Genomic DNA, 271,569 nt, shown 5'->3' with positions numbered 1-271,569 from the left:
GCATCTCAAAAATTTGGAAGAGGTTTTCCAACGCATAGCCAGCGCTGGTTTAAAACTGAGCCCAAAGAAGTGTTCTCTGTTCAAGAAGGAAGTTAGCTATTTAGGGCACAAAGTGACTACGAAGGGCATTTGTACAGCTCAGGAAAAGATAGAGGCAGTAAAAGATTGGCCCAGACCTAAAAATTTACATGAATTGCGGAGTTTCCTTGGACTGTGTACGTATTACCGACGATTCGTTCCAAATTTCGCCAGCGTAGCTAGTAGCCTCCATGAACTCACGAAGAAGAACAGAACCTTTGAATGGAATGAAGAACAAGAATTGGCCTTCCAAACTCTGAAGGAGAGATTATGTACTGCGCCAATGTTAGCATATCCAGTTCCAGGCTCAACGTTCGTTTTGGACACGGATGCTAGTGGCTATGCTGTAGGTGGCGTTCTATCACAAGTGATTGACGGGAATGAGAAATTGGTCGCGTATTATAGCCAGACGATAAGTCAGCCAGAGAAGAATTATTGCGTAACGCGAAGAGAATTACTGGCATTGGTGAAGTGCATAAAACATTTCCATAAATATCTGTATGGACAGCGATTTCGAGTAAGGACAGATCACGCAGCATTAAAATGGCTTCTGCAATTCAAGAATCCAGAAGGACAGTTGGCACGGTAGATTGAGAGACTCCAAAGTTATGACTTCTCTATAGAACACCGAAAAGGTAGTAGTCATGGGAATGCGGACGCGATATCCCGTCGTCCTTGTAATTTAGAATGTCGACATTGTTCAAGAGCTGAGGCCAAAGAAGACATTATAGATGTTCGATTAATGTCAATAACTTCGACAGAAGGCTGGGATCCAAAGGATTTACGAAAATGTCAGCAAGAAGATCCAGATTTGGAACTGGTAATGCATGGAGTGGAGCTGAACAAGCGTCCAACGAGAGAAGAAATAGCTGCGGAGAGTCCAGTTGCAAAGGCATATTGGGCACAGTGGAACAGTTTAAAGTTGGTATCTGGCTGCTTGCATCGAGTATGGGAAAGCGAAGATGGACAAAGTTCCCGAACTCTTATAATCGTTCCGAAAGTAAGAATTCCTGATGTACTGAAGGAGATGCATAACGGTCCAAGTGGAGGGCACATGGGAATCACAAAAACCTTGGAAAAACTTAAGCAAAGATTTTATTGGGTTGGTTATCGGCAATCAGTCACGGAATGGATTGCTAATTGTGCTGAGTGCATTAAAGCAAAAGGGCCGAAATCCAGGAGTCACGGCCAGATGAAGCAGTACAATTCGGGCGCCCCATTTGAACGAATTGCCATGGATGTAGTCGGTCCGTTTCCCAGCAGTAAATAAGGAAACAAATATGTTTTGGTAGTTATGGATTACTTCAGCAAATGGCCAGAAGTATATCCAATTCCTAATCAAGAAGCTGAAACAGTAGCGAATGTATTCATCAATAATTGGGTAACAAGGTATGGTGTTCCAATAGAATTACATTCTGACCAAGGAAGGAATTTCGAATCAGCTCTAATCCAGGAGATGTGCCTAAAATTGGGTATACGGAAAACTCGTACAACAGCCCTACATCCGCAATCCGATGGAATGGTAGAACGTTTCAATCGAACTTTAGAAGAACATCTAAAAAAAGTGGTAGACAAGTATCAAAAGGATTGGGATACCCATATAGCTTTGTTCCTGATGGCTTACCGGTCTGCTGTACATGAAACAACGGGGCAGACTCCAGCAAAGGTAATCTTTGGTCATCATCTTCGGTTGCCGATTGATTTAAAGTTCGGAATAAACGCAAATGGTGGAAAGAATGTTAGGGAAGCCAACAGTGTCCTAGAAGATGAAATGAGGGAAATCCATGCTATGGTGAGACAACGGACACAAATAATGAGTGATAAAATGAAGGCAAAATACGACAAGGCAATGAACTCCGAAGGATTTGTGGAAGGAGATTGGGTGTTGTTATATAACCCACAACGGAAGAAAGGATTGTCTCCTAAATTTCAATGCAGTTGGGAAGGACCATACCAAGTTGTTAAACGAATCAATGATGTGGTGTATCGCATACAGACAATTGGAAGGCCCAGGAATAAAATGAAGGTGGTTCATTTAGAACGGCTCGCAGCTTTTGGTTCTGGAAGTAGGTCTAATCGGGACGATCAGACTTAAGTGGAGAGCAGTGTGACGAACATGGATGCTAGAATAAACTAGAATCGACAATCAAAATCGATAACTTGCCAGATTTATCCAGACATCAATATTCGTAGTTGCTAGAATGTTCGAGTGGCGATATATTGCCAGCAATCGACTATATAAGGGCTGCCGGACTGGCAGCAAGACACAGTTCTAATTAGAGAGTTGCCGAGTAAAGTGCAAGAAATTAGAAGTAAGAAGTTGTAAACTTGTACAACGAGTAATAAAGTGTTAAGTTTGTTAAATTAGAAATAAAGATAAGTGTATATCCATTAAACAGTGACTTTTATTTGACAATCCAGTGATCGAACTCAAGGTAGAGTTTTAGAGTAAACGACAGATTTTGGAAATCCGTTACAATATGTAATTAAACAATGTAGATTTATAGTTTGATTTCAATTTGTATTTATTTTTTTTATCGTATTTATTATGGAAATGACTAATTATTATTAGTATTACTGCAGCTTTTATTTTCGAATTGAAAATTACAAACGATATAAAATTTAAAATCAACACGAACGCTGTAGAATCGAAAATTATGATATATTTTATATCAACAAAAGTACTAATATAAATGAAACTACCAACAGAATAACTACGATTAAAAATAACTGCCTTACTTAATACATAAGCTTATTTATTAGCTAGCTCGTTGAAAACAGGGGAATTTTTACAACTTTTTTTAATATAGACAATCATATATTTCATTTAAACAATTCAGCTTATTAAACATACATATTTCAACTGCATTTTGTGAAATTTTTATTTAAAAATTCCGAAAACTCAGCCGTTGGTGCCCCATCTCCCATGTCGAGTCGAAAAAAAGCTCTTGCCGTGGAGACCATAACTCATTATTGGCTCAACTAAAATCAATAAACTTAGAATAATTCGATAGTACATGGATAAAAATGAACGAAGGAAGAGAGTAAATATTAAATTATGTATTTTATACACTTTTAACAAAACAAACTAATTTCTTTGGTAAAATATGAGCTATATATTCGAAATAATACTTGTAATAAAAAAGAAAAATCATTCGTTTGTTATTTTAAATACATGTGCATTTGAAAAAAATCGCTTTATAACTTTTCGATAAATCATGTCCACCGATTAGTTTTGAAATAAGCGAGTTTAAAGTTTTACACTCAAACTGACATCGGCTGATGTGCGGAACTTCCAAAGGGTCTTAGAATTTTACTCGGATCGATATGTTATTTTAAACATAATATATTATTTAATAGATCCAGGAAAAACAGCCCGTCCTCAAGCATCAAATTTTATTGAATGAACGAATGAATTAAAAGATGACTAGAGAAATCATAACTGAGCAGATAACAACAGTTACACTGAAAACGCGATTTCAAGCTCGAAATATTATTTTGTTCGTGGATAATGCAGAGTCACTTCCAAGTCACCATAATCCACAAAAAAACTTCGAGTTAGGAGACTTCGAGTTATAGAATTTTCATTAAAAATATAATTTTTCCAAAAGCTGTAAAATATAGATTTATACCCAGTTTTATTTATTTACTTCGCATAAAGTTTTATATTCATGTATACACATGTATTCTGTAATTTTATTTGTTGCAGTTTGCTTTTGTTTGGCTTTTCGCGTCTGTATCCCATGCCTTTGTTAGATGATTTATGCAATTCTCTTTTAAAATTCTGCCTCGACAGTAAAATTTGAAATTTTGTATTATACCCTGATCAAAAAGTTGGATTTATGGAAGGAAATTTGTATGACCAGTGACACTTCAAGAGTACAAGTTATGGAGAACTTCGAGTTATATAAGTTCAAGTTAGGGAAGGAAATTTGTATGTAGTTGAAATGTCGAGACTTGCTAACAAAAATCGATACAGCGGATTTGGCTTCATATTCCACTGGGCACTTACTGATGATTTTTTTAAATTGATAAAGTTGTCTTTACTGAAGACAATTCTAAGGAAATACAAGTAGAAAACGAGCTTGCAGAGATGTGTGAATCCGATGACGAAGCTCTTGAAGAAATTGCTAAGCCAATAGCATTGTGCAAAGAATTGGAACTCTATTAAAACATTTTGCCATAGGTGATTTCATAATATTCAATCACTGTAAATGTTAAACCAATCAATGTCTTAGAAATATACTATAACTAAATTTTTGGCATTGTGACGTCATTTCCCGAAAAGGATACATCCGCGTTAAGGGATATTTAGTTAAGGCCTTAAATATATGTATATATTTAGCAGATGTTTTTACAAAACGAAAAATGGCTAAAAAATTTCGAGACATTAATTGAAAAAATTCCTCAATGTCCCCATGACATTTTTTCTTGACTAAAATTTCAACAAGATCAGTTGAGTAGTTCTCCGACTTTAAAAATATAATTTTGAGAAAAACGCGTTTGAAGCTTTGCGTAGACAATATATCTGCTACCCTGGATCACGCTATTGCTTCCAACTACATGTATTTGCAAATCTATTACTCGGATATACTTGTTAATAAGGCAATAAAAACATGTAACTCATTAATAGACATCGAAAAGCGAATTTCACTTTCAAAATGTCAATAAGTTCAGTTTCAGATAATATATAAATTTTCAGTAAAATATAAATTCGTTCAAACCAATGAATATTTTTTCCAGGTATACGTAAAAGAAAACAATAGACAACTCATTATGCCTGAGGTTACCTAAACAATTAATAACTAAATTATTGCGGACCTCTATTAATCCCTTTTTGTTTTTGTAATTTCTACCTGTAATTAATGTGGATTTATGTCGTAATATTTTTGGTATTCAACATGGCGGGTCTATTCATAACAAGAGTTATTTATATTTTACCTTTAAATCGTTTAATACTGTAAATTGACTTTTTTCCACGAAAACTGTTAGTTAAGTTGTTACTATAACAGAATTTATGTATACTCAAGCATTATTAACAATATTATAATTACTAATTATAAATTTATCTCATGTATTCAGATAAATGTTTGTGAGTTTGTAATAATAATCAATATGACTGAAGAAAGTTTTAAATTATCTATTATAAATTTAAAAGTAGATATATCTAAAATAAAGATAATATTTTATTTTTAATATTAATTTACATTATTATTTTCCAATATAGAAAGTCCATATTCTGCATGATTTGCAATTTTATTTTATTTGTTTAAAATTAAATTTGGTTAAATGTTTATAACATCTTTTCTTATTTCTGAAATGTATATAATTATTATTTATAAAAAAACTCTAAATTAAAATTTAACTAAATATAATACTATTTAGTTAAATAACGGCAACAACACTTTTTAAAAATACATATGAAATTAAAAAATCAAATATTATATATTAAATCAAAACCAATTAAAATTAAATAGAAAAAATTTAATAAATAATCACTTAAATAAATCATTCATTTAATAAATAATATTAATTTATATATATAGATGATTTATTATATTTATCTACATTATGGATATTTTCCATTCACATTTACGTCTGGCAACATTATTTTAGTCGGTAGATAATTCCTCAGGTAAATGAGTGGCTTTTGGCTTTCCGCCATCTTTGTTTTGCTTGGTATAAATATTTCGCATTTTGTCTAAGCACTTCATTCGTAAACAAACTATCGCTTGTGATAAACGTGTTACATTCGCTGAGTTTAACTATCAACCAAAAATTTAAAAACTTTTCGACTTTAATATTGTTTAAAATTATTTAAAATAATTTGAAAGAGTGTTTTGACTAAAACAGAAATAAGATATCGCTACAAGTGAATTTAGTTGTATACCAACAAACCATTGATAAAACAGCTGTGTTCCAATAACGCTCCGTTCCCCTGAGAAAATTAGACATTTGGTTGTCATAGCGTTTTCAGCTGCATAAAATTTGTTAAATTACAAATATATTCTTAAATTTGCAATTAATTGAAGTCTTTAATTAAATTACAATGGCAGATGAATGGCCCTCACAAATATTTCGCCAGAGCATGATTGCAAAAATGTAAGTTTTTAAAGATAAAATGTATTTTTATATAAAATGCTAAATCATAATTCATTTTAGAAATCAAGCACTGCAGACCACGGATCCTACAAAAAATGCTGGCGTTATGGAGAATCACATTTTCAAGAAGTCACGCAGCAAGGAAGAGTATATGGGTTTGGTGGCGAAACTATTTATGCACTTCCAAGATTTGGCACAAAGTGAGTATTTGCATTGATTTATTTCCACACATATACACACATGAATGTACACGCACACATCGCGCAGTGTATAGTGATTTTTGCCTAATTTATTCATTTTTAAAATTATTGGCTACGCAGGAAAGCCTACGCAACCGCCGCCGAAACAAAATACGGAAATGAACCAACAGGGTATGATGCCAGATCCCTTAAATGCGCTCCAAACACTAGCTAGTCAAGGCAATCGTAACGCTCAAATGGCTGGTGGTCCCAATCCTAATCAAATGGGTCCCGGTGGCCCTGCTGCTGCCACAAACTTGTTACAAACACTAAGTCAGCAGCGTCCAGGTCAGCAGATGCAACAAATGCAGGGCATACGTGGACAAATGCCCATGGGCGCGGGCCCTAATCAACAGATGATGCAACAAATGAGTGGAAATATGGGTGGTGGTGGAATGCAAATGAATGTTATTGGTGGTGGTATAGGTAATGCCGGTGGTCAGCAGCCGCATATGGTCGGCAATGCACAACAAATGGGTGGCATGCCGGGTCAAATGAATCAGATGGGCGGTGGTGGTCCCGGTGGACCAGGCGGACCTGGTGGTCCAACACAACAAATGCAAATGGGTCCCGGACAGATGCAAGGTGCACCCATGAATGTGAACGCTATGAATGTGCAGCAGATGCAACAAATGGGGCAGCAGCAGATGGCTGTAAGTATTTATATTTAAAAAATAAACAGAATATTTTATTAACTTTCCAAATTCTTTTAGCAAATGGGCATGAACCACCAACAGCTGAATCAAATGATGAATGCACGTATGAATGCCGGTGGCCCGATGGGACCAAACGCTGGACCACAAGGTATGCAAGGCATGCCACCGAATATGCAACAGAACCAAGGCGGCCCAATGCATGGGGGTAATGTAGTGGGTGGACCACAGGGACAACAAGGTGGTGGCATGCCACAAAATGCTGGACAGCAAGGTGGCATGAACCAAATGATTGGTATGGCACCAAATATGCAACAGAAAGCAAACATGCCTATGGGTCAAGGTGGTCAAATGTTTCAAGTGAATCGTGGCGTGCCCGGCCAGCAACAACAGTTCTTGCGGCAAAGTCCCTCGCCAAGCACTGTGCCATCACCGGCTGGCATGGCTGCTGTACAACAACAGTTGCATCAGCAACAACAAACAGCACAAAACCAGCAGCCGCAGCAACAACAACAGTCGCAAATGATTCCAAGTCCAGCTTTGGTGCCGACCTCAAGTCCACAAATGTCGAATCTTATGCAAAATTCACAACGGCAAATGCGTCAATCGCCCAGCGCGCCACTCAACACACCCGGTCAGGTGGCCAGCAATAGCCCCTTCAATCCACAAGAAGATCACTTGTATCGCGAGAAATACAAACAGCTAACCAAGTATATTGAACCGCTGAAACGCATGATGGCAAAAATCGGCACTGACGGCGCAAGTAAGTTTCTCCGCGTAACATAAATGTCAAGAATGCTCAAATTAATTTCATAATTTCTCTTTTAGATACTGAAAAATTCACTAAAATGAGCAAACTGCTGGAGATTTTGAGTAATCCAAACCAGCGTGTGCCTCTAGAAACGCTTTTGAAATGCGAAAAAGCTTTGGAGAAACTTGATATAGTTAATTTTACGGGTCAACAATTTGGCGTAAGTATTTTATACTTAAATCTTTTCACAAATCTTCATCATAAAATATATTATATTAATTTGAAATAATTTTCCTTGCAGAAATCATCAAATCCACTGATGGAAGTCGTAAATACCACACTACAAAGCTCGCTTGCCAATCACACGCTGCACCGCACTTTCCGTCCCTGCTTGGAGCTACTTTTCGGCACAGACATATGGTAAGTTTCTTAAAATGAAATAATTTGTAAATCCTTTTTATTAATATTAAACAATTTCTTCATTAAATAGCGCTCCCGCACCGGCCAAAATACAACGCATGTCCGAGAAGCCTTCGCAGTATGAGTGTGAGATACCGCATGTGCTGCAAGGCGAAATAGCGCGCTTGGATCAGAAGTTTAAGCTGACACTAGACAGCACAGCACAGAATAATCCCAAATCCATCAAAGTGATTTGCTGTCTCGATGACAAGCGTCTACCATGTGTGCCACCAATCACCGTTACTATACCAGGTTCGTATTTTTTATTTTTATTTATAAGAAAACATGTCACTAAAACCAACTTTTCTTTCTATTCTTACAGAGGAGTATCCGATGGCCTCTCCGAACTGCGCTTTGGCTCAACACGAGTATGGCACCACGCCATTCTTGAAAGCGGTGCAAAAGGCACTAATGGCGCGCATTGCCAAATTGCCGAAATTGTACTCGTTGTCACATATACTGGACACCTGGGAGATGGCGGTACGCCAAGCTTGTTCACCAAACAACAAAAACGGCTTGGATTTAGCGGCCGTTTATGGCGCTTGAGCATTTTTGAATCATGATTTTTTCTTAGAAAAAACAGAAGAAATTTATTTTTGAATTGAATCGTTCTTTGTTACGCAATTTTTAACGATTTCTTTCTTTTACTTTTTTGCATGTCAAATTAAGCTATAAATATTTTTTTATATATATATGCAATGGTATATGATGTCAAAATGTGTAAATTTATGCATTAAATACATATATAATACATACTTAATATACCCATAATCAATTTTATTGGTTTTATTGTAGAAAGAAAATACATAACATTATTTCAAGTAAGAAACTCAGAACTCTCCAAAATCGCACATTTCCTACTTCTGTGGAGTTCCGCGACAAATACCTTGTGTATACATCTTTAGGCCTTTCTAGAAAGTCGGTTCCACGACTTTTTCGAATGACTATAGGAAGATTCAGCAAAATCACGCTTTCCCCTTTCATACAAAGAGTTCTAACTAGAAAGTATATCTTATTATAAAGTATATCTTATTATGCGTCGTATTTCCATTCATTCCTAGACTAGTTGAAAATGGAATACATATTTGAATAATATTTTATTTTCGTTCCTCCCACATGAATTTATATTCTGTCAATTCATTCAATCAAGTAGCCTCATGTGTCGATATACTGCTATCATTCGTAAGATAGATCATTAAACTGTCACCAAGGCTTTGGAGATCCGTTTTAACAGGATGCGTTCTTGCTGAGCCAGCTGAGAAAGAGGCTTAAATGTTGAATTTGTAAAAACAGTTGATAGATGGCTTTTAAACTTCCAGGATTGGCTATAGTTTCGCAAGACAATTTAAGCAAGGCACATACCATTGAATTGCCATTTCTTAAATTTTTTTGACTTTATCAGTAGAGAGCGAGATTTTTCGAAATTGAAGCTTATGATGCACCTCAGATCTGCTATGTCTCAAGGAAGAATAATCTCTTTAGGTATCTTAACTATTGAAAAAAAATTTATTTAAATTTATTTTATATAATTATATTATTTATATGCATCCTTTCTATACTTTCTGCGACTTATAGATGTCACTAATTTCCAAATCATTGAAACCGCAAAATCGAAAGTTTTTGTCGAAGTCAATCCCTTGGTGAGTGAGCTGCGAAAATTTAAAAGAAATGGGCCAGTTGCAAGTTTTGTATGTTCACCAGTAACTGCAACAGAAAATATTCAGAATAAGATCCCTACAACAAGTACCACTAATAGAGACCAGTTGAAATTGAATCTTCATACATATATGATGACGCCTGACCAAGCAATGGAAACTAGCGTAAATACTGATGTATTCTGCGCTTTAGAATTGATGCGCGATGAATTTATTGGTTTTGAAATATGTTTGTTATAAGTAAGTAAAGTTCTGAATTCCGAATTCTTTTTTCGTGTTCAAAATATAACGGGAATTTAAATTTTTTTATTAAGTATTCATTTATCTACATTAATGTCTGCCTTTAAAGTAGTCTCCATTATGCAATTATGCCGGCCCTGCTCCCAATCGCCGAATCACTTCTCAATCTCGATTTTTGGGATATCGATTTCATCTTGTAAAGTCCATTTTATTTTTGAAAAATTGGAAAGTGGCAAAAGTCACTTGGAGTCATGTCTGGTGTATATGGAGGCTGATGCATTGTCACAGTATTGTTTTTGGTAAGGAATTCACGAACAAGCAATGAAATGTGAGTTTTTAAAAAATGAAAATTGACAATCTCATTTAGATCATCTGGGAGCATTCCACTTTAATTCTTTTAAAGATCGACAACAATCGGTAATTTTAAGTACCTATGTGTACCTAAAAAGCGGATGGGTCTGGTGGTGAATGAGAACAAGACGAAAGATCTTCTGTCATCAGTCGATGCATTCGCGACTTAAGCAAAGTCCTCTCTCCGAACCAAAACCAAACAAGTCGCTCATTATTCCTGTTTTGATTTGGTGTGTCAACATCCGATGAGCCGACACTAGGAGACGATGAGCTGTATGATATATACGATGACATAGACATAGTTCAGCGAATAAGAAGACAGCGGTTGCGCTGGCTACGTCATGTTGTTCGTATGGACAAAAGCGCTCCAGCTTTGAAAGTATTCGTTGCAATACCCGCTGTTGGAAGCCGAGAAGACCTCCATTCCGTTGCAGAAAGACCTGGCTTCACTTGGTATTATCAATTGGCGCCAAACTGACAAAAGGAAGAACGAATGGCGCGCTATTGTAAACTCGAATACTCGTATAACCGCGGTACCTACATCAACTAAGTTGTAGAAATTCCTCTCAAGTAAAGTAAAACACAGGTTTATTATGATTTGATAGACACTTGGGAAAGAGTGTTTATTTTGTATTTAAGTTGAATCTTTTAATGCATAAGTTTGTCTTCTTCTTGTTCTTCTTTTACTTTTTAATTACTTTCTTCAATATGCTTATGTTTTGTTTTCATATTTTGATTTTTTCTTCTTTTCTTTTTTTTTTAACTCATACATTTTACCAATAGAGACTTAATTACATAATTGCAGTTATTTACATACAAGTAAGAAAGTTTAGTAAATAAGTTTATATACATTTATATTATATATAATAAATTAGCTGTAATCACCTACACATATATATGGTATATATATGCAAGTGTGTACACAGTTTAAGATAACTTAAATATCACAGATTTTTTTTTACTATTTTTACAAATTTGTTGTAAAGAGTTTGTTTTAAAAAATTATTGGCTAGCGGTAAAAATTAACAAACAAATACAAACTTAATAACTTAAATGATAATCAGAGAATGGTAATTACATAATTAATAAGCCGTTAATTATTGCTAAAAACATTTGTTAATGTGGGAAATTGAAAATTTTGACAGGTTGGTTAGTATATTTGAGAGAAGTGGGAGGCGCTTGCGCACATCCACCGTGGTTTGACAGCGTCTACCGGCTGCTTTTGCATAAATACAAGTACATTATCATTTATATATATGAGATTAAATACACCTAAATGTACATATGTATGTATGTGTTAATGGAGCTATGCCTTTAAGTAATGCTTTATGGCTCAAATATGTTAAAAGCTTACAACAAAAATTACATATCAAATAAATATAATACAGATGTGCACATGCTGCTCATGACAAAAGGTTTGGGATATTGGAGACATTTTCTTTTTCAACTTAGAATGAGTTTGGAATGACGGACGCTTGCGCGCTTTGTTCTGCTGCCACTTTACTATAGTAAGCGCTTAACGCTGTTGTTGTTGTTGTTGCGCCTGCAATTGCTGCTGATCGGCGATGAGCGTGGTGAAGGCGGTTGGCAATGCGCCCACCTGCTGCAGCCGCAACAAGTCGCTGGCGTTGCAGATTTGCAGCTGCAGCGCGGCATTGGCTGTTGTTGTTGTTGCAGGCGCAAGCTTCGCGCTACATGCTGGCGCTATTGGACGCAAGTGTGTGGTGTTGTTGTTTTGACTAATTGGTGTTGCTACAGCCGAGACGATTTGCTGTTGACCACATGCTGCTGCGGCGGCGTTGGCGGCTGCCACTGCGGCGGCCATTGTAGCGGCGGCGACATTACGGTTCACACCGTTCGCCTTGTCTTTGCCATGACGCTTGATGTGCTTGGACAGGTGATCGCTGCGCATGAACTTCTTCTGGCAGACGGTGCAGACGAACTTCTTCTCGCCGGTGTGTGTGCGCTTGTGACGCGACAACTCGTCGGAGCGTGAGAAACGCTTATCGCAGTTCGCCCACTTGCAGATGAACGGCCGCTCGCCGGTGTGCACGCGCTGATGCGCCTTCAGGTGGCTGGACTTGAAGTAATTCTTGCCGCAGTTCGGGTACTCGCAGACGTAGATGCGTCGACGCTCGGCGGCTATTTGCGCGGCGGTCATTTTGTGTACGGGCGTTGTGGCCGGTGGTTGCGCGCTGGGGGTTGGCGTGCCGGTGACATTCTGTAGCAGGCCATTGCTGGCGTTTAGCACCAACAATTGCGCGGGAATGACTGTGGTGGCGTTGGGCGCGCTGCTGCCGTTGCCGGACGCCGCTGTGGGTGTTATGTAAATACTTTTCGGTGCGATTACTTGATACTGTGGCGGTGTGGTGGTATACATTTGTTGCTGCTGCTGTTGTTGTTGCGTTGCGCTAACGGTTGTTTGCACCGCCGGCAGTGTGAAGCGGAAATGTGTTTGCGCCAAATCAAGTTTGCTTTCGTTTTGTACTTTTTGCGCCGACTCTTGTAGTTGCTGTTGCTGCTGGTGCGCGGAGGCGGGCGTTGAGAAACTGCTGCAACGCGTGCGATTCATTTTGAACTTCAAGCTGCGCCACACATTAGTTTCGCTGCAATCGTCATCGGATGTGAGCAACGGCGCCTGTGAGACTGTTGTACTGCTGCTGCTGTTGCTGGTGGTGGTTGTGGTGGACGCGGCCGAGACGCTGGAAATGGTGGAGGAGCACGAGTTCTCGTCGATGGCGGAGCAAATGCCGGAACTGTTCACATGCATGATAACGCTCACGCGCTGTGTTTGTTGTTGCTCCTGTGATTGCGGTTGTTTCTGTGTCTCTGGTGGCGGTGTTAATGCGGCAACTGGCTGTGGCAGCTCCAAGCGCTGTTTCTTGCAGGGTGGCGTCTCAGCGTCATCTTCTGTATCTGAGGGATTCGGGGTGATTATGTGTTGCTGCTTTTTCTGCTGACTGAATTGCAGCTTTGCTTTGAGCATCTCCTCATGCAAATGCTGTGCTGAGGGTTTTTCATCCTGCAAGCAAAAGGAAAACGGGAAATTAGTAATCAAGTTAGAATATAGTGTGCATGGCGCCTAAAGGTAGGCAATATTTTGTAAATAAAGTGTGGCGCAAGAGTGAACAGTGTTGGGTCGAAATATAATTCGAACTTTTTGTTATAATTGGGATATAATTTAATACTTTTCATTGTTTTTGAGAATCAGTAATTGATTTTGTTGTTAAAAATAAGTAATACTTCAATAAAATTAACAATTCTGAGCTAAATTCTATTATAATAACCTCTATTCAGTGAATAACAGCTATCTCTTTCTACGTAAGACTCCTCTAACTCATGCTCACTGCCATTACTAACTGGCATAGTAATGCCGTATTCGGACTTTTGGAGTTTTTGAACTTGAAATTTGCGTCCAAACAATTGCAGGACACATTCACACACACACACACAAAAGCGGAGGTCAATTGCTTGGCCGCCATCACAGTTTATGTGTGCGCTTTGTATTGTGAGGTCATCGCCGACATTGCCAACAACACAGTATACTAGAGCGAAAAAAACGTGTAACCTCAATAACAAATTGGCTAACCAACATGTTTGAGAGACACAACACCATACGAAAAGCGCTGTCTACCTTTCGGAACGTACGTAAGCACTTACCAGGCGCACATAAGTGCCGCAAGTGCTGACGAAGACTTGGGCGCTCACTCGAGTAGAGACTTTTGGGGGCAGCGTCATTGACTAAATACAATAGCGAGAGAGCAGATAAAGAGACACAAGTGTAGTAGGCAGTGAGCGCACACTTGCTGCAGAGCGCAAATGCGCTTCTTAGTGAGCGTTTACGCTAAAAATAGCTCGTAGGCATATGAATATCAGCGCCATAGCCGTCATTGAGGTGTGTGGGCAATAAAATATATACATATGTATCTACATAACTACGTTTGTACGAAAATAAAACGCTATGTGCACATGGGTACATAGTACAAAGCGTGGCACGCACTCACGGCATGACAGCGCCAATGGCAACAGCAAGCATACACATGGCGGCGGCGGCGGCCAGCGATACGTCACTACGTCATTGCTGCGTATTGTGTATGCCATATAGCGACTGTGGGAAGGTGAAAAGTTGTTGTTGTGTTGGTGTTTGTGCAAAAAAACGCTAGGCAGGTGCGCATATATTTGTTAGTGTTGTTGTATATTACCAATTAGCGTTATATATATGTGATTTTTAATATTATGCCGCTACTGTTTGCAACTATTAATATTTATTTTAATTTTTATTTAATGTTTTTTATTGCTGTTCAATTGGCTATTTGCTTTAGCTGGCTCACGATAAGCAAGCATTGACTTCACACTAAACTCATAATATAGTATATATTATATGTGGGCTTGTCTCATATAATAGTCCAGATTATGTGTGTCTTGTGATAGGATTTTATATTGCCGCCACTGATTAGATAGGCGGGGCAAGTCAATAAATCTCGTGTTTAAACTTTAAACAAATTAATTTAGTAATTGTTTATAATTTGGTAATATAAAATCTTAATTTACTGATATGCTTAATCGCTTAGAAAAATATGTATGTCTGAAAAAAGCATGAAAACAATAAGCGTAGCAAACAAGTCTGCGACGTCAGCAAGCTCATTTAATAACGCAAAAATATTCACGTACCCATGTCGTGTTCACCCATAAGCATGCATACATACATACAAACATACGAAATCACATAGATACATATTCGCATACGTAGGTAAACGCTCCCCACACGACTTTGGCTTAGCACATTTGCGCTCTCACGGCGCTCACCTCAAACGTTGCGAGCGCGTCGCAACAGTCCAATGTATCATCCACCCAAAGAGTCAGCAGCAGTGATGAATAAGCGCAGGGGCAAGGCATGCAGGCAGTCAACCAGCCAGCTAGCAAAGGGGTCATACGCTCAGCTACGAACGTACTTGAGCGCGTTGTATGTGTGTGTGTGTTTGTGTGTTATTGTAGATTTGGAGGCATGACGACCATGCACTGTTCACGTGAACACCAGCTGACGGCCGAGTGAACACGGCGTGATCACAATACCGGCACTGAGTGCGAGCGCGATGGCGTACATTTGTTTTCACAAAATGTGTGCGCATGAAAGTGATGGGCGAGGCAATAGGCATTAATAGTGTTTTTATTAAGCGCACGGGTGTGTACACAGAGCCAACATACATACAAGCATACATATATACGCTTAAAGGTTGGTATATGTGAATGAATGTAGGCGGCTAAGGTAGACTGGCTGTTGCAAATACAGAAGACGCTTTGTCATACTATTACTTGTTGTTGTTGTTGTTGCTGTTATTTTTTATTGCTTATGCTTAGCGTTGTTGTAAAGAAACGTTTTTATAGCATTACACACCCTTTTCCGCAAATTAAAAAAAAATTAAAAACAAAAATAAAATTTTTTAAAAGAAAAACAAAAAATTAAATTTAAAATAATTTTTTAAATAAAATTTAAAATAATAAAAAGTTTAAATTTAAAATTTTTTTTCTTTCTTCCCTGAAATTGCAAGTGAATTTTCGAGCTGTGCGCTCATTGTTCGTAAAATGCCAAAAACCTCGAAATCAACAAGCTAACAGCATGAAGTCATTGGAAAGCGAAATGTTCATGTGCAATAATAATAAAAAAGGGGGAGTGTGCATACGCTGCGACAGCGTTTGCCTTTTGCTTGCGACGCATTTGCAGTCAATGCAGCGCAGTAGTTGTTGTTGTTGTTGCTGCCGTAAACGATAATAACAAAATTAATGTGTCACTCGTTGAGAGCGTGCAACACAAATCAAGCGCACATTTACTTATGTATATCTGTTTGTAAGTTTGTATGTGTGTTTATAGGCGTATTTATGTATAACTCAAGTTTTTTATTAAAATTATGTGCGCTGCTGCCTTGTAAAAAATTTTGAATTTTTATTAATTATTTTTTTATTTGTTTTTCGCTCTTAACGTGCTAATGTAATAAATTTTGGCGAGTTAAAAATTAATAAATACTTTTTAATTAATTAATTATATTTTTAAATTAATAATTAATTTTTTTATTAAAAAATTATTAAAAAAATAATTTATTTTATAAAATTTATTTTAGAAGATTTTTTAATCATTTCTTTTTGTAACTGGAATTTTTTTTCAATATTTTTTGACAATTTTTTAAATATTTTTTTCTTTTAAATTTATTTTATTTTAAAACTATTATTTTTTAACTTTACATTTTTTTTTTAATATTTTCCGATAATTTCCAAAAATATTAAAATTATTTTCAGCTGCTTGCCTGCTTGTGTGCTTTATTGCCAAAAGTCACATATAATTAATTAGCCACTCCCACATTTTTCACCAATTTCGCTTGCACCTTATTTTCAAACTTTTCATTATTTTTCAGCCAATTTCATATTTTTTAAATCGAATTTTGAATTTTTCTACAAATTTTTCGAAAATATCCGCATACTTACTTCAATCTGTTTCTCGCAGAGTGGCGGCGTTGCTGGCGGTGAAGGCAATAAAGCGATATCCATAGTGTTTGTATGTTTGTACGCCAGTAAAAGCTCTTGTTTTTGTGGTATTTGTAATCCAAATGCAGTAATCCAAATGCTGCTTACTTTACAACTCACTTTTGAGATTTTCTCAACTGTTTTTTTATTTATTTTTTGAAAATATATTTCTTCTGCACTTTTCACAATTTAATTTTGCTTGCGAAATTTTTCACACTTTGCACTTGCACTTTTAGGCAATATTTGTTTGTTTTTATTTTTGCTTTTGCTAAATTTTCCAATACAAATTCTTTTTTCTCTTCTGTTTGGAATTTTTTTTAAATGCTGTGTCTTTTGCTCTTGGGTGTTGTTTGAATAACAATCTTTCTTGTTTAATAATAGTATTTTTGCTTTTATTTAAAACTTTGCTACTTTGCTTCTTTGCTAGCTATAAGCGGAGCTGAGCAGAGAATATGGAACCGTTCCGTTCGATATTCAACAAACGAATGAAAACATTTTGATGCCTGGCTGTAGGAAGCCAACTCGGTCTGGTGTGGTGCGCGTCACGGCGTGGCGTTGGCGTCGACGTTGGCAGCGCAACGATACTTTTGCTCGGTGTGGTAGTCGTCGAGTTGCGTCTCGGCCACATGCACAGTGAGTGATTGTGTTGACATTGTTGTTATTGTTGTTAATCCGATTGATATTGCTTGCCTACAGCTGCTGCTGCTGTTGGGGCTGTTGGAGCTGTTGCTGCTATTATGGGTGTTATTGTTACTCTGCTTGTTGTTGCTGTTGTTTGTACGTGGAGTTCACGTTTGCGTTTGTTGGCTTAATGTTTTTGACGTTGGCGTTAGCTGAGGGGTGGTGGAGTGTGGTGTAGACGTTTCGATGACGGAGTCGCTAGCCGCTTTATTTAGCGCTCAAGTTGGCTGTGTTATTGGCGTTGTTGTTGTAGTTATTGTTTTGGTACATTCTCGTACGTGCTGGAGCCGTGCGAAATCCCAGGCGAAGTTGTACTGCAATTCACCACATTCATTGAATGTAATGTGCGGGTGTTTCACGTACAGCGCCACATACATACATACATATACATATGTGTGTGTATGTGGCCGTACGTAGGAGGGAGTGTCCAGCGTGCGCTTTGTAATCGTCATCAACATACAAATTTGCCTGTTATCGCCCATTGTTGCTGGTGCTGTCGCTGCAAGCCAATAGGTACATACCTACATATACATATATAAGATACAACTCTGTGTGTGCGCGATAAATAGTTTGAGTTGTTGCAGCCGTCATTGCTGCCCACATGATAGCGCCCTTCGGTCACCCACATTTTCAGCGCCACACACATACTCCCCTCTGGTACATATTTGCATGCGGCTCTGTGTGTGTACGAATTCATTGTGGCAGGTGAAGGTAACTTGAAGTCGCAACGTAGCCAAGTAAAAATACCTATATGTACATACATATGTATGTAGGAGTGCAAAAAGCGCGCCCATTGTTTGCGTGTGTGTTGCAGATGCGCGTGGCGTTATAAAGTATGCGTAGGCCGATTGAAATATATATGTATGTATATTTAAAATATAATATGAAATTTCCAGAAATAATTAAAATAATAAAAAAATGGAGTTATGCGAAAAACCCAAAAGTGAAAAGAAAATTCATCAATATCTTTGTATTTGTAAGTCTGTATATTTGTATAGTTGTATATACATAAATACATATATATATATGTAAAACAGCTTTTGTACTTTAAAGTTTGTATTTTTGACTCGCTTGTCAACTTCATTTTTGCTTTGTACTCTTTTATATATATTTTTAACGTCTTATGTCACACAAATATGCGCGCAGTAACATACCTACTCACCTAAGTGCGAAATTTCGTCGTTGCCGTGCCCCTATTCCCAAGCCATTGCAAGCGCGTACATATGTACATATATCAGACAGTCGTTTTACTTTAATTCAGCACTACACCTTTCTGCGCTTTACTATCGTTTATTTGAGTTCACGTTTTCCGTAACGCATTGCTTCTCACCTTTGTACTCTGTCGTAGTTACATACATACTTACATACACATATAGCGAAACTTAGTATTAACTGTGACACGAACAAAGAAAATGCGCGTCAATCTAGTATCTAGTCTAACTAATTAACCAACAAATACATATACAACATGTGTTGGCATGTGAATAACCTGTGCAGTTATCGTTTTTGCGCTCAAAATTAAATATGTATAGTACTAGCTTATTTCGCTTAGTCAACATTTATATTTTTAGTAAAAACAATTTTTTTAAGAAAAATTTCTAATATTTGTAATTTTTTCAAACCACTGGCGCTTTTAGACACGTTTAAAAATTGTTAGCATTCCGATGACTCATCACCTTGTTGATTTATTACTGTAAACTAATAACGGTTATATATTTTAACGGCTTGTGAAATTATATCGAGTATTCCAGAACCTGTCATCAAACAAACAGTCGGCGCATTCGCGTCTTGGCTATCACGTCACTGTTGACAGTCATAACTTCGAGGTCGTAGATAATTTCGTATACCTGGGAACCAGCATCAACAACACGAACAATGTCAGCCTCGAAATCCAGCGCAGAATAACTCTTGCCAACAGGTGCTACTTTGGACTGAGTAGGCAATTGAACAGTAAAGTCCTCTCTCGACGAACCAAAATCAAGCTCTACAAGTCACTTATCATTCCCGTCCTGCTTTACGGTGCAGAAGCTTGGACGATGTCAACATCAGATGAGACGACACTAGGAGTTTTCGAGAGGAAAATTTTGCGCAAGATTTATGGTCCTCAGAACATTGGCAACGGCGAATACCGCAGACGATGGAACGATGAGCTGTACGAGTTATACGACGACATTGACATAGTTCAGCGAATAAAAAGACAGCGGCTACGCTGGCTAGGTCATGTTGTCCGAATGGACGAAAACACTCCAGCCCTGAAAGTGTTCGATGCAGTACCCGCCGGAGGAAGCCGAGGAAGGGGAAGGCCTCCACTCCGTTGGAGGGACCAGGTGGAGAGCGACCTGGTTACACTTGGGATCTCCAACTGGCGCCGAACTGCAAAGGAGAGAGACAGGTGGCGCACTATCGTCGATTCGGCTATAACCGGCTAAACGGTTGCAACGCCAATCACATACATACATTCCAGAAATTTACATTTTAAAACAGGTTTTTTCTGTGACTTCGGATTAGTCATACGCTGAGAAAAATTCCCAGAAAACTGTCGAAAATATTGAGCGCTAAAGTGACGTCAGCAAATCACAAAGTGAGCGCTGTTGGAGAGGTGTGTTTACTTTTTTGGTTTATTTTTTCATTTTTTTTTTATTTTCATAATATATTAAAAAAATATTTCGAGAGAGAGAGAGAGATAATAACTACTAGTTAACGAGATCTTAATCGCATCCAAAAGTTTACTTTTCGTATTTCTAAACTTGCTATTTTTCATTTTTATGTTATTTAAAAATACATATAGCATAGTGATTTTTAAAGTTAATTATATAGAAAAAAATATTTTTGTATTATGTTAAAAAATATATATTTGTACAAACAGATTTAACTATTTTATATATATTTTTTTGATTCGAACTTTTTTATTTTTTACAAATTTTTTTAATAACTCTTATAAATTTTTTAAAATATATTTGTTTCTTTAAGTTTTGTATTTATTAATGATTTTTATTTAAAATATTTTTGTATTAAAAAATATATATTTGTACAAACAAATTTAATTTAAGATATATTTTTTTGATTTAAACCTTTTATTAATTCATATTTTTTAATAGCTCTTTTAAATATTTTTTCTTTAAATTTTTTATTTATTAATAATTTTTAAAAATATTTTTTTTTTAAATAAAAGCGATGTTTATAAATTATTAAAAAAATATTTTCTTATTTAAATTTTTTTATTTGTTGGTATTTTGTTTTAATATCTCTACTTATAAATTATTTTATATATATATTTTTTCAATTTAAATTTTTTTGTTTAAAAATAATGAATTTATTTATTTGTAAGTGCTTTTAAATTTTTATAATCCACGTTTTTCACGTCAAAACGTGCGCTGGGTTAGAGCACGTTCTATCATAGGCCTTCTAGTACTTTCAATCATGTAGTTTTATCTTATACATATATAAAGCACTTTTTTATACTAAAAAATATTTATTTAATATTTTATTTGTTGTAAATTGACAAATATTCCACGTCATTGAAATGTTTTTTTTTAAATTTTTTTTAAATTGGCACTGGGATGAAACTAAATACAATTTATGTATGAATGTGATATACTAGTACATGTATATATGTACAAATGTATATGGATCGCACGATTAAATTGGCACTGGGATGAAACTAAATACAATTTATGTATGAATGTGATATACTAGTACATGTATATATGTACAAATGTATATGGATCGCACATTCATACAAGTTCGCTTTCGATTGGTTTGCTGGCAATTGCGAAATGCTCGCATACTCTTTACTGTCAGCTCACTAGCGTGAACCCAAAGTAGACCGGACCTGAGGAGTGTCAGAATAGCTTGCGTGATCATTCAACGCGACGATGAGGTAAGTTGAGGGAAGGTCACACACAAAAGTGTATAATACATATTTATCAAAGACACATGTGTGTTTGTGTGTGCGCAAAGGTGGGTATGTGAAAATTATTTTTTTTCTGTTCATTTCATAACGCTTGAGATCATCGTGCCATGAGCGCGAAAAACTATGTACTTGTATGTACAAAGTACAATAAACATTGTAGTTTTTAATGGAAAAAATCACGTAGTGAAGACATTCATTTAATTATGATTGTCGTTTATTAGTAAAAAGTCATAAAATGCTAGTTGTAAGTGAAGTCATTACATGAGCGTGTTTACAGCAATGCTTACATATGCACATATGAAGGTGTATGGATTAATGTTCATTTCCATTTGTTGGTGTAAAAAATATTTATTTGTTGATTTTAGGAAATTTTTGCACAGGTTTTTTCGTATTCAAATCAGGCTTTATAAACCAGTGTAAATATTATTAATTTTATGCGTCTAGCCAAGCCAAAAAAGTCTGACTTAAAGCTAAAGCCAAAGCTAACTCATCTACATGCCATTCGCGCGCATTCCATTCTCCAGTCTTCACAATTCGCAAACTTTTGTTGCTAACGCGCGACTAGCACAACCAGCCAGCTTGCAGCTTCCATTAATCATGTATCATGTATTGAAAGCACACTCCAATAGCGTGGTCAGCGTCATCATACGCCAAACCATCACCAACACCACTACCAGCGCAACAACATCTGTGCCGCTGTGCTTGCTTATTGTGTTCACGCGTAAACCGGTTCTTTGCCACAGTCGCAGCATCAGCTTATACCATCGTGCCAAATCACAATAACAACAACAGTAGCAGCAACATCAAGTCATGGCAGTAACGCTAGCAAGCGTAGTAGTAATAACAGCATCAGCTGTTTTTCCCCAAAGCCAATATGAACCTGCCTGCTTGCGCACACACCGATACAACCAAAGTGACAGCCAGACTTATAGACATGTGAGGTGGTGGCTCTTGTACATATCTATTTGCGACATACAAACGCCGCACATGGACTTCGACAATGAAATCACGCTGCCAGTGCGTGATAGCCGAAGTACATATTTTTGTATGTATGTATGTCGGCATGTTGTTGGACGCAGCCGCACTCGTTGATACCTCGTCGTCGTGCAACTCGCAGATACAACACTTTGCAATGGTATAAAGCGCGCCAAATGTGCGGTGTTTCGTGCCACCCAGTAGGAAATTGAACTAGTGATGCTAATAGAGTTAGGTGAATTTCAGAATTTGAAAAAATAAAATAAATTTTTTCTTCTAAGAGATAGACCTTTTGGAGGTTCCGCTCATCAGTTTGAATGTAAAACCTTATACACGTTCACACGATTTTTTCCTTCATTTAGTTATTCATCCATATACTATCCAAATATTTTTGGCTTATTAATTTTCGATGGACCAATAATACCTCTTTTTGGACACATCATGGGAGATGAGGTACCAATGGGGGATTTTCAGAAAAAAAAATTACAAATTAATGTTTAAATATATAGCTTTAATATGCTGAATTGTTTGAATGAAATAAATATATTAAAAAAAAACAGTAAAAAATGCGAATCTATTGCAGATTATCTTCAATTTTACATCCTGAGAGCTTTTTGCAATTTTGAGAGATTTTCGTATTTAAATGTTTCTTTTTTAGGATCCTAAATATTTTATTAAAATTTTCAAATAAACAAGAATGAATATTTAAAAGAATATGATAATCAACTATAGGAAGAATTACGTTTACGTTCGTCTCTATGCCTACCTCCCTTCAATTTACTTTGTAGTCACCACTGTCTAATATTATATCGAAATTTGTTAGTTCTAGAGATATTTCAAAGTATGGAGAATTTTGTACACTCTTAAAAATCCTCTAGACATACATATTAATTCATTAAAAATATTTTTTATTTCCATATACCTTAATTTTAGTACAATTGTCATCAATCGAAATATGCAAGTTTTAAAAATTGTTTCTTTTAATAAAAAACGATAAAATAAAATGATCATATTTTTTTAGTTAAATATAATATATTTATATTAGTTTAACTGTCAGTCGTTAGTAGTCGATTATTATTTGTAATGTTTATGGTTCAACTGAGAAACTATATTTTTAATTAGGTTCACAAGCTATCATAAAGATATAAAATTCTTAATTGTACCACTGTAGAATAATTGTTTACTCCACTTATATAATAATATAAAAAAAATCTGTTTTAAAATTTTATAATAATGTTTATAAACAAGTTGGACACGAGTCTATTTCTTGCAGACTTTCATCTTCATTATACCAACATTCCTTCAAGTGTTTGCTATTCAGCTTAAATGTTGCTCATGACTTCCACTCCAATTGTTCGCAAATTTTTCCTACCGGGCATCTGTGTCACTCCTCATTTCTTATACTAGTTTCTATATAAGTATGTCTGAGCTAGTATTTCATCAGCTAATTTAAATGAAGTCAACTCGAGGTTTGAGCTAATGTCCTATTTGAAGCCAAGAGCGTAGCGGTAACTGTTGCTGCAGCGCGGTGTGAGCCGCGCTTTCTAATAGACGGAGGTGTGTGACATTGTTTGAATTGATATGACTACATGCTAACATGATATGTGTTTTCCGCTGAATAATAAACGAAGAAGGTGTGTACACGCTGCTAAACAGCCGCATATGAGTGATCAGTTAGAGTTTGTGCAAAAAACACAAAAAAACTAAAAAACGTGAAATTGGGTTTGGTTGATAAATTTTTGGCATGCGACGAATCATGTGGTTCGCAGAAATTATTGAAAATAAACTAATGAGAAGTTGAGGATTATTTTATGTGAAGAAAAGGAGTAAGAAAACTGAATTTTTAAGAAATATGCTAAAAGGAAAATTTTTAAATTTTAATTCTAATATTTTAATATTTTAATATTATTAATATTCTATATTTTTTTATTTTTTTCGGTTTGCAAAATATTTTTATTGTCTTGGAAACATAAAATTCCTAACTGCCCCACTCTTAGTAAACAAATAGCGGTTTAAATGCCTCCATTATAAATGAGATTCTTCTTCTATGCCTTTATGTATACACAATAACAACATTTCTAGCAACTACGTACACGAGTATCTAATATTTTCTGTATAATATAAATAAGTGCCTTTCTCAACTGTTGATTTCTCCTATGACGAAACGAGAGCGCGCTGGCGCAAAGGCCAACCTCTCGTCAAGAGCGACATAAGCGGCTTCAAGTGCATATATTTACTAGTATATGTATCTCCTACGGTGCATGGCTACTTTTTATACACAAGTAGCTACTCATTGTTGGCATTGCCAATGGAAAAATTTTATAACGGTTATTTGTTTTATGCTACAAAATTCTTTGCAAAATTAAGCGGGGATTTTTGTGTCTAAACATTTTTCAGATTAATATGAATAATTTTTGGATTCATGAGAAAGCAAAAATTTGTGTGACTCAACACATTTTGGTGCACTCACATATGAATTCACATACATATGTATATACATTTGTATTTAATTTGAATTTAGTATTAGTATTAGTTCGGTTATTAACTGGTTAAACAAAAGAGTTGTTGTTTATTATAATGATAAAACTATCAAGTGTGTCTACTATTTTACAGTCGTAAAATGATTTATACACGAAGCCACCTTTGCAATTCGCATCACTGTTATACTACATATAATATTTATGGCTGAGATCGCAGACGTCACTCAACACAAGTTGGCGAAATATTTTTCCATGAATAGGCAAAAATATTCCGCTCTTTATTGATTTATTATATTATTAAGTTACAGAGAATAATTTTTATCTAAACAATTATTATTTTTTTAAACGAATGCCGGTATCGTTCAAGTACAAGTGGGTAGTACTGCGAAATACATTTTTTATTTATAAAGCAATTTGCTTATATAAAATATATTTTAAAAAATATTTTAAAGCGTTTTGTTGATAAAGTTATGCAAATAAATATTTTAAGATTAATTTTGAGCACTTCTAAAGAAAAAACATAATTTTAAATATTTTAAAATATTAATAAAATTTCTTTTTATATAAAAATACTATAACAATGAATGATTTTTGTAAAAATCGCATGAATTTGTTAAGAAAAAAATTAAAAAAAAATATATTTTCTGCTAGAAATAACAGTAATGTGATTATTTTTATGAAAATATTAATTATTATTTTTTATTAAATTAGTTAAATTAAGAGTTAAAAAATATAAATATTATAGATTATTATAAATATAAATAAAATTATATTAAAAATATGTTTTATGTATATTTTAATATATTTATAGACTTTACAATATTTAAAAAATATCAAAAATTTCTATTTTAAATTCAAGTGAAATATTTTGTGCTAAAAATAAATTTTAACATACGAAAACATATAAAGAAAACGCGAAAAATATACATACATACATATGTAAATATACAAAATATATGCATATAAGTACCGTATGCATATCAATGAGTATACTCAACAGCTAGACCTACTCGTTTTAGCAAGCATGTAGACAAAACTGACTATGCAAACTACTGACACTTCCGGTTTTTTTCTGCATGCTTGCGGGGCTTTTTTGAAATTTTGAGCTAAACACGTTGAGAAAACTCGCTAATTGAGTTTGAACGCGTTGCAGTTACTAGAAAATACAAAAATATCAAAATACAAAAATTCGCAAAGTCTGCCTGTAACTTTCACACACAACGTGCCCATTTTGCGCGCAGAAAAATTCCCCCTGGGCAATTAATGAAGACTACACATATTGGTGATAGGCAAATCGCGCACGTCATTTGCACGCCTTTAAAGTATAATTCCTTTGTTGTGCACATAAGTACATATATACATATGCAATTATATATAATACTAGAAATGTCGGTACTTGAGTTTAACAATAAGAGCGTACTTGAGTTTGTATGTGTAGTTGTATTTGTTGTATAAGAAAACGTTTGTAATTACTTTTGGAATTTCATTAGAAGTGTTAACGTCAATGCGCAATTTTTGTACTGGCAATAATGTGACAAAGTAATACAATCACAACAGCAACAACAACCACACAAACAAGGCGACATAATTCAAACAATACTGTACAATATTTTGTATCTATGTATTTATGTACGTATCTGTGTATGTTTGTGGCTTCGTAGTGCGGTTGAGCGCCAAAAACTGTGCAATGTGCACATAAAAAGGGGCTCGCTTGCGCTCACAACCAATCAACGTAAAGGTATTTCCGTCTGAACTATATGCCAGACAACTGTCAAACAACAACTACACTACAATGCAATGAGCATGCGAGAGCGTAAAACCAGCTATGGCCTTAGGAGAGCGAGAGCAGAGCAGAGACACTATTAAATAAAGCAGAGTCAAACATTCCTACTCGTGTATGTATGCATGTAGCACACTAGCAATCGTGCCAAACAAAAAAGCAAATACAACAATAACAAACGTATAGCCGCGATAACGATAGCAACAACAACCAGCAAAACAACACTCAAAATGGGTACGAGTGAACTAACACGCCTCACGGAATGCGAAATTCCAACGTAAACCACCAATAGCTCGTGTGCGCTGCCGTTGCTGTTGTTGTTGTTGCAAATGCTGATTGCTGTTCACGCATTGACCCCGTGATAGTCGTCTAGTGTTCACGTGAACAGCTCAACAGCCAACGTAGTCTACGTCGGCGTCGTCGTCGCTGCTAAAGCAACAACAACAATGATGACGAAGTGATTATTAACAGGCGTTTGGCATGACTGGTTACCCGGTTGAGCGGTTGGTTGGACGGGAGAGCGGTGTTGCGGTGGACGGCTGACGAACGTACGACCTAGCATGCTTTGGTAAAATGCTGTGGCTGGGTTGGGCAGTGGATGAGCTCGCTGTCTAACTGCTGTTGTAGCAACTATTGCTGTGCTGGTGAACTGGAGAAGGGGCGCACCAACTTGCTGGCTACATGAGAATGTATAGATATTGTACTATTGTACTACATGTGAATCTGTTTTTGTTTAATGTTTATAGCTAAGCACGCTTTCGCACATTTTCCTATGAATATGTCTGTTGGGTGGGTATATTTCTAGGTATGAATAAAATGGTACAAGCACACTGCTGTAAATATTGTACACGTTCAAAAGTATTACAGTTTGTTTAGTTTTTACGTTTAATTATTACCTTTTATCATGTACTACGTACATTAAACTGTTGCTGCAGTTTCTAGTTTTGTATACAAATACTAATATTTATTTTAACGCTTACCTTCAGTAAGATGACAGTGTTTAAATACAGAAAAAACTAATGCCATTTTAGATTTTGTCGTTAACTGAACTTAAAGAAGTCGAATTTATTGGCTAGTCTCTCACTTTCCAGAGAACACAAGAATTTTTTACTACTTAACCTCATTTTCAGCGGCATATGAAAGCATCTTTATTTGAATATATTATTAGCGACGCTGAGTATAAACATTAACGGGGAGGACTTGAAGTATCATCAATCTTTGCAACCTCTCTTCAAATGTTTCAGTTAGTTTAGCTTATGATCATATGGAATAAATCTCAACAAAGTAAGGGCTTGGATATACCATTTTCATGTCAATATTTTACGTCAATTTGAATCTAAAGACTTTTCAAGATTTCGCTAAAATAAAATTCCAATGATTATAGTGATCACAAATGAGTTATGTTGAATTTAGCTAAAGCCGATATTATTATTTTTTACAGACCAGTCATTTGAAAGGCATAAAATAACGTTCAATAAAGTATTTTATTCTAGCATGATATTTTGAAGATAAAAATGAAGTTCGTTGCTTAAGTCTTTTGTTTGAAGATTATGAAATTGTGTTATTCGAGAGATTCACTATTTTATTTTATTGATAAGAAAATAATGTTTTCAAATATTTTTAAGCAGGGATTGTACATTTTCCAATTTTATTTTTCAGTTGTATTCAGGAGAATCCATATATGAAATGGCTTTAATGAATTAAATCCATATAAGCTTGTAAATGTCTGAATAGTATTTCTTAAATAAAATAGTCTAAGAAGATATTAAGATTTTGTATCAGAGTTCTATAGGCCAATTGTTTCGGCTGCAACGGCATGCAATGGGTTTGGGCTGCCGTTCCACAGCTCCCTTATACCGAGATGCTGATGAGTGCTCTCAGAGAGCAGGAGTGCAAGTCGAGTAGAAAATTTCTTGGCTTTCTGTTGCGATTGCAGCTTTTCGACGTCGAACCTTCCTTGAGTTTATTGGCGGGCGTTCTTTGTTGCTAATGGTCAATATTTGGTCCCAATTAAGGGTCCGGACATTCCTGGTGCATGTCCTCAAATCGTGATCCTTAAAACGTTTGCAGGGGTCGTCAACAAAAGTGGGGTTTCTCATCCGAAGCCAAACAGAGCCTTTCATTGGGGAGGCTTTTTTATGTGGTGGGTCCCAAATCGTATACACAAACGCAGAAGCGGGCTTCGCCATCTCACTTAAGCTCGCCTCCAAACAGATTTCTGTTTGTTACCCAGGGGATACTTGGTCTAAAATTGAGTCATATGCAAACAAATTATCCAAATATTTTTTTTATTTTTATACCAAAATTAGTATCTTGATTTTTTTTTATTTCTGCAAAGTACGCCACTGTAATAGAGCTTTTCTCATTTAAAATAGTTGACCAGCTGAATATAAACTACTGATGCACTTTAGACACATTCGTGGCTTTGTAATAACTCTGCTTACAAATGCAAGGTGTGGCCCCGCACGAATTGGTATGAAATGTGTGTACACGTAAATTAGCTGTAAATACGTAAGGCGATTTCAATTTACGTATGCAAGTTTAAAAAGCAACACGAATAACGGTGTTTTCAGATGTGCCTGCATGTGTGTGTGTATGCCAGTAAGCATTTGTGCATCTGCTGCACATGTGAGCCATTATTACACCTGCGAATTGACATCAGCACTCTCCAGTGGCTGCGCACATGTTTTCATTCCGCTGATGGTGTTTTATAAAACTGCGCTCTGCATACTCACAGCCTGCAAATGACACATTTTAGCCGCAAACTTCTGGCGCTGAGCAAAATGATGACGCACTTTTCCCCGATTCATTGCACAGCTTTGGCGCTCCCGTCGCGTTCGTGTGGGTGACAGGATATTATTGGAAGCAAATAGATTTCTATTTACAGCCACAGGCGTGCAAGTGATTATTCTACACTCAAGTAGATCAGAACTGTATATTAGTACACCTGAACAAACATTCATGTATGTAAATTCAATGGAAAATTACAACAGCAAAAACAACACTTATCATTCACAATATAAAGGATTGCTTGCGCTAGCTGAGCAGCCTCATTACTTCAGCCCGTTTACCTTGACATCTATTCTGCTGGCATATGCTGCTGTAGCCGTTTGCCTTGAGGCCATCTGGCCTCACCAGCGAACTTCTACCCGAAAAGCTGCAACACTCCAACCACGCTCAGTAGGTGAACGAGCATTTCAGGGCCATGTGCGCCATGCCGGTAGCGGCAAAAATGTTGTTATCCTGTTTTTCTCTCCTTTTTTGCTTGCCGCTGATTCTTTTCTTTTGTGTTTGTATTTCGTATCTCGGCAACTTAATAATAACCGTGAAAATCAGCACAAAACGGAGTCATATAAATAACAACAAAATTACTGCAGTAGCAGTAGGCCGCACGTTAGCATGTGTGTGTGTTTATGCTTGTTCGCAAGCATGTGGGTTGATTGGTTGCTTGTTGGTTGGCTGTTTGTTGGGTTGGCCAAACATGTGCTCTGCAAGTGGGCATTATTTTTAGTCGCTGTTGGGCGTAAGTGAGTTGCTGACATTGTCGATGACGTCATACCGTGCTGATGCTGGAATCATTGCCATTGCTGCTGCTGCTGTCATTGACTGACACCGCTTATAAATATGCATATGTTGTTGCATTTATTTATAGTAAGCCATAAGCCATCAAATACAGTCATTTACGTTTTAAATACATTACAATGGCTAGCACAAGTTCAAGAGCGTGACGAGTTCGCATTTAGATATTAAAAATGTTCAAGTTTTATGTGTGTTTTTTATTGCATATTAAATTAAGTTGTTCAATTAAGGTATTAGACAGATAATTGGCGTGCAACAGGGCTTAAAATATAAAATTTTGTATTATAAAGAGTGACAAATGTGTTATGTCTTAATTAGCAAGTCTCGGAAATCATCTTATTGTGATATTTTTGGCCGATAAGATGAGAAATAGAAAATATCACGATCAGGAGACTTCTTATTAACCAAACATACTTTTATGCAGATTAGATCAGGGGTTGATTTCCGACTAGCAGATCACACTCGATATATTTTATTCATATCTTTTATTACGCCCGAATTTCTGAAGAACTCCTTTTATTTACGATCGCCATTATCACATCACATGCTTGCTAACTCGACTAAGATCGATATCATATGGTGTCCCTGAATTACTAAACGAAACATGCCTGAGGCTCAGTTGTTCAAGAACAGACGACGAGCAGATAATGAAACTTACTTCCCTTTTTCGGTGATAACCAGACGAGCTACTTCAATGCATTCCTTATGACTTTGAATAGCAATCATCTTTAACAAGTACTATGTGGATGCAATTGAGAATAGAGGTTTGGCTGCTAACAGATTGAATACTGACTTCACTAAAAGATAATCTCAAAGGCAGTAACAACTGCACGAAAATCCTTACAGTGGTTCGCCAACGTGAAGGTTAGGTTAGATTGTAAGACTGTTCTCCATAGAGAAGGTCAGGATCCCCCCTAGATTAGGTATTAGGAGTCGACAAAGCGCCCTACATCAATTCTGCAGAGATTTTTCACTTCTATATCCGCTATTTTGCGTACTTGTTCGAAATAGTTAGATCCGAGATCTTCGTCCTCCACCATGCAGCTTCTTCAGCTAGTATTTGGTAAAATATATATACAAATTACATTTATTAAAAGACTTAAACATAAATTCACATTGACATCCCTGATACACTTGGGGATATAATATCTTCATTAATTAACACAAAGCACTGCATTTATATCACATGATACTAAAAAGCTAGCAGTCAGATGATATATTTATATAAATGAGAATGCCAATATATGCATATATGTATATGATATAACTTTTATTGTATCTGTATATATATTCTTCAGATCACATGCTTACTGCTACCGACATTTTTAAGATCTAAAAGATAATAAAAACTACTTAAATTGTGTCTAATGAAGAAAGTAATCGTTTTCAAAACATCAAAATTTAATTTTAGCACTTGAGTAGATTAGGACTGACAGTATGTAAGAAGCACAAGAAACATTGGAATGTCTATTTGCAAAGATTTTAGAATGTGGATTTGTCATTTCTTGAGTTTAGTTTCACAAATATATTTCTTGTTATAAGTCTTGCTTTTTTATGGACTCTCTTATATGAGAAGTGTGTTTGGTTAAGGACGGATTTCAAATACCTTAAGTTACTGTTACTATCGTAAAGGTCTAATGTATAGACTTGATTAGTTATTGGGTGGATTCAACATTAGTTGAATAAAAACAAGATTCTCAAGAGGAATTGCTACGAATACTCTCCATATTCAACATAGTAATTCATATTACGTTTGCTAAATCTACTACGTGGTTCTAGCATATTCTTAATAATACTCAACTCTGTACCCTTACCACATATTTTCTCGATTCAATAGAGATTGCAAGCACAAATAAATTTTATTAATAACTTGAAAACATTGTAAATTCTCTCTTTAGTAAATGATAATAGGTCAAACTGGTTTGAGTCAGTCATGATATGAAACGTCACCATTATTCCCACTAAAGTTAAAAAAATATGCATTTATGAGCACTGGCAAACAGATAATACAAAATGGGTGTGGTTTCTAAATAGTTAATTAGCGAACGAAGTATTTATGGCAACGGAAATAAGTGAGCGTTGCTAAAGAAGTACGCAATATATATACTTAACAACTTATGCTAAGAAATTGATTTCAAAATATTTAATTATCAGTAATTTTATATATTTTCTAAGAAATTCTAATTCATAATTATAATTAATATTTATAAATAGTAAAACTGATAGCTGTACATCTATAGGCGTATTTTCGAAATATTTTAAGAATTCAAAAAATATTAAAAAAAAAATATTTTTTTAATTTTTATTATATAAAATTATCACAACTATTTTTTCTTCTTTTTCTTCCAAGTGTGCGTGCAATAAATGTTTTTCGACTCCTTTTCAAATATTTATGCTATTCAAGCAGCGAATAATAGATCTGACGTCAATTACAGCTGAGTGTTTAAGTAAGTGAAAAGAAAAATTCAACGCCAGCACACAAGAAGGCGAGTTCACAGCAAAGACACACAAACGCAAATCTTGATATAATAACACTAACGAAATGGCAAGTGAACTGCATGAAATGAACGCGGCGAAAATACCCTCTTTGGTAAAAATTGGAAACCTAGACATGAAAAATGGACTAAGCTAATGCTAGGAGATGTACATCTGAGACTCAGGTGTTCAAGAGGAGGCTACAAGTAGATAATAAAACTTTCTTCTCCAACTAGGGAGTGAAACATATGTAGGTATCATGTACATTCTACATATGGTCTAGTGAATCCGTTCAGTCGAAGGATTCTACTTATAAATGCCATGAAATTGACAATGAGGTCATTATTAGGTAATATTCCTCTCTAATAAGCCCTAATAATAATTTGCGGTCAACATATCTCGTCATGCATGTTGAAACCAAATTATTATTATATTTGAATTAATATTATGTTTAAGATTTTCGCTATAAATCAGTTTGTTTGATTGCGAACACTGTCTTATTAAATATGGTAATTTTCGTTTCTCTGTATCTTCTTAGATCGGTAATTTAATTCAGTTGGTTCCCGAGATAGTATTATATTAAGATTTTATTGTATGAGGAGTAAGACTAAGATTAGACCTAAACTAATGAAGTTTTTTAAAATATCTTTAATTAAAAAAAAAAAAAAACTATTTAAGAACATTACAAATATCAGAACAAACATATTTTCATAAATTTATGCTAAATTTAAATTTCCTGATGGAAGAATTATTAACCTCCTTCCCTGTGTACTACAATTACGGGCTTGCGGGGCGTTTGTTAAAAAAATAGCGCAAATTCAATAAAAAATATTTAGTTTTGTGCGCCTTCATTAGTGGGTGTTGCCCGTTTGTGAATGGAAAAATGTTTGAAGAAGCCGAGCAACCACAAACCCATATGTATTTATAACTGTTTGTGTGCTTATTTCTGTAGTTTCGAATTTATTTTTGCTTCAGCGAGCGTTAAATAGATAGCCACTCGCTGGCTGAGTGAACCACCCACAGCATTAAAAATATTTCAAAGTGAAAAATTTATATTTTTTAAATAATATTCACAACGCTCCAAAGCAGCGAAGTTGATTTCTTTTTTGCACAGAAGTCACGAGATTTCGCACATGTACCAACGTAGGCATGAACGTCACAAAAATTAACGCACACACTATATAGAAACATACAAACATTTATGTGGAAAATTCGAAAATAATTAGTGCTCTTTTGTATCATATGCTCGTGTATCCATGTGGTGTTGTTGCAGCCCAGAGACCATCCAGTCACTCACTTATCGAGTGATTTGAGGATGGTTAGTTCTGCGTTGTTCGAGGGCTGTGCACTCGCCGGTGTCATGATACTCCCTAGGGCCTTTGGTGGCATGTCTCACCGTTTGACGTCACACCTCGACGACTTGGGCAGCAATATTGGCGACGACGACAAAGGCAAAGCAAATAGCTAAGGCGGCCGGGTGTGTTTTTGTTGCTGTGCTGTAACATTTTCGTAACTGTTGCTGACGTTAAACTGCGAGTGTGCGGTGGCAATAACAACAACAGCAATGCGCTTGGAAGCACAGTCACGTTGAGTGTGGGAAAGTATTTACGAATGCAACGACGAAGTGTGGAATATGTAGCTTACCTTAAATATGTATGAATGTTATATATTTTGTGTACATAAGTACAAGTATATAGTGCAATTTTTGCAAAGTTGGCACATTTTAATTTAAAAATATTTAAAAATATTTAAAAAGTAAACTTATTTTCATAATGCACTTATATTAAAGAAAAATGCGTGTACACTTAGTTTTTAAGCAACATTTTATAATTATAATAAATAAAATATTCAAGAGAAAATTATTTTTTTTTACATTTGCCAGTCCGCATCAAATTTTATCAAAAGTAAAAATAAATAAATTTTTTTAAATAGTTTTTCGAAAGATGTGCTCCGGGAAAATCTAAAAATATTGCTAACAAATTTTTCGGTTAGCGAATATTTTCATTTCACGTATATGTATCTGATGAAAATCGGTACAATTTGAAAAGCTCAAAACTCGCCAAGAGTGTAGGGTGCAATGGTTTCTAGAACATTCAATATATGTAAGTACATTTAGGTTGGGAAAATGCATTTAAAGACAATTTTCTCTATGGGTACTAAACAAATAGAAATAATAATAACACTGTGATAGTCAAAAAAAAAGACAAGACCAAATTCGACGGTTTCCCCCTATTTCGGGTCCTACGAATCGAACTGCATCATTACTTTTTTGAATTACAATCATGGTTTCATACAAAAAATTTTGTTGAAGTTTTTCATCAAAGTGGCCCATTGTAAGAGAAAGACACATTTTTCTTCGGTCTCTAACTTTCTAATGTTGACTTTTTTGGTAAACTTTCTTTGGCAAAGCTTCTCAGAATAAGTCCGTCTTTAAGTCCTTAGATGACTGTAAACCCCAAAATCAATGTTTTTTGTGTCCTTATAGCCAATATGTCGAAAAAACTGAAATTTAATCCATTTCTTTTAATGTTTTTTCCCTCACGTTTCGTCAATATTTTAATTTACCCTTTGATACTTATACATTAAGTGACATCTTGTAATAGTAAGCAATGGTTTATAACGGTGATAACGAAGTTCCAGGCAATTTTTTCATTTGGCCTTAGAAGTTCTCCGAATTTTGCGTTCTTCATAATGTTTTTTTTTCTCGTGGTTTTTGGTCGTTTTTGGGGTTTACAATCATCTAAGGACTTAAAGACGGACTTATTCTGAGAAGCTTTGCCAAAGAAAGTTTACCAAAAAAGTCAACATTAGAAAGTTAGAGACCGAAGAAAAATGTGCCTTTCTCTTACAATGGGTCACTTTGATGAAAAACTTCAACAAACATTTTTGTATGAAACCATGATTGTAACTCAAAAAAGTAATGATGCAGTTCGATTCGTAGGACCCGAAATAGGGGGAAACCGTCGAATTTGGTCTTGTCTTTTTTTTTTTTTTTGAAAAAAGCTATCACAGTGTAATTTATAATATAAAATGAAATACTATAATTTCACCTTCAAAACCTTTTTACTACAATTAAAGAAGTCAGTTGTGAATTCGAATATAGCATAAAACATGTTTCTTTCCTTTTAGAAATCTGTTCTTTGTGAGAGACACATTAACCATCCCTCGTTACTGAAATTTCCATAAACTATTTGTAGCCATGAACTATTTTACGGTTAGAACGTATTAGACTAAAGCAAAATAATTAATTTGAATTTTTAAGGACCACTCTAATGCATACATGTAAATGTATAAATACTCTACATTAGAATTCCATGTAGTGAGTTTACTCCACAATAAGTGGGTCTATTGAACTGGAACTGGCCTGGTCTTTTATTCGGCAAAGACTGTCCCCGACATTAGTTCTGATTATTTATAAGACAATATTTTCAGTCACGATAAAAAATGTAACAGAACCAATAAAGTCAATGTAACAGGAACGGATGCCGATTTTAATTCGTCCAGGGACTGTTGATTCATAATTTACCGATCCAAACAGGGTTAGATCACCATTGTCCGTTTAAATTCGGTACGATCGTTCAGTTTGTATGGCAGCTATATGCTATAGTGACCGATCTGAAAAATTTTTTCGGAGATTAAATTATTTCTATGAGCAATAACTCACACCGAATTTCGTGAAGATATGTAGTAAAATGCGGAAGTTTTCCATACAAGCCCTTGATTCCGATTGTTCAGTTTGTATGTCAGCTATATGATATAGTGGTCCGATATCGGCAAATGAGCAGCTTCTTGAAGAGAAAATAAAATCTGCAAATTTCAAAACGATATCTTAAAAACTGAAGGACTAGTTCGTATATATACAGACAGACGGACGGACGGACGGACAGACAGACAGACAGTCTGGCTAAATCGACTCAGTTCAACATACTGATCATTTATATATATACTTTATAGGGCCTACGACGCTTCCTTCTGGGTGTTACAAATTTCGTGACAAACTTAATATACCCTGTTCAGGGTATAAATATAGGACCTTTGTTACTACAATATCACATATTATTTGATCGATGCTCAAACAAAGCCGGGAGAGTTTTTGTGGGGAGCTCACGCATTTCTGAGTTTTTGATATAATATTAAATCGTTAGTGATTGTTCAATATAAATACCTACTATATAAGAATTTCCAGAAAGAATATTTTCGATATTCGATCAAACTATTTTTGTCCGTTAGATTGAGTCATAAGTAAAAAGTCCAAGTCTTTTTTTCGATGTTTTCAAAAATTGAACCAGTTTTTTTTAAATGTAAAGATTTTATTTTCTTCGAGCATTCATTCGTGCATCTATCACATAAGTTTAATCGAAAATTGTTATACACCACTGAAATAACAGGGAAAGGTAGTTAATATCTATAGTATTGATATTTTTGATTTACAAAAAGCATATTTTCGGACTTCGGCAAATATTTCTATATTGGAGGCTAACTTCGAAAAACGGAGAATGTAATTGTTTACTTATGACACAATCTCCCGGAATAGTTTGGTCCAATACCCAACAAAAAGTTGTATAGTGTTATTAAAGCTTCACAGACAGAAATATATATATATATTTTATTACTTGACTTCTTATTTTATAATAAACACTCTTAGAAGAAAAAAAGATTAAAAGCAACCAAGAATGTATATGTATTTATGTATGTATGTATGATGGCAATTGGGTGTGTGTTGCAGTGGGCACATAACTGCCGCGCTTTGTGGCTAAATTTAGTAACAGAAAATTATAAAGTGCAAAGTGCATTCGAGCGCCTGGTGGATAGGTGGGTGCTAATGCAAGCAAAATCAGCAATGGCAAAATATATATTACTTTATATAGATGTGCATACATATACATATATATATCTTGTATTTGAGTGTGGGGATTGTGTTGGAATAATCTCTTCGACGGCTGTCTGGGCGTATGAGCAACCGCTCGATTGGCCACAAAATGGCAGCGAATTCTGCAATGATCCCAAAACGATAAATTTCAATATGTATACATATGTACATAAATATTTGTATGAAGTGAGTGTATGGGCGTTTGTGAGAATTTATTTTTAGAGCTAATCAATTTAGCACGAACGCTGCAGCTGCATGCTGCTGCCACTTAATACAGATAATATTGAAGAGACCTTTAGACCCCATGGCGGTAGAGGATTTATTGTGTTTATATAAATTGTATAAAAATATATTTTTAGGAATTTTTAATGCTATTGTAGTTTATTGATATACATATATTTTTTCAGCAAATAATTGTTTCACAATCAATTTTTGCATATCTAAGCAATTTAAATAATAAAATTTAATGTTATTTGTATTTCACAAAAGTTCTAGTAATCTGAATTTATGTGACTTTATATATAAAAAATATAACCAAATAAAATAAAATATATATTTAAACTTGAAAATCTGAAATTATCTACAATATCGCTCTCAAATAACTATTATCTATATAAAACTCATAACTGGTTCAATTCGGATATAAAAATTATCTCAAAAAACTTCCAGACAGCGGCAAAAAAAGTAGTGCAAAAGTGAATATTCGCCAACTCATTCACCGCTATTTAACAGTGTTTATTTAGTTTATCAATTTCACGTAGATAAATAAACAGTTTAAATAAATTTCGCTGATAAACACAATTTAGCAATACAGTTGTACAGATGTAGCTGTGTAGATATGTCTGTGCAGATATCTATAATAATTGAAATTGCAAACGTAATTGCTCCACAAATACACCCTAATAATTGACGTTGTGGGTATTTAGGTTTGTTTTACTAATTCTCTACCAGATTGTGTTATCGAAAGACGTCAGTTTTTCTTATCTCAAGTACTTGTTTAAATATAAATTTAGAGCTTTTCGCTTTGTGACGCTGCCAAGTGTGCATTTTGCGATTAAAATTTACACAGGTAAAGTATTTTAAAGGTTCTAAAAAAGTTAATATGGTGCATTATGATGCAGCAATTGTTGTGAAATTGCGGGTTTTAATGAAATTATTGATCTGGTAAGTTCACATTCCTACTGAATTTAAGGGAAGGATTTTGTTTTAACATAAGCAATTTTCAGGAGGATGGGATGGATAAAAACGAAGTACCAATGAAAAATTGATCTAAGCCTCGGATGAGAAACCACTTCTTATGACGACTCGGCTATAACCGAATAAACGGTGTATACGCCAACTACTAACAATATTCAGGGTCATGAGTACCTTCGTAAGATAAAGAAATCCAATCCTGCTTACCGTCGTATCGCTCCACAATTTTGGTTGCCAGACGACGGTCCGACTTTAATTTCTTAGACGGGGTGTTTCGGTTTCTCTTCGTCTCTTTTCTGGTGGAAACTCAAATGAATCTAGGAAGGGTTACTCTGCTAATGCTGGCGATTTCTCCAGTCATATCAGACCTTTCGTGGTCACTTGCCGGCAGACTTCCCCAGACACCCCCGTCTATCCTTACGTGGATATCCCGGAGACAGAGGCCACGCTGGTACTGTTGCCTTTCTTGGTAGGTGTTAAGATCCCGCCCGAGACCGGAACGAATCCAGTTTCGACTTTCTTTCACCTTCCACTGTCCTTTTGTCGTTTTTGCTTTCGTTTAGTACTCCTATGCCTGCCATGGTTTAAACGGGACGGAGGCGGTTGCGACATTAATACGCCAGCCATTTCTGATATGTGTCACAACATCATACTCAGGTGAAAGAACACCGCATTCAGCACCCACCAGACCAGGGTTCAACCAATTCAAACTAGGTTTTAAATCAATGGGTTGGTGAAACCGTAAAGGCCGCAGGTCATTTGGCGTTACACGGAGTGTACCACCCGTAGGCGATCTGCACTACACCCCCATCTGACACACCCTTTTTATTCAATTTGCAAAAGTATCATTTCATAATTAGTGTCCAGCTTAATTATTTTTGTCCGAATCGGGCTTTAATAACTTTTGTTGCTCGCTGGAAGGTACCAAGTGACAATGAAGAGATTAATGAGAAGGTGTATTTTCATGTCCATTCATTTATATATTTTTCCACATTAAAATATAGGTACATACGAGTACAAGTATACCGTTCAGAAGAAGACTAAAAGCTTTTAAATGCAAGTGAAAGACATTTTAAAAACATTTTCGGTTTACTGTCACAATGCCGTTTTCCATTGACCTCTTCAGTTCAATAAACTGTTCGGCACAAACATGCTCTCCTTTTTACAGTTGAACGTACTGTAAAGGTCAATACGCCAGCGCGCAAAACACCTTCCTCACACACACATACGTGCGCACAAACACAACCAAACAAAGAGAAATACATATATATTTAATGTATATTGCTGTTGTTGTTGTTGTTGAGTGCGTGTAGGATCATAAACGCCTTGTTTGGCCATACAAAATTGCTGATTTCTGTCCCTTTTATTCTACAACACCTTGTTCTTGTTGTTGTTGCTGCCGCTGTATGCAGTACGCATGTAAATTAAGCGCTGAGCGGCATTGAACCCCAGAGTATAGTATGTTGCAGCACAGCACACGGCCAACTCGCATGAAACTTCAAAAGCCATGCAAAGTGAATGTGAGCACAGCAAGCTAAAGCACTGCGCTTCTGCTTCTTCTTCCTACATCCGCTGGGAAGTGTTATGTATGGGCGCGTGCGTGGCCATGACCTGAATTCGTAAATGATCTTGAAATGAGTTCGGCTGACAGACGAAAAGCATAAATATAAATGAACTTCATGTGGATACATAACTCAAGTAAATAAAACGTTTATAAATAAATGAAAAAAATTAATAATGAAGAAGACCCCCTGCGACCCAGTCGCGACGGCGTCGGATTCCATATGCGCTGTACGTTAATGAGCCGCAGCTTAAGTATACACCAGCATAGTTAGTATGTCTGCGGAACAACCACAATAACAATATGAAGTGCAAAAAGTGAATGTGAAGAACGAGTACCCGCTGAAGCGACGCAACTCACTCGCTTAGCAAGTGCGGAAGTGGTTTCCTTGTGCCGGGCCATTCACCGCGCTCAAGCAGTGAGCAGCGCGAAAAAGGCAGACGAACGACAGTTTATTTTATTGAAAACAAACTGTTTTATGAAGTTTTGCACGAATCAGCACTTGCTTTGCGCTGCGTAGGGTGTGGGCTGTTGGGCGGGTAACAAACGCGCTGCCAGCGCTCATGTCATGTTCCTAGCATGTCAGTCGCCTGTCAAGTGCAAAAAATATTGCAAACTCAATAAGGAAAACAACAAAGCATATCAATATTTTTAATTTTGTTGAGAAGTTTTTGGCTGTGAGGAAATAAAAAGAATTAAAAATTCTGGTGGAGGATATAACGAGGTATGGGCTACTCCGCACAGTGGGTTGTGCAGTGAAAACACTGAACACCTTTAAAATTGAAAAATAATTGTAATATTTTCGGTCATAATTTCAAATATTTATGGATCGCTAGGAATTGATGAAAAGTAAACTTTTAAGGAGGCTTGCTCAATAAAATCCTTCGATCGGAATAGAGAAATATTTGATGAGTTTTTTGCTAGTCAGATTCTTTCTTATTTCTTTCCTTAAAACGTTTCAATAATTTTAGTCGAATATAGTTCCAGGATCGCCGTAATCCTTCAAAACTGGAATGATACAAATAAATGCGCTGAGTTTGTGGAATTACTTTATATTTCACTAGGTCTATTCGCTTTCTTAACCAACAACAATTCAAAGAACTCTTCTCTATGTTGAACAATACTATAACAATATTGGATTGGATCGATAAATCATGGTTAGATCGTCGAAAACTCAGCCCTTGACCGGAAAAAATCCGTGTCAATTCCGGAGGCGTAGTGGCCGGCTGTTGTGGGCCAGTTATGAATTGGCAAACCAAACTGAGTATAAATCAAGAAACAGCCACCAGAAAGACCAACTCCGAAAGAGGTATTGGTTCATTAAAAACCACTCGTTTAAAAAAGCATCCGTTACCTATAATTCTAAGATTTATTGAATATATTGGCGACATAAACATTTAAACTATGATTTCGCGAGGATCGGTGATTTCCACATTGATTTTAAATGAAAGGAATGAGTTATATGAATTGTTGTAATTTTATTAACCTTCGGAGAAATCGCCTTCAGAAATGCTATACTTGTATATTGTATATTTTTATTTCGAAATTCGGGATTGGAGAGGATTCTGTATTTAGTTTTCTCAAGGTTTAGATTGTAAACGAAAATTTATGATCAACAGTGATGTAATTTGCCCAATATATTGACATTCGCTGTCTCCAGATTCAACCTTTAATATCTTCATCACAGTTTTCACTACTCTTTACTCGGGCGTGTCACACTGTGCTTCTCAATTACCGCTCTACTGCCATGCAAACTGAGTATATTTATTGAAACGCGCAATTTTCAGCTATTATCTTTGCTGTTTGACTGTGTTCTTCCTCTCTTGACACGCGCATTTACTGAAATTCGAGTCGCGATTGTTTATCGAAATTCGCATAAACAAGCGGCCGCCACACACACCATTGATAAGGTCAACTAGTCTAGAATACTGTCAAGGTAAATGACCAAGAAGTAACATAATACCCGACCGGACGAGTCATTGTGTCTGCGCCAGACTGTGTCGGCGGAGTGAGGACGCCGCATGATAAACCGTTTTGTCGCCTATGCATACCGACACATCCACAAGTGTACTCTTCTATTAAATATATGAATTCATATAGATGGCGGTCAATAATTAGCGCGAAACCTTTGTGAGTCGCTTGCGTTGCCAGCCGCACGTTCCAGCTGTGCACGAGAAGATTGTGTGATCGGCAGGCGGTTGTGACGTAGAGTGAGATAAGCGTCCAAAAAGTGGGTTGTTTCGAGTCACATGAACCCAACGACGCTCTAGCAATTGCACGTGATGTTATGAGCCATATGAATAATTTCTGGTGATTACAAAATGACCACCAATTACAGAGAACAAATATTTATGAAAGTACAAAATAATTACATTCAATGTAAAAAGATTACCTTCATATGTAGAAGCATTACTTTAATAAGTAAAAGGATTACTATAAAAGCATTACTTTTTCAAAAGGATTACAGGATCATATGTAAACCATTACTTGCATATGTAACGGGATTAAAAGTGATTACTTCCACATATTAACGCATTACATTTTTTGCACATATGAAAAAAGCATGTAAAATTACGTAATTACATTTGAGAATTTACCGTTTTCCTCGCGCCAGGATTCAAACGCGGAACCCTTGGCACTAGCAGCAACAAACTTTCCGCTGTGCCAAAGGCCTCGATATTCTCGGACGCCTATTGTTCAAATATCTGTGAATTGTTTGCTGTCTCTCTGTGCGTTTTTGAGATATCATATTGAAAATCTTTTTGGCCGACGCACACTTGATTTGATGTTGAAAAAGGCTATTTATAAACGACTAACAATGTGAAACCTCTAACTTTTACGCCAACAGCAATGCCAAGCATAACAAAACTCAGCGAGACAGCGGCCAAATTGCTGCCGCATAACTTTGGCAAATTCATCTGCCTATAACTGCTAGGCCTTTTGTGCTTGAAATATCTAAAAAATGCTTACCGACTAAGCGGTATACCTCAATGTGTTGGTATTTATTTATATATTTAGTCGACAGCAATTCTATTGTGTGCTAAGTATTTGTTGCGATTTCATATTTTGGCACAGGAACAGTCAGTATGTTTCAAAGGAAATATAAATATGTTGCTAATACAAGGAAAGTGGTTTCGTTGAATATGTGGCAACCATATACCAAGATATACAGATAGAGGGAAGAAAAAGGCTGGTATTAATAGTTGAGTCGTATATCCATAAGATAACGAACGTTGTAGTCTAAACGTCAGTGTCTAAGAAATGTTAGTAAGGTCGTGAGTTTGAAAGGAGTCTTTCATATGGAAAAACGTTATACTACTGACGGACGCAAAAAACACTATCAAACTACAAACAGTACGAGTATCCCTTAACTAAAAATGATTCTTCGCCCGATTTTCGGAAGTTACTTAAATCATTTGTCGAATCGAAGATCAATATGCTCAATAGATATACACAGGTGGTAAGATTCTTAAGTCTCAAAGGATATGGTTTGATCTCCGGAATTGTTGTACAGTGGAACTTCTCTAACTCGAATCACCAAAACTTCGAGTTTGAGAGAGTTCGAGTTATAGAATTTTCATTAAAAGATAAACATTTTCAAAAAGCTGTAAAATATACTTCACAAAAATTTTTATGGACATACGATAAAAGATGTTTTCTGTAATTTTGTTTGTTGTATTTTGCTATTGATTGGCTTTTGACGTCGGTATCCCATGCCTTGTGTTAGATGATTTATGCAATCCATATGTGTAATATTATATTTTTTGTTCGCTTCCGTACCAAATAGACGGACTCATTTAAAATTCTGCCTCGACAGTAAAATTTTAAATTTCGTATTATGCCCTGGTCGAAAAGTTAAATTTATGGAGGGAAATATGTATGAAAGTTGCGTTCTATTGTCCCTTCGAGAGTTCGAGTTATGGAGAACTTCAAGTTATAGAAATTCCACTCACCTAGGGTCTAAGTCAAGAGAGTAGTCTACATTTCAGAGACGGATTAAGCAAATGACTTGTTTAAATATAATACACACATATAGTCAATAAATAAAGAAAAATGTGAAGAATTTTCAACCCTGTATTAAGACAGCTGGAAACAAAGTAAACCCATTGTAAGTTGGTTTAAGAGATTATGAATCGGACAGGCGTGTATATACATATTGTCCCTCGAAAAATTCGACCCCACAAAATTATTCTCTCATATGATATCTGTAAAATAGATAAATAGTAAATGATTTTGTGTCAATTAATAGTCGAAATGATGAGGACTACACTTTGTTTTTGTATTTCACTATTAGAGCCAATACAAGGAAAGTGGTTTCGTTGAATATGTGGCAACCATATACCAAGATATACAGATAGAGGGAAGAAAAAGGCTGGTATTAATAGTTGAGTCGTATATCCATAAGATAACGAACGTTGTAGTCTAAACGTCAGTGTCTAAGAAATGTTAGTAAGGTCGTGAGTTTGAAAGGAGTCTTTCATATGGAAAAACGTTATACTACTGACGGACGCAAAAAACACTATCAAACTACAAACAGTACGAGTATCCCTTAACTAAAAATGATTCTTCGCCCGATTTTCGGAAGTTACTTAAATCATTTGTCGAATCGAAGATCAATATGCTCAATAGATATACACAGGTGGTAAGATTCTTAAGTCTCAAAGGATATGGTTTGATCTCCGGAATTGTTGTACAGTGGAACTTCTCTAACTCGAATCACCAAAACTTCGAGTTTGAGAGAGTTCGAGTTATAGAATTTTCATTAAAAGATAAACATTTTCAAAAAGCTGTAAAATATACTTCACAAAAATTTTTATGGACATACGATAAAAGATGTTTTCTGTAATTTTGTTTGTTGTATTTTGCTATTGATTGGCTTTTGACGTCGGTATCCCATGCCTTGTGTTAGATGATTTATGCAATCCATATGTGTAATATTATATTTTTTGTTCGCTTCCGTACCAAATAGACGGACTCATTTAAAATTCTGCCTCGACAGTAAAATTTTAAATTTCGTATTATGCCCTGGTCGAAAAGTTAAATTTATGGAGGGAAATATGTATGAAAGTTGCGTTCTATTGTCCCTTCGAGAGTTCGAGTTATGGAGAACTTCAAGTTATAGAAATTCCACTCACCTAGGGTCTAAGTCAAGAGAGTAGTCTACATTTCAGAGACGGATTAAGCAAATGACTTGTTTAAATATAATACACACATATAGTCAATAAATAAAGAAAAATGTGAAGAATTTTCAACCCTGTATTAAGACAGCTGGAAACAAAGTAAACCCATTGTAAGTTGGTTTAAGAGATTATGAATCGGACAGGCGTGTATATACATATTGTCCCTCGAAAAATTCGACCCCACAAAATTATTCTCTCATATGATATCTGTAAAATAGATAAATAGTAAATGATTTTGTGTCAATTAATAGTCGAAATGATGAGGACTACACTTTGTTTTTGTATTTCACTATTAGAGCCAAGTGAGAAGTCGTGAAGCAAGCTATGCGACTGCTTCATAAAAAAAATTAAAAATATATATTATAAGAAGAGATGACTAAAACATTGCAACGTTATAATGACTATTTCATCATCCATTTCGCCAACACTGTAGAAACATGGCTGATCAACGTATAACAGAGGTAACCGGTCTGATGGAGATCTGCGAATTGCGAAATCGTGAAAAGCGGCGAATCGAACAAACAACTGGTATAAACACAATAGATTGATAAAGTTAAAACCGTTAGATTATATATTCAGGTTGTTAACTTCGTATAAAAATTCTTTGATAAGAGATCAGAGTTCTAGCATAGCAAACAGAAGGCTGACGAATTCGAAACAACCTAATATATTTTTAGCAGCTTTTATTGAGGACAAAATTGTGTAGTCTGCTTGTATATGAAATTTTTCAAATGTTTTATTAATTTGTGTTCTATCGCGCAAGCAAAGTGTGACCAAACGCATTACCCCAAGCGCACAATTTATGAAAATACTACAAAGCCGCTAAAAATATAAATACTCCAATTTAAAACATACTACAACTCTGGCGACGTGGATCTAGTCACGTCACACTCAAACAGCTGGCCAACTGTTGAGCACAGTGTGTCTGCAGTGGAAGACGTGTGGCTCTGCATGCATGCTAACCCAGCAGAAAGGCGAACTGTAGCAAGCGAGAATAATCTAATTTACATACATACATATTTGTATGTATAAGAGCAGTTATATACAGTAGTATGTGTGTACATGCTGAGAGGTGTGTCACTAAATATTCTAGTTTAATATGCGTACTAGAATACGAGTGTCTATATGAGAGTAAGGTTCATAATTTGAATGGTAGAATGTGATTATGTATGTAAATATATATAAAAAGTTCTCATGTGTCAGTATATATGTACATACATATGTCATAGGAGATAAAAAATGCACTAAATCAATTTGTTTATTTATTAACTCGTAACTGTATACAATGTATTTTAATGAACTTTTGACTCAGTGGCATGTAATATATGTTCATATAAATGTATATACATATTTACGCATAAATGAGCGCTTAATTTGTAGGCTTCTCATTGCAGAACTGGTTTGCATGCCGGTAGGTTAATGAGACTGGTTTATTTGCGCATCGTTGCAGCAGGTTAATGACATCGACCCTCCTTCTCAGACAAAATAATGGACTTATTTTGCTACAAAATTTATACTAATACGTACTTGCTTGAGATAATTTAAATATATAAAGTCGCTACTACATATGTTTACAATATAAATATATTAGAATACTGTGAGCACCCAATCTTAATAAACACATTCACACAAATATATTTATCTGTCTACATACACATACATACATTTAATACACCAAACATAAATACACTTAGAAATTCTTAAATTTGTATGAATGTCTGTATGGTCTCAAAAAATATATAAATTATAAATAAACAAACATACATACATATGTATGTTTTAAGTGCCTCGGTCATGTAACCTTGACGTAGTAAGTACTTCAGCATTATAGAGCTCACTAGAACAGAAATAAATGAGTAGCTATGTAAGTATGTATGTATGCTTAATGGACTCAAATTTTCCACGATCGCAAGTTTGTTTACATATAATATTTGTGAGTATGCATTAAGAATTATACATATGTCATTAAAAAATTAAATATTTAAAAAATACGAAGATTTGGAAATAGAGGGAAATGAAAGCAACAACAAAGTTATTTAATTGAAATCAATACAAGAGAGTTTGCTTTTGTATTTACATCTGTTTATGTTACTTTATACCTATTATACCAGTTGCGTGTTCGATTCGCTACTTTTCATTGTTAAGCCATCAGGCTAATATTAGAAACACTTAATCATATATTCCTATAAATGTGTCATCATAATAAATGTTCAAAATGAAGATTTATTCTAAGCATATAAACAAAATACTTATGTACATATCGCTAATTTACATGAAAAGTGTCACAACTCAAAAAACACGATTTTTGTGCCAGAATTAGTTATAATTTTTTTTACGAAATAACGACATATTTTGTGTTCCAACACATATTGTGAAAAGGTGAATTTGATTTTCTTTTCAGAAAGAACGACACATTTTGTATTAGAAAGATATTGGTGAAAAATTAATAAAATTTTTTCATATTGCTTTTTGACTTTTGACACATTTGACTTATGACGGCGAAATTGATTTATATTTTTCACAAATGAAGACATAATTCAGTTTGTCAATAAACTGATTGCATTTTTCTATATTTGCTAAATAAGAGACAATTGAAAACTTTGAATCGCTCTCCTGAAAAATCGATTTATTTGAGTTATGACACTATTCATGTAAATGAGCGATATGTTGTCAAACAAAAATTCTTAAACAAATAATTAAAAATTATGTTTCAAAGTTCAACAACATATAATTTTAGTGATATTTTCAATATTCGCATATATATTATATAATTATTTTTTATTTCTAATTTCTTTATGTTTATGTTTTCATGCTATGCGAAACGCAACTTATGAATCTGTACAATGTTTATTTTATTCTCAAATGAGATTCTCAAATTCTAAAGTCCACAAACGTGAGGAGACACTTGTTTTTCATTTTGACCAACTGTCTGTACGAAGGCCAAAACAAAATTTTCCATAGAATTGTATTTTAAGCTCACACAATAAAAAAAATAATTAAGTACAAATCTTAATTACAGTGAAACTGAGACAGCTATAATTTATTAGAGCTCAAAGATAGAAGTGAATTTATTGCGCAATATTATCTAAGTATTGTACTAAACAAATTACCTCTATATACTTAATTAAAAATAAACAGATCCGGATAAATTCATAGTTTAATGCATTAATACTACTTTATTTATTCCAGAAACACAGTTGGGTTTGCCGGGAAATAATTTTCGATAAACATATTTCGAAGCATTGTTTTTTTCATATATTGAAATAATTCTTAATCAATAATTTTATAGAACAAACTTGTTCATTAGCTATGCTACATAAAATCCAACAATTATGGATGAGGGGCGAATCTAAATACTATGGATAGTGCCACCCTATCAGTATGGTATTCGATAGTTCGTTAGGACCATAAATTATTAGAATACGAAGAGATTTTGTAGATCTTTTGCCGTCATCATAGTTAGATTATTTAATACCTCAGAACGTAAACATTAGTCATCGGTGTAATACTAGTTTACCTTTTTAAAAGCTCAGCCAGTTAATTGATTCAGTAGTCTTATAGCCTTTTCGCACAGGCCGATTAATTGATCAAATTGCATTTGCTCGATTAAAACTCTGATCGTTAATCGAGTAGGCAGCAATATGAAAGGCAAAAAATAGTTTCTTAAAAATTAATTAAATTAGATATGCTGTTTTCACCGATCTGTTAACTCGAATGGATTCCTAGCCATTTTTAGATTAACACAACAAATTCTGGAATAGAAAAAAACAATGTCTTCTTTTTTAACTTCTCGGGTAACAAAAACACGATTTACTGAACTGAGCGTTTATTGATTACAGTGCATTGTAGCTTAGAAGATAATTCCATTATGTGAAATCAAATATACTTTCTTACAAGAAATTCTGAAGATTTCTTAGAGAAAGTATTATTGGCTCATGTCGAAGAGAGTTTTTAGCGCCTTATTTCTCATTTCTTCTTGTGCATTAACTAATATAACTTAAGAAAAAATGCTAAAATAAGCAATTTGATATATAGGATACCTTAGTGTGTACCATATTCTTTGCTATCTGTAATTTGGCTTGAATCTATTTAGCCTCACAAATATTTCCTTCAATTTTGTACTTTCTACGAACTGTATGTGTGCGAATAGGTCGAAAACATTTTTGTTCATTGAAGTATGGGAACTGTAGACAGATTATTTAGAAAGGATAACTTGATTCTCAAGTATTCAATACCCACACACACCTCCATAGTGACAGCTTGGGCTATTGGCCGCTCTTTAATTAACTACTTTACCTTGACAGTTTTGGTTGATGATGCGGATGCTGTCAATGGCGCTGTCATTTGTTTTATTGACTCGATCATCAGTGTTTGTAGTTGTTGGCGTGAGTTTTTTTATGCGAGTTTGAGGTGCTTGGTGATACCACATTCAGTGTCATTATGCGTTCAATAGCCTTTCTGGTGGCATCATGAGCACTACAACAGCTGTATATATCATACATATTATTTACAAATATACACCAGCCTTCGTTATAGAGGAGATCAGTGCGATCGCTGATGAATGAATGAGCGAACGTGGTGGGTGAGTCAGTGCAGCAACAAGTGTTCGAGCAAGTGCAATAGTGAGTCAGTAGGTAAGCTGGCGACTGATTGGTTGCCATATTATACTACACAAACAAACACAACTAAAAACACACGTATGTGGTGAATTTGGGTAATTTTGTGCAAAAAATGCTTTTATCAGTGTCGTTTTATGACCGCAAATTGGTGAACGACCTTGCCGCCACCACCGCCACCGCTACTGCTGCCGCTGCCGGCGAACGAAAGTGAACTTTTTCAGTTTTTTTGAGTAAATGATTTGGGAATTTTTCGTTTTTTGTATTTTTTGCAGTACATTTTGCTGCTGTTTTTTGCTTTGCTGCCGCAATTCATTGGCACATTGCGCCATTTATTCCGTATCGGCCACTTCACATTCGACGGTTTTATTGATATTTCTATTTACGTTGCGGTGCTGCGTCATTTATGTATGTTTGTATTGTATTTTTGGTTGGTTGGTTTTAGCTGAATTTTATTATTTGCTGCGACAATCTGTGTTCTTGGGCGCGCTGCGACAGCTGTGTGCACGCCTTCGGCGAGTGAGCAATCACCTACTTATGCCAAACAGATGTGACATGCACAGCCGTACTTGTGTGTATGTATGGGCAGTTTTAGATAAACATTCGGGCATACGTGAATACGTACTAATTTCACGCTTGTTTCAAATATTTTTAGGGCGTTTGGCGTTTATTTTTAAACTTTTGGTCGCATTTTATTTGGTTAATTCGCGAATATTTGTCTAAAACAATTAATTTATTTTTGTTTACTGATTAAAAGTTCAACCTCAAGCAGCTATATATAAGCGGTTATATTTTATATGCTTGGTATACCCGGTAGAAAATATTATCATTCGAAATGTGGGTTAGATTTCATGCTGAGTAAGAGAAGAATATTGGAATAAAATGGGAAAAGTGTTGTCGAATTATGTGAGTCTTGACGATCTGTTGACAGTATTTGGGTGCCACAAAGGGCATTCGAAGCTGTCCAAGTGAAATTTTCTGCAGTTCTGGAGATCTATCCCTTGACCTAAGCTAACTTAACCTATTTTTGGTCGCTTTCGCATACTCTGACGATTAAAAATTATTGTCGATTAAAGTTATTATTGAATTAATAAATAAATAATAAAACATGTAAGGAAAGGCTAAGTTCGGGTGCAACCGAACATTTCAATACTCATTTCATACTTTCGGGTGAGTCATAGTTCGGGTGATATAGTTTTAATAAGATAACACAAAATTTGAGCCATTTATTCGGTATAAAGTCCATTATAATAACGAAAATCATCATGTATAGTATATGAAGGCTGAGATAATTCCTGAACCGATTTTATTAATTTTTCAAGATTTCCATTATATGCAAGATTATATGGTCACTTAATTTGGCTAAGATATTTCACATATTAACCAATTTATAAGGTATTAAGCCCATCGTATTTTGAAAAACCTTTAATTTGGTATATGGGAACTAAGTGAAGTTATAACCCGATTTTAACCATTTTTGGTACAGATACACACTATTAGAAGAAAAAGATTCCCTCTGAATTAAAATAAAATATCTGAGAGATTTACCGATATTTTTGGTGAAAAATTACCATCAGGCACATGTTCGATACCCGGGGCATTAAAAAGTTATAGTCTGATTTCGACAATTTTTTCACAATTGATGCCACGAATATATACAGTATTTGTGTAAAGTTTTATACCGCGATCGCCATTGGTTCCTAATGCACATATTATAAAGTGAACGAATCCGAAGAATTCAAAATCGAGTTTTATGGGAAGTAGGCGTGCTTGTGAACCAATTTCGCCCATGTTATCAGGGTGTCAAAAAAATATTATATACCGAATTTCATTCAAATCGGTCGAGTAGTTCCTGAGATATGATTTTTGACTCATAAGTGGGTGATGCCACGCCCATTTTCCATTTCCAATTTCAACTCGTCTCGTCATCTTGATAATTTTGAGATATATATATCCCTATATAACTCGTTTAGTTTAAGGGCTTACTAACAACCGTTATGTGAACAAAACTATTATACTTTCTTAGCAACTTTGTTGCGAGAGAATAAAAAGCCTTTTTTCGAAATTCGAAAGCGTATATTTCTATTTTGGAAGCTAAGTTCGAAAAACGGAAAATATACGTTTTTTTATTTATGAATCATTCTCTCGGATGAAATGTCTAGTCCAATACCCAGAAAAAATATTTTTTTTCGAATAGTGTAATTAAACATAAATTACGTATACGCAATGACGCACCAAAGTATGAATTTATTACCCAGAACTTTTGATTTCACTACTTTAAACGTTTCCTATTGGGTTTTTTCGAATTATACACATTAAATTATAGCGCCATCATGAAAATGTAGGCAGAACTTGTCAGCAGTCTCATAAACTTTATAACAATTGGTTGGATGCTTCTTTGAGGAGACTTCTGGAATAAATGTGCGAATATTTTTGATCTATTTATAGATTCTTGTGATTAAGTTTGGTGGTCAAAACATTAGTGAGTTATGGAATACGAGAAAAATAATACCGTTCAACCACAAGTTTTTTGAAGTCGGCAGCATTTCTCAAAATTATTTTTGGTGTTTTTTTAGCCGCTATAATAAAAACAACAAAAATAATAAAAATTATTTTTTTTTTACTCTTAAATGTAGAATGGAATTACACATATACATATGTATGTATGAATATAATATTTGTATATGAACAGATTGCGGGAACCTGTTGAGCATCGAGTGGGGATATAAGAAATGTGAATAACATTGATTGTTATTAATTATCGAAAATATGTACATATGTATGTAGACATATTCCTAAGTATATTAAATTAGCAAAGCAAACACCTGCGCACACCCAAATGGCTTCAAAAAATCACGCTAGACACAAAGTGGTAAACAAAATGCAAAAGCTAACTCGATTTCCGAAAAAATACTACGCAGAGGCTTGTCAAGCTGCGATGAAGGGGCGCATGCGGTTAAGTAAACAACTCGCAAAAACACCGACGAAGCCAAGCATAAACGTACGCCAAATAAACAATAAGAAGTCGCAGTAGGGGTTTGAACTTTGGAGTGATGTCACTACGCCTATCGGCGGAAATCACTCGCTGAGCAAGTGATTCAAGTGTGATTCTTGGCTGGCCAGCGCAGACGAGCAGCGCATGCCGCGACGTGTGATGGCGAGTAGAAAACAATGGATGAATATTCATATCAACGCTTGTAAATATTTACATACACACATATGTACATATGTATGTATATACAAATCATAAATATGTATGCTGTATATAGTGCGCGCTTATCGTCGCACCAATAACAATAATAAAATGTGATAATAAACACTGGACCGTCACTACCAACCGCACACTGTGGGGACCACAAGCGAAGCGTGCCATGATGTCAAGTAAATAAATAAAAAAGGCAAACTTGAACTGTATTTTAATTTAAATATTTTCATCTAAAAATACCATAAATACGGGTTTATCAATTTTGCATACAACAAATGGGCTGAATGAAACAAGTTCTCGCCGGATTATTTGCGTGTAATTTTAATCACACACGCACACACAGGCATAGTAGTTAGCCATAAGCACCTTTGTGACTCAGCTGAGTGCTGGCGTGACTCATTGCCGGCGGTACTTTCTTCGAAGCATAAATAGAAAAACTCACTAAATAAATGCAAGTATTAGTTGAATTCAGTTTGCCAATAAATCACGGGCGCCTAATGCGTCACTGTTTTTCACAACGACGTCACTAAGCTTGCATGTACATATGCTTTCACTCACTCACTCTTGCACTGGTGTTGCATTTCAATAAGCACTTCAAATGTTCTGCTGAGTCATTTAATTTACTTAAAGTTGTGAAATTTAGATTAGTGTTGATAACGCGCTTCAAAAATGCACAATTAGGTCTACTTTGGTACGAGTATACATATGTATGCAATTCCAGGAAATTACTTTATGTCTACAATGTTGGAAAATATCATGAAATTGATGTGGCTATCGCCACCATTCTAATTCAGTAGAAGCAATTAACTGTAATTTGTTAAATTAATTATAAAACCAATTTGATTTTTTGTTAAAGCACAAAGCATCAATAATAATTCTTAAAAGTTCCATAAATACTATATAAGTCCATTCTATAGCGCATACTTCGTTTAAAGCTTTCATAAATGTCTTTATTTTTACAATAGGTGGCAACCCAAATAAAAAATTTCTCATATAAATACCTCTCATTTGATATCCATATTGAATTGCTTTCACAATTTACTAGATTTTACTTTTCAAAGCAATTGGCAACACTTTTTAAAAATTTATTTCTATGTAAATTCATTCTATAGAGCATATTCTGTTCAATAATTTCCCAAATAACGTTATTTTCACAACAGGTGGCAATCTTACTAAAATATTTTTCAAATACTTTAATATTTAGTTAAGCAATTTACTGTATTCGAAATTTTCAAACACTTCTCAAAAATAAAAATTTCTAAAATTTCGTTCCATTTATAAGGCATCTTTTAATTTCATACCCATATTGTAATATTTTATTACTTACTAGAGTTTAACTTTGAAATTTGTAGCAACACTATAACCAATAGATTATTTTAAATTTTGTTAATTTACGAAGACTCTTCAAATAATATCTACTTGGTATGAGTTTTGTAATATTTTTTTATGTAATGAAATTGTTAAAATATATGGCAACCTTTTAAAAAAAAATTTCCAACCAAATTTTCTTAATATTGCTTAATTTCGAAGATTTTACCACTCAATTGCTGGAATTTAAATTAATAGTTGGAAACCCATTTAAGAACAATTTGACCAATTTTCTGAATTTCATACAGTTTCAAAAATGTCCCATTTCATTTCTTATGCATATTTGTAATGTTAAAAAAATATTCGAATTTTCGAAAGAGATTTTTATACTCTCGCGACATGTTGCACAGAGTGGCTGTAATTTTTTTGAGGAAGTGGGCGTGGTCCCGCCTCCTACTAAGTTTTTTGTACATATCTCGAAACTATTAAAGCTATATCAAGGAAACTTTCTACAGTCGTTTCTTTTAGGCACTATCTTATACAGTCCAAAAATGGAGGAAATCGGTTCACAACCACTCCAACTTCCTATATACCAGAACTTTGAAGTCGATCTGAATCGTTTACTTTACAATATATACCGTAAGCACTGGTGAAGATATCGGAACATAACTTTGCAAAAATACTGCATTTAAAGAGTAGCATCGCCCTTCTAAAAATCGTCGAAATCGGTCCATAGGTTTTCAATACCTTATAATTTTTAGATTTAAAGATGTCGTAATGGGAACCATGTAACGAATCTAAAAAGGAAAAGAAATGCCGAATTCCGTCACAGCGAACTGTTACGAGTCACTCGGTGCGGTTCCGCTTTTCTCACCGCCTCTTCTCCTATAAACTACGTGTTGTCGAGACAATAGTATCCTCGTCTGAACCGGCTGTATTATCTATTGTGAAAATTCGTCGGCCTTATCAATTTTACAGATTTAATTTTTTTAAACAGGTAACTACCAGTATTTAAGACTTACTACTTAAATTAGTATTAGGATTACGATACTAGTATTAGAGCTTATGATAATATTTAGTATTACGAGAAAAAAATAAATCAAAATTGATGATTGAAATGATTTAAATGAATCAAGGTATTTCGTGAAATTGATGACTGATTTAAACTGATTTAAAGGAATAAAGGTTTTTCTTGAAATTATTGTACCCCGAAATTCTTATCATCTAACAGAACTAATACTAACCCACACATATTCAGACCTGGGTTTTCAGTTTATGCTTTCTATTTTGAAGGTTGACACTCAAAGTTCTGTTCAAAATAAATCATTATATTTCGAAACCACTCTATAAAGATGGTTTTCTGTTATTTTATAGCGTCTTCATACACATCAAATTAAGATTTTTAATCATAATCTTTAGTTAATAATTTGCATTTTTTGACGAAATCCCAAGCGAGTGGGGTTTATTTTTAGTATTCATTGATATTGAACCGTTATGCACTGATAAGCGGCCAATGTCAATATAATTACGCCATAAATCGCACAATCAGCTATTTATAACTGATTTATGCGCAAATACTATTTCTTTCTTCTCCCACTTTCTCACAGCGATAACATTTAGTTAATTTCGATTTGTGTTCCGCGCTTAAGCGGAAACGTGATAAACCCCCGACCCGGGAAAAATTGTCATTGAGCAAACATTGAAAAGGAATTTTATTTGAATTTATTTTCACTTTGCTATTTATTCAGCGATTTCTTTCATTTGTTTGTTGATTCGTTGCAGTGGTGAAATGACGTTGCGAGGCGGAACAATTGATTGCATTAAAGTACAGTTGTTTGTGCTCGTGGTTGTGTGTGTGAATAGAAACGAGCACATCTGGCTCTAAATGAGTGCAAACAATTAATTTTATATTGAATAACAAGTTGATGAAATGTGGGCGCTTGTGAAATGTTTATAGTAAATATTGATAAGCGCTCCTCACTTGCACCCACACTTATCTCATGTGTGTTTGTTTATATGTGTTTGTGCATGCACAGAGACGGCGCTACACTTGTTGAAAGGTCTTTTATTAGACACAGAGCGATCTTGTTTGTAGCAATTAAACAATGACTTTGGCATTAGACATCTGGTGAAACCTAGTGAAAATGGCACATGGGGATCCCCAAGTATGGAAAACAATGCTCATATTTTTTGATTGTGATAAAAATTACCGTTATTTATGCAAAGTAAATAAAGTGGGTTTTATTGTGCAAGCATAATTAATAAATTTACAATCAATTCATTAATATGTTAAACCGATTTGTCAAACAAATACTACTGACTTGGGTAAATAATTTGTTGAATAATTTCATTACAAGTCGAAGGGGAAATACGCGTAATATTTTCGAAAATTTCTAAAAAACTTTACAATTAATTAATCAATTAATTTTGTTTTATTAGAATAACACACAATTCGTTCCGTATATTCACTTCACTATAAAAACAACAATCATTACACATATAATATATGGAGGCTGCGGTAATTCCTGGACCGATTTCACCTATTTTTCCTGATATACGTACATCTCTAAATAGGTATATGGGGTATATGGCAAACCAGATTTTGCCTATTTTTGGAACAGAGGCACACTTTTATAAGAAACACATCTCCTTTGAATTTCTTTAGAATATCTGAGAGCTATACGGTTTGAATGTTTTCAAAATTATCGGCCTTCCTTACTTGTTTTACTCTCGATCAATTCTTTCTCTAGCCCCCATATATAATAATATCTAGCCCCTAATATACGGGTTTTTAAACTTCCGGTGGACTTTATACCATATATATCGGTTAATTTTTGAGATATATTAGCAAAATTAATTTAACATATAATCATGGATATGATGTAGCTTAGTGGCGACATCCGTCCCCATTTACTATATATTAGGTTGGCAAATACCTCTCTTCCGCTTTTTTGCTCTTTATTCAATGCTTTATAAAAAGTGTTACAGTGATCGGATTTAGTTCAAATATGCGCCGTTTCGTTCGATAATCTGTTTCCATCTAGACGGTAACTTCATAATACCCCGCTCGTAGAAGCCCCCCTCCTTACGAAGAACTCGGACAGCCACTTTTCACAAGACTCGTTTGAGTTCAACTTTACACCAACAAGGGCGTTCGTCATGGACAGGAGAAGGTGGTAATCACTTGGCGCTATGTCCAGGCGATAAAACCTCCCATCCGAGCTCCCGTAGCTTCTGACGAGTCATTAACGAAGAGTGTGGTCTGGCGTTGTCCTGGTTGAACACAACACCCTTCCTGTTGGCCAATTTTGGACGATTCTGGTCGATCGCCTGCTTCAAGCGGTCCAGTTGTTCGCAGTAGATGGTATAATTAGGCGTCTGGCCATATGGGAGCAGCTTATAGTGGATGATTCCCTTCCAATCCCACCAAACACACAGCAAAACCTTCCTGGGCGTCAATCCTGGCTTGGCCACTGTTTGGGACGATTCACCGGCCTTCCACCACGACCGTTTTCTCTTGATATTGTGGTATGTGATCAATCCTGGGCGATTTCACGAGATGCCACATGCCAGTCTAACTCGATGTTTTCCATGAATTCATAAGTATTCGTCATGCATAGCGTCGTTTTGTAGGTTATGTCTAGAACTTTCAAAGATGTATAGTATTGTCAGATACGAGCTCTGTAGCGCTTTATACATAGCTGCGAAATTCAATATAGTAAGTGTGTGTAAGTTGTGTGTAATATTGTAAGTTGTGTGTTCTCATAAAAAAAGAAATAAATAAATGAATGAAATAAAATATAAAATGTACGGTTACACCTGAACTTAGCCCTACCTTACTTGTTTTCATTTCATTTTAATTTGAAGGAAGAATACTTAGATGAAAGGGAAGTACAATTGTGTTCAATTTTAAATTTCTTCAAATGAATTATTTATTTTTGTTTAAATAGCAGTTAGCTGATGCCTTTATCAGCTAATTTGTGTGAAAAAAATCCTACAGCAACTATTTGATGCTCTTCAAAATCAGTTGATAAAGAATTCAAATTCGAAGTATGAGTCATTGAGCTTTTTAGATATTCTCGCTATGCAAGCGAAAATTTGATATTTCTCCGACCGTCAAGTTCAGTCAGTAAGAAGTGTTTTGGCAATTATTTGAACACAAATATATGTATATATCCTGTTTTCTTTGTATGTACTCTATATACAAGATGCAAGAGAAAAAAAGAGTAGCCAATCGAACAACTATGTAGCATCGCCCCCGAGCGCTAGAACCGTAAGAGGATATACCAATTCAATTAGCTATTAGTATAATATCTGCTTTGAATCCAACTGCGTTTTAAAATGTTGTTTTCACATATGTATTTATTTAATTTATTGAGAAGAGAGTAAAGATCAAGCATAACGCGCAACAAAATGGCGAATCGAAAACAGCTCATAAAAACTGATTTAATTGTCGCTTTGAACTACTCACATACATACTATGTGGGCAGATTTGAATTCGACATAAAAATTGTGTTATTTATTCAATAATCAAAAACTTAGTCAGAGCTGCGGCGGCTCCACCTCAAGAGGTTATCAGAATTTTGACTCATTATTTGTTAATTGCACATTTAACGATTGTTCTCAAAATTAACATATGTCTACATGTGTATGTATTAATGCACGTGCTTAATGTGTGCCATCAAGTGAAAACATGAAATTGAAGCGTGAATCAAACACGTTCGGAAACTTTCCAAATATGAGGGCTTGACTTCAAAATGAGAGATTGACTCTTAGAGCCTATATTTATTTATTATATGTACATGTTTTTATATGCTCATTTACATACATACATATGTACATATGTCTGAGCGCAGTTGTGAAATTCAATTCAACGCAAATTCAATATTTTTCCATGTTTAATCTATTATCAGAAGTGTGCTGTGTAAAAAGTGTATACATATGTATTGACATGACTGATGATGATAACAGTACACTGCTAATCCACTTTGTAAATATTCGAACGCCCTTCAACAGCGGACTAAAATAGGAAAGGTCGTCATTCAACAAAGCGCCATTTCTAATCGAACTTTTAGATAACCTTCAATTAAGGCGTGTTCCATTTGGAATCAAAACGATTGTTTGGCATTTGGTAGACTTTCTAGAATGAAAGCAATACTAATAACGCCAGTAGTTAAGGTATTCGTTTAATGTGTTCCCAGGACAAAGTTTTCAAAAGATCGTCTTATGATCGATTTTAGATCATATCTGCGTCCAAATAGCTCGGTTGATATTGTGAATACAATATCATTAATTTTTTTCTAAGCCAATTCAATGAAGTTTATCGGACTTTGTAACTCCTTTTCCGAGTACAAAAAAGTATTATATTTCATTAAAAATGTATTGAAGTCAGTTTAGTTACAGCATTTTTAACTCAATATTATTTTGATTGCTTTTAATGATATATAATTTGTTGAGTACATACCGTAATTTTTTTATAAAAGTAAGGTTTTCAACACATATTATCCTGCCTCCAATGGTCTCAACAAATCATCAAACTAATGAGTATATCTATATCATTATCTAAAAAATGAGTATACTAAATATTTGTTTATGGAATGCCAATAGTATAAACCAACACAAACTGGAGATAATACAATTTCTGACTGAAAAAAGCATAGATGTTATGCTGCTATCAGAAACTCATTTAACAAATAAGAACAATTTCTTTATACCGGGATATAGACTTCATGCTACAAATCATCCAGATGGAAAGGCGCACGGTGGAACAGCAGTATTGGTTAGAAATCGGTTAAGCCACCACGCTTTAGAACCGCATGCTACAGCCCAGTTACAAGCTACAACAATATCTTTGAAAAATCGGGGTGCTGACCTTAATCTAACTGCTATATATTGTCCACCTCGCTTTAAAATTACAGATTGCGAATTTAAAGACTTTTTTGGAACGCTAGGTCCAAGATTTCTAGCAGGTGGAGATTACAATGCAAAACACATGTACTGGGGCTCACGTCTTATTAATCCGAAAGGACGGCAGCTGTACTACACTATTATAAATAAGCACAATAACCTTGACATAATATCTCCTGGTAAGCCGACATACTGGCCCAGTGATAGAAACAAAATACCAGACTTAATAGATTTTGCTGTAGTCAAAAACATAGATAGATCGCTAATAACAGTAGATACATGTACTGACTTATCTTCTGATCATTCTCCTGTACTAATAAAGTTATGCGAACAGCCCATGATAGTTGAGCCGAAAGTTTCTCTAACAACTCATAAAACAAACTGGTTGAAATATAGAAAATATATCAGTAGCCACATTAACATAGATTTAAAAATAAATACAGGAAGAGATATTGATAACAGTATAGAAGAATTTAATGATGTAGTAACTAATGCAGCTGTCTTGGCAACACCAAAAAGAAAAATTAAGGTTTTTAGAAACATGACTAATAATGAAATAGAAAAGCTTGTGAACGAAAAAAGGCGAGCTAGACGCGAATGGCAGATACATCGCTCTCCTTCTACTCAGCTTCAACTGAAATCTGCTGTACGTAAGTTAAAAAAAGCGCTTAAACGCGAGGAAGAATACAGCACTGAAAATTATATAAAGAAACTGTGTCCAAATTCTACCAAGCAAAACTCTCTTTGGAAAGCCCAAAAGTCTTTTAAGCCACCGGTAGATTCCAACATGCCTATAAGACAGTCAAATGGTAATTGGGCACGAAGTGACGAAGATAAGGCAAATTGTTTTGCAAATCACCTAGAAAAGGTATTTCAATCAAATTGCCCAAAGAACAATTTTAAGTTGCCAATCATCCACAATACCACAAACGAATCACTTGGGTCTATTAAGACTTCAACTACTGAAATTGTTAGTATCATAAAAGAGCTTAATCCAAAAAAATCGTCAGGCCACGATAATATTACTCCAAAAATGCTAATTGAGTTACCAAATATTGCTTCAACAGTGCTCTCCTTGCTCTTTAATGCAATTTTTAGTTTCGGATACTATCCTATTTCATGGAAAAAGTCGCAGATAATCATGATAGATAAACCGGGAAAAGACCTGACACAGCCGTCTTCATACAGACCAATCAGTCTTCTACCCTGTCTTTCTAAAATATTTGAAAAAGTGTTACTATCAAAGATGTCTCCTTTCCTTCATGAAAATAGGGTAATACCAACGCACCAATTCGGTTTTCGTGCACAACATGGCACTGTAGAGCAAGTAAATAGAATAACTAACGAAATTAGGAAGGCATTCGAACATAGAGAGTACTGTTCTGCTATATTTCTAGATGTGGCACAGGCGTTTGATAAAGTGTGGCATGAAGGACTTTTGTATAAGATTAAAAAAATTTTACCTTTCCAATTGCATAAAACCTTGGAGTCCTATTTAAAAAATAGAAAATTTGCTGTAAAAGTAGGTGATTTTATATCTAATGAACGTTCAATAAGGGCTGGAGTACCACAGGGCAGTGTTTTAGGCCCAACTCTATACATCATATATACAGCTGATCTTCCAACTGCTAATAATGTTTTGACATCAACTTTTGCGGATGACACAGCTTTAGTGAGTCGTAACAAATGCCCCATTATAGCATCAAGAATATTGGCGAACCACTTAAGTTCTGTCGAAGAATGGCTAGCAAACTGGCGTATAAATGTGAATGAACAAAAGTGCAAGCACGTTACATTTTCTCTAAGACCAAAAATGTGTCCGGCAGTAAAAATGAACAATATTTTGGTGCCCCAAGCGAATGAAGTTACCTATCTTGGTATTCACCTAGATAGAAGGCTTACGTGGAGAAAACATATATCTAGTAAAATAACGTGCATGAAGATAAGAGCTGCAAATTTAAATTGGCTTTTAAATAAAAACTCTAAACTTAGCTTAGACAACAAAGTGCTTTTATACAATGCGGTTATAAAGCCGATTTGGATGTATGGCATTCAACTGTGGGGTACGACCTGTGCAACTAATATTGATATAATACAAAGGTTCCAATCGAAAATGCTTAGATCAATCACGTGCTCACCATGGTACATGCGCAATGAAAATATCCATAAAGATCTTGGTATCCCTATGGTAAAGAAAGAAGTAGAGGACAGCAGATTGAAATATATATCTAAACTCCGAGATCACCCAAACCCATTGGCTAATGCTTTAGTACATTCCTGCGATCAAACACGCCTAAAAAGAAGGGATATGCCTGCGTACTAAAGAGCAACGTTTCACCAATACAGCTCAATCTTTGTTGAGCTTGTCTAGCTTTTAAATAGATTTAAGATTTTATAACTTGTTGTTAGGCTTAAAAACAAGCAGATTCAATAAATAAGGAAATATTGAAAAAAAAAAAAAATCATCAAACAATTTTCGAAACTTCTGCGAAACAAAATTTTATGCTTAGCGATTTATATTTCCACGCAAGATTGTTTATTCCAAACTCCAAAAATATCCGGTACTTTACATTGATTTTTGGTGCAAAAAAGTGTATTTATGTTTATCTGCGAATTTGGAGCAATAAAATTTAAACCACATACACCTCCTTAATTTTTAGTTCGACTGTTACGAGGGTTGTCAAAGACTTTAAAATAAAACATTTTAACAACATTTTATACTCTCGCAATTTATTGCTATATTTTTATTAAGATAACATACAATTTGACCCAACGTATTCGGCATAAAGTCCAATAGAATAACGAAAATCATCATATATGGTATATAGGCTGAGGTAATTAGTGAGCCGATTTTACTCATTTCCACCACCAACATACTTTATATCTAATATTATATGCTCATTTAATTTGGCTAAGATATTTCAGATATTACCCGATTTATAAGCTATTAAACCCATCGTATTTTTGAAAATCCTATAATTAGCTATTTGAGAGCTAGGGGAAGTTATGACCCGATTTTAACCATTTCTGGTACAGAGATACACTATTAGAAGAAAAACATTTCCTGTGAATTAAATTAAGATGTCGGAGAGATTTACCAAAATTTTCGGTGAAAAATTAAGGCACTGAGTTCATATTCGATATCCGGGGCATTGAAAAGTTATAGTCCGATTTCGACAATTTTTTCACAAGAGATGCCACGGATCATATACAGTATTTGTGTAAAGTTTTATTCCGCTATCATCATCGGTTCCTTATGTATATATTATAAAGTGAAGGAATACGATGAAATTCAAAATTTAGTTATATGGGAAGTTGTCGTGGTTGTGAACCGTTTTCATCCATTTTCCACACGTGTCATCAGGGTGTCAAGAAAATATTATATACCGAATTTCATTGAAATCTGTGGAGTAGTTCCTGAGATATGATTTTTGACGCATAAGTGAGCGGTGAATGACTCAATCTCACGCAAACGTCTTTGTATAATACTTCATTGATAGGCGATAAGACATAATTGCGTCTGTCAATAGCAAAAGCGACCATGCCCAGAAATGTAAACAGCTACCCACGAATAAGTAAACACATATGTAATTCTTGTGGAGGCGTATCTGGACCGGAAGCTCAATTGAGTACTATTTTTAAATTTCAATGAAGATCATTCGATTTCTAAAAAAAACAAGAGTGCTAAATCTGAAAATAATGTCAGCGATTGATTACCGCTAAAATTTTATTTCTGCCACATAGAAAGCTTCTTCTTGCGAATATATTTTAATTTGTTATTAATAAATGATGGCTTCCTAGGCGTGCGTGTGTATTTTCATGTCGTACAATAAATCCATAAATATGTATTTATATTTGCAAACAAAATGAAGTAGACGACGCCCTCCATTACGTCAAAGAGATTAGCGCCACCATAAAGCGTTACCTCCAGACATAAATATGTATATATGAGTACCACATATATGTATGTATGTAAGTAGTGCAAGTCAATTATCATAAAAAGCTTTGTTCACTGTACGAACGTACATACATATGTACATATGTACATAAAATGATAATGTAAATATGTATGTAAATATTTTATATAAATAACTACGAAAATAGTAGTGATAAGCGCCTTGATAAACAGTTATGTGCTTTGCAAGTACGTTAAAATGATAAATATAGCAACGAAATAGCTTACAACTAAGTAAATGAGCAAATATCTGTCTGTATATGTAAGTATGTATATGAACTTACGTCGTTTGTATTTATCATAAATAAATATTTTGTGTGAAATTCTTAAGTAAATTGAGTTTTTTAATGGGTCAATACATGTACATATGTACGTATTGTTATACAAGTGATTACACCCAGCAAAAATTTGCTCGTAATTGGTAATGACGTATGAGTTGTGAAATTCACTACAAAACTTATGAAACTGATACTAATCATTAAGCGGAAGAGACTCTAATTACGAAATTGAGAAGAATTTAATTAGCCAGTTCAAAATACAATGTATTGGTATAGGGTAGTGAAGTGGAAAATATTAAGACTAATTTCACAATTTTTGGAATTAGCGTGGCACTACCCTCCAATCGGAATTTTTATAACAAAATTGATATAAAGGAAAGCGAATTGCATTATCTTTCTTTAGCCCTTATACTCAATATATACTTCGTTTCGACTTTAGTCACACATTGATCATGAAACAATATATTTTTATGCTCTTTGCCAAGAGAGTATTATAGTTATGTTCACATAACGGTAGCTTGTAAGTCATAAAATTAAACGAGTTAGATATAGGGGTATATAAATCAAAATGATCAGAATGACGAGACGAATTAAAATCTGGATGTCTGTCTGTCGGGTAACATGAGTGAAAATTGAGAATATCTTGACGAAACTTATAAATATAAAATTTGGAAGGGGCACCTTTGGATGTAATTTTTTTGTGGAATTTGGCGTGGCCCCGGTCCAAATAGGTTTTTTTTATATATCTCGCAAACCAATAAAGCTATACAAACCAAACTTTCTACAGTAGTTTCCCTTACGTAACCGATCATAAACAATACAAAATTGGTGAAATCGGATAATAACCACGCCCACATCCCATACAAAGGTTATGTTGAACATTGCTCATAAACACTAAATTTTAGCAGAAGTAGCAGACGGAATCTGCACTAAAATTGATTAGAAAATAAACGTAACGTCGCCTTATGGGTCAAAAACCATATCTCAGGAACTACTGAATCGATTTCAATGGAATATAATAATATATAATATCTTATTGACACCCCAAAGGAACGGATGAAAATTGAACGAAATCGGTTCACAACCACGCCTACTTCCCATATAACTAAATTTTAAATTCCAGCTGATTCCTTCACTTTATAATATTTACATTAGGAACCAATGAAGATAGCGGAATAAAACTGTACACAAATACTGTATTTGAGGTGTGGCATAACTTGTGGAAAAATTGTCAAAATCGAACCATGACTTTTCAAGGCCCCTGATATCAAACATGAAGAACTCAGTGCATAAAGGTAATTTTCTCCGAAAATATAGGTAAATCTCTAAATAAATTGCGAGAGTATAAAATGTTCGGTTGCACCCGAACTTAGCCTTTCCTTACTTGTTTTTACTAGTTTCATTTGTAATGCATATACGCATATATTTGGTACTCCATATACATTATTCATTGTATATAGCTGCTAATTCTAAATTTATTTACATTATCAGCAATTGTAAATCACTGTTGGAGGTGTGCGATAAATGTATAGGTGCTTGTGCACTGACACATGTAGGTGTGTGCGTGTATGTGAACAGGTATTTACCCGCGAGTGACAAGCCCTTGAATTCTAAACATGTGAAATGACTGGAATCACGTACAACTATTTCCTTGCTATTTCTGATGAATGCCATTCAGCAGCATCGCTACGCCGACAACCCGCCCACTTCTCGAACACGTATGCCAACAACAAACACATATTGAAAGTAACGTAATCAGTACATAAGATTAGAATACGTTTGCATTTTATTTGACTTTTGCTATTGCTTGTAAGAATGAAATTCACAAGTCTTATTTAGAAATTTCGTTCGTTTGATTACTTCATTCCACGGGTGTTATATACCGACGATTGCAAACGTAAGAACCGATATACATACATATATGTATGTAAATATGTATTGAAATGATTTCACTACTGAGCAAAAACGTGCCTTTTTTGTAAACAAACAGTTTATATTACAAAGTCAAAATGGCAAAGCGATTAAATAATACAGAAAATGTGCCAATTTTTAATCATAATAACTCAATTGTATATATAATTACATAATCAAGTTTCAGCAAAACAAATGATGTGATTTCAATTGCAACGTTCAAAGGTTGATTAACCGCCTATGCATTCGAACTATATTTATTAAGAATTTGCGTATCCTGAACACACCAATGAAGCATATTTCCGCTATTACTAAGTATTTATAGTGCTAAATTTTATCCATAATAGCATTCTCTAAATCTGTAGAAATTATTAATACCAAAATGATTCTAAAGTATAATTCTTCAGTCGATATCTTACAAAGGGATAGTAAAGAAATGTATGAAGATAGGAATTCAGGAAAATGAGCAATGGGGTTTCCGGCTTTCACAAAAAATCTAACTAATCAAACTGCAATGGTTAAGTCAATAATATATATATATCTCACAAGAACCACTTTATTTTCGATAATGACACTATAAAACGTATTAAAGATCGTGTTTAAATGCTTTGTATATACACATACATTTGAAATATTCCAGGGAAAGGTATTAGTGTTGAACTAATTTAATATAAGCATGATTTAAGCTTAGAATGCTGTTCGCATAAGATTTTAGCCTCCGAAAGAAAAACGAACGTTTTGGAAAATACGATATAGTATTTTTTTAACTCTAACTTGGCCCACTTGGCTCAAGATTCCTGGAAGTCTCCTTATTCAACTAATACTTCTGTTCGCCGAATGACTTTTTCGTGTTTGGAAACCAAACAAAAGATTGTCGTAAGAGCTACATTCTGAGACCGGGGAAGTCCACTATTAAAACAGACGTTCGCAAGGAGTAAACAAGTCACTGTCTCTTGGGAACCTTTAAACGACGGTCTGCTAAGCCGTTTTCGGGCCTCCTGCTCTTGGCAATTGATATGTGATGGTCGCAATTAAAGGACTATGTCAATGTATTATCAACCAATGACATTTGATCATAATATACCATTTCCTTCCAAAACAAGAATCGAAATACTGATATACATAGTTCAATCTTTATTTTTCTAAAAAATTCAGCTCTCATAAGCAAGTAAGGAAGGGCTAAGTTCGGTTGTGACCAAACATTTTATACTCTCCCAATTTAGTTATTTAATACTGTATAATACACAATTTGACCCACATAATCGTCATATATATGATATAAAGTCCATTGAAAGTTGGAAATCCTAATATTAGGTTAGAAGCACCGAGGTCCTCATGTTCGATATATGGGGCCTTGAAAGCCTTTGATCCGATTTCGGCGATTTTTAGAAAGAGGCTGTCACACTATATATGCAGTATTTATGCAAGGTTCTGTTCCGATAACTTCACTAGTGCTTACTTTACATATTGTAAAGTAAACTATTCAGGTCGACTTCAAAGTTCTGGTATATAGGAAGTAGGTGTGGTTGCGAACTGATTTGGCCTATTTTCACAATATATCATTGGGATGCAAGGCAAATATTACAAACCGAATTTCACTGAAATTGGTCGAGTAGTTTCGGAGATATGGTTTTTACCCATAAGTGGGCGGAGCCCCAACCACTTAAAATTTGGTACACCAATTTGTGTGGAGAAGGTACAGAATTCTTTATAATGAAATTTAAGGTTTCTGGTGTTTTCCCTTACTGAATTAAAGCATTTTTAGTACTTTTCAACATAACCTTTGAAATTCGATATCCTCCATTTTTGGACTTAGATATGATAATTTACAATTACTTATATTTCAGCTATTCCAACCGAGGACAGCTTTACCAAGAGATATTTATTTTTCACAGGATCAAAATGTATGTAATATGTTCTAGATGTATTAACTATCAGAGGACCTAAGATCGATACGTTGATTAACAATTACGTTTCAAATATTCTGGAGGAGATGAAGACGGTAACAGTAAAGAAAAGACCCTCGAGTAGTAGAAAAATTTTCAGAAAATAATGTTCCAAGTTTCAAATCTACATCTCTACATCGAGTAAATATACACGAAATAAATATAAACCCTTAAAATGAAAACCTCTGGAGTAAAGAGAAAAGTAAACTACGAACAAAAAACTCATTAGAACCTGGAACCAAAAATATCGTATGGCAGCTATTTCGCATTGTTATGTGTGTATTATGCCTCCTCTAAATTGACCTTTAAACCGAGAGAGCACTCTTCGGGATTAATTGCACAATTGCTGTTGCACATCGCTAATTGCATGAAATAAATATATTTTTTTGCTGACAATGGCGCTTCTGCGGGAACTAAACGGAGCAGATACACACATATGGAAAATGGACTTTGCACTTAGCTATCGCAAATTGTTGTTGCTGGGCGTGCATTTCTTTCCCAACAGAAGAGATAAATAGTGGGTGTGAAAATGAAGAGCGCTAAGAGCGCAACAAATAAAAGAGAGCCAATGATCGCAGTGGACAACCGTAAACACTTGCATATCTGTATTTATATGTATATATTATGTACATACATATATATTCATATTGCACTTGCCATTGCGCGGGTGGCGAAATCTTTTGCGAGCAGACAGTAATGCATCGAATTCAGTTGCATTGAAATAAATGGGAGCGTTCTCGCTAATTATCATAATGCTGTGCTTTGCAAAAATCGAAAACAATTCATCTGTGTATATGTATATATGTTTGTTTGTTTGTTTGTATGGCATTAACACTTTAGAAGATACGCGTCGGTGCCCCTACATAAGATAAGAGACAAATGTCCAACGCTTTGTTTTAAGATATGGACCAAGCCTTGCTTTGTGTGCCTCTTCAATGGCACAATGTTACGGTTATTCAACCTTATGTCAAGAAACTGGCATATTTCATCAGCAATTTTAATTGCAAATCCAAATGTAAATATAGAAATGGAATATATATTTATACGCACTTGTAATGCGTTTGTACATATGTATGTATGTATATACAGGTAAGTGGGTGCTTAATTTAAAAATTTTCATTGCGCAGGTCTTCAACGGTTTTGCATAAATATCGTAAATTTCGCAAATTATTTAATTTCGTATTTTGGGATCTACACGACGCCGGTTGACGTCTGCGTCTTTTTGCCTTTGTTGTTATCATTGTTGTGCGGTAGTCGGTAGTTTGCTTGTTGTTGTTGTTTTTGCATGCGTATGACGCTTTATTTGAAAGCGTCTCCAATTTGAGTTGTACTATAGGCTTTTGGGGCAGTAACAACAACAATAGCCATAAAGATAACAGCTAAAAAGACAATAAGAGAACAAGTAAGGAATGGTTTAGTTCGGGTGGAACCGAATATTTTATACTCTCGCAATTTATTGATATAGTTGTATTGAGATAACACATAATTTGACCCAGTTCAATAGAATAACGAAAATCATCATAAATAGTATGTGGGGACTGATGGAATTCCTAAACCGATTTCACTCATTCTCCCCACCAAGCTACACTATATCCAAGACTATATGCTCACTTAATTTTGCTACGATATCTCACATATTAGCCGATATATGCGGAATAAAGCCCGCACATAATTTGATATATGGGAGCTAGGGGAAGTTCTGATCCGATTTTAATAATTTTTGGAACAGAGACACACAAGTAGGGGAAAAAATTTCCTCCGAATTAAATTAAAATATCTGAAAGATTTGCCGATATTTTATTTGTGTAGAGTTTTATTACCCTATCTTCATCGGTTCCTTATGTACATATATATTATAAAGTGAACGAATTAGATGGAATTCAGAAATGAGTTATATGCGAAGTTGGCGTGCTTGTGAACCCATTTCGCCCCTTTTTCATCCGTGTTGTCAGGGTGTCAAGAAAATATTATATACCGAATTTCATTGAAATCGGTCGAGTAGTTCCTGAGGTATGGTCACGCCCACTTTCCATTTTGTAAAAAAATCTGAGTGCAACTTCCATCCGTCATTTCTTATGTAAAATTTAGTGTTTCTGACTTTATTCGTTAGTGAGTTAACGCTCTTTTAGTAATATTCAACCTAACCTTTGTATGGGATGTAGGCGTGGTTATTATCCGATTTCAAATATTTCCATGGCGTATGGTGAGATACGTAAGAGAACCAACTGCAGAAAGTTTGGTTTATATAGCTTTATTGGTATACATTGATCATTTTGATATACATCTACTATATAACCTTATATCTAACTCGTTTAGTTTTGGGTGTTACAAACATCCGTTATGTGAACAAAACTATAATACTCTGTTAGCAACTTTGTTGCGAGAGTATAAAAATTACATTATTTATTGTAACAACGAAAATTATAATTGTACGAATAACAACAACAATAATAATAACAGCAATGATATCAATAATTGTGACAACAACAATAATACTTGCAATAATAACAAAAAATCAAAAACAACAATTAATAAAAAACTCTACGAAAGCAGCGAAGTAGAAGTAGAAGCAGACGCTTATTATGATCCTCCTCCCATCCGCAACCGATATATTTGCTAACTTAACTGACAACGAATGAGGTCAACGACTAAAATTATTTCACCTCACGCTCGTATGGGCTGAATGCGTCGCTGCGTCGTTTTATTCATGCGAGTAACGTGCAAAAATTTTTCAAGTGCAACGTTCCTTCGTGAACAAATAAATCTGTCGTGTACTTCATTATATACAGGCAAACATACATATATACATAAATATATACATATATACTCTATATCATACATGCATTCGTTTATTTTCGGCATTACGTTACTTTTCGTCCGTCACAACAGCTGGTTAGTGACCCCATTGTTGACATTCTGCTGACAAAACCGTTACAGGTGCAGGTGCCACTGCCTCTACAATTTTTCGCCTTTCCCACTTCGTTTTGTGATTTCTGCGTGCTTTTTCGCACAAGTTCAGAGTTCTAAGGATTTCGTGTATCGTGTATGTTAAGGCGGGGGTTCGTGCTGGCAAGTGCAACACCCTTTCAGGGATGCCCGCTCACAGCTGAGCGGCGAGGTCACTGTGCTGCCTCGCCAGCCGGCTCGGCTGCGCAGGCGGGTGATTGGCCCCACCATGGCCTGTGCGCTAATTTTTTTTTTTCGTTATACATGCGTGTGTAAGTGTGTGTAGTGTGAGTGTTGTGCGAAATGTTTTGATGGCGGTCAGCTAACTCTGTGCGTTCAATGAAATGCTCAAATGTCAATGTTATAATTTCGGTCGTTCGCATTTTCTGAAGCGCAGTGAAAGTTCAAAGGCTTTTCGTACCCGGTAGTATGGTGCTTCCTAATTTGATCAAAATATTATTAAATTTACTGCATGAATGAATTGTCAATGTCATGTGAATGTGTGAAATATCAGGCTTTTAGCTTATCGGAATTTTTGATCGCTTTCGAAAGTAAGAATGATATGCATGCATACCTGTATGAATAAATGTACATATATTTGGTTGTGAAAGTTTTATCAGTCATATAGAGATAATAATTACGTTCAAATAAAAGACCAATAACCGTATACCGTTTCTATTCGCATGCTAAAACCCACTCCCTCTACTTATTGTATTTCGGATATTCATGTATGAATAAATGATAAACTTAAACAGAATCAATTGTCTAATGTAATAATTGAGCATCGTACATTACTTCTATCTTTATCTGATTGTTCAACAGTTGTTTTAAAGGATCCGGATATGTAATGGAAAGTGTTTAATCGCAAAACTCTTCAATTATGTTGATATACAGACAGATTTACAGTGCCCTTTTACATTCAGTACTCCTGTACATATGTGTATAAACATCTTTAATAAAATGAATATTTGTTTGTGTTTAAATTGGGTATTTAAAAAGGCTGAATGAAAAATTGTGATCAAGTGATTTAATTGTAGAATTCACTGTAATAGATATATTGTAGCATAATCACCGGTCATGGTTTCAAATTCAAAATAAAAGCAAATTTTATTTTCAATAACAATCGTTATTTATTATGGACCATATTATACATACATCTTAACTGGCGTAGAAACCGCTTACGCGGTTATAGCCGAATCCACAACATTATACATACATACATACATATATATTTAAGGCTTTACATAGGTTTCACGCCTACAATATTATATTCAATTTCGTATTAAATTTTCCAACATCTCTAGAATAGCGTCCAATTACAAGTAGATACAATTAACAAAGGATTTGGGCGAAGCATTTATTTCCAATTACAAGTGGTAAAAAATTAAGAAGTTATTTTTGTTTCGTAAAAAACCTCTTCTCAAAAACTTATATTAACTGATCCTTTATCCCAGTTCTAGTTTTAAATCTTAATTGCTTCAGATGATCCTGGTATGAGATATGCTGTTAAACGGAGACACATTTTTGCCGATATCACATGACAGAGTTTTCAATAGGTTTCTTTAAAAAATTCAATAATCCCACATAAAATATATTTAAGATAATTAAATTTAATTTTTATACTCTCGCAACCTGTTGCACAGAGTATCACAGTTTTGTTCACATAACGGTTGTTTGTGTCACCAAGAAATATAAGAGTTAGATATGGGGTTATATATACATAAATGATCAGGATGACGAGTAGATTTGAAATCCGGATGTCTGTCCGTCCGTCTGTCCGTCTGTCCGTGCAAGCGATAACTTGAGTAAAAATTAAGATATCTTAATGAAAGTTGGAACACATGTTCCTTGGCATCCTGAGGAGGTTGCTTTCGAAAATGGGCAAAATCGGTCCACTGCCACGCCCACAAAATGGAGGAAACCGAAAACCTATACAGTGTCATAACTAAGTCATAAATAAAGTTATGAAAATGAAATTTGGAACAAAGGATCCCATTAGGGAGGGGCACATTTGGATGTAATTTTTTTGGAAAAGTGGGCGTGACCCCGCCCTCAAATAAGTTTTTTGTATATAACTCGCAAACCAATAAAGCTATATAAGCCAAACTTTCTGCAGTCGTTTTTTTTAGCCATTTCCTTATACAGTCCAAAAATGAAAGAAATCGGATAATAACCACGCCCACCTCCCATACAAAGGTTAGGTTGAAAATTACTAAAATTGGGTTAACTCCCTAACGAAAAACGTTAGAAACACCAAATTTTACATAAGAAATGGCAGAAGAAAGCTGCACTGAGATTTTTTTACAAAATGGAAAATGGGCGTGGCGTCGCCCACTTATGGGTCAAAAACCATATCTCAAGAACTATTCGACCGATTTCAATGAAATTCGGTATATAACACTTTCTTGACACCCTGATGACACGGGTGGAATATGGGCGAAATCGGTTCACAACTACGTCTACTTCCCATATAACCCAATTTTGAATTCCATCTGATTCGTTCACTTTATAATGTATTCATAAGGAACCAATGAAGCTAGCGGAATAAAACTTTACACAAATACTGTATTTGAGCTGTGACATCACTTGTGGAAAAATTGTCAAAATCGGACCATGACTTTTCAAGGCCCCTGATATCAAGCATGAAGAACTCAGTGCCTAAGGTTAATTTTTCACCGAAAATATAGGTAAATCCCTCAGATATTTTAATGTAATTCATTCCCTCTGAATTTTTTTCTTATAACAGTTTCTCTCTGTACCTGAAATGGTAAAAATCGGGTCATAATTTCCCCCAGATCCTATATACCTAATTATAAGTAATATTAAATTAAGTGATCGTATAGTCTTCGATACATTGTATCTTGGTGGTGAAAACGAGTGAAATCGGTTTAGGAATTACCTCAGTCCCCATATACTATTTATAATGGTTTTCGTTATTCTATTGAACTTTATGCCGAATATATGGGTCGAATTGTGTTGTCTTTATAAAATTACATCAATAAATTGCGAGAGTTACACCCGAACTTAGCCCTTCCTTACTTGTTTATATAAAAAAATATTAAGACTATATCGAAAATTAAAATCTTTTTTGAAGTGATGAAAATTTTAACCTTTTTTCTATGAAAAATTATATTAATTGAATAAGAAAACATCAAAAAAAAAATAAATGGTATTGGATGATCGTAAGATTAAATTTATGAGATTTCTGACAATCTAAATCTGCCACAGGAACATGTTGAGCATGCGAAAGAATCGTAATATTCCCAATTTTTTACATCGATATGTGCCGATTGATGGAACATTTCTACACTCTAAAGCCCAATTATTTATCATCCGACATTCTGTTGGTGCCTATATTTCTGAACAACTTGGAACAATTGAAAAGAGAAACCCCATATAAACGAATATTATATAATATTATAATGTTTAAAGTACGAAATCGGGGAACAATATACCAATGAAAAGAACTAGAACGTATTTTGAAAAGACGTATCTTGATGTTCGATTGGTTTCCGCATCCGCTGTTTTCGGTCGTTTTCTAGTTCTTATACCGCAAGAAAACGATTTAGCGACTATGAAAGGGTATTTGTCGAGATCTCGGGTAATCTTCAGGTCAATTTTGTGAAAATTTTATCGAAATGTTGAAGATCGGTATATTAAAAATTTAAAATAGACGACTACCCTCCTTAACCAGCATGTCCATATTGTAATACTTTATTTATTTATTTTATGTTTTAAATAAAATAATTTAAATAAATGGGGAGTAATGGGGAGGGAATAATTTAAATAAATAAAATTCAAAATAGTAATAATAAATGAAAGTGGCTAAAATTATTGCAAATATACTCTACACTTATTCTATGAGCATTAAAATGAGTATCGACTTGAGTCTAAGTGCCACAATCGTTTAATAATTAACAGTTAGTACGAAAATTACCTCATTTTTTAACACGAATAAAAAATATAAAATATATATTTTCACAAATTATATAAAGCGCCATATGTCACATGGGGTTATTGCTGGTGCGCAGCATGCAGCTTTGCCACCTTTTTCATTATAACTGGGGATTTCCAATTGTCCCTTAAGCCACCGCATAAAATAAATGCGTATAAAACAAAAGGAGCGAACCGGAAATACATTATTTCCGTTAATGTCAGCATTTTTTCGAATATATGGGCAACAAAGTGCATGTGTATTAGTGCGCATTTTTGTTCGCTATAGAATTACCATAGAACTAATGGATTTGCATACGCCGAACTGCGTTCTGGGTGGAAATTACACTAGCATATGTATTTAAAATGAAATTGGCGCAAAAAGAAATTAGCGAAAATGCATAAAATAAGACAAAAATGCCCCGCAAATGAAATGGGATTATTAGGCAGCAAGCTGGAAGAGATTTATGTTCGAGAAATGCTAAACTGACTGGTTTTGGTCTATTAGAAAAAAATATTCGTGGACCTAAAAGCAATTTTATATTCATTACAGATTTGCAGTGTAATTTCCGCTAGAATATTTCATTTAGTTGCTTTGCGGGCTTGCATTGGTTGCGCTATTTTAAAATTAGTTGTTATGAGAAAATTTCCACACACATATATTATTAAATTTTAATTTTCAGTTAAGTTAAGAAATTGCCATTTCGAATTGTCTAGAGCGCCATCTGTGCTTTCATTAGCAAACATGGACAATACAATCCACAGCAGACACACACCAGGGAAAATGGTGCTGAACTTCACTACTGATTATTTCGAAATAGTGCGATGACTTCGAATTCGTATACATGAATATACATATGTACGTTGGAAGTGAAGAATAATTAATTAACGAAGAGTTTTTAAGGGTACTCTTAATATATATATTAAATAATAACTTTAGAGTTGCAATTCCGAGCCTCAGAAGAAAAGATATATATTGGTTAATTTTTGTTCCTACTCCATGCAAAATATATGTATCTGCTTATCTGTTAGTTACATTGCTCTAACCAATATGTAAGTAAATTTGTATATTGATTCTGCTCCCTCGGAGGAATTTTAACTGTATAAGCTCCTACATGCATAAGATTATATATTTATGTAATACTTGACATCTCTTCTAAAATGGTATATAGTTATTGTATAAGTCTATATCTATTAACAAGTAAGAGAAGACTAAGTTAGGGTGTAACCGAACATTTTATATGCTCGTAATTTATTGATGTAATTTTATAAAGATAACACAATTCGACCCATATATTGGGTATAAAGTTCAATAGAATAACGAAAATAATTACATATTGTATATGACGGCGAACATTTTCACCACCAATTATATCCAAGACAATACGGGACAAGACAATATAAGGTATAACGTATTTTTGAAAAACCTATAATTAGGTATATGGGTATGACCCGATTTAACCAATTTTTAGTAGACACACTATTAGAAAAAAAAATTCCTCTGAAATATCTTAGAGATTTACCGATATTTTCGGTGGAAAATTAACTAGGTTATTTATGTCGTTATCAGGGACCTTGAACGCTTATAGTCCGATTTCGACAATTTTCCTCATATACAGTATTTATGTAAAGTTTTATTCCGCTATCTTCATTGGTCCCTAATGTATATATTATAAAGTAAAGGAATTAGGAATTCAAAATAGAGTCATTTGGGAAGTAGGCATAGTTTTAAACCGATTTCGCCCAATTTTCATGGGTAGCATCAGGATGTCAAATTTCATTGAAATCGGTCTGAGATAATGTTTTTAACCTATAACCTGTTATGTGAACAAAACTATAATACTCTCTACATATTTTTATATATTTACAGTAGTAGCTATAGAGGAAATAAAGCAGATCAAGAAGTTACAGATCATAGCCGAACTAATCTTAATATCTAGACGTTAAGATTAAAATGATCAAATAAAAAACTTAATACGATTTTCGCTGATGTTTTTTCCGAAATTTTGTCAACTGGTACAGTAATTCTATGAATCCGTATAATTATTGTTTCATTATATTCATTTATATCCTTATTCAGTTAATCTGATCATTTTCTGTTGTCATGATTTCGCAATATTTCCTTTGTATTTGTACTTTTCGTTTTGCTTTTTCCCTCTTTCCTTGATTATTTCTACTAACTTTCTTACTTTGAGGTTCTAGTAAAAAATTATCAAATATAAAATTTAACTATGGTCCAACCTACTTATTAATTTCACTGAAGTCTGAAGAATAATTCGGTACCACTTTTGTCCTCCCGCATTTAGTTCTCGAAATGTTATCAAATGAAGAGTATTGATCTTTGATAAGTTATTTTTTTCATTCCTCAATTATTTGGCATTCTCTTATTTGACCTTAATGAAATGGATGTTGTCGCGTATTTTAAGGGTTGATTTAAGGGGCTATGTAAGTTTTAAAAATTTTAAAAATCTACTTTTTATCTTATTAAATAGTACAATATGTCTTCTTCTCAAAATATTTCAAATCGATCCTAATAAAATTTTAAGAGGTAGACCCGATTTCTCGAAATGCTATGAAGCAATTTTGTTTAATTTTATTTTATTACAACTATAGTTGAACTTCCATAACTCGAACTGCTGTAATTTGAAGTTCTCCATAACTCGAACTCTTGAATTGGTAATAGAAGTAAAATTTAATACAAATTACCTTCCGTAACTCGGAAGTCTCTCTACTCGAAGTTTTTTTGTGGGTTATGGTGATTCGAGTTAGGAAAGTTCGACTGTAATTTTTTTGTGTCAATATATGGCCAAAATTTCACCAAAAAAATTTCGGTTTTTTGTTCAAAGTATATATGTATGTAATAACGGAATAATTTTTTTTTTTTAATAATGCACTACCACACCAAGAACTTTGTTTGAGACGTCAATGGAAATTAGTTATTTTTAAATAAAAATTTCACAAATTACTGTTTAAATATGCAGCTTCGATATGCTGAAATATTTACATAAAATATGACTGTATATATTAAAAACAAATAGTAAAATTACAATTTTTTGAACTTCTGAAACTCACCTAATTCCTGAACTTGCGCTAATATTATTACCAAAAGAAATTGGCTGACTTCTCATCTTTTTAATCATAGATATCCAACCCGGTTTCGCTTAGGACTATTGTGCTCCTAAGCGAGACCTAAGTATACACTATTTAGCAATTTGGTGGATATGGTAAAAATTCACAGCTTTTCCAATATTTCTGTCGGTCACACATTACTAAATTTCTGAAGCTGAGTTCTCAGGAGATAATTCTATATTTCCCCTCCATGTTACTTAATTCTCTTCTTTCTAAGAATAGATAAATAGCAAATCAATCTCAAGTAAGTTTATGCCTTTTATAAAATAAATATAAAATTTTACAAATAACTAGAACGGTACAAATAACAACAGCCTTACCACTTCCAATTACAAATACTGGCAGCCCCAATGTGGACTCTAATTTGCCAATCATCTGTTCACTTACAATCCAAATTGTGTGGATGCCAAGTTATGTACGCCTATACGAGTGCGTGTGTGCGTGAGTATGTGACGAATGGCTAGCAAAACAAAAGCGCCGAGAAAGCACACAGCATAAGGTGGAGAAAATCCGGTTCCGGTATGCCACCAATTTGTTTTGCGAACTCCACATTCCCCTCCCCCTCGCCACCGCCTCATCGACCAAGTGTCCGTATTGTTTGTTTTGTTTTGTTTTGATTTTGCTTCGTTTTGACATTTCGCGCTCGACTTGTGCAGCAGCGCTCCACGACGTGCTGTTGATTTGTTTTCGCTTGGCCCATTGGCTCCCTCCCATACACCCATATATATGTACACCCGTGTGCAGCATTCGATTTGAATTTGTTTCGATTTGCTGTGCTTTTGATTTTGCTTTGCTTTGGTAAATTTGCTTTGATGGCGCTCGCGCATTTCGATTCATTCGACGCTGCCGTGGACTTCGGCGTTCAGTTGTGAGTAATTCGCCGCGACGTTTAGACGTTTCCCACGTTCAGCTTTGTGAGTGTTTATTATTTTTCCGGTTTTTTGGCGCTTTGCCGTTTGGACGTTGATTTGCTGGTCAAGTGGTTGGACGGTAATACGCTTGCTTACCTATGGTTGATTTGGCAATTTCGAGACCTTATCGGACAAATTGCAATCGGACATAACGGCATATAAGTAAATATGTGTGTATAGCTGTTAAACGTCATTAATGATTATTAGTGATATTTAGTGCAAGTGTGTGTTGTTGTTGCCACCCACAACTGTTTTTGTTTTCAACCAAAACGTAATCGTTTAACGGCATTTATGGCACACGAAATGCTCAAGTGATCGCGTTAACTCTGTTTATACACATGCTCTTGTGTATATATGTGTGTGTGTAGTTGTGGCAAGTGTTTGTGTGTGTTTGCAACGCCGCCGGTTTGTAAACAATTCGCTTGTGTTATTAGTTTGGGCTTTCACTGTTATGGTTTCTGTGAGCTCAATGCGACTAATCTTTAATCAATTGATTGATATCAAATATGACATCTTAACAACAAAAATTGATCTCAAAAGCTAGAAGATTCTTTATTTGAAGTGAAATTTAAAGTGTAAGTGTTTGCTCTAACCCAAAAGAACTGACAGAATAATAATTACGTATTATTAAAAAAATAAATAAAATTAAAAAAAATTATATTTACCTACAAAAAAAAAAAAAAATTTCAAAGTGTTTTGCATACAACAACAATAACGGGGAACAAATTTAATTTATTTAAAAACGTATCACCGAGAAATACAATTATTAAAAATTAGAAATTAATTTAATTCATAATAATAAAAAATAAAATAATTTCGATAAAAATATACAAGTACATACTAACAAAAATACTGTGTTTTCTTAATAATAATTCTATAAAAATTCTATAAAAAAATAAAAATATATTTAATTCATATAATAAATAAATAATAAATATTCAAGTAATATACGATATACAAGTTACAGTGTTTGTTAATTATAATTCTATTACAAATGAAATTTGCCACAAAATAACTGTGCTGTGTTTTTTAAAATGATCAAAGTGCTGTTAACTTTTTGAAAATTTCAAGTGCTGCAAACAAGTTTTGAAATTCTTTTAAAGAGAATTCTTAAGGGAAACAAAATTGTGTGTACAATTAGTATCTCTTGTGATTTCTTAACTCCTTAATATTGTGTCTTTAACATCGGTATCACACCCACTTTCTCGTCATGTTTGAAGTTTCGTAGCAACTTGAAGCTATTTTTGGCATAAGAACTGCAACAAATTGTGGATTTGTTCAGCGTACAATGTCCCGACGCAAACAGTTAAATCCAAAGCCGCTTAATAAAGGTCAGTGCCATTACATGTTCATTAATTAATTATAATGTAATGATAATTATAATAACTGAAATAGAAAGCAATGAGCTTGAGGTAGTGATTGAAAGCAATATAAGGTTTGTTATTGTATGAATCAACTTCAATAGTGTGCTCATTGCCTTCAGTCTTCAGAGAGCATTTCAACTTTTTGGGTGCAAATCAAGACAGGTCATGTACTCTCCTGTGTCATATTATAAGATTTTACTATTCATCATAAAGTCAACCGGAAGTTTTCTAAAGTCATTATATTTGGAGACTAGAGGAAGTACTGCCAATTTTATCCATGTCCATCAAGAGACTAGACTAACGGACGAAGTTCCTTATAATCTGTAATATCAACCTCTCCTGACTAACAAAGTACTATGACGAAAATTAATTTTATGTCTTTTTTTTTAAGTTCATATACAATATATTGGCCTTCAGCATATACTTCTTCTTCTTCTTGACTGGCGTAGACACCGCTTACGGGGTTATAGCCGAGTCCAAAACAGCGCGCCACGCATCTCTTCTTCTGGCAGTTTGGCGCCAATTGGTTATTCCAAGCGAAGCCAGGTCCCTCTCCCTCTTCAGCATATACACAGATACATATTTAGCTTTTCATGAAATAGCCGAATTCCAGCCCAAAATACTCCCATTTTTAAAACGCTAAATTAATAGCTAAAATTCACAGAAACCATTTTATTATCTCTACTTTTAATTAAAAGCAAATTAAGTCACACAATTGCACAGCCATACAAAATTTCTATATATGTACATATGTATGTATTATATGTGTGTGTGTATGTGTATACAATATAGATATGTAAAACATATTTATTTTAAACCCAGTCGTTTCCGGTATCGCCTATGTATGCTTATATCTGTAAAGTTTTTATACGAACCCGCATCAAAACTCGGCCCGGAAGCGTTACAATCGCAATTCGATAATGAAATGGCACCACAACACACTTGATAAAGTCATACTAAATGAATTAAGTTTCACTCATTCATGCTACAGCATGCATAAACTTGTACTAGTGCGCCAATAATGTGCTATGTCTTAAGTGAAATTTACTTTCAAGGAAGTACAAATATGCTGTTACAGTAAACGCTCGTTGGAATTTCCCAGAACTTTGTAAATTTTTATTTTTTTTTTGTACGAATGATCCTATAATAAAGAGAAATTACCTTTCGAGGAAGTAGTAATCTTTCGATAAGAATTTCGCAGAATTTTGGAAATTTTTAAATTGAATACATGAAACTTTCTGATTTTAGGGAAAAAATATGTATACATATGTACATTACTTACTTTTTAGAATAGGTATAGGGTCGATTGACTTTTTTTAATGCACGTAGCAATATTATTTTCTGCCTAATACTAAATAATTGACCTCGATGGCTTAAAAAAGTTATGATTGCAAGTTTACATACATACATTTAATTTTATTATAAATTGATGAGACGATTGTTATAATTTTCTTCTGCCTTGTCATTCGAAGAAACAATGCGACAACTTTATAATAATAATAAAACCTTTGATTTGCAAATAGAAGAGTTCGTTGAACCGTGAAATTAATTTCTTAAAGGCGGGTTTTAAATAATGCGTACCAGAACGATTGTTACTTAAAAATAGATATCTGATATTTATATATTGCTTATAGACAGATCGAAGCATTAATCCCACTTGCGCACATTCAATATTGCATGAATATTCTGTCGAAACTTTTTTTTTCGTTGAATATCATAATGGTTGATAGGTTATACCGAAATGTTCTAGAAAATCAATCACGATCCTTCACAAGTCTTCTAAATGATCGTGATAGATTTTGAACCATTTATCTGTTTCTAGATATGACGATTTTAAGTAAATAAGAACAAATTATTGATATGCGGCATTTCCAAAAAAAGTTAAAAGTCTCACTTCATTTCAGAAGAAGGCACTATTTCCAGATTACAAAATCAAAACAAAATTACTAAAACAAAATTTTATACAAATTCCGCGGCATTTATTTTTATAGTGTAATTTAAAAATTCATAATCTTAGTCTTTCAAAATTATATCTCGTAGACCTGTCTAACAATTACCAAGATCGGTTAAGTAGTTGTCTAGAAATCTTAACCGACAGTTTTGAGAAAAATTAATTGTTTCAGTTACAATACCGGAAACCCTGGACACAACAACTTTTTTAGGACATAATAATTTAATATTTTTTTGAAGCCGTCAAGCCCATGTAATTCATTAATACTGACTGACTGACAAGATAAGTTTGACAGACAAATACATAGGTTACCTAACCTAAGTTAGAGTGGTTGATCTGAACAGCTAAAGCCAGTCCTGTTTGATGTCGCAAACTCCGCAAACGGATGCCCAAGACACTCAAGTAACGACAAAGGGCTTTGATCCTTTCACGAAATTGTGCCGGCAACTAATTTGTAGTCGGGATACTTCAGCTGGATCTTCAAAGTTTGTTCTGACAAGATATTTCCGTCGCAGTCTAGCGAAGGCTGGACAATGAAGGAGAAAGTGTCTCGATGTTTCAATCTCCACTTCTTCCATGCAACTTTGGCAATTTGTGTTCGTCAGGATATAGACAAATACATATATAAATCTTGAATCATATACGATTCGAAAGAAAGGAAGCAATTATTATGACAATTTAATAGTTTTTTTTTCGTCTAAGTAGCGTGTAGCAATTGTGTTTCTAGCATCATTAGTCCAATTGCAAGCAAATGAGTATTGAATATATAAAAATTGATTTATAATATATAACTGTAATTATATTGTAGTTTATGCATTTTGTTGAACTATATTAATACTTAAATGTGTTTGTAAAATATAAATTATTATCTAGTTATAATAAAATAAAATCGTATTTATAAAAAAATATATCCAATCTATATATAGAACATTCTTAGCTACATATATTTGTATGTATAGCTGTGCAATATAATAAAAAACGCATATGAAACATTTCCGTACTTGAGTAACGGCTGAGCACGTTTTATTGATTACACACTACGGACTGCACCAAGGTGTTACAGAATGCTCTTTGTTTTTGTTGTATTTAGTTTTCGCATTTTTTTTCGTTTTTTTTTTTGTTTTTAGTAGACAACAATAATATGGAGCAGAAGTTGAAACGCTTATCTCAATTGAGATATGCAAAAGTAAAATACGACTTAGTTTAGAAATAATTATATTGTACGACTCGACCCGCATAACCACATGCTATGGAATACCTGCAGTTCACAGGCAGGCAAAGGTGCGAAGTTGAGTGGTCGTGAAGTAGTTAATTGAAATAGATTGCGAATGTTCGATAGTGTTGAAGGTGCCATAAGTTGTGGCATTTAAATAAAGTCGTATTGGCACTAAAGCGCGATAATGTGCCAAGCTCACACACACACACACACGCGGCTACAAGTGCATATGAATGAGGGTGTATGGGTGTGTGGAATGCCGGCGATACATCAACTTAAGTGGCAACAACGAAATGTAATTAACTAATAAGGTGTGACCAAGCATCACAAAATAACAAACTAATAAATTTGTCTGTAAACTGAGAGGCATAAGAACCAACAACAGAAAGGAAAATGAAACCAAAAAGCTGTGAAGTGTTAATATGTCAATAACCAGCGAGCGCTTTCAGATATTTACAACAACAAAGCATAAATATGTTAGCAATTTGAAATATTTTCGACTTATTTTTTTTCTTTTCTTAAGTAACTTACCAAGCATATATGCATGTATTTGTGTGTGTGGTGTGGTGATATGCACTTTGTCTTGGCTTTTATTTGACTCACAGCTGTTGTTTTGCAGCTGGTCAGGTTTTGTTTATACTTATGGCATTACAACTGTTACACGCGCCGGCACCGTGTTAAGCATTTTGTATAAATAAATGTGATATGCAATTTAGATGAGAAATCATAATTTGAGCAATAATTGCCATGTAAGTACCGTTACTATGCACCAGTGGAGGATATTTTAGCTCATACTAAACTAACGCAGATTATTTAACTAACTTTACACAACCCAAATTCCCTCACTCATACATGTGTATATATACTTTCAAATAAAATTCTATTTTTGAGAAATGCATTAAATGATAAAAAATAAATACCAATTCTAACTAGAAACAATGCAACAATATTTGAACTAGTTCTAGAAATACGAGTGTGATCCGAGCTTCACAATAGGCGATTTATTCTTCAACATAGTCTCCGCCAGCTTAGTACCGCGACACAGCAATGCTACAACTTCTTTAACCCGTCTAAAAATACATTATTTGACGATCTTCCATGCCCCTTTTCCCCTCAAAAAATTAATTTCACTGTTATTACAATAAAATGAAAAGGTTTAAAACCGAAAAAAAATTATTAAAATTCGTCTCGATCGTTCCAATAGTCGCACGATGTGTCCAATTTTTTATAAGATATTTAAAATATTGTTTAAATTTTTGGTAAAAAATTCATAACGATATCATAACTAGAAGTATTTATGGCCACGACTCCATACAATTTTCGGCCGTGGTGATGGCGGTGATAGGCGCCGTCGCGCCGTCCACCAATTGGAGGGTAGTCGCGGTATTAAACCTTTCAGATAAAATAATCTGCGCCTTCGTCAGAGGATATCTACTGTTTGGTTCCTTGGTGTCAATCCATGCTTCCTTGAGGGTCACGAATTTATTCACGTTTGCATTTGTTATCTGGAGTGAGCCCACACAGCAGCCATCGTGGCAAACACTTTCTCATGACCAATATTTTTTTGCAAAATATGGCTCACGTAGAATTTTGAGATGTTTATTGTGTCTTCCAGCATTCACAGCTATAATCGACGGCCCATCAATTTGAGATTGTGCACTTTTGACACCTCCGTAGTTTTCGTCTTCGACGCACTTGAACCGATGTGCCTCTGAAAGAGTAGACTTCGTATATTCGAGGACTGCTATATATATTTCTGACCTAATAATGAAAATAGGAATATTTATCAACGAAAATGGTTTTATTGTTTTTCAAAATATTCTCCATCAAGATTTATACACTTTTGCATGCGCTCAAACCAATTTTCGAAGCACTTTTTTGGGCCTTTTTTTTGAGCGATTGTCAAATTGTGCGGGATCCAACGAGAACAAATCTTTTTTACGGCCAGGTGTTCATGCAATATCGAATGTATGCTGGTGGGAGAAATGCATAGGCATGCCTCTATCTGAAGGTATGTTACATGACGGTCTTGCATTATCAGTTCCCGTACGGCATCGATGTTTTCTGGCACAACGGCTGTTTTTGGACGACCTTCACGGAATTCGTCTTTGAGCGAGCGTTGGCCACGATTGAATTCGTTGTACCAGTTTTTCGCAGTGCTATAGGATGGTGCTTCATAGCCATACAAAGATTTTAGTTCATCGATGCACTCTTTTCGCGATAATCCACGTCGAAACTTGTGAAAAATGATCGAACGAAAATGTTCACGAGTTAATTGCATTTTTTGGCCGAGAGGATTTTTTTAATTCCCTGTAAATAAAACAATTCACGATTAAATGACAAAACGTTCTGAGTGATGTTATGCTAAAAAATTTCTAACTTTCCAATGGAAATGTCAGATTGCACTTGGCAACACTTAGTGTTGCCTAGGCCAGAAATATATATAGCAGCCCTCGTAGTAAGTGCTCTTTCATTTCATTGGGCTTAGTCCACCGATTTTTTTCAACTCTCAAAAATCTCCAAATACGGTCTATTCAATACAAATATTAGTGGTAAAGTGGTGTTATATTGAAAACTGGCATTCATGAATAGTGTGATTATAGAAAAATTGACCGTGAGATTAATTATCAGATTAATTACTTAAAGGGGTTACATGGATTTCGTGGATTCAAAAAATCGATTTTTTGTTTTTTTGGCTTATTAATTTCTACAACATCTCAAGAATATCAAGATAAACAATTTTTTACATGAAAAAAAAATATTGAAAATAGGTCATTTTTTACGCGACAAAACCCATGGAACCCCTTAATACAAGTCATAATTATTTGATTAATTTACCCGAGATAGAGCAAAAGTTAGTTATTAAATATTTTGTTTCTATATTTCTATAAGTTATGTATAACTTCAGAAGCTAGAATCATGTATGTCTCTATGGTACTACAGTCATCAAATAGTCTAGGCTTTATTAAGATAATTTTCGTTATTTATAGATTATCTTCTCAGAGGGGAAATGACAGAATTGGAGAAAGAATGTGAAATATTGAAAGCAGGTATATAAGAATGATAAAATGTTTATAGTATTCACCGATATTTTTTGAACCATATAAGGGTTTTATTATTTTTTAATTAGGCGTCAACAGTTATGTGAGTAAATATTTGCTGCCGCGTAATTTGTTATGATAAAAATTTTGTTTGTTTTCATTTTAAATTCAATATTTTATCAATCAGCGTCACCATATTTCAAATAAACAAAGAAATTAATCACTTTTCTTGGAATATATAACGGTTTCGATTAAATTTATGGACACATATCCCTATAAGTACAAAATAAAAAGGCGATTATCGACTTTCGCATTCGGATTTACTATAGCATTACTCATTACTGACTGTTTCTTTACACTGAGTCACTTTTCTAAGTTTTGATAAACAGAAGCAGCAAATGAAACAATAAAATCACATACCTAACCGCAACTGATTAACGCCAGAGAGTTCGTAAAAGTGCAAAAAAATAAAGTAAGCCGGGTTGAGTTCGTGCGGGAACGAATATGAGATACTCTTTAAAGTTAATGGTATATAGAATGAATGATGTAAGTCGTGCTACATGTAGATTTACGTGTAAAATATTGACAGTAAGTTTTTTTAAGGACAGATATATTAAGAACTCCAAAAAATGTTTCCTTCAATTTCAATTTCTACTATTATTTATACATAAATCCATAAGCTACTTGATCCTTGTGATTTCAGTTGCACGGCGGGTACAAAAACCAAAGCGAATAATTAGTTACTTACGAGTACGGGTACGCAGTAAATTTATCAACTCATTAATATGTATCAGCTTATTACAAATAAAGAAAGAGTATTCAAGAAATCATTCAGTAGTGATAAAACCGCACTTAACTACACTAAAAGCACGATATTTTATTCTTTTGTGAATTTCATTTTTCGCTTTGCCATACAATTTCTGTAGCATGAAATTTATGCGCACGATATATCCAATTATACAGAATTTATACACACTACATACATACTCGTATCAGAAAGTATGACTATATTAATAAACATGTGTAAATGTAGTATTATATAATAATACAAAAATCATTTCATTCAAAATTGAAATCACTTGCCGACATCGGGATATCCAGCCCTAGTGGAAATGGTCTAAATATTATTTATAATCTATGTATATATTGCAAGATTTCTATATAAACTATACTTTTACTTAGCGTGTTATAAGCTAATGGACCTGATACTGGCAGAATCGGCATTGATCCCACGAGCAGATTCTTCGTTTGTATTGATGACCCCAAGTCTGAAGTGGCCTGTATATAGTGCACTATTTGACTCAGCTTGTTTCTTGAAAGCGCGATCAATGGTTAGAAGTTTTTCTGTTTGTGACTCCCAATAAACAATTTGAAGTTGCGAAGTCCTTGCAATTGCAGCCAGTAGGGATTCATAATTGCGCATTAAAGGTTGGGCTCTTCTATAATATACATACTTTCCGCCAGAAGTTCAACTTCTTAACAGTTTATTGTAATATTTGAAAGTGTTACTTTATTCTGAAAGCACCATTTCAAGTATTATCGAAGTCTCTAGTTAACTTCGTAAGAGTTCCAGTTCTTCCAGTATTTAGTAAAGTATTTTCATTAATATGTTTGAATCATTAAATATCATTCATCTTTTACTCTCTCTTTGATTTCCCGATGGATAGTGAAATCAAAACATTTTGTAAATTTGTACTATGTACATTTCTAGGCTTAATTTCAGTTTACGAACTTACTCGAAGCAATCATTAAACGTCTGAACCTCATATCAGTTTGAAACTTTAATCCGTCTATAGTCGTCCTCACCGACAACGCCGTCAAATGTTAATCGAGACTCAATAGTCTCAGACACCGTCCTGTATGAGTTTTTTGAAGGGGTTGATGTACGTTCCACAAATATTACAATGTTGCATATTTTGAAAGATTTTCAAGATGCCTTGGTACAGTCAAATCCTGTGAGGATTAGAGTTAGATCGGAATTTACATAGGTGATATGTTAAACCATCGATCGATTTTGGGGATCAATTGGTATATTTAACGACCATATTGCTGCCTTTTGTAAGCCTTTAGCTGTATGTTCGAGAAGTTTTTGGAATATGGCTTATAGATTCATTTATTTTAATGTTTGTAGCACCCGATTTTCTGCGACTGTTCGGAATGTGGAGCTTATTCTTAATCCACTGATGTCGTATTGGATTTCTTGGAGGTGTTTCTTGAAATATGTTTTAAGATAGAGCTATCATAGCTATAAACAGCCTGCTCAATTATTTTGAATAACTGGTGTGTATATGTAGATCTCCTTATTTTTACCGAAGATCAGTATTCATGGTCACATATTAAAACATCTGTATGTGTTTATCTGGATATATACATTTTACTTTATAAACCCACTGACTACAAGTAGTCCAATAAAAATATTACCAGCCATTATCAATACTTATGTCCATAATATATCTTACTATTGCTACTACTATTGCTAATCAAAATCGATGCCATACTTCCAACCTAGTTTGGGCTTTTAGTACGAAGCAATGACTTATCAAAAAACCTCAAAATCAGTGTCAAAAAAATAACTGTACTTTTTCAGAGTTTTCTTTAGTCTTAAATTTTAATTTTCTAATTTTTACGGCGTTATCATAGTAACTGGAAATTTATCTCAAAATCTGAAATTTAAATTTTGGGAATTGAAACGGACTGTGGTTCATAAAACTGTTATTCTTTTCATATATCATGGGAATAGCACCAGTAGCTACTCACTAAAGATGACTACATGCTATGCCACTAACCATTTTATACATATATCAGTATGAATTCACATTATAGTATAAGTATATAGATGTTTTCAGTTACAGTTTAATGCACAAAACATAAATTATTATTATTGTTGTTTCTCTTTGTAATTTACAAAATAATTAAATTTAAATGCGATAAGAATGGATACCGAATACGATACCATTTGGAGAGCAAAAAAACAATGCGAGCAAACGAGTATTTTGGAGTTGTGGCAACACGAGTAGCGTACGGCGCAAAGTGCACGTGCAAATATAGTATTACAACAAACACTTGCATGTATGTAATTCATACAATCGCATTTACAATATTTTAAGTACCACTGCTGACTATGATGATTTGCTGCTGGTGCAGGTGATGATCATGGGAATAAATGGTAGTGGCAGTGGCGAGGGCAGGGGCACTAACTGGCGCTCGTTTCGCGACTCACATGTGCCCATACATTCGAACGTACATATCTACAAGTACAATGGGTATAACAAATGAAACCGACAACAACCCAAGCAACCAGTCAGCCAGCCGATATATGAATGGATAAGCTGCTACCAGACGTGTCAATGGCGCAGGTGGAAAAGAAAAACTTAATGCCACTTTACATGCGAGTACACAGCGTTTCTTATTTTTTTTATTTTTGGTCTACAGTTTATTGTTTTTTATTCTCTGTTTATAGTTTCATTTTTAGTTCATTTGCGATAGCGCACAATGGAAAATATGCAGCGATAAGAAATTTTACAGTTACAACGTCCAAGCAGTTTGCTGGCAGTTTGCACAGCGTAGGAACTCTTCGGCGTATGGCTCACGTGTATAGGGTGGTTCTTAAAATGTGCAATATTTATCAATTGAATTTTTTTGATATCAGTAATACTATATGCAATACTTAGATTCACTTCGATTTAGTTGGTTCATATTCTATTGAAAACATTACTAAATGCACATATTTTAATTTTAATTTAGTTAAATATTTGTTCATCTTATTTTAATTTTGTTTTCAAAGTGGTGGCAACCCATCTCAAAAATCTCTTTGACCAACAATTTCTTATTCCAGCTAAGTTTGATGCTCAAATGCTCTGATGACAAGTCGGTTCTGAACATTTTGAAAAAAAAAGAAAATGTTTGAGATTATTTGACTCTATTTTATTTGAAGAATTAGAACCACTAGATGCTAGAAGAACACAACAATTATCGTAATATTTCTCTCTTCCTGATTCTTCACCTTCTCTCTAATTCAACCCTTTAACAATAAAGAGTCCTTGCTTGTAATTTGTACAAATATTGGTCTTTTTCTATTTTTTTAGAATACTCCATTTATTGGACCAACTTACAAAGAATATATCGAAAAATATATATTAGAATACCTGGTTCTATCAGGACCAAGTTTTTCTGGAATATACATATTCTGATTTATAATATCTTCTATCACCAGCTCGTAAGATCATCAAAGCGGTACCCGGTGAGGCGAGAATCGAAAATTATTGGCTTTAAATAGATTGAGACCCCCCATGATTATCGGTTCTCGCCGACCCTTAGAGAGTGCCCGTTGTAAAAATCTTTAACTGTTTTTGTAGCTTGCTATAGTCGGTCTAGCGCGTCCTCAGCAAGAGGGATATTGATTAATGGTAAGAAGATTTCCAAAAATTGTGTTATTTCTTAAAAACGATATCAGTTAGTTGAGTTGTTGTTGTTCTTCAACGCTTAAATAATAAACGATGTTTTATAGCTTTATTTTACTTTAAACTTCAGAAGCTCGAAAAGTCGCCTTAGACACCTTGGAAGTTAAAAAAAAAGCTTTGTTATATTTTTCTTTCCATGTCAGCCACCTGCAGCGTTTCACCTTTTATTCACCACTTCACTTCCTCACTCGCGTTTGTTAGAAGTGCATAAGTGATAAAACTTTATCTTTGCTGAAACACAATAAAAACACGAGTTACTCCGCAGCGCCTCAGCCCCTCAGCACCGCATTGGCATTACACTCGCTTGCAAAGCAGTTGCCCGCGTTCTTGCCGATAAAATGCAAAATATTTCACTTTTTTTAGTTTTGTTCAATGTATTTGTATTTACGTGTGTTAGTGTGTGTGTGTGTATGTTTGTATGGAACTGAACTGCATAGATAACGCGCTAATTTATCTGGTATCGCCTTTGTGCGCTTTTAATCTTTCGCTGTATACTTTTGCGTGCTTACTCCATAGCTAAGGGTCGGATCGGCCGGTCGGTCGTGGCAAATACTCGCTGACGGACTGTCAATACGCATTCCGTATATTCTGAGCTGAGCTTTTCGACTGACGATTAGCTTTGGCACTGTTTATGTTGTTGTACTGAGCTCGATATAAATTCTTAGATTTTGAGTGCTATATTTTGGTATCGCCATTAAATATTCAAACGTGTTGAATTGCGAAGAAAATAATCTCAAGTAACTACGTCTTAAGTCGGACCAGCGGGGTTAAGCGCAAGTTTGGCATGGTATGAATAAATGATAGCATATAGCCACTCGGTTATTTATTTTAAGTATTATGAAATTCCATTTTGATTAGTGGAGGCGATTATAGCCTGCAGTTATATTATATAATATGATATATTTATATTAATAAGAACGATAAAGAAATGAGCTGAAAGGAACTGCCACATTTTCATAGTAATTATAAATGAAGTCTTCCCCTCCCTCCGTTCATGACGTCGCAAACTATAGTATTTTTCTGTCAAACGATCTCTAAAAATAACGTAACATCATGGATCTCAAAGGCTTTATATGGAACAAGTAGCATGAAATTTGTTTACAATTTTTTCTCCCTTTAGAATCCTTGTAAGTCAACCTAACCATACAGCTCTTCAAATTATATTACACCGTATGATTTCTTATCGGCTACCTACTAAAATATAATCCATACACACATTTGATTGAAATGATAAATTCGAATTGAAATTCGTATCGTACTTATGGTACTATAACGGTACTTAAATTTCCAGAAGTCGCAAATCGAGTTTCCGAATTTAAACCTTAGAACACATTCGATTGAAATCCATCTCAAATACATTCTATAGTTATAGATTATATACAAGATCTCGTAAATATTAGATCCATGTTCGGAGAACAAGCTTCCGTTGCTTTCACCAACAGAATCGAACTCTAACTAAATATATATTAAACTAAATATATGCTTTTAGGTATATCATGAGCTATTTTTAAATACAGCGAGGTGAACTATCTTAAAATCTTGTTAAATTTATGTGCCTATCTATATTTTAGTTTCATTTTATTTTTCGATTCTCACTTATTTCTTAATCACTGTTTTTGTTGCTATCACCTCGCTGCTCCGGCATATTTCTGTTAATTATTGTTTGTGTGGCTGCCACTGTTTGATTTCTTGATTTCGATTTTCGACGTTGTAGTTTATTCAGTATCACTGCTTGTCATCGTAGATTTCTAGCGTTCGACATGGTGATAGCGCAACTGAAATAATTACGCACGACTGTCGTTTCGACATTATCGAGAAAGTGTTGCCAGAGGAATTTATTTATTAAAAAATTCTACAATATATTTTTGGATATATTCATGTTTTTGATGTATATTTTATAGTTTATGTATAAATTATTTTCGAATTAGGGAACTTTGCTGATAGTTGTTGACACTGTCTTATGTTAATGATGGTTAACTCAATCGAAGTTTGACTTTATGAAAGATGAAGAATGATTAATATTATCTGGTCTTCCGGGTTCCTTACAACAAATTCAATAATTCGAATCCGACATCTCTAGTGAAATAATCGTCTACTGCTCACACAGTTATTTAAATAAATTAGAGGTAGAATCAAAACTAATCAATTAGAAGATCTCTTGATATTTACAAACAAACTAATCAACTGATTATCATGTGCATTTAAAACTAGTAAATAAAGTTGTACTATTTATAGTAGTTTTAATTGAAAAGTATATGTACATATATGTATATTTACTATAATTTAAACAAACTCAGTAATATAAGATCAAGCAGTCACCCATTTGTTTACAAAAACAGTTATATTTACAGTTATTTATTTCTAGAAGCAGGTTGTTCATAAGTAACTAATTGTATTTAATTAATTTATATTTAGAAACACCTTAAGTTGGGGGTAGACTATTAAACAAGTTTATGCTCTACTTCGCTACATAATGGAATCACATTATATTTGATATAAAATGAAAATTAAGCAGGGAGATTGTTCAATTGGTGGCTGAAAACTTGAAGGAACCGCAAGTCCCCTATTTATCTAACCTAACTATTTAGAACTGATTTAGACGTTTATTCTATTTATTATTGACACCAATTCCAAGTGAGAAGCAGTACTGTTTCACATCATGTTTCCATCGTAGAGAAGGCCTTAATTTCTTCTGCTACATCTCACTTTTATATTGGAAATTTCTGTTGAACTAATACCTGCGGGTTCTCTTGAACACTTCATCTCTGTTTATAGAGATCCAATCCTGAATATAATTTCAATTACAAATAATAACTGTCTGCAAGATAAATTCTATTATAAGTTAAACAAAATTCTCTATAACTTCAATTTCAAGGCTCATCTAATTATATGTGATCAAGTTCATGTTCTCGTTTGCCACCGAACTAAATCACTTTGTTCTTGAACTCATTTAAAGAAAACTGGAAAATTCTTCCGAATGTGCCAAGGTGATCTTTTAATCTTTGAATTATCTTCTTCTATTCGAGACCGTAAACTTGTTTGTTATCAAACTGCCGTACAGCTCGATTTGTCGTTGGAGCTCATCATCTCTCTTGAACGTGTTACTGTTGCCCGTCATTCTAATTATTTCCAAATTCTCTCACGCATATTTATCTGACTTGTCTTGAACATTACACTCAATTACTTAAGCACTCTTTGTGCGTGATTTCAATAAATTCACTCTAGAAGTATTAACTGATTTCGATCTCATTCAAAATCACATGTGTACATAGCATTTTTTTGGGTATCTCAGTACTATAAATACTTTGCTATCGCTTACTATTTTGTACGAAATCAAATTGGAATATCTAAGTTTCTGTATTCGTAGCGTTATCGCACGATCAGATCGCTAGAAGCAATGTTTCGTGATAATGTTTAATCAATTTTAACTGCGACAGGAAGGGACAAGTGTACCTATTTATTATATATTATTTATAAACATAAGTGTACAGGCGTTGATACATGAGAGCGATTAAAAAATAGAAGAAATTGGAAATACTTTATTATATGTACGAAAGGGTGTGTCAATAGCAAGGGTTTTTAAGAAATTTAAGAAATATTTATTGGCATTGAATTCGCTAAGCGGTCAGACAATGTATCGAATTAATAGATATAGTGCAATATCTGATAAATAATTATTCCACCGAGGAGAGAGGAGAACCAAAATGAAAGAAAATGTGTCATTTATTTCTGAAGATAGTCTTAATTTAACACGATACTCTTGACTCGTCGAGGTTGCAAATATGATATAAAGGAGTAGCAGTTCGTAGCATAATTCTGCCAATATGGTTTTGACAACTTCGGAGGTGTGAGTCGGTGCATTGTCATGGTTTATTTCGTCGTAGCGCCCCAGCTCTATATTATGCCCAATATTTCATTTCAGATATGACATTCGAGGTCTTATGAGATGTCTCAGCTTTCTTGCGAAACTTCCTTGCGATCCTAACAAAACTAGGAGCCCTCTTCGGCTGAAATTATGATAGTATCCGGTTACGAGTATTTCTAATACCACACAATACATCTCTTGTAATTGTGGAGCTATAGAATGGTGAGGTTAGGTGTACGCATATCTCTATAAATACAGAAGATCTCACTTAGACAGTTTTGATCACTGTCCGTTGTGATACCAATAAACTCCTAATGGATGAAACCCCCTTAAGATTCAGCAAAAACGCTTGGAATCTGTTACGAATTTCTTTAGTCGGCTAATGTCTATTCTAGATATTTCGCTAGGATCGCCGAATTGGGCCTTCCAAGGTGTTTCAACCTCAGTCTCAGTCGCAAAAGCTACACAGTGAAGGAGGAAAAGCTTAGATGATTCCACCTCGCCTTTCTCCATACAGCTTTGGCAGCTTGCATCTTCCAAGATCCCAAGTCTCAACGCATGGTTGTCCATTGGACAATGTCCAGTAAGCACACCAATAATCGCACTGAGCTGTTGAGACTAAGTGCTTATCGGACCGTTCTCTTGGAATACAAGCTTCTTAACCTAATGGAATACCCTATACTTAAATACAAAAATCAAGAAAAAAAGATGTGTGAGGAGAAGGGGAAATGACAAATATAAATTATACAAATTAAGGAGCGCAATTACTATATATGTAGATAGCAATGTAGAATTGCTATTAAAGGGTTTTTACATGATCATTGAAATCTGATTTCAATTTCTATTAGCAATTATCAGTTACAATTAATTATATGACATTTAAAGCAACTTTGTTGAGACATAGATTATAATTACGCAGCACTGACTAATCAGTTGTAACTATAGACTTCATAATGCAACACACATATACACCGGTTATACACCTCATGCCGTAAAGATCGGTTATCAAACTTGCGCACCTTGCTATCAATTAGTTAAGAATCGGACAGAAAAAATAAAAACAAATTAAACAATAACAAATAATGTCCAAACATTAGCGATACGTGTTCGCTCTTCAGTGCCCATGATTAAGTGCCAGTTTTGATAAGAAAGTCTACCAGATCATGATCATGCCGTGCGATCGTGAAGCGCGATATGAATTAAAAGTCAGCATTATTGGCGAGCAAAAGAACAGTCATCGCTAACTATATACGTACGATCATATGTGTGTTTGTGTTTGACGGTTTGTATGCGCGTCCGCTTCAGATTAACTTGGCTGTCACAGCTTTCTCACACGCATCGAAGCCGTTCCGCGAATCTGTTAATCACTATGCTTGTCAAGATCGCTTGACACAGGCGCGTAATCAGTTTGTCCATCTGCCAGACTAACGCGCCAATTGACTAAGCAGCTTTACCACAGCGACGCTCGAAATGCGTCAGTCAGTCCATTGTCCATTGATACGCGCTATCCTTCACTTCGTGTAATCACTCACACACACCAACAAATATACAGACATAAATATGTACTTCGTATGCATGCGTTTGACCAATTAAACCGCGTTGATCGCCGGCCGGTGATAGTAGGACCTCGTGAACTTTCGTGCACGATAAGCCTACAAAAGACTGATAAACGCTAGAGATTCTAAATAGAAATAAAATTTCAACTGTTCATATATTTATTTAATTTATTTTCGTACTTTTGCTTGTCTTGTAGGCTGTTCGGGTGATTTCTTTATTACCCTTCGTATGTGTGTGTGTGTGTGTTCGTGCGTGCATTGCTGCTTAGTTGCCAAGTTATGCGGAGTGTGCGAATCTAAAGCGATGTACTCCGGCAGAATTCGAGTGCGATAAGCGAATAGTGGGCGGGTGTTTGGTGAAGTTTTGCAAGGAAATTGCATTATTGAACTTTCACATAATTGATCACTGATCTACTCTGGGTATACGCAATGTCTAGAATTTTATAAAAAAAAAAAACAATTAATTAATTTTGTGCGTTTTAGTAAATTGTTTAAATTTGAAATTATTTTTTTATATAATGCAAAAACATTTCCTTTATTCGGTTTTATGATTTACTAACTTATAATCTCACAAATATGGAAAATAAATTTGTGGGAAGGATGAAGATTACTTTTCCTTATTCGTGACTGTTTTCTTACTAAAAATCGTTTCGATGCGGACATCGCCAACCATTAACAAGTGCAATATAATATCCTTCTTTAAATTTCATTATCCCCATTTGAAATTTATTTAAATATAACAACCTTATTTGGATCAAAAAATATGAATGATACTAGATAGCCTTTAAATGAGTTCTATCACGTAACAGTTTTGATTAGGTTGTCCCTGAATATTATTCAGTTAGACACCTCTAACTCGAATAAGCATAATCCTCAAAATAGTGCACGTTAAAGAGATTTCCGCGTACGAATGGTAATTTGTATGAAACTTTACTTCTATTGCCAATTCAAGAGTCGAGTTATAGAAGTTCGAGTTATAGAACTTCGAGTTAGGAAGTTCAATTGTATATTAATAAATCTTAAAACAAATAACTATTTCATTGTTTAAAAATAGCCGAGACACTTAAAACTAAAATCGAATAATCTGAGCTGAGACAGCAAGAATAACTATGTAGATTATATCTTCTCTTTATCGGGGCTCATTTCTGCTGTGATCATATACACATATAGAAATCATGCCCGAGATATCGTTTCCGAAGTTTGTAATTATTTCGAAAGAGCTGTCAGATTTAGTGTCAGATAAAAGCATTATTAATGAATATATTTTTGTGTATTTGTTGACTTGATAAACTTATTTGCGAAATAGAAAAGGCACTCGATTTCGAGTGCTTAAGAATCTGAAGAGCCTTTAGTCTTAAAGGGGAAATAGTAAACATTTAAGATCCTAAATTCAATTAAGAAAGAATTTCGGGAACATCGAATACTTTGTGATTACGGAGCACATTTCTTAAGAGCAACAAATTATATGCATTTTTCGAGTATTATTTAAGTAAAATAATATGTGGTTCGATTTATATATACAATGAGATACCTTATAACCGAACACCCACCGTCGTTGTAGTCTTGTCTGCTATGGGTGCTGTCCAGTTATAAGGACTGTGCGTATTAGGGAATTTTATATAAATAAAACTAAAATATCAAACGTCCATTTGATGCAAAGTATGATATATACTTTTTGGGGATTCACATCTTCTATAATACGTCCATTTGATGCAAAGTATGATATATACTTTTTGGGGATTCACATCTTCTATAATTCCGATTGATCATCAATGTATCAACATTTCATTCTAATCATATTTTTATCTAACATCAGGAATTTTATAAAATTTATCAATTATCTTAAATTTTTGGCTTCTCAAAATAATAGGAGCGCCCATTTAAAATCGGTATAAAATGAAATGTTGAGTCTAATATGAACTACCACGGTAGAGGCTAATCAAGTGGCTGAAAAAAATAATAATATTACGCACCCATTGGATGGGTTTGTTTTTATAGAGGAACCCAAATTTGGCGTTCAGCTCTCCAACGGAAACTTCATTGGCTTTTCCTTTCTTTGACATCCTTAAATGAAATGCACAATTTTAATTATTAAGCCGACAATGTTTTTAACGTTGATGAGATGAAACAAGTATTGTCAAGGAAGGGTAAAAGGCAGATTGGGGTCCCTACAAGTACCTGGTCGATATTACCCTCCAATATTTTTTTTCGTTTTTATGGGTATTTTTACTTTTTTTTAATTGATAATATATGTAGTTATTGTTTTACAAAAAAAAAAATAATAAATAATACTAATAATAATAATAATACTTATATTTTTTTTAAGTTAATCAAACAATAATTCTATTATTGCATGCATTTGAAGAACTACATGTATGTATACCAAAAAATAATTAAATTAAATATTAATTTAAACTAGAAGTAGAATGTGATAAAATAGCCACATACGCCGAAAACGAACAACAAAATTTATATTAAGGTAAACAAAATCAGGAAAAAAATTAATTGAAATAATGTGCAAGCATTTTTGAACATGAATGATTTGTTTTTAATCTACGCTTTCAAAATGTCTATGCACCAGTATAAGCATACAATAGAATTGTGCATACAGAAGCATACCTTTGATTTCTTTCATTATTTCTTAAGTTTCTGTGTTTGTTCAATTAGCCGAATTCAGCTGCCATCAAATCGAAACGTTTCGAAGTCCACGAATAATGAGCTATGTGCCGTGCTGTGTGTGTTTGTATGTAATTAAATTGAAAACGTGTATTGTGTTAGTACTGTTAGATAAGAGTAGGCTGTGGAGCACCTTTGGACACCCTCTGTGGGTGCTTTGTTGGCGCACTGATTCAATGTGATTTCATCTATCGCTGGGATGAATCAAATGTACACACGAACGCAACAACAACGTCAACGTTGCCAGATTTCAAAACGTGTACCAACTCGCCTGGGAGATAACCGAAAAACATGCATACAGACATCGATAATTAAGACAAATATGCGTACAGACAGACAACCATTAAGTAGTACGAGTAATTTGTTATTAATTTTTCGAAAGCAGCTTGTCATGCTACCGTTGCAAGCTCTGCTAATTGCTCGATGCTCCGCATTACTCAAACAAAAATCCGCCGTAAATGTGTCGCTGCTGTGTGTGCTGAGCGACTACATACATATATTCCCCTTATCTACCCACCCAAATTTTCCTTTTTTCATGGCTTAATTAGTTTGTAGTTTGTGTCGAAAAGTACCACGCATCAGCAAATAAAATCTTGAACCGAAGTTTATGGATTTTTAATCGAGTCCCGTGCATGCATGCGCCGGCCCCTATCAATCAATGTGTGCCGGAATTTTGATTACCCCCAAAATAGTGTGTCAGTAAACAGAATGGGGAGATATTTTCACAGACATCATGTAGGTATATGTAACGGTAAAGTAAATAGAACAGTAATATTTATTATATTCTCATTAAAATTCACTATTAATAGAGCTTTTTAAGTTTACTTCCCAATAGACTTATTATTTCATATACAGTTAGTTAGAATTTATACAGTTATGCGAACATAATTTACAAGCAATGGTTTTACCTTATCAGAATCAACAGATTGAATAAAATAACGGTACAATTGTATTTATACTGAAATGAAACCTAGTGTGTCTTTTGAATTTCGCGGCCATGGATAATCCAACCGGCGGAAGACCTGTGACGGAGAATACCGATCAAATCATGGAAAACCTCGAGTTAGACCGACATAGGGTATCCCGTGACATCGCCGAGGAGATGGGAGGTAGTCACCAAACCATTTTAAACCATCTGTAGAAGGCTGGACCAAATCAACGCCTGCAATATGCTGCTGAAACGGAACAAACTCGACCCATTTTTAAAGCAGACGGTGACTGACGACGAAAAATGGATCGCATACGATAATATCAAGCGAAAACGATTGTGGTCGAAGGCCGGTGAATCGTCCCAAACAGTAACCAATCCGGGATGACGGCCAGGAACGTTGAAGCAGGCGATCGATTTTGGCAACAATAATTGGCCAACAGGAAGGGTGTAGTGTTCCACCAGGACAACGCCAGACCACACACTTCGTTGATGACTCGGATATATAGCCCGGACATAGCGCAAAGTGATTACCACCTGTTACCCTCCATGGCGAACGCGTGAAATTGAAGGTGTAAAGTTGAACTCAAAAGAGACTTGTGACAAGTGGTTGTGGCTCTAGATGGAAACGGACTATCGAACGAAACGGCGCATATTTGAACCCAATCCGATCACTGTAACACTTTTTATAAAGCATGGAATAAGGAGCAACAAAGCGGAAGGGAGATATTTGCCAAGCTAATATAACACTTTTGTGGTCGTAAATCAGATCCAAATTACGTGAAAAGTGCGATCGAAGTTGAATTCGATTATAAAAGGTTATCTATTTCGAGGTTCCCTACTTTTATAATGAAAAAATACAGACAATTTTATATTAATAGGAATGTTTATTATCATATTTTTTTTTTAAATTATCTCTTTCAAATGTTAGCCGCGGCTACGTCTCAGATGGTCCATCCGTTGAGTCCAATTTTCATTGACTCATTCGAGCACTTCGAGTGGTAACTGACGAATGACACGAGTGATGTTTTGCTCCAAGGCCTGAATCAAAGCCGAATTGTCCGCATATACTTTAGACTTTACATATCCCCGGAAGGAAAAATCTAAAGGTGTGATTGCATACGATCTTGGTGGAATTAAACGGAAACGTGAAATTATCTGCTCAGTCATAAATTCGTTCTTATTTTGCTTCGACTGTAAAGTCTGTGAAATTTATATTTATGTAGAATCCGTCATCACAAAGGACTGATCCATGGATTCTATCAATTTCGGTGTATTTACCATTTACCAATGATTATTTCCGCCTGGCGCTATCAATGTTAATCTCAAATATTCCCAGATACAAGTCGAACTAATCATATTTGGCTTATCGGGATTCACTCATTTCATTTGGCATAGTTTTTACCTTAAAAAAGCCCAGCTCATTTGATTAGTTATGATTGGATTCCCCGATTTGTTTACAGTTTATACAAACAACGTATTAATTCACGGCATCTATAATTATGATTGTACTCCACAATTTTCATGAGCACATACTCGTACATACCGACATTCGTGCGTACCGAATACCTAGCTGAACAATATGTGGGTGCACTTTATCATTAATGACAAATGTTTTCTAAAACAAAAAACATCAAAATGTAATAAAATCATATCGCAATTGATAAACCAAAAATCAGTAGCCAACTTTTAATTGCACTTGCTGTTGCTGATTTGTTGTAGGCATTGTTGTAATGGCTTATAGCTAGTAGCTGCAAGATGCTGATTGCTTTTTTCGAGCGAACTTTGTTGGCTTTCCTGTTTTTTTGATAAGCCTAAGACTAAGAGCACTTAAAAATTTTCAATAATTGGTTATCAAGACATGTACCGAATTCGAAACCATAAATCTGTATGCGCATAGATATCTTACGTTGTGTAGTTGTTGTGTGTGTTTTCAAAAGCTTTTTACTAGTGCCACACAATTACTACGCCTAAGAAAATTAATTGTTTCAGAGTTTTGGTATTTCTCAATGCTCGCTGATAAATGATTTGAACATTAATGTTATTTCCGTTGGATAACGGTAACTTCTTCTAGGAATAAGTAATGCATGTAGTCAATAAAAAACAAGTAAGGAAAGGCTAAGTTCGGGTGCAACCGAACATTTTATACTCTCTCAATTTATTGAAGAAATTTAACCAATACATATAAGCGGAATAAAGCTTACCGTATTTTTGAAAAACTTATAATTAGGTATATGGGAGCTAGGAGAAGATACTTTTGAAAAACCTACCATGAGGTATATGGAAATGTTATGACCCGATTTTAATAATTTTTGGAACAGAGACACACTATTAGAAGAAAACAATTTCCTCTGAATTAAATTGAGATATCTGAGGGATTTACCAATATTTTCGGTTAAAATTTATCCTTAGGCGATGAGTTCAACATGTTCGATATCTGGGGCCTTGAAACGTTATGGTCCGTTTTCGACAATTTTTTCACAAGTGAAGCCAGAGATGATATGCTCTAATTGTGTAAAATTTTATTCCGTTATCTTCATTGGTTCCTTATGTTTACATTATAAAGTGAAGGAATAAGATGGATTTCAAAATTGAGTTATAAGAAAAGTAGTAGTGGTTATGAACCGATTTCGCCCATTTTTTGCCCGTGTTATCAGGGTGTCAAGAAAATTTCATATACCGAATTTCATTCGAATCGGTCGAGTAGTTCCTGAAATATGGTTTTTGACCCATAAGTGGGCGATGCCACGCCCATTTTCTATTTTGTAAAAAAATCTGAGTACAGCTCCCTTCTGCTATTTCTTCTGCAAAATTTAGTGTTTCTGACGTTTTGCGTTAGTTAGTTAACCCACTTTTAGTAAATTTCAACCTAACCTTTGTATGGGAGGTGGGCGTGGTTATTATCCGATTTCAACTATTTTCATGGTGTGATGTGGGGTATGAAAGATAACCGACTGCAGAAAGTTTGGTTTCTATAGCTTTATTAGTTTGCGAGTTAAATACAAATAACCGATTTGTGGGTGGGGCAACGCCCACTTCCCAAAAAAAATTACATCCAAATATGCCCCCTCCTAATGCGATCCTTTATTCCAAATTTTACTTTTATATCTTCATTTATGGCTTAGTTATGACACTTTATGTGTTTTTGGTTTTCGCCATTTTGTGGGCGTGGCAATGGTCCGATTCTGCCCATTTTCGAACTTGATCTTCTTCTGGTGCCAAGGAATATTTATTTCGTCAAGATATCTTAATTTTTACTCAAGTTACAGCTTGCACAGACGGACAGTCGTCACCCTGATCACTTTGGTATATATGACTCCATATCTAACTCTTTTAGTTTTAGGTGTCACAAACAACCGTTATGTGAACAAAACTATAATACTCTCTTTAGCAACTTTTGTTGCGAGAGTATAATAATTGAATTTTTTTGTTGTAGATCTTACTGACGTTGTTTTGGTTTATACATAATTCGAGTATGAGAGTGTCACCTTGAAATTTCCACTTTAATTTTTACCAAAAACCAACTTGAGAAATGAACTACGTTTCTGGCTTGTGGGTACGTTAATGAGCGCTGAAAAAATTCTAGATATTCCCTGGTCTGGTGCTATGTCGCTATACAAAAGGTCCATACTTTTTCAAAACTGAATATAGAACTAACTGATAGTGTTCTCTTCAAGCAAATTGATTGTGTTTTTTCGGTATCCCACATCAATATTAGTTCTAAGCGAACCCGAAATCTTTAATTTATTTAGAGGAACTTTTTGGTGACCGAATCTAAAAATATCGTTAATACAGCCACACAAAAAATATTTTAGTTCTTATGGGGTACCTTATGTTTTTGGGGTCGCTGATTACGAATTTGACGTTGCCTTTCAAAAATTTATATTGGTCAGCCATTTTTTCATGATCCCGAAATTTTAAAAACACTGTCCTTTTTGGGGTTATGTCAAAAACCTGCTCTGATAGAGTTAAGTGGACATCGAATTCAGAATCAGTGACACCCCAAACACATACGGTACACGTAGTAAGTGTCAATAGTTTTGTGTCTATTTGATCAGAAAACTAAAAAATCTGAAGCTCAAAAAGTAAATTTCGTGAGTTTTATACATGGAATCACAAAAAGTCGCACAAAAAACTCGCATCCTAACCATTAAACTCAACTGTTACCCCAATCTGCGTATGAGTCTCTACAGAAAACCGCTGACTCAGCCGAACGGCCACGCCTTGCGATCACATAACAACAATGAACTCTAAACAAACAACTTTAATTGTTGAAATTCCAAAAGTTCAATGTTCTTTTGGCAAAGCAAGTAGTCGGCACTTAACGTAATTTGCTTAAGCTTAACTGCTGTAAGTTCATCCGTTACAAGTTTACGAACATCCTCAACTCGAGCATGATCGCGGTCGCTGTTAGCCGCGAATCGAATGGCAATGCTCTAATCCACTTTCAATATTCAGTATGCGACATAAAATGCCTGCGTTGGCTTTTTAAAAAATTACATTCTTATCTAAATGCCAGCCTCACAGTCTCGTTTTCCATTATGATACACAGATACGCCAGAGAAATCTCAAAGTAATCGAATGTCGCCAATGCATTCACATACCCCTTCACCACTTCCACACCCCTTCGCTCCATCACACGCTACGGATATGCAGTTGCGTCGCACACATCCTTATCAGTCCACTCCACTCCATTCTGTTCCACAACGAAACGAGCGTCCCCCTTTTATACATCTTGACGTCGGCTGGTTGTTAGGCGCCTCCAGCTCGGCTACCACATGCAGTGCAACGGAGGCCGCAGAGAAATCAACGATATCAGTTAAAATAAAATAAAACCAAAGGTATACCAGAGCCGCTGACGCAGAAGCTGTAGCCGAATCCCGGCTGAATTGGTGGAATGTGAGTTGTGGTTGCACTCAACTCTGAGACTTGTGCGTAGCGCCTCCTCAAACGTCAGCAACTGTGGTGCAATCTACTTGTACGTATATTGCGGATAATTATAATATAGCACAAAAAGTTAGAGAGATATCGATGAAATTAACAGTTCGAAGGTAATAAATAAATGAGTATCTCAAGTTGTAGAAGGAGAGAAATGTAGCGTTTAAGTGGTACAAAAGAGATCTGCTGTTTTCTCTAACGCTTTTTACTATATTTATCGCAGATATAGTCGATAGCCGTGTTGGTGTGATTACTCCTCGATGGATCATAACTTTAAACACCGATTATAAGAATTTCTAGTATGATGAAAAGTTAAATAAAAATGTTCGCAGAAACTCGGACTGTCGTATGGAGCGACTTGGTATATTTGATTTAGAGATTTTAAATTGAAAGCGTACAACAAACAGCTTGTGCAATGACTGAAGCCGCTAGACCTTTTCAAGAGACATCGCTTCGCTCTATGGGTTCTTAAAAAGTTACAAAAAGACCCGACGTTTTCGTTCCAAATTCCGATGAGACCATTTGTGGCTTAATAAATAAGCAAAATTGCTGCATTTGAGACGAAGAGCAACTTGAAGATATTCAAGAGCAATTCCATTCAGAAACACAACGGTTTGTGTGGTTTGTGTACCGGTGTAATCATCGGTCCATATTTCTTCAAAAATGAAGCCGGTGAGAACGTAATCGTAATCGACTATTTGATGCCTGAAATTAAAGCTCGTGATCGCGGCCACATTTGGTTTCAACTAGACGGATTTATTGAGAGAACACTTCGTTGAGGCAATTTCTCGTTTCGTTTCGTCGATTGACCACCAATATCGTGTTAAATATTCAACCAATAATATTACTAAAGCCAAAATTTCAGAACGTGTCTATGGATAGTTAGATTTTTATTTCTTCAAATAAAAACAACAAAAGTGTCAAATCATCTCGACTTTTGTATTGGCTTTATTGCATATGCCCTTAATCCGCTGTTCGATACTAAATACAGACGAGAACAAGCGTAAATATATTTTTCGCATTTAAGGCGCATTGTGCGTGCGAACCAGTTTTCAACGCACCGAGCGCCGGCTGTCCATCATCCAGTTGCCAACACCAGGGGCCGTCGTCTGTCTGGCCAAAGGCGAGCGGCACATAGCGCGTTGACGGCAAAAATGAAATGCGTGTCTTGTTGTTTTAGTGCGGCGCTGTTTGTTCAGTTTAGCATAATTGCCGCCGTCACTGCTGCCACTGCCATTCCCTAGCCAATACGCCGGGCCATTGCCATTGCCACCATGGACTTGGTAATAGCCACGAACGATGATTGCGGCCACAGCCACACGGCGTTCGGTTGCCTGTGCGTCGGCGCGGCTCATTTTTCTTGTTGACCTGCCGTTGTTTGGTGCTCGGTGTCGGACTGTGCTGTGCGTTGCCGTGTGCGCCGGCGCGGGCGAAAATTAATGTTAACAACGTGTTTTGCAATGTTTGCCATGTTCCTGGCCGTGTCCCATTTCACGTCAAGGATCATGCATTAATGCCGCTGACGGGTGTTTGGTTTCATTACCCGTAGGTGCAACTTGCCAACGCGACGCGATGCGTGCATGTTGCATGTCTGCTGTTGTCTTCTTGTCTTCTGGTGTCTTGTACGGCTGTTGCTCTCGTTGGCAAACAAATGGTAGCATTAAAACATTTTAATTATGCCTCGAATGTGTGCAACTGCGTGTAAGAAGGTGTCCGTGCGCCCGTTGATCTTCTCCCTGTCATACCTTTCATTCGCCGTCGCAAGGGTCCATGGGTCCACTGTCTTGTGTTGCCTTCTTAACACTTTTGCTCATGTTTTAGCGTTCTTCGTGGTTGTTGTTGTCGGGGCATGCAGAATGATTGAGTTGTGCTAAAAGGATTTCTTGTGTGCGTCTCCACCGTTGGCAGCCTGCTTTCGTCGCTTCGCTGCTATTTTATTGTTATCATTATAATTCTTTATGGTGGTTTAGTAAATTGTCGCTTCTACACACATTAAGTAATGTAGTGCAATTTTATGTTGCAGATTAAATTATTGCATTGGCAAATGTCAGACTAAGAGAAATGTAAAGCAGATGAATTGATTCAGATTAAATGAGTCCGATTATTGCCAGGCATTATATATATGGTGAGAATAAAAATTTGCAAATGTATGATCGTGTTGAAAATGAAAAATGTATATCTTGAGAAGGGTTTATTTTAGAAGGCACGAGATTACTTAAAATTATGGAATGAAATTGCAAAAATTTGCATTTTTACACTAAAGGATATAGGTTTTGCAGAGCAAGGTTTTATCTATCTGTTTAAAACTAAAAAAACTTAAGAATTTGGTTGAACTATTTTGGTAGAACGAAGCAGCCGCAGTTTTTATAAACTTGGCGATTTTCATTTATTAAAAGCTTACAGTTGGATGAATTCTTGGCCAAAAACAATACTATAACGATATCCTAGCTTGAATATTTGCCAGACATTACTCCGAGCGATTTTTTTCTATTTCCAAAAATAAAGTGTACCGTAAAGGGCCATTGTTTTACAAGCATAGATGAAATCGCTGAAAGAGCTAGAGGCTTTCCCCAAAGATCGAGTTTCGACGATCGTAAGAAGCGCTCGCATAAGTGCATAATATTAAATGAGGACTATTTAAAATGTGGATTAATGGATTACTTGTTTTTTTTTATCAATAATGGAAAATCCCCTTTATTTTTAAAAGACAACGTGCATGCGTACATATGTAGGTATTACTATTCTCGTTTTTGAGAAGAAATGCTCCTTTAGAAAAAAATGATATATATATATATATATATCACTCTTGTCAACAGGTGTTACTTTGGACTAAGTAGGCAATTGAACAGTAAAGTCCTCTCTCGACGAACAAAAATCAAACTCTACAAGTCGCTCATTATTCCCGTCCTGATGTATGGCGCCGAAGCGTGGACGATGGCAACATCCGATGAGACAACACTAGGAGTTTTCGAGAGGTTAGGTTTTGCGGAAGATTTACGGTCCCTTAAACATTGGCAACGGCGAATACCACAGACGATGGAACGATGAGCTGTATTAATTATACGACGGCATAGGCATAGTTCAGCGAATAAATAGAAGAGGCTACGCTGGCTAGGTCATGTTGTACGAATGGATGAAAACACTCTAGCTCTGAAAGTGTTTGATGCAGTACCCGCTGGAGGAAGCCGCGGAAGAGGACGACCTCCACTCCGGTGGAAAGACCAAGTGCAAAGTGACCTGGCTTCACTTGGTGTTTCCAGAAAAGATGTCCGCATTGGTAATGCTCGAAAATTTTATGAAAAGATGAGGCGATTTACGGAAGGTTTCAAGACCAGACCGGAAATGTGGTAACGGAAGTCCAGAGCATACTGCGATTATGAAGGGAACACTTCTTCGACCTGCTGAATGGCAGTGAAAGTACTACACCAGGAGATGGCGAACCCGATTCCCCAATCGATGACGATGGAATAGATTCTATTACCCGACCATGAAGAAATTCAAATAGCATTTACCGCGTGAAGAACAACAAAGCGGCGGGGGCCGATGAATTACCGAGAGCTATTCAAATACGCCTGCGAAGAACTGATAAGGTGCCTGCATCAGCTTCTTTGAACAATGCCCAATCCATAAAAAGGGAGACCCCACAATCTGCGCCAATTAGAATTTCAAGAATAAAGCAAATATTGTCAACTTTGTTACTTGTAATATTTATTGTAAAGGAAAGTATGAAATTATTTGATTTCAACTGGTCCTGTAGTAGTAGTTCTGTCAATTATTAAATTTAATATTTCTTACTTATAGTAATTGCTCCTTGAGTCCTTTCTTGATGTATTGGACAGGTTATGGTTAGGACAGGACCGACTTAGGATTTTTTCATAGTAGCAAGAAATTGGCATATTGATATTATCCGGTGAAGCAAGGTAAATAGGCTTGGTAGAACCATTTTGCCCTGACATGAAGTGTATGGTGAAACAATAAGTCGCGAAACACTTATCCGGATGCCACGTCCTTGGCTGTGACTTTGGTACTAGCTTCAATTTACCAGTTCATATAACCTTTTCTAGAAGCAAGGAAGCCTGGTCTATTTCGACATTTAGTTTTGTTGATTTATTTTGCTCATTTCCGTAAAAATGTGGTTAAAATTCCAGTGTTATTCAGCCAATTGTTCGAGCATACATATGTTGCCAATGATGATCTGATGGCTTCAATCTCAACACAAGTTGAATCTCATAAAGGTGTAGGTGAGTTAACATTTTCGTAGTTTATGGTCCAAGATCGATTTATTGAGAATTGCGTCAAAATTATTAAGTTGGGACTCAAGCTCACTCTTTTTTTGTCATTTATTTCTCTAGCAAATGTCATATGTCTGAAAGAAACCGGCTGTTGGAAACATTTCTTAAGAGCACATTATTTTTTTGAGCAAAATATATATATAGCTGGTATTTCTTATATCTATATTATTATACATATATGTAAATATTTAAAGAAATATTTCTTCACTTGTGAGAAACCGGAGGCTACAACGTTCACAAGCGACAATTGAGAACATTAATACACTTACTGAGCATAATCTGCACCACTTACGCCCCTTCGAACCATATCTACATACACATAGTATAAACAGACAAGTACCGAAAACACTTCAACCGAACGCCCCCAATTAATAAAATTTCGAGTATTTACATACATAAAATACACAAGTAGTCGAGACACATACATATTTATAGATCGGTATTTATTATAACATTACAATGAAATAAATCATAAATTATCAAAATTCAAGAATAGTTGCTTTTGAAGACACTCAGACACACAGGCACACATTAATGTTTTGTACGAGCATAATTAACATAACCAAACATTGAGTCAGCGATAGAGCGGCAGTCAAGTAGTCAACCAAGCACTTGTTCCACGGACTATCAGCGTCTATCGGGCCATGTATCACAGAAATATAAAATAGGCAATTATACAGCAACCACTAAGCAGCTAAGCGGTCGAACGGTAGTGAAGTGGAATGTTATGAGCGCTTGGCAGCGTTGTCCACAGCACCATGGGTGTGTTGTGCCTGGAGAAGAAGAAGAGTGAGGCATATATGCAAGTGTGTGTGTCCATACCAACATGCGCAGCGCTGACATACCATGGTGACTTCATGGCGTACAGCACACCAGCCGAGATAACAGATAGTCTTTCGATGATAAGCGCATTTCCCTGATGTAATGTGGGCAAAGTAATCGAATGCGAATGCTTGTTTCGCTGATATCAGCAGAAAGCAATAGTTGTCGAACAACAACTAAATAGTTGCGTTGAAGAGTAAATGCATAGCGCCAACACGCAGTCGTGGCAATTTATACTTAATAAAACGGCAAGTTATTGCAGGATACACTGCTAACGAAAAGTATACAGACACACTCACATATGTACAACCATATAAGTGTACTTGTGTGTAATAAAAAGGAAATAATATTTGCCTTTTCCACATGCACAAGCACTTGGCTGATTACTTGATTGTTACTTATAAATATACCACGTTTCTTGTTGTTGTTACTTTTGCTTTTTCCTGTATTTAATTTTGCAATAACTTGCGCATTGAAAGTGCTGCTAATAACTTTTCTTATCAAATGTCGTAATATTCAGCAGACAGTAATGGCGACATTTGCAACAAAAACAACAAAAGCATGTCAATAAAAATATGTACTATGCATAACAGTACTTAGATTGCTTGTTAGCCTACAGGATATACATATCTTAACCAGACATATCACATATGAATTTATGAATTAATTTGTAAGTAAGTAAACATATGTACATATGTACATCAATAGATTCAAATATACTTAATACATATTCCATAATAGTGCCAAGTCCTTCATTTGTTTGCCTTGCGACAATTGTTTTGGTTGTTTAAATTGCCTTTATGTAATTAACGAGCATTTGTGCCATAAATTACAAATCAATCGATTTTATCAATCGCATAGCAGGATACACGTAAGTTCTTGCTATGGAAATATATTTTATTATAATATTTTATGTTGCAGACAAGCTTCAGTCGTATCTTAATAATGTTGCCTTTGGTGTAGTAAATAACAATTACATGTAAATATGCTAGAACAGTGATTCCATGTCTCTTTCACTAAGTCTCTTACTTCTCGTCTTACTTCCTTACTAATATAATAGTTTTTGACGCTTAGCTCAGATTTCGTAGCCCATCAATGTAATTGAAAAGTTAGTTGCTATGCTTACATACATACATACATTCTTTCGCCGTCTCAGTTTAGATTCATTAAATCCTTTTAGTATTATCTACTGGTCTCAACAATATTTCGAGTCAATCTAATATGATTCGAATAAATAAATGAACCGATTGTTCTACATTTTTTGCTTTAAGGACTCGATTTTCCCTAATACCTTGTCGACTTAATTAAATCCATTATTTTAGTATTCTCTGTTCTTTAATTCATTGAGAGACTGCCATTCCTTGAGAGACAAGAGAACAACAACATAGGTATCTAGTTGATTTCAGCACGAGCGGATATGTTGAACTTCATGAAAGTAGGCACCGTTACGGGATTACCGAATCAATAAGAGCATGCGATTCATTTCTCCGTCTTAAAATTTGGCGCTAATTGGAAATACCAAGTGAAATCAGGTCACTCTCCACCTAGTCTTTCTGATGGTGTGGATGTCTTTCTCTTCCTCTGCTTCCACCGGTGGGTACTACATCGAACATTTGAAAATCTGGAATGCTTTCGTCCATTCAAACAACATGATCTAGCCAGCAATGTTGTCGTATAAGTCGTGCAGCTCATCGTTCCATCGTCTGCGGTATTCGCCGTTGCCAATGTTCTGAGGTCAGATCGGTTCTTCTCTCGAAAACTCATCATACACATTATCCACATGAATCATGATGGGAATGATAAGGGACTTGTAGAATTTGGTTTTTGTTCGTTGAAAGATGGCTTTACTTATCGATTGCCTACTTAGCCTAAAATAGCACCTGTTGAGAGGAGTGAATCTGGGTTAGATTTCGAATTTCTTGGATATACTTTTATCAAATTAATTATGTCAGTTTTCTTATTTTATGCCAGTCTTTATCGATTGTTGATTCGAAGAGAGTTTGTGATTTTTATGCCAGATCATACCATTTATATCCGCTCTATTTCTTTATGCTATTGTATTTCATAGACCAGTAGTTTGTTCAATTTTCCGGCTTCTTATTTGTATTAATTGGTGTTCGATTCGTTTATACTAGAGTTTTATGAGGGTTAATGATATTTCTTCTACGGTTTTTGATTTACATGTATCTTAACCTCAAACTAAAACAAAAATTTAATAATATTAGAACTAAATTATTTTAAAATGTAATAAACCATAAATTTGCACTATCAAATCAAATCATTACATTTTTATTCTCTAAAAAAAAATAAATTTTCAAAGATTACTCCGAATCCAGTATTTCGTCGTAAAGGTGGATTATAAATAATCACTACATTGAAACTCATTTAGTCAACGAACATCATTCTATTTATAATACCAAGCTTAAACCACCAAAGTCTAACTTAGCAACCATCCAACATAGTCTAACCATCTAACAAGGATGTATTCGCTATACTAAGTACTCGCATAATTAACAAAAAAGCGCAATCTTGTATTCTAGTGTTTTTGTCTGAAGATCGAACAATCATTCGAATGGAAGTTTCCATAATTAATTGTTGCAGATTATTTTTGTATAAGAGATAAGGTGTGTTATTGATTTGACAATTTCGCTTATAAATTTGGATGCAAATACGGATGCATTAGCAACATGAAATCAGTGAATTTATACTGTTGAAATCAAAATTGCAGCAATAAAAATAATATGAACATCAGATGGAAGGTGGAGGTCAATTTTAAAATAACTTACGGGTCAAATTCCAAAATAAACCAATAAATTTATGTCAACAAGTAGACTAAAAAAAACAAATACCTAAAATCCAAGTACGAACAGTTCTTTGCTAATACTGTTCTTTAAACACAAAGTTCTTTATGCCTGAAAAAGTTTTGCCGAGTTTTTTTGAAACCAAACATTTTGTTTCCTCAAATTTACCGAAATATACTTCACTTATGCTTAAAAACAATTTATTTTAAATACGAAACTGATCATATGACCACGTGATTTCTTAAGTATTATACCTTTTGGAGTAACCCGACCTCCATGTCAACATACCACCCATTCAAAAGGACGGAATGCAGTTTTTTTGGTTGCTCGGCTTCTGTGCGTCAACTGATTTATTCCCATTTCAGGCATAAAATCGAGTACCTCCAAAAAAATAAAACAATGAAGGAGGTCAAAATTAGTTCTGAATGACATTAATAACGGGTACTCGGCTCAGAATTGTCCTGGAATATTTCTTCACAGGTACAGGTAGGAATCCTAGCCTCTTTGATTCTTAAAATATTTATTTATATGTAACCACAATGGGCCCTAATATTATATAAATTTTATCATTCATATTAGGGTGACAGTTAGCTAAGGCAACGTTATTCCGGCGAATAAATACTCTAAAATAGTTATAGAGTCACGCCTAAAATTTCGAATATCTTATATCCCTTTTATTGTCTCTAAAAGCTATATAAGATACCCGCATATATGTATAACCCTCGTTTTTCTCTTCGTGGCTAGAGTTGTGTTCGCTAAATGCCAAGATATGACATCACACTAGTTTATAAACAAATCTGATGACCGATAAATGTAGGTCCCGATTGCAAGTTGTCGCACAGAGATCCAACTGCAGATTTTTCAAACCAGAACTACAACTCCTCTATCTAAAATTTTCTAAAATCCTTCTGTAAGTGTGTATTTCACTGAACTCCTCCTAAACGGCTGAACCGATTTGAAAGAAATTTTTTAGTTACCATTTGGTCTAATTTAAATAGTGCATTTAATTTTTAATTTCATATATGTATATGCTACCTTTTAAAAATTATCATACATATTTTTTCTAATTTCTTTTTCATTTACATTTTTTCAGGTTAGTTCACAAAAATCAATTTGAGAGGACCGGAATTAGAAGTTTATTCCAAGTCCACACATATTTTGAAAATCAGGTAACATTTTAGAGATAAAACTATGAACAAATTAACTCTTTCAGATTAATAAGTCTACCAGATATTTCAAATATTTAAGATACCCAACCCATAACGATCAAATATTATAGCGCTTAGTGCCTAATTCTAATGAAGGGCTTATCAAAAAATCAAGTTTGTTACTCACATTCCCCGAAACCCCTTATCCAGAGCCTAAACATAAGAAACTGTGAAGAATTGCCGAAACAACGCAATTACTGTCACCGAGACCTTAAACATTAGCACCAACAAATAAATAAACAATACAAAATGACAATTTACAAGTTATGCCATATTTGTTTTTGTAATTTTCAACGGAAACATGGAGCCTTAGCACTTTGCCATTCGACGCGATTGGAAGATCTGATAAAAAGCAAAAGTGAAAGAAAAAAGAAGTTGCTGCAACGAGTTGAGCGATGAGCAGCAAAGCGGTAATAAACTAAGCCGCCACATCGACGGCGGTCAGTGCGTTGATAGGCAGCCCAAATGGACGATTGCGAGTGCATTTGCACCGACGGACAATCGGACAGTCGGACAGGCGTACAAACGGGCGATCGCTCGTGGACAGATGTACTAAAAGATAGAGTGGAGGCCACAAGAAGGCGTCATTAATTTTACAGATATGAATGCAACTTGTAAATGACTCATTTTATGCGGCAGCAACAACAACAACAACGAACAAGCAGCAACAAAATGATCTTTCATACACTACACTCAATGCAGCATTAGCAACATGCCACATTTGTGGATGGGTGCGAGCGCTTGTCGGCTTTGAAATATGTGTGCGTCGAGATAACAAGTCAATAAGCTCAAAGATTGTCAGTTAATTGCGTAACACAATGTACATATGTGTGTAGTAAGAGGGTGATGTAGTGGTTACCAGCGTGATGGGTTTCATGGTGGCATATACTTCGATTAACTGTCTAATTATGGTTATTTGACTAGCGATAAACGTTGAGTGGTTTGCAATTAGACATCGTAATAGTTCGACTTGTTTCTTTTATTGCATCATATCGAATGGATTAGCTAACGAGTCTCATGATCAGCCGTTATCGTGTTTCGACTTTTTTCGATAAATGCATGGGCAATGAATTATTGGGCCTAATCATTGAATCCGTTTCGATCGAAAAATTTTACGTTGAAATCTTTGCATCCGCAAAATCGAAATTTGTTTTCGAAATCTATTCGTTGATGAGTGAGTTGTTGAAATTTAAAACAAGTAAACCATTTAAAAGTGTTTATGTAAACAATTACTGATGACGGACAAAAACAGACTAACAAAAATAAATTAAAGATGTTTAATAGCGATATAAAGTTGCACCCTCGGAAAAGCGAATGAATTTTCTCAAAGAGCCTCAGGCGTATTAAATATTTTTTTTTGGAAGAAATTTCACAATAGTAAAAGGCCAGTTTTAATTTTTTTTAACAAAGCAAAAAGCACAGACTCTTTATCAAATTTGTCGATAAAGGTCGAGAAGCCAGTTTTACGTTTTCACTTTGTCTTTATTTTTATCGTATCGAAATCAAATTCTCTGTGGATTCAATGGTTAGGTCCATTATATTATTTTATTTGGGTATATGAGTGTCATCTGGGAGATTTTTGGTTAAGAAGACTTGCAAATATAATCTTTATAATATCTGCGTTTGATGCATAAAAACTGCAGGTGATGAATCGAACAAACAACTGGTACAAAACTAGAATACTGGCATAATTAATTGGTGATAGAAAGGCAGGTGGAGATCGAACCGGTGACCTCTTGTATTCTAGTCATTACATTTCTTTGGGGGTCTCCAATATAAAACAACTTCATAACATGATCATATTTATTTGTGTTCCAGGAGAAACTCCTCCTCTTATTCTTATACTATTTGTGACACCTAAAACTAAACGAATTAGATATAGAGTTATAATGATCAGAATGAGTCGATGATGAAGCTTGATACACCTGTTCCTTGGTCTAATCAAGAACCAATGAATTTAGTGGAATTAAACTTTATAACAATGCAACAGGGGAGCTGGAGCATCGCTCATCTAAAAATGACCGAAATTGGACTATAACTTTTCAAGAACTCAGACCTCAGTTATTGTGCCTAATTTTTTACCGAAAATATCGGAAAATCTCTCAGCTATCTTGTAGAAATTCAGTCGAAGTCTTTTTCTAGTAAAATCGGCTAAAAATTTGCTTTGTGGTGAAAATGAATGAAATCGGTCCAGGAATTACCCTGACTGCAGAACTTAAATCCTTTATCTTATTTTCAAAAAAATTTGTTAAAATGCACACGAGTTTACTAAATTAATATTTGTTGTTGTGTTTTGTAATATCATATCATCTTTCTAACACCACATACTCATTTCCCTCAAGTGTAATATTTCCCTCATCTAATAACATTGTGGTTAATGTGTCGTTGCTGTGTCTCTTTGCCAGTTGCGATAATCAACATTTCTGTCTGAACAGCTATTTTAGCTTTGCTTTTATTGTCACTGTTGCACATTTCCGTTATTGTTATGTTGCTATCAAAACCATTACGCTACATATCACTTAAATATATGGCTGCATGCAACTTCTACTCGCACATGTGATTGCCAACTTTATCCAACAGATATTGCATTACTTCATCAACTATTGACAAGATTGTCACATTGCAGTTGTTTCGCTGCAGTCAAATGTGTAAACTCTTATCGTCGCTTTCCGTAATTCGTAATAATATCAGTCGGGCAGATATGTACAATAAAATATAATTATTTAAACAACATCCTCGTTCAGATGATATTCTTATGTGTATATGACAGTTCATATGAGTTTGATGAGTACTTATCTCACACTCAACTCAATTTTAACTTTATAATGGGAATCTCGACTTATAACTGTCTAACTTTAGTACTATATAAGTAGTATTCAAGTTTTGCATTAAATTTGATTTTTTTGTGGTTTAGTTTTAAATAATATCTATTGAAATTAAAAACTTCGTAAGTTAAACATCCACCAACTAAATCCGAAAAAAAATCGAAAAAATAGATTTAAATTAAAATATGCAACAAAATGTGATACATATAATGGGAGTGGTGAAGTAAAAGGATAATACGTAGCATTAAATAAAGTAAATTAAAAATTAAATCGAATTCGCCCACAGCTTCGAAAAACACTACAATCCAAACTCAAATCGTATGCACTAAGCAATTCAACGTCAACTTAAATCGTTTGGTAAATCAGGCTGGCAGTGAACTCAAGCCAAAACGAGTAGTCGCAATGTGGCTGAAACGGCGAGAGAATCAGAAAAACTGCAGTAAATCAAAAACAATTGAGTTTTCTGCAATTCGTGCACATGAGTATTTGAATGCCTACAAATTGCTCAGCTGGTCCACAAGTCAAACACAGGCGCACCGACAGTCACCGCACACCTCGCCAGGTGGGAAAGTTGGCAAGCGCGCACGAGACAGCTCAGCAACCAAACATAGCGAGCATTGCTAACGACTCGCAAATTGGCCACAAGTCGTTTGCAAAGTCAACCGACCGACAGTCAGCTGTCTGCGCCTCACTCGCTCCTGCACTCTGTAGTTCGGTTGGTCTGTCGTTTGAACAGTCGGTCGGTTAGTCGTTTGTCTGACGCCCCTTCACTTGCCTCCTTGACTGGCTGGGCATGCTGGGTCTCGTTGCCGTTCGGTTGCCTGCCGTGCAGATTGACCTTTGTGAACCGACACGCTCGGGCTTGTGGTAATAACGTAGCGAAATATTTAAGTCAAGAAAATTAACACCTTTGCTGAAGATTTTGCATTTGTGATTTCCGTCCGCAGCACCCTTACGGCACGATATCGCACCCAGCGAGAGCAAAACAAACACACACAAACCAAAGTCGGTTGGCAACTTTGTCTTCGTGAGCTCTTATACAGTCGCACATTCCTACCTACAGTTGTAGAACCTGATGGGCAATCAATAGTCGTAGAGAATTGAAATTTACTTTTCCTCAACCAACAACTCGGTTGTGGGAGGAGCATGTCGTTTCGTCTACATACATAGATATGCACTTTGGTATATAGAAAGGTGTTATGTCCAAACCGCATACTATGTATTGGACCCATTTTTCTTGCCGGTAATTTGGCTGCTTTACATGCCCATTTACAAGATCTCTCACAAGCCGCACAAATGTCAACATTCTCACTCTGGGCGATACGAAAATCATTTGCGAACGAACTGCTACAGTCCAACGATACAAGTAGGTAGGAAAGGCAGAATCATTTTTAGCAATTGGCATCGTCCCACCGGCTTATAACATGAATTACAATGACTATAAGGATGTACAGTGTGCCTAGACTATGTATTATTCATGAAATTCTGAAGTAGAGATACGCTAGATTACTAATATATTTTGTTTGGATTGGATTGAATTGTAGCACGAAAGAACTCGACTTCGAACCCAAGAAGACTTTCGAGGTTAATGCGCTAACACTTAAGTGAAACCGATTAATTTCTTCCGGTAATAGAACGAACATTTCTTAGCCCAATGAGAAGCATAGTAGTAAGCGTTTTCGGAGGTATATCTCGACATGAAAGCATTTCTTGAAACTTTATGAAAATTGTTTAAAGAAAGCCCGCAAAGCAGTATTTGAAATGTCTATAGTGAGTCGGGAAGTCTTATTCAAAGAAACCCAGATTTTTCCAAAGTAATATTTTTAGTCCATCAGCCATTGGAGTACGATGTTCAGGCAGCACGAATTAAGGAGGGTTAACCTGACTGAAGTTGAGATACAAGTGTCATAGTATAATCGTCATGATCTTCGGAATGGTGAAGTTTAATAAATCATGATCACTTGTTGGAGTAACTCATCTCAGTGTACTTTTCGAAAAAATGTTTCTATATTCCTGGTTTATTCAGAAGTAACCGTGGGGGCGATATGATCAAAACTTAACTTCGTAATGGACCATTATAACGTAGAAGAGGATTTCCGGAAAGAAGAAATGACGGCTGTTACCAAATTGCGGTAACCAAATTTATTGCTCGGAGGATATAACCCGAAAAATATACCTTTTTACACAGAAAATTAGGGTACTTGTGGTAATATATAGAGATCACTCAGTCGACTTAGGAGAGGTATAAACTCATAAAGGTATAAACCCAAAGAGGTAAAAACTCTAGGGTAGTAAATCCGAGCAGGGTTCATAGCAGTTCTTTGACCTCATGCACATTTTTTTGGATTTGGGCGTGATAATGTGCAGGATAGAGGGTACAATAAACCACAGGATCACAGGGGTAGAATTGTAACAATATTATATTGTGAAATATAACTATTTCGCCGAAGAAAAAACTGTCTTTATTTTTAAAGGCCCCTTTGTAATTTTTGGTATTCTTGAGTTCATCATATCTTATAGGCTGGACCGATCTCCAATATTTCCAACAAATATCTACTCAAAATTTTAGTCCTAAAATCGATAATCCTAAACACCGCACGAAATGTGTGTACATGTCTTCGTATATACTCGTAAGCATATTAGCAATTTTATTTTTCCAGCTGTCGCTGCTATTGCCACTACCACTGCCGCTGCTTTCGCTGTTGCTACCTCCAAGTGCTTGTTGTTGCAGCTACTCATGTTGTTACTGTTCGCGCTGCTTCTGCTCGAAATTTTGTCGATGACGATCTCTTTGGGCGTTTACATTTCATGATACCTGTGCACTCTTATTAGCTTTAAATGCATTGCGACTAACAAATAGTAAGCTCGAATATACAACACTACACAACGCAACACCAACAACAATGAAAACAATACTAACAACAAAGTTGCAGCAACAACATCATTTCACAGTCGCATTATGGAAAAAAATGGAGAGTGAGAAAAACTGCCGCTTATCACACTTAACGATATTCTTCACGAAACAATTGCTTACTTTGCCTTTTTGTTTAACAAGATCTTAATGCGATTACACAGCAACGGCAAACGACCAAATTCACCGGCGTCGCAACCGTTCCTCGCTAGCTTTCTGCTCTTCGCCCTGCGCTAGCTTAGCACTTGGTGCAGTTCAACGAGATTTTGCGTTTGCCTGGCAATCGTCTGAGCCGGAATGGCGGTGCAACAAGCAACGGGTATAAAAAAGACAACAATCTTCTAAGAAGTTTACCTCGAGCCAAGCGCTGCTGGACCAACGGGTTGGAAAGGGGTGGCGGGGGCTGGTCAGCATGGACCTGGGCGAAATGCCACATACATACATATAAGCAGTGGTGTGTGTGTATTTGCGAACGCAAATCGTGCCTAGGTGGGGTTAGCTCGTTTGCAATGTACGGTAAATACGAAGGAGAACTCGAGTGTAAGTGTGTTTATTCGTATGTGTGTTGTATGTAGAATTCAAAGATTAAGTACGCATATAAGAGCACCTACACCCATTCTAACTACCTATCGGCGCACCCGCATCTGCATGCGCTTGCACCGTGTTTAAACGGTTGGTGGCGATGGTGTGAATTACGAGTGTGAGGTTTCTTGAAAAGTGATTTTTCGAAATAAAGCTCAATTGGGTGCAGGATCGTTTGCAAGTTTTCATAAAATGGTTTCATGAACGGTGTGCGATATGAATTTGTGTACAAAGAGATATGAAGCTAGATTTGTTTGAGAGTTATGCAGTTTTATTCAAACATTAATGGGGCGGCGTGTGTATTCAATGGACTATTATAAAGTGCTGGTAGAGGTTTTGGCCTAGTTGTGCAGGGTTTCAAATAATACAATATTTCTAAACATTAATAAACTTCATTACATATTATATATGATATCTAATATAGCGAACTATGGTTCATACATACCTACAGAATGGTGGAGCTTAATCCATCATTATCACCTGTTTAAACAAATTATCTCTGTGCAGTTTCCACAGAATTCTGAAGATTCGGAAGACATTTACACAATAAGGACATATCTCTTCTATGATATGGAGGTATAAAATCGTTCTCTTCAAGTTAGAGCAGGGAACATAGCTAATCTTTCGATTTTTAAGCTGGATATGAAGCTGGACTAGATAATGTGCAGAGTTGAAAGTACTGTGTACCTCAATAGTAAATAGGTTATTACAAAAAACTTTAATTTTTATGACAAATTAAGAGAACAATATGGTAAAAGACGGAATACAAATTATGTTATTAAACTGTATTTTGAAATTCACAATATTTTAATTCTCTATTGAAAAATGTCGGATGATAATACTTCTGACTCTTAACTCTCCTTGCTGAGTTAACAATCATTAAAAAATGTTAAAACCAAGACCAAGACTATCTTTTTTATTTTTGTGAGAACATTCGGTATTAGCACTAGTGTCAGATCTCGAGAATTTTGTAAGATAATCTATATTTCACTGTTAAGTCTCCGACTTTCATAAATAGTCAGTGCACCTTATAGCGTAACTTTTTGCATTTCATCATACAAATATCTTAAATTTTCTCATGAGAAAATATTTTCCATATGTGAGTCTGACATTATCATATGCTATATGTATGTAGATATGTATATGAACGAGCCAAGAATAAGTCACACATGCACAACTCACTTCACATCATTAAAATTGCTGAGATTCTAAACAAATGACTTCGTCGAATTGACTCTCTCCATTACCTCCTTCCACTTAAACATCGTCATACATACGAATATATGTATCTTTGAACAATGAAATAGCTTGCGAGGAAAAGCATGTGGAGAGCGCACATATTATCGTTTGAACATATATAAATACAAATACGGCATTAGAAAGCTTGGTCCAAGGTGAAAAAGCGCAAAAAGATGCTTCAGCTAGTAGAAGAGCAGTTTGTGGCAGAAAAGGAAGATAGAAAAATTTTGGACAAAAACATAATAGAAACCACACGAGATGTGCCACGCGGTTGCCAAGCAGCGGAGGGGCAGCGCTTTCCCTTCATGCCACTCTTATGACTGTCGAGTAATCACCTCACGAAGCAGACCGGTTGGCATGTGGCTGTGTTTGGTACGGCTGGTGGCACCCGTTCGCTGTCGCTGCGGTGGCTCAATGCTCGTAACAAATAACCCTTTGTTATTATTGTTGTTGGCACTTCTGCTTTTGACTGCTGTTGGCTATTAATGTTGTTGTTGTTGCTTGCTTGTCTGCCTCATTCCAGCAGCATAATGTGCATTAGACACGATTCGTGATTTATGAGGTGCGAATAGCACTCAAATAATTTTTTGCCATCTGCAATTTTGTTGTTTTCTCTCATTTCGGTATATTTTTCTTCCAATTTACACTCGTACATATGTATGTACTATGTAGCTATGTGCTTTTCATTCGCTTTATTAAATTGATGTGAAGTGATTTGCTGTTGCACCTTCAATGCAATTTGCAACAACTCTTTGTCGCTGCTGTTGTTGTTGTTGCTACAGGACTGTTACTCAGCGCTTTGTAATGTGCAAGTATGTGTTTGTGTGTGGCAGCGAAAGAATTTCTGCTGCCCGTGCGCAACATGGCGTGAGGCATGTGGCATGTAGTTACTTCTGCCACAACAACAACAACACGTCGTCCTCATCATCAGCTGTGTTGTCGCCGTGGGTTTCTCGGCGCTCAGCACTCGGCTGCCACCAGCTTTCGTTGTCCGATAAACATCCATTTTGTGTTTTTCTGCAATTTTTCCGTAATTTGTTTTTGTAATTATTACAATACGCTTTTTGTTGTTGTTGTCTATTTTTTTTATTGCCAGCCAGCTAAGCGGCAGTGGTTGACGTGCCACACGGATCGCCAGATTCCGCCGCAAACTAGCGGCAACAATAAAATATAAATCGCATTGTTGCCACTGTTTGTTGTTGTTGTTGTTGTTGCTGTAATACTATTATTTTTGTTGGCGTTCGTTGACGATGTAACGATTTTATTTCGTTCGTAATTTTATTGAAAGAAGTGCAAATTACAGCTGCAATGGCAATGTCGAATCCTTCTGACCGTAATCCCGTTACACCGCCACCGCACACCGTTAACCGGGTGGAAGGAGGGGTAGCTATTGTTTATTATTTTATGCTTTCGTTGATTTGTTATAATTTCCCTTCGGTTGCTATATATGTATGTATGTATGTGTGTATGTCTGTTAGTTTTGAGGTGTGAGCTTGGAAATTGCTGTGCGATTAACGGTTTTCCTTGTTTCTGCTTGCCACTTCGTTCGAATTGCCATTGTTTTGTTGCTGATGCCAGATGCAGTATTATCACTTCGGCACATTGCATGCTAAAAAATAATTGCACTGCCAATTAGTTTTCGGCATCTTTTGCCCATTTTGCCATTTTGCTGTGGTTTGCGCTTTCTTCGGAAGTTTTCAACGCCTTGGCCAAGCCTTTTTCATAATCCATAGTTGCCCATTGTTATTGTTGTTGGTGTAAAAATATGAACTATTAACCTGACAAAGTGAAGGTAGTGAATGTTGCCTGATTTGCGGGTTAATTCGACAATTTGTGTAGGGAAAATGGTAAATGAACTGACAATGAGTAGCAATAATCACTGTCATTTACGGTAAAAAAAAAAAACAACAACAACACAAACTTATTTGACAGCTGTTGTAAACTACAGCTCGTTTTGCCATCATTAAATTAATTTTAATTAAAATCAGTAGCGGTTGGAAGGGAAAAATCCAAAAAGAATGGTATAACTTCTCTTGTCATATTGAAGAGTTCGTGATTCAGTGATATTCCTATTAGTGATTTTATTCACACGACAGTAACGGTGTTTTAGGACACTGACTGACAACAATCATGAGTTATGCCAAAATTTTGACAATTTGCCTAGAGAAGACATTAAAATTTGTTGGACTGAATGTTTATGTGGCCTAGCGTAGAACACAACTCCTCCACTATTGGCCAAAGCTGGCCGCTTCTGCGGCTTCAGACGATTTAATTGTTGACAGTACAGGCCTGAATTAAGAGTTCCCCCCTGCCAATCCCATCAAACAGATAGCAAAATCTTCCCGATAATAACCATTCGCTTCAGATTCGGTAGCGATTCCTAAATGGAAATTCGGTCCATCAGTTTCGTTAACTCGTGTGACGTTACAAACGAGATTTTGTGATATATTTAGCTCCTGTTCAATCAAAGTAGTACTTACATGATGCTCGGACTCGGCGATTTTCATTATTGTATCGATATATTCGCCTAATGGCCAGTCATAAACTATGCAGGCCCTGTATGGTCGACTGGTTGCAGTAGAACACAGCTGGGGAAGTTTCAGACTTGTAAAAAAAAAGCTCTCCGGTCACAGGGTGCCAGTTGGCTGCTGGAAACCGTGCCGCCTCCCAGAGCCAACATGAGTACTTTACTGAAATACGTCGACGACTTACAGAACTTTACCGACCGGACTTCGGATGCGACAGACTTTCGAAATACTCTCGCGAAACTAGAGTGACCCTCGCGCAACTTCGTTCTGGTTATTGTAGCTTTTTAAACTCATATCTATCCAGGCTGAACCCCGACATACCTGTCTTGCATGCAAAGAGTCCCCGCATGTCACTAACTATCTTTTTACATGCCCCATTAAACCACACTCATCAAACACTGCTTTCTCTTTGGTCCGACCTTGTAGAAACAGTTCGTTTCCTGGGTTTTCCGTTATATGACTTCGATGACAATTAATGTAGGCTTGCCGGTTCAGGCCAATCAAGCCAGACTATTGGCATATTTTTTTACTACGAAATATTATCTTTCTAACGCCATATAGCTAAACCACTTTTACAACGAGCGATGCAAATTACTAAAGCTATTTTTGGAAAAATAATGGATTTTTTTTTACTATACCAAATATAATACATAGTAGACCATATCACTATATGTTTTCTAACAGCTTTGCTTATTACCCACAAGAAAACAATTGTATTTCTTGTACCAACGTAACCAAATCTATAGATTTTTTTTTTCAAAAAATCCCGCTTTTCTACATTAGTGTCGGACTCATTCATTTTCGGTAGTAGTTTGCCCAATATTTTCCTCGATGTTATTTTATCAGGATCTAGAATAACCGCTTCCAATCAGTTTTGGAATGTATAATGTATAATCTGGAATATCGATGTATAGAGTTTTCCAACATGGATTTTATAACAATTTTACCGCAATTACCACGATATACCTTTTGCTACAGTTTAATTAAATAGCTCTTCCCTTAGCCAAGGGAATTAACATTTATATATCTGCTACCAAAAGCAATATGCTCGTAAGATTCGAAGGCACCTAGATCATATGAAATCTCTTAATTGCTCTTTATAGAAACATGTGTTTAATTGAGGTGAAAAATTACGGCGTGAAACACACATTGTTTTCGGGAGCTAAATGAATACTTCTTCGTAAATGTATGTATGTAAATTACTTCACCATCAGTACTGTACATATATATACCGGAGTGATTTTTCTTAAATTTCCGAGGGTTGGGAACAATTTATTGATTATGCGATCATCATCATATTTCTTAGGCTATTTTATATGTAGCAAAGAAAATTGATCACTACCAACGACCAACACCAACAAAGAATGCAACCGCCAGAATCTTCGAAGCATTGAACCTTTTTGCATTGCCAGCAATCAGAACGAATACTTATCCAAACATAAGATCGCAAGAGAGGATGCAGCACCGAAGCACTGGCGAGCTTTGGTTAAAGGGGCGTGGCCAAAAGTATTCGCCGCAGTACGTGTCGGCTGTACGATCGATCGGTTGGCTGACTGCAGTCAAAGCCATGCTGGCTGCATTAAGCGAAGGTGCATTATAACACTTTCACGGTTCGTTGAGTGTTGCCGCAAGATCATTGCCGATCGATTGCAGCCGACAAGTGATGGCGTTCAAGAAGTGGGAGTAGTTGGGAAATGCTGCAGCAACTGCTGGTGTGCAGTTTTTGCACTTGACGAAGCAAATTATAAAATTGCTTGGCTGCGTACAAAGCTGTGGGTGAGAAAGATAATGATTGGTTGGAGTTAAGCTCTATGGAATGGTGGATTATGAGAAAATGCTTCAATACAAGTACGCTTTGATACTTTCAAACTTTAAGATTGGCTACTGTACATATATGTATGTATGTAAATTTGAGTAGAAGGCAGCTAAAGACTTTATGCGTACTTCTTTGAATAAAAATACAGCATATAGAACATAAATATGTATGTTGCATAATAATATATCAGACTTTCTAACCTTGTGCTTATTTGTAATACATAAAACTAATCGCTATATACAAGAAAATTATCTAATTGATTTCGGGATCCCCATAAATCGGATTATTTCTACATCCACAAAATACTGTTAATAGATAGATATCATTCGAAAGAACATTATTCGGGATTTATTTTTTAAAGATTATCTCTTTCAAATGTTGACCACGGCTAATTCACATATGGTTCATCCGCTGAGTCCAATTTTACATGATTCGTTCGAACATTTCGACTGATAACTAGCCAATGACACGCGGAATGTTTTGCTCCAAGGCCAGAATCGATGCGGGTTTGTCCGCATGGACTTTAGAATTTACAAATCCCCACAGAACAAAGTCTAACGGTGTGTTATCACACGATCTAGGTGACCAATCAACCGGCCCAAAATGTGAAATTATTTGCTTACCGAAGTTTTCTCTTAATAAATCCATTGATTAATGCGATATGTGTAAATTGGTGCCGTCTTGTTAAAACCAAATATAGGCACCAAATAGTCGGTTATGATGGCGTGACGGTTACCATTAACGGTTACGTCCTCTACGCCATCATTTTTGGAGAAATATGAACCGATAATCCACCAGCCCTCAAACCGCACCAAACCCTTGTTTTTTTCTGGATTTCTTTTCGTCCCAAATCCGGCAATTTTGTTTGTTGATATACGCATTGAGTCAGATATGGGCCTCATCGCTGAACAGAATTTGGCTCGACAATGTCGGAATGTCTTGGAACTTCTCGAGAGCCCTTATAGCTAAAATAAAAGTCCTTCCATAAGTCAGCCCGAGTGCTGCGAACGGTGCCTGTCAAATCGAGCCCCATAGTCGATATCAGTCGAGTCCAATTCGTCGAATATTATCCAATAATGAATGATGGGTCTCAAGAAGTGTGAATTTTCGTAATAAAGTTAAACAGTTTGCAAACCTTATCAAGCCGTAAGTCTCTCCATGATGAAATGCCAAACAATACTGAACAAAAATAACATGTCAGCTTGAAATGACTCACACGTGATCTGTCAAAAAAAGTCTATTGAAAAAAGTACCTCTACTTGTATCACCCGTTATATTTACTTACGTAGTATAAGTATATGTAGTTCATTGTAAATTAGTATGTGCTTGAAAGATTTCAAAAAAAGTATTAAAAACTGCCTGGGTTTTTCTAATCTCTACACAAGCACAACTGCCAAACCACCAGCTGCGTCTTATCAGTTTCAAGCTATCGGGAATGTAGCTTTTTTTGCACCAATGCCAGCGGCACTTGAGCAACACTCATCAGCAGCCCATTACCCATTTATCCAATAACGAAACGCCAACCCATTAGCAGTACCCTGACACACACACACACTTGCATACAAATAAACAAGCGTGTACTCAAGCTAAACGAGTATTTTGACACGCACACACACACACATAAGTGCGTATAATGAAATGCAAAGGGGGCATGGACAATAAATACATAAATACGGAACCAGTATCCGCTACTTGGGGGGTAATAAAATTACAAAGAAGCTCAGCAAAGATAAAATTCATTGTAAGCAAAAGTAAGAAAACGCTTATCACAATTCAAAAATTTAATTTGTGGGCGTTGTCGCCGAGCACATGCTGAGGAGTCAACGTTGTCTTGAGCTTTTTATAGCCGCTCACCAGCTGATAAGAGACTCTGAGGCTATGAGGTAGGGCACTTTGCCGCATAGAGTTTAAGAATGTCCTGCAAAACTTTAGTAAATGCTGATTGAAGGGTTTATCCGTTCGGTGCGCAACACACAGATTAGCTACGATATGATGAAGGCGAAAGAGAAATCTTTTTGCGTTAAGCATAACTGTAAAATGGGTTGAATGGGCCACTTGCCACCGGAAACGCAGCGCTGAAGGAAATAAGCAAATGCCATAATTTGACAATGAATGATGGGCTTTGGCGACATCGTCTGACATTGTGACAAAAAGGCAGCGCGCACACAAACCGTTGTTATCGACAGCAGCCATCAGCAAAAAATGTATGAGCACCTGCTCTGCAGCCAATTTGCTCTGCGACCAACACGATTTGTTGATTACCCACAAGGCACAGCAAGCTTGTACATACATAGGTAATCATATATAAGTATATATGTGTATGTATGTATGTCTGCTGGCTGCAGTTGTTGCTGGCGCTGGTCGCTGCGTTGTTAGCTATCATTAATAATGCTGAAAATGCCATTAAAAACGCCGTCATAACGCTGTGTCGCTTGCAGATTGCACTTTTTAATCCATCTTTTATTTCGAAATCGTTCATTACTTACTTAATTTCTGGCTTAATATTTGCAGACTTGACATTTATGACTGGTAATTCCCATCAGAAGTTATGGTTATAGTCAATGGGTGAGAAGTGGTCTGGTTAGCCTGCGAGCCGGGGTTACAGTATTATATAATAACGCTGTAAAAAGACTATTATCTGTACAGAATATAAAATTAATTAATAATTACAGTGAAAATAATATTTTATAACTTCACACTTATAAGATTTTGATTAGATCCCTTTAATGTAAATGAAGTTGTATACGAAAATCTCTATTATCCGATAAGCAATCTTGGTAGGACCACCAGAGGTGTACTAGTGGTTGATGCCCAGAGTACAATGAGTTTGTGGAGGAAACACTTCTCCGACCTGCTGAATAGCAGTGAAAAAACAACACCAGGAGATGGAGAACCTGATTCCCCAAGAAGAAATTCGAGTAGCAATTACCCGCTTGAAGAACAACAAGGCGGCGGTAGCCGATGGATGGCCGGCCGAGGTATTGTCCTGAAATGAGGCGGCGAAGAACTGATAAGGTGTATGCATCAACTTTTTTGTTATTGAATACTACCCTGGGATAAGCCTCCTTAACATTGTTTATAGGGTTCTATCGAGCGTACTGTGTGAAAGACTAAAGCCCACCGTCAACAAACTGATTGGACCTTATCAGTGTGGCTTTAGGCCTGAAAAATCAACAACTGACCAGGATCAACACACACCATCTCTTTGTCGACTTTATAGCTGCTTTCGACAGCACGAAAAGAAGCTGTCTTTATGCCGCGAAGTCTGAATTTGGTATCCCCGTAAAACTAATACGGCTGTGTAAGCTGACGTTGAGCAACACCAAAAGCTCCGTCAGCATCGGGAAGGACCTCTCCGAGCCATTCGATACCAAAAGAAATCTCAGACAAGGTGACTCGCTATCGTGTGACTTCTAGGTACAATCTTCTATAAGAGTGTACAGCAACTGGCATACGCACAACAACACCCGCGCCGTTAGTTCTGCTTTTTCCCGCCTGGATAAGGAAGCGAAGCGAATGGGTCTGGTGGTGAACGAGGACAAGACGAAATATCTCCTGTCATCAAACAAACAGTCAGCGCATTCGCGTCTTGGCTCCCACGTCACTGTTGACAGTCATAACTTTGAAGTTGTAGATAATTTCGTCTACCTGGGAACCAGCATCAACAACACGAACAATGTCAGCTTCGAAATCCAGAGCAGAATCACTCTTGCCAGCAGGTGCTACTTTGGACTGAGTAGGCAATTGAAAGTCCTCTCTCGACGAACAAAAACTAAACTCTACAAGTCCCTCAACATTCCCGTCCTACTTTATGGTGCAGAAGCGTGGACGGTGTCAACATCCGATGAGACGGCACTAGGAGTTTTCGAAAGAAAGGTTTTGCAGAAGATTTATGGTCCCTTAAACCTTGGCAACGGGGAATACCGCAAAAGATGGAATGATGAGCTGTATGTGTTGTTCGACGACATAGACATAGTCCAGCGAATAAAGAGACAGCGGCTACGCTGACTGGGTCATGTTGTTCGAATGGACGAAAGTGCCCCAGCTCTGAAAGTTTTCGATGCAGTACCCGCTGGTGGAAGCCGAGGAAGAGGGAGACCTCAGATCCGATGGAAGGACCTTGCTTCACTTGGTGTGACCAATTGACGCCAAACTGCCAAAAGGAGAGATGCGTGGCGCACTGTTGTGGACTCGGCTATAACCGTGTAAGCGGTGTCTACGCCAGTCAAGAAGAATCTTGAAATTTGATATTTCTCATTTTAGGACAATATATAAAACTATACCATTAGATATTTCCCTTATCGAGATTGTGATATGAGTTCGCTATGCAATGAGCGATTCGATATGGAAGGATTATCCACTTTATAATATTCAAAATAATTTGTAACAGATATTAAAGTTTTGCTTGAGATATATGTATCATAGTTCGGAAAAAAATCTATTAGAACTTTCTTAGATGAGTCTAAATATGAAAACTACGAAAATAAGCAATTCACAAAGTTAAACGACCTCGTCGGGAAAAGAATATATGAGTAGATGGTTTAAACGTCGTCCAATATATTATGTTTGATAAAGTGTGGCATGAAGGACTTTTGTATAAGATTAAAAAATTTTACCTTTCCAATTGCATAAAACCTTGGAGTCCTATTTAAAAAATAGAAAATTTGCTGTAAAAGTAGGTGATTTTATATCTGATGAACGTTCAATAAGGGCTGGAGTACCACAGGGCAGTGTTTTAGGCCCAATTCTATACATCATATATACAGCTGATCTTCCAACTGCTAATAATGTTTTGACATCAACTTTTGCGGATGACACAGCTTTAGTGAGTCGTAACAAATGCCCCATTATAGCATCAAGAATATTAGCGAAGCACTTAATTTCTGTCGAAGAATGGCTAGCAAACTGGCGTATAAATGTAAATGAACAAAAGTGCAAGCATGTTACATTTTCCCTAAGACCAAAAATGTGCCCGGCAGTAAAAATGAACAATATTCTAGTGCCTCAAGCGAATGAAGTTACATATCTTGGTATTCACCTAGATAGAAGGCTTACGTGGAGAAAACATATATCTAGTAAAATAACGTGCATGAAGATAAGAGCTGCAAATTTAAATTGGCTTTTAAATAAAAACTCTAAACTTAGCCTAGACAACAAAGTGCTTTTATACAATGCGGTCATAAAGCCGATTTGGATGTATGGCATTCAACTGTGGAGTACGACCTGTGCAACTAATATTGATATAATACAAAGGTTCCAATCGAAAATGCTTAGATCAATCACGTGCTCACCGTGGTACATTCGCAATGAAAATATCCATAAAGATCTTGGTATCCCTATGGTAAAGAAAGAAGTAGAGGACAGCAGATTGAAATATATATCTAAACTCCGAGATCACCCAAACCCATTGGCTAATGCTTTAGTACATTCCTGCGATCAAACACGCCTAAAAAGAAGGGATATGCCTGCGTACTAAAGAGCAACGTTTCACCAATACAGCTCAATCACTTGGTTGAGCTTGTCTAGCTTTTAAATAGATTTAAGATTTTATAACTTGTTGTTAGGCTTATAAACAAACAGATTCAATAAATAAGGAAATATTGAAAAAAATATATATATATATTATGTCTAGAGAATGTAGAAAATATAACAAAGATAATGTCAACGACAACTTGTAGATACTCGTACAACGCCCAATAATATCTTTCGTTCACTATTGTTAAGAAAAACTTTTTTCTTAATCATAGTGGTTTAGCATTTGGTTTCTTCAAACACAACAGTCTACAGATTTTTTCCCACATTTCATGGAATTAATAATGTTGGAGTATTTAGAGAGCTCTCAGAGCATACAACATGATCTCAAGTCCTTGGTCCAACTTTGATCTCGATTTCCAATCGATCCAGTAAAGCACAGCAATATTGGGCCTAACCATTCAATCCGTCTCGCTCGAAAAATGGTTACGATCGAAAAATTTTACGTTGAAATCATTGAATCTGTAAAATCGAAAATTGTAGTTGAAATCTATCCGGTGATGAGTGAGTTGCGGAAATTTTAAAGACATAAACCATTTGGAAGTTTTTATCTAAACAATTACTGGTGACGGACTAAAATATATTTTAAATGCGTATTTTAGAGACAAGAAGAGACAAAAACGGACTAACAAAAATAAATTTAAGGTGTTTAAAAGCGATATAAAGTTGACCACCCAACACAACCCCTACCCGAAATAGCAAAAGAATTTTCTCAAAGAGCCTCACGCGAATCAAATACTTTTTGGGAGGAAATTTCACAATAGTTAAACGGTGTAGGCTCACCAACCCAGGACAAAAGATGAAAATAATGATTGCATGAAAATTTTCAATCGAAAATCTTTACGTACGGTTTAATCGATTTTCACTGCACAGCAATCATTCAGCGTACTGCCGATTGAACTTAGTTGTGTTTTAATGTATCTATATTTAATGCATTGTCATAAATTGGAACAGGAACTCGTTCTTATTGCGTTTGTTCAACGCTAGATTGAAAATCGAACACGTATGTCTTCATCATAAAAAAAAAATCGTGAAAGATATGTCACATACATTAGTATGAGTTGCTAATAATGCTTGTCAATAATTTAATTTCACAATTTTAAGAATTTTGGGAGAGATAGCATTACACAGAGAAACTTAGACATCATTCTAGATGTTTGTATTCTAAGACAATGCAGACATTTTCGAGTTTCGGGTGCAATCTAACCAAAGGCGAAATTATTTGTGTATATATAATAAATCCTGATGTAGTCTTCTATTTTACGTACTAAAACTGAACGTGTGAGCAAAACATCCAGAAATTTACAAGGAAATTTATACAAGCCAGTCAATGTAAATATCAAATCCAAGATTTGATGTCTTCAAATCAAATTCATTAAGATGGACGCCAACTAAGAATTTGTCAGTCCTATAAGATCAGATCATCATAATAACCTAGCTTAGGGAAATAAATCAAATATGAAAACATCGGCGTTAAAATTCGCTTAATATCTATCTTGCAAAAACTCTCAAAAGTAAGCGCCACTCTAATGATATTTACATACTTACATACACTCCTACATAAACGTATTGTTCGTACAATCTACGATCATGTTGCGAAATCCATTTGCATTGCATTGTTCCGCAGACAAAAAAGCAATTAAAACACGATAAAATCACATTCGCCAACTTAATTTAAAACCCGAATTCTATAAAGCTTATCTCGAAAGATTTCTAGCCGTGAATGCTTTAATTTACAATTGAAATCAAAAGTTTGATAACATTGTGTTCGTGCGTGTGCCTCGGGCATTCCGGTATTCGCGTTAGTGGTTTGCTGTTATTTGATTTTTAAACAGCGATAATAATTTCTAAGATTGACTTCGTCGATAAGGTTTCACTTAAAAACTCATTCGAATTTTTATGTTTCGCTGGTAATTTATGGATTTCAGGTGCGCTTTAAGCTTTGGACCTCGCACCAGCCGCCGTTACGGTGTGTGTTTATAGGTGTTGTTTTTGGTGTATATGTATTTAGTAATATTCACTCGAATAATAATTTGCTACAAGAGATATGGTGTTTTCAGGTTTCGAAAGCGCAATTTTTGCTTTGATTTATCAAAATTAAAAGCTTTGCTTGCAGCGCAGACGAGCTGTGTGGCTTGAGCTTAACTCAACCTGTCAGCGCAGAGTTATATTAATTAATTGTGTTTTTCATTAAGATTTGTTATTCATTTGTTGGCCATTATTAGCACTTTGTACATTATGTGTTGACGTCTGGTTTTCTTAAGTCCAAGCGCACATTTGTATCTATATTATTTTAATAGTGGGTACCAGTTGTTTATAATAAATTAAAATAGTTTTAAACAAACATGAATATGTGTTGCTTTGTTGCTAAAAAACGTCATATTTAATGCCTGTAATTTTGCTTGTCGGTCTTAACAAATAATATTTTTAAATTTTTTATGGCTTACCTTAAAAAGATGGATAAATATTTTACAATATATCGAGATGAATTTATAATAGAGAATAGACCGACGGAAATCAGTAGGCTCTTATAAACTTTTATAAGCTTTGCATGTTCTCTTGATTATCCATTGGGCATTGTTTGATCAATAGCAGGTACGATAAATGTATTATTATCCTGTTCTGAGCAGAGATCACACAATTTTATAGTACTACTACTTCTACTACTTGAGTTTTTTATTACATAATTAAGTAATCTGAAGTAGAATGTCTCTTCAAAGTAAGCTATAGACTATCTCAAACTATGTTGAAAACTATACACCAAACAAAAAGCCTTGGACTTTAGTCTTTCACACAATACGTTCGATAGAACCTTATAGGCGATATTTAGGAGGCTTATCCCACGGTAATTGGCACAGATTTTGAGGGTTCTCCCTTTTTATGGGTTGGGCAGAGCACACTGAGATTCAAATTGTCAGCCATGCTTTCTTCCGACCATATTCTGCAAAGAAGCTGAAGCATGCATATTTGAATAGCTCGACCGGTAATCCATCGGCCCCCGCCACTTTGTTGTTCTTCCAGCGGATAATTGCTATTCGAATTTCTACATAGAACAACTGTTCCATCGTCGTCGATGTCCGACTCCCCGGGTTCCCCATCTCATGGTGTTGCACTTTCACTGCCATTCGCTAGGCTGGAGAATTGTTACCTCCAAATGCAGTATACTCTGGGAAACAACCACCAGATCACCTCTGGGTGTCCAACGGGAGTGTGCCCGGTCCATGTAAAATATATATGAATTTTAGTGTAGTACTCAAAAAGAGAGTTTTACAGACACCTAAGCAGTCATGTCAGTCCATAACCTTCAAAAAATATATAACTTTAAAAAATTATTCTGAGTATTAACAAGTGGGAATCGAAATTCTCTTTTCCAAGAGATCTTTTAAGGACAAAAGCTATCTAAAATTGATATATGTATTTTCCCCCAAAATGAATTTCCAAATAATTGCAGTTAGAGGAAAGAATGTTTTCAAATTTTACGTACTAAGCTGAGTGACCAGAATGTTTTCAAATTTTACGTACTAAGCTGAGTGACCAGAATGTTTTGACTCTATAGACAGGAAAATATTTTTATTATTCTACCATTGAAATAATGTTTCTTTAAACAAAAAAAATTAGATTTAAGATATTAAGAGTATAAGTAATAATAACGGGAATTTGCTGTTTTTTTTCATCATTGTTGTTTTTGAAATTTAAACAAGAACGGAAAGAAGATAATCGTTATTGTTGAAGACTTTAACTCACGAGCACCGCTAGCATTATTTTCGACCAAAAGAAATTCCGAATACATAAACGTCCAGCCTCCATAGATTACAAGTAAATAAACTATTGCTTTAAACCAACATTATTTTCTCACTGTAAACCAAACTATATAAATAACAGCTCTCGCGATTCCCTTAGACATGAATAGAGGGGCGCTACATTTAAGTCATAATGTGACTAAAAGGTGAATAATTTTATATTAGTTTAACTTGTATGCTCAAATATGCACTTACTATGCCATATTGAACAATGACAAATGTATGCACATACATATGTATACATTACTATCGCATCAACAACAAGCATTCACTTACGACTTACATACATACGTCCTCTCTGAAGATGCCAATCAAAGAGTCATGTTCGATGAACGTGTGTAGGCGGACCCCACTTTCTCTCCAGCCAATGCCAGCGAAGTGACCAGCGCAGTAATGCCGATGGCTATTCAAACGCTAACTGCCAATTCACAAATTGGCGCATATATAAATAAATACTTACATAAGCATATATGTATGTATGCAAGTTTTTATATAAATAGAAAGAACAAGTAAGGAAGGGCTAAGTACGGGTGTAACCGAACATTTTATACTCTCGCAATTTATATATTTAACATTATTTATATTATATAATACACAATTTGACCCACATAATCGTCATATCTATTGTATAAAGTCCATTGAAAGTTGGAAACCATAATATTAGGTTAGAAGCACCGAGGTCCTCGTGTTCGATATATGGGGCCTTAAAAACCTATGGTCCGATTTCGGCGATTTTTAGAATGGGGCTGCCACACTATTAACTTAGTATTTGTGCAAAGTTCTGCACCGATATCTTCACTAGTACTTACTTTATATATTGTAAAGTAAACGATTCAGATTGTCTTCAAAGTTCTGGTATATAGGAAGTAGGCGTGGTTGTGAAGCGATTTGGCCTATTTTCACAATATATCATTGGGATGTAAGGAAACTATTACAAACCAAGTTTCATTGAAATCGGTCCAGTAGTTCCTGAGATATGGTTTTTGACCCATAAGTGGGCAATGCCACGCCCATTTTCCATTTTGTAAAAAAATCTGAGTGCAGCTTCCATCTGCCATTTCTTATGTGAAATTTAGTGTTTCTGACGTTTTTCGTTACTGAGTTTACCCACTTTTAGTAATTTTCTACCTAACTTTTGTATGGGACGTGGGCGTGGTTATGATCCGATTTCTTTCATTTTTGGACTGCATTAGGAAGTGGCTAAGACTGCAGAAAGTTTGGTTTATATAGCTCTGTTGATTTGCGATATATGTACAAAAAACTTAGTAGGGGGCGGGCCCACGTCCACTTCCCCAAAAAAATCCAAATATGCCCCTTCATGGTGCGATCCTTCATACCAAATTTTATTTCCATAGCTTTATTTATGGCTTAGTTATGGCACTTTATGTGTTTTCGGTTTTCGCCATTTTGTGGGCGTGGCAGTGGTCCGATTTTGCTCATTTCGTCATCTTCGAAAGCAACCTTCCTATGGTGCCAAGAAATAAGTGTGCCAAGTTTCATCAAGATATCTTAATTTTTACTCAAGTTACAGCTTGCACAGACGGACGGACGGACAGACAGACATTCGGATTTGAACTCCACTCTTCACCCTGAACACTTTGGTATATATAATCCTATATCTATCTCGTTTAGTTTTGTGTGTTACAAACAACCGTTATGTGAACAAAACTATAATACTCTCTTTAGCAACATTTGTTGCGAGAGTATAAAACACTTAGAATGCACCGAAGGAAAGATGAATAAAAAGCACCTCACACACACGGAGACACACATGCGCGTATTCGCGTTTCGATTTGTTGCACTGATAAGTACTGTAGCGCCGAAGCAGGCTGCCAGCGAGCGACAATGGCTAAAAGCTGGACGATAGACGACACGATGAGAAATAATACAATAATAACAACAACAATAAGTGCTACATATAGTGTCAGTGGCAGTGAGTGCATCCCAGCCAGCGAGATAAAGCACAAACCAGTTTGTTAACGCAATAATGGACTGCTCTTGTGTCCCACACGCCGGGACTTGGTAGTCGATATGAGGATGACGAAATAGCTGGAATCATGATTTTGCTCTTTGGTATGGAAAGAAATAATTTATATTTTTATATATTTACACATACTTAGTGAGATATTGATCTACAAAATTTTAGCGATGAATTGAGTATTCTTTTAGAATTTTTTTTAATAAAAAATAACTCTCTACATTGAATATTAGCTCTTCTACAATTAGTCATATGTACTTTTTTACGCTACAAAAACAAAATCTTCATTAAGATATCTTTTTGTAATATTAGCTGTCATCGATTGACTAAGTGCTAAGCACTATCCAGTAATTCAAACAAACAGGCAGCACTTGTCGTGCAACCCTGCGCTAAAATGTCCTGTTAATCATGTGCAATAGTGTTGCGCCATTCCCATTGGTAAAAAACTTAAATCTGCGCAAAGAATGTTTTCTACCACTTCATTTCCATGCCTTAGTTTTATTTAATCAATTATATTATACATCAAGTTAAAAATATTAAAGAAATACATTTGTATTGTCCTTTTTGATAATAATTTGTCCTTTGAGTCATTATTATCCACAAAGGTAATAAATGTAAGTAAAACAAAAGTTGGTAGCAATCATCAAGCGGCGATAGAATTTTTAATGAGTTATCCGCATACTCTCTTGCACGAATTCGACTAGATAACTTTGCAGTTGCTTTCACATGTAAAATTTTTGACAAGCGAGCAGAGAAGTGATCAATTGATTACAGCCATTATCTCTTAATATAATTATCCAATTAAGTTTACCAGACATTATCCTGATTTGCAAAGCTGTCTTGATTCGCAAAAAAATGAAGTTTTTTTTAAGACGGGAGAGACATGTGGTTTATAATGAGACAATACTTTTTCGGAGTTGGTCGTCTTGACAGCTCATTTTTAATTCATACCCAGTTTATTTCTTCTTGAAAACCACATGTCAAAAAAAAACACCCTTTATAATATAACATCTCTAACATTTTGAAGTATAGTAAAGTCTCCCAACAGTCCCTTACGTTTCTTCAACTAAATCAAATATCACCTTTATCATATTACATTCACTAGTCGAAGTCAGAACGTCAGAAACATTAAATTACTGGAGAATGGCAGAAAGAAGCTACACTCAGATCGCCCACTTATTGGTCAAAAACCATATCTCAGGAACTACTAGACTGATTTCAATGAAATTCGGTGATGACACGTGCGGAAAATGGATGCAATCGATTCACAACCACGACAACTTCTCATATAACTCAATTTTGAATTCCATCTGATTCCTTAAACTTTATAATATAAACTTAAGAAACCAAGAAGATAGCGGAATGAAACTTTACACAAATACTGTATATGATCTATTTCATCACTTGTGAAAAAATTGTCGAAATCGGACTATAACTTTTCAATGCCCAAGATATCGAATATGAAGAACTCAGTGTCTTAGAGTAATTTATCACCGAAAATATCGGTAAATCTCTCAGATATTTTAATGTAATTCAGAGAGAATATTTTTCTTCTCTTAGTGTGTCTCTGTATCAGAAATGGTTAAAATCTGGTCACAACTTCCCCTAGCTCTCATATACCTAATTATAGGTTTTTCAAAAATACGATGTGCTTAGTAGCATATAAATCGGTTAACGTGTGAAATATCTTAGCAAAATTAAATGAGCTAAATCTAATATTATAGTTATAATATATATTTGTGGTGAAATTGAGTGAAATCGGTTAAGGAATTACCTCAGCCTTTATACTATATATGATGATGATTTACGTTTTTCTATTGGACTTTGTGCCGAATATATGGGTCAAATTGTATGTTATCTTAATAAAAATATAGCAATAAATTACGAGAATATAAAATGTTCGGTCGCACCCGAACTTAGCCCTTCTTTATTTGTTAGTCCTTGTAATATTTCGTTAATTGCATGCGCCAATTGCCTCATTACTAGCTCCCTGTAGTGATTTCATAGCTTCACTTTTGATTGAAGCATTTCCATGTTATGCTTAAATTTCAAAACTATTATTAATCACTATCACTAAACTACTGAACAAAATTTTTTTACAAAATATGCATCTATACCACCATCACATATCTCCCGCGCTTATCGATCACTACAAGGAATACCGCCATAATGCCAGCGCTGTCGTCACTCAATTCAATAAACCAAAAAAAAAGAGTTTTTGGTGTTGCACTTTTTGTTGTTGGCAATGCAATTGTTTTGTTGCTTTCGTGTTGCCTTTCCTGCAGCAACATCGCGCTAATCTTGCTAACCGCACAATATGAAGCACTCCTGCAACATCAGCGATACACACACATATAGTAAGTAGATGTGCATATGAGTGTATCTGTGGCAATAAAGCTCGTCCGCGTGCTCCACACACCGCTGGCGAGACGCGCTGATTGGTCTGGAGTATTGGCATGGCGCCGCCCCTATCTGGTTTCATTTTTTTGCCTCCGCATTGTTGCGCTCATTTTTGTTGTACCCCATACGGAGGTGTGCTTGTGTTGGCGTTTGTTTGTGTATTTTCATTTCTTTTTTCCCTTGTTTTGTTGTTGTTGGTATTTTTTGTAGCCGGCTGGAGCCACTTATCTTGTATTATCTTGCATTTTATCCCGCGCCCAAAACCTCATTGCAGTGGTTTCTCACTGGTCGCGGCGGCTGGTGGCACTCGTACAACCACTTTTTTACAGCCGCCATGCCCATGGCATGAGACTCGCAGCAATCGACTGCAACGCGCTCGTATGCATGTATGTATGTCTATGTGTGCGTGTTTTGGCGTTTATTTATAAGCACTTATATACATATCTACGCCAGTGGTTAGCGTTATTGTTGTAGTTTGTTGTCATGTTTTGTTGTTATTGTTGTTTTTATTGCACTATCAATTCCTGTTGATTTTATTCCACCGTTTTTTAGTTGTTTAGCCGCTTTTGTGTTGTTGAGAAATGGCGTTTATGTGGTGTTGATGTATGAGTTACAGGTGATAGCGCCCACAAACATACGTACATATGAGTACAACCATATGGATGAATACCTTTGCATCACATATCCGTAGTTTCTGATTCATGCCGGTCTGTGTGTTGGTTGGGGACACATCACACAGACATATAATACACACACACACCACCACACATGAATGCAGATAAATTCAAGCGTTTTTATTGTATGTCTGCTTCGCCTGATAACACACATTCACACTGTTGTTCTTATTGTTATTGTTGTAATTGTTGTTAGCGTTTTAGTATGTCTGTAGTAGTTGTTTGTTGTTGGTTTTCTTCTCTCACTCTATTGCCTTGGCTTTCTTGTACCTAGTTCTTTTTTATCTTTTTACAATTTAACATGCTTTGAGTGCTTTTGCTTCACACACACACTCATACACACACCATCGCATTTACACACACTACCTCTCGTCCAATCTAATTCGATCAATTCATTATTGATTGGCTGTGCGCGTTAAGCGGTATGTTCAGTGCTAAGCAAATGGGAATGCAAGATGGCTTTTGATGTGTGGGACTGTAGGCGGTTTTTTGAAAGTAGTTCCATAATTGATTTTAATAAATTTTTTTAGTATAATATAACGATTAATTTGTAAGCTATCTTATACAATTAGCAAATGTTGACATCACATACATATACATACTTATATAAAACCAAACAAAAAAAAATCACAAAATATATTGCAACACTTCTTATTTGATTTAAAAAACAAAATTGGTGATGACACCTCCAATGAATTTTATAATGTTGCATTGATTTTGTATCGCTCTTATTAACTGAATTTTTTGTAGTCTGAGTCCATTATGAAAAAAATATAGAATAATTTTAACAGACCTATCCTGAAATCGTAACTAGGTTAGGTTCGATGGCTGTTCCCATAGGAAACACATTTAGACTATTGAGGACATTATTTTATGATGCCAAAAAAATGTACCCCCTTACTTAAATTTAAGAATTGACAAAGCGTCTAGAACATACCACAAAATCTGCATGACATAGCTGTTAAATCTTAGAATGGAGAGTTTTTCAATTTGAAAAAGTAGAATGACAGCGAATGTACCTTAAACTAAAATTAATTTTTAACAAAATATTATGAACAAAACGCGAAATATATTCACGGCATAGACAAAACATAACCTTCATTATAGGTAATAGAGTTTTATAATTGATTTCTTCGAATTTTTTGGCCAATTATTCTGCAGAAACACAGATAATCCTAATTCAGGCATTCTAAAATTCCCACTTCCTTAGCCCCGCCTCATATTTTGCACTGATAGAGACATCTTTGTATAACTGAACACAATTCCCTGCAATAATGATAACTTTAGTTATCGGTAAGTACACGGTTAGTATGATAGTATTTTTAGTAGTATAATTACGATATTCGATATTTAATAGCAATTAGTAGTAGAGAAGTATTTCCAAACAAACACTGTTCCTTCAAAAATGTTCGGAGGCAATGTATAGCCTACTATAGTCGCCATATAACAAATTGTAATAACCATATAGTCTGATTTTAATCGGTCCTCTAGACTTTAACACCAGATTTACGGACAGAAACCCGTCATTTTGACGGGTATGTTGAATTGTGTTTTTTTTTTTTGTAAATTATTTATAGAAACTCTACATTTTTATTCACTATTACATATATTCAACACATTTTATATACATATGTAAACTTCACCTTGGCTGTACGCTAATAATTAAAAAATACTGTTTCTATGTTAAGAATTTTTAAGCATTAAATCGCAAATCCGTCAAATTGGCGGGTTCCGTAAATCTTGTGTTAAGAATAGGTCTTTTGATATACACAGAATAATTCATACCAAAACTTAACCATTGGTCCATAACCTAACTAATTTTACTTTTTGAAATTCCGTTATATTTTACAACTGTATATAAATCGTTACTGTCTTTTACTGACTTTTGAGTAACAGAGAACTTAGGAGTATCATAGGGTCATCACGGATAACTTACCATTAAGAGGCCACCTACATATACTTGGTATAGTAGAATTGGCAGAATGCAAGGCATGCGTGGCGAATGATGAGACGCTATCACATTATCTTTGGGCGGTGAAAATGGATATTTTCAAAGCATCTCAAAGAAAAATTTAATTAACTGGGATGAAAATAATTGAGAAGTTTCTCAAATCGACCGTGTTATTTAGGTGACGCTTATTAGGGCACCTCTGGGGTGTACAATGGGTAATGATGCTCTAAGTGCGGCCGCATGCAGTCAGGCTCACATTTCCTCCCTTTTCAATCAAACAATCCCTAGTGTCTTGCTTTCAAATATTAATTGAAACAAATATTTAAAAAATGTTGCTAATAAGTTTGGTAAATCTTCCTTTTTGGTTTATACATATTACTTTACTTCTTAATTTGTATAAAATTAGCGCCATCTTTCCATTATTAGTCTTCTACTGAGTATTCACAATATTTTAGTCTTTCATAGTGTCTCGACTCCCTGGCTGGCGAATTTAATTCGATTTACGATAAATCATAAAAGGAATTTATTTCTATAAAGAAGTAATTATAATACAAACTTATATATAATTTAGCTAACTTACCGCAGTGTCTCAGCCATCCTCTTCAGTGATTGGAAATCGAGTGAATTGCGATCGCTGTCTTACAGCAGAGGACACCGAAGCGAATGGCAGAGGCAAAGGATACTACGATAATTAACAATGGCAATAATTCATAATAGCGATAATTCACAATAGCTATTCACAATAGTAGACTTAAAATACTTTACAAATTAGTTCGTTACAAGTAGTCGTTTTGTTACATCCCCTCCTCCGTGAATCGATCCGATTCACTTACTCCACGTCCAAAACGGCTAATTTGGCTACGGGGCGACTAAGTACTCCACTACTTGTGCGTACATCGGCTCTCCTTATGACACCGTCAACTCCATGATGTACGGCTTCTATTCGACCGCGGCACCACTGCTTACGTGGCATATTAGCATCACACACGAATACCAGATCACCCACCTGAAGGGGTTTTGACCTTTCGCACCACTTTGCTCGGCGTGTGAGCGTTGGCAAGTATTCGTGGATCCATCGCCGCCAGAACGCGTCTCTTAACTGGCGAGCAATGCGCCACTGTTTACGAAGTACGAAAGCGTTTTCGACTGGGTCGTTGACTGCTGGCGTCTGGGCGGTGTTGGCAGTCCCTAGTAAAAAATGGTTCGGTGTGAGCGGCTCATCTTGATCTGGTGATAGCGGCAAGTGTGTGAGCGGTCTGGAATTTATGATATTCTCGGCTTCAATTAACAAGTTCTGTAGAGTGTGTTCCCGTGGTGCAACTTCTTTTAGGGTCATATTGAGAACGCGTTTCACGCATCTCACCATGCGTTCCCATATACCACCTTCTGCAGGATTGTTTGGGCAGTTGAATATCCACTCGACTCCTCTCACGGCAAGGTCGTCCTGAATGCTATGACAATCAAATACCTCGCGAAATCGCTTTCCTTCATTGTTGACTCCGACGAAATTCTTGCCGTTATCACTCCGAATTCTCACAGGCAAACCACGACGATTGATAAAGTTTCGAATCACAAGGATGCATGCATCTGTTGAGAGATCGGCTGCGACTTCCAGGTGAATGGCTCGAATTGTTAGGCATGTAAACAATGCCACCCACCGCTTCTCTTTACGTCGACCAATCGTTACATTAACAGGTCCAAAATAATCAATTCCTGTGTAGGAAAATGGCCTCACGAACGGCGTTAATCGGTCCTTTGGCAATTGACCCATCATCGGTTGTGAGGGTGTGCACCTTGAGATTTTACAAACAAGACATTTCGATATGATCTTCTTCATGACACGTCTTATGTTCGGCACCCAATATTTTTGCCTAACTTCACATATCGTCGCTTCCACATTCTGGTGTTTCATTCTATTATGACAATCCAATAAGATTAAGCGAGTAAATTCATGATTCGGCGCTAATATGATAGGACGCGTGACGTCATACGGAAGCCAACTGGCAGCATTGATACGTCCGTTGACACGCATAAGACCTTCTGAATCAATGAATGGCGACAATTTATATAACTCGCTTCCTTTCGGGACATTTCCACTCTCTCTTAACTGGCTAAGTTGAGAAGAGTACGAGATGGATTGGGCTAGGCGGCATATGCAGTATTCTGCTATTTTTAGTTCTTCAACGGTCAGGCATCCTTCGGTATTCCTCTTTCGGCGACACTTATTAATAAATCGGATGATCCAAGCGACTGACCGCTTCAGCTTAATTAAGTTTGAGAATCGGGCAATGTCTATAACACATGACTGTGTTGTTAGCATTGCGAACTTTGGGCGAAGTTCTTCACTCTCATGCACAAAATCCGGGGTTTTTTCGGTTGCAGGCCAGGCATGCTCTGCTTCCTTTAGAAATGATGGTCCATTTAACCATCTCGAAGTAGGGCGAATATCGAAAGTTGCGCTTGGTCTGGTTGCTTCGTCGGCCACGTTCTCCTGTGATGATATCCAATGCCATTCGTCCACGTTGGTGGTGGCGAGGATTTCTGCTACTCGATGTGCTACGAAAGGCTTGTAGCGACGTGTTCCTGACTCAATCCAACTTAGAACAGTTTTGGAGTCACTCCACAAAACCCGTCTTTTAACTACTAATGAATGTTCATTAATGATGGTTTCTAATAATCGCGTTCCCAAAACTGCTGCTTGCAATTCAAGGCGTGGAATCGTCATTGGCTTTAATGGGGCGCATCTCGTCTTGGCACATACGAGTACGACGCAGACTCTACCATCCGAATATACTGCTCTCCAATAAGCCACGGCGGCAAATACATCTTCACTGGCATCTACGAAGATATGTAGCTGGAGTTCGGGTGGTAGTCCATAGGCAAAATAGTGACGAGGAACCCGAAAGTTTAAAACATTCTTCAACTGGCGGCGCCATTTATCCCATTCTTGATATATAGGTTCAGGTAGAGATTCGTCCCATCGCAGATCGTAACGCCACGTTTCGCGCACCAACAGCTTTGCGTTGACCATGAATTTGGACAGAAATCCAAGTGGGTCAAATACTGACATAACTATACTTAACAGCTCTCTCTTAGTAGGTCGTCTGTGTCCACTGATGACGTCAGGGTCCGCGTTGTGAAACTTAAGTGTGTAGCTAAATACATCGTTGCTTGGCTGCCAATACATTCCAAGCACACGTTCTACTGCTAATGTGACTAGGCTATTTGTTACTTCCTTCGAATTGCAGCCGTTAAGGGCAATTTTGGCTTCTATAGAATTTGAAGAAAAGTTTCGTAGTTCAAATCCGGCCTTCTTATGAATATTCTTAACTTCGTTGGCAACTTTAGTGGCTTCTTCCACATTGGCAAAACTATCCACGAAGTCATCGACATAATGATGCTTTGCGATAGAATCATAGGCTCTTGGACATCGTTCACGATGTTCAAGTGCGTTAATGTTTTTAACATATTGAGCCGTGCATGGCGAGCACGCTGCTCCAAATGTCATCACTAACATTTCATATACTTCTGGAGGGTTTTTATCATCACCGTCCCTCCAAAGAAATCTCTGGGCACATCTATCTTCTTCTCTTATAACAATTTGGTGAAACATATCTTTAATGTCGGCGGCGACTGCAACTGCGCCCACACGAAAATTAAATAGTACCGTTGGCATAGGCTGATATTGCTGAGGGCCCTTTAGAAGGTAACTGTTTAGTGAACAACCGTTGACGACGGCGGCGGCATCAAACACTAGGCGCAGTTTACCGGGCTTATTAACGTTCGTCACACCGAAGTGTGGAAGGTACCATGTCCTTGGGCTTACGACTGCAGCTTCGTCCGGCGTTAGTTTCCTGGCATAATTCTTATTAACATAATCTCGAATAACTGCACGATACTCTCGGGCAAATGTTTCATCTCTTTTCATCTTACGTTCAATTCCAACAAGTCTTCTCTCGGCGTGGGAGTAACTGTCGGGTAACTGAACATCATCTTGTCTCCAAAGGAGACCGGCTTGAAAACGTCCATCGGTTTTCATAACTGTAGACTCAAGGATCCGGCGGGCTCGTTTATCTTCATCGGGCTCGATAAGTGGTGCTGGACGTACACCAAAGCTCTCTGTGTTGAAGTAATCGGCTACCAAGTCATGCAAGTATCCGTCATCGGCGACAGACATGTGCAAGCATGACGTCTTTCCTTGATTGAAGTTGTCGGTGGGTCCAAAGACGACCCAACCTAACTTCGTACGGGCGGCATAAGGACCTTTGTGTTGTAAGGTCTCAATCTTTGTGGCAATTCCCAGGTGACTGTGGTCCAGTCCAATAAGTATCTTGGGAACTGCGTTGGCATACGTTTGAATCGACAGCTTGTTCAAACGTGCTTCATCTACATCGGCTTTCTGTAGGCTTTGCATCGGAAGTTGTAAATCTTTAATACCGTAAACGTGACGTAACTTGTGCTTCTGACTTAGACCGGAACCGCTGATGTCGATGTCGACTATAGTTGCATTGTCACTTGCAGCTCTTCCACCCAACCACTGCAGGGATACTCGGCGGGGGTAACCCTTTATTTCAAGCTGTTCAATTAACGAAGAATCGACCATAGTTATCGATGATCCTTCGTCCAGCAGAGCGAAAGTTTCAATATTCGCTTTGTTGGCATGTACTGTGACAGGAACTATTCGAAACAATACCTTCTGTTTTCTCACTGTACTGGCTGTACAACTGAAAACTCTGTCGGCTGTGGCTGCTGTTTGTGAAGGTTGCATCTCAGCTGGTTGCGGCTTCGAAATGATCCTCGATGACTCGTGTAGCAATTTATTATGTACTCGTTGGCATCCGTTCGTTCTACAGATGTTCCGTCGGTGACACGTTCTTGTGATGTGACCACCCAGCAGGCAGGAGAAACATAATCGAAGTTGCTTAGCTTTCCTCCATCTCTCTTGAACACTTAACGACTTAAATGTTCCGCAATCGGAAATGTAGTGTCCACCACGGCACAGTGGACATGTAATTTCACGAATATTGGCGGTGGCTTGAAGGAGGACGCGTCGCTTATGTTCATTTGGGCGACTGTCTTGTACTGTACATATCAGATCTGCCACTCCACTAAGCCACGTACTAAAATCTCTAATTGTCGGATACGGCTGTATCGTCGATGAGGTTCTGGCCCATTCGAGTTTCTTGCTCATGGGCAATTTCCCCACAAGCTCCTCCATCAACGTTGGATTACAAAGATGATGCTGACCATTTATGGTTTGCAGAAACACGGCTAAATTCTTCACTTTGACGGAAAACGGAATTATTTTGTCAACAGCAGATTCCGTTATGTAGGGCATCTCACGTACTTGGCGTAGCTGACTTCTGATCAGCAATTCTGGGCGTCCGAATCGAAATCGTAGCATGTCCATAATGGCAGGGACATTATCCGGATGAATTAGCAGTGAGTGCACTGTCTCTCTGGCCTCACCTTGTAGGCACCTCTGGAGACGTTGGTTATTCTCGAAATTCGTATAGTTGTATGTTGCAGTTGACTGTTCGAAGGCGGCGGCAAACATAGGCCAGTCTTCTGCACATCCATCAAAATTTGGCAAATCTTGTATTTTCCTTGGCAACGAAAGCAAGTATGAACTGTCTTGAATATGGTTGACAGTTTGCTGTGGCGGTGATGAAATTGAAGGTGTAGTTCCTAACGAAGAGGCTGTAGCGGTCAAAGTCGGTAAAGTAGTCCTCTCTTGAAGACATTGGCTATACGTATGCGTAGCGGTTGCATACGTTGACGTCGACTGTGCAGTAACGTCCGAACCGTTCTGCGGGTCCGTTATTGGCTGCGCTGTCGCCGCTATAGGCTGGATAGCGGTATCTATTGCGGGATCCACTGAGGCAGCAGTGGAATTCGACTTTACTCCGTTCTCTTCTTGTCCCGGTTGTTGTTGTATAATAGACTTCAAAAGTTCATACTGGCATTCACTCTCCTTCAATCTAGCCTGGGTACCGCGCAACTGGCTGCTTAGGGAGTTGATTTGCTTCTGCATGGCAATTAGCATTTGTTGTTGGCTCTCTACTGTGGCTTTAGTAGACGTACTCGGGGTAGGTGGGTTGGTCGATGTGTTAACCGGAGGATTCGCTCCGGTGGCGGCGTCTTCGATGTCTGACCTTTGGTCCTCGGCTGTAGTTGACTTACTAAGGCTGTCTTGGCGTTGAACCCGCACACTCTTTCTCGTTGAGTTGTCCATTATGCGGTTAATATGGTGGCGGCTCACAAATAATTAAATAATCTTAACGGCAAATATGTTCTTCGACTAGGAAGTCGGTATTCAAATTAATGGGATAACTTCCCTTTGGCAATATAAACACTATAACTTGGCTATAATCGTTATATACGTTTTACGGATTAACGGGATGGCGTCCCGTTGGCAATAAACGGTTATTTCGCTGGCTGCGAATTCTCGGGATGGCGTCCCGTTTGGCGGCGTAGAAGCGTTTTCACGTTGTGTCACAATGGCGGCACGTGGTCAAGTAATCCACAACGAGCTTCTGGTGCAAAGATGGCAGGACTTTGCTGTAAATTGTATACTCCAATTGGCACAGAAGTTACGACAATGTATTCGGCATGTGCATTCAAGACGGCGGCAACAATTGAATGCGATATAAAGATGTGTGAAATAAAGTTATTTCATAGCAACGGCAAATGCAGATCGGCACTTTACATTTAAGATGGCGGCAACAATTAAATGCAATAGATTCCTAAATAATTTATTTCACTGACATCGCAAGTAAAGATGACTCTTTGCATTCAAGATGGCGGCAGCATTGAATGCAAAGGAATACGAAATAAAGATGTCTCGACTCCCTGGCTGGCGAATTTAATTCGATTTACGATAAATCATAAAAGGAATTTATTTCTATAAAGAAGTAATTATAATACAAACTTATATATAATTTAGCTAACTTACCGCAGTGTCTCAGCCATCCTCTTCAGTGATTGGAAATCGAGTGAATTGCGATCGCTGTCTTACAGCAGAGGACACCGAAGCGAATGGCAGAGGCAAAGGATACTACGATAATTAACAATGGCAATAATTCATAATAGCGATAATTCACAATAGCTATTCACAATAGTAGACTTAAAATACTTTACAAATTAGTTCGTTACAAGTAGTCGTTTTGTTACACATAGATTCCGATGATAAAAATTTTCTTCATTACCAATCTGCTAAATTAATTTGAACATATGTAACTACATTCATTTTCTTTGGTGTGATCTTGAAAGCTCTCTCTGAAGCCTACTAAGTTTTTCTATGCAACAGCGTTCCAAATATACTTTGCTAATATGTACATACATATGTATCTGAAATGTCTCCTTTATGTATTTCCACTAAGTTGCATTCATTGTACTTTTAACTATGTCTGTGTGTGTATTTATGTCAAGTATTATAAGAGCATTTATCGGTGCAGACAATCGCGTGCATTACTTAAGTTTTATCACAGCGAAAACGCTAAAGTGAACTAAAAACAACATAAAACCTCAAGGAGATAACCACTAAATACAAAATATTCGCAATAAACATTACAACAAAATATAATGGAAACAAAACACTACATAACTAAGCGTCGATAATGCGCGAACATAGCTGAAAATATGCGTTACATACTACATATGCATGTATATGTATATTATATATTATATATTTCAAGTGTTTGTGTGTGTGTGTTGATTGCTAAGTGTGTGAATAAATATTTGTTTGAGTTGAGCATGAAACGAGCGTTATTTCGCCACTGGGCAGAAGCGTGTAGCTTGGAATTTCCGGCGGGAGGCAGCACCATCTGCAACAACAACAACCGTAACTGAAAAGCTGCAATAATGTGCAGCGAATCTATGCCACTAGCCGAGTAACAGCCGTGGAAGCAGCAAAATAATAAGAAGAAGAACTCAGCGACGCACGAGTGGCAACGACGACAGCTGCAGCCGATGCTGTTGGAGCCGTGTTATCATTGTGGAATGTGGATAAATGGTTGGCCGTGTTGTGTTGGCTGCGGATGCATAGAGTTCTTGTTGTTTCTGCTTTCGCTGCTGCTGGCGCTTTTAACGCCATGGCGCGTACTGTTATCATCTCGCAAGGCCAGTCGACGATGACGACGACGACGCCATCATCTCATCACCGCATTGTCTTTAGCTGGCTGTCGTTCAAGCCACTTGGTAATGGAATCGTAGACGCGCTTTTATGTCTCGAGATTGTAAATTGTAAGCGATAAAGTAATGTGTACACTAATTACATGCATCAACGGCCGGCGGCGAAGACGTTGCCATTTTAGGTTTAAGATTAGGCGATATTAATCATTCATTGCATTTGACTACTTTGGTGAGTGGAGGGTTTCAGTTTAGTCGGAGTACATACATACATATATACATATAGAGTTTTTTAAGATCGCGTGTTTGTTCTTTGTAAATGAGTTTTCCATAGAGCTGCAAGAAATAACACTGGATATGAATCGGACATATGTATATTACTAGCTGTCATGGAATATAAAAAGAAAACACTTTGTAGATAAAGCTAAAGATAAGCGAAAGCTAATAAACCCAGAAAAGGAGCAAAGAGTTTATTTTTGTCCAAATAATACTCGAAGATGGCTCAGTGGGTAGACCTACCATTTATTGTTTTTGAAGGAATAAATACTTAAATTTCTTAGACTATAATTTTAATTATATCTAATGATTTAATAACTATTCTTTCAAGCCTATACTGATAAAATTCTATAATGAAGAGCCGAACAAAGTTCCGAAATCATGGGAAATTAGAATGATACATCGCACGTATTTTGAACATTAACGTTATATGGAAGGTAGGTGTGGTTAGCCATTGATATCAACCATTATCCTATTTCAGTATAAATTCGTGACCACGTTTCATTCGTCCAGTAAATCTGGTTTCCTTGATTATCTTAAGCAAAAGTTTCGAAAACAAATATTGAAGAAGCCATCTGCTATGAAGAGCAATGAATTATTTCCGAAAATATTTAAGAACCCCTAAAAAAGTAAATATGGTGGACGTTAAGAGAGATATATTCCAACAACAACAATAATTCTTCCTTGTATTTCATTAATTTGCTCCTCATAGTATTTCACCGTATATCCAGCTATCTTCAATTGTTCTATGTGGACTGAAGAGTTCTTGTCTGTTTTTCGAATGAAAATATGAATTTATTCTCCGAGATAATCACCATCTAGAGTAATTCAATAGTTAAAATGGCCCTCCAAGATTTCGATACCAGTGCCGATAGTCCTTCTTGATCTCTCCATTTCCATGAAATTTCTTTAAAGTCAGCAGTTTGTATAGTATTGGGAGAAACAAATAGTCACTGGGTAAACAAAAATAACAAATATACCGTCACTTTGAGACCGATAACTCGAGAACGATGGGTTGAAATTTAATGGAACTTTGACAATATTGTACCCTAGTAATTAGTACTCTATGCCAAGGACAAATAGATTATGTTTGTGAGGCTATCTCTTAACCAATATACGAAATATTCGCTTTTTGTCTATATGTAGATGTTTCGAAAGAAATCGTACTGAATTCTATTTGGTAGGGTTTTATTCGGGACTAGGACCTATAAAGTAGTTCTCATATTAATAACTTTTCACCATTGGCTACTGGCTACTCGCGTATTAAAGTGCGATTTCGCTCGATTCTGCTCGTGCCTTACTTTTTTCCAATACACTTCTGGCGTAGTTGTTCATTGCGTTCGTTCGTGGTTGTTCTTTTCCATATTTCCAAATGGACAATGCGATTTACAATTGCCAATACAAAATGTTATCGCAGTTTCAGTGTTTACACATCAGTGAATTTAATTGCGGCGACCGGCCGCTGTTCTAGTGGTGTTCATACGCAATGGGAGAAAGGTGATCCGCCTGACGTATGCTCGCCACAATCGCTGTCGCTGGTGCATATTCATTCATGAATGTTGGGGCAAGTGTTGCAGCTGCACTTTCATTTTCGAAAAATTAATTTAATTTCTATTTTGCTAAAACGAAACCTTTGTATTACGCTACCGGTAGCGATTTGCACTGAAACAAAACAAATTTCTAAACTACCAACCCACCTCATATCTCATCCATCTCGACATTTTTATATTATATGTTACTAGGGTGATGCTATTTTGAGTTGGACCGAAGGACAACTAACAATGTGTTCCAATTTCGTATGAGTAGTGTGACATTTTCTCGTGTTAAAGGTATGCAAGTCATCAAAATCTGTCAAAAAAGTCAAAATTTGTGAAAGTATAATACAAAAACTGAAAAGTGACTTTTTCAAGATTTTCTGAATTTCGGCGTCGAGTTAACATAATAGAACCTGTGATAGTTTTGCTCTTTCATGGAAAACGAAGTGAGCTGTCTTTACCTTGTGAATTGTTCAAAATGACGGCCAACATCTTTCTGGCAGATCTAATACGAAGCAGGTTCAGAGGGCAAAGTCACTGTTTATACAATTTGTTTTTGTCATTGGTACATACGCGTGGCGTGATGTGCTATTACCTTATGAATTCAAGGTTTTGGATTTGTAAAATTGTTTCTGGTGGCTTACGTCCCACCTTAATTGAGGTTGAGAAAATATATATGTAACTACAACCTTTTACACTTACCATACATAAATACATTCACATTTGGTAGTTTAGTTGAACCGCGATCGCTTTTTGATAGCATTTTAGAATTTCAATTTCGATGCAATTTATGGTACAATTATGTGATAAATATCTCTAATTGCTTTGCACACATCCATATAGAGGTTAGGTGAGTTCATAAATAAAAAAAAATTTAGACTTTCTAGATATGTGCGTAATATACATAAATATTTATATATTATATTTAACATTACATATGTATATACATTTATAAATATTTTCTGAAATTCACATTTTTAATTAATATATGTATTGGTTTTAATTTCCAGGTAATTGTGTAAACTAGATGATCTGCACCTTATAAATGCGAATACAATATTTGGATGTTTTGCTAAATCAATGTGGAAGATCGCACATCTAGTAAGATGGTATACTGTTTTCATAATAATGCTGGGAGTTCACGAAAATGTATACGTATAAAATTTTTTAAAAATATCATTTAACTTATATGATTATTATACATTTATCAAATATTTTCTCCATATACTTTCGGAGATAGCCGGTTTTTTTGCTTATTAACTATTTGGAGTTATTTTACATTTAAAAGTTTTAAGTCATAGACCTGTAAATCATATGTTTGTCAAAACCTTATATATAGTATCATATGTGTCTTTATAAGAAGGTTTGTTTCGTAACTCAATGATATTTAATTTATTGGTGTGCTCTCAGGTCCTAATCGGTATCAGACTAGATGGATTTTCTTATTAATATGTATTTATTTTCAAATTCGTTTTTCGTATAATTGATGCTACCAACAATAGGTTTATCTAATCTCAATTTTTTTTGGAATTGACATGCAACCATGTATTTATCTAAGTACCCTATTTCAAACTATCTTGAAGAATTTAATTTTCATTAAAATATTTGTACATAAATTATTGTTGCTTAAATAATTTAGTACCTGATTGTAAGAGACTCGGTATGCAACTATGTTTATAAGACTGGACTACTAAACGAAGAGCTTTAAACTAGTGACTTAGATACAGTGCTATTTGGCATGAGACATATCGCTATACCAAGAATAAAAGAGACTCACCTCTGAGACTCCATCTGAGGTGATTCGTGACCGGAAATGAGTGAAATCTGAACCGATTCACTATAGTTGACCCCATGTACTACAAGACGTCTAATAGTGAGAATAAGGTTGGCATGTTTCCTATGCATTAATAAATGGTAAATGGAGAAAATCTCGTTATATGTAAAAATATGAATGAAATTGGTCCAGACTTTGATCTTATTCTTATATATGGAATTTATAAATAATATATAGAATTTCGTGCCATTGGAGATTGTAAAAAAATGCGACCACTAAGTAATTATTAGATTTATTATTTCAACAATACATCAATCAGTTTTACCAACTTAAAAATTTAATCTCTGTATGAATACTTTCAAATATATGCCAAACTCTTAGACCACATTACAGCACTGAAAATAACGATATGTTGAGATCTAATAAGAAATATTATATTCAGATAATAGATAAAAGTTTCAATCAGATAAAATAGCCTCCTTAACACAATAGGGGTTTTACTGCCCTATCGTTCATATTTCTTATTTTCATACATATGTATATTTTAGAAAAACTTAATTAAAAGGCAGTCATAAAAGTTCGTTTCGTTTTGAAGAAAATATTATTAAAATTTTATTTATTATTCACTATAATTCACTTAGAGGCAATTTAATAGCAAAGCCTCTGTCAACGAACCAAAGCCAAACTCTATAAGTCGCTTATTATTCCCGTCCTACTTTATGGTGCTATTATCAATTCCGTTATAATCGAATAACGGTTTCTATGCCAATTACATACACTTACATAGTTGACTTAAAATTATTAAGTCTTGCTCGAAAGGCTGGTAGATTCCAGAAGATGATTTTTTGAAGTTATACTTCTTATACGAGTTCGGAAAAGTTGCGATAATTGTTGCGCAACAGCAACATTATGCATAAACATACATATGTACATGTTTATATGTTATTGAACAAACACACAAACTTACATTTGTATATGCGTGCACGTAAGTTTGTCAAGCACCAAATTTACATTATCCCAGTGAACAAACAGAAAAAATTTTATCATGGCATTGGAAGCAATGACAGGTCATGTCGCGCTTTGCGAGATGAAATGATAAAATTACGTCGAAATCCAATTGTCACCTTAGAAAAAGAATTATTCGAGTTTCTTAGCACAAGAAAATGTTTATCAATAATATCATTCAATTGTCAAAGTCTTCGTGCTCATGATGATTTCTCAGATAGAGTGTTTAAACAGTCAAATATCTTGATGTAATCAGAAACATTTATGAACGACAACGAGCCTCCTGTGTCCGTACCAAATTTTGATTTCGTTGTAACATTTCAACGAAATGAAACAAGAAATTCAGGCGTTGCTATTTATCACAATGAACAAGACAAATGTCATATTCTCACTCCTCATTTAGATACAAAGGCTCCGTACGCGAGTGATGCTGATGTGACGATATCAACATCAACAAGAATTGGCCATTTGTGTGCGGTAGAATGCAAAATGAACCCTAGCGATAATCATAATAATAATCAAGTAAGGAAGGGCTAAGTTCGGGTGTAACCGAAGATTTTATACTCTCGCAATTTATTGATGTAATTTTATAAAGATAACACAAGTCGACTCATATATTTGGTTTAAAGTTCAATAGAATAACGAAAATCATCATAAATAGTATATAGGGACTGAGGTAATTCCTAAACCGATTTCACTCGTTTTCACCACCAAGATACAATGTATCGAAGACTATACGCTCACTTAATTTAATATTACTTATAATTAGGTATATGGGATCTGGGGGAAGTTATGACCCGATTTTTACCATTTCAGGTACAGAGAGAAACTGTTATAAGAAAAAAATTCAGAGGGAATGAATTACATTAAAATATCTGAGGGATTTACCTATATTTTCGGTGAAAAATTAACCTTAGGCACTGAGTTCTTCATGTTCGATATCAGGGGCCTTGAAAAGTCATGGTCCGATTTTGACAATTTTTCCACAAATGATGTCACAGCTCAAATACAGTATTTGTGTAAAGTTTTATTCCGATAGCTTCATTGGTCCCTTATGAATACATTATAAAGTGAAATAATCAGATGGAATTCAAAATTGAGTTATATGGGAAGTAGACGTAGTTGTGAACCGATTTCGCCCATATTCCACCCGTGTCATCAGGGTGTCAAGAAAGTGTTATATACTGAATTTCATTGAAATCGGTCGAATAGTTCTTGAGATATGGTTTTTGACCCATAAGTGGGCGACGCCACGACCATTTTCCATTTTGTAAAAAAAATCTTGCAGCTTCCTTCTGCCATTTCTTATGTAAAATTTGGTGTTTCTGACGTTTCTCGTTAGTGAGTTAACGCACTTTAAGTAATTGTCAACCTAACGTTTGTATGGGAGGTGGGCGTGGTTATTATCCGATTTATTTCATTTTTGGACTGTATAAGGAAATGGCTAAAAGAAACGACTGCAGAAAGTTTCGCTTATATAACTTTATTGGTTTGCGAGTTATATACAAAAAACCTATTTTTGGGTCACGCCCACTTTTCCAAAAAAATTACATACAAATGTGCCCCTCCCTAATGGGATCCTATGTTCCAAATGTTCCTAACTTTATTAATAGCTATGTTATGACACTATATAGGTTTATGGTTTCCACCATTTTTTGGGCGTGGCAGTGTACCGATTTTGCCCATTTTCTAAAGCAACCTCCTCAGGGTGCCAAGGAACATGTGTTCCAAATTCCATTAAGATATCTTAATTTTTACTGAAGTTATCGCTTGCACGGACAGACGGACAGACGGACAGACGGACGGACGGACAGACATCCGGATTTCAAATCTACTCGTCATCCTGATCATTTATGTATATATAACCCCATGGTGACACAACCAACCGTTATGTGAACAAAACTATTATACTCTGTGCAACAGGTTGCGAGAGTATAAAAATTGAATTTAATTGCCATTTATATGTATATTACCAAATTCATCGATGAGAGATATAAAATTGTTCATCGGTAAAGCTTTATTTCCGTTGTCAACTGCAGGTTCGCAAGCTTTTGCAGATATCGGAGAACCAGTAGAGTATAGCGAACAACCGGTACTCCTTGCGGGAGATTTTAATGTAAATTTCTCATTGCCAGAAGCTGAACCATTACTGGCATTCCTCAGAGAGAAATTTTCATTAGAAATGATCAATGGAAGAAATGATCCTACGACAAAAGGAGTTACGACTATTGATGCGGTGTTCGCGAGAAATATAGATAAAATAGATGTACTTTGATTTATAAAATGTGCATAATAAATTTATAAAATGTGAATTTAAGAAAGTGTCTCTCGCTAGTTTTCTTTCATACAAAATGATATGCATTTCTTGGAATGTCACTAAGAAGTATAACTTCATCCGCGCGTAGGGACTCCACGCACTCTTTTTTTTTCAAAAATTTATTCAGTAAGAAACTTGATACCCAGACCAATAGATGCAATTGGATCTAAAATTAAGTTTATACCTTTTTGGAATTTAAGGGACTATTTTCGTCATTTATTTAAAATGTAAAAGGATCATAAAGTTAAGCATTTCTAAGAATGTTTAAATACATGTAGTTTGCTAGTCTTTGATACTGTTATGAATTTTGAGATGTTTTTAGGATTAATCAAAAACTGCACATTTGGAACGACTTAAACGTGATTAACACAAGAGCTCCTACGCAATAAACTGGGTTCATATATCATTACTCATACATATGTACTATGAACAGTTATACAAATACATATGTATGTCACAGTGTAAGATGCTTGCAACGTAAGAAGTTTCGCTGCTGCTGCTTCTTCTTCATTGCACACACACAGGAGCAGCAGCAAGCATAAATATGCGAATTAAAATCACGTAGAAGTGCGAACAAATATAACCATAAATACATGTCTATCTGCGTGAGCATGTGCTTTATCATGCATACTCGTATGTGTGTGCTTGTTGTTTTTGTATGTGTGTGCGTTTGCGCATTTGCAGTCATGTGCAAGTGCAGAAATGAGTAACATGATGGAAATTATCAGCTACTTGCAAGCATTTTGTAGTTTTCGCAAGTGCGACTTTCTTATGCGGCCGGAGCGGCGGGAAATCTGAAGGCAATCTGCACGTGCAATGGCACGAATGCACAAATACACGCAGAAAACACACGAACACACAGATGGATAAATGTAAAATTTTGCGAAAGTTTCAAGATGCGGCAGGCGTTGTGGGCGTTGCGCCTTGCCGCATGCTACTTACAGTTGTCGTTTTTTTTTTGCTGTTGTTGTTGCCATTGAGTGACATGCGGTTGAGACGTCTTTATTGCGACACCAACAACGCGTGAGTATACATAGATATATGTAAATATATGTGTGTGGCAATATTCAAGTCATTGCTGCAATATTACTTGCCACTTGGCTTTCTTGCAACATCACCTCCTCACCACCGCCTCCCTGCGCTGTGCATTGCTTATCGCTTGCGTTCGCTCAAATTTTGTTTCCTACATTTCTTTGCATGTTGCTGCTCGAAGAAGTAAGTAATCTTGTCTTGCTGCTCGCAATCAAGATTCACATTAAAATGTATCTTTTTCTCGCAGTGACTCGGTTGTGGGTGTCTCTGTACCCGTTGCCAGCAGGCCCTTTATGAAATCGAGTTTGCATGCATTTATAAATAAGTTCATGTGTGTGCGTGTTCTCTTGAGCTTCAACGTCCTTCACTTACACATTAGCTCGCTTGTACACACTCACACATATGTCACACACACTTGGAGCACACATGTGCCTCCGCCTGTGCAAACATGCAAGTCTTCATGCAAGGACACGAAATGCAATCATTCATTTACACTTTCATTCGCCTCCTAGCCTCCAAACCTACTAGTTGCCGCTTAGCAACACCCTTCAGCCTGCACTCCTCCTTACACTCGCCGCATTACTGCTTGCCACAGCGCATCCTTGCCGCTTATGTGTTTGCTTATGAGCATATATTTTTGCATGCACGCTTATCCTTATTTTGCTGAACGCATCATATTTACTCCGCTTTTTGTAGTTTTTTTTTTTGTTTGTGCCCGTAATCCTTCGGGCTGTAGTCGATATCTTAAGTTTCACGTTTCATAAAATTTTCGGTTGTAAAATTGGCTCCACTGATAAAACTCATAATTTTAATGTATATAGTTTTTTGTTAGTGTTATTGCTGTTGTTGTTGTTGCTATTTTGTGTTTGCTTGCAGTTTATACAGTTATTGCGCATAGATAACATTAATGTTGTGCATCCCCAAACACCATCGTCAGCTTCCGTCGGCTGCTTGTGGCAAGATTTCGTGCATGCCCCATTTGCATCACGTTGCATGTGGCATGCAGCGCCATGTATTATTGGTATAACTCAATTTTTGCTTTCTGCTGATTCTAATCGAAATAGTTATTCGATGTGGTTACATGGCGCACATACATACATATTTTATTGAAAATTCCATTTTAAACACACACAGATATTGAACATGTGTCTCTATCTCAATGTGTTCGTTGTGTTTAATGCAAAATTTCCAATGACTGAATTTTTCACTAGACTAATTTTGGTTAAGATATTGCTGGTGGCAGGTAAAAAAAAATAAGATATGAAATGTTTATTTTTTAGTTATAAGAAAGTCGATACGAAAAATGATACGATAATATTTACCTCTAAGTAATCACCTTTAGTCAGGAAATTGCTGAATTCGAGTGTAGATTGGTCACAAAAAACTTTTTTAAAACAGTAATTACAAACTCGTGGAAACACTTATTTATAATCATCAAGGATCCGATACTTAAGAAGTTAAGAACCAAAAAATTACAAATTAGTTCTCTCTTATCTCAATGATCTCTTAATATCTCAAAAAATCCAATAAATAAATTTATAAAAACAGTATGTAAAAACAGATATCATTCGAAAGCCACATGATATAGACAAGTTGAAAACGTTTCAGTGACATTCATACCAAGTTGAACATCATTCAAGTCCTAATGTGACCAACGAAGAGATTCACATTCGCTTAATTATTTTGAAGAAGAAGAGAAATAAAGACGAGGATGGAAACTTGTTCTTAGTCTTTGAGAAGTCCGAATATAAACGAGCCGACATTTGTGGACAAATTTTAAAAATTAACTCATATTGATCCACCGTCTCAAATTGTGAAAACAAAAGTCAAATTGTAATCAGCTACCTGAAAACCCCCGGGTAATAACGAGTGTAAAACTCATCCGATGACTTTTTTCAAAAAAGCGTCCGTCGTATTGAATCCACCATTTTGAATTTGGAAAAAAAAGGTTACACCAGAATCGTATTCCTTGTCCCGAAACTCTCCAAAACACCCGTGTATCGAGTTTCAAGCGAATCAAATGAATTTTTAGAAACGCTGTCCGCTATTTTGGTATTTTAGGTTTATGTCAAAAACCTGATCTGATATGTGAAAATGGACCGGAATCGGATTTCAGCGACACCAAAAACATGTGGTATACAAAGTAAGACCCCCAAGTCAGGACCAATTTTTTTGTCCGTGGCTCTGTGATTAGGCAATATTTATCGAAATGATCTATCCTTCTACTTCTTCTCACTTTTACTTACGATAAAATACTGTTTTAAAGAAGACATATCCAAATAGTTCCTCTCAGATATAGCAATCATCACCTTAACATATTCTAAATCCATACATACCATTTGTAACCACTTTTAACGAATATGAGGAACTTCGCACTTTCTATTACACTTGTATCGAACCATATGAGACTATGGACAGTAATGTAACATCGATACATTATCTGCATATACTCAAAAATATAATTTCGTGTTTAAAAAACTTAAGTTTTTATTATACACTGGACACTGGAAATATTTATCACACCTCTAACTCTTAGAATTTGAGAAAATATATACTATATATTAAGATTCGAACTTAGCGTTTCCTTACTTGCCGATCTTAACGTGTGTATTGTTCATCTTAGTCAAATGGGAATTTATACATAATTCCAAAATAAAATATAATAAAATATGTATATTCCACTTTTGGGAAATCCACAATGAGTCACTTTAAATCTTGACACAAAGTTCAAGTTATAACCCGAGTTAAGTTAATGAACGCGCCATTAATCTTGATGATTGTGAATATGGGAAGAGTGAAATCAGCTCGAATGCGCTCGGTTTGCCATATCAGCAACAGCTGACTCACAACCAACCAACCAACGAGGCGGAAGCCAACGTGCACTAACACATTCACTCTTTCCTCGGCGTGCCATATTAGTTATTTAGCTTTGCTCATAAACACTGCTGCACAGATTCCCACTTATTTACTCGACTCTAAGGATGATTTATCAACTGCAAACGTAAACAAAATGTAGTAAATGCTTATCACTCGTAAAGGAGGACACTTGTGCAAATGCTGATTAAGGACTGCGTCAGAGTGCCACATAAGGTATAGTATTTTGTGTGGGGTCTTCGATTCCCCTTTTCAATGGTCAAATGATTATTATTTTTTATAATTACTAATTCATCTCAAAAATAAATTTATGATATATTTAAATTTTTATTGCAATGAATTAAAAAAATAATAAAAATTAAAATATTCTTTCTTTACTCTCGTAACAAAGTTGCTAAAGAAAGTATAATAGTTTTGTCCACATAACAGTTGTTTGTAAGTCCCAAAACTAAACGAGTTAACCTTATATATATATATATATCTGTCTGTCCGTCCGTCCGTTTGTCCATATGTCCGTCCGTGCAAGCTGTAACTTGAGTAAAAATTGAGTTGGCGGAATCGGACCACTGCCACGCCCACAAAATGGCGACAACCGAAAACACATAAAAGTTATAACTAAACCATAAATTAAGCTATGAAAGTGAAATTTGGTACAATGGATTGTTCTAGGAAGGGCATATTTGGATGTAATTTTTTTATGAAAGTGGGCATGGCCCTGCCCCTACTAAATTTTTTGTACATATCTCGTAAATCACTAAAACTATGTATGTATATCAACGAAACTCTCAGAGTCGTTTTTTCAGGCATTTCCTTATATAGTCCAAAAATGGAGGAAATCGGATTATAACCACCTCCCATACAAAGGTTACGTTGAAAACTACTAAAAATGCTATAATTCAGTAAGGAAAACCCACAGACCAAATTTCATTATAAAGAATGTGCAGAGCAGCTGCACAACAAAATTTTAAATGGGCGTGGTTTCTCCCACTTATGGGTCAAAAACCATATCTCCGAAACTACTCCACCAAAATCAATGAAATTCGGTTTGTAATATTTTCCTTGCATCCCAATGATATCTTGTGAAAATATGCCAAATCGGTTCACAACCACGCCTACTTCCTATATACTTGAATTTTTAACCCTTTCGACCCCGACGGTGCGAGCAATTTTACCAGTTTGATGATTTAAAGCAAAAGCTGTGTTTAATGTTTTAACTTGATTTAAGTGGCTACTTATAGGTTAATATATTAAGAATTAAAATCAAAAGAGTTACCAACATTCTTTACCGTTATTCTTATAGTTTTTTTTAGCATAGTGCATTAACGTCGTTGATAATTCGTGAACGGAAATTTGCAAACGTTTGTTAGAATAGATCCAATTATTGTATTAATTTAATTTAACAAAAAAATGAGTATGCATTTTTGGTCGAAATTTATCAGAACATTTTTACATGAATTCAAAATCTTCGCTTTATGATTTTTGTTTACCATCATGCCCCAATGTTGCTCACAAGCAACCTTCTGTAGCACCCATAATAAAAGACGTTGCAACGTGAAATTTTGTTTGTAATCTCTTTTTGATACCACAGGAAAAAAGTCGGGGTCGAAAAGGTTAAGACGATCTGAATCGTTTACTTTACAATATGTAAAGTAAGCACTAGTGAAGATATCGAAACATAACTTTGCATAAATACTGAATTTATAGTGTGACAGTCCCTTTCTAAAAATCGCCTAAATCGGACCATAGGTCTTCAAGGCCTTATATCGAACATGAGGACCACGGTGCTTCTAACCTAATATTAGGGTTTCTAACTTTCAATGGCCTTTATACAATATATATGACGATTATGTGGGTTATAATATTAATAAAATTAAATAAATAAATTGCGAGAGTATAAAATGTTCGGTCACAACCGAACTTAGCCCTTCCTTATTTGTTCCATTTGGGTTAGTATTTGACTATCTGCGTTGATGTTATATCAATAATGTGGCTTTCAATATAAAATGAAAATAAATAGGAAACAATAATTTTTATATCGTTAAAGTATGAAAAAATAACAATAATCGATCTGTAGCTTGAAAAAAGTAAAAACTATTTGAGCTTTGAAAGACCTAGTTATGCAAAGTTAAAGTTATGTTATGTGTATCAAATATTACTATTTGGTTACCTTTCTAGCTTCTTTCTGAATCTTGTTATCATGGGAAAACTAGAAACCTCTCTCGTGAGATACCATGTGGCTCACCACTTGATCATTCAACGGAGTGGAGGTCTTCCTCTGCTTCCACCAGCGAGTACTGCATTGAAGACTTTCAAAGCTTGAGTGCTTTCGTGTATTCGGACAACATGATCTAGCCAGGGTAGCCGCTGTCTTTCTATTCGATAAACTATGTCAATGTCGTCGTATAACTCTTCATCCTATAGTCTGCGATATTCGCCATTGCCTATGTTAAAAGGACCATAAATCTTGCGCAAAATTTTCCTCTCGAAAACTCCTAGTGTCGTCTCAACTGATGTTGACATCGCCCAAGCTTCTGCACCATAAAGCAGAACGGGAATAATAAGCGACTTGTAGAGTTTGATTTTGGTTCGTCGAGAGAGGACTTTACTTTTCAATTGCCTACTCAGTCCAAAGTAGCACCTGTTGCCAAGAGCGATTCTGCTTTGGAGTTCGAGGCTGAAATTGTTGTTGTTCCAATATAGAAAAAATTATCTAAAACTTCGAAGTTGTGACTGTCAATAGTGATATGAGGGAGATGTATAAGTTTTTTTTTTTTATCTGGAAAAAAGTATCATTAAATAATGTGGTTCTGAGCGACGTTTAGCTTATAATTTTATCATTTATCATTTTAACTTAATAAAGAAATTTCCTGGTAAGAGTAATACCCGCGGTAGCAAATGACGATTCTGCAAAACTTACGTCATAGTCAAGCGTAATCGTCTGGACAGTCATTAACATATTTTCGGTCTTCTTAGAAGATTTCTTTATAGCTTATATAATTCTTCTGAATCTCTTCTATATAAATGTATTAATAGTAATATCTTCCAATAAACTTTGATGACGTAATCTAAAATAATATAAATAAAGAAATCGAAATAGAGAATACTGCTTGAGGAAAACGTCTTGATTGCCCTAAATAGCGATCTGTCGCATTTAAACCTTCCGATATACAATAATTATAGTATATCGCTTAGCTATTCTCAACATTATGCTGAAATAATCTTACGGCATGTCCCGTACTGCTTTGTCACTAAGAAGTGATGTGTTCATCAAAAATTTGTTCTCAATTTAAAATGTATGCAAAGCCTGTTTGTCAAATTTGATGTATGTATTTGATTTGTATATTAAGATACATTATCGCATTTATTTAAGTTTGGAACCATTGGTTTTCTGTTTTAGAATTTAAGTTAAAATAATTACATTCAATTCGGCTACTAAATGATAATGTTCGTCTGTTTAACTCGCATCTTAAATATCATCGATAGTGCAACAAATGGCCGATACTTTCACTCCATCTACTTTGTTTAGATAGTATTACGTCACAGACACGGCGCAGCGCAAAGCAGCAAGAACAATGTTGCCGTAGTATTTGCACAATCTTCTTGCTTTCTTTTCTGTTTTCGAGAAAACTAAACTGTAAATATAAGGCAATGTCCTTGCCTTACTGTTCTTTTCATAAACAACAATACACACACAGTTTTGTTGCGTTCGCACTCCATTGTGTACATAAACGAAATATAGCTTTTGCATTTCACAAGCTTCGCACAATCCACTGCCTTCTACACACCAACGCATTGCAAGCGCGCAACTCAAGACCGCCAATTCGCCAATTCCATTTGCTGCGCGCCTGTTCGATGGCACACACAAATTCTAACAAAACCAAAGTGCTTGCAACATGCGTGTGTGTATAAATAATGCAAAGGTGTGTGTGGTGTGGCTGAGCAACAAAGCGGCTTGCAAAGTGGTGAAGGTGCGAAATGTTTAACGGTATGGCGGAGCATATGTGGATTGTATTATATGCGCTTATGTAGTGGAGATATGAACTTAGAGGGATCTCAATCACTTTCTTTTGACTGTGTGTGTTGTAACTTTTTGTTTTCATACTGACCTTCTCATGCTTGGGGTTAAGTTAATTTCCTCACAAACCACTAATGTACTTATTGTGTGCCTTGCCTCTTCCACTTCTTCGCTGTTTCTTTTCTAGTATTACATACACATGTACATTGAGTATTTGTAAGCTCTGGCACCCTTTCTATGTCCTTGTGGCATTCATTTATGTTTCTAATTGTCATTGTGTATTCACCCTACTATTTGTTGTTGTTGTTCTAATGGCACTTTTGTGTGTGTCCTTGTAGTTCGCAAGCCTCCCATTTGTTCCATTACAAAATGTGTATCGCATTCACAGTAATCGTTTGTACTCTCACTTTTGCTTTCACTCTACATTATTGTTGTTATTGCTGCTGTTCACTTGCCTTATCCCCGATAAGCGCCGCAGCAGTTAAACAGTTAAATGTGATCCTTCGCTGGCGATAAAAATATGAAATTTTAATATTTTTATCATTTATGTCCGCCATAGCTGTTTAGCTATTTTCTGCCGATTTGTTTGCAGAGCTTACTTTGCGCAGTAAGCATTTTAGTGGCCCTATCAATTCAAACTTATCTTTCTTGCGCCCTTGCCTTGCTGTCTTATCCATAATTTGCTTTTATACGCTACATTTATAGCTTGAAAATTAGCTGAATTCGCATTATAATTTCTGAGTGCTAAAGAATTTTATTTTGACACAATTTATAGTTCCGTCCTACAAAGCTTAGGGTGAGGTCACCAGTACATACGACGGAGGTACGATAAGTACTTAGACTACAAGAAAACAAAATTAGGTTTAGAAAAATGGCAATCTATAATAGTTCAACGTAGTCTCCTTTTAGTTCGATGGACTTGACCCCGTGACCTGACTGTGTCTGTGTTTTATGGAGCTCTGCAAAGTTAGTCTACGTGACGGCGATATCTTCCTCATTCGACTGAAGTTTATTCCAAAGTTTGACTTTTTCAATTCTAGAAACAAAAAGCAGTCTCACGGAGCAAAATATGGAGACTGACTGAGAGCTTTGTCATGGCAAAAGATAGTTTTTCGCCAAAAATAGGACAGTTTTTACTACAATTCGACAACGATTCTGGTGACCGTTTTGATTTTCTTCAGCTATCCGATGTAGAATCCCAGAAAACAGTGGGCAACATAATTTCAGCCGATAGAACAGGCTTCATTTCGGTCCACTTTTAATCAGTGGTCATAAAATATTGTAAAAGCTTGTTCGGATTCCACCGAAACAGCTTCAAATACTGCTAAGAAATTGTCTTTCGGTTGGACTTGTCTTCTGTCAAACACCTTTTTAAGCCTTTTGAAACGGTCTAATGATTATCTGTACCTGGAGTGTATCAGTGATCCATGTTAGTCGACGGTCACGAAATAGTGGAAAATCTCGTTTAGATTTCATCGAAACAGCTTCGAATAATGTTGAGGAGTAGTCTTTCGGTTGGGTTTGTTGTTCGCAGCAAACAGCCGAATCCCTTTTTCAATTATCTTCATCCAACACCCGCTTCCACACAAGGTCAAAACTGAACTAGGAGTACGATTCGCTTGAGATTTCAACATCATTTATCTACAAGAATCTACTACACGATAATGGCGAGACTAAGTACTTATCATACCACCCTTGTACATACATACATACAAATACTATAAATTTGTATTGTTTGGTAAATAATTGGTTTAGTGACTGCCCGTACGGTCTTATCTGGGCATTGTCTCGAAACTTCAATAAACTTTGAAAAACAAATCTAAATGATATTAATTCGTGACACTCAATGTGATTTAGTAAATAAGGCATTAATTTCGCCGCCGAAGTGAATATAAATGTTCTTTTCGAGTGTCTTCTATTGCTGGCCTTTGTCGGTTTGGCGCTTATCAATGAACACACTCGTGCGTTATCTTCGAGATACACTACGCGAACGCAGACGCCAGGCGCATATCAAAGCGCACCGCCGCACTCGCCACCACTCGTTGGAGAAATGGAGTTGTAGCCACTTGTGGGCAGTTGTATGAAAATAAACAAATGTTTAACATTTTTACTTAATGATCTTTATGTTTATGTTTATGTGTGTATATGAACGATGAAATTAAACATTGCTGTGATTTGGGAAATATTAATTAATTATGCCTACAGTATTGTCAATTTCTAAAAATAGTTTAATCTAAAGTTAATAGTAAGTGGGAGATAGAGAGAGTTTTTAAGTCATGTGAGCGGAAAATTGTTGAGATAATAATTTGAAATTAATATTCAAATGAAATGAGTAATAATACTCTTAATATACGATGAGGAAGAAAACTAAAAAAGGCTTATAGAAACATTTCTATCAGAAATTTACAGACTTAGTCTTTAGAATAGAATTATGTAGCTATTTTCTGGGCTTCTTGGAGTCATTTGATAAAAAAAGTATATGTCTCCATTCAGAGTCATAGCTTGATACCACATTTAGTTACTGGGTGTTCGATCGAAATGAACTTAGATTGTTATATAGTACGGGCTGAAACGTTATTCACTTAACAAATAAAAATCGCTATCCTTAACATAAAGTACAAGATTTACCAGAAGACTGCCCAAGTTCAAAACCAAATATACTGGAATATATTGAAAGTACCATAACTGCCGTGGAGTCCTATAAATAAATTTAACACAGATTGAAACCAGAAACTATAGATCATAATAACATAACAATAATTTCGATTTTAGGTGAACAATAAGCTCGACTAATCTATAGTCTTGTTGGGTGTGATTTGAATCTTTTTCTTCTAATAGTGTGTCCATGTTCAAAAAAGTATTAAAATCTGATCATAACTTCCGCTAGCACCCATATACCTAATTGTAGGTTTTTCAAAAATACGGTGGGCTTTATTCCGCATTATCGGTTAATATGTAATACAAATGATATGCAAAATTAAGTGAGCGTATAGTCCTAGATATAGTTTACTTTGGTGGTGAAAATGAGTGAAATCGAGTATCGAAATTACCTTAGCCCTCATATTCTATATATGATGATTTACTATGATTTGAATACTTTTAGTATTGTGCCTACATATATGAGAGCTAGGGGAAGTTATGATAATTTCTGGTACAGAGACACACTATAAGAAGAAAAAAATTTCCTCTGACTTAAATTAAGATACCTGAGAGATTTACCGAAATTTTCGGTGAAAAATTACCATGGGACACTGAGATCTTCATATTCGATATCAGAGGCATTGAAAAGTTATAGTCCCATTTCGACAATTTTTTTACAAGTGATGCCACTGATCGCTATATTCATTGGTTCGTTATGTAAAGGAATAAGATGGAATTCATAATTGAGTTATATTGGAAGTTGTCGTGGTTGTGAACAGATGTCATCCATTTTCCACACGTGTCATCAGGGTGTCAACAAAGTTTGGTTTATATAGCTTCATAGGTTTGCGAGATATATAGAAAAAAATGGGGAGGGCCACGCCCACTTTCCCAAAAAAATTACATCCAAATATGCCCCTTGCTTCCGAACTTTAAATGTTTTAAATTAATATTTTTTGCTTTACTAGAAAGCTTAAGGCATATGTATGCACATATGTACATCCAAAACTTCACAATCTCAAGTAAGACTAGAAACCCTCTTCCCGCAATTAATAATACTCACTTCATAGCATTGATACACGTTTAGAGAGATACTAAACCATTGACAGCCAATCCCGAACTTGGTCAGCTTGGACAATCACAGCTCCTCCCACCAGCAAACAAACGAAAAGCTGATTGACCGGCTTGTCGATTCGTACGACTGATTGCCTGCCCACACGGAGTGGCTGCTTAAGTTTATGATAATGAGCACACAACTCGCATTCGAAAAGCAAATTTGTCAATTTTATCATCATTTATCAAATGTAACAGAGGGGGCCGGTGCTGGCGTCGGCGCCAACGTCGCTGGTCAAATGAATGACGTTGTGATACGAGCGCCGTTGACGGCGGCGGCAATGAACAAAGCAGCACCTTGAAACATTCGATTCTTACTGTTAGAAACATTTACAAATATACTTGATGGCCTAGGCAGCAGCATTGGGTGTTGTGCGGGCATAATCGAAAATCGAGAAAAATATGAAATTAGCTTGCTTGATAAATAGCGGATTACAATAACAATCGTCAGCCAGCAATGTGACTGACAGTAATAATAAAGAAACTTGTAGAAAATGATAAAAATAAAAATGAGAATGTGAATATGTAAATAAACCACGAAATGAAAGTTGTAATTAATTATACTGATAGAATGAAAATATATTTTTATCGAGTATGCATTGAACGTAGAATTATATCGAATAGGGAATCGGCGCCAAATGTGTTTCGTAATGTCTTTACATGTATTTGTTTATGAAATATAATTAATCAACTCATGCGTTGCTTCTATATCAAGATGTTGATAAAGCAAAGCTTAATATATATATAATAGATAAAAAGTGACTAAAAATAAATTTCATTGGTATTGACAATAAAAATAGCATATTGGAATGAATATAAAGATAATATATATCAGACTAGAAGTTACATTTGGATAAGTAAGAAAAGTAAGGAAAAGTGATCTTTTGTAGGAAAATCAAATATGACAAAAAAAAACCTCCTTGGTTTCTGGGTGTTCCATAAGTACTATATATTTTATATTTCTTGGAACGATCTATGTAGGTGACATTGTTAGCATCTGAAACTAATTAAAGATCGTTAAAGAAAATAATTCGTTTGAGTAAATCTGGAATTTATTTGTACGATCTATCACCGGATCACACACATTGTCTTATCTACATCACTACTATAAATCCATTTACTCATATTCTGAACACCTTTGGTTGAATAAACTAAGATGTAATTAGTCTACCTGAACTTAGAATCTACAAAAACCACATCAGAAAAGAACTCACTCACAAACTGGCTAGTAAAAATCTGATTTATTTGACAGACGTGAGCCTAAAATTTCCTGGCACTATCCTCCATATCCTCCCCATGCTTTCCCATATGCTCTCCGCTTTACCACTTTGTTCATGTCATTTCATTTTCGCTGCGAAAATTTTGAATTCAACCATCGATATGAGCAAACAAAATATTCGTAATTCGCCGATTACTGCTAATTGATAAGAGCCATTGCATATCGCCGCAGCAAACCAGACGTCTACCGGTGTACCACACAGCCAACTTGCAACAAACAAACACCGTTACATACATGCATACCGACAAATATTACTCGCAACTAAATTCAACGGAATCGTCATCGTATCTCAATCAGCATTTGCATTTCTTGTGTTTGCTGCAGCAGAAAAGTTGCTGCAACGCATACGAACTCATATGTAATATCGCGATAGCCAGACTACATACACATATGTATGTATATGTAAGAATGTATGTATATAGAAGAACTTACTTACATCAACGCAGGTGCGCAAGGTGCGCTGGGAACTGCCACAAAACTTTTACTGCCAGTCAAACAGCCAGAAAGTCTGTGTAAAACTGCTGGTAACTAAAGTAGTGCTAGTGTGGCAGATAAGCAGGCGTTGCACATTATTGCACATACACACGTATATATGTGCATACATATTTATATTTATTGTTATGTATTTACACATAACCTCTCATGTGTTTGTTAAAAGTGAGAGATTGGCTGGATAGGTGCACGGGCGTTTGCTTCTAGGCAGGGAGCTGCATTCGCTGATAATCATATTCAGAGTCACACAACTGCTGTTGTTGCTGGTGTTAACTGCATATTGCTCGCTAGTTGTACTGCCACAGCAGATGCGCTAGAATTGATAAATAAACATAATTTCAGCGCTTATCGCTTGAAACAAAAGTTTTAGCAGCGCAACTATTAGCTCTATCATCAGCTACAGCCCTTCAGGGAACCCCATCTGTTTCATATTGGGAACTATGGAGAACGTTCCCTTACACATATGTGTATTGCTTATTGATTTTATGATGAAAATTTCTTTAATTAAGTAAGGCCAAAGCAGCTAAGAGGCACAAGTGGACGATCATCACTAACTAGTACTCATGTGTGTTTTCTCGCTCCGCCTTACATGAGCTCAATCACAGTTCGGACTGTTACATTGGTCCAAAAGACTTTTTCGAGCATATTCCTTTCTTAAAAAAAACTTTCTAACCAATAATGAAGGAAACATTAAATTTAATTTTAGGAAAAAATCAAATCATACAAACTGTTTGATGGAACCGACCAAATCAAACTTCTGATATCTTCCATGGATACCTTCCTCATAATATAATTTTTAAACAGCATTAGATTATACGCCTTTACAATATCAAAAGAGAGCAACATAGAAGATATAATAGTAAAAATATTGATCGTAAATAAAGCCAGTGACTTGTGCCCGTCCTCTTCCATAGATATTCGAAATTGGCATATACCTTTCCATAGTTCCCATATATCGAGCATGGAAATATCTGCGCTTATGTCGTATATATCATCCAATATCTAAAATATCTACGTTACATTAAGTAGGAATACTTTCTCAAGCTCACATTAGTTTAAACCAATTAAATCGATTGGCTCATACCCATATCCCTATAAGAGTAGAATGATATTTTCGTCCGTCTTTTTGACTTTCAATAAAGAAAATTGGTTTTATTTAGGAAAGTATTATTTCTTAAAAAAGTGGGTTATATCGGTTTAAACCTTTCCTTGGTCCTCGTACATTTATCATATCACATATCGGTTATTGAAAAATATATCTTAATTACGTAATTCGGCACTTAAAGCTGAGTGATATTGGACTATTTTGACTAAATACAAGACAAGACATAAATATTAGTTTATTAGAATCTAGAGTAATCGGTCGACAATTTTGACTGAATTTGATATTTGCATTCGGCTACGATTAGCTTTGTTAAATTTATTTCGTTTCGTTTCGTTACTCCTTAAAATATATCTATAAAGCAAGTGACTGTAGCTATCATCGCATTTCAATCATCTGATATGTTATCGCATTTTACATAAATAGTAAAAGTTGTTTATTACGTAACCTGCTTCCAAAAGCCAAACCCGGTTTAAAATTTTTGTCTAGGGTATACAGAATCGCGTTATAAATTTAAACTTCACTGTAATATCGCTTTATGCAACGTAAAGTTGAAAGTTCAGCAACCATTATACTCAAACCTACACCTCTTATTTAACTGCTTCGAATCAATAGCATTCTATTTAGATTTATTTTCTACACACGCATGCCAAAAAGTTCTCCAAACGGCACCAAACTTCGTCGATACTGTTGTAGTAGATTAAGCATTCGCCGCCTTTACCTGAACGTAATTGACTTTTTGTATGTACTCGTTGTCGATTTGTTCTTACCTTCTGATCTTAGTGAGTGATTAATTAAGATTGATTGATAAATGAAACCCCTTTTGGGTAGTAAACTTTACCGACTTCATTATAATCACGTTGCACTGTAGAACATGGATACAAATTTTAACGGGTGTTGAGGTGGATAAAAATATAAGTATTTTCTGGGATTTTAATTTTTAAATATATATAGTGAGTATATATGTATTTTTAGATATAGCAGCCAGATCGATCTTGGTTCTCAGAGAACATCTGGCTGAAAAAAGCAATTTCCAACATCTAGAATGATTCCAAAAAGCTGATGACAGACTTTGAAAACATTTTTCAATCCCAAAACGATACCTGTAAGAGTTTATGTTCAAAATGGTTTGATATAAAAGATTTTATTGGAAAATAAGATTAATTAGCTTGAGCCTCTTTAAGTTCATATATACACTTTCGACAATGTTACGCATAGGTTTACATAATACTTCTAGTACTTAAACTGACCTAAAAAAAATTTTGATACTTGACAAACCATATAACATATGTATATTCAATTTGGGCTTTGAACTCTGCTATATGATTGACCTATGGGATCTTGATTGAAGTTTTTAATCCGACTTCGGATGGCTAAGCGACTTATGCGAATATTTTTCTTCACAGAAATGTATAGAGTTCTGTCAATAGCTTGAGGAGTGGCAACCGATATTCACTCTTTTATTGTGTGGGTTTTGAGATTATGCACAACTTCAGAACAAATGCTGTTGGTTTAAACTAATATTTAATATGTTCCGCCGTTTTTAAACACTGTGCCATTGTCTCTGCGTTCATCTGCGTTGTATTTATTGCTCAACGGCTATTTTGACAGAACCATTAGCGTTGCTACTGCAGCCATAGAACCTGGTGCTTACTCAGACTATGACTCTGGCTCCGACTCTGCCGCCGATTGCGACTGTGACTGTGGCGATCTATGAGGCTATAAAAAGCTTATAAAGCACTAAAATGAGATTTCAATTCGCGATAAATTCATTCGGCTTTTAAAGATTCATAGATACGCGCACACAGCCAATTCAATAAATCGCATTTTGCGATATAACTTGGATGGCGTGGATATCGTGCGATACCGGCGGTAGCGATGGAGCGGTGGCGGCAGCGTTCACATTTGCGCCAGCGCACATACAGTGACGGATGAAGAGTCGCAGGTGAGGTGAGGGTGCCTTAATGAAATCCGCCTGTTTTTATTGCTTTAGTGTTTTTTTTGTTTTGTTGCCGATGCGAAATGTAGATAAATCTCTTTATATAACCATTTCATATCAAATCGCTCAGGTATGCCGGTGTGTTTGTATGTACATAAGTAAATATATACATACATGTGTTTGTGTGCGTGTAGAACTGGTTACCCGGTTTCGCAGCAAGTCTAATTGAGTTGACAGTGGGTGCCATTGAGAGCGCGCTAGTGTGGGGGTCGTGGAGCTCATTATCATAGCGTTGGCGATTGATGCCAACACATCAAAATCTCCAAATGAACAAATGCAAAAAGCGAAAGCAATAAACGAAGCGAATGAGAAAAAAAATTGTGTCACAATTTCGATGTGCGATATGCCATTGTTGACGGTCAGGTATTTTGTTTGGCTCGTTTTTTATTGAATTTTCTGTTTTGTATTTCAATGTTTTTTATATTTATCGCGCTGTCCAGTCATTGACGTTATTATTGCATTTATTGTTGATTTCCATTTCAGTTTGTTTTGTAGATTTTATCGAAAAATTATTTTGATTTAATTCCATTTCAAATTGTTTTTTCTCCAGAACTTTTAAAGCACATCTGTGTATTTTTGGGGCCACCATATTATACCAACGGTTTTTTTCAGCGTAATGAGTGATTTTACTGCTTTGTGGTGTTTGATTTAACTGAGAAATTTAATTTTGAGAGTATATTTTCAACACTTGTTCAGTCAATCTAGTCATCAAAGTTAATAACTTTAATGAAATTTTATTTCTAGAATAATTACAGACCCAGCTGTAAAAGTTCCAAACTATGCACAACGAAACTGTTATTTTATAATGTCCCTACAACAGTTCTTCTAAAATTTTCAAAACAATTTCTTTTGGTTAACCTCCCTAAACTCGTTAAATTAGTTTGAAAAGTTTCTTTTCGTACTTTTTAGGCTTTTCGCGAACTTAGCAGATATTTTTTGCAATTCGCTTTCATAATAAATTAGCTTAAGATCTCAAGCACCACTTAGTTAGTTGTCCTAGTAAAAATTAATTGTCCTACAGATTACTACTGTTTCCTATACAATATTCTCAATATCTGTGATGTCTTCAACGCATGTATATCAAAATATATTACAATAGAATCCCGACTATCCGAACGAACGGCAACAAACATACATATGTATGTATGTGTATATAATTAACTCTTTGAAATAATAGAGACCCTGGCTTCCAAATATTATGTAGAAATCATCGACGATTAAAATAGTAAGCAGAGAAGATGATGAAGAAACTGAAACTCGGGATGTATGTCAAGTACCATCTCACGTAGAAGCTTTTAAAGCTCTAGATGTTGCCCTTGATTGGCTTAAAAGATAGGACAAATTTGCCGTAAAGAAAATAAATACACTCTTCCAGTACACCTTATCTGATCTCAACCAAAACGTCGAGTTTTGTTTACATCAAGAGACACTTGACCTAGTCTTCTGATAGAACTAAAATCTAATATATAGGATTCCAAGTGCTATTTAGGGTTTATGGGATGACCTTCGCTTTTCAAAATTATGATTATAGCAAGCATAAAAATACTCGAGATAAAAATCAACGCTGATTTGATAGTCAATTAAGAGTCAACCTCTCATTGAGATTGCCTAAAAACATTATACAGATCCGTTAGAACATTCTTCCAAGATAGTTTTAGAACCATTTGTAAGTCTACTGACTATGTATGGACATTAAGACAGTGCTAAGTTGTCAAAACTACTATCTCCTAAACAAACAGAAGATAAATCGTTGCCAAATGCTCACCTGATATCTAAGTGATTGCATAGCCAATAATGGGGAAATCTAAAATATCATTAGGTGTTGTGCGTAGAATTCTCGTGAAGAACTCCGTGGTAACTCTACATAACAGACAGTTACACTATGGGAGATATTGTGACCTCCTCGAGCGACATATATGCTTGAATATTTATGAATAATCAGAAGGCTGATCGACGTATACTTTCTAATTAAAGTTCCATGTCTTTGAAATACTTTTTCGTTACAGAATCTTAGTACTGACTTTCTGAGGGATGATCGGATTAAGGTTGTCAAATAGGTTTCCATGTAAGGCTTAAATGTAGATAGAAGTTTTACAATCTATTAAAGAATTTTATTTATTTATTTTAAGACAGTCTTATTTTAAGAATAGTCTTCAGCACTTAACCAGTTAAGGAGTTAGGTGGGGTTCAAACTTTCAAAATTAGGATACATTTTTAATGTCTTATATTATCCAAATATATATAATCAATTTAAGTAAAATTTTAAGAGATTTACCCTTTTGAAGTTCCGCCCGTCAGACCACGTCAGTTTGAATGTAAAACTTTAAACGCGTTTATCTAAAACCTAAATTTTAAAAGTTGGTAGACACGATATAAAAAGTTATGAAGCGATTTATAGAAGAAAGATTTTTTTAAATCTTTATTACAACAATTTTTTCGTCCCAATATAGCAAAAATTTGACCAAAAATGTAACATTCTGTCAAAAATACAAATTTTAATATTTTCTTTTTTCCTTCGTTCATTAATTAGATTTATCCATTTACTATCAAAATATTTTGGTTTATTGACTTTAGATCAACCAGTAACGAGTTATGATGTCCAAGGCAAAACCATAGACACAACATAGGAGATTTGGAACCAACGGATGAGTTTTCAGAATTTTTAAATAAAAATTTCACACAAAACTTTTTAAACTTGTTTTCAGCCTCTGAAACCCACCTAACCCCTTAATACATATATTAAAATATGAACATTAGTCACTACCGACATAACAGATATATATTTACTATATAAAAATACATGTACATATGTATAAGAATAGTAAAAATTAAAATAAATAATATGTAATAAATTATTACAATAGGAAACAACAAAAAAGGCTACAAAAGTAAAGCCATCACAATACGCCAGCAAGTCAGTCAACCATCTGGCAACGCTTATCAAGTAAGGGAAAAAATCCATCAGCCTTATCTGCGTTTGGCATCGGAGCGGCGCAGTGCCGCCACTGTGCGATTAAAGCGCGTTTGTTTTTTGGGTCAAATTGTAATGAAAATAGAAAACAACAACAACAACAATAACAAATTACAAACATACACAGTACAAAGTAACACATTAAGCTAAATAAACAACGACAAAGGTGAGCTGCTGCCGCTGCTGCTGCTGCTGCCGCCGCTGGCAGTTAAAAGTTAAAAGGCTGCAAGAGCAAGCGGGGGAGCGGTGCGGCCAAAGGAGTGGGTGGTGGTACTGCGACCGTTCAAATGCAAAGTAAAATGTTATCAATCAAAAGCAATCATCATTAAAAAGTCGCCGCGCTTCTAATTCATTTTTCATGACGTTTTTCACGTCTCGCGGGCTTCACTGCGATATCTGATTTGTTGTTGGCGTTGCTGTTTGTTAGTCGGTTTTTGCTTTGGCAGACAGTGTGCTTGTGTGCGCCAGTTGACTTGCACGCGTTTTGATTTTCCGTCCGATTTGCTTTGTGGCGCATTTGTCATAGCGCAAAATGGCACCAAGAAATAATCGATTGCGATAAAATTGTCGTTGTCGTTGTCGTTGTAGTTGTATTTGTTTTTGTTATTCGCTATATTTTACCTACATTACCACATTTACCCACTATCCAGCGATTTGGCAGCAGCACCAGCGCCAGCACCAGCAGCAACGCCGACGAACGTGCTCATTCCAGTTGAATATTCGCGATAGAAATCGCTTTGGCTGCGCGCTAGCGACAAGCGGTGAACGGTGAACGCTAATCGCGTAAATGTGGCGCGTCGCAAATGAGACCAGCGCCCGTGCATGATGACTGTCCAGCAACAACACTATCTGTTACATTCGTATACGGTGCGCATTACACTCAGCTATAACGGTTCTTTTTGTTAACCAAACAGTGCCCATCACCTGCCCTGTGGCAACTACGTGCCGATAGACGCATAGGTCCCAATAGTCAAGCGGAAGGTATTACATAATGAGTGCTAAATTATATAATAATAAATTTATTGAAAACGAGCAGTGAGTTGGGTACTTAAAATCCATTTTGAACTGTTAGAAATAATAATTTCGCAGTTTTTCATCGAGATACCAAAACATTATTGATTTAATAGTCACATTTGAAAACAATTCACATTGAAACAATCCTCTTTTCAGTTAAAAGCAATCGTTTGGAATATATAAATTGTCTTTTTAAAAAGATATTTTTCAAAACTGGACTTGATAATGTATTATTTAAAGCTGGATAGAATAATTAGGTTTGGGATAAGTTATCTACCCGAGAGTTTACGCAAATGAGGTTTGTTTTCATATATGTTCCTCAGAACAAATGGACAGTAAAATAAAAGAAAACATGCAACCTACACGAAGTTCAGTTTTCTCTCTCTCTCTCTCTCTCTCTGAAAATGTTAACAAAGTGTTTCGGTATAAAAAAATAAAAAAGGTGACTGTGTTGTGCTTCAAGAATTCTTACCAAAAGGTCAAACTGTAAACAAAACATACAATTTAGGAGTCATGAGATGTGTAGGAAAAGCAATGCAAAACATAATTTGATTAAGAACCTTTGGTACAACGATAAAGTGCCGATACATAACGTCATCCATATCCGAGAATTTAAAAAATGAAACAAAATCCTCCGGCAGTCACACGATCTAATAGTCAAATTATATTGTCTTCTATGAGTTAACCTTCTCATTCCGTTCAAATTTTTTTTCTTGAAAATACGGTGGATTGGAAGAAATTCGTAGGTGGTGTGGGCCGGTGAGATGACATATCGGAAAAGCACTTTTTTCGCCATTTTTTCTGGAAGTTGACTTCGAACTGGCCCAATGATTCGGCATAATAAAGTCCACTGTCCATTTTAACCTACTACAGGCATTCGTTGTAAATCACACCTTGTAAATATCAGAAAACGATGGCGTTCAGCTTTCCGGCCGCAGTACGATCTTCCACTTCTTAGGAACAGGATTGCCGAGTTATACTTCACTTAAACTATTCTTTGGTCTCTAGAGGGTACCACGAAACTATGTTTCAGTTATCTGAAGCACCTTCAATCGACATAACCTTATAAGCTCCGCAGCCGAAAATTAATAAAGATGCCAAAAAAGCCAGAGACATACATCTCTGGAATTTTTTTTATTTTAACAAATCTCAGAGAAAACTTATTATATTACCGCAATATAAAATATTGTGAAAAAAAAGAATCGAAAGAAACTATGATGTTTTAGAAATCCTTATTGGCTAAACATTTATTTTAAAGAGTTGCTGCCCAACTTTTCTCAGTGCACTGAATCTGATTCATGAATGTTTCGCATCAATGACGCATGCAAATGAAATGTCAAAGATAGCCAATGAAAAAATGTGACAATATGCACCCAAATGCATTGCAACAAAATGTGGCGCGTAAAAGGTAAAAATTGATGAAGTTTAGAAAGCTTTGATGCCACATGAGAACTATTGAAATTGTTTACACATGTGTACATATGTATGTATATGATGTGCTATTTGCTATATATGTTAATGGAAATGAATAAGGCATAGTTAGAGGCATCCTCATCTACAGTTTACTCACAGAGTGCAGAGGCATGTCGCGTGGCATTTCATTACTATTACTATGTTTATTTGTCTATGGATCCAAGTGCAAGCGAAAATATGGTGTGAAGTGTCGACAAGAAGATCAGGAAGGGCGATTCCTCGGGTATTATTGCCGGTTTGTGTGTGTAACAAAATCAAAGAGTAAAATCAGTTATGACACTTTCGTGTCTCGAACAATCAAGAGTGCGAGAGAAATAAAATAAAGCAATCCAACGTGAAAAAGGTTATTGCAAAACAGAAAAGTTGCCCCCAATTGCAGGATAGAGGAAATGTAAAATATAACCTTGTGCGTGTAAAAACTCTGTACAAAAACGAAATTCTGAAAATTAAAGCAAACTAGTTTTATTATGTCTCCGGTCATAGATTTATTACTATTTGACTTATTACTTTATGCATATTGCTGTCTGGACATGTATTGAATGTTGACAACATGTTCGATAAACACAAAATTGCTAAAGATTTCTGGTAACAGATGCACGGCCAGACATATATGTATACATTTTGATACTCTCGCAGAATGTTGCACATAGTATAATAGTTTTGTACACATAACGGTTGTTTGCGTCACTAAAAGAGTTAAATATATTGCTATATATATCAAAGTGATCAGGGTGCCGGGGATGTCTGTCTGTCCATGCAAGCGATAACTAGAGCAAAAATTTAAGATTAAATATAAATTAATTTTTTTTTTAAGTGGGCCTCCATAGCATTTTTTATACATATATACCTATATACATATATCTCTATCTAAACTACTTACTAGTAACATTTCCTTTAAGTACTCCATCACACACCATTAAAATATGTGAAATCGGATAATAAATCGGTTCACAACCACTCCTATTTCCCATATAACCCAATTTTGAATTCCATCTGATCCCTTCACGTTATAGTGAAATAAAACTTGATACAAATACTATATTTGAGGTGTGGGCATCACTTGTGTAAATTATGGAAATCGGACTATAACTTTTGAAGGCCCTGGATATCTAACACGAAGAACTCAGTGCCTAAGGGTAATTGTTTAATGGAAATATCGGTAAATCCCTCAGATAATTTAATGATATTCAGAGCAATTAAAATCAGGTCATAATTTCCACTAGCTCCCATATACCTACATATATCTATGTGAGTATACCTAAGCTTTCAATACGAAGGCGTTCGGTATATTCATTTAACGTGTGACAAAATGTAATGATTAGTTCATAGTGAAGTCGAAATTTCCGATCCCATAACTTTGACATTCCATATTCCTTACTTCCCTTTATTTTTGAATTCATGGTTTCTAATATGTTTTCCACCGAAATGAGGCCAACATCTGCTCTTCTGACATCGACATATAATATGTTACGAATTCCCCAACCATCGCTATATTATACATAGTTCGAACTATTGGTAATGCAAGAGTGCTGAGAGATGAGAAGCAAATCCCCTTTATAACCAGCTAAAGCCGTACTTTTCGGCAATTCCTAAAGTTTTTGATGAATGTTGCATTTACATGTGTATGTACATTTACATAGTACCCTTGTTTTTGTTTTCTTTTTTATTTGTGTTACAATTCCTTATCTCAACTGGACAACACCATTCGTGCGCCACGCAACAAATACAAACAACAAACGGCGATGAGAGAAGCGCGCCAAAAGCGTCACTCGGTTTTCTACCCTCCCTTACCACCGACCGCCGATGAGCTCACAGCACCCACAACACCAGCATCTGTGTGCTTTATTCCATTTCACCCATTCGGGTATATGCTGCCACTTGCTGACCGCCTGGTCTCTGTATCAATGTAATTGTGCACCGTTGCTGGGCACTAGGGACGAGAATTGTGCCGAATCGCTCAATGTATTGATAGAAAATGCTGGCAATTTCAGCAAGCACACACTCGCATACACAAGCATTAGAGTAAGTTGAAAATGTGCGCTGCCAAATTTTTACAGTTACCCAACGGTGCTCTTCAATATCTCAGGTTTCTATTTGATTCCATTCTAAACAAATTTGTACCTCGTCGCATGTTATCTCTGAGCCTCGACTGCACCTCCTTTTGTTATCCTTTGACGTCCAACGCTATCACACACTCGCACACGCACATACAGAGAGAACGTTCAAAGCGCTCCTTCACCGAGTTGCTAAATAAACCAAACTAAATTCCAACGCTTCGCTCGTAGCCGAGTAATCGACTAGTTGGGGGTGGAGTTTTAGCGTAATCACACACATTGACACACACTCACACACAGACACGAATTGTGTTTTGTTTTGTTTTTGCTATGTTCGCTTATCTATTTCGGCATATCGCTACGAGAATGAATGGCATGGCACGCAGCGGCCGATAAGCAAAATACGAGACACTCGACTGCAATTCAACACGAACACCAGTGCAGAGTGCGAAACAAGCGCCAAACTTGAATGGGGCAAGGACACACCTACGCTCAACTGACCGGCATAGGCTTTGCTGGGGGGGGCTAAAATGTATGAGCACCTACCGCCTGGTGCTCACGAGTGCCGAAATAGTCCAGGAAATATGTACAAATGTATTTACAAAGTGAATGAGCGGCGTCGCTTTGTGACTGAGCAAATGTGATTTTTACGTGGTTGCATTGGTGCTGGCTGAGGTTATAGTGCTCAGTTGGGACTATACTGGCAATGCTATATCTATGCTATGGAATATCGGTGCTCTACTATAAAGTTTTTGTACATTTATTGGCATGTAAATGTTTCGGCATCAAAGTGGGTTTGAGAAAAAATCTTTTACTCGCTTCCTGCGGTAATTAATTGAAATTAGTCAATGTTGCATTGAAGACAAAGAACTTTGTCGCAAATGTTGCAAATCATACATTAATTTTTTTAAGTTTATGTTAGACATGTGTAACAGTAATATAATTCAATTTCAGAACCTGAAATTGATTACCACAACTACAAATTTTTTCTTCCTAGTATAAACATTTTAATATATAAAATTATTTAGATCATAGCCTGCTTAGGTTAAGTTAGGTTAGGTAAAAGGCAGTCCAGTGTGATGCCAAATATAACACTTTAAATCTCGGCCTCGAATTCGGAGCTACTAGAACCTTTCACAAATCTACATTTTTTTAAATTAAATATCCTCTCCATGCAAAAAATGTTTACCTACATATATATATCTCTCAAAGGCAGGGCATTCCAGAAGAAAGTATATTTTTGATGATTCCACTTCGTCCTATTCTAACCGCCTTCTGCAGCTAGCGTCCGATAAAATTTTTAGTGTGACCGTATCCATTACAATGGCACTAGTTAGAACCGCTATAATAAGGGAAGAGCATCCAGCGCTTCCCTTACTCTGGTGCCGCTCAACCGTACAGTAGTAAAACACAAAGCATTGTAGTGTTCCTACTTGTTCCCATTATATTATAGATTAGAGCCACGAGCATTGAAATTTCACCAACATTGCAACTTCCTGCGATTCTGATGTGGCCAGACGTCCAAGTTGATATACTCAAGAAGTAGCTTGATGCCACAGATAGTGAGTATAAGCATTCCTTTACCAGTTTCAAGCACACGGTCTGCGAGCTCAAGACTAGTATCACCGTTCATCTATAAGAGTGGATCGTTACTTCTCTGAAAGATGCCGAACTCCGGAGCAATAAACGTTATAATAGTTTGAAAGCCAAAAGCTAAAGTTGATGAGAACCTCGCGACAATAAACTCATCGAACAACCTTCCCCACCAACTTTGACACATACGTAAAGAAGTTCATCGCGCCTGCTTAAAACCTAAACCTAAATATTATTTTGAGTGAACCATACATATCTTGTTCCGCTTTTAAAAGCGATTCAGACTTTTTTCTGACCTATTACAACATTTGCTGACGTATCCTTCAATCAAAGTTAGATCCTCTCTTTTTGCTTATATAGCAATAATTTCGGCCCTTTTCTCTGGATACCCTATAATGGACATATCTACAGCCTTAGTCTCTGATTATTAGACGAACTTGATGTTCGAAATATATTCGGATGCAGTTATTTTTTAACACAGTGTATCAAGTTGGCAAATATCTCCCTTCCGCTACAGAGCTCGTCACTAACGCCGAAATTCGCGCTATTTTAAATTTTTCTTCTTTAAAGACAAATCCGCTAGAGAAACGTTCCATGATATAAATGGTGTTTTGGGGGATGGTACTCTATTACTTCGACCTGCGGAGGAATGGTTTCGACGATTCAGAGCGTGTGAAAACGACAGCATGGATAAGCCAGACGGCGGAAGACCTGTGACGACAAATATCTATCAAATCATGTAAAACAACCTTCTGGCCAAGCCGGAATTGACGCCCAGGAAGGTTTTGCTGTGTGTTTGGTGGGATTGGAAAGAAATCATCCACTATAAGCTGGTTCCATATGGCCAGACGCCTAATTATACCATCTACTGCGAACAACTGGACCACTTGAAGCAGGCGATCGACCAGAATCGTCTAAATTTGGCCAACAGGAAGGGTGTAGCGTTCCACCAGGACAACGCCAGACCACACACTTCGTTGATGACTCGCCAGAAGCTACGGGAGCTTACATGGGAGGTTTTATCGCATCCACCGTATAGCCCGGACATAGCGCCAAGTGATAACCACCTGTTCCTGTTCATGGCGAACGCCTTTGGTGGTGTAAAGTTGAACTCAAAAGAGGCTTTGTGAAAAGTGGCTGCCGTCTAGATGGAAACAGATTATCGAACGAAACGGCGCATTTTTGAACTAAATCCGATCACTGTAACACTTTTTATAGAGCATTGAATAAACAGCAAAAAAAAACGGAAAATATTTGCCAACTTAATATATAGTATAATTTCAGCATCTATCCACCTTTGAAAACCGATCATGGCATTTCAGAACTCATATAAATTCAGAAACTCATCACAAACGCGAGACGCTAGATGAAACATCCAACAGATGTGCAATACCTTTACTAAGTATCCAGACATTTGATCTTAACCTTTAAATATAGCTCCACTTGCATTACAACAAAACATTCGCAAGCTATCGAAGTAGTCTTTAGCTTACAGGAGCAAACGCCCTAAATGGGTTCTTTTGTGCATGAAATGCCATTTCATTCAATGACTTTCGCATTTTCGTAAGTCGCACAATCAGCGGCATCGTCCCTATTACCCATGGGGAGACTGCACTCGCACCACCACTATACAGTGCTTGCAGCTGCAAACTGCAAAGGTTTTCGCAACCATCAGTCGACAACAGTGCAACTTATCGCAACGCTGTCAGGATGTTATTGTTCGGCGCTTGCCAACTTGGCGCTCCCACTACGCAGACAACACAATTCACACCTTGCTGGCAGGATAACGCATCCACTATATATATGATTACTTGTGTATGGATATGTAGTGGTGCAGCGGCTGCGAGGCTGGGCTTATTGAAATGTGTGCGTGTAATAGTGCGAGCATACTCGGGGAACAGGCGACTGCAGGCGACTGTGATAAAGCGATGCAAAACTGGGAAACCTGCTACGATTGCTGATAAGCCGGTAAATGGCGAACGCAATGCATTTGATACGAAGGGGCGTGGGTACCTGCTGTGTATACGAACTCTGTGTGTGGGTAGTGCTAAAGGAAGGAGCGCACAAGAAATATGAGTGGAAGCAAGGTTGTTATGACTTATATGGTTGTAATATAGAATATGTTTATTAAGTTAAAAATCATTTGAAAATATAATATATTAATGAAGCACACCCACTATCCCCCGCATCCTCCTCTGCATAAGCGTTTGTCATTAGCGTTTTTTGGCAAGATCTGACATTCAGCTATTCTCTACTTCTTTTCAATTACAACATGCTTTTCACTATGCTATTTCACAGCCCCTCACTACCTTACAACACCAACAATAACTCTTCCAACTCTTTTCGCTGCTTACCTTTTCTTCTACACATCGGCGCTTACGGTCACCAACTTTGCTGAGTCACATTTTTGCCGTTATGTGTGCGCCTTTTAATCATTACCCTTTCCACCAGCATTTGCCAGGGGTGCATGCACACCAACGCCAATACATAAATCGCTTTGGCATGTCGTACACCGCCACCGCCTCCTCCGCACCAGCAGCAATGCCGCCGCCGCCGCGTAGTACTCCATTTGCAATCTTTTTGCTTATCGCTGCACGCCTGATTGATGGCCATAGATAAGCGTTTGCGCCATTCGCTCACTCATTCACTCGCTTGCGAACAACAACAACAACAACAAGAATAAAAACGACAGCATTTATATCTTCATACGCCCACACGCTCGCGTTTACGCCCGCCGAACATAATAGCTCTCTTCCTTAACCGGCTTCCCAATTTGTTGTTGTTGTTTTTATAGTACGATGTCGCTGAATTTCGGCTCTTTGTTTTCTTTGTGTTAGCGCGCGCTCGCATATCCTTTTACACCGCCTGGCTACTGCTCCTTACTACCACATAACGCCACTTCCGTCACTCGCCCCCTCATCTGGTGTGTCTACTCGCTAACATGCAACGTGCCCCGCCCGTCTATGCGCCATTGTACGGTCCCATTAGCGCGGGTGTTATCAGCTCTTCGTCGTGCTGCTGATTCCTTTTTCTGGCTGGCTCTGCGCTTGTGCATTTTTGTTGGTGTTGCCATCGCCATCTCCAATGTCGCAGTCGAATGGGTGAGTGAGCGGTTGCGATAAGAACGTAAAATATAAAATATAGTGCGCGCTCTGAGGAATGTCCTTTTTGTGTGTGTTTTGTTGTATTTTTTCCCCAATGCCATTGCTTACGTCTCTCCTCGGCTGCTCGCCCTCTTGTTGCCGATGTTGTTATTTGTGGGTCTTTAGAGTGTGGCACGCCACAGTTCAGTACACTGTGAAAAATATTTACTTGTAAGTTTTTAACGAAAACCTTTCCTTTGCAGCGTTAATGTCATGTATAATGTCTAACTTTTTGCGGCCACTCATAATTTGGAATCTCTGTTATCAATCATAAGAACTATTTTTATTTACATATACTTTTTAACGAACGCTTTTGGAGTCCTTTTTTGAGGTATTTTAGGGAAAAAAACACGTCGTCTTAGTTTCTTAAAGCAGTTAGGTGAGAGTTTCATCACTATACCGAATATTACCGAAAATGATCCGTTACGTGTCAAAAAGCTTCAATATTGAGAACAATTTTTCGATTGTAGCAACATTCCAACTTTACGATACTGTAGGTGTTTGCTAAAACGAATTTTCTATTCAATAATAAGCCTAAGTCTGAGCGATTATCTCTTCATCGTTAAATTTCTTCTTTTAAACCGAAAAATGCTCTCATGCAATTTTCCCATCGTTTTTCACTGCTTTGTTTTACTGTAAACCGGTGGATTTTGAGCGTGCGCAATCCTCAAAATTTTCATGAATGCTAAGCCTTGGTAACTTTTGGTGTCATCTTTTAAGCCTTCATCTTCAGTGTTCATATGGTCTATACGAAATTTAGCAAACCACTTAAGATCTATTTTCCAAAAATTGAATTTTGAACGCTTTTATTTGAGTAAAATCCCCGGTGTTCCAATGAAAATGAATGACGAGTTCAATAGGCCAAAATATGAATTCCTATTTAATTTGAATTTTTTCAATAAGAATACTAAATATTTGTGCACTTATTCAATAAAGTATTTGTATAATCGTTAATATATTAAAAGCAAAATATATTTATTAATAATTAACTCCTTACTCTCGTTTTATTATTTACTCACACATTTTTCTCTTTTTAGGTTAGTGATTGGAGAGAGAATTTATGAAAAGGTTGAACGATATTGTAAGTAGTCGTGTAATTTCCTATTTTTATATTCATATATTTATCTTAATACCATTATTTGTCATCCTAACTTAACCAATATACCTATACCTATTGCCAGTGTTGACTGGCAGACCCCAGTCGATTGAGTGGATTATATTTTTATACTCTCGCAACAAAGTTGCTGAAGAGAGTATTATAGTTTTGTTCCCACAAAGAGTTAGATATGGAGTTATGTACATATAAATGCTCAACATGACGAGACGAGTTGATCCAGATGTCTGTCTGTCCGTCCGTACAAGCTGTAACTTGAGTAAAAATTGAGATATCTTGATGAAATTTTGAAGACGTATTTCTTGGCACCCTGCGGAAGTTGGTATTGAAATGGGAAAGGACGAAATCGGACCATTGCCACGCCTACAAAATGGCGAAAACCGAAACCTATACAGTGTCATAACTAAGCCATAAATAACGTTATGAAAATAAAATTTGGATCGCATTAGGGAGGGGCACATTTGGATGTAATTTTTTTTTTTTAAGTGGGCGTGATCACGCCACCAAATAGGTCTTTTGTATATATCTTGCAAACCAAATAAACTGTATAAACCAAACTTTCTGCAGTCGTTTCTTTTAGCCATTTCCTTATACAGTCCAAAAATGAAAGAAATCGGAAAATAACCACGCCCACCTCCCATACAAAGGTTATGTTGAAAATGACTAAAAGGGCGTTAACTCATTAACGAAAAACATCAGATATACTAAATTTTACAGAAAAAATGGCAGATGGAAACTGCACTCAGATATTTTACAAAATGGGTAATGGGCGTGTCGTCGCCCACTTATGGGTCAAAAACCATATCTCAGGAACTACTCTACTGATTTCAATGAAATTCGGTATATAACACTTTCTTGACACCCTGATGACACGCGTGGAATATGGGCGAAATCGGTTCACAACCACGCCTACTTCCCATATAACTCAATTTTGAATTCCATCTGATTCATTTGTTCACTTTATAATATATACATTAGGAACCAATGAAGATAGCGGAATAAAAGTTTACACAAATACTGTATTTGAGCTGTGACATCACTTGTGGAAAAATTGTCAAAATCGGACCATGACTTTTCAAGGTCACTGATATCGAACATGAACCACTCAGTGCCTTAGGGAAATTTTTCACCGAAAATATCGTTATAATAAGGTTTAACCATCGGGTTTAGCAATAGTATTTATATTAATTTGTCAACGCAACGAATTTATGTTCGAAAATGCAAGAGTCAAGATGAAGAACCCCCTTCAAGTATGATAAGCTCTTGCCTAATTGTTGTTCTACAAAAAGATTATCTTTTAAGCTATCTAGTATCCCAGTTTTATTAATCATTTAATTGCTTATTATCGAAATTTCTGTCCTCCCAGGTTATAAGTTACAACTATCTGAACCTGGTTTCATCAGCTGACGCGTCATGACGTGATATCAGATATGGTTTCAACACTCGTCAATTGTTTAATGTGCGTTATAGAATAAGCTTAATCTTGTATGGATATAGGAGGATCGTGGGATCTCCTGATAAAAAATATTTCACAGCGCATTAACAACTACATTTTGGTACAAATATTCGTTCTAGAGAATAATCAAATTTTACAAAAAAAAAATTTTTTACATTTTTGAGGTCATCTGATAGCAGCAATAATTTCATTGCTATCTCCACCCTTAAACCACCACATAGCCAGCCCGCTCAACAGGCACTGTAATGACTTATGACTCTAGCATTTATGCAACATCAAACACATTTATCTCTGCTCATTTCGGCCAGTGCATTGTTTACTCATATTTTATCGTTAGTCGCCTCGTTTTTGCTTACTATGAATTTTCTGCTTCTCCCTTTCGTAGCACAGCTGTTATTGTTGGTGTTGTTGTTGTGATTATACTTGCTGGTGTTTTATGCAACATCTTTTTTCAACCCACATCTTCGGTTAGCTGGTTGACTGGTTGGTTTGTTGGCGGCTTGGTTGATATCTTCAGCGCGCATACACACATCCAAATCGCTAAGGGAGGAGGTGAGTGGGTGGTCGTGAAGCATGTTGCACGTTGCAAGTATATATACATACATACATGCATGAATACAAAAGGTGCAGATAGACTGATGCAGAGCAACTAGCTGATATGGAATACACGCAGGAGCACACATGCAACCATATATACGTATATATGCAAGCACACACCCAAAAGCACCGTCACATTGCGAGCATTCCGCTTCGGCTTCTTCGCATTTTGTTGTCATTGCAATTCTCATTTATCATACGGCGAATGCATAAACATGATAAGGATTTATGGGCGCATAGAGTGGCATTGCATAGCTCAGTTGACGCCGCACCGCTCCTCTTGCTACTCCTACTGCTCTGGTTGCTCCTGTTGCTGGGCTCATACCACCTATATATAGCCTGCTTCTGCGCTTGCATGTCGTTCTTGTCAATTCCCAGGACTCAACTATCTATTTGTAAGCGCTCGCCTACCAACCCAACAATGCCGCCTCACTGCCTGACTGCTGGCTGATAGATTCCCACACAATATTGTCAACTCACTTTGTGGCTGCTCGACTGATAGTTTGTTGTTGTTGTTTTTGCATTGTCATTGTCATGATCAGGTTATGTTGCAGGCGAGCTGTGATAAGCGTCATAAGTCTGACAATGATAGACTCATTGCAATACGCTCCAATACACTAACAACTATGAGTGGAGTTGCCGCAAAATGTGCTTAAACATTTCCGAGAAGTTCACTGTTGACATTAATATCCTTAAGATTCTTACTATATGCTATATATACACTACACTAAACTTACAAAATTTAAAGTGTGCTGCAACACACAAAACCACAAAGTTGCTCCAAGTTCACCAAATCACTTCACTTTTTTCCACAATTCTCATAATGTGGCCATATTTATCCAATTTGTGAATGTGTCTATAAGTGTTGTTATCCTTTAACCTACTTACACCATCGACTACAGTCTTCGCCTGTGAATAGTGGTGGTTGAAAGCAGCAGCGTCGAGCATTCGCTTGTGATTCTTCCTTTCTCCCACATCCGCGCATAAACACTCATATGTGTGTGCTAAATGCCACAATAAATGGTTTTATTTGCCTGATAAGATCTTCGGTTGGTCAAAGGACGAAGGACATTTGCTGGACGCAAGTTCATGCGTTTCACAAATGTGTGTGCATATGTTTATGTTTGTACAACAAGATAAAATGTACAAACTGTTGTAAATTTACTTAAGAACGGAGTTACATTCATAGTTGTTGCTTCGTTCAAAGCAAGAAAGGACTAAATTAAAAATTAAAAATTTTCAGTTTCGGTAATCTTGAGTGTTTAAATATTTTTTATTGTCCATCAAATCCATATTGTAACAAACAATTACTCTTAACTTCAATGCAAAGAAGTCAAAACAAAAGATTCAGGTTTATGAGAAAATCTTTCTATATATAAGTCGGAATATAGATTACCTTGCAAGAGTTTATTAAAAAATATATATAATATATACACCAAATCGCAATTACTTCAATGCAAGAATGTCATAACTTAAAATGAAAAGATAAGCCAGTAGATTTATAGTAATCTCAATTATTACATAAAAGCCTTTTCGCACAGCCTAATTAACTTAATACATTAAGATTATAATTGAGAAACCAGTTTTTGCCTTTCGCACTGCCAACAACTCGATTAACCACCACCTGTTACATTTTTGTTTTTGCTTTTCATAAGAATTTGGTAAGTTTTCACAGCTGATTGATATTTTAATCACAACCAAATATATACAACCGCAGAATTGCATTACTGCTATTTTATCAATAAACACAGCCACATTTAAAGCGTGGAAAAACACGGGGAGCTGCATTCCATTTTCAATTCGATTTGTATTCGATTAAAAATTAATGTGGAAAAATTAGATTTTTTATATAGCGAATCAGCGTCAGTTAAGTGATCAATTAACTCCTGTGCGTAAAGGCTATAGTTGACTTTTCAAATTAGATCAATTGTCTACCAGTTTTCGTAGTCACAAAGTTAAATGAATGATTTGATTTTGTTGACAAGTTCTCTCATTTTATTTCGATATGCATAATTTACAAAAGAAATCGAAACTATTTTAATCTTTATCCAAACATATCATGTCAACATATAAATTATTCGAATCCCAGAAATTTGCTATGTATATTACAAACATGAGAAATGCATTTTTCCAGAACAATTATCCTTTGAGTTGTGTTGTTTTTGCTCAGAAGAAGTGATGCATACATTTGTATATGTTTATAGTCTACTCGGTCGACATGCAATTTTGAGGTTATTATTATGATGATTATATGATGGCACTTATATTTGGAAGCAACGTCATTTCCCTTTTGTTTTAGGGCAAATTCGTAGGATAATTTTGAAAACTGTTGCTTCGTTGATGTTTCTGTAGTCCTTTGAAGACTTTGGGCTTTAATAAGTGGAAAATGTGTATTATTATTATAATATACATCATAATATAATATATATCATTCTGAAATCATATAGGCGTATACACATACTTATATATCTACAAGAAAAATAGTAAATCGCAAAGAGCTGGGGCACTTTCGTCCATTCGAACAACATGACCCAGCCAGTGTAGCCGCTGTCTTTTTATTCGCTGGACTATGTCTCTGTCGTCGAACAACACATACAGCTCATCATTCCATCTTCTGCGGTATTCGCCGTTGCCAATGTTTAAGGGACCATAAATCTTCCGCAAAACCGTTCTCACGAAAACTCCTAGTGCCGTCTCATCGGATGTTGGCACCGTCCACGCTTCTGCACCATAAAGTAGGACGGGAATGATGAGGGACTTGTAGAGTTTAGTTTTTGTTCGTCGATAGAGGACCTTACTTTTCAATTGCCTACTCAGTCCATAGTACCACATGTTGGCAAGAGTGATCTGCGTTGGATTTCAAAGCCGACATTATTATTGGTGTTGATGCTGGTACCCAGGTATACGAAATTATCTACAATTTGACGTGGGAGCCAAGACGCGAATGCGCTGACTGTTTGTTTGATGACTGTATGATGATATTTCGACTTGTCCTTGTTCACCACCAGACCCATTCGCTTCGCTTTCTTACAAGGCGGGAAAAAGCAGAACTAACGGCGCGGGTGTTGTTTCCTATGATAACGATATCATCGGCGTACGCCAGTAGCTGTACATTCTTATAAAAAATTGTACCTTCTCTGTTTAGCTCTGCGGGTCGAACTATTTTTTTCAGCATCAGGTTAAAGAGTCACCTTGTCTGAAACCTCGTTTGGTATCGAACGGCTCGGAGAGGTCCTTCCCGATCCTGACGGAGCTTTTAGTGTTGCTCAACGTCAGCTTACACAGCCGTATTAGTCGACAAAGAGATGGTGTGTGTCAATACTTCTTCTATACGGAACTGTGATAAAACGAAAAATTCGTCGGAAAAAAATGTAAATTCAACAAACAGTGGAATAATAAGCTATTCAAGATAGTATATTGGCATACTATCCAAACTCTTCAGTCCTGAAGGAACTCGGAACATTCGGAACTGCCCAACAGTAACAAAGTAAAAAGAACGTCGACTCAGTACTGGAACGACAAGTATCGATTGAATGCTGGGAGGAAGTGGATGCGGTCATATTGTATTTAAATTTAAAATGACTTTACGACAATCAATATTTCATGGACCTCAAAATATGGATTAGTGACAACTGAAAGCATTAATTCGATTTTCAAAATTGCGCTAATAAGAAGTTTGGTAATACATTTCCCACAGGGGTTTTCTGCACTTACTCATATAACACGCATTCACGAATCTTTGTACGAACCGTTTCGGTATGCAGCGATTCACTTGTGTTTACAAATATTACTTTGTGACTTTATTACTTTACCATCGCTTGCCATTTTAAAATGCTTTTAGTCATATCTCTTCCTTGAGAGCGTCAGTCCACGAAAGCAGATATGAATAGGATATATGTTTGCTCTTATCAGTTGAGTAGTGATAAAACACACACAATTATCATAGCAATTAGCTCGGCGACATCTCGACGTCTCCACACAAGTTATCGTCACGTCGCTGCTCGTTGCTCGTTGCTAAAGTGGAAAATGTGGAGAGAAAAAATGAAAACATCCGAAATGAGTTGAAGTGTCTTTTATCAACAACAAAAGAAATATTTCGTATTCAAATTCGATAACAAAGCGAAAGCCAGGCAAAACACGTAAAAGGCAAAAGTGCACTTAAATGAACAATAGTGTGGCGCCGCCAAAAGACAGTCAAGCCGCGTCAGCCGAGTCAAGCGGGCTCAGCGCAGGTAAGCGCGGCGCTGCCGCTCAGATAAGTACTTACTTGTTGTTACCGCATGAGGGTAGGAAGCGCGCGTGAGTGACGGAAGGAGATATGTAGCTATGCGCACCGGAACGAGCGGAGGAAGGGACACGGGAGTCAATGATCGCTGAAACGGTTTATGGCATATTTACATGCATATTTAGGTAAAAATATGTGGATAAAATCTTAAACCGGACACATTATATTCTTGATGCAGTTGTATTACGCGCCAAATTGAAATATCTGAAGGCAGTGCAAAATGATTTGAAGGCATTCTTGAAGTGGTGAAGCACTCATATACGAAAATATCTGTAAATGAAAAGCAAAATCGAGGTGTTTTTAATATAAGAAATAAATAACAATAACCCGTTGCTAAGAAAATATGCTTATTTAAGATTACTTAATTCCGCCAAGTATGTCTGTCCGTCCGTATGTAGGTTGCGATAATTTTGTAAGTCATAAAACTAAACGAGTTAGATATAGGGTTATATATATCAAAATGATCAGGATGACGAGACGAGTCAACATCCGAATGTCTGTCTGTCCGTCCGTCCGTCCATGCAACGGATAACTTGAGTAAAAATTGAGATATCTTGATGAAACTTGGAACACACGTTCCTTGGGACCGTGAGAGGGTTGCTTTCGAAAATGGGCAAAATCGGACCACTGCCACGCCCACAAAATGACGAAAACCGAAAACACATAAGGTGTCATAACTAAGCCATAAATAAAGTTATGAAAGTAATATTTGGAATAGAGGATCGCACTTGGAAGGGGCATATTTGGATGTAATTTTTTTGGGAAAGTGGGCGTGGCCCCGCCCCAAATCGGTTATTTGTGTATAACTCGCAAACCAATAAAGCTATATAAACCAAGCTTTCTGCAGTCAGTTCTCTTACGTACCCCACCACACACCATGAAAATAGTTGAAATCGGATAATAACCACGCCCACCTCCCATACAAAGGTTAGGTTGAAACTTACTAAAAGTTTGTTAACTCAGTAACGAAAAACTCCAGAAACACTAAATTTCACATAAGAAATTGCAGATAGAAGCTGCACTCAGATTTTTTTACAAAATGGAAAGTGGGCGTGGCATCGCCCACTTATGGGTCAAAAACCATATCTCAGGAACTACTCGACCGATTTCAATGAAACTTGGTTTGTAATAGTTTTCTTACATCCCAATGATATGTTGTGAAAAACGGTCAAATCGCTTCACAACCACGCCAACTTCCTATATACCAGAACTTTGAAGACGATCTGAATCGTTAACTTTACAGTATATAAAGGAAGCACTAGTGAAGATATCGATGCAGAACTTTGCACAAATACTACCTTTATAGTGTGGAAGCCCCATTCTAAAAACCGCCGAAATCGGACCATAGGTTTTCAAGGCCCCATGTATCGAACATGAGGACCTCGGTGCTTCCAACCTAATATTAGGGTTCCCAACTTTCGATGGACTTTATACAATATATATGATGAATAAGTGGGTCAAATTGTGTATTATATAATATAAATAAAGTTAAATAAATAAATTGCGAGAGTATAAAATGTTCGGTTACCGCCGAACTTAGCCTTTCCTTTCTTGTTATATTAGTTATCGTCACAGAATAGTAATATGTATTTTTATACTCTCGCAACAAAAGTTGCTAAGAGAGTATTATTGTTTTGTTCACATAACGGTTGTTTGTAACACCCAAAACTAAAGAGTTAGATATAGGGTTATTTATACCAAACTGATCAGGGCGACGAGGCGAGGCGAATGTCTGTTTGTCCGTCTATGAAAGCTGTAACTTGAGTAAAAATTAAGATATCTTGATGAAACTTGTAACACATGTTTTTTGAAAACGGGCAAAATCGGACAACTACCACGCCCACAAAATGGCGAAACCCGAAAACACATAAATTGTCATAATTAAGCCATAAATAACATATTGGATGTAATTTTTTTGGGGAAGTGAGCGTGGCCCCGCCTCCAAAAGCGGTTATTTGTATATATCTCGCAAACCAATGAGGCTATATAAACCAAGCTTTCTGCAGTCAGTTCTCTTACGTACCCCACCACACACCATGAAAATAGTTGAAATCGGATAATAACCACGACCACCTTCCATACAAATGTTAGGTTGAAAATTACTAAAAATTAATCACTAACGAAAAACGTTAGAAAGACTAAATTTTACAGAAGAAATTGTAGAAGGAAGCTGTACTCAGATTTTTTTTACTAAATGGAAAATGGGCGTGGTATTTATAATATATGTATATATTAGGAACCATTCACTATGGCATCTTTTGTGAAAAAATTGTCGAAATCGGTCTATAACTTTTCAAAGCCCCGGATATCGAATGTGAAGAACTCAGTGTCCCATGGAAATTTTTCACCGAAAATTTCGGTAAATCTCTCAGGTATCTTAATTTAATTTAGAGGAAATATTTTTCTTCTAATAGTGTGTCTCTGTACCAGATATGGTTAAAATCGGGTCATAACTTCCCCTAGCTCTCATATGCCGACTATTAAGATATTATAAGAAAAATATTAAAAGAAAAAGATTCCCTCTGAATTTAAATATTTGAGAGATTTACTAATATTTTTGGTGAAAAATTACTCTTAGGCACTGAGTTCTTTATGTTCGATATCAGGGACCTTGAAAAGTTATGGTCCAATTTTGACAATTTTTTCACAATCGATGTCACAGTAAATGGTTCCTAATATATACATACATTATAAAGTGAAGGAATCAGATGGAATTCAAAATTGAGTTCCATCCGTGTTATCAGGGTGTCATGAAAATATTATGTACTGAATTTCATTGAAATTGGTCGAATAGTTTAAGAGATATAGATATTTTTCCATTTTTTTAATTGAAGTGCAGATTTTTTCTGAATTTTGTAAAATTAGTTGGTTAACGCACTTTTACTAATTTTCAACATAACCTTTCTATGGGAGGTAGGTGTTGTGACCATCCGATTTAACATATTTTCATGGTGTGTGATGGAGTACTAAAAGGAAATGTGACTAGTAAGTTTGGTTTATATAGCTTAAGTAGTTTGTGAGATATATATAAAAACCTATTTGGGGGCGGGCCAATGGGCCAATTACGCCCCATATGCAATACCAACCTCCTTAGGGTGCCCAGGAATATGTGTACCAAATATCATCAAGACATCTCATTCATATCTCATACACTCAAGTTATCGCTTACACGGACAGAAAAAAGTGAAGCAAATTCTGTTGTCCACAGAAAGGAACTTGTTTGACTTTATACTTATTTTGATCCAAATAAATCGTAAAGGACCTAACTCAGTAAAAATGTAAATATAATAGAATTAAAGAATGATCACCCTGCATTACAGTATAACAAAACAGTTCCTTAATTTACTAAGGTATTGATTAAGCAATTGCGTACTCCAACTAGTTTAAATAATGTCGGTATATGTGATATTGGCGTGGTTATAGCCAGATTTAATGTTTATTGTTCAGACGATATACTATGATAACTTGAAATTATATGTGATTTTTTCATTTCTACTGATTGACATGTCGTATATTGTTTCTAAAATACTTAAATTATTTAAATATCAGGGATGTCAATTTCCGGCATCATCGTTCCACATTTCATGCATCCGATTGGCAGAAGTGTCACTATCTAAATTCATTTAGAAAATAAGATTTACTCTCCAACTTTTTGAACAGGTCAGAGTAGAGTTATTTATAGAACGAAGACTACAAATATACATACACGTTCACATGTAACAGTATCCAAGCCGGATATGCAACGAAGGCAGTCGAAACAACAAGACAAGTCTACCGACAGGATAACAGGATATGCAGAAAAATCATAAAAGCCGATACATTGACAGAGATATCGATACAGCACAACTCAACAGCGCAACGACTGCAGCCGACTTGACAACGGCAACGGTGTCGCCGCAAACTGGTAAATGCACATTTATTGTCGCTCTACTTTTCGCATTCCCTTTACCGCTTGCCACTTGCCAGGCGGCGAATGTCAATGAACAAATCAGCAGCGCAAAAATGACAAGCGATGAAACAATAATGGGTAATTGCCAAGGACCTTCGCTTCATTTTTTTATTAATTTTACTTATTTTCTGGCTTGTCGTCAGTAACGGTAACATGCCGACGTGGCGACAAGGTGTTAAAGATGACGACAGTAATATTGCTGTTGGTTGTTATTGTTGTTGTTGGAAATGACAACATTTATATGAATGGCAGTGAGGCAAGAGCTAGCGAATGACATATTGTGCATACGCTGAGAGAAATATATATGTATATATCTTTAAGAGTGTTGGTGTGTTTGTGTGGCCCGTTAACATTTGCAATCAGCACGACATTTGCGCCGACGACAACGCTAATGACAGCGCTGACTGTGCCGTTGATGTGCGAGTCGTTCGCTTTGTTGTTGTTGGACTTATTTGGCTGGTGCTCCTGCGAAGACAGATATAAACGCGTGGCTGACTGACTTGTCTGTCATCTTAATCGGCTGATGGCTGATGAGTCTGGCGTTTATCGTCAACTGGTGACTGCTGCCACGGCAGCTACTGGCTTGTGTGTTGCCTTTGGATGTTCGTATGTATGTATGTGCAAGTATCCTTTGGTGGGAATATGTACATATGTATGTGACTTTCCGTTATAATATATCTATATAATATATATGTATTACATGTCATTCACTACTTTCAACAACAACAACAACTTCAACTTGCCATCATTGTCAGCAATTGCAACTATAACTGAGCAGCATTGTTGTGGTTTTTTTTGTTGTTGTCAATGCACTACGTGTTGCTGAATCGTCTATCGTCTTAGAAGAAACCACCTAATTTAGTTATCATTCAGTATAACGTTGATATTTACATTTTTTGTTGTTGTTGCAATGTTGCTGACACCAACTCGGTTACTTGCAATATGATACAAGTATTTGACGCGGTTGAGTTCTTTTGCTGCCATTGTATGCGACTTTTTCCTCAGCACCCGCATGCACATATATACAGACATACACACATACAATCAACTGTAGAGCAAAAGTACCAACAAACATAAGTTTGTAGTCAAAATCATCATATATTTAGCTGCCAGTATGTTTTTTCAGTCATCATTTTGACTGATCATACGGATAAGAATATACCGCTAAGTGCGCAAGTAAGCAATTGAATCGAGCAAGCGTGTAAGTGTGGGGGTCGCTGGTTCATGCTGGTTCGACTTGAGGGCTGCAAAAAGGTGACGTTCCCACTGAGTCACACACACAAACACACTGACGCCAATCGCACACACTTGCCACTTGCCACTTGCTGCCCAAGCACTCGTTCTTGCCTTATCGCGACCGGAAAGGCAGCAGCCATAAAAGGAAGGTGCAATAAAACTTTTTTTACTACTTAAAATGCATACGCTTATGTTGTTGTTGTTGCATTGTACGAAAAGTAACAGCGTTGCTACTAGGCAATTCCCCTTTCATTTGAGGTGAAAATAAACTCAGTGCATAATTAAAAAAATAAAAATGAAAAATAAAAGAGAAAATATTAAAAATATAAGATATGAAATTTAACGATAGGAGTAGCGAGTAAATGTTAATGCAGTGCCGATAAAAATATTTAGTAGATATGCACACGCTTGCCAATGCGTAAGAGCGCAGAGACAAAAAACTCAAAACAAGGCAGTAACTACAAACTTAACAATAACAACAACAACGACAACTAGAATTGAGTCATAACAGCGCTTGAACACACACATTTGCATAAATCAATTCAAAAACAGACACACACACATACATACATACGCATGCATAGATATGCACCGCTTGCCTCATCAGTAGTCTTCAATTGTGTAATGGGTGCAAGTGCATGAGCACTTAATGCATCAATGCATACGCAGCGTTGCCATCGTTTGCTATCAGCCAGGATGCCTGCATCAGTTTTGTATTGGTAAACTGGTTTCATTTAATGCCAAACCGATAGCCCGCAGTGCGTACATACCTATGTGTGTATGTGTGGAACTAAAAGCGCACTCAAAAGCACTTGAAGGTTTCCTGAATGATAAGAGACGTTCTTCTTTTATTTCCAATCGCTATTGAATCCTTCCATCGGCGTTATGTGTGGCATGAGTCATTTGCTGCTGCTGCTGCCTTTTGTAGTCATAGAAGTTGAACGTGATATGGTGGCATGTACCACCTTACTTATGCATATGCATACATACAAACACACATACATATATAAATATTCCTTTACATTTGTTCCGATGACTATTAAAGAGTGTATATGATTTTATAATGAAGTAGCGCAGCTTTTACCGCACGAGTTGTAGAATATGGTGAAAAAAGTAAAAACAACTGTTGTTGCTTTTTTAATATAACGAGTAGATTACTAAATACTATAATTATAGTAGTTTAGCAACTAGTTGAGTGCAGCTGTTTATTCTAGAAAGTAGAATTTTTGTACTCTCGCAATATGTTGCACACTCACTCAGTACTCACTTAGATTGGTATACAAGATGGATAATAGATGTGGCGTCGGCCCTTCAGAACTCACTCGACCAATTTCAACCAAATTTGGCACATAATATTTTCATACACCTTGGAGTTATAGCCAGATTTAATGTTTATTGTTCAGACGATATACTATGATAACTTGAAATTATATGTGATTTTTTCATTTCTACTGATTGACATGTCGTATATTGTTTTCTAAAATACTTAAATGATTTAAATATCAGGGATGTCAATTTCCGGCATCATCGATCCACATTTCATGCATCCGATTGGCAGAAGTGTCACTATCTAAATTCATTTCCAAATAAGATCTACTCTCCAACTTTTGGAACAGGTCAGAGTAGAGTTATTTATAGAACGAAGACTGCAAATATACATACGCGCTCACATGTAACAGTATCCAAGCCGGATATGCAACGAAGGCAGTCGAACGGATTTGATTTTACGGATTGAAACCACGCCTACCTTCCATATAATTTAATTTTGAGTTCAATTTGATTCGTTCACTTTGGAACATATATGTAAATAGAGAACCAATGAAGATATCGCAATAAAACTTGATAAAATTATTTGTTGGAGGTGTGACATCGCTCATTTAAAAAACGGACTATAGCTTTTCAATTCCATCTCTATCGCTCATGCATACTTCAGAGCCTGTGGCTAATTTCTTATCGAAAATATCTGTAAACCTCTCAAATACATATATGGGTCAAATTGTGTGTTATATTAAGCGGGTCATCCCATATGATGGTCTCTTTTTAGATTTCTTTCCTCAACCAGCAATAGATAGAGCTTTCAGTTAATTATGATTTATTAACATACATTTGGACAGTATAAATATAAATTGTAAGCTAAATATATTGTGTAGAACATGAGTTACAGTGTTCGGAACACCCCTGACCCGCAAAAATATACTCGCCCTTCATCCACGATTCCGATTTGCTGTGCTTATCGGAAACAAAAATAAAAATAGAAATTGAGAATTTTTGTTCCTTTTAATACATTTTTCCAATTTCATGTCATTCGGTCGAGCCGTTTTTGAGATACGATGGAGGAATGTTTGAAAACACAGTTTTGAGAAACACGCGTTCACAATTTCCAACTGCCAACTGAGCACTTTGTACAACTGCTGTATCTTTAAACCGACTTCATATTTTTATTATCTCGCATCCTAGTAAGGGCCATATTTGGATGCAATTTTGTTGGGAAAGAGGGCGTGGCCCCGCCCATAAATAGTTTTTTTGTATATATCTCGCAAACCAATAAAGCCATATAAACCAAACTTTCTGCACTCGGTTCCCTTACGTAACACCATGAAAATAGTTGAAATCGGATAATAACCACTCCCACCTCCCATGCAAAGGTTAGGTTGAAAATAACTAAAGCAAAGAATGTATAATAATAAGAAGGAACAAATGTTAGCTGTGCTAAAATGTTATTTGACATTAGGGAACATCGAAAAAATTTCGAACACTATAAAGGAACACACCATTCAAAAGGGGAAGCAAGCCAATGTTTACAACTCTATAAGGGAACTATCAATTGTGATCACCACAATATAAAGGAACAGAACAGAAAATGTATGCATCAGAGAAACTACACCACACTATAAGGGAACTACTCTATAGAAATTGCCCACGCATGTGTTCTTTGATATGCGCATAAGGGAAAATTTGAATAATGTGTATTACAAAAAAATAATTATAGGGCAAATAATCAAATAAATAGTAATTAAAATGGAAATAAAATAAAATGCAATAAAAAAAAAAACAAAAAAGTAAAAAAATACATATATATTTTAGAAGTTCATGTAGGATTTGAACCCGCACAAAATATTCGGAGTTGCAAAATGTTGACTAGCTAAGCACACAGCACTAAAGCCAACTTTAAAAATATGGAATTTATTGTGGTATACTTACAATAAAAGCGATATATACTCCTCTACCCAAATTTTCCACCACGACAAAATACACCACATTAATAGAGAGCATGAAAAATATCAATGTCAATATGTATGCAAAAATGCAATGCCCTGGATTGGGTGAAATTGCGCCAAAATAAGAATAGGAGAAATGAGAATGCTGATTTCAATGAGAATGTTGACTTTTTGCATATGCAAAAATCCAATGAAAGAGAGTATGCTTTGGATTGGTGAATTTTTAACGGCTAAAACTGTTGTAATAATTGGAAATGGTTAAAAAGCAATAAATTGGTGTGAAATTGCGCCAAAATAAGAATAGGAGAAAGAAATGAGAATATTGATTTCAATGAGAATGTTGATCTCAATGTATTATATGTATATTCAGTCATGCCACTACTACCCATTTGAATGTATGTACATACATTTATAAAATGGTAGCGAATTAAAAAACATATAATATAGTATAATAGTATAATGCTAATAAATAAATAAAAATTAAAAAATATTTATTTTTGGAGATGTGGGTGGGATTCGAACTTAGGCAAAAGATCGGATCAAGCTACTGTAAGAACAACACCTATAAGACTCCAGCTACGAACGGTGCTTTTCTCACATTCTTTACGTTGGAGTAACATTGAACTGGTATGTGAAAAATTTCTAGTTGGATTATAAGAAGAGGAGGAGGTGAATATCCTCATCCACCGTGGAAGGAGGTGCACCTGTTTGTCATAATTTCTATTGGTAAAAAGGGGTAAATCTGTGAGAATTTTCCAATTGGGAAGTGTGAAATTGTGTCAAAATAGAAAAAAAGAGCGAAAGAGAGAATTGACAAATTTTACATAAAGCATCACTTTTATAAGTTTGTGGCGTGAGACAGATCGTTTCTTTTAGAAAGTAAAAATTTATTTGTGAATTAATTTAAAATTTAAATAAAAAATATTAAAAATGCCGCGAGTTCGGAAGTGTTGTGTGCGCGGGTGCTCCGGTGATAGCACAACTGGCAATTTGTTCATTTGGCCGAAAAATGAACAAATTGCTAAAAAGTGGTTCCAGAATATAATTTTTAAAGATGGAAAGAGATTCTCGCCCACCAACACTTTTATATGTGCAAAACACTTTCAAAGTTATGCACTGGGGGCGAGAAAATTAAAAAGCGGAGCTTTTCCCACCCTACATCTTGGTAAGTCTTATGTACTTATGTACATATGTGAGTGATATTGTCAGTGCTGGACACACAGGCATGCGTGCGTACATGCATGTATGTGTATGTATGTGTGTGTGCCTATCCGTGTTTATACGTTTTGTTTGCTGTTAGGGGTATTCATTTCGTGCAACATTTGGTGTATAATCAAAATGTGGCAATATCACAGTATTTTCTTTTGTTAAAAATATATTATATTATTATTAGTATACTTGTATATGTATATTAGATAAATATGACTACAGTAGTCTTCCGAAATAACGAACACATTAATTGTCAGGCTTGTTCGTTACATCGAATATTTCGTTAATTCGAGTACTCAGAGGTATTTTTATCAATAAAAATGAGTTAAATATCCGTAAATTGAAGTTTAATAATTTTTTTTTAAATGAAAAACCATAACAAAACAATTCAAATCCAATAAATTCTTTCAAATGGACGAATTCTGACACTTATACTTCTATATTTATACATTCTTTGACTAAAGTGCGTTAACTCACTAACGAAAAACGTCAGAAGCACTAAATTTTACGTAAGAAAATGGGCGTGACATCGCCCACTTATGTTTCAAAAACCATATCTCAGGAACTACTCGACGGTTCCCAACCAAGACAACTTCGCATATAACTCAATTTTGAATTCCATCTGATTCCTTCACTTTATAAGACATACAAATATGATCCGTGTCATCACTTGTGAAAAAATTGTCGAAATCGGAATTTAATAATATAATTTTCAATGCCCCGGATATCGAATATGAAGAACTAAGTGCCTAAGGTTAATTTTTCACCCAAAATATAGGTAAATCTTTCAGATATCTTAATTTAATTCAGAGGTAATCTTTTTCTTCTAATAGTGTGTCTCTGTATAAGAAATGGGTAAAATCAGGACATAACTTCCTCTAGTTCTCATATACCTAATTATAGGATTTTCACAAATACGATGGGCTTAATAGCTTATAAATCGGTTAATCTGTGAAATATCTTAGCCAAATTAAGTGAGTTTATAATCTTAGATATAATGAATGTTGGTGTTGAAAATGAGTTTAATCGGTTCAGCAATTACCTCAGCCCTTATATACCATATATGATGATTTTCGTTTTTCTGTTGCACCCAAACTTAGCCTTTTCTTACTTGTTAAAAATCATTTTTCTACTGTATTGTAGGCATGATAAAAATACATTTTCTTTTAAATTTATTATTCTTATATTATATGTACATATCTATTTAGTATATATTAAGCATCAACAAACACGATGATGTTCTTTATGGTAGGTTAAAAAATATGTTTATAAGTGTAGTTTTTTATATAATGCAGAAGTCAGCTGATGACTGGTCAAGGAATTAAAATATTCCGGGAATGGTAGTTGGAAGTCCCAATTGTTTCTACTGAGTCGTAATAAGCTTCACTAGGCACTTAAATATTGTGATCGCTTCCAGAGTCTCGTTAGGTAGCCTGATACCATATCCTTTAGTCACGAGTTACGAGAAAACAAAATACATATATTGTCGAAGTTTGAACCAACGTAGTTCACCGCCTCATTGTGGTTCTCCATTTATTTAATCTTTTGTGATATCATGATAGAAAGCACACTACAAAAACTTTCTGTGAGCATGTGTGTGGTTACTCATTCATTGCTCTTTTGATGCTTAAGTATCTACTACTACTATGTATGACTGCTAAAAGAAGCGATAAAATAGAAAACATTTACAAACTTTGTAGTGTACTAATGAAGCACTTCTTCTATAGCTAACATAAAAATAACCACTACTTAATATTCAAAGAAACTACCGAATTTCGTTATTTATAGTATAGGGAGTGGGTTTTAGAGCTATATAAGTACAATTATTGTTTTCATCATTAGTGAAATTACCGATTGAATATTCGATTTCTTGAATTACCAATGTGATTTACGGAATATGTACCCTAAAACTTTGGAAGACCTGCATTTGAAGACAGTGCTACATGAATTGTTGAATCAAAAAGCTAATTATCAAATACCCGTAGCTCTCAATTTTCAAAAAAACTATAAACCAGTAATGCCCGCAGTAAATTTGAATACTCTCTTCGGGATTATTCGCACACGACAAGGACATGTGTTCTTCTAAGTGTGCCTCAAGACTAAGAAGTTTACCGTTCAAGTATCAGTTTTACTTGGACGGTAAAAAATATAAATATAAGTTTGCTATAAAGACCACAAAATTTGAGAATACGTTTTTACGATTTCTTTTAGCTTTTTCATATTATCTGATTTTACTATGACAACATTTTTGAATGAAAACTCTGTAATAACTTTCATACTGCAAAAAAACCACCCTGTATATATGTACATTTACTCCCGAGCCACCGCACCAAGTGCCTAATCAGCACTCTAAATCAAATGGCCTAGTCGGCAGCGAGCGAATCAACGAAGCATCATAAAAGATAAGTAAATATTGAAAACAGACAAACGGCGCCCACCTAATGACAACTACCAAACAACAAATCAACCGCCGCCTTTGCAAAGCATGTCTGTATGTAGCATATGTGCCGCGTAGATATAAAATTTAAATTATTTGATTGATTGCTAGATTAGGTGTTATAAATCTACTGAAAAAGTCACGTGATCCACTGAACTCGTGGCGGTAATGAACATACGCGAAGGTAACAGTGCTTAAAGAGGCCTTATTTTGGATGACAGAGTTGTCAGAGCGCTTAACGAGTTTTTTTTTTATAACCGACGACAGAAGTGAGGAAGTGTGTGTTTGTATACATATTTCTTTCTGAATCGTTAACTTTTTGACTTTCTTTTATTTTTACGTATAGTTTTTAACATTTAATCGTCAACATTTTACTTATTTTTTAATGAAAATTTTAAAGATAGGTTATACAGCCACAAGTTGAGCGAACTTGGTTCTATTTTCGTCAAAGGCTGCCAACTCCGCAACTTTTATCAAAATTTTGGTAACATTTTCTACCGCTGCAAAAACAACACTTCGTCATCTTTAAAAAAACGCCGGAAACGATCTGTTCGACACCATCCATTGACATCTAACTGATAATATTAACCTAAATATTTCCATTAATATTCGAAATCTAGACTACCATTTCCACTCAAAAAGGTTTACGACATCTGTGACCATAATTTCATAATTTTTTGGTGTCTCAGATCCAAAATCGTATGACTACCAAAACGTCTACTATCCACATATTCCCGAAATATAGCTTTAAAAAGTGTTTCGATGATTGGATTGTTCGTTGGATGAAGTGTATTGCCTCAGAAGGGGCCTATTTTGAAGGGGATATAATAAATTTAGATGATGAATAAGTTGTTTATTTTATTTCAAATTTCCGGGTACTTATTTGAAAGAATGTATGTCTAATTTGTAAATCTCCAATTATTATGAAGAAAGAGTCTCTATTGGTCTTTTTTTTTTATTGCCGACTAGAAAAAAATTCCCATTTCTGTACCACTTGGACCACTAAGAATACCACGCCAAATGTGTGTCGAAACGGGAAACTATTTCACAAACATCCTATCGTGATAGGCTCACAGCGCTTTGTCGTTACTTCAGTGTCTCGGGCATCCATTATGAGGTAAGGAGTTTGCGGCATCACATAGGACTGGCTTTAGCTGTCCAAGTGGAATATCTTGTGGCACAGAAGATCAGCCACTCTAACCTAACCTAACTTAACCTATCACAAACAAGATAGAGAGAGAGACACAACAAGTAAAACCCGAATGGTCTACCGGATAAGTAATGCGCGCGTATACATATACTCGTATTTATTAATGGATTGATCGCGCAACCTCATTGATATTTTTCGCAAATACATCTACCGGAGTCCGAGGTGGGCAATTACACTACTCAACAAATCTGTGAGGTCTTTGGGGGTATTTGAGGTGTATTAATTACGAATTTGAGTTCAAACATTTTCATCACGTACGGATATTTTGTTACAGAGTACATGGTTTTCAAAAATACAAGGTTTTATTTACTATAACGAATTCAAAATAAATTTCTATTTCAACAGTAATATCCCTTTATTGCTGGATTCCATCTGCCTTGGCATCATTGCTCCATTGCTAGGATGTCCAGGTGGAATCTTTCTCCTTGCTCGTCGCTAATCGCACACAAATCTTCGTGAAAGAAGTTTAAATATGAGTGGAGGACGTGTATTTTAAGGGAAAGGCGACATCCCATTTTGAAATAATGCTCGAGTTCTACGTGTTACGAAATTTTGTTTTGGCAACCCAATATTAGTAATACCTGAGACAGACATCTAGTACATATTGTAGTATGCTTCAGAAACCATATGTGTATCACCGGTCCGGTGTTCCGAATTTTGTTTGAAATGGTGTTCCGTACTACAATACGGTTTTAGAAACCATTCAAATTTTGTGGTGTTGTGAAATGCACTACAATGGATCGCATTGAACGCACCGATAGTTTTATTTTAAGATTGCTTGAAGTTATAACTAAGTCAGGATCAATTTTCCTGTCTGTTATTCATAATTATATTTTGCTTGCATTTATTTGTATCAGCTGATGGATGTAAACATAGTACAATACTACATGTATGTCACTATGCTGGTACATGGTTTCTTGAGCTTTCAATGTCGTACACATCGAAGTACGTAAACCCTATGTCTGTCTTAGGCATAAAGTAGTTTTATCATCGATTGTGGCATGAGGTATGACATCTTGAGGATCATTTTAAGGTCTTCCGAAACGCAATTACCTATGATTTGGCAATTTGGGTCTATGGAGCTCAACTATGGGCTCAAGTCAAAGCTGTATTGCCTGCATTCAGCGCTTCCAATAATTATATATAGTATAGTTAATGCTCCTTGATATGTTAGATCTGCGGACCTTCACCGTGATCTTGGTGTGGATTCAGTAGTAAACGAAATAAACAAACTTGCAAAGTCTCACGAAATGAGGCTTAGACAGCATGTAAATGAAGAGGCATCCAGACTCAACGGAACTGCTGAACGAGAAAACCGACTGAAACGTAAGAGGCCTTCATACTTCTTCAAGGCTACTGTAGCAGCAAATGAAATTCTCTAACATTTAGCTTTTAATTGTTTGTTTTTGTAACTTATTATAATTGAATTTTGTTAGTAAATAACCATTGTATACTAGGTACAATTGTAAAAATAATTGTAAAATGGAGCTCGAGAACTTTAGGTTATATAACATTGATGACGAAAACCCATAGTATAGTTATAATTACCCTGATAGGATATCCATGTCAGAAAGGTATATGATTGAAATAAAGAAATACATTATCCACTCTTTACCCTAGCATTACTGTAATTTTAGATTTACATTTCTTCACCTTCTTAACTGAAAATACTTCCTAGAATTATCATCTATACAAGGGTTTGTTACAAAGCTCCAAAATGTGGCTTATACAGATCTTAGCTGCTTGAAAGTCATTGCAAGAACACTCCAACATTTCCCTATATTAAGAGAGAAATTGAATATCAGTAAACAAAATGTGTTCTCTGAAATCAGTAGATAGTAAGGTAGTATGGTATTATAGAGATGTAATCAATATGGCAACCCTAATCAAATGTTCGTCTTGCCAATAGCGAAAGCAGCAGCCAGGAATGTAATCTTTTGGAAAAATCGTTTTGAATTTCAGACTAACATAGGGTAAATATCACAACACATATTAACCACACACACACACACACACTCACTTACACTAGCGATGAAAACATAAACTCTGCGATAAATGTTTATAGATAAACAAATGCAATCATACCAAAATGCGTATTGTATGTCTGTCTGTATGTGTGCGTGTGTAATCATCTATAATATTTATTGTAGTTGTTGTTGTTTTAATTTTATTTGTACATTTGCTGTTTGTTTACCGCACATCGCGATTGTGCAGCAACGTTGCTTGTTGTTTGCCAACGGCGGCAGTAGCTGTAATCATATTTGAAACAGTAACAAACACAAACAAGAGTACAAATAAAGTAATAACTACAACAACAGCAACAAAAACAACAAAAACTACAATAATGCAATAACACATAGACACACAGCAAATAAAGGAAAGGAAAAACCGAGCTACCGCTATCTACGCCAGGATCTTATCGACGGCAACAATCTAAGCGAATGACGGCGCTGCCGGCGTCAACGTCGCTGCTGTCGTTTGTTGCCGTCATTGCCCGCCTGGCTTGCTGATTTCGGGCTGTCGATAACACTTTATGCATACATACGCAAACGCGAGTAAGTGTTCCTGCTGTTGTTGTTGGTGGTGGTTGGTGCGGAGCCGGTGGCATGCAATGTCGTAATGTGCCGCCTGCCTCTGCATTCATGAGTATGAGCTCATTTCATTGCCTTCCGTTCGCCGAGTGTTGCCTTGTTGTTGTTGCAGTGCGCTCGCGTAGGTGTGGGCAAACATTTTAAGCTGTTGTTGTTGTTGTTGCTGTTATATTATATGTATGTAGCGTCGCTTATCGCTCGCTCAGTTACAGTTCGCTTGCAGTTTTTAAAGTTGTGGCATATTTTATTTCACTGCTTATCGCCCAAAGATCAATTTTAATGTTTTTCTTTAGACACACAGCAAAATTACCGAAACAAGCAAGCAAACAAACAGACAGACAGACAAAGGTATATGTATATGATTGTGTTTCAAGGTATACCGACCTTCGTTGAAATAGATAAACACTGGCATACATCAATGTCTGGCATCTAAGTGCAAACAGTAGCGAATTGCTGAGAAAACGCACTCGGGCCGAAGTCACAAATGTCAAAACGTATGCTTTGAAACGTGTGTGAGAACGGAAATAAATGTCGAATCCATCTTCTACAAAATGTTGGTTGGGCAGAAGTGTCATTTAAGGACTCGCCTCAAGTTCTATTTAAAGAAAATTGTAATTACCAAAGATTACTAAAGGTTACCAATTTACTTATTTTAATTATTTTGCAATGCTACTTAAAATCCCCCCAAAATATCGATTTTATGAGAAGTTCAAGGTCGCATCATATTAGTTGTTTAACGTGTTTAGTATTCCAAGATTGAAACCCGCTGTCGACTACACTTTCACCAAGAACTCTCGCTGTACTTCTGTAGTGTCTTACGAAAATTTTAGTGTGGTTCCACTATAGCTCTCTCTCTCTCGTTTTTAGGCTTTGCTCCTCATTCATTATTCGTCAGACACAAGTTTCACTAATCTTAAACCCATAGACGTCTGGTATATTTGAATAAATTAAAGCTTTGCAAATATCGAGTATATTATTCAACAAATTTGACATCGAAAACAGTACATCAATTATAGTGATCTTCCATACCATTTACGATCCAATTTCTATAGTCGTATTTGTGCTTCGAAATAGTCTTCGGACTCGGCATTTAACTCTCCATTGTCGTTAATCTTAATTTCATATAACATTCTCTTGTGATACGGGATTCGAAAATAATCGCTACTAGTCAGATCTAGAGAATACGGTAGATCTGTTTGTAATTTGAAGCCAAATTCATGCATTCTTCACATTGTTTTCCTAAATTTATCATACGGTATATTGACGAGATGAAACGGATATTCCTTTTTCTTCAAATTTTTAATAATTGTTGTTTATTGTTTTCCTTTCGATAGCCGATGAAAACTATTGATTGGACTCCAGAGTGGCATAATATAACCAAATTTCATTAATTTATTACTCAAAAATTCTGGCTTATCATCATTATTATTAATATTTTATACGTCGACTTTGGAGCTGTTAATCCTCTCTTGAAATACTTCCTCAAAAATCTAGAATAAGTTTTATAAACGAGCAAAATTTTATAAATGCCTGGGTAGGTTCGGTTGGGTTAGGTCAAGTGGTAGATCTCCGCAACTGCAGAGAGTCTCACTTATACAGATTCGACTGTCCTTTCTGACACCCGGATACTCCTGACATCTCTAAGGCCTTTATGATTCGACAAAGCGCTGTGACTCTATTATAAAGTTCTTAGGTCGGCTAATGTTGACTCCCGTCACTTACTGAGCTGCTTTAATCCAAGTCTGCCGAATGCGGGACATTGAAGGAGGAAGTGCCTGTATGATTCTTCTCTTCGCCTTCCTCCAAACAGCTTTGGCAATTAGCGTCTGCTTGATCCCTAACTTCACCGCGTGAGTTGCCTATTGGACAATGACCAGTAAGCACTCCAATGATAGCGGAGAGACAAGTCTTACAAAGCGACAGCAGCTGTCTCACTGCGGGCCAAAAAGACCTAAACCATATTAATTACAGTCCATCCGATTTTTGTTTACATATAGAAGCATTTAAAGCAATTGTGAAACTAACCAAGAATATTTGATGATCTTTTGGAACAGCGTGTACTACATATTTAATTAAATAGACTACTATATAAATTAATAGAAGATATCATGATGAAAGAAATAATATCAAATACTTATTTTTTTAAATTTTACTTAACTTAAAAATTACTATTGATACTGGTCAGTTTAGATACAATCCTCATAAAGGGGAGCGTCAAATGAGAACGTCAATAATTTTGGTTAACTAATTGTCGAAACTGTTTGGATGAAGGTCACATTTCTCGGTATAGGAACCTCTTACGGAACGGTCTAACTTTCCCAAGACTAAGGTAGAAACATTTTGGAACTCATACCTTTAGTTTTCCAATGGAATCGGTTTGAAACGAAAGTAGAGGTCACATCAACTTGGTGATAGACTCAAGGTGTGTTTTAATAAAGCTTTAAAAGGTTTCACGTAACACAAAGGGTCTCCATCACAAGGATCCTATCCGATTTAATATCTAATATAAGACCCTTGGGAGTCTGTAAAATTTAGAATGGTATACGTCATTTTAAAATTAGTAGTATTTTTCTTTAAAACTTCGACCATATATATGACGAAACTAATTGGGTCCGCTTAATTGCCTATAAGCCGAATAACTCCTCTATTCTGTCGCTACTGATCTCCTCGCGGTCTCAAACTAATATGTTTATTATAAAGGCTGTTTCAAATTGAATAAGCCACAACAATGTACATACTCGTGTACTCTCCAGTTACATTTCTCAACGCAAATTGATAACAGTTTAATCTCACAATGCAGATCAAGCGATAAGTGCCGAACAAGAAATGAAACAGAAACCGTTTGAAATGTGTGTACGTGTACAAAGTCCATTGCCATTTCAGGCACAATGAGCACGAATCCGCCCCTGTAGCAAGGCAGCGACGTACGGCTTATCAATGTGAAACAGATACGAGCAGAGGATGATGTGTTTATCGCAAAAGCGGTGAAGCGACCGACACCCACCAGCAAAGGCCGGGGCATATCAGGCCGCCGTCAGCAAACGTAAGGCCCTGTGGCAAGTTGATAGTGAGCTTAGCAATTAAACAGCAATACACATGCAATATATAGATATACATATATATATGTATAGAATAGAAAGTCGGTGTGTGTGTGTGCTGTTGTTGTATGATAAATGGTGATAGTGCGTACGCAGAACAACCCTAAAATGAAAATTTCCCAATGAATCTAATTAAAAGTCAACAATGTATGACAACAACAACGTGTATTGTTGTTGCTTTGGTGCTGTGAAAAAGTTCGTAAATATGTAAATGTAACCCGTGATTGTTGTTGTTGTAACCCTATGGTGTTAATAATTTCGGCATTACTTCTAGTTGACAGCCGCTGCTGCTGGTGGCGGTGGTGGTGGAGGTGTTGGCCAACAATGATGGATTGTACAAAAGCTGAGCAGGCGCATGCGCAACACAGAACAGCTGATTGCTGAGCAAATACAAATACAAGCAGGTGAGGAAGACAAATATTTAGCAGAGATTGTACTCAAATAGAGAGCGAGAGTAAATTCAGAGAGCAACTGAGTAAAACAACAAATCAACTCAAGTGCAAATGAGTGCTTGCCGTGGCAAGTGTATTAGTTTGAGTGTGTGTCTGTGTGTGAGATGCGACCGCCAAGATACCGATGTTATTATTATAATGCCAAGAAAATGCAAACAGCGATAAGCGTTTACGTTGTGGCGGACAACAGCGAACGCAGAGCAACATTAAAATTGATCAGAGAAATTTGATAAGCGACTCCAGCTAGTAAGCAAAGCAAAAGCCAAATAAACCATACTAAGCAGGCTAGCGCGAGCATTTATTGCAGGATATGTACAGACGGCGGAACGTTAATGTGTGTGTGTGTTAGCCGCCGCCACTGGGGGGCTAGAGGAAGTGCCAAAGCGGCAATGAGCGCGCACTATCTTACCGCTCACGCGTACCTCGCTCACCGCTCACCGCACTGCTGTCACAACTCACTTGCTGCCCACAGTCAAGACGGTTGATTTGTTTGTTTTGTTTTTGGCTCACAAGCAAGTCAGCCGGCTGGCTGGCTGATCGACCGTCCGACACAGCCAGCAGATAGATAGATAAACATCCGTCTACGGTGGCGGCAGCAGCAACAGCCGCAACACTATCAGCAGCACAAACACACACATACATATATGCATGAAGCTGACTGTCCGCTAGCCAAGTGTTGTGACTCGCTCATCGTCCGTCGTCGGTTGTACGCTCATTGCCTCATAGCAGCGCTCGCTTTCGGTTTGACTGGTTGCTTGCTTGGTTTGTTGGTCGGTCGGTTGTGGCATTGTGTAGCGTCAGATACAGATACAATTATATGAAACGCCTTATCGCCGCACAATAATCAGAATTCCATTAGCTGTAGACGCGCTATCGCACAAAAGCATCGCTCATCGTCTCAACTTGCCACAGACATACAGCCAAAATACATCCAAACATATATCGCTATATATATGTATATAGTACAAGTACAAATCTACAGCTACAAAGTACACAAAACAAAACTCATTTCGACTGTGTGCTGTGTTTTGTTTTTATTTTATTTGTATTTTGCTTCAATTCGGTCTGGTTATGGTTTTTCGCTTGGGTCACAGTTCGACACAAAATGTTGCGATTGGCATTGGATGTAGTGACGATTCATTCTTATTATTAGTATGCAACATCATCATACTTACATAAATACATATCTACATTAATATCTTTGCTCATTCATCGCTGGCCAAATAATGTGTAATGCACTGTGTGTTGATTCGGTTAAATATTCATCAATTCAAGTCAATTAAAATTCGGAGGAGAGCAAGAGTAAATAAGTAATTATAAAATTTCGTACTTTCAGCTCTTTTAGTTAGTTCATTAGCTTGTATAGTTATAGCACTTTCAGACAAGGCAATTAAGAAGTAAATTGAGTCAGCTTTCAAACACACAAACAAAATAAGTTGTTGAGAACAATTTTAAAAAAAGTTTTCATATTGTTTGCCAAATATACCGAGTAAATAAATGAAAGAGACTATACTTTTGCTCTTGCATTCGTTTATTGTCAATACATTGTACTAATTGTACAATAAAGAAATTATTATATTGTAAAATTGTGTAAAATTAATTGAATTTATTGAATTTCTGTTATATAGCGTTTTTAGACAGACAAATTAATTAATCAATTAAATTTTTTATTGAGAAACCCTTTTTTGCCTTTTATACTGCCGGCTACTTGATAACCGATCAGTTGTTTTTCATTTTTGTTTTTGCTTTTCATAAGAAGTTGATACGTTTCACATGCTGCTAAATATTTTTTAGCAGCGACATCTACCGTAGCTTTTTTATCAAAAAATTCAGCCAATCGCAGACAAAGAAAGTACAGTATAAACTCGGTAACCGCAACCCTCGATACACGCAACTCCTCGATTCATGCAACACTATAAAACATAGCATTGTAACCTTTATAAGTGCAACTACTCAAAAATATTGTCCTCAATAACTGCAACTTTACATATAAATATGTTTTGCTTCAGTTCTTTTTTTGTCGGTTTCTTCTTATGGCATTTTTTTGTTATGTATTCATTGGGGGATGGGGTCATATGTAGAAGTTCACGCAAGTGAGGAAAGTTTCTGATTGCCATTCACTTGGGAGTGGCCAGGAACGATTCTTTTGCATATGACTCAAGCAGCTCACGACTTCCGGTTTTAGACCAAGTATCCCCTGGGTAGCTAACAGACATCCGTTTGGAGGCGAGCTAAAGTGAGAAGGCGAAGCCCGCTTGTGCGGTTGTGCGTAGGGCTTGGGACCCACCACATAAAAACGAATAACCAGTGAATAAGAAACACAGGCCTCGGATGAGAAACCCCCCTTTTGATGACGACCACGGCAAACGTATAAAGGACTATGATTTGAGGGCATGCACCTGGAATGTCCGGACTCTTAATTGGGAAGGTGCCTCTGCCCAGCTGGTTGATGTCCTCATACAACTAAAGGCTGACATCACCGCCGTCCAAGAAGTGCGATGGACGGGACAAGGACGGAAGAAGGTGGGTCCTTGTGACATCTACTACAGCGGCCATATAAAGGAGCGCAAATTCGGTGTTGGATTTGTGGTGGGAGAGAGACTACGTCGCCGAGTCCTGGCATTCACCCCGGTGGATGAACGTCTTGCCACAATCCGCATCAAAGCGAGGTTCTTCAACATATCGCTGATTTGCGCCCACGCCCCAACGGAAGAGAAGGACGATGCGACCAAAGATGCTTTCTATGAGCGCCTAGAACGCACCTATGAGCGCTACCCCCGCCACGATGTCAAAATCGTGCTTGGCGATTTTAACGCCAGGGTGGGTAAAGAAGGTGTCTTTGGCACAACAGTCGGAAAATTCAGCCTCCATGACGAAACATCGCCAAACGGCCTGAGGCTGATCGACTTCGCTGGGGCCCGAAATATGGTTGTCTGTAGTACCAGATTCCAGCATAAAAAAATTCATCAAGCAACATGGCTGTCCCCTGATCGAAACACGCGCAATCAAATCGATCACGTTGTGATAGACGGAAGACATGTCTCCAGTGTTTTAGACGTGCGTACGCTCCGAGGACCAAACATTGACTCGGACCATTATCTAGTAGCAGCAAAGATACGCACTCGCCTCTGTGCAGCAAAGAACGCCCGTCAACAAACACAAGGAAGGTTCGACGTCGAAAAGCTGCAATCACAACCGACAGCCGAACGATTTTCTACTCGACTTGCACTCCTGCTCTCGGAGAGCACTCATCAGCATCTCGATATAAGGGAGCTGTGGAACGGCATCTCAAACTCATTGCATACCGCTGCAGCCGAAACAATTGGTCTCCGGCAACGCCAAAAAACCAGTTGGTACGATGAGAATTGTCGTTCCGCAGTGGAGAGAAAACAGACTGCCTACCTCGCAACGTTGCGATCGACCACAACACGTTCGGGGTGGGATAGATATCGAGAACTGAAGAGGGAAGCGAGACGCATTTGCAGACGTAAAAAGAAAGAGGCCGAAATGCGTGAGTATGAAAAGCTTGAAAAGCTGGCCGACATGGGTAATGCTCGAAAATTTTATGAAAAGATGAGGCGATTAACAGAAGGTTTCAAGACCGGAGCATTATCATGTAGGGACCGAGAAGGTAATCTGGTAACGGATGTCCAGAGCACACTGGGATTATGGAGGGAACACTTCTCCGACCTGCTCAATGGCAGTGAAAGTACAACACCAGGAGATGGCGAACCCGATTCCCCAATCGATGACGATGGAATAGATGTTCCATTACCCGACCATGAAGAAATTCGAATAGCAATTACCCGCTTGAAGAACAACAAAGCGGCGGGGGCCGATGGATTACCGGCCGAGCTATTCAAATACGGCGGCGAAGAACTGATAAGGTGCATGCATCAGCTTCTTTGTAGAATATGGTCGGAAGAAAGCATGCCTGACGATTGGAATCTTAGTGTGCTCTGCCCAATCCATAAGAAGGGAGACCCCACAATCTGCGCCAACTACCGTGGTATAAGTCTCCTCAATATCGCATATAAGGTTTTGTCGAGCGTATTGTGTGAAAGACTAAAGCCCACCGTCAACGAACTGATTGGACCTTATCAGTGTGGCTTTAGACCTGGAAAATCTACAATGGACCAGATATTCACCATGCGCCAAATCTTGGAAAAGACCCGAGAGAGAAGAATCGATACCCACCATCTTTTTATCGATTTTAAAGCTGCCTTCGATAGCACGAAAAGGAGCTGCCTTTGCCAACACCAAAAGCTCCGTCAGGATCGGGAAGGACCTCTCCGAGCCGTTCGATACCAAACGAGGCTTCAGACAGGGTGACTCACTATCGTGCGACTTCTTCAATCTATTGCTGGAAAAAATAATACGAGCTGCAGAACTAAATAGAGAGGGTACAATCTTCTACAAGAGTGTACAGCTCCTGGCGTATGCCGATGATATTGATATCATCGGAAGCAACAACCGCGCCGTTTGTTCTGCGTTTTCCAGACTAGATAAAGAAGCGAAGCGTATGGGTCTGGTGGTGAATGAGGACAAGACGAAATATCTCCTGTCATCAAACAAACAGTCAGCGCACTCGCGTCTTGGCTCCCACGTCACTGTTGACAGTCATAACTTTGAAGTTGTAGATAATTTCGTTTATCTGGGAACCAGCATTAACAACACCAACAATGTCAGCCTTGAAATCCAACGCAGAATCACTCTTGCCAACAGGTGCTACTTTGGACTGAGTAGGCAATTGAAAAGTAAAGTCCTCTCTCGACGAACCAAAATCAAACTCTATAAGTCGCTCATTATTCCCGTCCTGATGTATGGCGCTGAAGCGTGGACGATGACAACATCCGATGAGACGACTCTTGGGGTTTTCGAGAGAAAGGTTTTGCGCAAGATTTATGGTCCTCTAAACATTGGCAACGGCGAATACCGCAGACGATGGAACGATGAGCTGTACGATTTATACGACGACATTGACATAGTTCAGCGAATAAAAAGACAGCGGCTACGCTGGCTAGGTCATGTTGTACGGATGGATGAAAACACTCCAGCTCTGAAAGTATTCGATGCAGTACCCGCTGGAGGAAGCCGCGGAAGAGGACGACCTCCACTCCGGTGGAAAGACCAAGTGCAAAGTGACCTGGCTTCACTTGGTGTTTCCAGTTGGCGCCAAAAAGCAAAAAGGAGGAATGAGTGGCGCGCTCTGGTGGATTCGGCTATAATCGCTTAAAGCGGTTCCTACGCCAAATATATATATATATATATTCACAAACTGATCGTTATTTTACCGTTGCTCTGTCGACTTTACTGTTTTTGTGTGTGTGTGTTAAGAGCAATTGTCAACAAATGACTTTCATTATCAGTTTGTTTTGCAACGCGCCAGTATTGTTTTATGTGTAAAAGTCATGGTGGTCACAAAAAAATTAATAAAACTAACAATTAAAAAAAAACTGAAATTTTGGATAAACTAGAAAGTGGTGTATCGACAAAAGCTCTTTGTATTGATTATAAAGGTCACAAGTCGACAATAACGCGAATAAAGAAGAAAAAAACGGCAAACCCTAAAATCTTATGAATACCCAAGAATGGAAAAGGCTCTCTACAAGTGGTTTTTGAAACAAAGGAGTGAAAATGTGCCTATATCCGTCGGTATCGTCAAAAGCTCGCAAGCTCCATGAGAAAATAAAAGACAGGATGTTTTCATGCAAGTAATGGCGATATGGCCTCCGCCACATGAAAATTTGTGGAGAGAAGCTTTCCGCTTTCCAATAAGACAGCGTCCGTCGACCAATTTGTAATACGTTTTAGAATTAAAATCAAGGAGCTTGATCTTTCTGCAGAACAAATTTATAATGCCGACGAGTCCGGATTTTTTTCAGGCAGATACCAGATAAAACGTTGGTGAGCTTCAAGGAATCATCTGCTCCTGGTCGGAAAGTTAGTAAGGAAAGAATAACATTTCTCGCAAGTTAATCTCTTTATTATTGGAAAAGCAAAAACCCTAGAGCATTGAAAAATTTTCAAAAAATGCCCGTTGTCAATCGGTCTTGGATAACTCCCCGTGTCATCCTAAAGACAATGAGATGAAAAGTGATGATGAAATGATAACCGTTATGTGTCCGTTATGTGTCCACCTAACTGTACCGCGATTCTCCAAACAATGGACCAAAACGTTATTAACTTAATAAAAGTCTAATATAAAAAAGTCTTTTGGAGCATTTAATAGGGAATAAAACCCGATATGTTTAAAAAATAAAATTTTTAATAAAAAAATAAGCTTTCTATATCATAAAACGATTTTCATTTGTCATATTTCTTGTTATATATTTTTCCTCGCTGGGTGCAACAAACTCAATAAGTACAACTACATAGATTTCTATTAGTTGCGATTAACGAGTTCGTACTGTATATTTGATACATGATTTTCAAGTCGATTAAATCGATCTTAATAAGCGTTTTAATCGAGCAGAGGCCGGTTAATTGATCAATTAGCTTGTGTCTGAAAACGCTAATAGCCTTTTCACAAAAATGTATAACATCTGATCGTTAATCGAGTAGCCTGCTGTGCGAAAGGCAATAACGTGTTTCTCAATTATGATCTTAATGTATTAAATTAATTTATGAGTGCGAAAATGCTATTCGAGAGTACTTGCATACATTATTAATTTGTTCGAATGAACTTTTACATTAAATTATTGTGAATAATTGTGCAATTAGTGAGCTACTTAAAAGTAGAATTGAGTAAAATAAGAGGTTAAATTGCTAAATTTATTTTAAGCTGCGGTTAAATATATCGTTAGTCCACTTAAATGGAAATTTTGAAGCTGCATCAATTTATTGTAAATTTGCTTAAATTAATTGAATAATTAATAAGTTGTTCTATAGTACAATTTAATTAAATTAAATGAATTTACTGAATTCATGTTCTTGTGTATATTATTAATCCATTTGACACAAAATTTTACATTAATTTCCTGTCAATTAAACGTTAATTGGGCAATCAATAAATATATCTTTCGTATAATTGACTAAATTAATTCTTAAATTACTAAATTTCACTAAATCTGTGGTTGGATAAGTTATTAATTCACTTTGATGGAACTTTTGCTTAAATTTTTTGTCGATTAAGTCAGTTAAATAGTCAATTAAGCACTAACTATAGTTAATTACTTAATTATGGAACTGAATCGTGAAACTGAGAAGAAAAATACTAATTTTTTTGTTAAACTATGTTTAAATACATTATTTTGCAGCATAGGTCAAATAATGGAGTGAGTTGGAGTGGGACTTGGTTCAAAACGACAATGACCGGTCAGTGAAAAAAGCTGAGCCAAATTAAGTTTTTTGCCTTCTCCTTCAATTTTTAACGATTAAAAAGTTGCTTAGCTCTCTTTCTTACATTCCCTTATATGCTTCCTTCACTCTGACCTAGATCTGCCCTTGCAAAATACAAAGTTAATGAAATATACTGTTAATTCGATATTTATAGGGTAAAGATTGTAGGAAAAACTTTTAGAAAACACATATTTCAAAATTTTTGTTGATATATGTACACTAGTTTATTTTTGTGGTGCACTTTTTTATGGTAGAAATAACTGTAATCGTAACAGAGTTTTCTATATTTTATAGAACCTGTGATTTGAATATTTTGTTCATATTTTTGGGTATTGAAATTTTTGTCCGAAGAGTTGATGAATCAAATTCATGATATGGATAATTATAAACTATTTTTGCATCTGGGCATCACTAGATACTTTGAATCGGGAATATATCATGCCATTAAAACTCTAAAACTAAATTGGAACACTGTGCATATGATTGCCGGGCTAACTGACTGACTGACTGACTCGTTGTTACACTGGCTACACACTCACACACACACCACACTCAGTATTTGCTGCTCGTATGTGTCGGAATGATGCATTTGTATACTCATGTGCGCATGACCAAGCGTATGCAAGTGTGTTTGTGTGGGTTTTCACACAAGTTTCAGCTGTTGTAGCTGCTTTCGGGCGATGTTATCTAGCTGCGCTGTGCTGCGCGCTTATCAGCGTTTTATCAGTTTTTCATACCCTCCTTTTTGTTTCTGCCATGCTATGCCACATTTGAGTGCAACTTTACTCAGCTCGTAACTGAAATCAAACAACACAACAACAACAAAACCAAAAACAAATCAAATAAAGCATACTGCAAATAAATGAGTAAACTACGGCAAACCAATGGGAGTAAGCGTCGGCTGAAAGCGTGTGTGTGCGCGCGCGAGCGTATCAGTGAACAGGCATACAGGCAAGTGGAGCAAGCGGATGGACGACAAGCGGTGGTGGGCGGGATTCAATGCTGATTACTTGGCCGCCACACGAACACCGAACTGATAGCAGTAATATTACGCTAAACAAGCGCAACGCTTACGGAGCAGCGCTTACAAAGGAATTGCAGAGCAAACACCGCAAGCTAACAAGCATGCTTGCCAGCTGGCCAGCAAACAAACAAGCAAAGTAAGCGGCGAACAGAATAAGTTAGCAACACGAACGCGCGGTTTCTGTGTGGCAAAAGCGAAGGCGGAGCGCCTTTGATAAGCAGGAAGTTTATGGATAACGGGGTTGCTGACTACAGCAAACAACAATGAAGTGCAGGAGAAATTATACTCTCTCTCTGCAGCCATAATTTCACTTTACACAAAGCGCTCAAACGCCATATCCTGCGCCGCGGCTGAGTTTCCTCCGTTGCTGCAGCGAGATTTCAACCCTTTTGGGAGCTGGCCAACAGCGCGCCCCATTTAGCTATCAGCTGTGCTGTGCTGTAAGATAACAACAAATACGAACAACGCTCACTCAAACACTTGCCGTCACTCAGCGCAACAAAGAGCGCGTTCGGTGCGCTCATTTCCGCCGCTCCGCAAACGACTGCCGCCGCGCTGTGTGTGTGCGCGCGCTCGAGCATGATTTCATTGTGGCCGTTTCAGTTGGGCATAGAACGTGAAACGAGCAACATAACGTGCTGCAGTCGGCGCCAAAATATTTCAATACGATACGTCGTGAATCGTGATTTTTTTTCGCAAATCGCGCGTTTGGTTTTCGTGGTTTGTGAAGCGCCTTCCAATTGTGCGTTAGTGTTGGTGTTAACTTGGCCTAAATCGCAAAGTGTTGTGGCTCGAAAAGCGCGCGTAAAATTCAACATTTTCGTAAAATGCGCTAATTAAATCTCGAGCAGATAAACAGACGAAATGCAAGCAAATGGCGTACAACAACAAGTGTATGTTGATGCGAATGCTGTGATAAAAACAAGTGAATAACACACGTACGCGTTGGTTTACAGTACATACATATCTGTATATGTCTAAGCCAAGTTTGTTTCATTGCGAAGCAGCTGAGCAAAGCAGAAACGCTCAAAAACAAGTGAAGTGACGAAAAATCAAAACAAATAAATTCGATCAAAATTTAAGTGAATTCAAATAGACGCTAAATATTCACATTTTGATGCTTTAAGTGCGAAAATAAGTGCAGAAATTGTTTTTTGAAATTTTTCATCAGCAATATTTTGCTTATTGCCACTGAACGGCAGCGCATGTGAAAGTGTTAAGCGTGAGTTACAGTATTTCCTATCGCCAAGTGCATTTCAACGGCATTACTCAACTTTTGGAGTGAATAAAAAATCCCAATCCAACAAAAAACGAAAAACAAAAAATAAAATAAACGCCATTCCGTCACTCCGCAATCCACAAGCCGTGCGTGCATTGTTTTCATACAAATACACATATACATTCATACAAACTTTGATATCGGTGTTGAGTTATAAAATATGCAGCGATAAAAATCGTCAACATTCAACATTGTTGCTTTGCTGCTGTTGTCGTGTATTTATTTGTTGTTGTTTTTTTTGTTGTGCTTCTCGTATATTTACTTGTGATAAAATCTGCGTGTTTCCTTTTCCACTGTATTGGTGTTGCTGTTGTGCATGTGACTGACTGCTGTTACTCACACACACATAGTAACCGTATTAACCAGCATTTTGTTGGGGGTGCACGCCCCACTCGCTTCTCTCACCAAGTGTTCATTATCGTGCGTTTTGTTATCTCACGCTAGTGTTAGTGAGCGTCATATAAGTGTAGTGAAGTGAAGAGAGAGAGTGAGTGAGTGAGTAAGTGAGTGAGCTGTTATAAAGGGCGCCTTTTGAGCATGTAGTCACACAGCTGGTGCACAGTGTTGGTTAACGGATTGTAGAAATAATTATGTTTGGTGAGTAGAGATTTTATTTTTAATTTACAAAAAGCCGTTATTTGATGTAATTCGTGTAAATTCAAAATTTTGTGTTTCACATAAGTTTTTTACAAAAATCTTTGACACCTTTTGAAAAGTTTAAAATCTGGATTTTGGAAAAATTACCAAACATTAGGGTTATATAGTTAACCGATCTGAACAATTTCTTCGGAGATTATATTATTACCTTAAGCAGTAATCCATGTCAAATTTCGTGAAGATACCACGTCAAATGCGATCTGATTTTTCGGAGATTAAATTATTTCTATGAGCAATAACTCACACCAAATTTCGTGAAGATATATAGTAAAATGCAGAAGTTTTCCATACGAGCCCTTGATTCCGATCGTTCAGTTTGTATGACAGCTATATGATATAGTGGTCCGATATCGGCAGTTCCGACAAATGAGCAGCTTCTTGAAGAGAAAATAACATCTGCAAAATTTCAAAACGATATCTTAAAAACTAAGGACTAGTTCGTATATGTACAGGCAGACAGACGGACATGGCTAAATCGACTCAGTTCAACATACTGATCATTTATATATATACTTTATAGGGCCTCCGGCACTTCCTTCTGGGTGTTACAAACTTCGTGACAAACTTAGTATACCCTGTTCAGGGTATAAAAAATGTCGTATGCCCCACAATTTCTTTCTACTCGTTGAAGCAATGAATATAGCAATGTTGATAGAAAACATAATTGAGTTGAAGATACATATGTATAAACTATTTATCCAAACAAGGGGCGTTGATACTTTTATTCAGTTCATTGTCACATTGAAGCATGAGAAGCGGATGCCGAAAGTATAAAAAATATGGGCGGAAATAAAATTGGTACGTTAAGATTTTTGGTTTCTTATTAAATGTTTGCATTAGTGATATGAACTTCAAATTGCTTAAATTCTTAGAAGTGTATATTCGGAAAAAAATTACACTCAAAAATGTTTGAATTCTCAATTTATATGTGAGACTTTTTGCTCTAACACGACAATTGTCATACTATTACCTTTCAATAACTATACTCGGTCTGCATATACATAAACCCAGTTGGATCCACCCCATTCTGTTGTTATTAAAGCACATACTATAATTTTTATTTAGATCTAACCTTTTGAAAGAACTTCAATGTGCCCTAAATATCGAAAATTACTTTCTTTCTTTAAAGCTGTTCTGTATTGTTTCGGGATACCCATGATCCTAACCATTAAATGACTTCAAAACTTTCGTTACAGCTCGGAGAGGCTTTTCGCGTATCTTACTGATACTTGAGGCGGAAATTCGCTCCGACATTTAAGTAATATTCATGAAAAAGTTACACTTTTGAGGACAAATGACATTTATATCGGATATTTATTGATATTTTTATTAAATAATATCAGCTCTTAATCAGGGCAAAGTTGTAGTTGTCATTATTAGGTATCTTAGTTAGTATACGTAAAAGATCAGTAGATTATTGACAAGTCTGAAAGCTGTTATCTCAATAGAGGATGTATTGGACACATAAAAATCCCGTTCGAAGGTATATTTTTAAATTATTAAAATTATTTATTTAATGTTTGCACAAATATATTTTATTTCTTTCGGTTTGAGCGAAGTTTGTGGGTGTGATTCTTTAATTCCATAACTGCTATTTTTTCAAACTTACTTAGAAGAAGATTTTTATTCACAACTAAAATTAGTATTGTGATACGTCAAAAAATGAAAGTGGATTTGTGAAATTTTCCGCCATTACATCGCAGTATGCCAAATAACTTCAACTTAATCTGTTTTAAATACGCCGCTATCTCAATTTTTATGTTAAAGATAAGTTTTCTTAAGTTTTCGGCAAACTTAATTATAAATCCGTAGAAAAATACATTGATAGTCGTCCACAGTCGACTAGACTTAAAGATATATATAAAAAGTTTAATACAAATGTGTAAAGAAATATATATGTATTGAACTTTGCCAGCTCGGATCATCATAATCCACAAAAAGCTTCGAGTTAGGAAGTTACGGAAGGTAATTTGTATGAAATATTACTTCTATTGCCAACTCAAGAGTTCGAGGTTTGAAACTTCAATTGCAGCTAAATATAAACATAGCTCCCTAATTAAAACAGCTAAATAATATAATTATTTATTACTCGTAACAGTATTAAGATATATAGATATATCTAAATATATAGTAATAATAATTAGTACATATATTCTCTTATACAAACTATCTCTGTTTGAATATAACGGACCATTCCCTAATAATCGAAGAACGATCTCAAGCTCCACTGGGTGAAAGTTTATCACACCAACACACATATGTATAATATATGTAAATATCATATACTACATGCATACAGTGCTCGTACCAAATCATAAGCAATTCAAATTACTGCTAAATAACTGCCAAATCGACTGACTAACATCTGCACGAATACTTAATACGTATGTATGTAACTGACGGTATTCACGCCTGACAGTGTTGGACTTCCTGCCTACCGTCTGCCACCACAATTGCCAAACGCTGACTTAACAAATAAACCAGCCGACCATACCATAGCAGCGAGCGAGCAAATAAACGATCAGCCGGCTAAGCAGCCGCTTGATAGCCAGCCAAACAGGCAGCAAGGCAGCTAGCTAGTCAGTCAGCCGCAGACCCACCGAACTGCCTACATACGAGTATTCCTGCAACGCTCTGCAGGGGAATATTGACTGCAAACGCTGTTGTTGTTGTTGTTGCTGCCGCTGCTACTCCAACTCGGATTGTTATCAGTTTACTATCTGTTGGATACATTCATTTATAAAAACACACACACACAAACATCCATGTATATAACGGCGAAGAACACGTGCAACACACCAACACTCACACACACACAGAGGGAGCTTTATGCGTGCGTGTGTGTGTGTTTTGTAGCGTTTAGCGCATATGTGTGGGTATGCGCATACGGTATCTACGATCTAGAAATGAAGAAGGAGGAAACAAAAACAAAAACAAACACGAAACAACGAATTCTGCGGATTGTTGTTATTATTGTTATTATAATTCCTTGAAGTGAATATCAGCAAAATTTAATCACATTCTCAACACAAAATACAAAATACAAAAACACCAACAAAACACAAAAAAGCCACACTTTACTAAAGCCAAAATCGAGCGCAAAAGACGCGGGCTAAAGAAGTTGTGGAAAAATGGCGGGGCCAGCGGCGAGCAATGAATAGCGAAATTGTCGAAATATACAAAAACAAGCATATATACATATGGATATGAGCGCTCGTATAGCGTAAATCCAACCATTGGTATTTACACACACTCACACACACACGAGGCAGCGAAACAATCATTTATACAATCAGCAAGTTAACTACAAACAATAATGGAGTACAATGCGATACGAGAGTTGGAAAAAATATACATTGTTTCACTTGAAACAATTATTATTCCCTTAAGATATCAACAATAACCACAACAAAAACAACCAACCAACCATTATGACATACATACATACATACATATGTATATTAAGCATATGCATATAAGCACATAAGTGCTATCTAAGTACATACTCGTATGTGAGCGCGCATATTCTCGGTAGCGATTGTAATGTAAATTTGTTAAGAGGGCGAACTAAAGTCTTTGATATGCGAAACACCACCAACAACAACAACTACGTGCAACCACCGGCTGCTTGCAGTGCACTGAGCCATCGCTTTCGTTGTACGGTTGTAGTCAGTGGCTTGTGCTTTGGATTAACTCTAATCTAAATAGCAAACAGTTGGTGTCGGTGGGCGGTTGTGCAGCTGCTGTCCGACTCTTCTGTGGAAAATGATGTGTTATCATGGCATTTTTAATTTTAGTGTGTATTTCTCTGAGCTGAGTTATGATTCCATCTCGTTGCGATACCCACCTCACTGCTGTATTTAATCAATTAAATGCTATATATTTAAATACCGCAGCATTTTTCCAAGTAATCGAGCTTTGTGGTTTTCATAAGAATATTTTTTTTGCTAACGCATGAGTGGATTTGAAGTTGTGAGTGGGGAAAACCGCTTGATAAATATACATTTGTGATTCATGTTATTTTATAATACTTCGTAGATCCTTTTGTATAAGTATGTCTTAGAAAAAAAAATTCAGTTGAACTTCCCTGACTCGAATCACCGTAATCCGCAAAAAATCTTCGAGTTTGACTTCTATTCCCAATTCCAGAGTTATGGAGAACTTCGAGTTATGGAAGTTCAACTGTATTAGCGAACTTACGGAAAAATTGTCCTGGCGATCACAGATAATATCGAAAATGTTCATCCACCACAAAAGGTTAGGTTATGTTAGGCTAAAAGGGGATGGTATCGCGATGGATCCCATATGGACAGCTAAACGCGCCGGACTATTGTGATGCCAAGACTCATAAGTAAGAAGACCTTTGAGCATCTGCGAAATGCTTTGAGCCGATCACAAATTTGATGAACTTCTTACGAGATCATCCGCTCTGCAGTTGCCAGCTATCCGGGTGAGACCCGACACCCAACCAAATATGACAATGAAATAGCTTGACGCTATCGATAATGGCTCTACACGTTCTTTAACGAGATAAGGACCATAATTGTCGCTTTACTAACAGGGTGAATACTAACCTCTCTGAAGGAGTATAGCCCTCGGAACAGTTTTTATATCGCTACCTTAATTGCATAAACCTCAGCTTGAAGTACACTAACCACAAAAGTTTTCTATATACTTTTTAACTTCATAACAAACTACATTTAGTTGCGGTTCCAAGTTCATATGCTCTACCAATTCACTTTATACCATTATTATAACTAATTGATTCAATTAAGTTTTATAGTAAGTAATCAAATGCAATTTGTATACGAACATTAACTAATATTTATCATCAACAATTGTTTTCACTCATCAATTAATTTTCGTTTAATGAATATCGTTTTTTAGTACATATATTTTTAATATAATAACAGATGCACTTAACTTAAAAGCTTACAAAACTAAGTTTATTTCTAATTGAGTAATAATTACGAAATTAAAGTTAAGATCTAAACGATTAATTTGGGATACGAGTATATTAAATGTTGTATAGATAGTAGAAAGTTCAATTTGTAGAACATCTTACAACAATTTTCTCAAAGTGACATTTTATCTATACGCTGAGGCAATTCAATTATAAATTATAAATCTGTGTCTCTAAAAGAAGTATACATTTAACTCCATATCAACATTTTTGTGCAATACAGTGTAAACCGATCATTATTAAGAACACCTCTAATCTTTGGGTTTCTCTAATATCTTCTAATAACATTTAATAATCTCTTATTGAGTCAATTAGAGCTTAAATTTCTGATATTAGCGAATCATCAAAAGCAGATTGAAACATACCATGTACTGTAAACTGTTTTTTTTTTTACTTAAGGACATCTAAGTCTGATATTTATGATATTGAGGAATTATAAGAATACTCGATATATTGCTTCAGGTTTTCTTCCCTTACTCACTAAATTAGTTTCGGATACTACTCAAAAAATCATCAAATTACAATTACATTACAATTAACTATTTCTAAAAACATATTTATATTTTGTAAGTATATTTATATTATCAGTTCCACTCAGTAGTCACAAGTCACATGTTATTATATTCTCTGTACCATTAGTAAATAAGTTACGAGTTAATGTTGGTCCATATTAAGATATCATTCAATAGCACGTAATATCTCTCGACATTATATGAAGTTATACCATATTGAATTATATGAAAGATTCTCTGCATTAGATAAGATAAACCCTTTATTGTTTAAATTACATGTATTCAATTCAATGTTTATACTAGCGCTCTTGGTATTCGACTAATCGACTAACCGAATTAACCGTATAGGGCATTATTCGAATAATAATATTCGGTTTGCACTATTCGGATAGTCGTCAGTCATCGACTATTCGTTCAAGTTCATTAATTTTCTTCTTTTTATTAAAAAAAGCGAAACATTAAAACTAATAAAAAACTTGCTTCAAAATACACAAAAAAAACAACAATCATTTCACGGGAACCATTAAGTAATGACAAAATAGTTCTTAACCATTTCAACTAGGCGAATGTATTAAATCAGTATTTTTCATAAAACGTCTTTGTTGATTGCAAGCAGCTTCTACGTGGTGTCATAATGTTTCCAGCAATGGAGAACGTCCTCTCTGATTCTGATAAAGAGGCTGGAATGCGGAAACTTTAAAAATTCAAAGGCTGTTTGGATTTCAAACAATTTTCATTTATTCGAATAGTTATACTGTCACTATTCGAATAGCCGAAGTAGAACGACTATTATTTCATATTATTATCATTCATAGGTTAATATTACAAACTTTTTACAAACCGGATATTCGAATAATCGGTTTTCAGGTTAATCGAATAATTTTAAGAGCCCTAGTTTATAATATTATAAATTTTGTTACATATATCTTTGTGTACATAGCCAAATAAAATTTATTGTACAATTATACAGTATGCCGTGACTAATTATTGTAACAGAGTTTCACAGATTTCAACCATTTCGGTTCATTTCAGCAATTTTACTATATTTTGTATCAGTATCATGCCGTGGTACAGTATATAGAAATGTCAAAATCGAGGAATTGTCCAAGACCAGTTGCCTACAGTACTTTGCAGGTAATGTTTGGTTAGGTTATATGGCTGTTCCCACCTTGTATACCCTCTTTTAAGAATCGACAAAGCGCCTACATCTTACTACAAATCTGTAGAGACATTTTACTTCCATATCCGCAAATTCGAGAGGATGTTCAAAAAAGCGATATCCATAATACCACATCATCCTCCTTCTGTTAAAATTTTTAGTCAGACCGCGTGCATCCTCATGAGACAATGCCCAGTTGGAATCCCTATAACTGAAGAAAGATTTACTGAGTGCGAAGAGTTCCTAAGACCTCTTGCTATTCATCTTGTTCCAGAAGATCTTGCGACAGCGCAAGACAGTGCTAGTAACTAACTGTCCAGAGCAAGACAGTGCTAGTAGCTATCCAGAGCTTGCTCAGTTCAGCCGTGTTCATCTGTCCAATAGAGCTAATCATGGTGATCCTACTTGTACTGACGTACTTAACTTAGCAAGCTCATCTGACTTGCATTTTCCTGGATTCTGCTGTAGCCAGTTTCCCAAAGTAGTCTAATCAAGAAGAAGCTCGATGAAGTAGCTGATACTAAGGACAGGCATTATTTTACCAGCGAGCGCACAGTCAACGTGTTCAAGGTGTAATATATCCGCTGCTACCCTTATAACAGCCACTTCCCCTGGAAAGACGCTACAATACTCCAGAAAGCTGAAGCTCGAGTTATGGAGTATGAATGCATTGAATATATATGTAATCTCAAACTAATTTCTAATCACATATTTTATTTAAATTAATTAGGCTGGTAATTTATTTCTAAATTTACTTAATCAAATGATAAACATCTTTCTTATTTAAATCGATTAAGTAGTTTGAGTTACAACTTTCACATTAATCTCGATTTTAACATTTCCATTGCAGGTGATTGTTCTGAAACAACAGACGAGATGACAGCCGATAGCAGAGGTGAGTAGTCAGCCAACAAGTTGCTTCATATATATAAACTACATATATACATATATTTATATTTTTAAAATAAAATGCTGCTTCTTTCAATGCATTAATGGATATTTATACAGAGTTATATACAAATCAATGTTTGCTTCCAAATATACATAAACAAATTGACATACATAAATAGCATTAAATAAGAAACGGAGAGTTTCAATAATGGTCACATAAAAATTTTAATGTGCATTATATTCAATCTTAGACAACATGCATACAAAAAAATATTTATGGTCAACTGTGAAAGTTGCCATCAAAACACGCTATAAAGTTACTAAATTAAATCTCACACCCGTCGGGCAAACAAAAAACAGCGAACAAAAGCGTAGTCAAAGAGTTTGGGTATAATATTGACCTAAGCGCGCGTTGGCAGAGTTAAGGGGTTGTTGGATAAAGCGAAATTAATCGGAATCTTTATGACCCAACGCCACTTTGGCAGCAGAGTACTATGTCTACACATAAAAATCAATCAATATAAGCGAGTGTTCAAAAAAGGTTTAAAATGAAAAGCCAATATAGAAAGAATGGCAGGAGCGCCGATAAGAACGCATGCATTAATGCACATACTCTCATCCCCACTTTAAAGTAATAATAGATTTATATGCATGGCTGGGGCGTGATCTGTGCTGCTGGTGGCCAGCGCTTGGCTGCAAAGTCGCGTGCTAAGCAACAGATAACATTTTATACACTGATTTGTATGTGCTATGCGCATGTTTGTGGCATGGGAGTACGAGTAAAAACCCAAAGTTTATCACCAACTGCAGCAACGCAGCGGCAACAGCAGCAACAGTGACAACGCCACTGGCCACCAGCGACCGCATATCCTTTGGCCACCAGCAGCCGCCAACCCTGCAATGCGTCAGCGCTTTATGAGCATTATTTTGCCAATAAAAATTTAATCTTCTTCGATTATAAAGCCGTCGCCGAACTCTCTCCACTCCACTCTATTCCACTCGCCGTTGCCCGGCTATCGGTCACCCCTTTCGGACGCAACGTACTTTGGCGGTATGCACATTCGCCGCCATTTGAAGTTGTTGCTTTTTTTGTACTATTTTAATGCCAAGCTTTATCTGTCATAAAAACACACCAACCAGGCGGCCAATTGCTGCGTTTGGGTTAATCAAAAATGTGTCAGGGTGGCAGTCAGTTGCGAGCGTGTGAGTTTGCTAATGGTAACACCGTTGTTGTTGCTGTTGTTGTTTGGCAAATTCACACACGCAACCCCTTTTAGTCGAGTATCATTGCTCTAACCACCCTAAATCCCTTTGACTTTTTGTCACTCGGAAATTGACTATGATATACTTGACAGAGCACACACACACATCCGTTCCGTTCCCCTGTCGAGTAGTCCGCAAGTCGCTGGAGCGTGTGAATGCGTGTAACCCTATATTTTTGACACAATGCGCCTTCGTGCATCTTTCGTATGTAAAGTGGATTATCATGGCGGTTTTGTTGTGGCACAAGTGTTGCCCGCGTGTATCCTTGTGGGAGTGTGTATGTGTGGGTGGGTCATCAACGGTGTCAAATCAAATAATATAATGCGCAATCAAAATCACCATCAACCGTTAAACTGAAAATTGCTACCCAAATTGCTATTGGCTGCGCTGACTTCTGGCATAGCGGCGTTGATGGTGGTGTTGGTGGTGGGAGAGTTTCTCACATCGGTCACTTAAAATTTTAATGCTGTGCTGTGGCTCTAAGCCGCAATTAGATAAGTGCATTAAAATTAATAAATTGCGATTAGCAAAACGTAATCGGATTAAAATATATTCTTGTGATTTTCTATTCCGTTTAGAGGCCACACTTTTTCCTGCTACTCTCTTTTGTGATTTTCAAAAGATTGGATCACTCTTTTTATAATTTATATAGAATAATAGCATTACGAATAGTTTTCAATTAGATTATTAAACATTTGTTGAGCGATTATAAAATTAAACGATGATTTTAGGTTATACGAACAACACTCTCGACCAATCAGCAATATTCAGACTTCAATTAATTAGACTTTCTTTCTTTGTATGTATAGCTTGGTCCGAAAGATTAGTCATGCTATTATACTCAATTACTAATAACAAGAAAGGAAAGACTAAGTTCGGATGTAACGGAACACTTTAGGCTCTCGTAATTTTTCTTGTTTAATTATATTAAGATAACACACAGTTCGAACTGTATATTCGGCCTGAAGTCCACTACAATAACGAAAATCATCATATATAGTATATGAGGGCTGAATTAATTCTTGAACCAATTTCACTCATTTTCATCACCAAGCTACATTATATGCAAGATTATACGCTCATTTAAATTTTCTAAGATAACTGATATTGACGGTATAAGGCCCATCGAATGTTTTAAAACCCTAATATTAGCTTTATAGCAACTAGGAGATGTTATACCCGATTTGTCACATTTTTGTCACCGAGGAACATTATTTAAATAAATGGGTTCCGTCCGCATTTCTATAAAATATGTTAGAGATTTACCGATATTTCCGGCAAAAAATTGTCCATAGGCACTGAGGTCTTCATAAGCAATATCTGGTACCTTGAACAATTATTGTCCGATTTCGACATTTTTTAAATGAGCGATGCTACATCTCCAATGCAATATTTCTGCAAATTTTATTTTCGGTAAATATTAACTCATTATATTCAAGATATCAAAGACAATGGGTAAATATTAATGATCTCGCAGTGTTTTTTAACGTAGCAAGCATATAGTATATCAATTATTATAATTTATTGGAATTCCGACCAAAATATATCTCTAAATTAGGATTTATCAACTGAGAGAGATTCTAAAGAAACATGGAAAAGGGTCAGTCATGGGAAAGCCTTCAATACTATCCTTCTCAATTTGTTTTTTATGCTATACTCATGAGATTTTAGTAAATTAAGTTAATATTAGAATCTTATAATTTTTTTTTTTTAATTTTATTTTAAATTTTAATTTTTTATTTAATTAATTTTTTCTGGCATTCAAATTTTTTTCTGGTCACCTTATTCCACTAAATGATTTATGTAGTTGTCACTAAAAACACATTTCGTCATCATTAATTTCACCCAAAAGTAATGAAGGTGAGTAAATCCTTTAGAATTTATCACATTTCACGAAATAAAATACTTTAAAACACCATTCCACTACTCAGCATTTGTCCTTAGCGCGCTTCACGAAATTGCCATTTCAAAATCCCTACACTTAGTTACATAGTAAATGCTAGCTCACTGCTATAATAACAAATTTGCGCCAAATCCTTTTGCTCTAAAAAATGTGTGTGTATATGTAAGTTGAACTTATATACTTATGTTATGTACTTTCGGTTGTAGTTTTGGTTTCTGCAAGTCGTCACTTTGCGGGTTTGATCTAACTTCACATTCATCACAGAGCGTTTTATATTAATGTGTGTGAACATTTCCCAAGCTTTTAGATTCTCCGCTCGGGTGTCTTATAAATGACATGTTTTTGTTGTTACTCACTTCATTATTTATATATGAATGTATGTTCAGAATATGAGTATATTTTAATTCTTATCTAATAATGTCACTCAGCAAATTAGTGACAAGGATAATGTGTTGTAGCTAATAAAAATATCTTAGTGTCCCCAAACAGAAATTCTTCAAATGAGAGAATTGGATTGAATAAATATTTAAACTCTGATGAAAAATAAGCAATACTTCTAAACTCATAGACTTTAATTATATAAAGGCTTTTAACGGATATTGAATGGATTTTCTGTTCACTAAATACGGTAATATTGTAAACCTGCCTGACAGATGAACTTTGTCACTCTGACAGAATTACTATTTCCAGTGTTAATATTTTGACCTGCGATTTCAGTCGAAAGCTACTGATAGTTAAGATGTACAGAATGTGGATTTTCAAAACATATCTATCCAATACCATCGGTTTTTGAATATTCAAGTTACTCAATATTTACATAGCGACAAAAGAGATGACACACCATATTATAATGTATTTTTGATCCAAAAAAGCCAAACGAATATGCTTGTCAATTCCCACACATTTTAAATTATCCTGTCACTACAAATTTTGAAGGAACTATTCTGTGCCAACACACTCGAATACAAAAACTGTTATATTTACTCTATATATGTATGAATGTATCATATATTTAGTATGTATGCACCAAAATCAACTGTCATCACATTTTATCGCCATTCGTGAGCGCTGTCAAACTGTCAGCCATAATATTTGGTCTATTGATTTCGAATGGAGTATGAATAAATAATAATGATGCTGTTGATTTGTAGCAAATAAAATTGTCATTGCGTGAAAATTGCAACAACATTGCAAATATTTCGTTAAAGCAAATATATTAATATACAAGTTCATATATTTAAATGATGGAATTACAAGGATTCTCATTCATAAGGCACATATATATATTGATACATTTGACTGGAAATTCCCGATATATTTATAGAAGCATATTTGTTGTGCTAGCGACTGTTTAACCAAAACTATTTGATAATTCTTCACAAATAACAAATTATAAATATATATAATATATCTAATTTAAACCAGTAGAGAGCTCACATATATTCTTTTAGCAGAGAGGAATGATACATTTTAGTTTGAAGACACTTGGGCTGAGAAAAGAAGTCATATTTTCATCTGACAATCAGCTTTATCAGCTTCTTGTAACAGTATTTGCTGAGCTCGGCCGGAAATCCATTAACAGTTGGTTTGCTGTACTTCAGCTGCGATGTTGCTACTCTAATGTTCTCTTGTCTTAAGTTGGGGTTTTGAGTTCGCCATCTTCCTTAGATGTTGAGGTCTCTTCATTTTCTTTCCTACCGCTTTTACATTTTAATTTTGGTGTACAACTAATATCGTTGATATATGTACAGTCCTCCTGCCAAACTCTACAAAGGGTTGCCACATTTGTGGTTAAAACTTATTTTCATTTTCTATGTGCAACACCCAAGGCTCATACACACAAATTTACCACCCCACCTTTAGAAAACGGCAATTTCATTATGAAAATTATCACCAAATATATTAGCTAAAGGGATACTTCCAACACAAGACGACCAACCCGGCAGGGGGAGAAAGGAATTGAAGGGCATTATTATGAAATATGAATGTTTGCATGAATTTACGATTGTGCTAACGGAGCAAGTGAGTAAGCGTCACTTGAGTGACTCTACTTACAGATTTCCTCCAGCCAGGAACATCGTATTAACTGTGATTGGGGGCTGTAGAAACATGCCACACACACAGGCAGAGATGTGGCAGTGGCAAAGAGTAAACGCGCGTCAACTGAAATTGTATTATAATAATATCGTCTGGTCGGCAAAGATAAGAACGTTTATCCAACGGATTGTGCGTACAAACACATAGATGGCACTAGCTGCTAAACTCTTCAGGGAGAGAGATGTGTGTGTAGTTGAGGCTAAATATAATATCGACTTACATACATATACATAGATAACTTGTGTGCTTTGCCACCCACTGTGGTCTGGACTGGCCAAAAATAAGTGTCAGATAGCTCGCCAACTGCTGCTCTGGCTTGACTTATCAGCCGCAGACCGCTCTTTCACTCTCTCTGCCGCCTGCTGTCATTTACGCTTACTGTTGTTGTAAGAGCGAGCGTTTTTGTTGTGTTTGGTGCTAAGATTTTCATCAGCGATAAGCTTTATTATTATTTTTGCTGTTTTTTTGTTGTTATTTCTTGTTGTTGTTGCTGTTGTTTGTTGTAAAAGGATATTTCATATTTTAAACTAACAGCGGCGTAAAATGAAAGGATTACGACTATTTGGCAGTTTGAACGGTTTTGCGCAAACAAACCGAATAGTAAGCACACCGAGCCATGCACATGCATAGTACATACCCATATATGTATAAATAAATGAGTGTGTGTGCTTTTGGTTTGCTATTATCCGGTTTATCGCTTGCATACAGCTTTGCGACCGCTTTAGTCACCGCTCCCCCCACCCCTCAACCGAAATGCGCACACATTACAAATGCTACCAAAAGGAAGTTAAATGTAATTTATTATTAAACAAGTATAAATTTTTATTTACACACCGCACACATAAATATCACACTCACACACGCGTGAGTGTGTCGCAGCGATGTTGCGTTGATAAGGCACATGCACTAACGTGGGCCGTTATATGTATTTGCTGTCATGCTTGTGCTCACATACTAAATATATGTTTTAAAAAATATGTAGCTTGATTTGTATGTTAATGCCACAAGCACACATACACCGTACGCTCGTGGCGGCAAGGAGTTATTTAATGTGCCTCGACGCGTTGCTTCCTTGTTGATATCATTCTTGCCATACGCATTAAATGTTTACTATTGTTGTTGTTGCGTTGTGTTGTTGTACGAATGGACGATGGCCATGAGCGATAAAGCTAAATGGAATTTCGGGTATACCAAATTTGGGGCTCACGCTCACGCACACACATATGTATATGTACAAGCAATCGTTCGCCGAAACTTGACTTTGCCTGTGATTCACGCGTGGTACATTTGTTGCTAAGGAGTTTCTTAAGAATTCAAAAATTTAACGGTTGTCATTTTCGTGTTTGCAAATTCGTTTATTCGAAAAGGATTGGTATTTCAAAAATTGATGTAAATAAATGAAGAAATAAATTGAATTCATAATTTCATACGGAATTCTTCAGGCAATGTTAAAGTTTTTAGCGTGTTTCTGACATTGAAGCAAATTCTGTCAGCCGCTCGAAGACCTCTCCGAATTAATATGCGACAATTACTACCATATGTAGATAAAAAACAAGAAAAAACGTTAACTTCGGCTAATATACCCTTCACAGGTGCATTTCTTTTAGTAACTATGTGTTTAAGCAAATCTAAAGACTTAAGAAAAAGTAAGTAAAAAAAATTAAAACAGTTTACTAACCGATCTGAACAATTTTTTCAGAGATTAAATTTTTTCTATGAACAATAACTCACACCAAATTTCGTGAAGATATGTAGTAAAATGCGGAAGTTTTCCATACAAGCCCTTGATTCCGATTGTTCAGTTTCGTATATATAAAAACAGACAGACGGACATGGCTAAATCGACTCAGTTCAACATACTGATCACTTATATATATACTTTATAGGGCCTCAGACGCTTCCTTCTGGGTGTTACAAACTTCGTGACAAACTTAATATACCCTTTTCAGGGTATAATAATATTATAGTGCAGATTAGAAGGCCTTTTCGTTCCTACAACAGTCAATCCTACGAGCTCGGAGCGGAGCGGACCCGATTTTTTTTATCTGACTAAGAATTTTCAACTCGTCGCCAATCTTCGAAATTTTTCGAGAAATTTTTTCTGTCACTATACACATACTGTCTTTAATTGAAACATATTAATCCCTTAAGGGTTACTCTTCAGACAAACGAGTTAATTTGGTCCAGGTGTGACAAAGACATAGGTTCTAATTTTTTCTATATAAACACCACTTTACACTTAATCAGATTAATCGTCGACAACTCAACCGCTCTGCACTATATAGTGTCATCACAATGATCAAATATTGGTGAGAATATACTTGCAACCGATATGGGTCGAATCAATTCAAGGAATGAACACAGTAATTTAAAATCTTTCCTTAAAATATGTTTTTTATATATTCATGCTTAAGTAAATTTTTCTTAATTGACCACTTAATAGCCTTTTCGCACAGCCAAACAAATTTAGTTCAATCAATTATAATTAAGAAACCGGTTTTTGCCGATTAACGATCAGCTTTTATACATTTTTGTTTTTGCTGTTCATAAGAATTTGGTAAGTTTCATGATCTGTTTGCTATTTTATCAATTATAACACTCATAGATGTAGGTATCCTACACAACAACTTCCCATCGATCACTTAGACGATTGCCTTTTTCTACTTTCCTTGCATCGAAGCACATTTATTGCCAATTGAAAATCTAGGTTGGAATTCGAATTCCAAATTAGTGGTGATCATTGAGAGTTTAGTATTTACGACCGCAAGTTATTATTTATTATTATAGTCTTATTTTTGTTTATCATGAGATACTTCTTCATTAAGCTACTCTACATATAGGACCTGAGCAATTCGGAAATGACCAAATAATATAATACGTTTTGCTAAACTCGGTTGTAGGAAAGACTACCATATTGGAAAGAAGCACTGAGGCTACTCCTGTCATGTATTTGACGAATATGTTAAGGGGTTGAGGGGAATGTATCAATACCAAAGCAAAAAAATAGAAATATTTTCCGCATGAGGAAAGTCAAGCTTTTAATGATTTGTTATAGAGTTTTTTATACTTAAATAGAGTTCACAACAATAAGTCCATGTTTTAATAAATTCAAATTTGTTTCGGGTCTATTTTTTAATATTTCCACTTATGCAACTGTCAATTTTCGCAATCAACACCTTTGTTTGTGTGATCATTTCTACAATTTACACATTTTCAATGCTTTTATTTATTTCTTTGAATATACTTATTTGATTTTCTTTTTCTTCATAATGCACTCGCACATTATATATATTTATTTTATTTTTTATTTTTGCTTTGCGCCGTATTTTTGACTTACTGAGCCTGCATTCCGGCACATTCTGCTTATTTGTAAGATATTTATTGCCTTCGATTGCAAAGCGATAAAAGCGCACACGTAAAGTGTGCACATTTTCGTTTATAGTTGGTGATTGGCGGTTTGTGGCACGGACGTAGCAGCAACAACAAATACACTATCGACAACAACATCACAAACGCTATTGTTATTGTTACTATTGGCTTTGGCCGAAAACAAAAGTCAGCGGACAGCAGCGGCAACGCAATGACTTTGGCAGATTTTTGAGGGCCGATATGTCAGAGGCGGCAGCGGTGGCAGCAGGCGCGGCAGCAACAAAAAACAGGCAGCGCGCTAAATTGCTCCTACCGCCAAGACAAGCGCTGCTGTTTTCCTGCTGCTTCATGCACACTCTGTGGCTAAACATACATACAGACAGTCACAAATTCGGCGTTCGCATTGCGAGAAGGTCGCTTGGTCGTTTGTTGTTGCAGTGACGCGTCGCGCCGCCCTCGTCATTACCGCGGTTGCTATGGTGGGCCTGTCATGCTGTGGCCAGCAGCGCACAACGCACCACCAGCATCATCATCACCAACAATGGCAAAAACAACAATAACAAAGACAACAACTAACAATTGGTTTAACAATGTACGCGTGTTATGTTGTTAAATTCACAATAAAATTGTACAATCAATGCAACTCTGCGCCGTCACCGCACAAATCGTTTATTTTCACAATTTAGTAGTCGCACATTGGTGTAGGTTTCATAAATGAGCAGTAATAAATAATAAAAAGATTTAGAAATCCTAATAGTGTTTATAAATTTTATATCGGAGGTAATCAAGCTTGAGAATTGTCTTTTTATTTAATTTACATTTTAATTTGCAAATTTTCTAAAATTGAACCAGTATTTTTCAAAATATTAAACTTTTATTTTTTTCGAACCTTGAATTTTGACCCCTTAAAGCATCTGTCACGTGATTGAAGATTATGATACATTATTCAAATGATGGGTAAATTTAGTTTATATCTATATACAACTGTATCTAGTAATTAATAATAATCTTTTTCAGGAAACCTGTTTTTGAACTTTGAATGCAAATATTTCGATATTGGAAGCTAACTTCGATAAACGGAGAATACAGAAAGAAAATAGTTTGGTCCAATACCCAGCCGAATGTTGTACAGTGTTATTAACATTAAATACAACGTTTAAGAATTATATACAGTTTTATCAGAAATTATCATATTTTGGTCAGAAAACTCACGATGCCATCCGAAAACACTAGATGTTTCATGAATTTCTGTTAGAACTCAAGCACAAAGGTTTTTTTACTTCTTATTTTGAATGAACCTCTCAATAAGTTGAAGATCAGAAAAATAAGTTAGAGGCAGCTTAACCCTTTTAGAAATAAATAATTTTGCTAATACCAAGAAGCATGTCAAAAATTGTGAAATAAGCTCGGCTATAACTCTAGTAAAACGACGTAGTTTCATTATTTATGTGAGGAATGTTGACTTTATCCAACAAATTTAAGATCTTATACATATGTTTTGAGTTCGCAGTAAAAATTAAATTTCTCAGAATCCGCAAGATCAATTTTTTCCAATAATTCAGTTCTTCCATGAAATGAAATTTAAATTTAAACTGCTCTAATGAGGCACTTTGGTGAAGATTTTAAGAAAAACAAAACAAACGTTTGGTGTTTCTCCCGTTTCTAAGTTCAATATTTTCTCTGTTGTTGTAAGGAAATTTTTTGTCCGTTTTAGATGTACTCTGTAGCTTGAGTAGATTCTTATTACATAAAATAGTGAAAACTAATATTGATTCCTTTGTTATAGTATTTTCGCACAGGAGTTAATTAATCAATTAACCGGCCTTTGCTCGATTATAGCGCTGATTTAGATCAATTACCATACGAAAGGAAAATATTATTTTACTACTTTAATTATTAATCGAATATAAATCGAGTTGAAAGTGTAATGCAATCTGCGGGTTGTTATCAAAGCTGAACAGTTATTTTTAGTTATTGATAAATAAGCTTACCAACTTCTGATGAATTGTAAAAAAAAAAATGTAAAAAAACACAGTTGATCGTTAATCGAGTAGCCGGCTGTGCGGCTATTAGACTTCGGGGAGAACTTCTCCCCTTTAATTAATTGTCGCAGAAGTTACTATTTTTTTAACAAGAAAAATATAATCGTGGTCTTGAAAATGCCTTCAACCGGCAATGATTAATAGACAATATTTTCCGAAATCATAAATTTTGCACCGTCTGCGATTTAAAAAGAAGAAAAGAGGCCAGCGCTACGTTCACTACATAGCATTACCTGTCCCACTGTGCAATGATTACCGCTACGAGTGCTGTAGCGACGGTCTTCTACCGAACTTGACGCGTTTGGAGCGTGATGGTGATGACGACAACGTGCAAACGGCCATAAGTGACGCGAACTGCGTCGGTACATGGTTTGCTTAAATTGCTGACCTCGTTGCTGTTGTTGTTGTTGTTATAGCCGCTATTTTCAGTTTGCCAATTGTTTATCACTTTTCCGAATCAGTGCGCGCTGCTGCGCGTAGCGCGTCATCGATGGCAGCTGATAAACCTTTCCATCGGCTCCCCAACTTTCTGTTAATTTTATTGCATTTCGGCTCATAATCGGCTAACTACTGGGAAAAAAAGATCAAAAAGAAAACCAAAGAAGTCTCAGCACTGTAGGCGTAGAATGCAATAAACAATCGAACAATTTGGTATTCCCGCAGCAATTCGTTCGTCGGTGATATTGTCGCTCACCTCGTGCGTTCGTGGATCAGCGCATTGCGGTTATAACTCCACCACCACTTCCTTCACCATGGTTTATTGCTCTTTTTTGGTCTTACTGGCTTTTAGAGTTACCGCTTGCCCGCCCGTTTGTCTACGGCTAGCGAGCTCAGTGCGACGAAAGTGTGTCTTCGCGCCAAAGTTACTGCTCCCGCCGACGACCCTCACTTGTGCTACGCGCTGAGGTGCGACGGCACAATCCAAAACTTAATCGCTGCATTCGCCGAGGTCACTTTGCACCATCCAGGCCGGAAAACGCAACAACATACAACAGTCCTATTAAAATAATGCGCATTTTGTATTCACAAGTCCGTCGTAGTGTTTGCGTATCGCCATCTGCCGCGTCGCTTCTTTGTTGCAATTGCAGTATTGCTGCTTATTTCCAAAACTGATTGCGCACTGATAGGCGTCGGGCAACTAGCAACTTGCGACGTGCAACTTGCACTTTTGTGCAACATTTCGGCTTGAAGTTTAGTTGAACGTTATCGCTGCTTAGCTTTCTCAGCACTGTACATATATAGTTTTAAATGTATATACTTATGTATGTATATATTTACAAGTGTCTATCTGAGTTTCTACCTCTGCTTTTGTTCCGTTTTTTCGTGCTAACGTAATTCCCAGGTCTCACTGCGAACTGATAGACGAAATAGGCGCTTCAAAATGGCTTTTGTTGCCGCCAGCATGTCTGGTTCGACTGCAACTGAATGGTATTGTGTCCATAGTTAGTGAGCTAAGTATACAAAATCAGGTATACATATGCATATAGTATATGCGGGGAGCAATGCAAATCATATTCGTTTACATGCTAATTCAAACTTATACCCCCTTTAAATATTTATTTTAGACTCATTTTATCCTCAAGCCGAAGTCATATTGAAATCACGTGCAATTTGACGATAATTATGGTTGCCCATAAGCGATTATCATTGCGTCGCATTATCATAAAGGATAACTATTATCGAAGAATTTTCTTTTAAATAATACCCAACACGATTTGTATAGATAAGAACTACGAATAGTCAATAAAGAATGATTAATTTCGAGGTTCGTTTTTTAAAGAATAAAAAAACACAGAAAACCAAATTGTATGGGGAATGTTTATTATCATTCGAAAGAACATTCTTTAGCGTCTATTTTTTAAAGATTATCTCTTTCAAATGTTGGCCGCAGCTACGTCTCAGATGGCCCATCATTCGTTGAGTGCAATTTTCGAAGACTTCTTCGATCACTTCGACTGGTGTGATTTCAGACCATCTTGGTGGCCAATCGATCGGCCCAAAACGTGAAATTTTTTGCTCACCGAAGTGTTCTCTCAATAAATCCATTGATTTATGCGATGTGTGGGAAGTGGCGTCGTCTTGTGGAAACCAAATGTCGCCGAGACACGAGCTTCAATTTCAGGCATCAAATATGTAGTCGGTTATCATGGCGCGATAACGGTAGCCATTGACGGTTACGGTCTCACAGGTCCACAACCACACAAAACCGTAATTTTTGTATATGAAATGGCAGCTCTTGATTCTCTGCAGCTTGCTCTTCATCCCAAATACGGCAATTTTTCTTGTTTACATACCCATTGAGCCAGAAATGGGTCTCATCGCTGAACAGAATTTGGCTCGAAAACGTTGGATCTTCTTGGAGCTGTTCAAGAGCTCATAGAGCGAAGCTATGTCGCTTGGGAAGGTCGAGCGGCTTCAGTTCTTACCCAAACTGTATTATGTACGCTTTCAACTTAAGATATACACCAAGTCGTTTCATACGTCAGTCCGTCAGCTGCTACGAACGGCGCTGAATTGACTCTCCAAGGTCTTCGTGTATACTCTCAGTTACGGCTGGTATATTTTCTTCACTGCGTACTGAACGTGGTAATGATTGTATAGTCTAGGCAATGATTCATGAAATTTGTTAGTTATAGCCTAAAACTTTGTTGGACAAAACCAGGCTGCAAACCACGGATAGGAGGGGAAAGTTCATACAAAATATTAAGGACCAGCATTTTTACGAGTTTTTTAGTCTGAAACTAAAATTCCAATTGAATTCCACATAATGTAATCGTATTTGTGGTAATTTAGCTTTCTTTACTAGGCACTTGTTCCTCCAGTGTTTAGAAAAAAAAGAGGTCTTCGCAATGGCATTGCGGATCTCCAGCATGCAATTAGTCATTATTGTGCGCCAAGTGCTCGAAATCAATCGCTCGCAATGCGCAATAATAAATTAAAAACGTGAGTTTCAACACGAAATTAAAATAGTCAGCCCAATCCATGGCTTTATCAATTTCGCAGAAGAACGCAGCGATATGCAGACAACGCTAGCAGTTTCATTGTGAGCCCGCTGTAACAGATTAGCGCTTAGTGGAGTTGAGAAGAACCAAGAACCGTGTAGTGGACAGCGACAAATAGCGCTCAGCGTGGTCGACTGGCGTTGAGCAAAACACGCGCTGCAGTGTGGCGCAAATATGCGGCGGCCACCTTGCGATAGCGTTGACTTGTTGTTGCTGCTGTCGCTGCTGAAAAACTCTCAAGAACGAACTGCAATTGTTTTTTTTGCTATTTTATGCAACGCTTTTCGCCTGCTTGCACTGTTATCAGTTGTTATTAATCAAAAATAAGAGTAGCAAGCAAAGGTAACAAATGCAGCGAAGGCGCGTGCAAAATGCCGTAAAGCGGTACCAACAACTAGTTACAGCAACAACACCAGCAACGCTCCTGCTGCTGACAATGCAAAAAGGTGGGAACGCTTTTTATGGCGTTTTCGCATTTGGCACCCAGAAAGCAGCCACCAGTCATCGGTAACCCTCGCTGCCTCTACAACAGTCAGCAGCAATAACAACAAACACTGTATTGCACATAATAGGTTGCACACGGCGTGAAGTGCAAATAATCAGCGTTGCCATATCTTACGTTCGCCAGTTATTCGTGATTTACTCGAGTTTGAATATCGCGCAGCGTTTGCCACCAAACGAAATGAAACGGAATGAAATGCAATGAAAAGATATAGTAGCAACAACAACAAAAGGGTGCAAATTGTTAAAACGGCGTAGAAACGGTAATCTTAAAGTGGCAAATCGCAACTCGCACAGCGTTACAACAATAACAACAATGTGACTGCAAGTAGTGCCAAGTGTGGAGCATCTTAAAGCACTTCGTTGCTGTTTTTGTTGTTTCTGTTATTGTTGCTGTGGTTGTTAGCTTATTTTTTCTTGCAATTGGTGTTATTTCGTTGTCGTACGTTCGTTTTGCTGTGTTTTCGGCGTTTCAGCACCTATTCTCCTAAATTCTTGTGATCCCTTGATAAGCTCTCTTCAGCGTTCCAATGTACCTACACCAGTAGTGTTGCCTTCTTTGCAAAGATTCGCCTTAATTTTTTTCATTTGTTTTGACAATTTGTGATAGCGTCGCTGTGATTTGCTTGCTGCCAACAGTAATGTTCATATATATATATGTAGTATTCCACTTTTTCGTCCATCTGAGATATTGACTAGTTTTTTCTCGTTACCTCATATCTCGTTTGTCTTCTTATTACCTACACTTTTGAAAAGGTGTTAATTTTGTGTGACCAATTAAAAGCATTTCTTTCTTAGTAGTGAGCTGCAATGAAAATACAAAAATGGTAGAACTGATTTTAATAAATACAAACACACTCTTGAACCGCCTCCCTTTGTGATATAAGAAGCTTATACAAGTTATCTTCTTTAAAGTTTTCAGACAGATCCTTCATACCTTGGTCCCTTTTTTCAGAAAATACTATTATTCCAAATTGATAAATATCCATATTTCATTTATAGCTTCGAAATTCCATCTGTTATAATTTCTTTGAAGTACTAGGCGGTAAAGAATTTCATATAGCATGTACCTCCCATTTCATGATTTTTTTCTTCCAAATATTAAATATTATTGAATAACTTGTTTTTTCCACAACTTGTAAGAACTAACTGCAAACAAATTATTCCGAGACTGTTATTGTGATTTCGTGACAATACAGATGAACCTTGCTTTATTGGTTCTCTTCCTCTTCATAACTATTTTCCATGCAATGGTGATGTTATATCCAATCTCGAGTAGGGGTTAAGAGTACCAGCAACGTGAAGAAAATATAAGGGGATTGGAGCCAACCAAGCCGTACATCAAATAAATATTTTGGTGGCAAAAGCTGTGTATGTATCATGAACTCCATAATGTTTTTCGGCTCCCCCAACGTTATAAAGTATGGAGACACACACCCATATTGCATTAATAATAACTCCACTTGACAACTCGCAGCTTAGAGAGAGTTTTCTTCTTTAAAATCAAACAAATTTTAGCGAGTTCTGAAAATTGTACATATATTGAGAGAGTTTTGTGCCACAGTCTAAGAAATCTAATGGCTGTTATAAATACATATGTAAGTCTCCGATTTCGTTTTAATCTGTTTGATATATAGTACAACCCTTGTCAAAAAAACTTACAAAGGTCAAATATTTACTCTTAAGCTAGAAAATAGCTGGTCACTTCGTCGAAAATATCGAAATATCTTGACTACTTAACTTAGAAAGAGATAGCATCAATATGTGATTCATCAACGAACAAACCGTTTAAAGGATTGAGGCTGTCAAGAAGAGTGTTGCTCTGATGTTAGCTAGGTAGGTAAAGTGGATGTAGTACAACGCACTTAGGCCTTTTGAAGTGATTCCACCGGGACTAAAATCCCCTCATACTACCATGTCCTCACTGAACCATCCTGTGGTCTTGATAATGTTATTCAATTCAACAAGTTGTATAAATGCAACTGCGGAGACATCGTCAAGAAAATCGCTCTGATGTTAAAAAACAGGTTATATTAATTGCCTACCATGATCTTTATATTTTACACTTTAAAGCTTATTGTGTATTTGAAAAGCAAATTATATTTCAGCGAAGCACAAACCCTTAACGAGCTCAAGGCAAACATTCATGTCAAAATCATTACTGAAATGTCCGAGATGCGCAAGAAAGTAATTAAATCGCAGCGAAAGGATCCCATTTTGTGGAACCATAAAGACGGTCACTTGTCTGAAAGCAATAGCAAAGCTATCTTGTATTAAATCAATACGAGAAATTATATTGGGATCTCATTAAAGTGTTGGTTTAAGCCAGTTGTCTGTTGGAGTTGTACTCTTCGCGAAGTAGGAATAACTAAGACATCATAGGGAAGGTTCGAAACTTAGTGCTGGGGAATGTTGCAACACCATTAGTATCCTATTTTTTTTTTGTTCTGCCGAAATCCCAGTTAAAAGTTAATATTAGGCAACACTTCATATATTACGTCGTACAACTCCTATCATCGAGCCAACAGCAACTCACTTAATCTACCAGCCACCATCCGGCAGCTACTACTTGTATACCGGCTTTGAGCATTCAATTTGTGCTCATAATTTAATAGCAGCAATATGAAGGACGTTGTCACTTGCGCCGATAGCATCCCTGTTATGCCATATGAACTTGTAAATTCGCAATATTTATGTGTATTCGGTATATAAATGCGCATGCGAAATGCAGGTTGCAACTTGAGTTCATATTGAGTTAAGTTAAGCTTTTAATATGCACCATGTACTTGTCACAAAATCTCGCATGTGTTAATATGCAAATGTTGGACAACATAAATTGCCTGGCTGCAACAATTGGTGGCTGGCTGTTAGCTGTGGCGAACGCTTGCTGCCGCATGCCGCCTCTTAACAGATCAATCTGTTGTTAAGCAAAACCAAACACAAACACACATGAGAATTAATGCATATGCAAAGAATTGACTGAGTCTGGGACTGAGACTGAAATTGACCGGGTTCCGAAAACTCCATTCGATTTTCGCTTGACGATAAGCCGCCGTGCAACACAGCAACCGAGGTAACGAGACTTACGCCGTTTGGGTCAATTTAATTTGCGCGGGAGTTTAGCTGACTGCCAGCGGTTATGCTTCTTCAAAGATGCCAGCCAAAGGTCTCTGGCTCTGTCTGCACTTATTAAGCGCATACAGACAAACACACATGAGACGGCAGTGTTGGCTTTGCTTTGAGTTGCAGATCTCAATTGATCAAAAGTGAAACTCGCTGTCGGTTTTTTGTTTTTGTTGCTGTCGTACATATGCGCCGATCGCACAGATCTACGTTAAATACAACGTGGTTGCCATACAGCAAGCAGCAGCGGCCATATCAGCAACGGTCGCGGCAAAAGTACGAGCAACAGCAGCTGTTGTTGCCACTGCTGAGCGTGCTCACACGAAATTCGCGACAGATCGATGTGGCAAATGAAAGAAATATAAAAAACAACAAAGCGACAATTTTCAGTTTTCAAGTTATACGAGCAGAAAATTAACTAAACGTGCCAAGAAGGCGGAATGACGGGAAAAAAGAAGAAACACATTTAAGAAAAAAGTAGCAACAGACCGCTTATCAGCTGACCATATCCTGATGGTAAAAAAGCAAGCAACAACTTTGTTGCATGAGCAACACACGCGCTGCAATGGCCAGCAATAATAGCCGCCTGCCCGGTTGCCTGATCGTCAACGGTGCGGCAGCGCAACAACATCGGCGAAATCAATTGCTCAACAACGTTGAACTCGATGCCAAGTCAACGCTGTATTGCCTGCCTCATATAGAGATACCTACATACATAGAGACATAAGACGAGCGCCTGTATGTGGCATTGGCGATTTTTTAATTAAGACATCAAAAGCGTTTGACTCGAGCGATTTCCTAGAATTACTATCGAATGAGAATATTTTTGTTGTTGTTGCTGTTGTAGTTTTAGGTAAATTTTCCACAGGCAATCGCTAGTCAATGGCCAGCATATAGACAGATATTTCATGCAACTTGAACAACTTCAACAGCGCAATGAGATCGCAGATATATAGAAGGTGTACCTACATATATAAATACATATGTATGTGCGTGTGTATGTACCTTTTCATTACTACCTCTTTTCTGCACTTCAGCGTTTGCGTGCATGATTGCTGCTTGTGGGAGCAAATTAGTTGTTTGCAAGGATCAGCTTTAAAGGGCTTTGCTTGTTAAAACAACTTAGCAACACTACGACACTTTGTCTCTACAACTGCAACATGTTGTTGGCAAAGAGAAATTCTGTTTGAAGAATCAAACAGCGAAGCCATCAAACATTTTTTACAATTTCTATTTTTTTATTACTTTCCATTTCTATTGTCAATGAGAAATAATTAGAAATAATGTAGAATATTTCTGAACTAAGTTCTGACTTCCAATGAATTTGCGATATAATTAAGATTATTTTGATACCTACAAATATAATCATAATCATCTGTCAATTCATCTGTCATTGTCATATTACAGTTTTAAAATGCGCCGTATTGAAGTATGACCATGCCTACTTACAATTTGACTCATGCCAAAAACAAAATTTCTCTATTGTATGGCAACGCTCATCTAAAAATGGTCGAAATTTTCGAGCATTCGGTTGGCTTTACAACGCATTATTTTAAGTAGTTAAATTTCATTGTGGTATGGACGAAATAATTTTCCGCCCCTCTTGTTGACTTTATGCCGAATACATCGGTTAAAGTTAGGTTAGGTTAGGTAAAAGGGTAGATCTCCGCAACTGCAGAGAGTCCCACTTAGACAGCTTCGACTGTACTTTGTGACACCCAAATACTCCCGACGGATTGCCAAGACCCTTATGATTCGACAAAGCGCTTGGACTCTATTATTAAGTTCTTAAGTCGACTAATGTCTAGCACCTCGCTGGGTTCGCCAAAGGTGTGGCTACCGAGGTGGTTTAACATTAGTCTGGCGAAGGCGGGACATTGAAGGATGAAGTACTTGGATAATTCCTCTTCACCACCGCATGTGTGCCTATTGGACAGTGACTAGTAAGCGCAACAATGATTGCGGCGAGGGTCCACCGCGGTATAGAAATACCTCGCTACCGCACAGCGTTTGGCGAGCTTACACGTAGTCAATGTGTCCAGTGATTTAGTGCAAGTGGACCACGGACTACCCGCTCGCTTCCACTCCGACATTAATGTTGCTGTGTTACCCTCTCTTCCAAGCTGGTCTGCTATGCAGTTTCCAATGATTCCGCGGTGATCGGGTACCCACACAAGATTGCAAAGTAATTTGCAAATCCAAGGCTTTGCTTGCGGAGTGCATACACACCTCTCTAAAGGAGGTATGTCTGCTGCTACCTTAAAGGCAGCCAGCTCTGCCTGAAAGACGCTGCAATGGTCAGGGAGCTGAAAAATGGTGCTGATTAAGAGCTTCTGACAGAAGAGTGTTTGACGAACGTTGAACTCGAGTGAAAAGAATGATGATAAACACCGTTCATTACAAAATCGTAACTTATGGAATATGTTTTTCTAATATCGTTGACTTTTAAACTTCGTGAAATCTATTAGCAGTTCTAAAATGGTGTACAAATACCCCAATATGTTGGATAAAATGAAATAAAACTATAAGCGTTTCTTACATATTACATATATAGATCCGACCCAGCAATATGAAAGGGGTGATTATTTTCTCAATTAACTTAATTAAATTGTTCTCTTTTAACAGTTATATTTCTCAAATGCCTCTTAGTATGAACATCATAATATATCTCATAGCAGAACCCTTTCATTTCTAAAATAAAAAAATATATAATCTCTAGTATAAAACATTTTGTCTAAGCGCAGTAATCCTCCGAAAATTTATCGCACTAAAGGACTAACGACTGTCCTAAACGCTTTCAATTAACTATAAACAATTACGAAGGGTGCCACCCAGTCAATTGTGAGAGCCGCCAAAGCACGAGAAATGAATGTGAAAAGGGGCGAGCAAATAACGAACCCAACACAGACAACAACAACACCACCAAGACCACATTATTATTATTGTTATTATTATGTTGTACAGGCAGCTAAGTGTTGTCCTTGCCAAAGGTGCCATTGCAGCATAAAATGTGAAATGCGAACATGAGCAAAAACAACAACAACAACAAGAGTACATGCCACACAGCGCTAACAAGACGCACGCGCTACAACAAAGGCACTGCCAACTCAGCCATACACCGACGGCAAATTCAATGAAGGAACGGCCATTCTGTCGGTCGGTCACTCGGTGGCCAGGAGTTTGTTTGGCTGACGCGAGCGCGCCGACAATGCGCCAATAAAATATTTAACAAGCATTTAACACACAAAAACATGCGCAGAGGAGCAGGCTTGGAACTTGCGCTTGCCTCTGTACGGGAGGTTGTTTAGCTTGTTTCGACGTTTGCGTTGCGTGGATAGGCTTGTAGCAAAAGCAAAAAACGACTGCCGCGTCGGCATGAAAAGGCCGACAATTGACGGTCGGCAGCAGGCAGCAAAGACGAGCCGCAACCGTGTACAACACGTCATTACCCACCAATTAGGCGCAAAAGCGGCGGTGGTCAAGTGGCAAACGAGGCGAACGAGTTTCGCGCGTTGCACAAACGCACAAACACGCGCACTTGTGCAAATTGCAACAACATATAAGCATAAATATGGAGTCAAACAAGTGGCTAGGCTTACGAGAATGTTGGCCGGCAAACGAGCGCTATGTGGAGGCTTGATCCATAAAAGTACACATAAAGTACAAGCAAGCTTGCGCTTTTGGTGGCGCAATAAATATTACAACAGCCACTTGCCGTTGGTCAGAAAACGCACGTGGACACCGCAACCAATTGCATACAAACATACACAAAGAGCATTGGGCGCGGCGCGGCGCGTCTAAATAACCAAAATTGGCTCTGCAGTTGGCGCTTGGCTGCGTATGCGCCCTTTCTTTTGCGTGCCGTTGACAGTTTATTGTTGTTGTAGCTGTTATTTTCAACGCGTCGTCGCTTTATTGCTTTGCATTTTTTATTGTTAATGTGCGCCGTGGCAGCAACCGTTATGCGACTGGCCGCAGTGGAAGCGGATACACCAGCGTTTGGTTGAGAATTGCCTGCAAAGCGAAAACATGTAAATAAAAGCAAATGAAGGTATTTTGTTAGTCGCCGTTCTGCATTGTTTACAGCGTGTTGCTCTTTGGCTGCCGCCGGACCACCTTTGAAACGCTACTGCGCCGGCAGCAGGGAGCAGCCAGTGAAAATTCCAATTTTTTTCCTCTTTGTTTACTCACCGATATTCATCATACATTTTTTAATGCTTTTGTAATTGAGTTAAGTGATTTCGTTATGCTAAAATTCTTTGTTTGATGATTTAATGAAGCGTTGACGTGCCGCATCGTGTTTGTAGCTCCCATCGTTGCCGCGTATAATGGCAGCTCTGGTTGCTTCAAAAAGAAAAAAAAAGGGAAAACAACAATGAGGCGTACGTCACTGGCTTGCGGTTATTTGCAATTCTTTTCGCATTCACCTTTTGCAGTTGTTGTACACAGTTTTTATCTCGAGCCGTTGATGAGGTGTTTCTTTGTGGTAACATGCATAAATCACGGTTCGTGCATCTGTCGTTGTTTTTGTAACTATTTATTGGGTTTTTTATTATTGTTATTGGCTTTTTCAGTTACTATTGCATTTCTAATGAGTCTAATTGTGTTAACAAGACTTAGTGCCATCACAAAATATGCAAATGATGTGAAAATATGAGAAAATCGTCCGACTCGGTAGGTTAGTTGGTGGAAAGTTCTCACAAAATATTTGGCTTCAAGTACACTTTTCTTCCGAAATCGGTCTCTCAATAAAATTATTTCCGAGTTTCGCTGTCTCACTTATATTGTAATCCCCTGCATTCAATAAAATTATAACAATATTCCCCAATATATTTATATACGCATAAACCCTATTACGGTTTACGACTCAACTCCACTTCGTTGAAATTTTACAATTTAGTATTATAGCTATCAACTCAACTTGTCAGCAATCCCCCGGATCTTTACAACGGCTCTCTATCTGCTTGTACCAGCGGGTACTTAATCGAACACTTTCAAAACTGAAACGCTTTCGTCCATTCGAACAACATGACCTGGCCAGCTATCTTTTCATTCGCTGAACTATCTCAATGGCGTAGTATAACTCATACAGCTTATCGTTCTATCGTCGGCGGTATTCCCCGTTGCCAATGTTCAGAAAACTATAAATTTTACACAAAACCTTTCTCTCGAGCGGTTTGAAGAGTTTGGTTTTTGCTCGTCGAGAGGAGGAGCACTTTTTGGCGACAGTGATTTTGCGCTGGATTTCGATGATGACATTGTTGGTGTTGTTGATGCTTTAACTAAACTATACTTTTTATTAAAAAATCAAACGCAGTTAATTCTTAGTCAAATCATCACTTTTTAGGTTGTAATATTAATACAACTTCAACTGAAATTAGTTGCAATTTATAAGACCAAAACGATGACAGGTGTGTTTCAATTTGTAAATAAACTGAATCGGTTGTAAATGTTAATAACAACTATACAGTGATTATATGTATAAAAAATTGTATTTCTCTCATGGGAACTTTATAAGAGGAAACAGTATAATTTGGTGTTTATTAGACTTAAAGTTGAGTTGTAATCTCTTAAAATTCTTTTGATTTCAATTTTAATGTGATTTAAATTTTAAAGGCATTGTAACTTTAGTTCTCAGTTTGAGTGGCTGTGAGCTTAAGGGGTTGAATAAATTATGGAACTGAGTAGTTTTTTGCTTTCATAATAATAACTTCTTTGACGAAGCAGAAGTCGATGGACTTTTTAGGCCGATCTGTCGAATTTTTAGTGGTTTTATTTAAAGTGGTTTTATAAAAACTAAACTGAAAAAAACTTTGTCTGTACCTGCTATAGCCAGCAAGCACTAGTTTAGAACGGCTTTGTCTCGGTATTCGCAAGTTTTAATAAATGCAAATAATATTAGTTAAACACACTTAGTTTTTGAAAGCTGTGAAAAAAGTATGAACCTGTGCACTTACAAGTATACATATAAACAATCCCGCACGAATGCTATCTAAGATTTCACAGCATCGTCCAAAAAAGGCGGCTCAGGGTTCACGTTTACTCGTGTGAATTTATTTTGCATAATTGCGCACTTACAACTAACACACACACTCCGATGCACATTATTCCAACGAATTGGCAACATGTGTACCTTTTCAAATATGGCGCGTCGAGGTGACACTGCAACAACCAAAATTGGTATTATGGCACCGAGGCGATGTGAAACACAAACAAGCAACAATCAATATTGACAGCAGCAAATTCCATGCCAAACATAAACAGCCCTCGTACACGTACTCAAATGTAGATGGAGCTGCGCATGCGCAGCGCGCTACAGTGCAGAGCAGTTGAGGAAGGCGGCGCAGCGCTGAAACTGGTGCGCCGCGCAATGCGCATTGCACTCAATTATGTGTGTCCAGCAATGCGCATGCGCGCTCGCCGCCAACAACAATCAGCACGGCGATTATGCAGATACAAAATAAAAGTTGCAGTTAATGCAAAGTGCTGACATTTCAATAGCTACAAATTGACAGGTCAACGCGCAAGCGCAACGACATGAGCAAAAAACACGGCGAACTGCTTTGCGACAAGGCGCAAAAAAGGTGGTAAAAAGAACGCTGTTGTTGTTGTATTTCACTGCCATTGAAATTGTAATGACAATGCAACCGACGAGTGCTTGGCAACGAGCGCACGAGCGACAAGTTGAAAGCGTCAAGTCCGAGTATGTAGACTCGTAAGTGTGTGCATAAGCGCGGCCAGCCGCGTTGCTCCAAACAATTGCAGCGGCTATTCGTGGCTTTTGACTTTGACAACTGAAATGTTTTCATTTTTTCTCATTTATCTCTTGATTTATTTTACTTTTTTTTTGGTGTCGTGTGTGTTTTCTGTACTTATCTGAGCTGTCATATCAAATGCGTATCTGCATAAGACACTTGAACGCACAGCGCGACAATAGTTTCGTGTATTATGTACAGCGCTTGCCACATCTGCGACTGCGCCGTTATCGCGACTCGCATCGGCGGTCGTTATAATATTTTGTTCCATACAAATCAGATGTCAACCGCTTTTCTAATCATTATCCGCTGACAAAGCTGTTGCCCCCGCGTCGGTGTTTTCATGCCGCAACTGAGGTATCAAAAGCACTGAAGTTGTTTCCAAGAATTATTTTCACTTTTTGTCTTACGTTTGGTGCAACATTCGTTGCGGGTATTGATGCTTATACTTTATGTTTGTAAATATTACATACAGGGAACACTGCTTAATTGGATCCTCAATTAATTTAATGCATCAATTACCTCGGTCAAATTTATCTTCAACACTTGTCTTTCGAGTTTCCCCACCGAATTTAATGAAACATAGTCCGTTTTAAGCCCATTATCAACTATGGATACGATAGGCGATTCTAGGGTACCGGGATTGGCCAGAAGCTGAAGGGCTTTCTTTTCGGCGATCTAACCCTGTTTTGATCGGTAAGTTGTAAATTGTTGGGAGCCCCAATAACTACGATATACCTGATTGAAAGAGGGTCATTTATTACTCCAATTAGAAATTCCAACCGAAATCAGATCGCTCACCATCTGGTCTTTTCAACTCAGTGGAGGTCTTCCTCTTCCTTGGCTTATACCATCGATCATTTTCAAAGCTGACGTGGTTTCGTCCATTCGATTGCCTGCGGTATTCGCTGTTGCCAATATTTAACCCCTTTTGACCAAGTCCAGAAAGAAATCGTTTTTGTAAGCTATCTTCGCGATAGAAAAAATCAAATTGCAATGACCCTCTAAGGCAAAAATATAGAATATTTGACAAACAGTGTCGTTTCTGATGCTTTTTATTTTGTACTTGGCAGTACCGTTGGTCAGCATGTTATCAAAAATTCGACCGTTCCGTTTAAAACGCCAAAAAAAGAAATGATACTTGAAAGTACCGTTGAACAACAAAGCGTTAAGGGACCATCAAACTTCTGCAAACCTTTCCCTCGAAAACTCCTGGTGTCGTCTCATCAGATGTTAACATTATCCATGCTTCTGCACCATAAACAAGACGGAAATGAGGAGGGTCGTGTAGAGTTTTGTCATTGTTCCTCAAGAGGGGACTTTACTTTTCATTCGAGAGTTATTCTGCGTTGGATTTTGAGGCTACGATTGTTGGTGTTGTTGATGCTGGTTTCGAGGTAGACAAAATTATTTAACTCTGCGACTCTTACTATTTTGTACCGAATGGCTCGGTTAGGTCTTTCCCATTCTAACTGCACTTCCGGTATTATCCAGCGTCAATCTAAAAATTAACTTAATACCACCAATAACATCAGTTGTAAAAATCGGGAAATCTACACATAAATCTAGAATACGGTCGACTTAAGATGCAAAAAAAAGAAGCCTTGTATCATACCAAAGTCATCCACCACATTTCTAGTAAAAATGATGAAAATAAGGATTTTGACATTTTCTGTGACAGAAAAATATGTTAGTTCGTGATATGAGAGTATGACATTTCGTCTCGTTTTTGAAGTAGCGAGTTAGAATCTTTTTTCATATATTCAGGGTTGCCATAATGTAACAGTAAATAAGTATAGTACAGATGAACATTATCAACCGACTTTCTTAGAAATTAGAGTTCCACTTACCGTTTAAACATGCCTGAAATTAAATGACCAGAGCATTAAATATTAGTAAAATGTTTACTGGGTTGAAATTTACCCCCTGTTAATGTCTGTATGTCACAACTGGCTTAATATGCGGGATTCACAAACGGTTCGTAGTTTAACCAAGCGCCCGTACGTCTACACTTCCAACTGCTGCGACTGCTTCCCCATTGTGCAACTTCACGATCAAAATCAGCGGCTCTACACCATTTTCTTACAATACAGTTGCCATACTCCACACGCTATTCCAACTGTGGCGGCGATGGTTTCCACGCCTGACAATTTGTTCGATAATAATTGTTAACCTTTGGTCAATTTGACACATAGCACATACACATTCAAAGCTATACATACAGATGTACATGCATATACTTGAGCATTGCGTAGTTTATGGTCAGTGAGAATTTCTTGTGAAACTGCGTCTACACAAAATGCTTATCTTCTGTCTTGTATTCGTGCGCCAAGCTTCCATCTAATCCCTTCTCTACGCTTCACTTGGCTACATACAAACATGTGTATGTGGGTATATGTGTGGCTTTCGACTGCTTTCGGTTAATAGGGTTCCAAGGAATTACGTCTTTGTGTGCGATATTGGCGTGGCGATAAGCCCACCCGAGAACAAAGCTTATGAATGGGCAGACAATTTTTTTTTCGTTTTGATTCGAGCTGCGATAAGTCAAGATTGCGTTTTTAATAAGCTATGAAAATCGTGAATATTTTTAATTGCAGCAAATCGAATTGTACGCAAACTATGAGGCATTGACAGCAAGAATGTGCGGGTAAACGTTTTTGAATGGCATGGCGGTATCTGAAGATGATCAGAAATAATTGTAATTGTACGCGTGAAGGTTTCTTACATTTCAGAGTGGTAACAGATTGGAACTAAAGAGAAACAATATACAAAAAAGGCTTCGAAACTTATATTTTGGGTGCGAGCTTTCTTTTACAGATCGTCGTGAAATTTATTAAGAGAGTCTCTATTTTACAAAAATTAAAACAAAATCGAAAATTTACCGAACCGTCTAAAGACGATTGTTATTACACTTTATATTGAAGATACTCCTTGTAATGCTTTGTTTTTGGATCGTATACAACGGAAATAATGATCAAAAGCTGACAAGTACTTAGAGATACGCCTTAATTCTAGATAAGAACCTTCACTATTTGGAACCGATCAAAAATATATCTTTTTCGCATTAATGAGCTTTCCTCAACTGCTAATAGTAGAGTTCCGAACTTTTTTCTGTCTTTAAAGAGCTGCATTACCCGTTCGGACTTAAAGTTTGTCAAATACTATCTGCAATCGGCATTTGGACTTCGGGCTCTGCATTTGGCGAAGCAATTATTCGGAAATTGTTTTATATATTCCGTACAGGTCTAATGTTACCTGTTACAGAACAAAACCGTCGAAAGGCCACTGACTCCGAATTTCGGTAGTAAATTGTAGTCATTTCTATTCGTTGTTGGATCGTATATCTTTCCAGATGAAATGGCTGTCCCTATCGGTCTACTTTTGTAGCGTCTTTTTTTAAACCCTTTAATAAGCTTCATTACCCATTCGGACTTAAAACTCCATTAGTCGGTTATCATCTGCAATCTGCATTTGGACTGGATGAAGAAATTATTCGGAATTTGTTTGTTATATTCTGTACAGATCTAGTGATTCGAAGACAAAGAACTCTATGGATGAAGATCTAAAAAGTTTGTTACAGACAAAATCATTAAAAAATACTATAGAAAATGGCTCAAAGTTGAATAAAGGCTACCTAAGGATATAAAAAGGCCAGAGCATGGAGTTACGCACTCTTAGTATACCCGAATTTTTGAAACTATGTGGCAGTGGATGAGATATGGCTCCATTGATTAATTATGGAGAATTATCAGCCTTATACATAAATCAATATAATTTCGATATCCGATTTCTCTTACTCTCACCTCATAAAATGTTTAATTAATTCCGAAATTCTTTTTATTTTTAGATTCCAAAGATCTGAGTCCAGCAGACTTAACAGATGATCAACATCACTTAGAACGTGAAGATCATCGGCTTGAAGAGACTGATATAGAAATGGAAGACGATACTGACACAAGAGAAGGCGACAATCGAATACTCGCTATAAATCCACATCGAATATCGCCGCATAGAAGGGATGAAAACACAATGAGTCGTCCGCCGAGCGTGGCAACATCGAATGGTTCAAATTCCATAGACGCATTTCACAACGCCAATGAGTCCATTGAACACAAAATCGTTTTAAATATAGAACGTGAAAAACTGAAAGATCAAAATGAAATAAGTATCGAATCAAATTCAATGAATTCAAACGACAAACGTGCGGCCAGCAGCAGCCCACACAAGGATGTACTGGCAGGCAATGAGACACCGCCGATGTCCTCACCCACCAGCGTATTGCCAAAGTTGCGCTTGAATGTGCTTTTGGCTTCCGATCCGGCCTTGAAGCCGGATGCCAAAGACCTAAAGGTCTTACATGAAGAAACACAAACGAAAAATCGACTCGCACAATTGCCACCGCCACCGGCGCTTACCAAGCAGGAAGATATGGACATTTTGATGAGTGCGCCGGTTGTTAATGTCGTAGAACCGGCGGTGAAAACCGCATTAGTAGCGGCCTCATCATCACCAGCTGCCGCCGCGGAAATGCCACCACGTCTAAAGTTGTTCTTGTGCTTGCCCTGTGGCATACAATTTAGTTCACCATCCACATTGGAAGCGCATCAGTCCTACTATTGCTCGCATCGGTAAGTAAACTGATGGAATGAGGAGTGGGGGAGGATGGAGTCAAGAAAATATGTTTTGTTTTTTGCAGCAATAAGGATATGGAGACTGATGGTGCTACGTTATCCACAGTAATGGCGGAGAAAACTGGCGCATTGAATGCTAACGCGTCCAACGTGTCAAGTGGCAACATCAATCTCGGCGCCGGCAACAGCGGTGGCGAAAATGTCGCCAAAGCCATCAAGACGGGAAAACAATATGCGTGCACACAATGCTCCTACAGCGCAGACAAGAAGGTCTCACTCAATCGGCACATGCGCATGCATCAAACATCGCCGGCGCACAGCAGTAGCGCGCCGCCGTCAAACGGTGCGGTCGCATTGGATGAGGGTGGTACTAGTCAAGTGAGTTAGTTGTTCATTGATAGCGTCCTTTAGTCTAGCTTAGGTTCTAAAATGTTTTTTAAGGTGTTAAGAAGAAATTGTAATTTCACGCTTTGTATTTTTCAGCAAACGGACCGTTACTGCAGCGATTGTGATATTCGATTCAATAATGTAAAGACGTATCGCGCGCACAAAATGCATTACTGCAGTTCACGCCGTAATGATGGGTAAGGAAACTGTCAACTTTTTATTTAAAAAATCACTCAAAATTTTTTGTAAACCACAGACAACTAACACCCAAGCTGGAGGGAAGCACCGCTAATGTTATTAAACCGCCAGTAGGAGCGGCTGCCATCAGTCCTCAAACGCGCACCAAAACACCGACGCCAGCTATGGTGGCTGCTGCCGCTGCGGCAGCTGCAGCCGCAGCCGCGTCCTTGCAAGCTTCACAGCCACAGCCATTTCTGGCCTTACCCACCAATCCAATATTGATAATACCCTGTTCTTTAATACGGGCCGCCAGCTGGATACCGGGACCACTGTAAGTAACGGTTAATTTAAGGCCTTATACGCATTGTAATGTATTCTCTATTAAACATACTTCATTCTTGTTTCAGCTCTTCAGCAACGGCGTCCATTTCAAACCCTGATACCACCTGCTATATGTTGGATAATGGTAATTTGAAGCCATTAGCCACGGCTTTGAATATGAGCGCATTGAATCCTAATGTTACCGCAAATAATAACCCTGTCGGAGCAGCTGCAAGCTCAAATAATTTACAAATCCCTACTGTCGAAACTCCACCGGCTCGTCAACCTTCGCAACCCAACAACAGCGAGACGCTTGCCTTGGAGAAAAATACTGGACGTAGTGGTGATCGGAGTGAGACCTCAACACCAAAACGAAAAGATGGTGCGCGGTAAGTAACAAAGATTTCTATTTAAGAATGCTAGCATCGCTATTTGCCACCATTGTCGAAAATATTTTAATCTCAGCAAAAACAATACTTCGTATTTCAAATATTCCTTAATTTATGTTCTTTCCAACAGCGAATCTGCACCATTGGACCTCTCACTACGTCGTTCACCTACCTCTTATGTCAGCCTGCAACGACAACGTGTTCACTCGACCTCCTCCTATGCAGATGTCGATCAACAACGCATGGATATGGAAACATTACTGGAGGCAAGTAAAGAGAATTTGGCAATGGATGAAAGTGGCACAGTGACACCGGAACAAATCGTTTGCGCGCCCTCACTACCAAACAGTCCCTCGATGAGCCCATCGCCAAAACGACGTGCAATAAGTCCACGAAGCTCTGGTGCCGGCAGCACGTCGTCAATGTCACCTCCGGTAAATGTACCGACTGCCTCACTGGTAGCAGCTGCCGCCGCCAGCAATATGCTTGACCTACCACTGCGTTCAATGTTACCCGCCGATCTGGCGCTGAAACTCTCCGAAAGCAATATTATGAATCCACTACTGGCCAAACAAAACTTTGAGCTGGCGTTAAAGCTCTCGGCTGCCGCTGCAGCTGCTGTAAACAATAGTACACCAACAAATATAGGCAATGGTTCGACACATGCTGAGTTGGCCGCAGCGGCGGTTGCCGCCGCCACCGCGAAGTCCTCGCTACTCGGTATGCCCGGTTTGAGTAACACAGCGTCGGTTGGTAGCAGTGGTAATGTGGGTGGCGGATCCAACGCGGCTGTTCAACCACAAATTTATGTCAAACAAGGTGTCTCCAAATGCAAAGAGTGCAACATTGTATTTTGCAAGTATGAAAATTATCTGGCACACAAGCAACACTACTGTTCGGCGCGCAATCAGGAGGTTGCTGAAGGTGAAGCGAAAGTGACCAACACGTCACCACTTGGAGTCGGTGCCGCAGCGAGTGTTGAAACGACTCCAGTCGCCTATCAGCAACTAATTTGTGCTGCCTGTGGCATCAAATACACATCACTGGACAATTTGCGTGCTCATCAAAATTACTATTGTCCAAAGGGAGGCGGCACGGCCGGCGCAGCTGCATCAACGGCAACCGAAACTGCCCAGGTAAGTCATCTTCAAGAGAAACGAAAGTCGGAATTTGTTCTTCAAAGTGTTTTATCGTATTCTAGTTGCCGTTGACTAAGGATAAATGTGGCAAATGCAAGACAATCCATGAAATCGGTTTACCCTGCCCACCGCCGCCCGCACTCCAGCAATCCCAGAGCAGTGCCCAGCACATCGCTGCGTCATCGACACTTTCGACACCCAATCAAAACATCTATAAATGCCCCGTTTGCGATGTGGTTAGTCTGACGGCCACCGAGAGTCGGAAGCACATGGAAACTCATGGCACCGTTAAGGCATTCCGTTGCAGCATCTGCCGTTATAAGGGCAACACTTTACGGTAAGAAGACACTCTTCATTGCTAAGTTGAATATGAAGTTTAATGTATCTTGTTTATTTTTCAGTGGAATGCGCACTCACATCCGCATGCATTTCGACAAGAAAGCAACCGATCTCAATGAGGAACACTACATGTCCTGCATACTGGAAGATGAGGGTCTGGAAATTCCTAGCATAGCTTCTACACTGAATCAAGAACAATTGGCACAGCAAATAGCCGCGGTACAACAACAGCAACACCAGTTACAACTACAAGCTCAGCAACAACAACAGCAGCAGCAGCAGCAACAACAAATATTCAATTGCGATCTATGTAATTACTCCTCTTCCTATAAAGGCAATGTGGTAAGCTGCAGAAAGGCAAAACAAATTCATTCAATTAGCATTCTTATATTTTTGCTTATTTCTTCCAGCTGCGTCACATGAAACTGGTGCACCCTCACATCAACATCCATTCACCATCAATTTCACCTGAAGCCAATGACCTGGATGCTGCCGATGGGACTGGCTTAAATGGCGAGAGTGGGTAAGTACGCGGACTCATTGAAAGTTTTGAGAGATTTTAGCAATTCGGTATCGCTAAGACTCTTCACTCGTGCTTTACACACCTAATTCCACCCTTGCCACTCAGTATTCTAACATTCTAGGCGATCAACCTAGGGTTGTAGGAGCTTGTTTTAGGCTTTTCAAAGGATTATAGTGCTCAACTGGAGATATTACATGCAATTATTATTTTACATGCAATCGAGAATCCTAGGGGGCTTTTTCAATTCTCAAGGCCTTATCCGATGATTTCTCAAGATCCTCATACAAATTTTCATCGATTACAGTCCAGAATACTCCAACTACCCTTAAGATCTATACCTTTTACGAATCAAACCATAAACAACCCGAAGATACCTCAGCCTCTTGAAAAATACATATAAATGAACGATTTGATCCTAACATTTTAAGAGTCCAAAAGCTTTTGAATTTTCGCAGTTAAACTTTTGAAAGCTTACGAGATAATCATTTAATGTTATACTAGAATCAATATCAAATCACAAAAAGATCTCATTTTATTCCACTTAACCAAGCTTAAGTATATAAAGAATATTTTTCATCACTGACAACAAGCTTTCAGATCAATAGCACGCGATCAAGTCTGCCATCTAAGTCTATTCCATTAATGATCAACATGACGTAACTGGACTTAGTGACTTTAAAAAGCAACAGTCAAACTGTTACATCGGAATACAAATTCCGCTACCTTAACTAGTCCCTTCTACACCACTGCTCTCGCTCTCTTAAAGAAGACATTAAAATTTTATAGATCTCCTGTCCAACTAAAACCCCCTTTTAATCTCTAACCGCTTTTATTTTTTCAGCACCTTCACCATAAAAAGCGAACCACTCGATCAAGTGCCTAATACCAATCTAACGACTTCGGCACAACTAATGGACAATAACAACACAACCATTTTGGCAGCCACCCTGACAGCACCACCACCGCTGAACAGTCTCGGCGCCGAGCAAATGCCACATATTAAAACGGAACCGTTGGAAATCGGAGGCGACAGCTTACCAGCAACCACATCACGACCAGCGCTCAGCTCACCCGCTATTGGACCACCACCGCCGCTCAATGCTGCCAGCGACGAGAATGCCGGCGTAGCGGCAAATCAGAAATATTGTCAAACTTGTGACATATCCTTCAACTACATGAAGACCTATGTGGCACACAAGCAGTACTATTGCAAAAACAAATTACGGAGGCCGGATGCCAGTGAGAGTCCCAGTCCCAATGCTGGTCACATGCCAATGGCCGTAGCATCGCCTAATTCGTTGCTACTCTTGCAGAAGAACAAAGAGAATCTGCAGCAGGAAGCCGCCATTTGATAGAATGAAATGTGGCAGGCACGCAAGCACTGGGAGTGGTACTACAAATGCTTTTAAAGCGCAGTGGGCGAGCAAGATGTGATGTGAAGCGGTTCCACGATATGGAAACAGTTATGCACAAAACGTACAGTATTCGATTCGGAATCTCTGTAGATGAAACATTTTGAAAATATTATGTATATGTATTCGGAAATATGTAGCGTGTAGAAAACAAAAAGCTTAAAAGCTCTTTTCATTGTGTAATAATAAAAATAAAATTCAATAAAATAGTTATAAATATTTTCCAAACTTTATCGATTTAATCACGACTTATTATGTATGCCAAAGTTTATTATTAATGCTACGATAATAATTGAAAATAAAAAATAAAAATAAATAATTTGCTAATAGTACTTAGTAATGCAACATATGTACATATATTTATATTAAAGCGCTTCGCTAGTTCAGTCGAATGTCTAATACATGATAAAAAATAAAATAAAAATAATATATGAAAGCAGTATATAGGTACATATGTATAGGTATATAGTGCTGTTAAAATTGGGAAAATGCAATTTTCAAAATTTTTTACTTTACTTTTCTCGTAGTCTATGTATAAATATTTAATTATGTACATATATAAATTTATTTTAATTATTGTAAATTTTCTGCAAAAACAAAAAAAAAAAACAATTTGCTTGTAACTCTTGAAAGTAAAATTAAATCAGCCCAATAAACAGACATATGTACATATTAAGAGCTAATTCTTTTCCAGCACTGTTGAAAATATTATCTATTGTAATTCAGACATTTCACACGAAGCTAATTACGAGCATATTTCGAATGAGCCCCTCAATATAAGCGTACATACAGACATTATGCGCGGGTGCAATAGGTATTTAAATAGATACTTATATATATATATATATATGGTAAGCACATACACTTAGGTACAAGACAATAATTATTTATTTGAAATACATACTAATAATATTTAACTAAGTAGATATCACAACATAATAATGAATAAATATATATTAATAATCACGTGTAATTTATACATATATGTTCGTATGTATGTATACATGCATGCACTTGTATATATAAATGTATAATTTCTATTTAATTTAATTAAAAATATTAAAAAATTGTATAAAGCATATTACTAAAACTAAAAATATTTAATTACATGTGTACATACATACATACATATATGCATATATAGATGTATATGTATGGCATACATCCATTAAGAAATAATAAAGTGTAACAATATAAATAAATACAAATTATTTCTTTATTTAACTTCTGCACTATATAGAAATACTCACATAGTAAATGGTACACCACGAACATTCGTGCATATCTTGAGCGAACTGAACAACAGCCTAAAAGCATACTACGTCAGACAATTTACTTTGCGCCTGTGTTCCTATTGTTGTATTTGTATTGTCATCTAATGCAAGATTTGTAAGAAATAAACTAGTTTAGTGACGGGAAGTATATCATTCTCAAAACTTTTTAAATCGGTTGTTAAGATTACTCGGAAGCTATTCAATCGATCTTTATGACACTTAACAAGTACTTGGACGATGGTTTTTTATCAATTACAATTATTCAACAAGTAAGGAAAGGCGAAGTTCGGGTGCAACCAAGAATGATAGAAGACAAGATTACGACAGGCGTTTACAGTTAGTTATTTTGAGTTTTGAGTTCCTGTTGAGCGACAAGTTTCACGACCACGAACACGCGAGCAAAACAAAATTGCACGGTGGTACAAAACAATAAAACCAAAACAAAGAGCTGAAGTCAAGGCTTGTGCTTAATTATTATTTAAAATTTTAAGTGAAAAATGTATTAATTTGAAAAAGAAGTCCGCAATGGCGGAATTAAACAACAATAGTACAAAAAAGTCGTCTATAAAGATTTTTTTCTCACTTTTCCAACCAACAAAAAAGTTGGCAAAATGGCGAACTTTTTGTAACAAAACATATAATTTTAATTATAAATATGCATGATTATATTAGATCATTTTATAAATGAACATTTTAAGAATTACGTTCATTGTGATATTTTATCTGCACATTATTCAATTTGGTTCACTATGTTTCACATTTCCGTTTTCCATTTGACAATTCTTCTGTTGCCTATTCCCATTCGTTGGTCGTGAACGCTCAGCCTGTCGTAATCTTGTCTTCTATCATTCTTGGGTGCAACCGAACATTTTATACTCTCGCAATTTATTGATATAGTTTTATTAAGATAACACACAATTTGACCCATATATTTGGCATAAAGTCCAATAGAATAACGGAACACATCATATATAGTATATGAGAGCTGAGGTAATTCCTCAACCGATTTCAGTCATTTTCACCACCAAGGTACTATATCCAAGACTATACGCTCACTTACTTTTGCTAAGATTTCTCACATATTAACCGATATATGCGGTATAAAGCCCACCGTATTGAAAAATCTATAATTAGGTATACGGGAGCTGGGGGAAGTTATCATCCGATTTTAATAATTTTTGGAACAGAGATACACTATTAGAAGAAAAGAATTTCATTTCATTTACCGATATTTTCGGTGAAAAATTACTCTTTGGCACTGACTTCTTAATGTTCGATATTCGGGGCCTTGAAAAATTATAGTCCGATTTCGTACACAATACTTCTGTGGGCCTCTGTATAAATTCGTGCAAACAAATATGTATCTAACTCTTTTAGGCTTATATGTTTCAAACAACCGTTATGTGAACAAAACTATTATACTCGGTACAACATGTTGCGAGAGTATTTAGTTTAGTGAAGGAGTAGATCATGGTAAATGGTGAGAAAAAATGCCGGCTAGACAATCTATGGCCGGATGTAAAACCACATTTCTTAACAGCAACGAACCAATATCTTGTTCATATAATTAAAACTAATCTGCTCTGCTCTAAAGTACGTCAAGTGGATTCAGGTAATTGTTTTTGAGATACAGTCTGAAGTAGTTGTTCCATACTTTTCAAAGGCGGTTGTCAAGAAGATATTTCCCTAGCTTATTAACCGATATTTATGAAATTTTAAACAGGTCTTCGATTCCAGTGCCAAAAGCTATTGTCGTTCAGTTATCAATGTATAAGGTAAATATAGAACATATATGAAATCCTCTTTGAAGGTGGAAACGAATTATAAAAAATAAGCAAAATTCGGACTTTTAACTTTTGACAGTGGAGCACACTAAATTATATTATTGACGACAAATTGAAAATATTGGGGATATAATTTACTCTCACTGAGTTCAGATGTTTTAGAAAAAGCATGAGAATTCCGTCACGACCTCTTAGGCGAAAATAGCCGCTAACGGTGCCTTTAGAGCAAGGTAATCAGTATGCTTTATTCGGAAAGACCATTGCCTCCGGCATCACTTCGGCCCGGCATTCTCCGGTGTCTTAAAATCGACAGTTTCTTCCTCCAGTAGTTTTATTTTAACCCTAGTTGATTGCCAGTCAGAACCAATTAAGGTTGTTCGCTCTCAGAAAGGCCAGAAGTTTATAACCAGTATAGATCTCTTCTCATACCTTCATCGGAGACTAGCTCCGGTTCTAACAACTTCCCTAGCCTGCTTTCGCGCCAAATTATTTTCCTCTATAACTTTGTGTCCAAAGATCCAAACAAAATGGACGTGATTTCTACTATGTCGTTAGAAACTGTCATATGCTTTAGAACGATTGACAAATTGATCGTATCCGATACGTACCTTACATGCGCTGTAATAAAATTTATTGAAAACATTTCGAAAGGCTACAAATGAAGACTGAGAGTAAGAGTTCATAACCGGTCTCAGTACCAATACCAACACTATTTTCAAGCCCTCGGTCAGTAAATGAAGGATTCTTTTTCTGAGATGTCGGATTGAGTTAAAGACAACTCAGTCAACTTGGTTAAGAGCAGCTAGAAGTTAGGTTAGTCACAACAAAAAGTCGGTGGCTTTGTTGAGAGGTAGACACTTATCAGGTAATAACTAACTATTATATTTGAAGTTTGACGATGACCTAAAAGACATCCTCTGAATATTACAACAAGAAGAGTACCCAGGTAGCTGTTGAAACCAAAATTATACGTACCTATAGAAAATCTTTCTTCGTATTTGTTATTGCTATATGAAGCTAGTATGACTAATCTACCAACACTGGTGTATATATGTTCTTACTGTATATATGTATGTATGTATACATACCTACTAAACAAAGACCGAATGTGGCGGAGACAAGACATAATCATACATAATACGTCACCGATGTTCTAGATCAATAAACATTTAAAATTTTGTTCAATATACATATATTCAATGAAATCAATCGAAATTTTCACATATACATATGTATGTGGGTTTCCGAAATAATTATATTGAGGTTATGCGTACCAAAGAATTGAGGTTAATTTGCAATCTTCGTATCCGCACACCGTGTTCGGCATTTCTTATTGTTGTAGTACTCTCCTGGTTTACATGTTGTTATAATGTTTTATACCACAACAACAATAACTTAAATTTCACAACCCGGTGTTCATTGCCCGTTTACATCATTGCGCTATACATCAAATCAGCACCAGAATGTATCCTTTATTTACATTTCCCAACAGGTCCTTGCTTTCAAAATACAGTGAAACCATATATTTATTTTAAACCAGTTGTATTAACTATTATTTATTTGTAGAAAACTAAACTTGTCCAATATTATTGATAAAAAAACCCGAAAAGTTTTCGCATAATTTGAGAACTTATTTAAATTGTACAAAAATTAAAAATTACTAAAAATATTGTCAAAGGCATTAAGCATAATGAAAAAAGCATAAAAACTATGTTTAGATGTAGCCCACTCGCATGTCACACATCTTTACATTTCCTTTTATTTATATCTTTTAAATTCATGTGTAAATACATTAGATTTATTTCATTAAAAAGTAGGAGCATATATATAGACAAATACAGTAATAATTTAAATAATTAGTTTGTCCCCGAATATTGGAGAACACTAGCATTAGAGCATTTTCGAAAATGCTTTACATCACCGTTTACGTCTAAACGCAGTACAAACGCGCTTTCAACTATTCGCACGCCGTTTTAACTACGCTCCTCTGTTTTTACCCTTATTTCTCGTCTCCTAACTACTAATATATGAATTTATGTATGTGCGAAATGCAGTTTATTCGTCCTCCTATTCAGTGGCAGCCATTGCACGTGCCTGTGCCCGCACACGTTTTTCATACTCCAAACGATTTTGACAATAGATTGTGTATGCTTCTGCCTGCGCTGGATCCTTAATGTTCGGTTCATTCAGCAAATCTTGAATGCCGAGCAATATCTGTTTAATGGTAATGGCGGGACGCCAATCTTTCTCCTCATCCAACAATGACAAACAAACCGTACCAGACGGATACACGTTTGGATGGAATAGTGGTGGTTCGAATTTACATTTTGGTGGCGATGTGGGATAATCATCTTTGAAGATCATACGCAACTTGTACAGACCACCTTCCCAAGCAGTGCCCTTCTTACCGGGAATCGCACATTCCCAAATCATAAGATTGAGAGTGCCATCTGGATTTTTGGCTGGACGGGCGACAAAGCCGAATGGATGGTCCTTACGCCATGCTTTGCGTTCCTCACCTAAGCGTGTAATTGCTATTCCTGACATATCGTTAGCGTATTGCTATTTTCACTTTTTTTTTTTAATAAAGATGAGACTCTTTCGGTCGCTTTTGTTCTATTTTCTTCTATGCCCGAACGATCGCACGATTTTCCCCTCGGCAATGTTGAAATCAAGTTTTATTTCCTCTATGTGCCCTCAGATTTCTAAAATTTGCAAAAGTTTGGTAAATCACAAGAAAACAATAACAAAAAATCACAACAGCTTACATTTTCTTAATGTTATTAAGTTCCTGCTTAATTTAGCACGCGGATTTTGTCGTTTTTGCACAAAACTTTCTTAATTTAACCGCTTAATTCGTGCGTTGAGAAAGAAATGTCGTTGTATGCGTTTTAGCGACTGTCAAAGATGACAGCTGCAAGAAAAACTACAAGAAAATGCTGAATCAATGGCGTCATTGCAAGGTTGCATTCAGAGACGTAGAAATCAATTTATGTACCTTAATTTAAATGTTTTATCAAGTTAGTTAATCTAGAACTTTAACGTTTATATGATCCAGCACTATCAAAATGTTGAATTTAAAGTAATTGAATACTATATTTTTAGCTCCTAGATACAAGATTATGATCTTTCTACTAAGCGATTTTCATTGTTTTTTTATCAAATATACTGTTATGGAATCGTAATATAAAAAAGTGGCAAAAACTAAATAAAAAGAAGAAAATAGTTCAACAGGTTTGATAAATTTCTATAAGGGGATTATATTTCTTTTAAATATGCATCATAAATAAATAAAATACCAAAAACATTAGAAAATTTGATGCACAAAGAATTAATTTCACAGTTTGAGAGTCAGTGTAAAAAAAACTGTTCGCAGTTTGCTTATGTTTGTTTTAAGGATTGCCATTAGAAACTCAGCAAAGAAATTGCTTAATAATTATGGTAATAACTACCATAAAAACCAAATATTTTGTATCTGACATGAAATGTAATTTA

General features: G+C 36.4%; 4 protein-coding genes and 1 long non-coding RNA gene across 8 annotated transcripts; 2 read left to right on the top strand and 3 right to left on the bottom strand.

The window, feature by feature from the left end:
* The first annotated feature begins 5,789 nt into the window (after positions 1 to 5,789).
* LOC105214745 (mediator of RNA polymerase II transcription subunit 15) lies at positions 5,790 to 9,048 on the top strand. Its single transcript, XM_011188337.3, has 8 exons — positions 5,790 to 6,180; positions 6,241 to 6,380; positions 6,501 to 7,072; positions 7,133 to 7,835; positions 7,901 to 8,043; positions 8,125 to 8,243; positions 8,314 to 8,534; positions 8,605 to 9,048. Exons 1-8 carry the CDS (start codon positions 6,128 to 6,130, stop codon positions 8,826 to 8,828), a joined length of 2,175 nt encoding a protein of 724 aa, XP_011186639.1. The 5' UTR covers positions 5,790 to 6,127; the 3' UTR covers positions 8,829 to 9,048.
* A 2,067-nt stretch (positions 9,049 to 11,115) lies between these two features.
* LOC105214747 (Krueppel-like factor 10) lies at positions 11,116 to 17,537 on the bottom strand. Its single transcript, XM_011188341.3, has 2 exons — positions 17,006 to 17,537; positions 11,116 to 13,550 (listed from the first exon to the last, which is right to left on the bottom strand). Exons 1-2 carry the CDS (start codon positions 17,066 to 17,068, stop codon positions 12,045 to 12,047), a joined length of 1,569 nt encoding a protein of 522 aa, XP_011186643.2. The 5' UTR covers positions 17,069 to 17,537; the 3' UTR covers positions 11,116 to 12,044.
* Positions 17,538 to 79,705: 62,168 nt separating this feature from the next.
* On the top strand, positions 79,706 to 265,335 carry LOC105214748 (zinc finger protein ush). Of its 4 annotated transcripts, XM_054226352.1 has the most exons (13): positions 79,707 to 81,108; positions 188,000 to 188,043; positions 231,600 to 231,644; positions 259,543 to 260,323; positions 260,392 to 260,704; positions 260,810 to 260,910; positions 260,970 to 261,224; positions 261,301 to 261,603; positions 261,734 to 262,739; positions 262,805 to 263,079; positions 263,144 to 263,423; positions 263,492 to 263,604; positions 264,446 to 265,335. In XM_054226352.1, exons 3-13 carry the CDS (start codon positions 231,626 to 231,628, stop codon positions 264,954 to 264,956), a joined length of 3,957 nt encoding a protein of 1,318 aa, XP_054082327.1. In that variant the 5' UTR covers positions 79,707 to 81,108; positions 188,000 to 188,043; positions 231,600 to 231,625; the 3' UTR covers positions 264,957 to 265,335. The 4 variants fall into 4 exon arrangements, with proteins under 4 accessions (XP_054082325.1, XP_054082327.1, XP_028897807.2 ...); XM_054226350.1 differs by lacking the exon at positions 188,000 to 188,043 and having other exon boundaries at positions 79,706 to 81,108; XM_029041974.2 differs by lacking the exons at positions 79,707 to 81,108; positions 188,000 to 188,043 and adding an exon at positions 202,691 to 203,982.
* On the bottom strand, positions 254,177 to 257,428 carry LOC128920068 (uncharacterized). Its single transcript, XR_008470199.1, has 3 exons — positions 257,311 to 257,428; positions 256,497 to 257,207; positions 254,177 to 256,433 (listed from the first exon to the last, which is right to left on the bottom strand). It is a non-coding gene; the product is annotated as an uncharacterized LOC128920068 (long non-coding RNA).
* Positions 265,336 to 269,783: 4,448 nt separating the features above from the next.
* Positions 269,784 to 271,002, bottom strand: LOC105214749 (SUMO-conjugating enzyme UBC9-B). Its single transcript, XM_011188344.3, has 2 exons — positions 270,843 to 271,002; positions 269,784 to 270,779 (listed from the first exon to the last, which is right to left on the bottom strand). Exon 2 carries the CDS (start codon positions 270,619 to 270,621, stop codon positions 270,142 to 270,144), a length of 480 nt encoding a protein of 159 aa, XP_011186646.1. The 5' UTR covers positions 270,622 to 270,779; positions 270,843 to 271,002; the 3' UTR covers positions 269,784 to 270,141.
* Positions 271,003 to 271,569: the final 567 nt, after the last annotated feature.

The sequence above is a fragment of the Zeugodacus cucurbitae genome, chromosome 3, assembly GCF_028554725.1.
Source record: "Zeugodacus cucurbitae isolate PBARC_wt_2022May chromosome 3, idZeuCucr1.2, whole genome shotgun sequence".
Lineage (NCBI taxonomy): Eukaryota > Metazoa > Arthropoda > Insecta > Diptera > Tephritidae > Zeugodacus > Zeugodacus cucurbitae.
Note: the sequence above shows the minus strand (reverse complement) of the source record. Positions and strands in the feature narration are given on the sequence as shown.

What these genes read in the sequence shown, in the direction of transcription:
- LOC105214745 (XM_011188337.3), top strand. Translation starts at nt 6,128, where the DNA reads ATGGCAGATGAATGGCCCTCACAAATATTTCGCCAGAGCATGATTGCA. An exon ending in CAGAGCATGATTGCAAAAAT is followed by an intron (nt 6,181 to 6,240) that starts GTAAGTTTTTAA and finishes AATTCATTTTAG; the next exon opens with AAATCAAGCACTGCAGACCA. An exon ending in TTACGGGTCAACAATTTGGC is followed by an intron (nt 8,044 to 8,124) that starts GTAAGTATTTTA and finishes TTTTCCTTGCAG; the next exon opens with AAATCATCAAATCCACTGAT.
- LOC105214747 (XM_011188341.3), bottom strand. Translation starts at nt 17,068, where the DNA reads ATGGATATCGCTTTATTGCCTTCACCGCCAGCAACGCCGCCACTCTGC. An exon ending in TCTGCGAGAAACAGATTGAA is followed by an intron (nt 13,551 to 17,005) that starts GTAAGTATGCGG and finishes TTTTGCTTGCAG; the next exon opens with GATGAAAAACCCTCAGCACA.
- LOC105214748 (XM_029041974.2), top strand. Translation starts at nt 203,748, where the DNA reads ATGCCGCGAGTTCGGAAGTGTTGTGTGCGCGGGTGCTCCGGTGATAGC. An exon ending in GATGACAGCCGATAGCAGAG is followed by an intron (nt 231,645 to 259,542) that starts GTGAGTAGTCAG and finishes TTTTATTTTTAG; the next exon opens with ATTCCAAAGATCTGAGTCCA. An exon ending in GGCTTAAATGGCGAGAGTGG is followed by an intron (nt 263,605 to 264,445) that starts GTAAGTACGCGG and finishes TTATTTTTTCAG; the next exon opens with CACCTTCACCATAAAAAGCG.
- LOC105214749 (XM_011188344.3), bottom strand. Translation starts at nt 270,621, where the DNA reads ATGTCAGGAATAGCAATTACACGCTTAGGTGAGGAACGCAAAGCATGG.